This window comes from Lathyrus oleraceus, chromosome 5 (assembly GCF_024323335.1).
Source record: "Lathyrus oleraceus cultivar Zhongwan6 chromosome 5, CAAS_Psat_ZW6_1.0, whole genome shotgun sequence".
Taxonomy (NCBI): Eukaryota; Viridiplantae; Streptophyta; class Magnoliopsida; order Fabales; family Fabaceae; genus Lathyrus; species Lathyrus oleraceus.
In genome coordinates, this window is record NC_066583.1 from 536,258,113 (window position 1) to 536,546,470 (window position 288,358).

Below are 288,358 nucleotides of genomic sequence, written 5' to 3' on the forward strand. Positions count from 1 at the left end.
AACAGATATATCACTTTTACTCCTGTGTTAAAGTTTTTCTTCCCCAATTGAGTTTGATTTTGTATTTCTTTATGAAATCGAATTTCCTTTTGTTTGAGTATTTCAGCTTAGTTACTCTTCTTCCCGTGCGGATGTCGTTTGTTGTGTTAGTGTTATCCCAATACTTGCATATTCCTTTTTCCCTGCAACAAAGTCTTTCCATTGATTTATTTTCATGTAAATCCCCTTGTATCTCCAACAGTTTTCAAGTCGTAGCCTGGCCTGCGCATAAATTTTATCCCCAAAGTCTATGTCTCCCCAATGAGTTTTCCTTATGAAATGTATTATGCTCCTTTGGACTTTTGGTCTCTCTGGATTCTTTTCCTTTGTGGCAATATATTCTCCGTAAAGATTATTTTTGCATTCATATCATATGCATTATGAGGTCTCTTATGGACCAAAATTTGTTTCTTGGTGTTGTTATTTAAGTTCATTCTACCGAGTTGATACGAACATTTTAACCTTCCCATCCTCGAATAGAATGACCTTAAATAGGGGCAGTTGTAAGACCTCAAATTTGACCCTAAGATCCATCATGCCATCTCATCATTTTCATTGGCTTTGGGATCACACATTGGTATCCTCCTCACCCCTCATTCATTGGGTTGCATTGGGAGAGATCCTCATGCATCATTTGTAGAAGAAGCAATAACTTCTATCCATTTAGATACATAATCAACTTTTACGAGTATGTATTTATTTCCCATTAAGGATCAAATAAGACCCATGAAATCAATTCCCCACACATCAAAGACCTCAACCTATAATATTTTGTTCAAAGGCATTTCAGGATGTCGGGAAACATTTCTAGTGCATTAACAACAGTCACAATTCACAAGCATAACATGGACATCACACCATATGTTAGGCCAATAAACGTCAGCTTGAAGAATCTTAGCGGATGTCTTTGACGTGCTTGCATGCCCTTTTTAAGGAGAGGAGTGACATTGGTTCATAATGCTCTCGATTACCTCCTCAGGAACGTAATGGCAGAAAAGGTCGTCATCTCCTCTTTTGAAAAGGAAGGTTTCATCCCAATAAAAGTGTTTTAGGTCGTGGAAGAATTTATTATTCTGTTGGTAAGTCATATATTAAGGTAGAACTTTAGCTGCTAGGTAGTTTACATAGTCAGCATACCAGGGTACAGTCTTGTGCACTAAGGCAGCTTCCTCTTCTATCTCATTCTCAACGTTCGAGTATTTTTCTTTAAGATATTCATGGTAGTGATCATAAGTCATTCCTTCGATGTAAACTGATGTGAGTAGTCTATCATAAGTAAAATCATCATTCAGGGGTAGACGTTAGTATATGTTGAATCATACTACTTGGTTGATATCCAAAATGGATCTAATCAACCAAGTAGTATGTTGAATCATACTACTTGGTTGAATCATACTGCTTTTAATGATCATTCTTCTTTGCATGCTTCCATATGATGAATTCAGTACACGTTGTACTTGATTTGGAAGTAGATTACATCACTCCTTAGGCCCAAACCATTGCCCATGCACCCATGCAAGAAGCTTTCCAAATTTGGCCAAAATTTAAGTGGTGCAAAAATCAAATGCATTTCCTATTTAAACAAGCTTAAGGCTTCAGAATCAACATCAACACCTTGCCTAAGCTTTGCTAGACTGATTCAAACCCCCACTGCCATAGAATTTCTGAAGATTTCTCTTGAAATCGAGCTTGAACTTCATCTTCTGTTTGGAAGTTCAAACTCCAGAAATTCACTTCCCTTTTCATCTCAATTGGTTTATGCAAGCAAGAGGAAGAGAAAGCAATCAAATCCAGATCAAGATCAAGTGGAATTGGATCAACTCGAAGGTGATTTTTCAGAAACTTCATCTCTTCGATTCTCTCTCAGTTCTCCACCATTCTTTATGATTTTTGGTTGTCTGAAGTCCTATAAATTTAGGCAAGAAGATTGAGTTGCTTTGAGGTCAAATTGAAGTAACTCAGTTCATGATCCTCAAAATTCAAATCCCTGTATCTTTTTATATACTTGGAATTGGACAAAATTGAGACCAGATTCGTGCTCCTGAGCATTTTTCCTTCAAATTAGTATACTCATTTTTCATTTTCCATTGAGTTGAGATTGGACCAGTCCTCGTCGGAGAAGATGACCGGAGCTAGGCTCCGGTGGGGTGTTGGCAAAGTTCTAACCATCTGATATGGTCCATAGCTTCTAATCTCATCTATCCAAATTGATTACCACGCGTGTGGGACAGTTGACTGAAGCATTGGTGGAACGCGCATTTCCAACCATCTGATCTGCCACCTCAATTAATGAGGGAGATCAGATGGCTCTCCTTTTTTGAATTTCTGATTATTTTATTTAATCCATTATTTTTAGTTAATTCATATCAATTTCATTTTTAATCCAAAAAATATGGGACTTTCACACAAAAATTTCAAATATGTTCCTCTTTCATTTTCTGAATTAAAATTACTTTTTGAATTAATTTTGATATTTTTCATAATTTAATTGTTTTTGTGCATATTTTTAATTGTTTAAAAATACTCCTCACCTTTCAAAAATAATGAAATTTTTTGTCTAAGGTCCTTTGGCCTTGTTTGACCTAGGATAAATTTATTGGCCATTTATTTGGTGTTTTGATGAGGATTTAGGTTTTTGATCAAACATAATTTAATTTAAATGCATTTTAATTTGTTTTTTAATTGATTAATTGTATAGAAATTATGTTGAGCCATTTTTATTGACTTGTGAAGTTTGACTATGTGTTTGGGCCTTGGTCAAGGTTGATTTGACTTTTGTTGGATTAAAATCATTGGATTTTGGGGATTGATGAAATGTACATATCATCTCCCAAAATGAATGAATGGTTTTAATTTGATAAAATTCCTCCCATGACCAATTTGTGTTTGTCTCATCTCCCCTCCCTCTTCATCTTCAATCCAATTTTATCCCATCCCTTTCATACATGTCAAGGGCCACAAGAGTTGACATGATTATCCACTTTAATCCTATGTGTACATTGGCTTGGGTAATGGGCCTTTTACCTCAATGTAACACCCATCCTCCAAAGAAACAACAACACAACAACAACACATCATAATAAAACCAATAATCAAAATGCAAATGCATGCAAACACATAAAAAGAGTAATAACAATAGAGCAATAGACAAATAACACCCAATAAAAAGCAAACAAACAAGATCTAGGACTGACTTGCTAAGAATGTTCCCTAGTAGAGTCGCCAGTTGTCGCATCTCAGAGAAATGCGCACATGAAAACAGAGTCGCCACCAATGTTATTTATCTCGAGAGAGGGAAAGGAAACACAGAATAAACCTACAAAATGATGAATCTAATGGTCTCGTGACCAATAGATGGGTAAGGGAGTTGATTACACAAGGGGAAGGTATTAGCACCCATCATGTCTTTAGTACTCTACAAAATCCACTCTTATTGTTCTAATCAAAGGGTGTGTCGAGTCTAAAGTTAGGTTACGAAGGGAATGCACGAGAATGAATTATTAACAGAGAAAAAGAAAAGATTTTTATTATTGCGCTTGCTTAGGATTTGCAACCCAATGCCTACGTATCCCGAAAGAATCAGAGCACCGTAGTTCTCCTAAAAAACTTTGGTGTCTTGGTGTTATTTATGGGTAACAACCCTTATTGAAATTTTTCATAAGAAAAGCCAACCGGAAAAAGGAGTTTTGATTGGTTTAGTGTTTTTGTTGAAAGAAATACATCAGATGGTCCCTCAAAAGGTGGGGGTATATGTTTACTTCTCTCTTAATTATGAAAAAATTCCAATAGTGTTAGAGTGTTCTTGAATTTGATTAAGAAAAAGTTTAGTTTTAGAATTGATGCAAAAGAGAAAAGGACTAATACAAGGGGAGTCTCAATCCTACTTGTTGTCATGCAATGTGGACCTAAATTTAGGATCAAGCGAACTTCTGTCTAATGTTGTCATACGTGGATATTAATCCTAAGGTCTAGTTAGTTCAATCTTGACCAATAAATAACTAAAGAATCCTATGGTTAGCAATACAATCTCACAAGGAAAGGAGAAATAAAAAGAAGAAAGAAAGCAAATGTAAGACCCCAATTTTGACCCTAAGATCCCTCATGTTATCTCATCATATGCATTAGCATTGGGATTACACCTTGGCATCCTCCTCACCCGTCATTCATTGGATTTGCATTGGGAGAGATAACCAAGCACATTTTTGATGGTATCATACTTTGTTTTTCATTATTTACTAACCAAAATACAAAAAAATATGTCAATGTATAGTTTGTTACTTTTGTAGGTAGTGTGTGTGCTCACTTATGCTATATCAAGCTCACATCTAGGGTTTAAGACCCTAAATGCAAGGAGTTCAATCAAGATATAATTCACATTGGTTTTAGGCATCATATAAGGAGCCTCATGATCTTCACATATCATTTGATCAAGAAATCACCAAGAGTTTGAAGTTTGTTTGCCTTGGAAACCCTAATTCATCTAGGTATCTTGTGTAACTTATTCAACAAGTTTCTTCAACAATTGATAAAATATATCAAGGGACACTTCATATTACATCATCTTATTCATATATGATCCTCCATGAGTCTCAAAAGTCAAAAGAATATCAAGCTAGCAAGGTGGTTCATGGTGGTTGACCAGAAAAAGTCAATTGGTCAAAACTGGTGTTCCCTAGACCCTATCTCCTACAATTTTTGTCATATGAAAATGATTCTAAGATGAAAGTTACACAAAATGACATTCCAAACAACTTTCATGTTGAGGTCAAGAGCTGATTTTTCTTAGAAAGTCATTTTTTATGGTGAAAGATTATGGGTCATTTTGTTTGAACCCTAGTTTAGAGGTCAACTTCCTAAGATCATAACTTGCTCAATCTTTATGAGACGAAATACATTCAATCAAATTCAAGATGTCTATTGCAAGTTTTATGTTTGTAGGAAGTTCAAATTCAACTTTCAAATGCATGTGCCAAGAGGAAACATTATAGGTCACTTTGGACCAATGTCATTGAATAAGTGATTTTCCTCAACTTTAAAATGCATAACTCCTCTATGCCAAATATAAATGAGGTCAAATTTGTGACCAAATTTAATAGGTTTTAAATATATACAAATTTGATGAAGAAAAGTTTCTCATTTGAATTCCATGGAAAAAGTTATTCAAGGTGGAAGAAGTGAACATTTGACTTGGGACTTAGAAAAGTTTCAAATATGTTTGATTTCCCAAACTTCCACCTCAAAAGTTATCATGATCCAAGATTCGTATGAAAAAGTGTTCAATATCAAATTTGTTCCCCTTGATCTCACCTTTCCAAAAATTCCAAGATCATCTCATTTGGATCAAAATTGAGGGACTTGCACATGGCTCCATTATGGGAAGTGTTTTGGCAAGATTTGGATTCAAATGATCATTCTTCTTTGCATGCTTCCACATGATGATTTCAGTACACTTTGCACACGAATTGGAGTTGGATTACATCAGTCCTTAGGACCAAATCATTCCTCATGCACCCATGCAAGGAGGTTTCTAAATTTGGCCAAATTTCACGTGGTGCAAAAATCAAATTCATTGCCTATTTAAACAAGCTCAAGGCTTCAGAATTAACATCAACACCCTGCCCAAGCTTTGCTAGACTGATCCAAACCCTCACTGCCATAATTTTTTTGAAGATTTCTCTTAAAATTGAGCTTGAACTTCATCTTCTGTTTGGAAGTTCAAACTCCAGAAATTCACTTCCCTTTTCATCTCAATTGGTTTCTGCAAGCAAGAGGAAGAGAAAGCAAGCTAATCGAGATCAAGATCAAGTGAAATTGGATCAACTCGAAGGTGATTTTTCAGAAACTTCATCTCTTCGATTTTCTCTCAATTCTTCACCATTCTTTATGATTTCTGGTTGTCTGAAGTCCTATCAATGTAGGCAAGAAGATTGAGTTGCTTTGAGGTTAAATCGAAGCAATTCAGTTCATGATCCTTAAAATTCAAATCCCTGTATCTTTTTATATACTTGGAATTGGAGAAAATTGCGGCCAGATTCGTGCTCCTGAGCATTTTTCCTTCAAGTTAGTGTATTCACTTTTCATTTTTCATGAAATTGAGCTTGAACTAGACCAGTGGTGATCATCGGAGAATTTGACCGGAGCTAAGGCTTCGGTGGTGTGCTGGCATTGTCCAGACCATCTGATCTTGGTCCCACATTTTAATCAGGACCCTTGCTTTTGATTACCACGTGTGTGGTGCTCTAACTCAAGTCCATCATGGATAGCACACACGTGGCCATCAGATCTACCACCTCAATTAATGAGGGAGATCTGATGGCCCTTGATTTTCCATATTTTCTGATTTTTCATTTAATCCAGTTATTTTGATTAATTCATATTAATTTCATTTTTAATCCAAAAAATATGAGACTTTCACCAAAAATCTTTAAATACTTTCCTCTTTTATTTTTTGAATTAAAATTACTTTTTGGATTAATTTTGATATTTTTCATGAATTTTTTTGTGTGCGTATTCTTAATTGTTTAAAAATACTTCTGATTTTTCAAAAATTATGATTTTTTTGTCTAAGGTCCTTTGACCTTGTTTGACCTAGGATAAATCTCTTTGCCATTGATTTGATGTTTTGAAGAGGTTTTAGGTTTTGACCAAACTAAATTTAATTTAAATGCATTTTTAATTTGATTTTTAATTGATTAGTTGTATAGAAATTATGTTGAGCCATTTTTATTGACTTGTGATGTTTGACTATGTGTTTGGGCCTTGGTCAAGGTTGATTTGACTTTTGTTAAGTTAAAATCATTGGATTTAGGGGATTGATGAAATGTACATTTCATCTCCCAAAATGAATGAATGATTTTAATTTGATAAAATTCATCCCATGATCAATTTGTGTTTCTCTCATCTCCCCTCCCTCTTCATCTTCAATCCCCTTCTCTCACATACTTTTCATTGACCAGTGAATTCTCAATATCCTAAGGCTAATTGGTTCATCAATAACCTTGTGTTAGATGAACCAATACAAGTATGGATGAGATAAGTTAATCCTTTTGATCTTTTCTTTTAGTGTGTGGTATGTTTTAGGAGTTTGGTTCACCATACCAAATCTCTAACATGCATTAGCACCTAAATTTTTATTTCCCGACCTCAGATAGTTGTGACTTCTATATAAGTCCAATTACAGTTGCTTAACATAGAGCTAAATTTGACTCTAAAGGCATAGCATTCTAGTAAGTGAGATTGTAAGTCTCCCCCCTTTCATGGTATTGTGTGGAAACTTGGCCTTTTTTACTTCCTTTGGAAGATGTCGTGGTTCAAGGATCCATGCTTGTGAATAGAGGGCTGAGTGTTCTCCAAATAGTGACTTAATCAATTCAAAAGCAAAACACCATTAACATCTAATCAACTAACTTTTGACTAATTTGTATTAATATTGCTTTTATTTTTCAAGTCATTTATTTTATGCAAATTAAATTCAAGTCATTTACCATTTCATTTGTCATTTACATATCATTTAACTTGTTTATGTTTATGCCATTTTCACTTTGCTCATTTGAGACATATATTGTGATTATATATATTTGTTTGCATATTTTATTTGTGTTTGTGGTCTTAGGACCTTAAAATACTTAATAAACAACAGAAACCCTAAAAAATGTTTGTGTGGACTGTTGAATTTGATCTGAGCTGTTGGACTTAGAATTAGGCAACATTCCCTATGCAAAAGGACTTGGCCAATGCCAACATTTATGAGACCAAGTTATCGTGATTTGAGCTTTCATCTGATGCAAGTATTGGGATCCCCTTGAATTCATCTGCTACATGGTCTTGATGCAACTGTTATTTTGATCTTGTGTCTAATATTTTATTATGAGTTGATCAAAGAGTATTTCATCTGACACATGAGAAGACAAGGAAGACTTCTAGCTATGGGATTTACTTGCTTGGATGTGGCTATCTTTATTTGATGTCTTGATCTTCATGATGCTTGATATTGCTAATTGCTTGCTGATTATTGCTTTATTCAAAGTCCAAAGGGGAAATGGTTTTTCTATATGACATTCTTGTCTATTGGATTGCATCCCATTGGTTAGATCTTTTGAACTCTTAACTTTTAGATTTATGCTTAGGATTAGTCTCTTCATCTCCTCCCATTTCTTAAATTTCAAATCTCTCCCCCTTTTCAAAAACTTTCTTTACTTGTTATTTTAAAACTTAGACTTTATTGCAAACTAAAAACTTTGACCTTATGCCATTGTCTTTTCTAAATTCTTTTCTTAAATCAAACTTGTAAATGAAATTAACCATATTGACTTCAAATTTCAAAAGACAAAAAGAACTAACACTCATTTTGAAATTGATACCACGAATTACGAGGCTTTGATCCCTCATTTTGATGTTAGTACGTAGGCACAAGTTCGAAGGTCTTGTCAAACAGAAAAATATAATTAATGAATTCTTTTCTCGTCCCCACACTCTATTTATTGCAAACATCTTTTATACCAAAAACACATACACACATAAAAAATGGCTCCCTAGGAGTACCTAGAACACTTTGGGTGCTAATGAAGGTGAGAAAAACAAGAAAGGGGGGGGTTTGAATTGTTGGGAAAAATAAGCGCTTTTCAAAATGAAAATCACACAAGGATTTTATACTGGTTCGCTTATAATACAAAGCTACTCCAGTCCACCCGGCCGAGGTGATTTCGCCTTCAACAAGGACTTAATCCACTAATCTTGAAAGATTACAAACAACGTCTAAGAGAAAAAATCTCTTAGTCCTCTCAAGTATACAGACTACACAGAGTCACTTGAGGAAATCAACAAACAATAGATGAAAGATTTATGTAATCTAGAGTGCTTCTAAGAAAAGCTAATATTACAATAGTAAGAACAAAGTGATTCACGTTATAAGCAAAAGCTTCGTGAAGATTTAGAGAGCAAGAATGTTTTCTTGTGCGTTGATGTTTCAGTATAATTTCTGCTTGTATGTGTTGTATGTTGAATGTTGATTTGCAGTTCTTTATATAGATCAGTGAGGTGGTAGTTGAAACTGATGGATATTAAAATGAATTTACGCCATCACTTAAATAGCTTCTGCAGGATAACTTTCTCTCCTTGAAATGACTACTTACCACATATAGTATCTTCTTTATTGAAATTGGAGATTAACGTCTCTTTCTGTTTTAGGAAATCCATTTGCAAATCTTTACTTGACTTTAACGTTACTCTTTCATAATTAGCAATTCCATGATCAGAGTCTTCGTGTATCTGAGAATCTTGGAATCTTGCTTCTGATGTTGAGTTCAGATAGTTTCTTCAGACAGCGCTGATAACTTCTGGAATTTAGAGATAGCGTTGTTCAGAGTCAGACCATCTAGAGCTTACTTCTTGTTCAGATGCTTCTGATACTTTGCTGTTATGCTCAGAGTTAGACTTTCTTGAACTTGTTTCCACTTCAGATGCTTCTGATCATTTGATAATTTGTATCTGATCTGGTTCTGTATCTGATGATGTCATCAGATTTCTTCCTTCTTTCTTTAGAATCCTGCACACTTAGAAACTTTTCGTTAGGGTGCCATTTTTGGTTTCATCCTTTGTTATCATCAAAATCAAGGAATCTGTTGTAGAACAATTTTTGTTCTTACAATCTCCCCCTTTTTGATGATGACAAAACAAACTTAATTAGCAGATGAAACATGAATAATATCAGATCAGATAGATAAGAGCTCCCCCTGAGTTAGTGCTAGGGAGTTCAGAAATTCTTACCAGAGCTTCCAAGCGATGAAGTTTCTAGATACCTTCTGCAGTTTCTTAAGTCTATTGTTAGATAAATTTAATTTAAGAAAAATATGTTGCAGAGTGCTTAAGGTATTTAGACAATATTTTCATCAGAGCTATTAATGACTTCTCCCCCTTTTTGTCAGAATCAAAAAGACATAGCAAAAATAAATAAATTAAGAGAAAAACAATGTATTCAGATAAAAGCACAACGGCACCAAGAACATGAAAACATCAGAAAGCAAAAACAAAAAACAACAGGTAAACAAAATATCCTAAGTGTCTAGGGGTTCGGAGGCGGAGGCATTCTCTGAAGCAACATAGCAAGCATGTTCTGGATGTTGTCGTTGACAGTATCTTGCTTGTCCATTCTGGCCCGGAGTTCATTCTGATCTTGCTTAAGTTCTTTCAGCGTTTGGAGAACCATAGGGATAACAGAAGAGGACTCCCCCAGAGTCAGAGCCTGCTGTGCTTCAGCATCGGCCTGTGCTTCAGCTTCTGCAGCAGCAGCAGCATCTGCCAGAGCCTTAGCTTCAGCTTCCTTTTCCCTTAGGATTTCAGCTTGACGAGCCTTTTCTTCTTCCAATCTTCTGGCTTCTTCAGCTTCTCGCGCAAGTCTCTCTTCCTCTAGCCTTCTGGCTTCTTCAGCAGCTTCTCTGGCAAGTCTTTCCTGGAGTCTTGCCTCAGCATCTCTGATGTAGCCATTTCTGACTTGTTCAGAGATGTTCTTCAGTCTAAAAGCCTCAGAGGTCATCCAGCCAATGACTCTGTTCCAGTGTGTCCTTACAGAGTCAGGATCATCACTGACTTCAGAGTTAGTGGTCAGAGACTTGACCTTTTGTACTGAAGCCCCTGCTACCAGCATGATGGCTTCCTCAAGGGTAGGTACAGAAAGGTTTGGTTCAGAGGTTTGGGGTGAAGATGTTGGAGGGCTGAGATTTAATGTGAGAGGTTCAGATTCTGCTTCAGGTTCAGATCTTTGGGGTGAAGCGTAAAGAGGGTTTAAGTCTAAAGGTTCAGTTTCAGTTTCTGATTCAGGTGCAGCAGAGGTGTTTGGTGGGTTGATATCAGAGGTGGGAAGGTCAGAGGGTTGGTCTTCAGAAGGTTGGTTTTCAGAAGGGATGGTGGTTGTTTGTTGTGGTGGTGAAGTTATTTCAGGTTCTGTTGGTTGTTGTGAAGCGAGGTTTTGAGCATAAATTTGGGCTAGGGTTGGAGAGTTAGGGTCTGAGTGTTCTGGGTCAGAAGAAATGTTAAAGTATGGTGGTGATTCTGGGTCTGTGGAAGATGAAGAGGAAGTGCTTTGGTTTATTTGTTTAGGTTCAGAAGGAGGTATGAATGTACGGGCGATAATTAAAATTGGTGAAGGTTGTGAAGTTCTGGTGGTTGAAGGTGGGATTTCAGAAGTTGTATAAATGGGTGGTGTTGGGAGAGGATTAGAGGAAAGAGTAGAGGAAACCATCAGAGGTTTAGAGGGAATAGGAGGAACAGACGTACCAGTAGAAATTTACAGAGGAGCTGGAGATCTGCTTCTAGAAGATTCTCCAATTCTTGCCTTCTTTGCCTGAGATGCTATCTTCTTCTCAGAGAGACCTCTCTTGTATCTGACGAAGTCTTCTTCTGAATCTAGACAATCGTCGAGGCTGAAGTCAGAGATGTCAACACCTTCATCCAGCAGACGCTGAAGATAGATAGCAACCGCATCTCTGGGTTCATCCTTGAAGAACCTTGCAAGACCATGAGGCAGCTTCCTCTGATCTTTCAAGGCATCCCAGGAGGTATCCATAGTGGGTCTGACTTGAATCTTCTTTATTATTCCCATACTCTTGAGATTTCTGGCGTTCAGAGGCTTCCCAGTATCTATTGCCAGATCTTGCATCAGCTTGGTCTTTTCCAGATGATCTATCAACCCATTCTCAATGAAGACATCAGATATGAGCCTTCCTAGAGGGATGTAGGATCTGGGCTTCATATTGTTTCTGGTTTCCCTCACAGAGTCTCTGAGGTATCTGAAGAGTAGTGCAGGAAGGCAGATCTTCACACCCTTGTGAATGCAGTACAGAATGCACTTCTGATCTGCATTGATGTAATCAGAGGAGTTGGAGGCTGGGCGGTGGTGAATAGTTCCCAGAATGATCTTGAGCCACACTCTGAGGTTCTGATGCAGCTCTTTGTTCTTTGAAGGATTTCCTTCAGTGTTGGGTTTGAAGATGGTTGGATTGATTACTTCAACAACGCGCCTTGATCTGGGGTTGATGTTGTAAATCCTTTTTCCTCCATCTTTCTCCATGTTCAACAGGGAGGCAATTGACTCTTCAGTGATTACTATCTTTACCCCCAAAACATGAGAGACGATGAAATGATCATCAGCATCTGCAAATCTCCAGAACTCCTTGATGAGAAGTGGGTAAACAGGGCCATAGAGCCTTTGGAAGTAGTTTCCCCAACCTTGTTTACGAAGTTCTTCAGTAAGATCAACGCCATTTCTCTTCAAGTTGTCGAAATCTACTAGTGTTTCACACAACACGTCCAGTCCTTCAAAAGGGGTTGCTAGGTTTATATGTTGGTGTAAGCCCTAGAGGCCAATACTTTTGGTACTTGTATCGAATTATTTATTAATAATAAAAGGCATTTTCTTTATTATGGTTGATTAATAAAGTCCCTGGAATAGATAGTCTGTTTAATGTATTAAGTGTGACTTAATCATGAGAACACATTAAACATAAGGACACTATTCTTAAAGTATCCGTAGTCGAGCTTTAATGTGAAGTGGGATAACATTAAAGCATTAAGACTATTATGTTTGTAGATTGATGATCACATCTCATGGATCATGGATAAAGAGTTATCAAGTCTTAAACATAGGTATGAATATTAGGAGTAATATTTATACCGGATTGACCCGCTATGAGAATACTATATAGAAAGTTATGCAAAGTGTCATAAGTTATTCTCATGGTGATAATAGTGTATACCACTCTTCGACCTGAAACCACTATGGATCCTAGATGTAGAGTCGAGTGCTTTATTGCTGATCCAACGTTGTCCGTAACTGGATAACCATAAAGACAGTTGATGGGTACTCCACGAAGCATGCTGAGGGACATGAGTGTCCTAGATGGAATTTGCCAATCCTGCGTAACAGGATAAATGTCTATGGGCCCAATATTGAACTGGACAAGGGTGACACGGTCTATACCTTGTGTTCAATATAGACATAAGGGCAAAGGGGTAATTATACACATAATTATTATCACAGGAGGTTTTGTCAGATCACATGACATTTTCGTGACTTGGGTAGCAGTGATGTGTTGCTAGATACCGCTCACTGTTTATTATGTTAAATGTGTGATTTAATATAATTGCCAACGTCGCGAAAACCTATAGGGTCACACACAAAGGACGGATTGATGAGAGATAGAATAATTAAGGAACACCGTAAGGTACGGTGCACTTAAGTGGGAGACGAAATATGGTAAGGTACCAAATACTTAAGTGATTTTGGCATATTATGAGATATGGGCCAAAATGCACTTAAGTGGGCTTTTTGGCTTGAAGCCCACACAAGTGGTTCTATAAATAGAACCCCTTGGGTAGAAGCATTGTCACTCTAATTCCACTCAGACAGAAATTCAAGTAGAGACTTGGAATTTTGTTTCCCTCTTTCTCTCACTCAAAGCCTTCATTCATAACAGCTAGCACTGCGATTGAAGGAATCCGTTCGTGTGGACTGAGTAGAGACGTTGTCATCGTTCAACGTTCGTGATCGCCCCGTGGATCTGTATCAAAGGTTTTGATCATAATCAGAGATCTGCACCAAAGGTTTGAATCGCCACAAGAGGTAACGATTCTATCACTGATCATGCCCATTCGTAAGGATCACTAAATGGAGAAATTTTTAAATTCCGCTGCGCCTTGGATGGCTATTCTCCTACAGTGGTATCAGAGCCACTTGCGAAACCATGAATCTGATATCTGTTTTTGTTCTGTAATAATATGATTAAAACAGAATAAATCAAAGGTTAAATTGAGATCGATCAAGTTACATATATGTGATATATGTAACCCTGATGCAAAATACATTATATATGATATAGTGTTCTTGTTTCATTCATTCAAAAACCTCGATGATTGTTTTCCTTTGAGCGATCAATGGTCGTTTGCTTCTTGATCCGACATTAGTATGGTGAAGCAATGACGTGTTGATCAATCATACTGAATTAACAATCGAGACATGTTTGACGGTCTGAAATTGGTGCATCAGGGTTAGTGACGACACAAGGGTTGTGTTGTTAGAGAGTTATACGATTGGGGTTTGATTGCACAAGAGTTGTGCGTCCTAAACACTTTTCCGAACAGTGTTAACCGGTTAACGCGTATGGTTAACCGGTTAACGTAATACGAAATAATTTTTTTTAATTTTTGGAACAGTGTTAACCGGTTAACGCATATGGTTAACCGGTTAACGGAATGCGAAATAAATTTTTTTGAGATTTTCAAACAGTGTTAACCGGTTAACGCATTTGGTTAACCGGTTAACGCAAGACAGAAAAGAGTTTTCTAAATGTTTTCAAACAGTGTTAACCGGTTAACGCATATGGTTAACCGGTTAACGCAAGAAAAAATTCACCGGTTCGGCTAGAAAAAGTGCTTTGAAGTATCAAGTGTTGATGCGAAAACGACGTCAATTTTAAATGAATTGTTCATTAAAATTTTCAAGCAGGGGCGCTGCCCCTTCGACCCCGCAAGGGGCGCTGCCCCCTTGACCGGGCAGCGGAACACCCGTTCCCGCTGTCCGGGCAGCGGACCCCCGGCTAACTCTGCGTAGTGTGATCGGTCGTCGAAATTTAATTTGATTTTAATTAATTAAAGGAATTAATTATAATAATAATAAAGTGTTTATTATTGCCTTGTGGTGATCGGTTATGGCCTTAGTTTTCCTTTATTCTGCTTTGGGTTTTAAAATACGACCTGCGTGTCGTGCCTCTCTCTTAATCTCCCAAATGTAACTTCTTTTCTCATCTCACTCCCTCGTATGTAAAACGAGTTTCTTTTTGTAATGTAATGATATGAAGAAAGCAAAGAAGTCAGTGCCAAAGGAAGACAACCTTGAAGATCTTGCTTGGAGAAGCTTAGATCGTTATAGGTTAGCTTAGGTTCTCTCATTGGCTTGGGAGAACAATTGCGCTAGGGGCCATAACTGTTTCATTTTGTTTATATGTATGTTGATGCATGTGTATGTATGTTGATGCATGTGAGAGACGGTTTATATGATAAACAAGCCGGTGAGATCAGAAAATTGCATTTCCCTCAAAACTAAATATTAAGTTTTAAGCTTTCCAAGTTTTAACACTCATCAAGACTAGTATCAGATAATGTAGGTTTCGCCTACGCGAGGTGCATGTTCTATATTAGTAAGGTGCGATGGGATAATTGTAATATCCAACTGTTAAAACAATGGGTCAAACTTAACTAAACAAATTATAATAAGATTATATATATGTTTAGAAGCAAGAGTTGGGAATAATCCATATGATGGATTGGAATAAGGAGTTATTCACCCAACTGAAATTTTCGAGAGTTGTATGAGATACAATTGGAAGGAGTTCCTACCTAAATAACCTAGTTTTGTGTAATCCGCCTACGCGGACTTAGAACGAAGTGAAATATGGATCTCGACCCACTAGAAAATCTTCCAACGGGATTTTCCGAATCAGATGATGAGGGTCATTTGTTTTGAATAAAATAGTGGGAGCATGTTTAATTAAAGGCCTAATTAAATATGTCAATGATACTTATATTTTCATTAATCCTTGTGTAGATTACCATGACAACAAACACCTCTAACAACATATTGCGATCAAATCCTGAGAAAGAAAAATTGTCTGGGACAAATTTTCTAGATTGGTACCGAGACATGAGGACTGTCCTCAAACATGATAAAGGGAAAGGCAAGGAAGTTGCCAAACCCAAACCCACTAGTGCTTCCTTGAAGCCTAGTGGAAGCATAGAAAAGGGAGGCACCTGCTTCCATTGCGGTAAGACCGCACACTGGAAGAGCAACTGCCCAAAGTACCTGGAAGATAGGAAGAAAGGAGTAGAGACTCCAACTTCAAGTATTTTTGTTATTGAAATTAATTTATCTACTTCTGCATCATGGGTATTAGATACTGGATGCGGTTCTCACATTTGTACAAATGTGCATGGACTGAAAAGGAGTAGAGATTTGGCAAAAGGTGAAGTCGACCTACGAGTTGGCAATGGAGCAAAGGTTGCTGCCTTAGCCGTAGGAACTTATGAATTGACTTTACCTAGTGGTTTAATAATTCAGTTAGAGAACTGTTATTATGTACCAGCAATTAGCAGGAATATTATTTCCGTTTCTTGTTTGGACAAGTTCGGTTTTTCATTCATAATAAAGAACAATTGTTGTTCAATTTATTTGAATGATATATTCTATGCTACTGCTCAAATGAAGAATGGATTATATGTCCTTGATCTAGAAGTGCCAATTTATAACATTAATACTAAAAGGATGAAACCTAATGAGTTAAATCCAACTTACCTTTGGCATTGTCGATTAGGCCACATAAATGAGAAACACATTTCCAAACTCCATAAAGATGGATTGTTGGACTCTTTTGATTATGAATCATATGAGACATGCAGATCTTGTTTAATTGGAAAAATGACAAAATCTCCATTCACAAGAAAAGGTGAAAGAGCTAATGATCTTTTGGCCCTCATACATACTGATGTATGTGGACCACTGAACATACCAGCCAGAGGAGGTTTTCAGTACTTCATCACATTCACTGATGATTTCAGTAGATATGGTTATGTGTATTTAATGAAACACAAATCAGAGTCCTTTGAAAAGTTCAAGGAATTCAAGAATGAAGTACAAAACCAACTGGGTAAGAATATTAAAACTCTTCGATCAGATCGAGGTGGTGAGTATTTAAGCCTAGAGTTTGATGATCATCTGAAAGAGTGTGGGATCCTATCCCAACTCACTCCTCCTGGAACACCCCAATGGAATGGTGTGTCTGAGAGAAGAAATCGAACCCTGTTGGACATGGTCCGATCCATGATGAGTCAAGCCGATCTTCCAAACTCATTTTGGGGACATGCGCTGTTGACCACAGCTTACACACTTAACCGTGTTCCATCCAAAAAGGTTGATAAGACACCATATGAGATATGGAGTGGTGAGAAACCACATATGTCTTACATGAAGATTTGGGGTTGCGAAGTTTATGTGAAACGACAAATTTCAACTAAGCTTGAGCCCAAATCTGACAGATGCTTATTTGTGGGATATCCTAAAGAAATAAGAGGATATTATTTCTACAATCCTCCTGAGGGCAAAGTGTTTGTCGCTCGAACTTGAGTTTTCCTAGAAAGGGATCTTATTTCCAAAGGAATCAGTGGGAGGAAAGTAGAACTTGAAGAAATTCAAGAATCACAAAGCATCGATACACCTATGGAGGAATTAGAGCAGGAAACACAAGTAGTTGTGTAAGAGCAACCTGCTCAAGTAGAACAAGACCAGCGTAGGTCAGGCAGGATACGTCACCTACCTGAGATATATGGATATCTGATCAAGGTGATGTATTACTCATGGATCAAGATGAGCCTGTGACCTACTCATGGAATCTTCGCCTTGATGAAACAGTAAGACTGTATGGATTCATCAAGAAGGAAGATGAGCCTTGTGTCTACAAGAAGGTTAGTGGGAGCATGATCATATTCCTGGTATTATATGTAGATGACATATTACTCATTGGAATCGATATCCCTACCCTGCAACAAGTAAAGTCTTGGTTGGGGAAATGCTTTTCTATGAAGGACCTGGGTGAAGCAGCCTATCAGAATCTATAGAGATAGATTATGAAATGCTTGGCCTAAGTCAGAGTACATAGACAAAGTGCTGAGACGCTTTAATATGAATCCAATCTGGTTATGTGTTTTGCTTAAATGGTGGCATTGTGAGCTTGAAAAGTTCAACGCAAGATGCAGTTGCTGATTCTACAACTAAGGCCGAGTATATTGCTGCCTTGAGTGCAGCAAAGGAAGCTGTTTGGATCAATAAACTTGGCATAGTCCCTAGCATTGTGGATCCCATTGGTCTCTATTATGATAACAATGGTGTTATCGCACAAGCTAAGGAGCCTAGATCTCACCAACGATCCAAACACATACTTAGGCGTTGTGTGAAAATATGTAAAGTACCTACACTTGACAATGTTGCTAACCCACTGAGAAAGCCTCTTGCGCAGCAGAAGCATGATGGCCATACTAGATCAATGGGCATACCGGGTATGTCTGATTGGCTCTAGTGCTAGTGGGAGATTGTTGGTGTAAGCCCTAGAGGCCAATACTTTTGGTACTTGTATCGAATTATTTATTAATAATAAAAGGCATTTTCTTTATTATGGTTGATTAATAAAGTCCCTGGAATAGATAGTCTGTTTAATGTATTAAGTGTGACTTAATCATGAGAACACATTAAACATAAGGACACTATTCTTAAAGTATCCGTAGTCGAGCTTTAATGTGAAGTGGGATAACATTAAAGCATTAAGACTATTATGTTTGTAGATTGATGATCACATCTCATGGATCATGGATAAAGAGTTATCAAGTCTTAAACATAGGTATGAATATTAGGAGTAATATTTATACCGGATTGACCCGCTATGAGAATACTATATAGAAAGTTATGCAAAGTGTCATAAGTTATTCTCATGGTGATAATAGTGTATACCACTCTTCGACCTGAAACCACTATGGATCCTAGATGTAGAGTCGAGTGCTTTATTGCTGATCCAACGTTGTCCGTAACTGGATAACCATAAAGACAGTTGATGGGTACTCCATGAAGCATGCTGAGGGACATGAGTGTCCTAGATGGAATTTGCCAATCCTGCGTAACAGGATAAATGTCTATGGGCCCAATATTGAACTGGACAAGGGTGACACGGTCTATACCTTGTGTTCAATATAGACATAAGGGCAAAGGGGTAATTATACACATAATTATTATCACAGGAGGTTTTGTCAGATCACATGACATTTTCGTGACTTGGGTAGCAGTGATGTGTTGCTAGATACCGCTCACTGTTTATTATGTTAAATGTGTGATTTAATATAATTGCCAACGTCGCGAAAACCTATAGGGTCACACACAAAGGACGGATTGATGAGAGATAGAATAATTAAGGAACACCGTAAGGTACGGTGCACTTAAGTGGGAGACGAAATATGGTAAGGTACCAAATACTTAAGTGATTTTGGCATATTATGAGATATGGGCCAAAATGCACTTAAGTGGGCTTTTTGGCTTGAAGCCCACACAAGTGGTTCTATAAATAGAACCCCTTGGGTAGAAGCATTGTCACTCTAATTCCACTCAGACAGAAATTCAAGTAGAGACTTGGAATTTTGTTTCCCTCTTTCTCTCACTCAAAGCCTTCATTCATAACAGCTAGCACTGCGATTGAAGGAATCCGTTCGTGTGGACTGAGTAGAGACGTTGTCATCGTTCAACGTTCGTGATCGCCCCGTGGATCTGTATCAAAGGTTTTGATCATAATCAGAGATCTGCACCAAAGGTTTGAATCGCCACAAGAGGTAACGATTCTATCACTGATCATGCCCATTCGTAAGGATCACTAAATGGAGAAATTTTTAAATTCCGCTGCGCCTTGGATGGCTATTCTCCTACATTATATGGGGTTCACGGTCAAGAACATGGGGTTCCTTGTAAACAGGGGTGATAGAGACGCCTGTAACCGTTGGAGTTGGAATGCTTGAAGTTTGAGCAGTTGAGCTTGATTCCATTTGTTGAGAAAAGTTAAACACTTCTTGTTGTTGAGCGTCCATGGTGAAGAAGAAGATGAAGATTGAGCAGAAAAGCTTCAGAGAGGTTTTAGGGTTTTAGAGAGGGTTTGAGAGTGAGTGAGAGTGATAAGTGTGTGAAAAGTGAGAAAAGTGTTTAAATACTCTAAGTAAAAACACATGCAAAACGACACACAATATTGCGTTAGCACAAAGCTCAAGTAAGCACGCTTGGGGGAGAAATGATTAAGGCTAATTAATAAATGTCTAATCCCAACAGTATGCACACTGCTCAAGGAGATTCTCAAACGTCTGACCTTTGAATTTCTTCTGGACAGCTGTCTAGAAGTTCTAAAGTTAGACGCTAAGTGCTCCACGTGTTGATGTATCTGATCTTCAGGAATACCAAAGGATTGGTTCCTGGAGATTTCTAACTCAGATATCTTCTTAACTAGTAGAAGTATCAGAGTCAGAGGCAGAAATACATTTGTTTACATCAGAGTCTCATTTTACATTTTCAGAGCCACACTTCATTCTGGACAGTTTTGAATGTTCAGATTTTCTAAGATAAAAAGAAATCTATCTTCAGCTAGAGGCTTAGTAAAGATATCTGCCCATTGATGATCTGTATCAATGAACTTCAATGTTACTATCCCTTTCTGAACATAGTCTTTGATAAAATGATGTTTTATTTCAATGTGTTTAGCTCTGGAATGTAGAATGGGATTCTTACTTAGACAAATGACAGCAGTATTATCACAGAAGATAGGAATGTTACTCTAAAAAATTTGCAGATCTTCTAACTGATGCTTCATCCAGAGCATCTGAGTTGTGCACAGTGATGCTGAGATATATTCTGCTTCTGCAGTTGATAGAGCGATAGTTGACTGTCTTTTGCTAGCCCAGGATATCAGATTGTTTCCCAGAAGCTGGCAATTTCCAGATGTGCTTTTTCGTTCTAATCTATCTCCTGCATAGTCTGCATCACAGTAACCAGAAAGTCTATACTCTGATGTTTTCTTATACATCAGGCCCAGGTTAGGAGTTCCTTTCAGATACTTAAGAATTCTCTTAACTGCTGTTAAATGAGATTCTCTAGGATCTGATTGGAATCTGGCACAGAGACAGACGCTAAAGAGAATATCAGGACGAGTAGCAGTCAGATAGAGAAGAGAGCCTATCATACCTCGATAGAGCTTCTGACAAACCTTGTTGCTTACATCTTCCTTTTCAAGAATGCAAGTTGGGTGCATGGGAGTTTTTGCAAAGTTGCATTCAGTCATGTCAAACTTCTTCAGAACGTCTTTAATGTACTTGCTTTGATGAACGTACGTGACTTCTGGAGTTTGATTAATTTGAATTCCCAGAAAGAACTTTAGTTCTTGCATTAAACTCATTTCAAATTCTGCTTGCATTAACTTAGAAAATTCTTGGCAAACAGAGATATTAGCAGAACCAAAAATAATATCATCAACGTAAATCTGGCATATCATGAGATCATTATTAAGGTTTTTACAGAAGAGTGTAGAATCAACTTTCCCTCTGATAAAATTTTGTTCCAGAAGAAAATTGCTTAATCGTTCATACCAAGCTCTGGGAGCTTGTTTAAGTCCATATAAGGATTTCTTAAGTTTAAAAACATGTTCTGGAAAATTTGAATTTTCAAAACCTGGAGGTTGGTTGACATACACTTCTTCTGAAATATAACCATTAAGGAATGCACTCTTGACATCCATTTGGTATAATTTGATAGAGTGATTAATAGCAAAATATACAAGAAGACGAATAGATTCTAACCTTGCGACTGGAGCAAAAGTTTCATTAAAATCAATACCTTCTTGTTGACTATAACCTTGAGCTACCAGTCGAGCTTTGTTTCTGACGACTTCTCCTTTCTCATTTAGCTTGTTTCTGAATACCCATCTGGTTCCAATAACGTGAGTGCCTCTGGGCTTTGGAACAAGATCCCAGACATCATTCTTTGTGAATTGATCTAATTCTTCTTGCATGGCTGAAACCCAGTCGTTATCTTGAAGTGCTTCATCACAGGACATAGGCTCAATCAGAGACACTAGTCCCAGAGGAGTATCTTCAGAAGTCCTGAAGGTAGATCTGGTTCTGACAGGTTCGTCCCTGTTTCCCAGAATCAAATCTTCAGATATGTTGATACGACTTTTGACTTTCTTTGGGATTTCTGGGGATTTTATTTCTTCAGAGTTCTGAATGACAATTGCTTCTGGAACTTTATCAGATCCTGCAAGAGTGATTTCTAAATCTGCAAAATTTTCAACTAGCTTTGACTTTTCAGAGTCAAGCTTATCATCAAATCTGACATGAATTGATTCTTCCACAATTTTGGTTTCTGTGTTGTATACTCTGTAGCCTTTAGAGCGTTCTGAGTATCCTAACATAATACCTTTCTATGCTTTGGAATCAAACTTGTTCAGATGTTCTTTAGAGTTTAAAATAAAGCAAGAACATCCAAAAGGATGAAAATATGAAATGTTTGGTTTTCTTCCTTTACACAGTTCATAGGAAGTCTTTTCCAGAATGGGTCTTATAGAGATTCTATTCTGAATGTAACACGCTGTATTTACAGCTTCTGCCCAAAAATGCTTTGCCACATTAGTTTCATTGATCATGGTTCTGACCATCTCTTGGAGTGTCCTATTCTTCCTCTCTACAACTCCATTTTGTTGTGGAGTTCTAGGGCAGGAGAAATCATGGGATATTCCATTAGAGTCAAATAATTCTTCAAAATCTTTGTTTTCAAATTCCCCACCATGATCACTTCTAACTCTAATAATTTTAGAGTCAAATTCTTTTTGCACTTTGGAGCAGAAACTAGTGAATACAGAGTGAGACTCACTCTTGTGCTTTAGGAATTTTACCCATGTCCAGCGACTGTAATCATCAACAATGACTAGTCCATACTTCTTTCCATTAACTGATGCTGTTTTTACAGGACCAAATAAGTCAATGTGAAGAAGTTCCAGAGGCTTAGAGGTAGAAACAACATTTTTCTTTTTAAAGGATGTTTTTGAAAATTTTCCTTTCTGACATGCTTCACACAGAGCATCTGAAGAAAACTTCAGTTTAGGTAGGCCTCTGACTAACTCGAGTTTAGTTAGCTGAGAAAGTTTCCTCATGCTAATGTGGCCCAAGCGTTTATGCCACACCCATTGCTCTTTATGAACAGACATCAGACATTTAACATTTTGTTCTTTTAAATCAAAAAGATTAATTTTATAGATGTTGTTTTTCCTCTTGCCTGTGAAAAGGACAGAGCCATCGTTCTGATTAATGGCTTTACATGTTTTTTGATTAAAGATTACATCATAACCGTTATCACTTAATTGACTTATGGATAACAAGTTATGCATTAATCCTTCTACGTAAAGAACATCAGATATAGAGGGAAGAGTACCATTACCAATAGTTCCGGAGCCTCTGATCCTTCCTTTCTGATCTCCTCCGAAACCTACGAATCCAGCATCTCTAAGTTCCAGGCTTTGGAACATAGACTTTCTTCCCGTCATGTGTCGCGAGCATCCAGAGTCCAGGTACCATGACTGGTGTCTGAACTTTGCTGCATAGGATATCTGCAACATACACAATCTTATCTTTTGGCACCCAGAAATTCTTGGGTCCTCTTTGATTAGTCTTCCCAGAGTTTCTCATAACTTTGGGTTTTCTAGCATTTTCAAATTTTTGTTTTTTTGTGTGTGTATAGTGATATGAAAATGGAGATTTAAGTTGGTCACTAGAAGAAGTTTTAACTTCCTTAGGATCATACCCAATTCCCTTTTTATTGTTCTGACTGACTCCATAAATCATGGATGCCATAATACTCCTACCTATTCCATTTTTCAGAAATTCTTGAAAGGCTTCTTCATATTTATAAATTATTGCATTTGAAGTTTGTGGAGTTTGAGATAACGCTTCTTCTAATTCTAAGCTTTTTCTTTTTGCTCCATCTCTTTCTAATATTAACAATCTGATTGTATCTTCTTGTGCTAGAATTGTCATCTCAAGCTTGCCACATTCTTCAAATTTTGCTCTAAGACAACCTTTAATGTTTTTAAACTTTTGTTTTAATTTCTGATATGAGCTAAGAGTTTCTGACAAACAAGATTCTAGATCAGATCGAGAAAGTTCAGAAAATACCTCTTCAGATTCTTCATCTGAGCTACTCCTAGATGTGGTAGCCATAAGTGCCACATTGGCCTGTTCATCAGAGTCAGATTCTGATGATCCAGATTCACTATCATCCCAGGTAGCCATCAGTCCTTTCTTTGTCCTGAAGGTATTTTTCTTGAAGCTTTCTTTTCTAGGGTTGTCTTTCTTTAGCTTGGGGCATTCATTCCTGTAATGACCTGTTTCTTTACATTCATAACAGGTAATATCTTTGTTAGATTTACCTTTTGAAGTTGATTCTGATCGATCCCCTCTGGGTCTTGATCTTCTGAAGTTGTTGTTCCTCTTTTTCCAGAGTTGCTTAACTCTTCTGGTTAGTAGGGACAATTCTTCTTCATCATCAGAGTCTTCTGGTTCAGAGTTGTCAGCATCTTCAGTTTCTGCCTGGAGAGCTTTGGTTCTGTCAAGTTTGCGTCTTTCAGGTCTGGACTTTAATGCTACAGACTTGTTCCTTTTCTGAGGCTCATCTTCCTCTAGTTCTATCTCATGGCTTCTGAGAGAACTGACAAGTTCTTCAAGGCTAATATTGTTCAGATCCTTTGACAGCTTCAGAGCAGTAACCATAGGTCTCCATTTCTTTGGCAGACTTCTGACTATCTTTTTGACATGGTTTGCAGTTGTGTATCCTTTGTCTAGAACCTTGAGACCTACAATCAGAGTTTGGAATCTAGAGAACATTGCCTCTATGGCTTCATCATCCTCCATTTTGAAGGCTTCATATTTCTGGATAAGCGCCAGAGCCTTTGTCTCTTTGACTTGAGAGTTTCATTCATGAGTCATCCTCAGAGAGTCAAGTATGTCTTTGGCTGTTTCTCTGTTGGTGATCTTTTCATACTCGTTGTAAGATATAGCATTTAGGAGTATGGTTCTGGCCTTGTGATGATTCTTGAAAACTCGTTTCTGATCATCTGACATCTTACTTCTGGGAACTTCAGCTCCATCCTCTGTGACAGGAGGTTTGTATCCATCTGTGACAATGTCCTAGAGTTCAGCATCATAACCCAGAAAGAAACTTTCAATTCTATCTTTCCAATAGTCAAACTTTTCTCCATCAAAAACAGGAGGCTTAGCATTGTAACTATCTTTTTCATTTGAGTGGGCCATAGTTTTTCTCGTACTGGATCTCTCTACACTGTTAAGTGTTTGATTAGAAAATCAATAACAGAGCCGGAGCTCTGATACCAATTGAAGGTGAGAAAAACAAGAAAGGGGGGGTTTGAATTGTTGGGAAAAATAAGCGCTTTTCAAAATGAAAATCACACAAGGATTTTATACTGGTTCGCTTATAATACAAAGCTACTCCAGTCCACCCGGCCGAGGTGATTTCGCCTTCAACAAGGACTTAATCCACTAATCTTGAAAGATTACAAACAACGTCTAAGAGAAAAAATCCCTTAGTCCTCTCAAGTATACAGACTACACAGAGTCACTTGAGGAAATCAACAAACAATAGATGAAAGATTTATGTAATCTAGAGTGCTTCTAAGAAAAGCTAATATTACAATAGTAAGAACAAAGTGATTCACGTTATAAGCAAAAGCTTCGTGAAGATTTAGAGAGCAAGAATGTTTTCTTGTGCGTTGATGTTTCAGTATAATTTCTGCTTGTATGTGTTGTATGTTGAATGTTGATTTGCAGTTCTTTATATAGATCAGTGAGGTGGTAGTTGAAACTGATGGATATTAAAATGAATTTACGCCATCACTTAAATAGCTTCTGCAGGATAACTTTCTCTCCTTGAAATGACTACTTACCACATATAGTATCTTCTTTATTGAAATTGGAGATTAACGTCTCTTTCTGTTTTAGGAAATCCATTTGCAAATCTTTACTTGACTTTAACGTTACTCTTTCATAATTAGCAATTCCATGATCAGAGTCTTCGTGTATCTGAGAATCTTGGAATCTTGCTTCTGATGTTGAGTTCAGATAGTTTCTTCAGACAGCGCTGATAACTTCTGGAATTTAGAGATAGCGTTGTTCAGAGTCAGACCATCTAGAGCTTACTTCTTGTTCAGATGCTTCTGATACTTTACTGTTATGCTCAGAGTTAGACTTTCTTGAACTTGTTTCCACTTCAGATGCTTCTGATCATTTGATAATTTGTATCTGATCTGGTTCTGTATCTGATGATGTCATCAGATTTCTTCCTTCTTTCTTTAGAATCCTGCACACTTAGAAACTTTTCGTTAGGGTGCCATTTTTGGTTTCATCCTTTGTTATCATCAAAATCAAGGAATCTGTTGTAGAACAATTTTTGTTCTTACAGCTAACACCTTCCCTTTGTGTAACCAATCCCCTTACCTGTAATCTCTGGAATTTTATTAGTTTTGATTCAAAAACTTCTTATCTTTGGGTTTTGTTCGTACTTTTCCCTTTTCTTTTGGAAACAATAAAAGCGCGGTGGCGACTCTAGTTTTATTGACATTAAGCTTATCCATAGCTTAATAGTCATGAATTTACCGCTACAGCAAACAATCAAACACTTAAACAAGGTAAGAAAGCAAGCAAGCATCATATGAACATGTAACTAGGTAAACACCTGTTGAACAATTAGGAATCTAAACAGAGCACCTAAAGCATACATATTTAATCAAGCAAGTATCAAAGAAAGAATGTGCAACTAGGTAAACACCTAAGCAAATAACAAACCAAGACCATAGATAACACAAAGAGAACTTACACAAGTAGCATTCATGTCATCAAGGTAAAATAAGAGAAGAGATGGCAATTAAACAATCACACATCAAATGAGAAGTAAACACTTCCTCACACATAGGCACTTAAACAAGATACCTAAAGCAATTCCTACTTAAACAAGCAAGCATCAAAGAAGAAAGAAAATGCAATTACGTGAACACCTAAGCAAGCAACAAGGTAGACGGAAAGATGATAATTGAGCAATCACACATTAAACCATAAAGAGAAATAATTATATCATACAAGAGATGAACATCTCCTAACCTAAGAACTATCCTACTTGAACAAGTAAGGAAGCAAAACACACAAGCAAAGGTTAACCAACCAAAAGAGCATGTTATCAAACACTCATGGGGAAGAAATTTTTCATCAAAGTAAATGTTTAGACATGTTTATTAAAAACCCTAAGGGTAATGCACAAGAGGTTTTGACACTAGAAGGCCCAAAAGAAGTAAGCACTTAAGCAAGCTAGCATACAAGGCTATAAGTATGAAGTGTTTAACTTAGCATGGTATAAGAAATTGAATTATAGTGAAGGAGATGAGAATACAAAAAAGTCAGAAACTAAGGCACAATAAACTCATCATCATCAATCAATCATTCTTAGGCAAAAGATGTCACAAGCTTGCACAAATGTATGGTCACAAACAACTCTAATTGGAAACTAGTCCTCTAACCTAAGTGCTAACAAGCAAATACAAAAGAGAAAGGGCATGGTGAACAAAGAAGAGACAAATATGAACAAGATATTCAACTTAAACATGTCTCTATGGCATACAATGATTCAAACAAGAATTGAGTTCAAAAGCATAAGCATCAAGGTAAATAATCATATATTCAAGTTAACAAGAGAAATCAACTATTCTTAGCAAGGAAAGATGGATAGAATTAGGAAATTAGACAAGAGAGGTCAATAGCTTAAACATGGAATAATCACACATGAGAGACCTATAATCATCACCAAGGTAACATATCAAACCATACTCAAAGCTGAGAGAAAAAGATGGGCATGGTGAAACCTAAACATACCTCTAAATGGAACAAAGCATCAGGTTAAACAAAAATGAGAATGGAGCATGGAAATGAAGTATCAAATCCCACAATTCATAAGCAAGTGTCATGCTATATCAATCATACAGATCACTCAAGCATTAGGAAGCAATAACATAAGGTATGCTTAAAGAATGATCACAAGGTAAGCAAACAAACATTAGGAGTGACACTTAATTGTAAAAACAAACAAAAAGGCATGGAATGACATATAAGATCGAGTAAAAGGGCTCTATTTCATGGTATCCCAATCAATAACAAGAGGGAAAAATAAAACCTAAATGGTTGCACAAGTGCATCCTCTAAACAATCAAACAATGTGAGCAAAAGCCAATCAATCAAGCATACATTATATCACACTAGAGAAATGTTTAGGAAGCTTCAAAAATAGGTAAAAATTAACAAAAACATGATGAAGTCATCCACTTACAAATGTCCTAACATGTTCCTAAGAGAGTGGTCAAGAAACAACTAAAACAATCAACAATTGTCCATGAGTATCTTAACAAATAAACATGTAATTAAGGCTCATTAAAACACAATAGACATGCATAAATTTAATACCAAAGGAAATCAAATGCATACTCAAACCCTAAGCATCCATGTGTCTAAAACATTCCCAAAAGATTGGCTCAAGAACAAGTTCAAAATGGTATCAATCATCAAGCATCACAACCCATTATTGATTATACAAGTTAAGCATTAAAAACGAATTCAAACATGGACCAAAATGAATGATCAAGTAACCAAATTAACACCCAAAAGTTCTACATACATGTGCCTAATTGTGTACAAAAATTTGGGTTAAAAGTCAAAAGGAAACATCAAGAACCAAACCCTAATTCAAAAACTAGGTCAAACCAAACACGTTTTATGATATAATTAAAATAAAATATTAAAACAATTAGAAAAATAAAATATAAAATATAAAATATAAAATTAAATAACATGCTAAAATATAATTATGTATTTTTTGGAGAATTTTTGGAGTATTGGAAATATTAAAATAAAATCAAAATAGAACAATAAAATAAAAGAAATAAAATAAAGTTAAAATAAAAAAGGGGGTGCATGAGTAAAAGAGAAATGAACTGAAAGTGATGAGGTGTTTTCTATCCGCAAGTATACAGAACACGTCAAAGTAATACAAAATATTATCGTTCCCATAAAGACCAAATTGTCAATCCATCGATTTATGTTGTTACGATATTTATCTAAGGCAAATCAAATAAGTAAATTCATGTACACAAAAAAGGAAATAATGAAGTAAATAAATTCAGATGAAAAATGCAGGCTCGGATGTAATTCACATTAGTTAGGAAATACTCCAATTGTTTCTAAATAGAACTACTTATGGGGTAATGTTTTCTACTTTGAGAAGAATCAATTTAACAGAAACTGTCGCTTTCGCATATTCAAAACCAAGTTTACTCTCTAATTAATGCCCTTCATTGCCATTTATGAAGGGTGTTTGTTGCGTTAAAGTAGTAAACCTATTTTTGAGAAATTTAATTCTTGACTTAGTTAAAAAGTGATTTTGATTTGGAAAGTTTAACTTAAAAGAGATCCATGGCTTTCGTTCAAGGATCCAAAATTTAAACCTACAAACGCATCCGAAAATAGTTTCAAAATCGTTTTCTAATAGTGTTAAAAATTCCTAATTAACTGGACAAAGTGCTTTCGCTACTTTTGACCAATTAAAACTAACCAGGTTTATCTTTAAGAGTTGGAAGACTTTCGATCTTACCTAACTATATCTCGGCTCTACTTTCGTAGTTACGAATCAAAATAAGTACTGAAAACTTGGGTTAAAATCAAAACAGCTCCTAAAGCATTTCTATAGATACAAATTATGGAGTATTATCTTAACGGCGATCCTTACATCCTAACCTTTAAAGATTTAGCTAGACATGGAAATAGAAATCAACATAGCTGAATTAATCATGTTTAAAAGAACAGGAAAATAAAATGTGCAAGTTAATAAACAAGTTGGTAAAAGCAAGACAAACAAGTAAATAAAGTAAAGCATGCAAGATAAATAAAACGTAAATGCAAATAAACTTGAATAAGAAACCTGCTCCAAATCGGAGACTTTAATCTGGTAAACTGGAAAGTAAACTTGACTAGAAAGTAAACTTTGATTGGAAAGTAAAATGACGGCAATATTGTTTGTACAGTGCTCCAACCTAACTACAACTTAAGTGCGATAACCCCCCGATGTGATGGATTATCACTTTTACCATGGTGAACTTTAGGCTTAGTGTTGTGAACTAAGTTGAATGCCTGGTGAGTGAAATGAAGACGCCTATTTATAGAGATTCTGAAAAGCTAGGAAAAGACAAAGTTGCCCTCCAACTATCCTTAATGGGAATGAGCCAACAAAGATGGCGCCCACCATCCCCACCATGGCGCCCTCCATGTGAACAAAATGAAAGGATCATGGGAACATGGTAGTTACCACCAGTTGACAGCTTACACGTCATGGCACCCTCCTTGGCGGCTGCCATGCTGGACGCCATGTGTACTTTTTTCCATAAAAACTTCTATTTCTTGCTCGTTTGGCTCCATTTCTTCACAAAAGGCTCTTGTAGGGAAAAGTACCTGAAAATAGAACAAAAAGAAAACATAACACAAAAATGACAATAAAAACCTAATAAGAATGTGCAATCCGAGTCAAATACGTAGTGTATTTTAGTGTTATCAGAAACCAAGTGAAACATGCAGATGAGTCCAACGCATGGGGGTGGAAAAAGTGAAGGAGCAATGCCCATGATCCAAACCAAATAATCAGAATCAGAAGGGCGTGGCATTTAAATGAAACAAAATAAACATGTGAACATGTATCAACCGATCACAACCACTTATGTCAGAAACGACAAAAATAAACGTCAGTCAATCAAAACATGCCACACATCATCTTCAACCTCGGTCCAAAACTCAAACACGAATTAAACCCTAATCCCATGCAATCCCATATAGCAACTCCACACATGCATAACTTCATCCATAATCCATGAAATTAAATGAAATCAAAAGCAAAAATATAGATCTCATAGAGTAAAACACAACCATGTCAAGCAAATCTCAAAAGGATGGATTAATCATGGAGAAAGTTAGCATGAAAGTCAAGCAAAACACATTATTTTCAAAAAGTTTCAGCAACTCAAACATCCAACATTCAAACATTCAAGCAGAACCATCATGTTAAACCAACTATGTATAATGTAAGAAAGTAATTCATGGCATGCGTAGATCCAAAATGAAGGAGATGAAGAGAGGAGAAGCTTACCTAGTGGAGAAGGTTAACTGCCTCTTGTGCTTGTTTGAGCTTCACAAACCCCACCAACAATGCTTTGTAGCCTTCAAATGATAGTAAGAGAGCTGGAGAAATAAAGAAGGAAGAGCTTTAAATGGAGAAAATGCTTGCAAGCTCCAATATTGCAGATCTAGATTCTCTCCTTAATGGCGTGTGTGTGTGAAATCAGGTCATGAGGAACTTATATAGGTGTGCAGAGTGAGGTAAAGTATCGGTCAAGGTTAGAATTCTGCTGAGGGGCATGATTGGAAGTTTGAGTGCAAAATGAAAATGAGGTGGTAAGTTGTGTTTTGTGCTATTTTGATGGCATGTTTGGTGCATTTTGGCAATGAGATATGAGTTGGAAAACATTAGGGTAAGCTTCCACATGAGGGAGGGCAGAATTAGCATGCTGCACACTTGAAACATTCCTCCCTTCTTTGCCAAATGCATGGGAACCATGTCATGCATGGAAATTGCTTGTTTGGGCCATTTGAGGAAAGATCAGAATATTATGCATGGTGGAAATGCATAATGCTTGGTCAATTGGCGCAAAATGTGTAAAACTTGGTTAATGCATGCTTTCACCTTAAGCTTAAACACAACCACGCAACCAACTTGACACGAATGCAACTTGATGTATGCTCAACCAAAACTCATAAACTTGATACCTAAGGAAAGATGAAGGATCAAGGAACATTTTTAATGTTGAAAGAAAATTGAAATGAAATGTCTAACACTCCTTAAAATTGCCATGAACTTTGTTGAAAATCCTGACTTGAAACACTTAGAAAATTTTCTAAGTGTTGAACATTTGATGAATTTGAAACACACTTATTCAAATGATCACAACTTGAACCATGATGCTCCAAATGCTACAGACTTGGTATCTACTTAAGTTTAGGAGAAATGAGAACAATTTTCATGTTGAGGCCAACTTGATTTGAAACCTTGGTCATAGGGAAAATTGGCCATGAAGATAGTTGATCATTAATACCATACTTGCCAAAAATAGTAAGTTTCCATAAAACCCCAATTCCCAAATTAGGCAACTTTGATAAATCTCTTGATTTTCTTGATTCTTGTGATTCCACTTGGAAAAATCTCAACCATTCGCCATATCTGACTTATGAGACCCAAGTTTGACCTTAAAAAGTCAAGATTTGACTTTTTGGTTGCACAATTGACTTTTGTTCTACACAGTCAATTCCTCTTCCCTCTTGATCTATTGAGCTTCTTATGATTACATCCAATGACCAATACCTCACACATGAATAATTTGATACATATAAGATCATGGAAACGAATTTTGCTCAAAAAGTCAACCACGAACTGACTTTGACCAAAACCCTAGTTGATAGCCAAATGATAGGAAAATGATTATCATCTTCAAGAGATTGAGGGCATCTCCTCCTCATTGACTTGAATACATGTATTTCTTCTTTCTTGCTTGAGATAATCCAATATAACAAGATACCTTGATCCCATAACCATAGAACCAATGATATGCATGAGTATGTATGATAAAGAGACATGAGCAATTAGGGTTAAAAAGAAGAGGGTAAATTTTGGGGTACAACAGTGTCGTACAATTTGTATCGTTTTTACTAAGTGTTGACCTTTGGTGTATCTTGTATAATCCGCTACTCGATGTGAATGGGATGTCTTGCATGAAAAACTGGTCTTGAAGCTTGGGGATCCACAACGTTAGAATTAGTCATATCAAGTGACTTTTGATCATTTGAACAGACTGTGGGGTTATACACGATCAAAGAATTTAATTGATCAAAATTGCTTTTGATCAACTTGCATCATAGGATTTAAGTTGATTCGAAAGTTTTGACTAACCTAACCTAAGGGTTAGAATTGTTCATAGGTTATTCCTGAGGGGAACATGCATTTGCTAATCAAGGACTTGATTAAAATTAATTAAAGTTCTAAGTCAAATTTTAATCCTAAAGGGAATCATGCATTTTACGACTAAAATAACAAGATAAACCCCTAAGGGGTAAAATGGTCATTTCACATGCAATATTTCAATTAGGAACACAAATTGAACTCTAATCAAAATCTAACCATAGCCTAATGTTTAATCAAATTCTAAAACTATTTCAAAATAGACTTGGATTCTAGAATCAACCTAATTCTAATCAAACCTAATTAATTCCAATTAAACTAAATTTAAGTTCCAATTATAATCTAAGAGTCATACTAAAGAAATTAAGCTAAAACCTAAAAATCCTAATTAACCCTAAAATCTAGTTAACCTAATCATGTGATTAATGGAAACTAATCCTAATTCTAAAACCTAAGTAAGCTCATTAACATGAATTAAATCAAATAATCAAGGGTGCATAACCTGGAATTAGTGGTATGCATGGCAAATGGCGGCAGGAGCCCATCCTTAGGCCCAATGGCCAATGCTGAGAGAGTTTTGAAGCTGTTCAAAAACATAAAAAAACTTCTCGGACCTGAAGCCCAACGGAGCCAGTGGTGAGATCTAAAACTGAAATGTAGGGGGTGCGAATAGAGGATGGCCTACAACAGATGGAAACTTGTTGGGCCTAAGGCCCAAACTGAGATGTCAAGCCAACAACCCGGTCCCTCTAACCTAATGAAAAAAGACAAAGCGGTAAGGAAACAAGAACTCCATGACGAACGCGGCCATGTACACATATGTGTGATTCGAAAACGAAGGCGCATCTCGGGAGTTCGTATTCGGTGGCGTCACATTCGTTGGATTTTTCGTCGAATCAACAGAAAGGAAACCATGGCTCCATGAAAACAATGAGAGAAACACATATGCATAAAAAGAACTCACCGGAGTAGGATCGTGATGTAGTGGCTTAATAGAAAGGACGTTGATAGTTGGAGTTCATAGCTTCCCTCTTCTTCCTCGCGTAAGTTCTATCTTCTTATTCGTTCTTCTATCCCTGAGTTTTTGCTTCAGTACATGGCTGTTATGTGCAGAATCTCCAAAGATAAGTGATGTTGTGCAGAGTGTGAAAATGATGATGATGGAGATGCATAGGATTTTAGGGATTGGAGAGAGATGACTGAATTTGAAGATTGAAGGATTCAAGCTCGTGAATCTCATATGTAGATTGATCCAAGCTCGTGAATCTCAAATGCAGATTGATCCAAGCTCGTGAATCTCATATGTAGATTGATCCAAGCTCGTGAATCTCAAATGCAGATTGATCCAAGCTCGTGAATCTCAAATGCAGATTGATCCAAGCTCGTGAATCTCATATGTAGATTGAAGGATCCCATTGCAGAGTGAAGGATTCCGTTGCAAAGTGAAGGATTTTGTTGGAGAGTAGGATTTTAGTTGAAGAATGAAGGTGAGTCCCTCTTATACTTCTCTGATCTTTCTTATTATGTTACTTTCTTCACCTCTTCTGTTATAGTTGTTAGGCTGGTTCAGTTAGGCTGTTAGAAGTGGTTCAGAAGTTAGTTAGAGCTAACAGAGATTAACTCTGTTAGTATGAATCAGAGCCAAAACAATTTTAGTTACTCTGTTGGTTTAGGGAGTTGTGAAAGTTTGTTAGCTGGAATTGGGAGAAAAAGTTGATTAAAACGGAAACTCCATGGCCATGGTTAAAAGTATAAACAAAGCTTGTTTGCACATGAAGTAACTTTGGATGGAACATGAAAAAAAATGGAGAATAAAGCATGAAGAGTGAGGATTATAAGGTTTAGGGTTTTAGGGAAAGTGTGTTGACTTTGGTCAAAGTTGACCAAAAAGTCAACTATTGACCAAAGTCAACCTTTGGTCAAATTTATGTTTTTTTTTGTAACTTTTGTATGGGTGATGTAAACGATATTGTATGGATTTAATGGGCCTTTGTGAATGAAACTAGTTCTTTGGATTTAATGAAATAAATTTCTCATTTTCAAGTTGTGATTTTCTTCTCCAAAAAAATACTTAAGACATAGCTTTGAGTCATGCATTATGGACATGAATGAATGGACTAGGAATGCACCATACATCAAGAATCAATGGATTAGAAATGTGTTATGAAACATGAGCCAATGAATGCATTGTGATAAAAGAATTAATAAAATCCATGAACTTGCACCATGAAACAATATGAAACATGGAGGCATGGATTAGGAATGCACCATGAATAACATGAATGGAATAAAGCCTATGACCAAATGGATCATCAAACAAAAAGCCATGTGACAATCCATAATTAAGGTATGATTAATAGAAATAACATGAATCAAACCACATGGACCAAATAGTCCCCTTTCCAAAACTAGGGTTTCATGGCACACCATATGATCTAGGTCTCTTAACCAAACACGAGGCTTCACAGACAAACTCATAACCCATGGGCCCATGATTAGGGCTTAGATAATCTAACCAACACTCACGAGCCAATCACAAGATCCTAAAGTGACATAATCAAGACTTGGAGTTTCACATTCCCTATGAACAAATGAGTATCCAAGCCATACCTTTGAGGTTTGATCCATATAGAAACCTTAGCTTTGCAAGCCAAAAGATTTGAATCTATAGTGATCAACTAATGGATGAATGATTGGTACATATGAATGAAACATGTATCCAAATGTTCTCAAGCCAAGATTTGAATGAAAATGTGAAAATGGGAGGGCAAATTTTGGGGTACAACAAAGTGTACTGATAATGTCGAAGTAATAAAAAGATCGAATCAATAGGGACTACCTCCAAGTAAGAAAAAATGTGTGCAACGTATAAAAACTAGTAAAAGGGGGGGGGGTCGAGTTTTAGTGCAAAAATTAAATAAACGAGTAAACAGAGTCAAGAAAGCGGTCAGGTTGTGTTTTAGAATCCCTAATTCCTCTATTGTTGATGTTTGATGCCTTGTATAAATTATCTTATCACTATAACCCCACGGAAAATTAACAAAATCGTTATAGAAGATCCCTCATGAAATATCTTACTAACCATTACTTGAAGCTTTCTATCCCTAGTCCGCCAACGTAAGCAGGGTTAGGCGATGTATAGAACATTAATTCCCTATGCCACTACTCGGGGTCATCTATTCTTATTCAACTAGCGTAAGTACAACAATGACCCTAGGTCCAACACATAGACTAATGGTCAGTATTCTCTATGTGCCCAAGATAAGATTTAAAGATTATCTCACATAAAAAGCATTAAGAACAATAAGCAATTGAATGACATTATAGATCAAAAGGTTTATACAAAGTCAAATCAACATAAAATCCAACAATAGTGAAATAGGTTCATCATAATACAACCTAATCTAGAGGAGCTTAGTTACTCATAGTGCAATTAATAATACCATAATTGATAGATAAAGATAACATATGTAATCCCTTGAAGTGATAGCCTCCAATGGCTTCAAATGCTCTAAAAATCACCACTCGTGCTCTCAAAATTGTGCTTTACTCTCTCCAAATTGTAACCCTTGTGAAAGTGCATAAAATCCCCTTTTATTGGCATCAGAATGGACCAGAATGTGTCATAAAAGCACCAAAAAAGTGATTATCGCCTGTGTGATTCCTTGCATCGTGCGTACGATGCAGCTTTAATGACCATACCACGCACGCGATGATGTGTGATGGTGCATATGATTATTTCTGAAGCTGCATCCTTTTTTCCTCATTTTTCATTGAAATTTTAACGAAGTCCTCAAGTTTTACACTTATATATTTTTTCCTTATTCTTTGGTCATTCTTCTTCATTTTATCTCAACTTTCCCTTGTTTTGCTCCGATTCTTCGACTAAATTTATGCAATGAAAGACTGTCAACACTTGGTAACTCGCCTGTCTCATAGCATAGTTAGAAACAAGCAAGTGTAAGATTATGCATGAAAGAGGTAGAATACATTGTTGCAGGTAGTTGTTATGTATAAATTATCTGGATAAAAAACCAACTAATTGATTACAGAGTTGATCTTGAAGCTATTCTGATAAAATACGACAAGATTAGCTCCATAAACCTCATGAAAAAATTTGGTACTTCACTCTATGACTGAACACATTTAGGTTACACACCATTTCATTAGAGATCATATCAAAAAAGGGGATTGTGTAATTGACCATGTATCTTCATCTAATCAACTAGAAGAAATTTTTTCTAAACCTCTTCTTAAGGACATTTTCTTTTTTATAAGAACTAAAATAAGAATAATAAATTAATCATGCATGGATTAAAATATGCTAGATGTCTATTCTCCTCACTCTTCTTCTAATTATTCCATTTCTCTATGTGTTTTATATGATCTATGTGTTTGCTTTAATTTATCTTCCGCCTTTTTTATTATGCCAAAGGGGGAAAGTATAATATCAAAGAGAGTGGGGTATACTCTCTATATTTATAAGAGGGAGTTTAAAAACTCAAATTATTCATCTATGCTTGTCTATTTTTCCACCTCCTTGAGAGATGTGTTGTTACCATTAAAAAGACGGAATAATGTAAAAGTATATGCTTGGATGTACACTTATCTCTAGATGATCTTGGTGGCAGAATATCCTAGAGTGCTTTATAATGATAATACCTAATGTCGAGCGACTTTCAGTGGAGTCCCTAAGTATCTCTAATAAAGAAGCCTCTAATAATGGTGTCTATTAAGAAGATTTATCAAGCCTCATCGGTTATAAGAACTCATGTCCCATATGAAGTTCTAAATCAATGATGAATCAACCAAAGGATCTTGAAGCTTCAAAGTTGTAAAAGAGAGGAAGTGTGAAAGCTTGTTTGTTCATGTGTTTGAGTTATCAGTATATTGTAAAAGTATAAGAGTATCTCCAAATATATTAAGGAAACTGTAACACATATTGAATTTTTTTTAAAGCTTTTCCTTATATAAGATCACCTAAAAGTATTTTATGCAAACACCTAATTGGTTACTAGCCTGGTTATATCTATATGAGTTATTTGTACACTTGATAATCTACTAACACACTAGGGATAACCGATTCACTCTTTTGTAAAGCCTCTTAATCGTTTAACTAAGCTTATGATTGATCAATATTGGTAGATTTGAAAACCTTCCATATTTGGTCAATCTAATCGATTAACCTCAAGCCCTAATTAATTAGATGGCTTAAAAACCCATGAATTCTATTCCTTTTTTAGACATGTTTTATCCTACAAAAAGAGAGCTTTTTCTTATTTCAAATTATACCATAATTTGTTTTGAATTTCTTTTTTTCTCACTTTTTACTATTTTTATATTATTTCACTAATGTTGCCTTAGTGTCTTGTCAGGAGAAAATACTTGTGAGAGTTTGGTTGTACTAATGTCTGTGCTTAAGTTTTATTGGTTAAGAGTGTGATTATCTTGTTTAATAGCTTTGTTTGGTTCATGAGATTATCCTGGTAAAATCTCTGTTTGGTTTTTGATATTATTCTAATAAAATCTCTATTTGATTCTTGAGATTAGCCAGTCAAAATCTCTTCCTTGTTTGTGAACTCATCCGTTAAAAGCTTTGTTTGGTTTGAGGATTAGTCTCTGTAAATATATCACATGTTGTAAAAAGGTTGGTGGACATTTTTTTAAAATCTCTAGACATTTTATTAGTGGAACTCTCAAGAAGAATTTTTTGGGGACATGAGTAGGCTACGTGATTAGGATGAACCTATATAAATCCAGGTGTAATTTCTCTATCTCTATCTCTTTACTATATTTCATTTAGTTTTTCATCTTCCCTAAATATTTCTTTTATTCTTAGGCTGCTTTATCTTTGTTTATCAGTTGAACTAACATAAACTGATATTAAGAAGGAAAAAAATTAAAATATTAATCATGATTTCTGAACCTCACAATTCACCTATTTTCTCTTATATTTGGAATCACTTGTTTAACATGTATTCAATTCCTGATATTTAGAAAGCATTGATAACAAAATACACAAAAATATATCATCTTGACATCAAGAATAAAACTTATAATTTTGTAACATATGGCTAAATTCTTAATGAATTACGCTATTCTCAATTTTTTTTATTATCTTTGGTTAAAATTATGATTTATTTTTTATAAATATTTACAATTTTAATAAAATATTAAAGTTTATATTCTCATCCCGTTTTTGTAATTTTTTTTCTTCTAATTCTTTAATAAAGGATAAAAACCATAAATTATTTTATAGTTTATATTTCTCATACAAAATTAACTAAATTACTTAGTTTGTGTAAAATGATCAAAACATTATACAATTTACAATATATATATATATATATATATATATATATATATATATATATATATATATATATATATATATATATATATATATATATATATATATATATATATATATATATATATATATATATATATATATATATATATATATATATATATATATTAAAATTAACCAAACAAGACACAATTTATTGGAAAATTTACTCCAATATAAGCAAATATAAGGCTTATAAGCCTGCATTTTATACCAAATCTCAAAATATATTTTTTCTATTTTTTGTGGGATTTGCACTCGAAAGATTAGCCTTCATCGACTCTAACTTGTAAAATAATTGTACCAATTTTCTCGTCTATCAAAAAAAGAAGTAGGTGCATGAGATAGATTAGTTGATATGATTGAATTGTTTTTCAATGAGTCAAAACAGTATAGTCATAAGGGATATATAAAAGTTACAATGTAACATAAACTTTTATTTATTTTACATTAAATACGCAGGACCATTGGTCGAGAGTAATTTTAGACACCAAACTTATATATTATTTATTTTCTCAATAGCCTCCCTCAAACGGAACATTATAGATATGTATCATGTTAAATTTTCGATATAAATGAGTTGAGTTTTGGATGGGTGAAAAAATCGGCTAATTATTCTTATGAAAAAATTCATATAAGTCTAAGAGCAACATTTTGAACCTTCTCCCTTACTGATGACAATTACTTCAATGGGTGTAGGTCTCTCATGGAACATAAGATTGGAAGTAATATGAAAATCATTTTGGCTATTATAGTATAACTCAAATTGTCGTGTGTGTTGAATTGTAATTCCTTGTGTCGAAGCAGGTTGCTCGACAGAAGGAATGAAGTGTCGAACCACCTAGTGTGTTGAGTTGTATTAGTTGTCGAAGCGTCGAAGCATGTTGCTTCACACAGGATTTCGACTTAGGTCTAATTTTAATAGTGTTAACTATTTTGGGCTTTTAAAGTTTTGGGTCTTGGCTTGCGATCGCGACTTTGGTAAGTCTATGTGAATCGTGACTGCTAGTGCACAATCCTATCACGTAGTTTTAAAGATTATCGAACCCACAAGGACTAATAGTCGAACGTATCGTAGTCTAATGTTACTATGTAAATCTAAGGCGAGTGATTGTTCTAAGATTGGAGGGATGAAGAGAAACAACTATAAAATAGAATAAAGATAAAGATATAAGATAAAGGGGATATCGGTATGTAATACATCAAATCTCGGGAATTCGATAGATAGTTGGTGTAATTTTATTGGTTAAAATATTCTTCAGTAGAAATTATTTATAGAAAGGACTTAGTCTCACACTCTCATTTTTATTGACTCTGACCATACTCCTAAACCAGAATGTTTGGCTCTCGCGGTCTCATTTTAAAATTAAAAGTATTTTTTGATTATAGATAAAGTCTAATTAATCCTAAAACGCTCTCGCTGTGTCTAGGATCAATACCTAGTTTCAGCTATCTGGTTAAAATCTCAAACTATCATTCTTGTTGACCGTAACCTTATTTGTTTTGTACTCTCGTACGAAAAACAATTTAATTAAAATAAGAAACTAAAACCGGAAAAATAAATTTTATAAAAACTAACACCAATTATTTATTGAATTCCGTCGTTTCGACGGTCTTTACATACCGATACCTAAGGGTTTAGCCGGACATAGATCTGGTAACTGACATGGCAATTGGGGAATTAAACATACAATAAGGCATAAATAAATAAAACAGTAATCAATAATAAACTTGAATTGCAATTTAAGAACTGCAATTGAATCTTGAATCTTCGATTAAATAATTCTGGCAGGCTTTGGCAATGAATACCCCTTACAATTGAATCCCAAATGCGTAAAAATAATAAACCGTATTAGTCCCCGATGTGGAGAAACTATCACTTTTACAATGGTAAGAAACTGCCTAGAAAACTAAAAGAAAAAAATAGTGCTGAATAAATTTAATCATGAACTTGAAAATTGGAAGAAGAGAGATCCCGTGCGAGTCTGAGAGGTCTTTTTTTATATCCTTTCCATATTCCTCATTTGTAGCAAAAGTTAGTGGAAACCATGGCTAAAAGAGTTGAGGAAAAGTAGGAAGACTAAGTTGTGACAGTTGCCACAACACTAGTTCCATGATGAGTGGCGAGCGCCACTCTTTTTGCAACTGCCTACCACTTTTCAAGGGTTGGTGGCGGGCGCCACCTCCCTCTTGGTCCAATGTGGCGGGCGCCACACTCTTTGGATAATGGGAGCCACAAGCCCATTTGCTTTGGTGGCCCATTATCCCTTTGAAAACCTCATTTTCTTCTCTTTTCTTGTCTTTTTCTTTCCTTTTTTCTATTTTTCATTTTTCTTGCGGTAAACCTTTTAATCGAAAATAAAATAATAATAAAATCCCAACAAGAAAATAAAATAAAAAAAATTTCAGTAAATAGGTAACACTATAATAAATCAGCCATTACGGCGACTGCTGGTAGGAGGAGCGAACGAGTAGAAGTGCTGGTAAATGTGATCCAGGCGGAGGGTGCTCAGCTCGCCTCTCAGATTGGCGACATATGTCTGAACAACTTCGATGGCAGCAACATGATCGGTGAGAGGTGCAACAAGTATAACTGGGACATGTGATTCAGCATCATAGAGATAATTGTCATGGTGATCATGGATTTGGGGTGGTGGTCCATCCAAATCATAGAGCCAGTTGTTCCTATCATGTACACTCGTCCTAGGGTCTGGCAGGGTAAACAAGTGTACTGGTTGGTTGTTAATGAGGAATTCAAATACATTCAGGCATAGGTTCCTAATGATACCGGTGTTGAAGCAAAAGTCAATATTCATTGGTCGTATTCCACCTAAAGGGGTGAGCCTGATAAGTGGTTGTCTCAGTTCGATGGCATTTGCTATCATGGTCACTAAGCCTCCCACTAAAATTGGTTCATAGTCCTCTTGTGCCATACGGTACAGATTAGCTATCATAAATGTAGCAGCGTTAACAGGTCGGGCCTGTGATACACAGTATATTATGAAGAGTTCATCTTTGGACACAAAGGTTCTGTTCTGTTCCTTTCCAAACAAGGTGTGAGCTAGGATCTTATGAAAGTAACGAATGGCAGAGTTATGGATGTTCTCTGATTGCATAAGGTCTGGCTCGGGATGGTTGTTTCCAATGATGCTACCCCAAAAAAGGTCTAATTGATTATCCATAAGTATGTCTTCCCGGGTAATGGTAAAGGTTTCAGGGCCATTAGGACATCCTAGGAGTTCAGCCATTTCTCTGTGGGTGTAGCGGTAGTCTTTGTCAAACAACCTAAAGGTGATTAGGCCTTTGTTAAATGACATACCATGATTTGGCAGGTACACTAGGGAGCTTAGGAATTCTAGAGTCAACCTAGTGATGGAACTAAATTTCCTCTTGATAACAAAGTTGTCCCAGCCTAGTTGGTTAATTAGGAACATAACACTTGTCTATTATACCTAATTTGGTCATGGTGTATTCATCTGTGTATAAGGTTATTGTCATTTCCCTCTGAAATAGAGTCTCAAAACATCTCCTTTGAGCTCTGACTCTGAAGACTATATCCATGTAATCTACTCGTTGCATTGTGATAGTCAATAGCTAGATAAAATCAAGTAGAATATAACATTAAGTTAGTAATGGTCAATAATACAGAAATTTACCGATTAACTTTATGAAAATAAATAAAGAAGAAAACAAAGAAATGAAAATTAAGAAGTAGTAATAATTATAAATTTATGATGAAATTAAATAGTTAAAGACAGAGTGTGGGTTGTCTCCCACCAAGCGCTTTATTTATTGTCGTTCGCTCGACAGAAATAGGATAGGTGCTATTCTTTCGAATGAGCGTGAGGCTCTGCAAGCTTAAGATTTGAAATGAAATCATTGTTATCACTGTTGTGGTAATGTTTCAACCGTTGGTCATTTACTATGAATGGTTCGCTTGTTTTTCCTTTTATCTCTATTGCTCTATTTGGAAAGGTATTGGTAATTTCGAATGGACCAGACCATCTAGAACGAAGTTTTCCGGGAAAGAGTCTGAGGCGGGAGTTAAATAGGAGTACTTTGTTGCCTTCTTTAAACTCTTTCCTTAATATGCGATTGTCGTGCCATTTTTTTGTTCTTTCTTTATAGATTCAGGCATTCTCATACGCATCTAGTCTAAGTTCTTCTAGTTCATGGATGTCTAATATTCTTTTTTCGCTTGCGGCAGTATAATTGAGATTAAGGGTCTTAATGGCTCAATAAGCTTTATGTTCTAATTCTACCGGCAGATGACATGATTTTCCATAAACTAACTTAAAAGGTATGGTTCCTATAGGGGTCTTATAAGCTGTCCTATATGCCCACAGGGCTTTTGGTTATTTTGAGGACCAATCTTTCCTAGAGGCGGCAACTGTCTTTTCTAAGATTTGTTTAATTTCTCGGTTCGAGACTTCTACTTGCCCACTCGTCTGTGGGTGGTAGGGTGTTTCTACATGGTGCCGAACTCCATATTTCAGTAATAACTTTTCAAAAATCCTTGAAATAAAATGGGAGCCACCATCACTGATGACAAGTCTCGGTACTCCGAATCTAGGGAAGATTATTCGTTTAAAGAGTCTAATTACCACTCGTGTGTCATTAGTTGGAGAGGTTATGGCCTCAATCCATTTTGATACGTAATCGATCGCAACAAGGATATACTTGTTACCAAAAGAAGATGGGAGAGGTCCCATAAAATCGATTCCCCAAACATCGAAGACTTCTACTTCCAAAATGCCTTTAAGCGGCATCTCGTCGCGTCTAGATATGTTGCCAATATGTTGGCACCGGTCGCAATTTGTGATCGCGATGTGGACATCTTTCTACAGAGTGGGCCAAAAGAGGCCGACTTGCAAGATCTTAGCGCAAGTCTTCGAGGTGCTTGCATGTTGTCGCAACCTAAAAAAAGCTGCGAAAAGAAACAACCGACGAAAAGGAAAGAAACAGAAGAGTCGCCACCGTTCGTTATTTATCCCAAAGGAGGGAAAGGAAACGATCAAAGAAAACCTGAAGAGAAAGGAAAAGACAAGGTCTCGCAACCAAATCTTGGGTTCGAGAGTCGATTATGCGAAGGGAAGGTATTAGCACCCCTACGCATCCGTAGTACTCTACGGGATCCACTCTTGTTGTTCTCGTCTAAAGGGTGTAGGTATATCTAATGTACTATTTGATAAGGAAAGGTCAAAAGGAAATGACTCGCACGGATATGCATCCACTGCATACGTATCTCATCTGAATATGAGAATCAGAGTCTTCGTAGCTCGGCTACCTATGGGTGAAAAAGAAGTGTGCTCGCGAAGACATCGTGTCTTATGCCTACGTATCTCATCTGGAATGAGAATCAGAGCAAAACGTAGTTCAGCTAACTACGGGTTAAGGGTCTCGATTGCAACTAGGGCAAGAGAAAGGGAAGGTCTCGATCGCAACGAGGGCGAGAGAAAAGAATCGCAACAAGGGCGAAAGTAGACAAGGATTAGTTGTTAGTCGTCAGTCAAAAACTCGGCAAGACATCACATCTCGTGCCTACGTATCTCATCTGAATATGAGAATCAGAGTTGTCGTAGTTTGACTAACTAGGGGTTAAGGATTGCCATCTGAACATGGACTTACAAAGGAGGACACCAGCTATGTCAAAGGAGAGTGGGCAATGTGTTCACGTCCTAGCAGTTGGTGTCGCAGCTCACTGAATCGAGTCTTAGGCAGTTACCTCTTTCCAATAGAACAGACTGACATGCCACAAGATCGGAGACGCACGGAAGGTCTAAAAGTGGGGAAGCTCCGCCCTAGAGTTGTCATGCAATGTGGACCTATGTGTTAGGATTTACAAATGGGAACATCTACCTGATGTTAGCATGCAAAGAATAAGGGAATTCTACCTATGTTATCATACAAAGGGTTCTACCTAATGGGTGTTACCTAAACGGAACAAGAGTCGACGGATGGAGCAAGGAGAGGAACCATGGGTAAGGGTATATGGCAATGCCTGAAACAATCGACTTACAAGAGGTAGATGGCGATGCATGAAGCAATCGACTTACAAGAGAAAGGGCGATGCCTGAAGCAATCGACTTACAAAAGGATGGATGGATACGTGCTGGTTCTATTAAGTTTTGAAAATGATTACTCGACGTTGGATCGAGCGTTTGATCTTATTTTAAAATGATTATCGGATGTTCGTTTTAATTCTTGTATTAACAGATGAATAAAGAATGAAAGAATAAATATTATACACTTCATGGGAGAGGGGTACATTTGTTATGAATGGGAATTGTTCATGGCAATCAAACAAATAAGAATAATATGCCTCATACATCATACAAGTAGGCAACAATTATCAATCAATAACATGAATAAACAAGTATATGATCAAATCAGAGAATCAAGGAATGAAATAATGAAGCATTAGATAATGCATGATAAGTATAAACATGTTAAGCAATCAAACAATAGAAGCATGGATGAAAGAAACAAGTGTAACAAGTATAAGATGAATCAGACAGATGAAACTATGCACACAAAGGATCAATGAATAATTTAATCGGGAAATGATGCAAGGATCAAATAAAATCAAGATGAAAGACCTCTAATACATGGCATATGAGATGAACAAGGGAGGATCAAAAGATCTCTTCAATTTCGCTAAGCAATCCCTATGTCAAACATCAATCATAGAAAAGTCAACTGAAAAGTCAAGTCAACTTAAAAAATATGGAATAAATAGTAAATTAATTAAGAAAATTATGAAAAATTAAACTAAGTTAGGTGGGGTCAGGACATCATCATCCCCCAAAAAGATTTCAAAAATAATGAAAATTAGTGTATAAATAAATTGACATAAAACAGAAGTCAAATGAAAAGTCAACCAAACAAACTAGGTCAAAAACAAATCCAAAATAAATTGAAAATGGGAAATAAAATTCCAAAAAAAAGTCAGGTTGACCATGAGACATTGGTCAACCTTCATCCCAAAAATCAAGAACTAAAAATAATTCTAAGTCATGAAAATAAAATTAAAAAAAAAAGTGTGTTAAAATGATCCACTTGAAATAAATAATTAAAATAAAATATTAACATTAAACAAATATGAAAATAAAAAATTAAATAAAATTAAATAAAACATTAAGAAATGTGAAAAGTATTTTTTGGTATTTTTATGAATAAATAAAATATTTTTATTAATTAAAAAACAAAGCAGAAAATAAAAATGTGAATTAAAAAATGAAAATAGAAAATAAGTGTGACTAAAGGATCATGGGCCATGAATGGAGGGTGGGAATAGCAGTAGCGCGCCAGGCCCAGTCCAACATGAATAAGTCAGCGTGTGACATTAAATTAAAGTAACGTTTTATTATTAAAATTCATGTGAACATACATATCAATTGGTCAGCCTCACTAAAGCGCTACAGGACAAAAAGGAAACCGGTGGCCAGGATTAAAAGGTGAGCGCGTGATCTAATGGTCTCTATGACGACACGTGGTCGTCTTCTCCACTAAAGCAAAAGCCCTAGCGCCATGCATGAAGGGATACGTAAAAACGGAGATGATTTCTTCCATCTTCCACACAACAATGCTCACGCTATGGTTCACCAAATGGTACGAAGTAAAAAGCAAAGTTCAAGTATGCAATGAGTAGAACAACATGGTATTTTATTTCATTGAAAATAATGGCTTGAACATAAAGAAAAGTGGACAGCAAGATGACACCATGAGCACGGCATGAACAGAAAACAACATCACACATTCAAACTTAATGGTAATGCCTCATGTTGACGGCTTCATAAACAAACATGACATAGTATTAACATGGAACAACATAAAGTAAGCATGTAAACATGATGAACAAGCATGGTAAGCATAGAAAAACAACAATAAACAAGCATGAATATGGCCATGGAAGAGAGTGATAGAATGCTTACCTAGTGGAAATCAGTCCACTGCTTCTTGGTAATGGAGGAATGGAAGAAGAAAGGAGCTGCTCTTGGTGCTTCAATGCTTTAGCTTGAGAAATGGAAAATGAAATGAAAACGAGCCTTGCCAACTTGCCTTTGCTTGCTTTGCTCGAAAGTTTTGCAGCCTCCCTTCAGATTAGGGTTTCAATGCTTTAAGTATGATGGATCTAACATTCTTAATGGGCTGAAATGTTTGGTTTTGGTTATGTGCACTATGATACAAAAGGTAAGGTGGTGAAAGTAAGCTTCTAATTTTGGCAAAACTTAAGTTAGTGTAAACAAAAGTACATGGCCAAATGAGGTAAAGAATGTGGGATGGTCATTTGTGCAACATGACTTGGCTGTCTTGGCATGGCAAGGAAACAATCCAACATGGTGACTTTGAGACTTTGTATCTTGATGAGCACATGACCAAATGGCAAGGCAATGCAAACAGTAGGAAGAGTTCATGGAGCTTAACATTTTTCATGTTGGGAACAAATGGAAATTATGAATGGAAGAATGTGAAAAGTGGCCTTAAAGTTCAGGTTTCATCATGCCAAAAGGTTGGGCCAGTTTGGCCTAACATGCTGCCTAGAAATTCAGTTCATGATGCCAACTTTAGATGAGTGCATCTCTCAAACTATGGATCCAAATGAGATGATTCCAAAAGGATATGAAAGAGGAAATGCAAAGGTACAATTGTTATGAAGAAAGTATTTTCAAAAGATGCCTTGAAAGGCAAGAAATCTGGCCAAGAAGTCTTGACAAATTTTGTAGATTTTGGACTTAGAAATTTTCTAAGTGTCATAAAATAATGTCTCACTTTGACCAAGCATAACTTTCTCAATATTGATCCAAATGGGGAAAACTTTATATCTCTAGAAAGCTTGGAACAAGAGGAACAACTTTCATGTTAGAGAAGTTTTCAAATGGAGCTTTCATCTTGATGGAAAATAGGCTTAAAGTGGGTGCAACAATCATGAAAACTTGCCCTAAATGGAAAGTCAACCATTTCCAAATTAAGTAATTTTTTCAATTCCTGATTAAATGATGAATCCATGATCCAACCTTGATAAAATTTCATATGTAGGCTCCCTTAGGCATGAATTTTGAGATTCCACTCTTAAAATGTCAGGAGTTGACTTTTCTGGCCCCATAGTTGACTTTTCCCAAACTGTCTGATTCCCGATTCCATTGATCAATTGAAGCACTTCTAGCTCAAATAAAGAGCTGATTTTTTATGTAGACCCTTATAGACATATGGAGGGTCATGGAAAAGAGTTTCACCCAAGGAATCAGAAATAAACCGATTTTATACCAAACCCTAGTTTTAGGGCACAATGATCAAGAACTGATTGCACTGATTGCCAATGGATCTTTCTGAGATAATTGTGAATCTCCTTAGGCCAAGATGCCTCTCTAATCATGACATGGATGAGCTCCTCTACTTCCAATCAAACATTGCCTGTTGCAGGTAGCCATGAAACCCTAATTTCCGATTAAATCCAGATGCACACTCTAGGAGCTCTGAATCCTCCATTGATGAACTGTAGACCACAATAGGATACCTGGACCACCTTGAGATCCTTGAGACTTGTATACTTGGAAAATGAAGTTCAATTCCCAATCATGCTTTGTTTGGGCTCCTTCTGTTAAGGAGTGATCAATCAGAACCTGATTTCCCAAGTCACTAATGCAGTATGCAATGAGCATGACCTAGTATGATGCTAATGAAATGTGAAACATAATCCCCAAGCTTCCAAGAAAATGAAGGGTAAATTTTGGGGTATTACACATGTCCTCCATAGGGAGCAAAATGACAGTGGAAATTACGTTTTCTACCTCATCTTTTGGGACACGTCGACAGAAAATGCCGTCGGCGCCTTTTTTGAAAAGTAGAGGCTCATCCCGATAGTGTTTAAGATCATGGAAGAATTTTTTCTTTTGTTGGTAGGTCAAGTCTGGCGGAAGAACCCCAGCTGCTAAGTAGTTGACGAAGTCAGTGTATCATGGTAGTGTAGGTTGGGTGTAAATTGCTTCCACTACCTCGTTTTTTTTGGTATCCTTATGGGTTAACGCATCTTTAGTTGTATTGCTTTCCAATTGGGCTATGAGTATTTCGTACGAAAAATCATCGTTTATAGGCACTCGTTTAGGTTCAATACCTTCCATTCTTGACATGTGATCGACCACGATGTTTTACGTGCCTCTTTTATCCTTGATTTCTAGGTCGAACTCTTGTAATAGTAAGATCCACCTTAAGAGTCTTGGTTTGGCATCTTTTTTGTTTAACAAGTATCTAATTGCAGCATGATCGGTATAGATAATTATCTTTGCTCCTACTAGGTAGGAACGGAATTTGTCCAGAGCGAACACTACGGTTAAAAGTTCCTTTTCTGTGGTGGCATAGTTCATCTGTGCAGGGTCTAAGGTTTTACTTGCATAGTATATTGCATGAAGTTTCTTGTCCCTTCTTTGTCCTAAGATTGCACCTACAACATAATCACTAGCATCACACATGATTTCAAAAGGTAATTTCCAATAAGGTGGTTGCATGATAGGTGCGGTAATAAGAGCTGTTTTCAGTTGTTCAAACGCTGCTAGGAATTTATCGTCAAAGATGAATTCAGCGTCTTTCATCAATAGACCAGTCAGTGGTTTTGTGATTTTTGAGAAATCTTTAATGAATCGCTGGTAGAAACCGGCATGTCCTAAAAAGCTTTGTATTTCTCTTACGGTTTTTGGAGGCTGGAGGTTTTCTATAACTTCTATTTTTGCCTTGTCGACTTCAATCCCCTTGTTAGATACTATGTGTCCGAGCACGATTCCTTGTCGGATCATGAAATGATATTTTTCCCAGTTTAGCACTAGGTTTACTTTTATGCATCTTTTTAGTACCATTTCAAGATTCGATAAGTAGCCTTCAAAGCTCTATCCGCATACAGAGAAATCATCCATGAAGACTTCCATGATGTCATCTATGAAATCTGCGAAAATTGCCATCATGCATCTTTGGAATGTTGCAGGAGCGTTACACAGTCTGAATGGCATTCCCCGATAGGCGAATGTACCATAGGGGCATGTGAAGGTCGTTTTCTCTTGGTCGTCGGGATGAATAGGAATTTGGAAAAATCCCGAATAACCGTCTAGGTAGTAGAAGTGAGAATGCTTAGCAAATCTTTCAAGCATTTGATCGATAAATGGCAAAGGAAAGTGATCCTTCCGAGTAGCTTTGTTTAATTTTTTATAATCAATACACATTCTACTTCCAGTAACCACTCTTTGTGCTATAAATTCTCCTTTTTCATTGTTAACAACTGTGACGCCTCCCTTCTTTGGTACGACATGTACTGGGTTGACCCATTGGCTATCGGATATCGGGTAGATAGTACCTGCTTCTAACAGCTTTTGCACTTCTTTCTTTACTACATCACTCAGAATGAGGTTTATCCTTCTTTGATGTTCTCTAGAGGTCTTACTGTCTTCCCCTATCATTATGCGATGCATGCATATGGAAGGGCTTATTCCTTTTAGATCTGAGATATTGTAGCCTAAAACAGTTGGGTATTTTCTCAAAACGTGTATAAGCTTTTCGGTCTCTATCTGGCCTAAGTCTGCATTTACGATTACAGGTCGCTCAAGTTTAATGTCTAGGAATTCGTACCTTAGATTTTTGGGTAACGTCTTAAGTTCTAGGGTTGGTTTCTTTGGGTAAGGCATATGATCGGGCGTTAGTGTTAGGCATTCACTTAGGCTGTCATCTTGGTATTCCTTACTTAAATTTTCATCTTCAAAAGTAGGGGGCCTTGGAATTTTCAGTATTTCGGAGTATGATGCTTGTTCATTCTCCATTTCTCTTATGCATTCGTCGATGGCATCTAGTAGACAACAAGTGTCATCTATAGCTGGTGCCTTTAGGAATTGCGTCAAAATGAACTCGACTTTTTCCTCACCAACTTCGAATGTTAGCTTGCCTTTCTTAACATCTATGATAGCTCCGGCTGTGGCTAGGAATGGTCTTCCTAATACGATAGGGATGTTGGAATCCTCTTTTATATCCATGATTATAAAATCAGTAGGAATATAGAATTGTCCTATGCACACCGGAATTTTTTTTAGCATACCTACGGGAAATTTAACGGAACGATTTGCAAGTTGTACAGACATCCTCGTAGGTCTTAGTTCTCCCATTTTTAGCCTTTCGCATATGGACAAGGGCATTAAACTAATACTGGCTCCTAAGTCGCATAGTGCTTTGTCGATGACAAACTTTCCGATTACACAGGGTATGAAGAAACTACCTGGGTCTTTCAGCTTAGGAGGCATATTGTTTTGTATTATGGTGCTACACTCAGCAGTAAGTGTAACGGTTTCGTTATCCTCTATCTTCTTCTTGTTAGATAGATTTCTTTGAAAAACTTAGCATATGAGGGCATTTGAGTTATGGCTTCCATAAAGGGTATTGTGATATTCAATTGTTTTAGAAGCTCTACGAATTTTTTAAATTACCCTACACTTTTAGATTTAACAAGTCTTTAAGGATAAGGGATAGGGGGTTTATATGGTGGTGGAGGCACATAAGGTTCTTCTTTCTCTACGTCCTCTTCGTTTTTGTCTTTCTCTTGTTCGTCTTCCTTCTCAGTTACCTTACCTGGGTCTTGATGCATGGATGGGTTTTGAGTTCTAGGGTCGGTCAGTCTGTCTGTCTAGTTCTATCCCACTTTGTAATATAATAGCATTTGCATGACCTTTCGGGTTTGGTTGCGGCTGTCCAGGAAATGTGCCAGCAGGAGCAGCAGTAGGTGCTTAATGTTGAATCACTTGTGAGATTTGTGTTTCCAACATTTTTTTTTGGGTGGCTAATGCGTCTACCTTGTTTGCTAACTGCTTGATTTGCTCACTAGTGTGTATGTTTTGCTTTAGGAAATCCTTATTTGGGTAGCTATAAAGTTTTTCATCATTATTTCTAAGTTTGATTTCCTAGGAGCCTTTTGAGTATTTGCGGCAACTTTATGATATCCTGGGGGTATAGCAGGTGCTTGATTAGGTGTATACAATGCATTATTGTTTTTGTATGAGAAGTTAGGATGGTTCTTCCAACCTGGGTTATAGGTATTTGAGTAAGGGTTTCCTTGAGCAGAATTCACCTGGTTTGTGGAGTTTCCTGTCAAGAGTTGACATTCTGGGGCAGTATGCCCTTAAACTCCGCATATCTCGCAGTTTGGTGCTACGGCAGCCACGGTGGTTGCTGGTGTTATGGTCAAGTTGTCTATATTTTGAGTCAGGGCATCTACCTTGGTGTTGACATGGTCAAGACTGCTCAATTCGTACATGCCTCCCTTCGATTGAGGTTTCTCTACAAAGGTTCTTTCGCTTCCCCATTGGTAATGATTCTGGGCCATACTTTCAATGAGTTGATAGGCCTCGTTGTATGGTTTATCCATCAATGCGCCACCCGCAGCGATGTCTATTATCAATCTTGTATTGTACAAGAGACCGTTGTAAAAGGTGTGGATTATCAGTCATTCTTCTAGACCATGATGTGGGCATAGCCTCATCATGTCTTTTCATCTCTCCCAAGCTTCAAAAAGTGATTCATTATCCTTTTGTTAAACCCGTTTATTTGGGATCTTAGCATAGCCGTCTTACTAGGTGGGAAATATCGGGCTAAGAAGACTTTCTTCAACTCGTTCCACGTAGTGACAGAGTTGGATGGTAGAGACTGGAGCCAAGCTCTAGCTCTATCTCTTAATGAAGATGGGAAAAGACGGAGTCTTATAGCTTCTGGGCTGACACCATTCACTTTCACCGTGTGCGTATTGCAAAAATACTGACAAGTGTAGGTTCGGGTCCTCCGTGGGACTACCTGAAAACTGGTTTTGTTGTATGGCTGACAACAGTGAAGGTTTTAGCTCAAAATTGTTGGCTTCGATCACAGGGGCAGCGATGATGTTATGAGGTTCATCCTGTGAAGGGATTGCATAACACGTAAGAGGACGATTTTCCCTCCTTCGGCCATCTCTGGTTGAATAACTGATTCAGAAGTAGGAATGTTAAGGTCAGGAATATTTAGCTTGATACGATGTTCCCGTATCAAGTCTCGTATCCGACGTTCTAATCTAAGATAATGCTCGGGTTCATCGAGTTGTAGCTTTAATTTCCCGCCTTAAGAGCGAGTATTTGGCATACACTCGACAAATGTAGAAAAGGAAAAAAGAATTGTTTGCCTTAGTCTATATTGGATAACACTAGAGTTATGATATCGACTAAATTAGTCCCCGGCAACGGCGGCAAAAACTTGATCGTGACTTTGGTAAGTCTATGTGAATCGTGACTGCAAGTGTACAGTCCTATCGCATAGTTTTAAAGATTATCGAACCCACAAGGACTAATAAATCGAGCGTATCATGGTCTAATGTTACTATGTAAATCTAAGGCGAATGATTGTTCTAAGATTGGAGGGATGAAGAGAAACAACTATAAAATAGAATAAAGATAAAGATATAAGATAAAGGGGATATCGGTATGTAATACATCAAACCTCGGGGATTCGATAGATAATTGGTGTAATCTTATTGGTTAAAATATTCTTCAGTAGAAATTATTTATAGAAATGACTTAGCCTCACACTCTCGTTTTTATTGACTCTGACCATACTCCTAAACCAGAATGCTTGGCTCTCGTGGTCTCATTTTGAATTTAAAAGTATTTTTTGAATATAGATAAAGTCTAATTATTTCTAAAGCACTCTCGTTGTGTTTAGGATCAATGCCTAGTTTCATTTATCTGGTTAAAATCTCAAACTCTCGTTCTTGTTGACCGTAACCTTAGTTTATTTTATACTCTCGTACCAATTATTTATTGAATCCCATCGTTTTGACGGTCTTTACATACTGATATCTAAGGGTTAAGCCGAACGTAGATCCGGTAACAAACATGGCAATTGGGGAATTAAACGTACAGTAAGGCATAAATAAATAAAGCAGTAATCAGTAATAAACCTGGATTGCAATTTAAGAACTGGAATTGAATCTTGAATCTTCGATTAAATAATTCTGGCAGGCTTTGGCAATGAATACCCCTTACAATTGAATCCCAAATGCGTAAAAATAACAAACCGTAATAGTCCCTGATGTGGAGAAACTATCACTTTTACAATGGTAAGAAACTGCCTAGAAAACTAAAAGAAAAAAATAGTGCTGAACAAATTTAATCGTGAACTTGAAAACTGGAAGAAGAGAGATCATGTGCGAGTCTGAGAGGTTTTTTTTTATATCCTTTCCATATTCCTCATTTGTATAAAAAGTTAGTGGAAACCGTGGCTAAAAGAGTGGAGGAAAAGTAGGAAGACTAGGTTGTGGCGGTTGCCACAACCCTAGTTCCATGATGAGTGGCGAGCGCCACTCTTTTTGCAACCGCCTACCACTTTTCAAGGGTTGGTGGTGGGCGCCACCTCCCTCTTGGCCCAATGTGGCGGGCGCCACACTCTTTGGATAATGGGCGCCACAAGCTCATTTGCTTTGGTGGCCCATTATCCCTTTGGAAACCTCATTTTCTTCTCTTTTCTTGCATTTTTCATTCCTTTTTGCTATTTTCCATTTTTTTGCGGTAAACCTTTTAATCGATAAATATCTGCAATAAACATAAAATACTGTGTAATAAATAGTGTTAATCGAGTAAAAAGCAATGCATATGGAGCCAAAAATACGATACGTTTTCGCGTTATCAACTTGGTGAGCAAGTAAACATAAATCTATAAATAGAGCGAGTAACTCTTATTTTTGTAATGAAGTGAATGTTGTATTCATAACATTGTATTCACAGAATTTTGCAGTTGCAAAGTGAATAAAGAAGTTTTTCACAGGTTTTGGGTAGAGAGAAACTCTGCAGAAAATTCTTCTCCTCCTTCACCGTTCTTTTTTTCTTTCTAAATTATTCTTCTCTTTTCATTGTTATTGAGTGGGTGATAAAAATCTTGCTCATCAAGATTGATTGAAATTCTCCTTAGGTTGTGGTGGATTTTTAACATTTGGTATCAAGAGCTATGATTTAAGCGATTCGTGGGAAGAAAATCACAATGACAATGAATCATCCAAACAAGCATTTTCCAGCAAACCTTTCGATTCTCAAGAACAACAATTATGAGAATTGGTGTAAGCAGATAAAGGTTGTGTTCTGTTATCAATATCTTTGGGATCTTGTGAAGGAAGGAGTAACAACGCTTGCAAAAAACACGATAGATCAAGAAAAGGCTGAACATAAAGAATTGAAGAAGAAAGATTATAAAGCTCTCTTTATAATCCATCAATATGTTGATGCAAATAACTTTGAAAAGGTTAGTGATGTAGAGTCAATGAAAGAAACATGGGAAATTCTGGAGAAGTCGTTTGGAGGCGCGGAGAAGGTGAAAGAGGTGAGGTTACAAGTTCACAAAAGGAAGTATGAATTGCTTCAGATGGAAGACAATGAAAACATAACTGATTTTTCACCAAGGTTACGAAACTGGTGAATCAAATCAAGAAATATGGAGAAGTGTTGACATCAAGATCTGTTGTTGGAAAGATCTTGAGGTTGTTGGCTCCAAAGTTCGGCCACATGGTAATAGCCATAGAAGAGTCGAAAGATTTGTCAAAACTGACAAAGGAAGAGCTTCAATGGACGCTTGAATCTCATGAACAAAGAATGGCTTAAAGAGTTGTAGGAAAGTCGAAGAGTGATATGGCTTTACAAGCGCAACCAACAAAAGAAAGGAAAGGCAAAGGAAGTTGGAATGGCAATAAAGGCAGAGGAGGCTACAATAATTCTACTGGTCGAAATCATCAAGAAGGAAACTGGTTGAATAAGAGAAAACCATGGAACCAAGGAAACCAAATAGGTGGTCATACAGGTAGAGGAATAGGTAGTGGTCAAAAGCCATACTATATTCATATTCAGTATTACAATTGTCAGAAGTATGGTCACTATTCTAGTGATTTTCCAGAAAAACAGAAGAATCAAGAAACTTATGCAAAGCTGGCGAACATGAAGAAGAAGAGACGTTGTTGATGGTCACAACAAGAGAAGAAGAGAGATTTAAGGACCAATGGTACTTGGACTTGGGATGCTCATCACACTTGTCTGGAAGAAAATATTGGTTTGTTAACATAAAGCCCTCAATGAAGAACATGGTGAAATTTGCAAATGACAACACTCTAGCAGCTGAAGGTGTTGGTGATGTTCTGATTATGAGGAAAGATGGCAAGAGGTCAGTAATTTCAAATGTGTTGTACATACTAGGCATGAAGAGCACTTTGCTTAGCATAGGGCAGTTAGTCGAAAAGAACTACAAGGTGTCGATCGAAGATAAGATGATGAGATTTCTTGACTCAAATGGAAGGTTGATCTTGAAGGCTCCATTGTCTCATAATAGAACCTTCAAGATTGAACTTAATGTGATGGAACATAAGTGCCTTGCAACATACACTACGCCAAAAATGACTTTTAACAGCGCATCTTAGACAACGCTTTTAAAAGAAAGCGCTGTCTAAGGTTAAAATTAAAATAGAACACGGAAAATGTTCCAAAAAAATAATGAAAGCGCTGTCTAAGGGGGGGTCTTAGACAGCGCTTTCTAAAAGCGCTGTCTAAGACCCCCCCTTAGACAGCGCTTTTAGAAAGCGCTTTTAAATATAGACCTTAGTCAGCGCTTTTGATAAAGCGCTGTCTAAAGTCTTTAAATTAAAAAAATAAATAAAACCAAAAGCGCTGTCTAAGGGGGGTTTAGAAAGCGCTTTTGGAAAAATAACCATAACACATGTGTAGTAGCGATTTGATATGTCGATTTTTTCTCCCACTTCTTCCACTCTTCCTTCTCATTCTCCAATTTCATCACCATGCTTTTCCCGCTTCGTCACCGCTTCATTCGGCCGTCGCATCCGCCGCCGCAGCCGCCGTCACAACAAACTCAAACCTTCCATCCCTACCACCACCACAACCACAACCTCTTTTCCCACTTCTTCCACTCTTCCTTCCACTATTCACTTCGTCGGAACTTCAGCTGCTTTGACTCTCGTAGCGTTTTCTGTTTTTAGAGTATTGATTGAATTGGTTTCTAGGTTAGCGCCGTGGCGGCGAAACGCGTCTGGTTATGGTAAATCTATGGTGCGCAGAGACCAGAGTCTTGGAGGGAAAGAGGTGGTTGTTGGATTGGGTTCCAGGAGCGGCGTTACGGCGCCGATTAAGCGGTCTTTGAAGAACAATAAGGTTGCAGTTCAAAGGAAATTGCCGAAATGGTGGCCAATTGTTAATAATCCCAATCACAGTGATTTTGATTTTGACCTAAATGAGCAAGAAGAATACAGAAGAGATGCTTACAGACTGGTTCGAGGTTTTTCTTACTCTCATTTAACACTTTTTGCTTTTACTTTACAAACTTTTTTTTTTGTTTATTAACTCAACTGTTATCTGTTTATTTATGCACTTTCTTGTGTTGTATTGTAGGTAAAGACACTCTTCTAATTTCTCTACTGTTTTCCATCCTTTAATTCAAGTTGCAACTTACCCACTTGATTTCCAGCAATTATTGACAGTAGAATGGCTGCAAAAGACATCTCTGAGGGTGATATCATACAAGTTAGTTTTTTCTCCCACTGATTTACTTTATTCGATTATATGTAGTATGTGACAGAATTTGTATCCAACAACTGTGAAAACAATAATATATTGATATGTAATATTTCAGGGGAAGTTTGTATCTAAACCTTTACCTCGAGGCTCTTGCTTTAACGTCAGCAACATTTATGTTGGTTGTCTCCAACCTAATTCCAGTCATTACCTTCATCATGGCTGTGTGCTTCGGGTATATATATATATATATATATATATATATATATATATATATATATATATATATATATATATACATATATATATATATATTCTTCTATTATTTTCACTTAATTATTTTCTTTTTTCAAAATCCTCTCATCCCTTAGCCTCCAAACTCTCAAACTAAGCCTCAATGTATTTCATTCCTTTCCATTTTGTTGGTTTTCATAGAATGGATAAATTCGATTTGAAGTTCGTGGAAGGAAAAGCTAAGGTGATAGGAACAATAATGGGAATGAGTGGTGCAATGTTGATTATTTTTTTCAAAGGTACAGAAATTCATATTTGGTCTTCTAAAATCAACCTTTTGTATCCAAATCAAAATTCAAATGAACAAATAGCATCTCACCATGCCGACTTTGCTGAGAAAGCGTTGGGTGTTTTGTGTGCACTAGCAAGCAGTTGCTCTTTCTCATTGTGGTATATTATTCAGGTTAGTTTATTCACTCATCAGACACAATTTGTCATTTTCATAGCGATAGTCTTATGTGAATCGTTGTGGTTTGGATTCGCAGTGAGTTTGCCTTAATCATAGTGACTAACACCATGATTTTACAAAAGCTACACTTTGAAGCTTTTTAAAAAAACTCGTGTCACGTTGATTTTGGTAAGCTCATCATACTTGATTAGTTATAAATGTTGTCATATTTCTTTCTCCTTTACACGGCACAGGCTAAGTTGAATAAGGAATACTCAAGTCATCCCTCAAGTGCAGCTTTAATAGCCACAATGGGAGCCATTCAAGCAACTATTATTGCTCTTTGTGTTGAAAGGGACTGGGAACAATGGAAGCTACGAAACAACCTCAGGATTCTTTCCGTTATTTATCCAGTATGTTCCTACTAATTTACTAAATATCTTAACATTCATGTTGTTATAATCAATTATTTGGTTAAAGGAAGTTTTAAATGTGAGTAAATGTTGATGCAGGGAATAGTGGTCTCAGGATTAGTTGTTATCGCTACCACCTGGTGCATAAAGAAGAGAGGCCCTGTATTTGCATCTATTTTCAGTCCTTTACAACTCTTACTTGTAGCTATAGCTGCTTATTTCATGTTAGATGAGAAATTATATTTGGGAAGGTATGTTCTATTTCTTAGTTTACCTAAACATATATCAATTCATGTTTTTTATTCTACTTTCAAGCCATCAATATATTCACAATTAATTTTTAGCAATATTTTCATAGCATGCTTGGAGCAATTGTGATTGTGTGCGGTCTCTATGCGGTACTTTGGGGTCAAAGCAAAGAAATGAAAAAGAAAATGAAGATAATAGAAATCACAAGAACTACTGAAAATGAAGGGCATGTTGTTATTTCCACACTTGTTTCCCATGACATAGTCGTCCAAATCAACCAAAGTTCTGCCATTACTAAAGAGAATGTTGTTAATGATCAATGACAGTTTATTACAAAGACCGTGATTTTTAAAGTAGGGGAAAGCAATATGAAATGAAATAATTGTTGTTTAGCTTCCAATTCCTTTTTCTTTGCTCTAGATTTTACTACATTAATTAATAGTTGAGATTTATATGCAGTGGGTTGGACAATTCTGGAAAAACTACAATCGTTTTGAAGATTAATGGGGAGGACACTAGTGTCATTAGTCCTACCCTTGGCTTCAACATCAAAACCATCGCCTACCAAAAGTAAAACCTTGCTTTATTTTCACCCCACAAATCACTTTAATTATATATGCATATCTCTGCTGCTGTCCATTTTTATTTTTGTCGATTGCTAGTTATGTTAGTCATCATTTTTTGGGAATATGTGAATAAGAATAAGCTTCGTTAAAGTTTCAACTGAACATGGTTTATGCATTTTTCTGTGGCAAAGTATTATTCTTTTGTTTGATGGGGATAAACACATGATATTGCTTCTTAATTTGATTGTGGTATATTCTAAAACATGTTAGTTTTTTTGCTTTAAATTCTTTGAAAGTATTTGCTTGTGATTTCCATTTACAAAAAAAATTGCTTTTGATTTCCCTTTATAGTTACACAACATGCCAGGTCATTCTTCATATGTTAGCCTTTGTTTTGATGAGTTTCTTGCGTTGATTTACTATATTCTAGAATGCTGGGGCATTTATCCAAATTGGCAATGGCAGGTACACTCTAAATATATGGGATGTTGGAGGCCAAAAAACAATTCGATCTTACTGGAGAAACTACTTTGAGCAAACAGATGGTTTAGTTTGGGTAGTTGACAGTTCAGATCTTAGAAGGTTGGATGATTGCAAAATGGAGCTAGATAACCTTCTAAAGGAAGAGGTTTGTTCAATACAGATAGTTATTACTTGTCAGTAACAAATTAATTACATGCAGTACTTAACTGAAGATATTCAGACATTTTAGCCATACCAATTCATATCCCTTTATTTAATCTATTGATTGGGAAAGACTTGTGTGTCCTCTGTACTAATGCATCCAAGTAGAGTAGTTGCCCATAGTGAATCCGTTGGGAATTTTGGTCAAGAACCAAAGCATTATTTGTTATCTTGATTCCCTAGCACTTGAACAAAATGTTTTATTTCTCACTGTTAATTATTTAGGATGCTCAGATGGCATCGCGAATGAATACTCTGCTCTTCTCTAGATATTTGTGAGCTACTAGTATTTTCAAATGTCATTAATTTTGTTTTACATATGACAGAGACTATCTGGAGCATCCTTACTAATTCTAGCAAATAAACAAGATATTAAAGGTGCCCTTGCACCCGATGAAATAGATAAGGTAAGCTTAATTTTATCCGGGTCTTTTTCTCTTACCTAAGTAACATTGTATTTACTATTCAGCTGAACTATCCATGACATGACATTGTTTGTTGTGCTACTGACGAATCATTTGTTCGATATAGGGAGTGCCGGGAGCATACAGTGAGGATGCAGCTTTGAAAGCGTATCCAAATTGTGAGACTGTGCATCCATACAGTGAGGATACCTCTTTATGGGTGATTATGTAGGTGAGTTTTGATATATTCTTTTTTCTTTTTCATTTGTTTTTATAAATGAATTTCTGTGGTTAATTAAGGTTTAAAGATTATCAATTTGAATATAAAAGTTGGAATATTTGGTATTGAAATTGAATTTTTAGGTGAGTAGATCTTGCTGTGTGAGTGTGGATGTTTTATACTTTTATTACCTTGTTTGTTCATGATAAATGTTGGTACTTCAATTATAGAAAATACTTCTGGTTGTGATTTGTTTGTATCTTAGAAGCAGCGAGAAGATTTGTTAGTCGAAAGTGTCATGAAGAACGAAATTGAAAGTTATGAATGGATTCTTCTAGAATATATATCAGTAGGGCTCTAGGAGTGAATCTCTGTGATGTCAAGTATCAGTTCTTTTTATCTCTTTCTATTAAGTAGTGTTTGGATTCTTAATCAATACATATATGTGGGGTGTTCTAGCTTCTTTTAATTGTCTATTTCTAGATTTGATGCAGATCTATATACAAGTATACATCATACATTATCCCACATTTTTTAAAGTCAGATACCTGATATTACCTTTGCTCAATTGCATCGATTCTATTGTATGCTGCAATTTACTCACCATAATGCTTCATTCATGCAGATCGTGGGTACTACTCTGTGGAGACATTCTTCTGACTAATTGTATGCCAGCCTCTAAATTCCTCATATATTTTAGGTTTTCTGCTTGCATGGAGGTCTCTCTCCTTCTTTGGATACACTGGACAATATCAGAGCATTGGATCGTATACAAGAGGTTCGTGTGTAACAGTTAGCATTAATGCTCTGCATTTAACTAAAGAACCATATTTGAGCTAAACAGCTTTCTGATTTTTAAGTTGAAAAATACTTGATTTGAATTGCCACCTTTGTTTCATTGAGGACCTTCAATAGGGACATATTTCCTTTCCTATCTGGTTTGATCAAATATTAGTACGTCAACAGCCTTGCTTCAGGCTGCAGGTTCCTTTGGCTAGGATTTTGAAAGGCTTAGATAAATTCTTTAAATCCAATTCACGATGTTTTTTAATCTCTTAAATAATGTTCAACTTACCATGTTAATTTCTTAACCAGTGTCCCGGGAGCACTCGTTAGCATTTCCATAAAATATATTAATCCTTAATGTTATGAAAGAAAATGAGAAACATACTGTGAAACCATGTGTCTCAACTACATCATGGAGGTTTTATTATATATGATAAGAAACAAATCAATATATAATTTAGGTATCCTAATTCTTGTAAGTTGTAACAACTATAATTGCTCATTACAGGTTCCACACGAAGGACCAATGTGTGATCTCTTATGGTCTGATCCCGATGATCGTTGTGGGTGGGGAATATCTCCCCGTGGTGCTGGATACACATTTGGCCAGGATATAGCTTCACAGTTCAATCATACCAATGGTCTCTCGCTGATATCTAGAGCTCACCAGCTTGTTATGGAAGGATACAATTGGGCTCAGGTGGATAATTATTTTTTTCCGTCTTTAGTAATACCTTTATGCTGTTTTCTAATGATTTCATATTGATAACACCATTTTAGGAGAAGAATGTTGTCACTGTATTTAGTGCTCCAAATTACTGTTACCGGTGTGGGAATATGGCTGCCATACTGGAAATCGGAGAGAACATGGATCAAAATTTTCGTATACCTTAGACAGCGCTTTTGTAAAAAGTGCTGTCTAAGGGGGGGGGGGGGGGGGGCTTAGACAACGCTTTTTGAAAAGCGCTGTCTAAGGTATACCTAAAAAAATTAAAATAGGAGGGTCTTAGAAAGCGCTTTTGGCCAAAGCGCTGTCTAAGGGGTGGGGCTTAGACAGCGCTTTTCAAAAGCGCTGTCTAAGGTATACCTAAAAATTTTAAAATAAGAGAGTCTTATAAAGCGCTTTTGGCCAAAGCGCTGTCTAAGGGGGGGGGGGCTTAGACAGCGCTTTTAAGATTTAAAAAAGCGCTGTCTAAACCTTTAGCAGCGGAGGTTTAGACAGCGCTTTAAAGCGCTGTCTAAGGCTAAAAAAAGCGCTGTCTAAGGTCTTGTTTGTTGTAGTGATAAGTCAACAGAGATGAATGGATATGGAATTATAGACTTGGCCATCTCAATTTCAAAGACATCAGAGATTTGAAGAGAAGAAATATGGTTTCAGGATTACCAGAAATCGATATTCCAAACAAAGTGTGTGAAGAATGTGTGCATGCGAAGCAACACAAGAACAACTTCAGTAAAGGATGCAAGAAGCAGGTCGAAGAAAATTCTTGAAATCATATACTCTGATGTATGTGGTCCTATCCAGGTGGACTCGATTGGAGGTAACAAATACTTTGTTACATTCATAGATGATTTCAGTCGAAAATTGTGGACTTACCTGATCAAGAAGAAGATTGAAGTGATCGAGGTATTTGCCAAGTTTAAATCCATGGTCGAAAGACAAAGTGGTCGAAAGATAAAGACTCTGAGGACTGATGGTGGTGGAGAATATGTGTCGAAAGACTTCGACACATTATGTGTGAAAGAAGGGATTATGCATGAGGTGGTGCCACCCTACACTCCGCAGTAGAATGGAGTTACAGAAAGGAAGAATAGAACCATAATGAATATGGTTAGAAGCATGTTGAAAGGCAAGCATCTACCCAAAGAATTATAGGGAGAAGCTGTGTCGACTACAACATAAATCCTGAATAGATGTCCAATGAAGAATCTATAAGGAATCATGCCAGAAGAATGTTTGTCTGGTGTCAAGCCTAGTTTGAGTCATCTGAAGGTGTTTGGATCTAATGCATATAAACATGTTCCAAATCAGTTGAGAAGAAAACTTGATGACAAGTCGAGTCAGATGATCCTGATAAGATATCATTCGACTGGCTGATACAAGTTGTTCGACCTAGTGAATAAGGAAGTGGTGATTAGCAAGGACGCGATCATCGATGAGATTAAGGAATGGGACTGGATTGAGAATGTTAAGAAGAATTAAGTGAGAATATTATGTGATTAACCAGCTAGTGAAGTCAAAAGAGAAGTTTGATAAGAAGTTAGAGGTGAAGTAGGCCCAAGCAGACCTCAAAGAACAAGACACATGCCTGCAAGGTTGCAAGAATGTGTGATTACATCAGATGATGTGGTTAATGAAGAAGGTGAGCTGGTACACTATGCTTTCTATGCAGATGTTGAACCAGTTAATGCAATTGATGAATTGAAAGATTCAAAGTGGGTGAAAGCAATGAATGAAGAACTGAAGTCAATCGAAGTCAACAAAACTTGGTCACTTATCGAATTACCCCAAGACAAGAAGGAATCGATGTGAAGTTGGTATACAAGGTGAAGTTGAATCCCAAAGGAGACGCGAATCAACACAAGGCGAGACTTGTGGCGAAAGGATTTATTCAAAAAGAAGGAATCGACTTCGATGAAGTTTTAGCACCTGTTGCTAGGATCGAAATAATTAGGTTGGTTGTTGGTCTAGCAAACATGAACAACTGATAGATGTGTTAGATGGATGTGAAATGTGCATTCCTGAATGACCCCTTAGAAGAAGAAGTTTATGTTGCACAACAAGTTGGGTTTGTGAAACAAGGCGAAGAAAGAAAGGTGTACAGGCCGCATAAAGCCCTGTACGGACTTAAACAAGCTCCAAGAGCTTGGAACAAGAAGATATATGGCTTTCTAAGGGAGAAGGAATTTGTGAAGTGCACAACTGAATATGGAGTATATGTAAGAAGAAGCAAGAGTGAAATGTTTATACTATATCTCTATGTTGATGGCTTGTTGATGACAGGTAGCTACAAGAAGGAGATCGAAGATTTCAAAGGTGATCTCAACAAGGAATTTGAAATGTCAGATTTAGGTGACATTTCATATTTCCTTGCCGAATTCTACAAGAGTGGTAGAAGTTTGATGATGCATCAAAGAAGATATGCAGGCGAAATACTCAAGAGATTTGAGATGCAAGATTGCAACCCAACTTCGACTCCAGCTGAGCCCAGATTACAACTCTCAAAAGATTCAGATGAAGATGATGTCGACCCTATCCAATATAGAAGACTTATTGGGTCACTTCGATACCTTTGTCACACAATGCCCGACTTAGCCTATAGTGTAGTTATGGTGAGTAGATTCATGCAGAAGTCAAAGGTATCACATCTAGCAGCGACGAAGAGGATATTAAGGTATCTGAAAGGAACTCTCAACTATGATATTCTGTTTCCTGTAGCTGATGAAGGAAAGGAATGCAAACTAGTGGTATACACCGACTCAAGTTGGTGTAGTGATGCTGAGGATCGAAAATCCACAACTGACTATGTGTTTATGCTAGGTGGTGCACTAGTTACTTCGAGTTCGAGAAAGCAGTCAGTAGTGGCATTATCGTCGTGCAAAGAAGAATACATAGTTGTTTCTCTTTGTGCATGTCAAACAACATGGGTGGTGAATCTTGTCGAAGAGATAACAGCGAAGAGTCATGGAACAATTACCATGAAGATCGACAACATGTCAACTATCAATCTGGCGAAGAATCTAATAGCACATGGTCGAAGCAAGCACATCGAAATGAGGTTTCATTATTTTCAAGAGCAGGTAGCAGATAGGAAGATGAATATGGAACACTGCAGAACTAAGAATCAGATTGCAGACATCATGACAAAGGGAATGCAGGTCGAAGTGCTTAGAAGACTAAGAGCTATGATGAATATAGATAGCTTAGACACAATGAATTAGGTGGTGTGTTGAATTTTAATTTCTTGTTTCGAAGCAGGTTGCTCGACAGAAGCACGGAAGTGTCGAACCATCTAGTGTGTTGAGTTGTATTAGTGCGTCGAAATGTCGAAGCATGTTGCTTCACACAGGATTTTGACTTAGGCCTAATTTTAGTAGTGTTAACTATTTTGGGCTTTTATAGTTTTGGGTCTTGGCTTAGTGAGCAAGTAAACCTAAATCTATAAATAGAGAGAGTAACCATTATTTTTGTAATGAAGTGAATGCTATATTCATAACATTGTATTCACATAATTTTGCAGTTACAAAGTGAATAAAGAAGTTTTTCATAGGTTGTGGACAGAGAGAAACTTTGTAGAAAATTCTTCATCTCCTTCATCGTTCTTTTTTTCTTTCTAAATTATTCTTTTCTTTTCATTGTTATTGTGTGGGTGATAACAATCTTATTTATCAAGATTTGATTGAAATTCTTCATAGATTGTGGTGGATTTCCAACTATATAAAGGTAACATATAAATTTTTGAATAAATGAAGTAACTACTACAACTCACATGTTACAATAGAAAAAGCTTTGTACCCGACTTCAGAAGAAGAATCATACACAATTTGTTGCTTCTTAACACACTAAGATATCATGAAAGAAATGCAAAAAATAATATTTTGTAATTGATTTTCTAGAATCAATACAATCCATCCAATCAGTATTTGAATATCTCATAAGTCTGAAAGTAGCATGATAATGTGTCATAGTGGCATCATGAAGAAATAAACTAAGTAGAATTCAACTATAACAATGTGCCTATTAATCTTTTATATGCAGTCATATAATCATAAAACTTACCATTATCTTGATGCAATTTAACAAAAGGATCAAAAGGACTGACATTTAATTTGGATTCCAATAAACATGAAACATTAAAAAAAAATCCAAACAATATATCCTTTCTTTCTGAAACAGTGATCCCAATTTTGAAATGAAGCACTTCTAGACCTAGGAAATATTTGAGAATTTTTAAGTCCTTTATCTTGAAATTACAATCAAGAATGTGTTTAAGTTTAATCCTTTTAAATTTATAAAGTGAAATATACGTCAAGATCACATCATCAATATACAGTGATGATAAATAAAATCATATCCATTTTTTAACGGAAAAGATTAATAATCAGAAGTCGATTGCTTATATGTTTGCGTCACAATAGAGATATCAATTTCTTTTTATTATATAATTTCCTACTTGCTTGTTTAAAATCATATAGATTTTTAAGAAGTTTACAAACTCTATCCAGCTTAGTACATCAACTATATGTAAAAAGAAATTATTTACATATAGTTGATGCAAAGGCTAGTTGTGAATATAGAATCAAGACAAAGTAGTGTTGTAATTCTAGTGAAACTTGCAACACGTGAGAAGGTATTAAAAAATCATGATCTTTAATCTGATTATACCATTTTGCAACTAATTATGCTTTACACTTTTTAATAGAGCCATTTGTCATACCAAGTTATTTACATATAGTTGATGCAAAGGCTAATCGAAGTGTCATTAGATTTCATAGCCATTTGCAAAAAATTATACTGACTTGCTTCTTTAAAGGGTTTTAGATGAATGCAGTGTGCGGTAGAAGAAGAAAAAAACATGATGTGAAGGTGATGTGAAGGTGATAAATGTGAAAATGTATGATAAGAGATTATGGTGTGACCATTGTTTTAACTTTGAAAAAAATAAAAATAAAAAATGTATTTTTGAAAATAGATTCTAAAAAATAGTTTTTAAAATATTATAGGTTTTTTTTTAAAATTTATATTTTATAAATTAAAAGATTAATTTTGACATTCTATAACATAAACATATATTATTGAAGTCAAAACATAATCAAAATCACAAATTTTTCATAAAGTTGTATCTAAAAAATAATTTTAATAAAAAATATTTGAAATAGTTTCAAAATAAGTAATTTTTATAAATTTTGATATCCAATTTTTTTTCGATAAAATGATTAAACACCTAAAATAACATTTTAATAATAATCATTCAAATCAAATTTTCATTTGAAAAGTTTATGAAAAATTTCTTTATAAAATTTTTTTACACTAAAATATGTAACAATATAAAAATTACTTTTTTAAAAAAATCAAAACAAACAACCCTATAAGATAAGGAGTACTTAACACTTTGATTTTGTTGAACCATCAAAAGCATTTCACACATAATCTATAGATAAGATAGTGAATTCTTTTTCTTAGTAGAAAGGATAGGTGACGACAGCGAGTTTTAAATGGGTGTTATTATGATATAGTGCAATTTGGTGGTGTTATGTTATATTATATTATATCACTAGGTGGATGAATAATTGAAACTCAATCATAAAATAAAATATTCTACAAAGAGAATGATATTTTCAATTAGAACAGAATTAGAGACATAATTTAGGATAAAGATGGCATGTGACACTGCATAACACCTCATATGCTGATGTTTTCTAAACAAAGAAGACATGCAAAATTATTGGGCATTATTAATTCTCATTGCTTTAGCAAGGGTGTTGTGTGTGGTTATATGTGATGTACATATAACTGTGATTTTGATGATGTCAAAAGAATAAATAAAACCTATTAGAAAACAATAATTAATTAAAAAGCTTACTTAATTAAGAATCAACAGTTTACTCTTTAATCGATTAGAACAAATATCTAACTATTTTGGAGCATATCTATTCTATAATCGATTAGAAAACCTCTTGATTGATTATACTCTAAATCAGGCATTTTCTTTCTTAAAAGACTATGTCATAACTAATTAGCGCATCTAGTTATTTGATTACGGAGTGGCTCTGGCCCAAAGTCATATTCTATTTAGCCAAATATTTTCCCATATAAGGAGGACTTGTGTTCACTTTTAAAAACACAATAAATGAGAAATATATCGCTTCTCTCTCACTCTCTTTCTTCTTAGAACTTTTTTATATAATTCACTACTACAGATAAGTGATTTTCTCTCGGTTAAAAAAGAGTTGTCATCTTAATATATTAAAACAAAAATATATTAAATACAATTCCTAAATATATACAAATATTTTTTTTTGAAGATTATTATACTATACATATATTGGTCTAAGACCTGAGCATTTTCTGATATCAAACAACTGCCTTATGGTCATGATCAACGACAACATCAGAAACAAATTTTATCCAAAACCAATAAGATTTCCACACTTTATTCATTTCTTCAATTGGGACATTATTTGTCTCAGGAAAAAACATGACAATGAATATTGTCATTATAAGCACAAAGCCAGCAAAGAAAAAGAAAAGTCCAAACTTCAAGTGACAAAGCATTGTAAGAAAAACTTGAGCAATGGCAAAGGTAAATAACATGTTCACAGCAACATTGGTAGCTTGACTTGCAGAGCGAACCTCAAGAGAGCATATTTCACTAGGAACTAACTATCCCAATGGACCCCATGACCATGCATATGCCGCAACATACGCACATATAAAGAACAAAAGAAGATTGACTTCAATATGTGTAAATGATCCTTCACCGCTAACTCCAAACTTGATAGCAATCATACTTCCAACAACAATCTACAATCAATAATGATCACATTTATATTAGATATGCTTGTAAAATGGATTAATTTGAATTGTAAAATAAATAATTAATGATTAGTTAAGTTGCAGTTGTCACCTGACAAATAAACATTTGGACACCACCTTCAAGAAACAAAATCTTTCTTCCAAACTTGTCCACAGTGAAGATGGAAACAAAAGTAGCAACAACGTTGACACCTCCAGTAATTACTGAGGACATGAGGGAAGCATCGTTTCCAAAGCCTAGAGTTTTAAAAAGGAAGGGGGCATAAAACATGATAACATTGATACCCGTGAGTTGTTGGAAGAATGGAATGAGAGAGCAAAACGTTAGTTGAGGTCTGTATCTCAATTGTGTAATATTCTTCCATGGATTTTCCACCTTTTTGGCTTCCTCACTAGCATCAATTAGATCTTGGAACTCCTCATCAACATTATCAATTCCACGAATCTTTTGCAACATTTTCTTAGCTCCTTCTTTTTGACCCCTTTCAATCATAGAGTTTGGTGTGTCGCCTAAGAAAAAAGATCCTATACACAACATAATTGCAGGGACAACTCTGTAGCGGGGTATTCGTTACCTTTAGATTTATGGACTAAATCAAAAGTAAATCATACAATTCGAGTCGCCACCGCACTTCTATTTATCCAAAGGAAAGGTTAGAAAGCGAACAAAAACCGAGAAGTTTTATCAAATCAAAAACTAATAAAAATGTCAGAGATCTGGGTAAGGGGGTTAGTTATGCAATGGGAAGGTTTTAAGCACCCAAAACATCCTTAGTACTCCAAGGGAGCCCTTTTTACAAATGTTGTAAGGTAAGTTGGTATTTGTGAAAATTATTTGTGCAAACATGATTGGGGAGATGAGAAAAGAATATACAAGTTATTTACAATTTTTGTGTTTGAATGGATAAACCCATTGCCTACGTACCATCTTTGAAAAGGTAGGATCAAAACCTCATAGTTTGGGGTAAAAATCTCAAAAGGGATTGGTGAATTTATTGGTCAAAAGCCTTAAGGTCTTTTGTTATCAAAGGGAGAAAACTCAATCTAAAACCACAAATCCACCATGTGAGGAGAGCTTCAACATGCTAGTGAGGGGTTAACCCTATAATAAGCTTGGAAGACTTATAGTCCATCACTAAGGATAAAGGTGAGTATTATATCAACCTCTAGGATAACTCAAACCTAATAGCTAATGTTTATGAAAAGCTTTAATCACAAATGGTCATTGGAACCATAAAACAATTGAGTGAGTTGTATTTACAAATGAAAAGTATTCACAAAATAAGATCAAAGTTGACTTAAGGTTCAATTCAAAATAAGTGTTATGAAAAGATTTTGAAAAATCAAAGGCATAGTGCCTAGGTTTCTAAATTTGAAAACAATGTTAATGTTTGCACAAAAGTTTGGCTTGGGTTAGAGTGGAGAGAAGAAGAGAAGGGCTAGGTCCTAAACATGCAAAGATGAAGGAAGAGAAATAAAACCACATGGAGTTCCCTTCTTGAGATCATAAAGATGATCCAAGTTGCTCCTTCCTTTGGACTTAGCAAGCAATAAGCAATTAACTCAAGCAATCAAGTAAATAATCAATCAAGCTCCTAGGAATCTTCCAATTGGCTTTTATCTCTCTTATCTTGGATGTCCATGACAATGGTTCTTATAAGTAGCTCAAGTTAAGGATCCCTAGCACAAGAACACACAAATCAAAAAGTTCCACAATGCAATAGAAAGAATGGACAAGAGTGAGTTTAGAATTAGGGGTCCTTTCATTTCATCTTCAAGATTAAGCATTCTAAAGGCATGAGGCCTAGTTGCTCTTTGACAATGTTTAGCATTCTAAATGCATGAGGCCTAGTTGCTCTTCAAATTCCATTAGCATAGGTAAGGTCCTAAATCTAAGTCCTTTCTCCATTTACATTGGGTTCATACAAACAACAAACAAAATAAAGCACATGGCAATAGTATATACACAATAATGTGCTCAAGTGAGCAAAAGGCAAATTGCATTAACATAAACATGAGCTCAAGTGAGCGAAGGGCAAAGACAAATGAATAAATGAGAAAGACATTAAATTGCATTAAAGTAAATTTCAAAAATTAAATGCTTGAATTAAAAGTTAGTGATTAGTAGTTAGTGTTAGTGTGCCATAAGGCAATTTAGCGCTATGTTAAGCAATCGTAAGTGGACTAATGTAGTAGTCACACCTATCTGAGGCCGGTCAATAAAACTATAGGCAACAAACACAAGTTAGAGATCATGACTAGTAAGTCAAGCTCCTACAACTTGCCATGCCAAAAGAAAAGAAGAATGACCTTGTATTGATTTACGTTTTTTGCTTGATCAAGAAGCAACATATCCTTAATGCAAAGCAATTCACTTGATCTTTGATCAAGATGAATTTGATTTGAATCAAGGAAGGTTAAGCTCCTCATATATCAAGGCTAACCACCAATCTTTAACTCATTGGTCAAAAAGAAAAAAGAAGAAGAAGAAGAAGAAATGGAATGTACATAAATGGAATTCAAATGACATAACCAACACACATTGATCAAATATGAACAGAATCAATATCAATCAATGGTAAACAGAAGTGAGATGAAACTTAGAAGTCAAGAAACAATAAAAATATTTTTGGTAATTTTTTGGAATTAAAATAATATTTGAATTAAAATAAACAAATAAAGGTCAAACTTCAAATCCAACTCAAATTAACTTGGAAAAGTCCAATTGGATCATCATAAGTTCAACATGGTCAAACAAGGTTTGACAAAAAATTTCATCATTTTTTGAAAACAGAAACTAATTTTAAACAATTAAAAATGAAGAAAAATAACATAATTGAACTAAAATCTCAAATAAATCTCAAATCAATTAAGAAATTGATGAGAATATTTTTCATAGATTCATCATCATTCAAAGATGTTAAGAAAATATTTTTGGCATTTTTGAATATTGGAAACTATTTTAAATGAATTAAAAATAACCAAAAAAGAGAAAATTCACAAAAAATACTAAATTGAATCATAAAAAATATTAAAAATCATTTTCAGAAACTAGAATTTAAAAGGGAAATATTGCAATTGCTCCCATGTTTTTATGATTAAAAATGAAGAAGTTATAAATTTTTAAAATAAAATGGAATTAAAGAAAATAAAAGGAAAAAAATCACAAAATAGGAAAAACAAGGAGCGCCTGATCAAGGTCTCATTAATTGACATGGCGCATCAGATGGTTGACAGATGCGCGTGCATGGTAGACCAAAGTCAAAAGAGAAACACGCTGATTAAATGAAAGATAACATTCAAAGGTTGGGATTAAATCTGGAAACAACATCCAATGGTCCAGAGCTCATCCACGTGGGAACGGTGGTGTACACCACCATCTTCTCCGGCGAGATTCACTGTTCCGGCCAAAACTTGCAGGTTTTAAAAACATCACCAAAATGCACGATCTATATATCTTTAGAAAGCTAGGGTGATGTACATCACCCCTGTGCCATTGGTTTCCACTCTAGACTCTCAAAGAAGGAGAAATCTGAGATAGAAACTTATGGTGTTCATACTGAACTTGCTCAATTCATGAAATTAAATGCACAAATCAATTGCCTCTCACATGATGACTTCAGAGGTACCAACAAACACAAAAAATGATCAATGTCCAAGGAGTTTCGAATTAAAACAGTTTGAGGGAAAACCTTTGAGGAGCAGTTTTCAAACACTTGATCTACTCCAATTCTTTGATGCAGCTTGTTCTTGAGATGGCAAGGAAGCAAGGTCTAGGAATTGAAGCTCAATGATCAACCAATGAAGTTGAAAATTGAACTTCAAAATTGAAAGAGAAAAACAAAATTCCTTTTAATTGAGGTTGGGATTTTACTTCTGCAGCAATTCAGGCATCTTGAGGTTGGATTTTGAAAAAGGAATGGAGCTTCTATTTATAGCCAAGCATGATGCAAACAATGAAATACTCATGTGCATGTGGAGTTGGGTCCTCCATGCATGAGCTTGTACAGGCGCATGGGAGGCCCAAATGCAATGGCAAATGCAAGCTGAAGTGCAATTGAGGTGTTTTGGACGTGCAGATTTCATGGTACAAGCTTGTGCATAGAAATTCAACATGTTATGCATAAATGAACACAAATCGTCACCTCTACGAAAATACCATTTACCAAATTGAAACATAGGCATGTGGGTAATGGTTGCAAAGGTCTTGACATGAGGAACAAATGTTATATTGAACAAAAATCCATTTGGAGTTGGTAAATTATTGAAAATAGGCCTTGAAGTTCAATGCACAAAACATGTATATGGAAATTTAGCTAAAATGGACCAACTTCAAGTCCTTCTGTTTCAATGATGCAAGCCTCAAATGACAAAACCTTCAACATCAGAGTTGTATATATTTTCAAGACAATCAATTTGGACTTAAATTTTGCATCACTTGGATTTTTTATGAGAAAGTTATGGGCACTTGAAGTTGGACTTTTTCACATTTCAATGACTTTGGTCCAAAGTGACCTATAATGTTTTGTATTATCACATGTACTTATTTTAGGATTATGAAATTTTGTCCAATATAACAATTGAAGTAGACATCTTAAAATTTCCAATTAATTTTATCCCACCTAAAAATCATGAAAAATGAGTGAGTTAGGTCCTTGGGAAGTTGACCCAAAATTAGGGTTTCAGTCAAAATGACCTATAATGTTTTGAAATTAATGATGACCTTCCAAGTTTCAAATGGATATTTTATGAACATTAAAGTTGTTCATATGGTTCTTAAGAACATTTTTTATCTTGGGGTCATCTTCATTTGACAAAAACATCAAAAGTTAGGTCTCAGTGGATTTCAAAATAGTCAGATGAATTGACTGATCAACTTCTCAAGTCCAAACTTCAAATCTTAATGAATTGATGATTAAGGACACTCACATGAGCTCATATATGCATAAAATGATGAATTAAAGAACTTCCCTTGATTGTATTTGATCATGGGTTGAGGTTGCTTCATGAGCAAGGCACGGTCAATGCACAATTGAGTTAGGGTTTCCTTGGGAAACAATCCTTAAGCCCTTTGGTTTATATTGATCAAAATGAAAAATTGAGATATTTGGGAGGAATATATGATGATTGAGAGCTTTGTTAACCATTGTCATGCTTGCTTTCACTTCATCTGGCAATTTCAATGAGTATAGGGGGCCTCCTAGGAGCCTTGGATCACATGATTGCTCAAGCTACAAAACAAACAAAGTTAGTGACATATTTTTGTGCTTTTGGTTAGTAAACAAAATAATAAAAGCAATAATAGACAATAAAAGCATGCTTGGTGGTCTCAAACCACTCACACAAGTCCAAACCCAAGGGTTAAGGAGTCAAGATGCTATGATCCTTGAGGCAAATGCAAATGAGCAATGATATGATGTTGTTTACTGTGGAAATTGGTAAACAACCGCTGGTCCTCCCTAGGATTTAAAACAAAGGGTTTACTTGCAGGATCGACCAGTTGATCCTAGGACATGTGCTAGTGCAAGTGAGGCTTGTCCAACTCAACAAAATGACTTTGTGAGGAACGGGTCCTGACAAAGTGTCGAACAAGCGTAGGGTTTTTTCCACACGAACGGTTTAGATAATGTTATCGTCTATAGGTGACTCGTGACCGACAGCGCTATAACATTCAAAAGAGGTATACAGCGAACACGCTTTTGGTAAACTTTATTATCGTAATAGAATCAGTGTCGACGATGTAAACGACAACGTAAAATGATAACTCAAAAGTAAATGAAATTAAGATAAAATGTTCAACGGGAACAATTGAAAAGTAAGGAAGTTGCATTGAAATAAATATGGTGATTCACGTACATAGCACTCTAAAAAAACTCTTGCTTCCTCGCGCTGGGAATGAGAAGTTTTCTTACAAGTGATTTTTAGTACAAAGTGAACACCTTGAGCCCCTTGTGGGACATTCTATTTATACTAAACTAGAGGAAACTGCTCATAAGCTAAAACTCCTAGAAACTAGCAAATGTTATGTCACACGATCTGCACAACCGCTGCATCCATGTCTTGCTAACTGCCCCACATCCTGGCGCTCTTATTCTTTTTATAACTGCTGGTCATTTTAAATTTTAAATTTCTCCCACCCAGATGTTAGGGAGACGATGTCTTCTGCTCACTTGGTTGTAATTCTTTTAAGTCCCAAACTTTACGTTGGTCGACAGAAATGGCCTGTCGACAAGGCCAGCTTCCCCTGTCGGCTTCATCTTTCGATTTGTATTTTTTTTACTCTTGCTTGCCTTCAACATCTCTTCATCCTTTGATGGGGTATAACCCCCACATTCATATGACTCCTTCATTAATTACGCTTTTAGCATGCCTTAGAGATTTTTCGTGGTAACAAAATGCCCCCCAGAGATGCCATTGTCGAATGTCGAAGTTGGTGAGATGATGGCATCTCTGAAACGTTAATTTACCCTTTATTGTTTCCACTTCTACTTAGTGGGACCTCTATTTACCCCACGTTGATGACGTCATGTAATCATGGCGGACGTTTCCTTTTCTCCTCGAGACGCACAAAATCACGTCTATGTCATTTCGCGTCTTTATGACTGAAACGTGTTTGTGTTTTCGCTTTCCCTCTCTCGACCACGTGTCTGTAGGCGTGGGAACATGGGCATACGTGTCGAAAATGGAAGTCCAACCGCTCACTCTTCTCTGTGGTTTTAAGCTCTATAAAATCTTCATTCTTTTTTCTTCTTCTCTTTTTTCGCCCTCTTGCTTCAGCATTCACTTATCTTCTGCTTTTTGTGAAAACTCTTCTACTCCACAACGAAAAAAATCTTCTGTTCTCTCCATGGCAAGCTCTAACAAACCTTCTGCTGCTAAACTCACATGTCCCATCAACATTGATGACAGGGAGTATGTTCATGAGCCTCCATTGGCAGAAGAAAAGGAGAAGATTTGGCGTTCTCAGGTATTGATTCCTCTTTCTCTGGCTAATGAACCCTTAGCGTTCTTAGGTCCTCTCCCAGAAAACCGACACCCAGAGGTTACCAAAAATGACTCTTCCCTTTTCCCCGCCAGTCACATTTCTGAACCTGTGATTTCCGCTCAACAACCCTTCTTCCTTCGATACGTCGACAGGAACTTCAGGACTGCTCCTCCCAGAAATTGTCCTAAGTTTTGCGCTTGGATGGACCGATTGGAATCAGAAAAAATCGACCACTGGAAAAGGACAGGCATTTATACCCTTTTACAGATTGCCCGTTGTGGCCCTCCCCAGTCCTGTGGCATGTTATTAGCCGCCCTTCAGTTCTGGGAGAGTTCGACCAACTCCTTCCATACTAAGTGTGGCATGATCACGCTGACACTTCTGGACATTGCTGCCATCACTGACTTGAGACCGACTGGCGAAGTCTTCGACTGCGAAGCTGTAATGCCAAATTCCTTGAGGTTCGACGTTGGTGACTCTCGCAAACCAACATACAACAACTTTATTGATCATCATGCCACCTCTGCCGGCCCTGTGACCGACGAGGAGCATGTGGCTTTCTTGACCCTTTGGTTGTCCCGCTTTGTTTTCTGCTCGAGATCTATGCAGGTAGCCAAGCACTTTGCTCTCCTGGAAACCCAATTGCACCAAGAGCGTGACGTTGCCTTGGGCCAACTGATATTAGCTTCTCTCTACGAGTCTCTATCTGAGGTCGTCTTCCAGGTTAGGCTCTTCGACCCTGAGAACTCCAAAAAGAAAAACGTGTTGGTCCATGGCCCTTTCTGGTTTCTGCAATTGTGGCTCAATGCCACTTTCTCCAAAGATGTAGCTCCTTATGGAATGAGAAGGGTTGCGTATCCCCCAAAGGAACGACATCTTATCTGGAAACGGTTGATCCCCCTGACGCCTATCGACAAGAATTTCCCAGACCTTCAATTGTTTCGACTCATATTCAACATCATGTTGACTCGTGTCGATTTCCTACCTTCTATGGCCCCTTTTAACCGTCGAACTGAGGGTCCTGAGTGGCTCACCAGACCTTTCCCTCCGGCTGACGAGGAACATAGGGATGAAGCCTTCCTCATTTGGAGGCGTTTTCTGGTCCCTCGCTTCTTGTCGGCTGAGACGGCCAACAACAATCCTGGCCTAGTGGCATATCAGCCTAACCTTGTGGCCAGGCAATTTGGCCTTTGCCAATTCATTCCCAAGTCTCTGTTCTCCTCTCAAGATTTACTTGCCAATATCCTCTGCGATCAACCTTGGAGCGAGGTCGAAGAGGAACTTGAAAACATTTGGAAAAACCGACCACGTCTTCCTTCTCTTCCTTTTTGACCAGCCTACTACTGTACCAAAGAATTCCATGATTGGTGGCAGTCATATTTTACCCTTTATGTTGGCGCTCCTGATGCCAAACTATTTGAATTAACTGAGGCTTTTGTTTGTTTGCAGGCGAAGTCGACCAAATGTAGGGCTCTTCATGTCAAACAAATTCGTGCTTTTCAGAATTATTTCCAAGTTGTGTATCGATCAGATAATCTTTGTGGGACCATCTGGGAGGCTGCGGTCGAACTAAAAGCGAAAGTAACCGACCAACTTTAGAAACTCAAAATCCCTGGCTACGTGAAAGACAAATATCTTTACGCCCTTTGTAGCGGGGTATTCGTTACCATTAGAGATATTGACTAAATCCAAGGTAAACCATACAAGTTGAGTCGCCACCGCACTTCTATTTATCCAAAGGAATGGTTAGAAAGCGAACAAAAACCTAAAAGTTTTATCGAATAAAAAACTAGTAAAAATGTCAGAGATCTGAGTAAGGGGGTTGGTTATGCAATGGGAAGGTTTTAAGCACCCAAAACATCCTAGGTACTCCTATGGAGCCCTTTTCACAAGTGTTATTCTAGTCTAAAGGGTGTAGGTATATCTAAAGTATTATTTACTAAAAGGACGGTTAAAAGAAAATGACTCGCAAGGATGTCGCATCCACTGCCTATGTATCTTATCTGAGTATGAGAATCAAAGTCTTCGTCGCTCGGCTACCTATGGGTTAAAGAGAAGTGTGCTCGGTAAGAAGTCGCGTCTTATGCCTACGTATCTCATCTGGAATGAGAATCAGAGCAAACCGTAGTTCGGCTAACTAGGGGTTAAGGATTGCCATCTAAACATGGACTTACAAAAGAGGACACCAACTGTGTCAAAGGAGGGTGGGCAGTGTGTTCAACGTCCTAGTAGTAGGTGTCGCAGCTCGCTGAATCGAGTCTTAGGTAGTTACCTCTTTGCAATAGAACGGACTGACATGCCACAAGATCAGAGACGCACGGAAGGTCTAAAAGTGGGGAAGCTCTGCTCTAGAGTTGTCATACAATATGGACCTATGTGTTAGGATTTACAAAGGGGAACATCTACCTAATGTTAGCATACAAAGAATAAGGGAATTCTACCTATGTTATCATACAAAGGGTTCTACCTAATGGGTGCTACCTAAACGGAACAAGAGTCAACGGATGGAGCGCGGAGAGGAGTTACGGATAAGCGTAGATGGCGATGCCGGAGGCAATCGACTTACAGGTAGATGGCGATGCCTGAGGCAATCGACTTACAAGAGGATGGCGTGCTGGTTCTGTTAAGTTTTGAAAATGATTACTCGATGATGGATCGAGCTTTTGATCTTATTTTGAAATGGTTATCGGATGTTCGTTTTAATTCTTGTATTAACAGGTGACTAAAGAAATAAAGAAATAAATATTATACACTTTATGGGAGAGGGGTACATTTGTTATGAATGGGGATTGTTCATGGCAAACAAACAACAAGAATATATGCCTCATACATCATACAAGTAGGCAACAATTATCAATCAGATCGGATAAATAAATAATATATAATCAAACCAAAGAATCAAATAATGGAGCATTTAAACAATGCATGGGAGTATGAACATGTTAAATAATCAAGCAATAGAAAGCACGAATGAGAGAAACAATTATAAAAGATAACAGATGAATCAAATAGATGAAAATATACACACGAAGAGTCCACTGAATAATTTAATCAGGAAATGAGGTAAGGACCAAATAAAATCAAGGTAAAAGGCCTCTAATACATGGCATATGAGATGAACAAGGGAGGATCAAAAGATCTCTTCAATTTCCATAAGCAATCCCTAAGTCAAACATCGATCATAAAGAAGTCAACTGAAAATTCAAGTCAACTTAAAAAATAACAAATAAATAGAAAATTAATCAAGAAAATTATGAAAAATTAAACTAAATGAGGTGGGCTCAGGACATCATCATCCCCCAAAAGGATTTTTAAAATATCGAAAATTGGTACATAAATTAATTAAAATAAAACAGAGGTCAAACCAAAAGTCAATTAATGAGACTAGGTTAGAAATAAATCAATAATAAATAGTAAATTAATCAAGAAAATTATGAAACATTAAACTAAATAAGTTGGGGTCAGGACATCATAATCTCCCAAAAAGATTTTAAAAATAATGAAAATTGGTACGTGAATTAATTAAAATAAAACAGAAGTCAAATTAAAAGTCCACCAACCAAACTAGGTCAAAAATAAATCCAAAATAAATTGAAAATGTGAAATAAAATTCTGAGAAAAGGTCAGGTTGACCATGAGACAGTGGTCAACCTTCATCCCAAAAATCAAATGCTAACAATAATTTTAAGTCATAAAAATAAAATCAATAAAAAAAGTATGTTAAAATGGACCAGTTAGAATAAATAATTAAAATAAAATATTAATATTTAAAAAATACGAAAATAAAAATTATATAAAATTAAATAAAACGTTATGAAAAGTGAAAAATATTTTTGGGTAATTTTATGGACGAAGAAAATATTTTAAATAAGAAAAATAAATATGAAAATGGAAGGATTAATGGTGATGAACATGGTAAGCAAGCGTAGATATATCAAAACATGGTCATAGAAGAGATGATTACCTAATGGAAAATAGAAGTGGAATGGAATCTGATATGTGATGAAGCTTTGCCTCCTTGCCACGAAATTCCAATGCTCCTTTAGGGTTAGGGTTTCAGCTTCTTAAATAGGGTGGATTAGGTGTTCTCATGGGCTTTTTAATAAGTGATTTATACATAAGAATAAAAGTGTGAAGTGAGGTGTAAAATGTTGTTATTTTGGGCCAAACTTAAGTGAGTGGATGTCCAATGCATAGAAAAAGAGGTAAAAAACGTGACTGGTTTGTGCAGCATCCTTAGAAAATTTGATTGGGCCAGCCAAGCCCAAAATCTGCCTAGAAAATCAAGTCATGGTGCCCATTTTAAATGAATGTATCTCTCAAACCATGGATCCAAATGAGATGATTCCAAAAGGATGTGAAAGAGGACATGGCAAGGTACAATTTTTGTGAAGAATGTATTTTCAAATAATGCCTTGAAGTGCAAGAAAACTGGCCAAGAAGTCTTGATAAATTTTGAAGATTTTGGACTTAGAAATTTTTCTAAGTGTCCTAAAAAAATGTCTCACTTTGACTAAGCATAACTTTCTCAATTCTAATCCAAATGGAGCAAACGTTATATCTCTAGATAGCTTGGAACAAGAGGAACAACTTTCGTGTTGGAGAAATTTTCAAATGGAGCTTTTATCTTGATGTAAAATGGGCTTAAAATGAGTGCAACGATCATGAAAACTTGCCCTAAATGGAAAGTCAACCATTTCCAAATTAAGTAACTTTTCCAATTCCTGATTAAATGATGAATACATGATCCAACCTTGATCAAATTTCACATGTAGGATCCCCTAGGCATGGATTTTGAGATTCCACTCTCAAAATATCAGGAGTTGACTTTTCTGGCCCCACAGTTGACTTTTCCCAAATAAAGAGCTGATTTTTTGTATGTAGACCCTTGTGGACATATGGAGGGCCACGGAAAAGAGTTTCACCCAAAGAATCAGAAATAAACTGATTTTATACCAAACCCTAGTTTTAGGGCAAAATGATCAAGAACTGATTGCACTGATTGCCAATGGATCTTTCTGAGATAATTGTGAATCTTCCTAGGCCAAGATGCCCCTCTAATCATGACATGGATGAGCTTATCTACTTCCAACCAAACATTGCCTATTGCAGATAGCCATGAAACCCTAATTTCTGATTAAATCCAGATGAACACTCTGATAGCTTTGAATCCTTCACTGATGAACTGAGGACCATAATAAGATACTTAGACCCCCCTGAGACCCTTGAGACTTGTATACTTAGAAAATGAAGTCCAATTCTCAATCTTGCTTTGTGTGGGCTCCTTCTGTTAAGGAGTGATCGATCAAAATCTGATCTCCATGTCACTAATGCAGTATGCAATGAGTATGACCTAATATGATGCTAATGAAGTGTAAAGCATAATCCCATGCTTCCAGGAAAAATGAAGGGTAAATTTTGGGGTATTACAGCTGCCCTTATTCAATCAATTGGAAACCCGAAAGGAAGATAGCAACGGCTTTCGCACTTTCGAGGTATCAAGTGATTGAATACGATAAAAGCCCGAAAATTTACACTGAAGTGAAAAAATGAAGTAACAATGCCTGTCAGAATCGGCCAAGAGGTGGTCTTGAAAAAGAATCCGTCTGCATCGACCTGAATGTCGGAAACTTCTTCGATCTGAACATCAGAAGATATTAGATTATCAAACATCGGTCTGAACACCGGAAAACTGGCCTGAGTGCCACTTCGGTCTGAATACCGGAAACTTGGCCTGAAGGTCGGAAACTTCTTCGATCTGAACATCGGAAAACTGGCATGAATGCCACTTCGGTCTGAATACCGGAAACTTGGCCTGAAGGTCAGAAACTTCTTCGATCTGAACATCGGAAAACTGGCCTGAATGCCACTTCGGTCTGAATACCGAAAAACTGGCCTGAATGCCACAAGTTGCATCGACCTGAAGGTCGGAAACTTCTTCGATCTGAACATCGGAAAACTGGCCTGAATGCCACTTCGGTCTGAATACCGGAAACTTGGCCTGAATGCCACAAGTTGCATCGACCTGAACGTCGGAAACTTCTTCGATCTGAACATCGGAAAACTGGCCTGAATGCCACCTCGGTCTGAATACCGGAAACTACTGGCCTGAATGCCATAAGTTATGTCGACCTGAACGTCGGAAACTTCTTTGATCTGAACATAGGAAAACTGGCCTGAATGCCACCTCGGCCTGAATACCGGAAACTGGCCTGAATGCCACAAGTTGTGTCAACCTGAACGTCGGAAACTTCTTCAATCTGAACATCGGAAAACTGGCCTGAATGCCACCTCGGTCTGAATACCGGAAACTACTGTCCTGAATGCCACAAGTTATGTCGACCTGAACGTTGGAAACTTCTTCGATCTGATTATAGGAAAACTGGCCTGAATGCCACCTCGGCCTGAATACCGGAAACTGGCCTGAATGCCACAAGTTGCGTCAACCTGAACGTCGAAAACTTCTTCGATCTGAACATCGGAAAACTGGCCTGAATGCCACTTCGGTCTGAATACCGGAAACTTTCATGGCTGTCAGCATCGGCAGAAATAGGGAAAATGATAATTGAGGCGGCGCGTGGGCCAACGACCCCTGCTGGGAATAATAAAGATAAGTCATGAACAATCTTCAGTCTGAGTACTAGAAACAACTTCTGGCTTATCACTTGGGATACCGAGAATGCCTTATGCTTTACATGCATATGTTTGAATTTTTCAATGGCGTAATGCTCCATGAAAATGGAATAGCTACGCAATTTGGGAGGATGCAATGCAATATGATTATACATGCAGGGATGCGAAATGCTTGATTAGAGAGAATGCTAAGCTGAGGCAAGGAATTCTGCTGGGGAAATGATCACCATCTTCTGGACCCTGGCAAGGCTGTTGGAGATGCACAGCACAAAGAACTCTGTGGGAAAATGACCCGCCACACGGTGTTCTGGCAAATAACAAAATACCGAGGCTCTGACTAGGGAGAGAATGGCACTGAAAACTTGCTGCTGAGGAAAGCGATAGTGGTTATGGCAACCATAATCTGCGAGAGAGAAGACTCAGTAGGGGAAGCAAACACCGGTACGGTACCGAGATTCTGCTTCAAGGAAAGAGACCATGGGTCTAGCGTCGAGATCATCGATCTGGCATCGAACTCTGAGGAGCAGCCGCTTCTGCTGGGAAGATACAGTCTGGCACTATCAACTCCGCTGGGGATATACAGTCAGACACTGTCGACTCTAATGGTGAATGTATAATCTGAAACAAATTCTTGGAGAAGTACAACAGTGAGAGCCTGCCGGGGATTGAAGAATCCAACGCTCGGACCAGCTCTGCAGGGATAAGATACCAAATTCCAACTGTTGAGGAAAAACATCCGCGATCATTTGATGGGGACCTTAAGGAAATTCCCCGAGTGTACCTGTTCTGAATAGACGATCCAAAGCACTTAAAATTTACAACAATTTTCAATGTTTATTAAGCACGTACCTGTAAAGCTCTTATGTTTCATGATGCAATGTTTATCAAAAATTCGGTCGTCATTTTTGCAAACAAAACAGTAAGGTGAAAATGAACACAGAGATGTACTAAATAACATGATTTTATTGATTGAGTGGCCTCTGAATAGGAATTTACATCAGGAAGCAATCCGTGAAAAGAGGTAATTGCACAACAGATAAAAACAGAAATTAATCTAATGGCAATATGAAATGGATTTCTATCGGGTTCCAATTCTGCTATGATTCGCTCGTCTTTAAGATCCTCCAGATGATCAGCTTTCCGAAAAAGGTGATTGGATTGTTTCCTATCCTTCGGAAGTTTCCGGTTATCGACACGAGATGATATTTAGAACTACTTAGAACGCAACCATTCGCTTAATCCCTAACTTTTGCCTGGATCGCCCTTTCGGGTTTTCAATCCACCGGGATACCCATTTTTGCCTAAGTTGCCCTTTCAGGTTTTCAACTTACCGGGTGTACAATCTTTTCATTTTTTAATCCCTAACTTTTTCCCGAACCTTTTTCATTTTCTTGGTTCGCCGGGATGCCCATTTTTTTGCCTGGACTATTCTTTTTATCGTCCAGCGGGTCTATTTTATGCGAAGTATTTTTTAACTGCGTCTGAGTTCACAGAGGAAGTGAAGTTTTTACCATCCATAGTTGCAAGCATTAAGGCTCCACCATCAAAAACCTTGGTGACAATATACGGTCCATCATAGTTAGGAGTCCACTTGCCCCTGTGATCTGTCTGAGGAGGAAGGATCCTTTTCAACACCAAATCTCCGACTTGGAAGCATCGAGGATGCACTTTCTGATCAAAGGCTCTCTTCATCCGACTCTGATACAATTGCCCATGACAAATGGCTGCCATTCGCTTCTCTTTGATAAGACTCAACTCATTGAACCTTGTCTGAATCCATTCAGCTTCGTCTAACTTGACATCCAACATGACTCTTAGAGAAGGAATCTCCACTTCAACAGGTAGGACTGCTTCCATACCATACACAAGGGAATAAGGGGTTGCCCCAGTCGATGTATGTACTAAAGTACGGTACCCATGCAAGGCGAAGGGTAGCATCACATGCCAATCTCTGTACGTAACGACCATCTTCTGCATAATCTTCTTTATGTTCTTATTTGCTGCCTCAACAACACCGTTCATCTTAGGACGATAAGGGGAAGAGTTGTGATGTTGAATGTTGAAGTTCTTGCACAACTCCTTCATTATTTTGTTATTGAGGTTAGAACCATTATCAGTAATGATTCTTTCAGGAATCCCATAACGACAAATGATTTCTTTCTTGATGAATCGGGAAACCACATGTCTGGTGACCTTCGCAAATGACACCACTTCGACCCACTTGGTGAAATAGTTGATGGCAACAAGGATGAAGCGATGCCCATTGGAGGAAGTCGGCTCAATCTTTCCAATCATATCAATGCCCCACATAGAAAACGGCCACGGCGAAGACATCACATTCAGAGGATTTGGCGGCACATGCACCTTATCAGCATAAATCTGGCATTTATGACACTTCCGAGCATATTTGAAACAATCAGATTCCATGGTCATCCAGTAATAACCCGCTCTCAACAATTTCTTAGCCATTGCATGCCCGCCGACATGAGTACCGAAGGAGCCTTCATGAACTTCCTGCATTAACATGTCTGCTTCGTGTCTATCCACGCATCTGAGCAAAACCATATCGAAGTTCCTCTTATACAACACATCATCTTTGTTCAAGAAGAAACTGCCTGCCAATCTTCTCAAAGTCTTTCTATCATTGTTGGATGCCCCTGCAAGGTACTCTTGATTCTTCAGAAAGCACTTGATGTCGTGGTACCAGGGCTTGTCATCAACTACCAGTTCAGCAGCAAACACATACGCGGCCCTATAAGGGCGCATAACATCGATCCTAGGAGCATAGTTCCACTGAATCACCTTGATCATGGAGGAAAGAGTAGCAAGAGCATCTGCCATCTGGTTCTCATCACGAGGTATATGATACAGCCTTACTGTTGTGAAGAAAGTCAACAGTCTTCTCGTGTAGTCTCTGTAGGGGACCAGATTAGGCTGGAGAGTATTCCAATCACCATTCACTTGATTGTTCACTAGAGATGAATCTCCGAAGATGTCCAGAGTCTTGATTCTCAAATCAATGGCTTGCTCGATACCCAAGATACAAGCTTCATACTCAGCTTCATTATTGGTGAACTCAAAAGTCAGACGAGCGGTGAAAGGCATGTGGGCACCTTTCGGAGTGGTAATGACAACACCAATTCCACTTCCTTTGGCATTGACGGCCCCATCAAACATTAAAGTCCACTTTTCATCTGGATCAGGTCCCTCCTCAACAACTGGCTCTTCACAGTCTTTCATCTTGAGGAACATGATGTCTTCATCCGGAAAATCAAACTTCATCGGCTCATAATCATCAATCGGCTGCTGAGCAAGATAGTCTGACAGAATACTCCCTTTGATGGCTTTCTGGGATGTATACTGGATATCATACTCTGTCAGTACCATTTGCCAATGAGCTACCCTTCCGGTGAGAGCTGGCTTCTCAAATATATACTTGACTGGATCCATTTTGGAGATCAGTAAGGTCGTGTGAGTCAGCATGTATTGTCTCAATCTCTTAGCAGCCCATGCAAGTGCACAATATGTCTTTTCAAGCATTGAGTATCTCAATCGCTTATCTGTGAATTTTTTACTCAGGTAGTAGATGGCATGCTCTTTCCTACCTGTCTCGTCGTGTTGACCGAGAACACAACCCATGGAATTATCAAGTACTCTCAAATACATAATCAGCGGTCTCCCTGGGACTGGAGGCATAAGGATAGGAGGATTCTGCAAATACTCTTTTATTTTTTCGTAAGCCCTTTGGCAATCATCATTCCACCTGATAGCCTGATCTTTTCTCAACAATTTGAATATTGGCTCACAGGTGGCTGTTAGGTGAGAGATGAACCTTGCAATGTAGTTCAACATTCCTAAGAAACCACGGACTTGTTTTTCTGTTCTTGGCTCAAGCATTTCTTATATCGCTTTCACTTTGGCCGGATCCACCTCAATCCCTTTTTCACTAACAATAAAACCCAGCAGTTTTCTAGATCTCACCCCGAAAGTACACTTGTTCGGATTAAGCCTCAACTTGAATTTCCTCAAACGCTCAAACAGTTTCTGCAAATTCACCAGTTGTTCTTCTTCCGTCTAAGATTTGGCAATCATATCATCAACATAAACCTCGATTTCATGATGAATCATATCATGGAAAAGAGTTACCATAGCTCGTTGATATGTAGCCCCAGCATTTTTCAGACCAAACGGCATCACCTTGTAGCAGAAGGTGCCCCATGGGGTTATGAAAGTTGTCTTCTCCATGTCTTCTGGTGCCATCTTAATTTGGTTATAGCCAGAAAAGCCATCCATGAAGGAGAATACCGAGAACTGAGCCATGTTATCCACCAAAACATCGATGTGAGGTAATGGGAAATCATCTTTAGGACTAGCTCTGTTCAGACCCCGGTAGTCAACACACATCCGTACCTTTCCGTCCTTCTTAGGTAATGGAACGATATTTGCTACCCATGGCGGATAATTTGTAACCGCTAGAAACCCCGCATCCAACTGTTTTTTCACTTCTTCCTTTATCTTGACAACCATCTCTGGTCTTGTTCTTCTGAGCTTCTGCTTGACCGGAGGACAATCCTCTTTGAGAGGCAAACGGTGTACCACAATGTATGTGTCAAGGCCTGGCATGCCCTGATAAGACCAAGCGAAGATGTTAACATACTCTTACATCAATTCAATCAGCCCCTTCTTCACATTATCTTCTAAAGAAACCCCTATCTTGATCTCTCTCTTGACGTCCTCGGTGCCGAGATTAATCACTTCAATAGACTCTTGATGCGGTTGAATGACCCTTTTCTCCGGTTTTAATAACTTGGCAAGTTCTTCAGGGAGTTCACAGTCTTCATCACCCTCTTCTTCAGCTTGAAAGATTGGATTTTCAAAGTCGAAGCGAGCCATAGCAGAATTGTTATCAATAGGATCCGGTGACGTGCATCTGCATGAGTGATGGTATGTGCTTATGAGTGTGAACAAGAAGTGGAAACTAAACAAAACATTGCCAAATGTATAATTTTTTTTTGATTTTTGAAAACTGCAAAAATAGAAAGACAGTGAACAAAATATTTGAATGCAAAAAGACGTCCTTTATTTATGATTAAAAATGCAGGTAACCACATAGATGAGCCCTACAATGAGTCATCACGCCCTGGGCGGAACGTAAGACTTGGATATGCATGAATAAACAAAGAAAATTACTCTTTAAGAAGAGTGACTTAGATAATCTCTTCAGAAGACCAGTTGCGAAGAACTTCACCCGAGACCCTTGGATGCACCCAGTTGTCAATGTCACAATCACTATCCCCATCTTCTTTGTTGATTGCAGAGACCTGGCCGTACTGAATGATACCAGCACTGGAGAAAGTAATCGGCCCCTGACGAGTCTGAGGCGTTGAAGTTGTAGAAGTCAATGACGGCTGATACCCAATCCCAAACTTGTCTTCCTTTACAGGTAAATCCACCAGACGTCCCCAACCGGGAGCAACACCTGAATTTACCAAGGCATGTGCCTGCTTGAAGGACGACAAAGATGCACCTGCTTCAACCTCTTCCACTGGAGCTGAATCCTTGACTTGAACTGCCTCAAAGGCCTGACACAGGGTCTCATGAATCTCACCTTCTACCTCTACATACTTGAATATAGACAAGTTACTGACCAGAATATCCTCCCCACCACAGACAATGATAATTCTTCCGTTGACCGGGAACTTGATCTTCTGATGCAAGGTCGAGGAGACTGCCCCAGCTTTGTGGATCCAAGGACGACCCAGCAAGCAGCTATACGAAGGACTGATATCCATCACATAGAAGACGGTGTTGAAGGTTTGTGATCCAATCTGAATTGGCAATTCTACCTCTCCGAACACCGACCTCTTAGAACCATCAAAGGCTTTCACAACAAGATCAGAAGGCTTCAAGATCAAACCTTCTACATCTAACCTTGACATGGCTCTCTTGGGTAGCACATTGAGAGAGGAACCTGTATCCACCAGAACATGAGATAGCACAGTGTCTTTGCACTCCATTGGAATGTGCAAAGCCTTGTTATGATTGCGTCCAACTGGCGTCAAGTCAGAATCAGTAAAACCCAACCCGTTGCTTGCATGAACATTTGCAACGATCCTTTCTAGTTGGTTCACTGAGATCTCCTGGGGCACATATGCAGCATTAAGGACCTTCAGGAGTGCCTCCCTGTGTGCCTCCGAACACAGCAGGAGTGAGAGAACGGATATCTTGGGCGGCGTCTGAATAAACTGATCGACTACCTTGTAGTCGCTTTTCCTTATGATTCTCAAGAGCTCGTCCACATCTTTCGCAAAAGCAGGCTCAGAGCCAGCCTGTGGTACAGAGGTACCCTCATTCACAACTTACTTGCCTTTGGCCTTCGCCGCGACATCCGCACTATCAGGTTGGGTAACCGGTGGTGAGAATAGTCTACCACTTCTGGTGAATCGCCCGATTCCACCAACATTGTCCACTGCGGGATCTTTTATCTCAATTCCAGGTTCAGACTTCTGATCCTACACCTCTTCTACTTTCAGTGGCTGCTCCACTCCATGACCATGCGTGTACACACTCCCCCCGTAATGCCAAGGAATGGCCCTTTTGCTGGTGAAAGGTAAAGGACCAGGGGTCGTGATGGTCATAGTGGATTTATACGGTCGCACTGGTGGTACCGGTTGTGCTACTGACGCACTGATCTGAGCGGTCGGGTAGAAAATTGTGATAGTGGCAACGTCACAGTCATACTCAGAAATCTTATTTATTAAAGTACAAACATCCGAAACATCGGAATCAAGTTCAGCAAGTACATCAGAATCAAACACCATGTTTGGAATATCAGCAACAGCATCAGAAAAATTAATTACATCATTGGGAATTACAAAATCAGTAGGAACAACATTTGTAAATTCTTCAGCATCTTCAAGAAAGAGAGGATCAACATCTGCATTCTCAACAACCCCTTCAACAACCCCTTTAACAGATCTTTGGGCAAATAAGTCTTCAGCTTGGAGGATACCATCGTCAAGCAAGGCCTGGATACCCTGCTGTAGCTTCACACAACCCTCACTCTGTGCAACACAACCCAAACAACCGCTCCCACAGCCGGGGAAAACATCTGCCTTTAGCAAGTATTCTTTGATTTCTAACAGCGGAGTCTTCAACTTCAACACATCCTTAACTGCTTTGAATTCCCCTTCAACCATGTTAACATTTGCTCTACCATGCTGCGGCATAGGATTGTTGACAACATTAGGAGCCGTCGCAAAGTTAATGGCTTTTGAATCAATAAGGTCCAGAGTGGAAATTACACCTAGCATTGGCGTCATAACCCACTGGAAGCCTGCCAACGGGAGGAGCCAAAGTGCGTAACTGCACAAGTTGCAAATGTTGAAGGTTGGGAAGCAACTGGGCATATGACAACAGAAGAGTGTCGAAACGCCTATCCATTATCCTCTGTCTCTGTTGATAAGCAGGTATGTTACCCTGTTGTTGTTGGTATTGATTTTGTTGACGTTGAGGTTGTTGTTGTTGCACTGGTGCTGCAGCCGGAATGGTCATTGCTGCAACATAAGGTTGTTGATGGTAATTCTGAAAGTTATTCCTCCGGTTACCCCTGTTCTGATAAGAAGATATGGCATTTGCATCCCCTTCTCTCCTCTTCTGTCCTCCTAAGAACGGCTTCTTTGACCCCGAAGATGATCCAACCCCATTTTGGATCTTACATGTCTTCAAGTAGTTCTCCACCCTCTCACCGGTAGAGACCACATCAGCAAAATTTGAGGCGTTGCAACCCACCAGACGCTCCAAATAAGATCCAAGCAGTGTGTTCATAAACATGTTGGCCATCTCTTTTTCCAACATCGGAGGCTGAACACGGGAAGCCAACTCTTTCCAGCATTGAGCATACTCTTTGAAGCACTCGTTGCTCTTGAGATACAGATTCTGTAGCTGAGTCCTGTCAGGTGCCATATCCGCGTTGTACTGATATTTCTTCACAAAGGCCTCAGCCAAGTCTCTCCAGCAGCAAATATGGGCTTTGTCCAACCTCATATACCATTCCAAGGACGCCTCAGCTAGGCTGTCCTGGAAGAAATACATGAGCAACTTCTCATCATCAGAATACGTAACCATCTTGCGGAAGTAAGCTTGCACGTGAGTCTTCGGGAAAGAGTTGCCATTGTACTTATCAAACACGGGGACTTTGAATTTTGGCAGAACTCTCACGCCTGGGACCAGCCCCAAGTCAGCAACATCCACACCAAGAGCATTCTGCCCTTCCGCAGCTTTCAACCTCTCTTCCAGTCTCCGAAACATAGGGTCCATACCGTGGCCCATGCCAAAGTCCTCCTGAAGCAGGGGGAATTGATCCTCCTGTTCATCATGGATGGGTTGTTGACCAAGGTTGACATGTGGGATCGGGATAGGCCCCGGCCCATTGGGTCCATTAGCCTCTCCAGCGGGAGGATCAGCCACAACCTCCGGTTGAGTAGTAAGGGGATTCCCCTGTACCAACAATCTAATCTCCTGTTGTCCCTGAGCCACTCCTTGGACCACTTCCATGAACTAATTCATACGAATCCTCATCTCAGCGAGCTCTGCTTGTAAACCTTCCATTGCTCTCTGTTGATTCCTTCGGGTACCGTATCGGTGAATGCCTGAGTCAGCTATCCTAATAATGGAATACCAAACAAGATGAGAATAATGCGGCGGTACCTGTTATGCAAGACATGCTAATGAATATGCAAATGCAATGACATGTTTATCAATTTCAAAGGGTATTCTACCCCTTGATTCCAGTCTCACATTAGATAAACAGTGTAAGAAAACCCCGACTAGAATTAAGAAGATATAAACCCCTAGGAATAGATAAACATGATGCAGGCAATGCTTATGATTTAATTTTTATACCAGAGGAACTTTAGAGTCTTATTTGCAAATTTTGGAAATATTAAACGTTTATCACATACGGAAATATCACGTCAATTAATATTTGGAAATGTTTTTACGCCAAAGAAGTACAGTCTTGGTAACCAAGTATAATACAAGAGAGAAGGAAAATGAACATCCTATGGATCCCTAGAAGCAATCGTCCAAAGCCCTCGAGACCGGAAGATAAGTTGCACGAAGCCTCTTCACCTCCCTCTCATAGGCTGCCTCCATATCTTCCTTCTCTTTGGCGAGTCGATCATACTTCCTCTTCCAAAACTTGGAAGACTGAGGAAGTAGAGAAGTCAATGCGTCATCAGGATCATCAATAACCTGGTGGTTAAGGAACTCTATCAAAGCATCCTTCTCTCTGATCTGCTGAAGCAACTCCTCTCATTCATGGATCCAAGCACGCGAACAGTCTTCGTTTCTCAACTCCTCTACTCCTTGGCTAGGGAGGGTTGAAGGCCCAACCACAACCAAAGGTGTGGGTCTTGGATACTCATAAGGCATGAGGTACTCATAATCTCTCCTCCTAACCCAAGAGGTATAGGGTTCCAAAGCGATACAGTTCTTCGGATCTAGCTCCTTCCTTCCTTTCTTATGGATCTTGCGCCAAGCGCGAACCATCCTGCCCTTCAAGCCTTGGGGATCTTTACCCTCCTGAAAGAACACACCCTCTAACAGAATGTTATTGGGTTTATCCTTTAGGGGAAACCCAAGCTGACGACGTGCCAAAATAGGGTTGTAGTTAATTCCACCGCATGTACCAAGAAGAGGTACATTGGAGAATTCGCCATAAGAGTCGATAATCTGCACACCATCATATACACGGTTCTACTAAAAGATATCATTATTAGTGAGAGACATAAGTCTCGTGGACCACCGTAGACATCCTTTGTTCTCCTTGAAGGCGAACGTCTGAGGCAAGTGTGAAATAAACCACTTGTACAACAGAGGCAAACAACACACAATGGTACCACCGCCCTTTGCATTCCTCATATGCAAAGAGAAATAAGTGTCACCCAACAGAGTAGGAACGGGATTAAGAGTAGAGAAAATCCTAATGGCGTTCACATCCACAAACTTGTCGATGTTGGGGAATAACACTAGCCCATAGATGAGAAGTACAAATATGGCCTCAAAGGCGTCCTCACTCATGGCCTTCCCAAACATAGTAGCTTGATCAATGAGGAAATCAGACGGGAGACCTTGAATTCCACCTTTGGTAGTCATATGAGCACCAATAATAGATTCATCTATACGCAACAGATCAGCAATCTCTTGAGAAGAAGGAACTCTCTCCAAGCCACTGAACGGCAACTGGTCTAGGATAGGTAAGCCCACAAGATAGGCATACTCCTCAAGCGTGGGCAAAAGATGGAAATCCGGAAAAGTGAAGCAACGGTACAAGGGATCATAGAACTGCACCAACACACTCATTAGACCTTCATCCACTTGAGTAGCCAGAATAGACAGAAGCTTCCCATGGCGAGCCTTGAATTCCAAGGGATCTAATACATAGGATGTCAAACTCCTTAACTCTTTCAAGTCGGGTTGTCTGAAACTGTACTTCTTTGTATTCCTTCTTTGCTTATCCATGTCTAAAAATTTGCAAATAGACCTCTTAAGTTCCTTGAAAGTTTTCTCATTGTTGATGATATGGATGTGTATGAATGCATGAATGCATGGATGCAGCAATCACACTCAAGGATCAAGCAAATCACACCACACAAAGGTCATGGGATGGATCAAGTCATCCTTAATATCAATCATCCATTTTGGTGGATTATGGTTTACACCTTATCAACACCCAAGTTCCATTGATATTAAGGATACACAAGAATGGATCAACCACGAATCAAGGGTTTGTTGCGAGTCGCGAGCATGGAGTCTTGGTTAAGAACCACCCAAAGGGAGTGTACTGTGGTTAAACCTGACAATCATGTTCTACAAGAGGTTCCCATAGTCATCATCCCATCTTTCGGATATTATCGGATAAACGACTACTCGTATTCCAAAAATATTCTCAAGAGAGACTCTTATTAGTGTAGTATCGCGTAATAATCGTATCAAATCTTACACTTGAACGATCTTCGCACTACGTCCTAAAAATAGGCTAAGATGGGCATGGTAAACTAAGGTCCTTGGCTTCTAAGGCATATATTGGAAAGAGTAATGCCTAACCACGACTACTCGTGTGACATTATTGATCCCAACATAACCTCCACCAAGTGAATGGGCTTGCAAGTCAACTTGCTAAGGAATAACTCCACACAAGTCAACAAGAATATGCCATTCTCCTATTCTAAGTGCACTCGAGTTCGGGTATAGAACTCATCTCACGAAGATCACCAAGCATACAAGGAATTAATATTCAAACAATTCAATCATTACATACAATACAGTAATCCCAAATTGCACAAAAATATGTCACAAAGCAATATACCATACAATACAACAAGTATGAAAAGTAGGCAAAACCCACTAGGCAAATGATAGTCCCCAGCAGAGTCGCCACTTTTCTATAGCGGGGTATTCGTTACCATTAGAGATATTGACTAAATCCAAGGTAAACCATACAAGTCGAGTCGCCACCGCACTTCTATTTATCCAAAGGAATGGTTAGAAAGCGAACAAAAACCTAAAAGTTTTATCGAATCAAAAACTAGTAAAAATGTCATAGATCTGGGTTGGTTATGCAATGGGAAGGTTTTAAGCACCCAAAACATCCTAGGTACTCCTAGGGAGCCCTTTTCATAAGTGTTGTTCTAGTCTAAAGGGTGTAGGTATATCTAAAGTACTATTTACTAAAAGGAAGGTTAAAAGAAAATGACTCGCAAGGATGTCGCATCCACTACCTACGTATCTCATATGAGTATGAGAATCAGAGTCTTCGTAGCTCGGCTACCTATGGGTTAAAGAGAAGTGTGCTCGGTAAGACGTCACGTCTTATGCCTACGTATCTCATCTGGAATGAGAATCAGAGCAAAACGTAGTTCAGCTAACTAGGGGTTAAGGATTGCCATCTGAACATGGACTTACAAAAGAGGACACCAGCTGTGTCAAAGGAGGGTGGGCAGTGTGTTCAACGTCCTATTAGTAGGTGTCACAGCTCGCTGAATCGATTCTTAGGAAGTTACCTCTTTGCAATAGAACGGACTGACATGCCACAAGATCGAAGACGCACGGAAGGTCTAAAAGTGGGGAAGCTCTGCTCTAGAGTTGTCATGCAATATGGACCTATGTGTTAGGATTTACAAAGGGGAACATCTACCTAGTGTTAGCATGCAAAGAATAAGGGAATTCTACCTATGTTATCATACAAAGGGTTCTACCTAATGGGTGCTACCTAAACGGAACAAGAGTCGACGGATGGAGCACGGAGAGGAGTTACGGATAAGGGTAGATGGTGATGCCGAAGGAAATCGACTTACAGGTAGATGGCGATGCCTGAGGCAATCGACTTACAAGAGGATGGATGAATGCGTGCTGGTTCTGTTAAGTTTTGAAAATGATTACTCGACGTTGGATCGAGCTTTTGATCTTATTTTGAAATGGTTATCGGATGTTCGTTTTAATTCTTGTATTAATAGGTGACTAAAGAAATAAGGAAATAAATATTATACACTTTATGGGAGAGGGGTACATTTGTTATGAATGGGGATTGTTCATGGCAAACAAACAACAAGAATATATGCCTCATACATCATACAAGTAGGCAACAGTTATCAATCAGATCAGATAAATAAACAATATATAATCAAACCAAAGAATCAAATAATGGAGCATTTAAACAATGCATGGGAGTATGAACATGTTAACTCTTCCTGACCTCCATATATCAAGAATGAGTCCTTAGTCCTTCTCAAGTACTTAAGGATATTCTTGACAGTTACCCAATGGGCATCACCAGGATCAAATTGGTACCTACTCGTTGCACTTAAAGCATACGAGATATCTGGTCGAGTACATAACATGGCATACATGATAGATCCTATTGCATATGCATATGGAATCTTATTCATGCGATCCCTTTCTTCCTTAGTTGAGCGGGGTTGTGTTTTTTATAGACACAGGCCATGTTGCATAGGTATAAATCCTTTCTTGGAATCATGCATGTTAAAGCGTCTCAGCACTTTGTCTATGTACGTACTCTGACTTAGGCCAAGCAGTTTTTGTGATCTATCTCTATAGATTCTGATTCCTAATATATAGGTTGCTTCCCCTAGGTCCTTCATAGAAAAGCATTTCCCCAACCAAGACTTTACTTGTTGTAGGGTAGGGACATCGTTTCCAATGAGTAATATGTCATCTACATATAATACCAGGAAAAAGATCATGCTCCCACTAACCTTCTTATAGACACAAGGCTCATCTTCGTTCTTGATGAATCCATATTGTTTTACTGTTTCATCAAAACGAAGATTCCAGCTTCTGGAAGCTTGCTTCAATCCATAGATTGATCTTTGTAGCTTACATATCTTTTGGGCTTCTTCTGGTATGCCAAATCCTTCAGGCTGTGTCATGTACACATCCTCAAGAAGATTCCCATTAAGGAAAGCAGTTTTGACATCCATCTGCCATATTTCATAATCATGATATGCAGCGATAGCATGTAAAATCCGAACAGATTTAAGCATTGTAACTAGTGAAAAGGTTTCATCATAGTCAACCCCATGAATTTGTTTATATCCTTTTGCAACCAGTCTTGCCTTATAGGTATGTACTTTACCATCCATGTCAGTCTTCTTTTTGAAGACCCACTTGCATCCTATAGGGTTAACTCCTACAGAAGGCTCTACCAAGGTCCAAACTTGGTTTGTGTACATGGAATCCATTTCAGATTTTATGGCTTCTAGCCACTTCTCAGACTCGGGACCAGTTATAGCCTCTTGGTAGGTTACAGGCTCATCTTGATCCATGAGTAATACATCACCTTGATTTGTTATGAGATATCCATATCTCTCAGGTAGGTTACGTATCCTGCTTGACCTACGTTGGTCTTGTTCTACTTGAGCAGGTTGCTCTTCCACAACTACTTGTGTTTCCTGCTCTAATTCCTCCATAGGTGTATCGTTGCTTTGTGATTCTTGAATTTCTTCAAGCTCTACTTTCCTCCCACTGATTCCTTTGGAAATAAAATCCTTTTCTAGGAAAACTCCAGTTCAGCGATAAACACTTTGCCCTCAGAAGGATTGTAGAAGTAATACCCTCTTGTTTCTTTAGGATACCCCACAAATAAGCATTTGTCAGATTTGGGCTCAAGCTTAGTTGAAATTTGTCGTTTCACATAAACTTCGCAACCCCAAATCTTCATGTAAGACATATGTGGTTTCTTACCACTCCATATCTCATATGGTGTCTTCTCAACCTTTTTGGATGGAACACAGTTAAGTGTGTAAGCTGCTGTCAATAGTGCATGTCCCCAAAACGAGTTTGGAAGATCGGCGTGACTCATCATGGATCGGACCATGTCTAATAGGGTTCGATTTCTTCTCTCAGATACACCATTCCATTGGGGTGTTCCAGGAGGAGTGAGTTGGGATAGGATCCCACACTCTTTCAGATGGTCATCAAACTCTAGGCTTAAATATTCACCACCTCGATCTGATCGAAGAGTTTTAATATTCTTACCTAGTTGGTTTTGTACTTCATTCTTGAATTCCTTGAACTTTTCAAAGGACTCTGATTTGTGTTTCATTAAATACACAACCATATCTACTGAAATCATCAGTGAATGTGATGAAGTACTGAAAACCTCCTCTGGCTGGTATGTTCAGTGGTCCACATGAGGGTCAAAAGATCATTAGCTCTTTCACCTTTTCCTGTGAATGGAGACTTTGTCATCTTTCCAATTAAACAAGATCTGCATGTCTCATATGATTCATAATCAAAAGAGTCCAAGAGTCCATCTTTATGGAGTTTGGAAATGCGCTTCTCATTTATGTGGCCTAATCGACAATGCCAAAGGTAAGTTGGATTTAACTCATTAGGTTTCATTCTTTTAGTATTAATGTTATAAATAGGCATTTCAAGATCAAAGACATATAGTCCATTGTTCATTTGTGCAGTAGCATAGAATATATCATTCAAATAAATTAAGCAACAATTGTTCTTTATTATGAATGAAAAATCAAACTTGTCCAAACAAGAAACAGAAATAATCTTCCTGCTAATTGCAGGTACATAATAACAGATCTCTAACTTAATTATTAAACCACTAGGTAAAGTCAATACATAAGTTCCTACGGCTAAGGCAACAACCTTTGCTCCATTGCCAACTCGTAGGTCGACTTCACCATTTGCCAAATCTCTACTCCCTTTTAGTCCATGCACATTTATACAAATGTGAGAATCGCATCCAGTATCTAATATCCATGATGCAGAAGTAGATAAATTAATTTCAATAACAAAAATACCTAAAGATGAAATCTCTACTCCATTCTTCCTATCTTCCAGGTACTTTGGGCAGTTCCTCTTCCAGTGTCCGGTCTTACCGCAATGGAAGTAGGTGCCTTCTTTTGCTATGCCTCCACTAGGCTTCAAAGCAGCAATAGTGGGTTTGGGTTTGACAACTTCCTTGCCTTTCCCTTTATCATGTTTGAGGACAATCCTCATGTTTCGGTACCAATCCAGAAAATTTGTCCCAGACAATTTTTCCTTCTTAAGGATTGATTGCAAGATGTTGTTAGAGGTGTTTGTTGTCATGGTAATCTACATAAGGATTAATGAAAATATAAGTATCATTGACATATTTAATTAGGCCTTTAATTAAATATGCTCCCACTATTTTACTCAAAACAAATGACCCTCATCATCTGATTCAGAAAATCCCGTTGGAAGATTTTCTAGTGGGTCGAGATCCATATTTCACTTCGTTCTAAGTCCGCGTAGGCGGATTACACAAAACTAGGTTATTTAGGTAGGAACTCCTTTCAATTGTATCTCATACAACTCTCGAAAATTTCAGCTGGGTGAATAACTCCTTATTCCAATCCATCATATGGATCATTCCCAACTCTTTCTTCTAGACATATATATATAATATTATTATAATTAAGTTTGACCCATCGTTTTAGCAGTTGGATATTACAATTATCCCATCGCACCTTACCAATATAGAAAATGCACCTCGCGTAGGCGAAACCTACATTATCCGATACTAGTCTTGATGAGTGCTAAAACTTGGAAAGCAAACATATATAATATTATTATAATTTGTTTAGTTAAGTTTGACCCATTGTTTTAACAGTTGGATATTACAATTATCCCATCACACCTTATTAATATAGAACATGCACCTCGCGTAGGCGAAACCTACATTATCTGATACTAGTCTTGATGAGTGTTAAAACTTGGAAAGCATAAACTTAATATTTAATTTGAGGGAATTGCAATTTTTCTGATCTCACCGGCTTATTTATCATATAAATCGTCTCTCACATGCATCAACATACATTCACATGCATCAACATACATACATACATAATGAAACGGTTATGGCCCCTAGCGCAGTTGCTCTCCCAAGCCAATGAGAGAACCTAAGCTAACCTAATAATGCTCAAAGGGAAACAACCATTAAGTGTTTGAATGAACGAAACGAGAACACTATATCATATATAATGTATTTTGCATCAGGATTACATATATCATATATATAACTTGATCGATCTCAATTTAATCTTTGATTTATTCTGTCTTTAATCGTATTAATACAGAAAATAAACAGTTATCAGATTCATGGTTTCGTAAGTGGCTCTGATACCACTGAAGGAGAATTGCCATCCAAGGCGCAGCGAAATTTAAAATTTTCTCCATTTAGTGATCCTTATGAATGGGCATGATCAGTGATAGAATCGTTACCTCTTGTGGCGATCACGAACGTTGAACGATGACAACGTCTCTACTCAGTCCACACGAACGGATTCCTTCAATCTCAGTGCTAGCTGCTACGAATGAAGGCTTTGAGTGAGACAGAGAGGGAAACGAAATTCCAATTAGAGTTACAATGCTTCTACCCAAGAGTTCTATTTATAGAACCACATGTGTGGGCTTCAAGCTAAAAAGCCCACTTAAGTGTATTTTGGCTCATATCTCATAATATGCCAAAATCACTTAAGTATTTGGTACCTTACCATATTTCGTATTCTACTTAAGTACACCATACCTTACGATGTTCCTTAGTTACTCTATCTCTCATCAATCCGTCCTTTGTGTGTGACCCTATAGGTTTTTGCGACGTTGGCAATTATGTTAAATCACACATTTAACATAATAAATAGTGAGCGGTATCTAGCAACACATCACTGCTACCCAAGTCACAAAAATGTCATGTGATCTGACAAATCCTTCTGTGATAATAATTATGTGTATAATTACCCTTTTGCCCTTATGTCTATATTGAACACAAGGTATAGACCATGTCATCCTTGTCCAGTTCAATATTGGGCCCATAGACATTTATCCTGTTACGCAGGATGGGCAAATTCCATCTAGGTCACTCATGTCCCTCAGCATGCTTCTTGGAGTACCCATCAACTGTCTTTATGGTTATCCAGTTACGGACAATGTTGGATCAGCAATAAGGCACTCGACTCTACATCTAAGGTCCATAGTGGTTTCAGGTCGAAGAGTGGTATACACCATTATCACCATGAGAATAACTTATGACACTTTGCATAACATTCTATATAGTATTCTCATAGCGGGTCAATCCAGTATAAATATTACTCTTAATATTCATACCTATGTTTAAGACTTGATAACTCTTTATCCATGATCCATGAGATGTGATCATCAGTCTACAAACATAATAGTCTTAATGCTTTAATGTTATCCCACTTCACAATAAAGCTCGACTACGGATACTTTAAGAATAATGTCCTTATGTTTAATGTGATCTCATGATTAAATCATACTTGATACATTAAACGGACTAGCTATTCTAGGGACTTTATTAAACAAACATAATAAAGAAAAAGCCTTTTATTATTAATAAATAATTCGATACAAGTACCAAAAGTATTGGCCTCTAGGGCTTACACCAACACTTCGCACTACATCCTAAAAATAGGCCAAGATGGGCTAGGTAATCTAAGGTCCTTGGCTTCTAAGGCATATATTGGAAAGAGTAATGCCTAACCACGACTACTCGTGTGACATTATTGATCCCAACATAACCTCCACCAAGTGAATGGGCTTGCAAGTCAACTTGCTAAGTTTTATCAAATCAAAAACTAATAAAAATGTCAGAGATCTGGGTGAGGGGGTTGGTTATGCGATGGGAATGTTTTAAGCACCCAAAACATCCTTAGTACTCTAAGGGAGCGCTTTTTACAAATGTTGTAAGGTAAGTTGGTATTTGTGAAAATTATTCGTGCAAACATGACTGGGGAGATGAGAAAAGAATATACAAGTTATTTATAATTTTTGTGTTTGAATGGATAAACCCATTGCCTACGTACCATCTTTAAAAAGGTAGGATCAAAACCTCGTAGTTCGGGGTAAAAATCTCAAAAGGGATTGGTGAATTGATTGGTCAAAAGCCTTAAGGTCTTTTGTTATCAAAGGGAGAAAACACAACCTAAAACCACAACCTAAAATTAAGAGACCTAGCATATAGCCTATTTTCTGGATGTCAAACTGAATGTTATGACATTCATTCCTGACAGCATATGCTAAAGTGTAGGCTAGTTAGTTTTTATGTTATGCTTCAGTATTTATCTCAGGCTGTTTTTCAGGAATCTAACAGTTGTGCTAAAATCCAGGAAACTAACAACTGTGCTAAAATTAAGAGACCTAGCATATAGCCTATTGGTTAGCACTCTAATGTGTGGAAATTAGGTTAACTTGCTTGACCTTAATTTTAGGAAATTCAAGTACAAGGCCGTAGTGCTGCATTATAAAAGGATGGCAATCCTACTTTCAACAACTCAGGGGTTTTGAAGCGTGAAGATTTAAACATATCAGTATAGATCCTTGCTGTACTTTTATTGTGTCGTGTATTAGGTTTTACTTGTGAGCCAAGCAATTATCACCTAGATGATTGCATTGGACTAGGGTGTTTATTGAGTTGTAATTGTTGTGTCACTCTAAGCTTTTAAGCGTGAGTGTTGTGGTTCTTGATTAAAGCTTTTAAGCACAATCAAGAGTTGTTTGAAGGTTATCTTCACCACTGACTTTAAAATTATTAAAGGTTGTAATCACTGCTGTGATTGAGGGGGAGTGAGTAGGTACTCAGGTCTTAGTTTAGATTGAAATTGCATTGGGTAGGTCTTAAGTGATAGGATTAAACAGTTGGTTTAAGTCCTGAATTAATACCTCTTATAGTGGATTTCCTCCCTGGCTTGGTAGCCCCCAGACGTAGGTGTGTTTGTCACCGAACTGGGTAAACAATTCTCTATGTCATTTACTGTCTGCATAATTTACCTATCTGCGCAGAATTGGATGTCATAACATCCAGTGTGACATCGATAGTCTGTTACTAGAATTTCAATTGGCATCAGAGCAGGCACCCTGCCTGTTAAATTTTGGGTGAGATCTAGGGATGTTACTTTCTAGTACCATGGACAAGGATGTAGGATTCTAAAATAGACCACCCATGCTGGATGGTTCTAACTATGATGACTGGAAACCTCATATGATAGCCTTCTTGAGGTCTCTGGATAGCAAGGTCTGGAGAGCTGTCAACAAAGGATGGGAACATCCAACGAAGACAGGTAAAGATGGAATCATTATGCAAATTCCTGAAGAAGAGTGGGACAAAGAGCAAGAAGCATTAGCCCTTGGAAACTCTAAGGCTTTGAATGCACTGTTCAATGGGATAAATAAGAACATTTTCAGACTGGTCATCACTGTGAACTGGCTAAAGAAGTTTGGGATACTCTCAAAACAACTCATGAAGGTACCTCCAAGGTAAGGATGTCTAAACTCCAGATGCTGACTACTAAGTTTGAAAATCTGAGGATGAAAGAGGATGAGACTATTCATGACTTCCACATGAATATTCTTGAAATTGCCAACACTTCTGGACACTTAGGAGAGAAAATGTTTGAAGAAAAACTTGTAAGAAAGATTCTCAGATCATTGCCCAAGAGATTTTCCATGAAGGTTACTGCTATAGAAGAGGCTCAAGATATCTGCAATATGAAGGTTGATGAGCTTATTGGTTCTCTCCAAACTTTTGAAATGGGCTTATGTGAGAATGTTTAAAAGAAAAGCAAAAGCATAGCTTTTATATCACATACTGAAGAGGATTCAGAAGAAGGAAATATTGGAGGTGATGAAAGTATATCAGAAGCTATAGCCATGCTTGGAAGTCAGTTCAACAAGTTCATAAAGAAAATTGATCAAAAAGGTAGACCAAATGTCAAGAACACTTCATCTGACATCAGTAGAAGATCAAAATTTGAAGAAAAGTTCAACCAAGGCAAGGGAATCTAGTGTCATGGTTGTGAAGGTTTTGGACACATTAGAGCTGAATGTCCTACCTTCCTCAAGATGCAAAAGAAGGGACTATCTGTCACCTGGTCTGATGGAGACTCTGAGAGTGAATCAGAAGGAGAATCTGCAAAACATGTCACTGCACTAACTAGTGTCTATGCCTCTGATGATGACTCAAGTGGAGATGAACTTACATTTGATGAACTTGCTGCTTCATATAAAGAGTTATGTGTCAAAAGCGCAGAAGTGTGTATCCAAGGAGAAAAGAAGAAGAAACTCATCAAGGAGCTGGAAGCTGAGAAGAAGAAGCATCTGACAGTCATAGATGGTCTAAATGGTGAGATAACCTTGCTGACCTCTAAGCTAGATCAAATGACAAAATCCATCAGAATGCTGAATAAAGGAATTGACACTTTGGAAGAGATTCTAAAGATGGGACAGAAATCAGGAACCATGTCTGGTTTAGGCTTTGTTAAGGAATCCGCATCTGAATTCAAAAGCTCAAAGGCTGAAGTTCAGAAAATCAAGCAGAAGTCACAACCAATGTCACAACATCATGGAAACAGGAGGATTAACCATCAAAAGAAGAAATTTCAAAGATGGAGATGCCACTACCGTGGTAGATTTAGTCACATAAAACCCTTCTGTTACAGGTTGCATGGTTATCCTAACCAGACCCCTCAAGTCAGACCTAAGCAGAAGGCATCTAAGCATAATGCCCCCATCAAGAAACAACAATGGGTTGCTAGATTAGCTCACACATCTCTAAGGGCATCTATCAGAGAAGACTGATATTTTGATAGTGGTTGCTCAAGACATATGACTGGGATGGATAACTTATTGGTAGATATACAACCTCATACTACCAGTTATGTGACCTTTGGTGATGGAGCTAAAGGAAAAATCAAAGGTGTTGGTAAGCTGGACAGCCCTGGAGTTCCAGAACTGAATAATGTGTTGTTAGTAAAAGGACTAACTGCTAATCTCATCAGCATAAGCCAGCTATGTGATCAAGGCTTCAATGTACAGTTCACTAAGGAAGAATGTGTTGTGAAAAATGGAGAAAATAAGGAAGTTATGAGAGGATCCAGATCCAAAGATAACTGCTATCTATGGGAACCTAAAGTCTCAAACTACTCCTCAATGTGCTTCTTAGCCAAGGAAGAACAGGAAGTGAAGTTGTGGCATAGAAGACTTTGACATCTTTATTTAAGAGGAAAGAAGAAGATCCAAGGGAGAGGTTAGAGGAATCCCAAAGCTGCTTATTGATGAAGGAAAGGTTTGTGGAGAATGTCAGGTTGGCAAGCAAACCAAGATGTCACATCCTAAGCTTGGACATCCTATAACATCCAAAACTCTGGAACTTTTGCACATGGGCTTAATGGGACCTATGTAGGTTGAAAGTCTTGGTGGGAAGAGATATGCTTATGTGGTTGTTAATGACCATTCCAGATACACATGGATAAGCTTCATCAGAGAAAAATCAGATGCATTTGATGTCTTCAAAGATCTATGCATAAGACTCCAAAGAGAAAAGGATAGTAGTGTTATCAGAATAAGAAGTGACCATGGTAGGGAGTTTAAAAATTCCAAGTTTGAGGATTTCTGTTCATCTGAAGGAATAAGTCATGAGTTTTCCTTACCTATTACTCCTCAGCAAAATGGAGTAGTTGAAAGGAAGAACAAAACTATTCAAGAGTTTGCTAGAGCCATGATTCATGCAAAGAAGCTTCCTATGCACTTTTGGGCTGAAGCTATGAATACAGCTTGCTATGTTCACAACAGAGTTACCTTGAGAAAGGGAACCTCTTCCACTCTGTATGAAATATGGAAAGGCAGAAAACCTACTGTGAAGTACTTTCATATCTTTGGAAGCAAACGTTACATTCTTACAGATCGTGAACAGAGAAGAAAAATGGACCCCAAAAGTGATGAGGGTATATTCCTGGGATACTCTACTAACAGCAGAGTATACCGAGTTTTCAACTCCAGAACTAATGTCCTGATGGAATCCATAAATATTATTGTTGATGATAAAGATGAAGAATCCAATGTCATAGAGGATGTTGGAACCTTCCTTGAGACTTCAACAGAAATACATGTCAAGACTGAATATGTACAGGATACTCCTCCTGGACTTGAGTTAGAAGCATCCAACAAGGTGCCTTCTATCAGGATTCAGAAAGACCACCCTAAGGATCTTATCATAGGAGATCCCAATAGTGGTGTGATTTCCAGATCACAGGAGAATAGCTCAAATTCCTGCTTTGTATCCAAGGTTGAACCTAAAAATGTGAAAGAAGCTCTGACTGATGAATATTGGATCAATGCTATGCAAGAAGAACTGGAGCAGTTTAAAAGGAATGAAGGGAGTTAGTTCCAAGACCTGAAGGGACTAACATCATTGGTACCAAGTGGATTTACAAGAACAAGTTTGATGAGAAAGGAGTAATCGCTAAGAATAAAGCAAGACTAGTGGCATAAGGGTATACTCAAGTTGAAGGGGTTGATTTTGATGAGACTTTTGCACCTGTTGCAAGACTTGAGTCAATAAGGTTACTGTTAGGTGTTGCTTGCATTCTGAAGTTCAAATTGTTCCAAATGGATGTGAAGAGTGCCTTTTTAAATGGCTACTTGAATGAAGAAGTCTATGTGGAACAACCTAAAGGGTTCAATGATCCTAATCTACCAAAACATGTGTACAAGTTGAGGAAAGCTCTGTATGGGTTGAAGCAAGCTCCTAGAGCTTGGTATGAGAGGCTGACTGAATTTTTGACTACTATTGGTTACAGAAAAGGAGGGATAGATAAGACTTTGTTTGTGAAGGATGAAGATGGAAAAATCATGATTGCCCAAATATATGTGGATGATATTGTCTTTGGTGGAATGTCAGATAGAATGGTGAAACATTTTGTTAACCAGATGCAATCTGAATTTGAAATGAGTTTGGTTGGGGAATTGACTTATTTTCTTGGACTGCAAGTTAAACAGATGGAAGATTCTATGTTTCTCTCCTAAAGCAAATATGCCAAGAACATAGTTAAGAAGTTTGGTATGGATAATGCTAGTCACAAAAGAACTCTTGCACCTACTCACTTAAAGTTAACTAAAGATGAAGGAGGTTCTAGTGTGGATCAATGCTTGTATAGAAGCATGATAGGTAGCCTACTATATCTAACTGCTAGTAGACCTGATATTGCCTATGCAGTTGGTGTGTGTGCTAGATACCAAGCAGAACCCAAAGTGAGTCACTTAAATCAAGTCAAGAGGATTCTCAAGTATATTAATGGGACTTGTGATTATGGTATGCTATACTCTCATGGCTCTGAGCCTATCTTATCTGGGTATTGTGATGCTGATTAGGCTGGGAGTGCTGATGACAGAAAAAGCACATCAGGAGGATGTTTCTTCTTGGGAAACAGTCTCATATCTTGGTTCAGCAAGAAACAAAACTATGTATCATTATCCACTGCAGAAGCTGAGTACATAGCAGCCGGAAGCAGTTGTTCCCAACTGGTATGGATGAAACAGATGCTGACTGAGTACAATGTCACTCAGAATGTCATGACATTGTTTTGTGATAATCTCAGTGCCATCAACATTTCAAAGAATCCTATCCAACACAGCAGGACCAAACATATTGACATTAGACATCACTTCATAAGAGATCTGGTAGAAGACAAAGTGATTACCTTGGAACATGTGGCAACTGAACTACAACTTGCTGACATATTTACAAAGGCTTTGGATGCTACTCAGTTTGAAAATTTAAGGGGCAAGTTGGGAATATGTCTTTCTGAGGAACTATAGCAACTAAGGATGTTAGGAATGTACGGTTTAATATTTCAAATTATTAAACAATTGAAAGTGTGCTCTGATTGGTCAACAAATAATAGTTATTTCACTTGCAACAAGTGTGTTCACAAGATGTTAGGGGGATATCTTAACATGAGATATCCTATGTGCCTGTTGGATTCTTCCAGGATGTCAGACTCGAGGTCATGACATCATGTACACAGAACATTCAGTGTGAATGTCTGGTGTTTTGTGATTGCACACTTAATGGCAATCTATGTATGATTAAAGATCTGATTTGTGGTTGTAATTTGTCACTCTAAAGCTGTTAAGCAAGAGTGTGTGTCTACTTGATCAAAGCTGTGAAGCAAGATCAAGTGGGTGTCGTCTTGATCAACGCTGTAAAGCAAGATCAAGAGTGTGTCTTCTTGATTGAAACTGTGAAGTAAAATCAAGATTGTGTTTCTGAAAATTGCTTGTATGTTTATTTTTTGGTCTGTAATATTAAGTGTTGCTTTGACAACATTTTTGACAAAAAGGGGGAGTAACACCTGTACCCCAGGACAACATATTTCTTTGAAGTTGAAGGTCTCATAAACAAGAGGTTATGTTGCTGTTTGATATCTGCTTGATCTTCTCTTGTGCTGCTGTTGTTTGAAGTTTAACATCTATGTTTGCTAAGTGTATTAGCTAATTTGATTCTCTGCTTGGATGTGTGCCTTCTGCTGCTGTGAACTCTGTTGTGATGCCAAGTTGTTTTAGCCAAAAATTTGCCATAGGGAGAGTTCGTAGATGTTTTTTATTGACTGCATTTTATGTTAAAACACTTGCTGTACTTAGATGTCTTGACTGATGTCATGACATGCTTAAGTAGTATGCTGCAGGATTAGCTAATACAGGATTTACTGGATGTCAAACTGAATGTTATGACATTCATCCCTGACAGCAGATGCTAAAGTATATGCTAGTTAGTTTTTCCTGTTATGTTTCAGTATTTATCTCAGCCTGATTTTCAGGAAACTAACAGCTGTGCTAAAATTAAGAGACCTAGCATATAGCCTATTTTCTATATGTCAAACTGAATGTTATGACATTCATTCTTGACAGTATATGCTAAAGTGTAGGCTAGTTGGTTTTTCTGTTATGCTTCAGTATTTATCTCAGGCTGTTTTTAAGGAATCTAACGGTTGTGCTAAAATCCAGGAAACTAACAACTGTGCTAAAATCAAGAGACCAAGCGTATAGCCTATTGGTTAACACCCTAATGTGTGGAAATTAGGTTAACTTGCTTGACCTTAATTTTAGGAAATTCAAGTACAAGGCCCAAGTGCTGCATTATAAAAGGATGGCAATCCTACTTTCAACAACTCAGGGGTTTTGAAGCATGAAGATTTAAACATATCAGTATAGATCCTTGTTGTACTTTTATTGTGTCGTGTATTAGGTTTTACTTGTGAGCCAAGCAATTATCACCTAGATGATTGCATTGGACTAGGGTGTTTATTGAGTTGTAATTGTTGTGTCACTCTAAGCTTTTAAGCGTGAGTGCTGTGGTTCTTGATTAAAGCTTTTAAGCACAATCAAGAGTTGTTTGAAGGTTATCTTCACCATTGACTTTAAAATTATTAAAGTTTGTAATCACTGTTGTGATTGAGGGGGAGTGAGTAGGTACTTAGGTCTTAGTTTAGATTGAAATTGCATTGGGTAGGTCTTAAGTGATAGGATTAAACAGTTGGTTTATGTCCTGAGTTAATACCTCTTATAGTGGATTTCCTCCCTGGCTTGGTAGCCCCTAGACGTAGGTGTGTTTGTCACCGAACTGGGTAAACAATTCTCTGTGTCATTTACTGCATTTTACATTTACTGTCTGCATACATTACCCGTTTGCGCAGAATTGGATGTCATAACATCCAGTGTGACATCGATAGTCTGTTACTAGAATTTCAAAAAGTATTCACAAAATAAGGTCAAAGTTGACTTAAGGTTCAATTCAAAATAAGTGTTATGAAAAGAGTTTGAAAAATCAAAGGCATAGTGCCTAGGTTTCTAAATTTGAAAACAATGTTAATGTTTGCACAAAAGTTTGGTTTGGGTTAGAGTGGAGAGAAGAAGAGAAAGGCTAGGTCCTAAACATGTAAAGATGAAGGAAGAGAAATAAAACCACATGGAGTTCCCTTCTTGAGATCATAAAGATGATCCAAGTTGCTCCTTCCATTGGACTTAGCAAGCAATAAGCAATTAACTCAAGCAATCAAGCAAATAATCAATCAAGCTCCTAGGAATCTTCCAATTGGCTTTTATCTCTCTTATCTTGGATGTCCATGACAATGGTTCGTCTAAGTAGCTCAAGTTAAGGATCCCTAGCACAATAACACACAAATCAAAAAGTTCCACAATGCAATAGAAAGAATGGACAAGAGTGAGTTTAGAATTAGGGGTCCTTTCATTTCATCTTCAAGATTAAGCATTCTAAAGGCATGAGGCCTAGTTTCTCTTTGACAATTTTTAGCATTCTAAAGGCATGAGGCCTAGTTGCTCTTCAAATTCCATTAGCATAGGTAAGGTCCTAAATCTAAGTCCTTTCTCCATTTGCATTAGGTTTACACAAACAACAAACAAAACAAAGCACAAGGCAATAGTATATACACAATAATATGCTCAAGTGAGCAAAAGGCAAATTACATTAACATAAACATGAGCTCAAGTGAGCAAAGGGCAAAGACAAATGAATAAATGAGCAAGAAATTAAATTGCATTAAAGTAAATTGCAAAAATTAAATGCTTGAATTAAAACTTAGTGATTAGTAGTTAGTGTTAGTGTGCCATAAGGCAATTTAGTGCTATGTTAAGCAATCGTAAGTGGACTAATGTAGTAGTCACACCTATCTGAGGCCGGTCAATAAAACTATAGGCAACAAACACAAGTTAGAGATCATGACTAGTAAGCCAAGCTCCTACAACTTGCCATGCCAAAAGAAAAGAAGAATGACCTTATATTGATTTAGGTTTTTTGCTTGATCAAGAAGCAACCTATCGTTAATGAAAAACAATTCACTTGATCTTTGATCAAGATGAATTTGATTTGAATCAAGGAAGGTTAGGCCCCTCATATATCAAGGCTAACCACCAATCTTTAACTCATTGGTCAAAAAAAGAAAAGAAGAAGAAGAAGAAATGGAATGTACATAAATGGAATTCAAATAACATAACCAACACACATTGATCAAACATGAATGGAATCAATATCAATCAATGGTAAACAGAAGTGAGATGAAACTTAGAAGTCAAGAAACAATAAAAATATTTTTGGTAAGTTTTTGGAATTAAAATAATACTTGAATTAAAATAAACAAATAGAGGTCAAACTTCAAATCCAACTCAAATCAACTTGGAAAAGTCCAATTGGATCATCATAAGTTCAACATAGTCAAACAAGGTTTGACAAAAAATTTCATCATTTTTTGAAAACAGAAACTAATTTTAAACAATTAAAAATGAAGAAAAATAACATAATTGAACTAAAATCTCAAATAAATCTCAAATCAATTAAGAAATTGATGAGAATATTTTTCATAGACTCATCATCATTCAAAGATGTTAAGAAAATATTTTTGGAATTTTTGAATATTGGAAACTATTTTAAATGAATTATAAATAACCAGAAAAGAGAAAATTCACAAAAAATACTAAATTGAATAATAAAAAATATTAAAAATCATTTTCAGAAACTAGAATTTAAAAGGTAAATATTGCAACTGGTCCCATATTTTTATGAATAAAAATGAAGAAGTTATAAATTTTTAAAATAAAATGGAATTAAAGAAAATAAATGGAAAAAAAATCAGAAAATAGGAAAAACAAGGAGCGTCTGATCAAGGTCTCATTAATTGACGTGGCGCATCAGATGGTTAAGAGATGCGCGCGCATGGTATACCAAAGTCTAAGGAGAAACACGCTGATTAAATGAAAGTCATAACATTGAAAGGCTGAGATTAAATCTGGAAACAACATCCAATGGTCCAGAACTCATCCACGTGGGGACGGTGGTGTACACCACCGTCTTCTCCGGCGAGATTCACTGTTTTGACCAAAACTTGCAGGTTTTAAAAACTTCACCAAAATGCACGATCTATATATCTTTAGAAAGTTGGGGTGATGTACATCACCCCTGTGCCATTGGTTTCCACTCTAGACTCTCATAGAAGGAGAAATCTGAGATAGAAATTTATGGTGTTCATACTGAACTTGCTCAATTCATGAAATTAAATGCACAAATCAATTGCCTCTCACATGAGGACTTCAGAGGTACCAACAAACACAAGAAATGATCAATATCCAAGGAGTTTCGAATCAAAACAGTTTGAGGGAAAACCTTTGAAGAGCAGTTTTCAAACACTTGATCTACTCCAATTCTTTGATGCAGCTAGTTCTTGAGATGGCAAGGACGCAAAGTCTAGGAATTGAAGCTCAATGATCAACCAATGAAGTTGAAAATTGAACTTGAAAACTGAAAGAGAAAAGCAAAATTCCTTTTAATGGAGGTTGGGATTTTACTTCTGCAGTAATTCAGGCACCTTGAGGTTGGATTTTGAAGAGGAATGGAGCTTTTATTTATAGCCAAGCATGATGCAAGCAATGAAATACTCATGTGCATGTGGAGTTGGGTCCTCCATGCATGGGCCTGTACAGGCACATGGGAGGCCCAAATGCAATGGCAAATGCAACCTGAAGTGCAATTGAGGTGTTTTGGACGTGCATATTTCATGGTACCAGCTTGTGCATGGAAATTCAACATGTTATGCATAAATGAACACAAATCTTCACCTCTATGAAAATACCATTTACCAAATTGAAACATAGGCATGTGGGTAATGGTTGGAAAGGTCTTGACATGAGGAACAAATGTTATGTTGAACAAAAATCCATTTTGAGTTGGGAAATTATTGAAAACAGGCCTTGAAGTTCAATGCACAAAACATGTATATGGAAATTTAGCCAAAATGGACCAACTTCAAGCCCTTCGTTTTCAATAATGCAAGCCTCAAATGACAAAACCTTCAATATAAAAGTTGTATAGCTTTTCAAGACAATCAATTTGGACTTAAATTTTGCATCATTTGGATTTTTTATGAGAACGTTATGGGCACTTGAAGTTGAACTTTTTCACATTTCAATGACTTTGGTCCAAAGTGACCTATAATGTTTTGTATTATCACATGTACTTATTTTAGGATTATGAAATTTTGTCCAACAAAAACATTTAATTAGACATCCTAAAATTTCCAATGAATTTGATCCCACCTCAAAATCATGAAAAATGAGTGAGTTAGGTCCTTGGGAAGTTGACCGAAAATTAGGGTTTTGGTCAAAATGACCTATAAGGTTTTGAAATGAATGATGACCTTCCAAGTTTCAAATGGATTTTTTATGAACATGAAAGTTGTTCATATGGTTATTAAGAACATGTTTTCTCTTGGGGTCATCTTCATTTGACAAACACATCAAAAGTTAGGTCTCAGTGGATTTCAAAATAGTAAGATGAATTGACTGATCAACTTCTCAAGTCCAAACTTCAAATCTTAATGAATTGATGATTGAGGACACTCACATGAGCTCATATATTCATAAAATGATGAATTAAATAACTTCCCTTGATTTTATTTGATCATGGGTTGAGGTTGCTTCGTGAGCAAGGCACAATCAATGCACAACTGAATTAGGGTTTCCTTAGGAAACAATAATCAAGCCCTTTGGTTTATCTTGATCAAATTGAAAAATTGAGATACTTGGGAGGCATATATGATAATTGAGAGCTTTTTGAACCATTGTCATGCTTGCTTTCACTTCATCTGGCCATTTCAATGAGTATAGGGGGCCTCCTAGGAGCCTCGGATCACATGATTGCTCAAGCTACAAAACAAACAAAGTTAGTGACATATTTTTGTGCTTTTGGTTAGTAAAAAAAATAAGAAAAGCAATAATATACAATACAAGCATGCTTGGTGGTCTCAAACCACTCACACAATTCCCAACTCAAGGGTTAAGGAGCCAAGAATGCTATGATCCTTGAGGCAAATGCAAATGAGCAATGATATGATGCCATAAGGGATCTTAAGGTAAAAATTAGGGTCTTACAAGCTCCGGTACCCAAAAAATTCTCCATCCACTTTCAAGATTTGAAGTAAAATAGTTAATAATGTTTGCGCCTAGGATTCCAATAGTGATCATCATTTGGAAGCCCATGTTGAGCGCACCTTTAATCTTTGCTGGAGCCATTTCAGACAAATACATTGGAACTGACTGTTTATGAGTAACATAAAATGACAGGCAATTAAATTTTCAATATTCTTGATCCTATACATATAAAAACATAAAATTATAAAAACGATACTGAGTTTTACCTGATTACAATATCCTACACCAAAACGAAGTAATAGGCGACCAATTATAATCATTTCAATATTTACAGCAAAACCATTGAGCAATGCACCAACAAGGAAAAACAAGCCACCTACAAACATTGAGGCCTTGCGGCCTAACATTCTTGTAGTTATGGAAGCAAATAAAGAAGCTATCAAAGCTGCAAGATACAAGGAAGATGTGAACAAAGTAAAGAGCTCGTTATCAAATTTGCAATATTGGCCCTCGTGTCCAGATTCATCTTTCATTTGTTTGTAAACACTGTAAGACCCCAATTTTGACCCTAAGATCCCTTATGGCATCATAACATTGCATTTGCAAAGCCTCAAGGATCATAAGAACCTTGGCTCCTTCCCTTTGGGTGGGGACCTCTTGTGAGTGGTTTGAGATCACCAAGCATGCTTGAATTGTATATCATTGCTTTTCTCATTTTTTATTCACTAACCAAAAGCACAAAAATATGTCACTAACATCTTTTGTTTGTAGCTTGAGCAATCACAAGGCCCAAAGCTTCTAGGTGATCCTTTGTGCAAAGATATGGCCAAGAGAAGCTGAAGGCAAGCATGGTAATGGTTCCCAAAGATCTCATCCATCAAATATGCCTCCCTAGTATCTCAATTCATCATTTTGATCAAAGCAAGTCAAGGGGTTTGAGGTTTGTTTCCAAAGGAAACCCTAATTCACCTGATCACCCACAATGCCTTGCTAATGAAACAACCTCAGCCCATGGTCAAATAAAAACAAGGGAAGTTCTCTAATTCATCATTTCATGCATATTTGAGTGTCCTCAATCATCAATTCATCAAGATATGAGTTGTGGACTTAAGAAGTTGATCAGTCAATTCATCTGACTATTTTGAAATGCACTGAGACCTAACTTTTTATGTTTTGGTCAAATGGAGATGATCCCAAAATCAAAAATGTTCTTAAGGATAATATGAACAACTTTCATGTTCATCAAAAATTTATTTGAAGCTTGGAAGGTCATGTCCCATTCCAAGACATTATAGGTCATTTATACTGAAACCCTAATTTTGGGTCAACTTCCCAAGAACATAACTCATTCATTTTTTATTATTTTGAGGTGGGAACAAATGCATTGGAAATCTTATTGTGTCTACTTCAAATGTTATGTTGAACAAAATTTAAAAATCTCAAAAGAAATACATGTGATAATGCAAAACATTATAGGTCACTTTGGACCAAATGCATTGAAAGGCAAAAAAGTCCAACTTCAAGTGCCTATAATTTCTTCATCAAAAATCCAAATGATGCATAATTTAAGTCCATCTTGACTTTCTATAAAATATCTACAACTTTTATGTTGGAATTTTTTTTATTTGAGGCTTGAATCTTCAAAACAGAAGGGCTTGAAGTTGGACCAATTTGGCAAAATTCTCAAAGGCATGTTTTGGCACTATGAACTTCATGGCCTGTTTTCATAAATTTCCACACTTCAAATGAGTTTTTGTCCAACATAAAATTTATTCCTTATGTCAAGACCTTTCCAACCATTACCCACATGCTTATGTTTGGATTTTCTAATTAGCATTTTCGAAGAGGTGAAAATTTAGGCATAATTATGGAATTCATGATGAAACTTCATGCACAAGCCTTTGCCTTGCCATTTGCACGTCCAAAACTCATTCATTTGTGTTCAGCATGCAAAACCAATTGAGTTTGGGCCTCACATGCGCCTGTACAGGCCCATGCATGGAGGACCCAAGCTCATGCACACACGAGTTTTCCACCTCCTTGCATCACCTTGTGCTATAAATAGATGCACTGCTTCATTTATTTGGAGACCCTGAATCAATCTGAAATGCTGCAGAAATCAAAACCTAGCCATCACTAAAGGAATACTCATTTTTCACTTCTGATTTCAAGTTTGAATTTCAACAAAATTAGTTGATCTTTAATACTTATTCCTTAACCTTGCACTCATACCTGTTGCAACCTGAAAAAAGGAATGCGAAAAAAACAACCGGCGAGAAAAGAGATGACAGAAGAGTCGCCACCGTGTGTTATTTATCCCAAAGGAGGGAAAGGAAACGCTCGAAGTAAACCTGAAAAGAGGAAAGGAAAAGACAAGGTCTCGCATCCAAATCTTGGGTTCGGGAGCCGGTTATGCGAAGGGAAGGTATTAACACCCCTACGCATCCGTAGTACTCTACGGGATCCACTTTTGTTATTCTTGTCTAAAGGGTGTAGGTTTATCTAATGTACTATTTACTAAAAGGGGGGTCAAAAGAAAATGACTCGCATGGATGTCGCATCCACTGCATACGTATCTCATCTGAACATGAGAATCAGAGTCTTCGCAGCTCGGCTACCTAGGGGTTAAAGAGGAGTGTGCTCGCTAAGACATCGCGTCTTATGCCTACGTATCTCATCTGGAATGAGAATCAGAGCAAGCCCTAGTTCGGCTAACTACGGGTTAAGGGTTGTGTTTTTGGGTGAACGACGTTACTACGCAATCTACCGGATGCTTGACCTTTGGAGACTTACTTGCCTGTAGTAGAAGGAGTTAACGTGTTCTTAGGAGAAGAAAAATCAATGAGTTGGTTTGTGTTTTAGGAATGCTCATGCAAAAAAGGAAGTCCTAGACGAAGGAACAGTGCTACCTTAATTGACATGCAAACGAGAGACTATACGAAGCCTAGAAATCCTGTGGGGAGACGATCACACCATACAAAACAAACATGCATAAAGTAAAATGCCAACAAGGGGGCTTAAACATACATGGGTAGGGCTTTAGTAAAGATGGGTCATATCAACCTCGACAAACAAGCCATGGAATAGGTAATCAAATGGGCTCTTAACCACTGACATTGAACGTCAGGGTGAGCAGATCAAAAGGGTAATGAGGATAAGACCTTATAGCTCTTAACCCTGGACAAGGTGAGCTCATGAAAAAAAGTGAGGATTCAGAAAGGTGGAACCCTCTCCACTGACTGACTGGACAAAAGATCTTGGGCTTTTGTTCTGAAGCATCAACACGTAGTGCGAGCATAAAGAACGACACACTGAATAACGGGGGATTGATTACTAATCCCTTTTATCCGTCAATTGCCTCTTCAGGGAGGTCTTTAGCACTGATGCCTCTTCTTGGAGGTCTTTGGGCACAAAAGTAAACAAACAAAAGAAAACATTGCCTCCTATTGAGGTCTTCCAGCTAAGAAAGCGGTAAAATGCGGCAAAGATAAAGGATCAAGAGATCTACCACACGGATAAAGATCCGAAGTAACAGCAACTAAAGAAATAAGAAACCCAGAGATATCTCGAGCTGGCACCATCAAAGAAAGCAAGTCAATACAGGTAATCGGAATAAACCTCCAGGTGGTATCCCACAAATAAAGTGGAATGCCAAGCAAGCTATCCTTTCAGGAGTCATGTGAGCCCTCATAAAAAACTCAACAAACAGGTTAGAGTGACAAGATGGGGCGCAATCAAGCTTTGCCCCAAATCAAAATGTAACCACATGAATCATGCCATTAAAATTCACAAAAAGAGCTCACATAAAACAACCAAGTGTAGGAGGCCTAAACCTCTTGTTAAACACATGCATCAAAAGGGTATCAAAATTCAAAGTCAGGGGCAAGGATCCACACATCAAGACATGACATACATACTAAAACATGTGCCCACATGCAAAACCTAACGATAATACCTCATACATTCAGAGCATTCAAATTGAAAGCATAGAGTAATGGAAATAGGGAAAACCTGATTGGAGAGATCGAATGAAATTGAATTGCCCGGTTGGGTTTGCAAAGCAATCTGAGGGTTTATATGAGATGGAATTGGCTCTTTGCAGATGAGTTCCTTTCAGTCTCTGAAGGTTGCTCTGAACTCTGTTAGCTCTTCTCTCCTTATCTTTTTCCCAGGGTTTATTGGGAGATGGAAGTCTAGAATTTATAACCTAATTTTTGTGACTTTGTGGGCTCAAAAGAGAGAGGTCCAAGTCCAAGATTTTTCTGTTATATTTTATTTATTTATTTATTTTTATTTTTTTTCGAAACGCGTGGGCTTCGCCTAGCGAGCATGACAGTTCATGAACAAACTTTTGCTCCTTCGAGATTAACGTTTTAACTGATGAATAGACCCCATTTCCCTTGTGTTGACTGATCACCCAGATAGGACCCACAAAGTGTCTTGGATGATATTCAAGTTTCTTGGATCTAATTCCGATTGACATGATGAAATGCAATATGAAATGTTAAATGACCTAAAAATGAATGCATGCATGAGGGGGGAAATTTTGAGGTATTACAGCTGCCCCTATTCAATCAACTGGAGACCCGAAAAGAAGATAGCAGCGGCTTTCTCACTTTCGACGTATCAAGGGATTGAATACAATAAAAGCTCGAAAATTTGCACTGAAGTGAAGTGAAGTAACAATGCCTGTCAGAATCGGCAAAGAGGTGGTCTTGAAAGAAGAATCTGTCTGGTACGGTGAGAGTCAGTCTGAATACCGAAAAAGAATGTTAACCTGGATACCAAAATAAATGGTAACACAGAAATAACCATGGCCTGAATGCCGCTCATCAGTCTGAATACTAGAAATGACTTCGATCTGAACTTCGGAAGATGTGAGATTATTAATATCGATCTGAACACCGAGAGGCTGGCCTGAATGCCACAAGTTGCGTCGACCTGAATGTCGGAAACTTCTTCGATCTGAACATCGGAAAACTGGCCTGAATGCCACTTCGATATGAATATTGGAAAATTGGCCTGAATGCCACTTCGATCTGAATATCGGAAAATTGGCCTGAATGCCACAAGTTGCATCGACCTGAACGTCGGAAACTTCTTCCATCTGAACATCGGAAAACTGGCCTGAACGCCACTTCGGTCTGAATACCGGAAACTGGCCTGAATGCCACTTCGGTCTGAATACCGGAAACTGGCCTGAATGCCACTTCGGTCTGAATACCGGAAACTGGCCTGAATGCCATAAGTTGCATCGACCTGAATGTCGGAAACTTCTTCGATCTGAACATCGGAAAACTGGCATGAACGCCACTTCGGTCTGAATACCGGAAACTGGCCTGAATGCCACAAGTTGCATCGACCTGAATGTCGGAAACTTCTTCGATCTGAACATCGGAAAACTGGCATGAACGCCACTTCGGTCTGAATACCGGAAACTGGCCTGAATTCCACAAGTTGCATCGACCTGAATGTCGGAAACTTCTTCGATCTGAACATCGGAAAATTGGCCTGAATGCCACTTCGGTCTGAATACCGGAAAAACTTCATGCCTGTCAGCATCGGCAGAAATAGGGAAAGATAATAGAGGCGGCGCATGGGCCAATGACACTTGCTGGGGATAATAAAGGTAAGTCATGAACAATCTTCAGTCTGAGTACTGGAAACAACTTCTGGCTTATCACTTGGGATACCGAGAATGTTTTATGCTTACATGCGTATGTTTGAATTTTTCAATGGCGTAATGCTCCATGAAAATGGAAATGCTACGCGATTTAGGAGGATGCAATGCAATATGATTCTACATGCAGGGATGTGAAATGCTGGGTAGAATGCCAAGCCGAGGCAAGGGAATCTGCTGGGGAAATGATCACCATCTTCTGGACCCTGACAAGGCTGTTGGAGATGCACAACGCAAAGAACTCTGTGGGGAAATGACCCGCCACACGGTGTTCTAGCAATGACGAAATACCGAGACTCTGACTGAGGAGAGAACGGCACTGAAAACCTGTTGTTGGGGAAAGCGATAGTGGTTCTGGCAACCATAATCTGTGAGAGAGACGACTTAGCAGGGGAAGCAAACACCGATACAGTACCGAGATTCTGCTTCAAGGAAAGAGACCATGGATCTGGCATCGAGATTATCGATCTGGCATCGAACCCTGAGGAGCAGCCGCATCTGCTGGGAAGATACAGTCTGGCACTATCAACTCTGCTGGGGATATATAGTCTGGCACTGTCAACTCTACTGGGGAGCGTATATTCTGAAACAACCGCTTGGGGGAGGTACAGCAGTGAGAGCCTGCTGGGGATCGAAGAATCCAATGCTCTGATCAGCTCTACAGGGATAAGATACCAACTTCGACTGTTGGGGGAAAACATTCGCGATCATCGGCTGGGAACCTTAAGGAAATGCCCCGAGGGTACCTGTTCTGAATAGACGATCTAAAGCACTTGACATTTACAACAATTTTAAATGTTTATTAAGCATGTACCTGTAAAGCTCTTATGTTTCATGATGCAATGTTTATCAAAAATTCGGACGTCATTTTTGCAAACAAAACAGTAAAATGAAAAATGGACACAGTGATGTACTGAATAACATGATTTTATTGATTGAATGGCCTCTGAATAGGCATTTACATCAGGAAGCAATCCCTGGAAAGAGGTAATCGCACAAAAGATAAAAACAGAAATTAATCTAATGGCAATGTGAAATGGATTTCTATTGGGTTCCAATTCTGCTATGACTTGCTCGTCTTCAAGATCCTCCAGATGATCAGCTTTCCAAAAAGAGTGATTGGAATGTTTCCTACCTTTCGGAAGTTTCCGGTTATTGACACGAGATGAGATTCAGAACTACTCAGAATGCAGTCATTCGTTTAATCCCTAACTTTTGCCTGTATCGCCCTTTTCGGGTTTTCAATCCACCGGGATACCCATTTTTGCCTAAGTTGCCTTTTTATGTTTTCAACTTACCGGGTGTACGATCTTTTCATTTTTAATCCCTAATTTTTGCCCGAACCTTTTCATTTTCTTGGTTCGTCGGGATGCCCATTTTTTGCCTGGACTATTCTTTTTACTGTCCAGCGGGTCTATTTTATGCGAAGTATTTTTTAACTGCGTCTGAGTTCACAGGGGAAGTGAAGTTTTCACCATCCATCGTTGCAAGCATTAAGGCCCCACCATCAAAAACCTTGGTGACAATATACGGTCCATCATAATTAGGAGTCCACTTGCCCCTGTGATCTGTCTGAGGAGGAAGGATCCTTTTCAACACTAAATCTCCGACTTGGAAACATTGAGGACGCACTTTCTGATCAAAGGCTCTCTTCATCTGACTCTGATACAACTGCCCATGACAAATGGTTGCCATTCGCTTCTCTTCGATAAGACTCAACTCGTTGAACCTTGTCCAAACCCATTCAGCTTCGTCTAACTTGACATCCAACAGGACTCTTAGAGAAGGAATCCCCACTTCAACAGGTAGGACTGCTTCCATACCATACACAAGGGAGTAAGGGGTTGCCTCGGTCAATGTACGTACTGAAGTACGGTACCCATGCAAGGCGAAGGGTAGCATCTCATGCCAATCTCTGTACGTAACGACCATCTTCTGCACAATCTTCTTTATGTTCTTATTTGCCGCCTCAACAACACCGTTCATCTTAGGGCGGTAAGGGGAAGAATTGTGATGCTGAATGTTGAAGTTCTGGCACAACTCCTTCATCATTTTGTTGTTGAGATTATAACCATTATCAGTAATGATTCTTTCGGGAATCCCATAGCGACAAATGATTTCTTTCTTGATGAAACGGGCAACCACATGTCTGGTGACATTCGCGAACGATGCTGCTTCGACCAACTTGGTGAAATAGTCGATGGCAACAAGGATGAAGCGATGCCCATTGGAGGCGGTCGGCTCAATCTTTCCAATCATATTGATGCCCCTCATAGCAAAAGGCCACGGCGAAGACATCACATTCAAAGGATTTGGCGGCACATGTACCTTATCAGCATAAATCTGGCATTTATGACACTTCCGAGCATATTTGAAACAATCAGATTCCATGGTCATCCGGTAATATCCCGCTCTCAACAATTTCTTAGCCATTGCATGTCCGCCGGCATGAGTACCGAAGGAGCCTTCATGAACTTCCTGCATTAACATGTCCGCTTCTTGTCTATCCACGCATCTGAGCAAAACCATGTCGAAGTTCCTCTTATACAGCACATCGTCTTTGTTCAAGAAGAAACTGCCTGCCAATCTTCTCAAAGTCTTTCTATCATTGTTGGATGCCCCTGCAGGGTACTCTTGATTCTTCAAAAAGCGCTTGATGTCATGATACCAGGGCTTGTCGTCAACTACCAGTTCAGCAGCAAACACATACGCGGCCCTGTCGAGGCGCATCACATCGATCCTGGGAGCGTGGTTCCACCGAATCACGTTGATCATGGAGGATAGAGTGGCAAGAGCATCTTCCATCTGGTTTTCATCACGAGGTATATGATACAACTTTACTGTCGTGAAGAAAGTCAATAGTCTTCTCGTGTAATCTCTGTAAGGGACCAAATTGGGCTGGAGGGTGTTCCAATCACCATTCACTTGATTGATCACCAGAGCTGAATCTCCGAAGATGTCCAAAGTCTTGATTCTCAAATCAATGGCTTGCTCAATACCCAAGATGCAGGCTTCATACTCAGCTTCATTATTGGTGCACTCGAAAGTCAGACGAGCGGTGAAAGGCATGTGGGCACCTTTCGGAGTGGTAATGACAGCACCAATTCCGCTTCCTTTGGCATTGATAGCCCCATCAAACATTAAAGTCCACTTTTCATCTGGATCAGGTCCCTCCTCAACAACTAGCTCTTCGCAGTCTTTCATCTTGAGGAACATGATGTCTTCATCTGGAAAGTCAAACTTCATCGGCTCATAATCATCAATCGGTTGCTGAGCAAGATAGTCTGACATACTCCCTTTGATGGCTTTCTGGGATGTATACTGGATGTCGTACTCTGTCAGTATCATTTGCCGAAGAGCAACCCTTCTGGTGAGAGCTGGCTTCTCGAATATATACTTGACTGGATCCATCTTGGAGATCAGTAAGGTTGTGTGAGACAGCATGTATTGTCTCAACGCTTAGCAGCCCATGCAAGTGCACAACATGTCTTCTCAAGCATCGAGTATCTCGACTCGTAATCTGTGAATTTCTTACTCAGGTAGTAGATGGCATGCTCTTTCCTACCTGTCTCGTCGTGTTGACCGAGAACACAACCCATGGAATTGTCTAGTACTGTCAAATACATAATCAGCGGTCTCCCTGGGACCGGAGGCATAAGGATAGGAGGATTATGCAAATACTCTTTTATCTTCTCGAAAGCCCTTTGGCAATCATCATTCCACCTGATGGCCTGATCTTTTCTCAACAATTTGAAAATTGGCTCACACGTGGCTGTTAGGTGAGAGATGAACCTTGCAATGTAGTTCAACCTTCCTAAGAAACCACAGACTTGTTTTTCTGTTCTTGGCTCAGGCATTTCTTGTATCGCTTTCACTTTGGCCGGATCCACCTCAATCCCTTTTTCACTAACAATAAAACCCAGTAGTTTTCCAACTCTCACCCCAAAAGTACACTTGTTCGGATTAAGCCTCAGCTTGAATTTTCTCAAACGCTCAAACAATTTCTGCAAATTCACCAAATGTTCTTCTTCCGTCTGAGATTTGGCAATCATATCATCAACATAAACCTCGATTTCATGATGAATCATATCATGGAAAAGAGTCACCATCGCTCGTTGATATGTTGCTCCGGCATTTTTCAGACCAAACGACATCACCTTGTAGCAAAAGGTGCCCCATGGGGTTATGAATGTTGTCTTCTCTATGTCTTCTAGTGCCATCTTAATTTGATTATAGCCAGAAAAGCCATCCATGAAGGAGAATACCGAGAACTGAGCTGTGTTATCCACCAAAACATCGATGTGAGGTAAGGGGAAATCATCTTTAGGACTAGCTCTGTTCAGATCCCGGTAGTCAACACACATCCGTACCTTTCCATCCTTCTTAGGTACTGGAACGATATTTTCAACCCATGGCGGATAATTTGTGACTGCTAGAAACCCTGTGTAAGACCCCAATTTTGTCCCTAAGATCCCTTATGGCATCATAACATTGCATTGCATAGCCTCAAGGATCATTGAGCATCTTGGCTCCCTTTCCCTTTGGGTAGGGATCTCTTGTGAGTGGTTTGAGATTACCAAGCATGCTTGAATTGTATATCATTTCTTTTCTCATTTTTATTTACTAACCAAAAGCATAAAAATATGTCATTAACATTTTTTGTTTGAAGCTTAAGCAATCACCAGGTCAAGAACTTCAAGAAGATCCTTTGTGCATGAGATGAGGTATTTCCTTGGGATGAGGATCACATGATTATTATAAGGAGCTTACATGAGCTAGGGTTTCAATTTGAAGCAATTTCACCCAAGTGGTAGAGGCTCAAATTAATCAAGACATTTCAAGGTCATCTGAGGACCAAAAGTCAACTGTGCAGTCAACTGAGGGCTATGAGGTGGGGAAATGAGTTGAGACACCTCAATCATGTTCAAATAAGGTCTATTATTCATTCTAAACTTCCATCTTGAAGATTCAAAGGTCATGGCAAAAGTTACTAAAAATGGAAAATGACCTATAATTCAAAGTTTCCAAATTTGGCAAGTTTTTGGTCCATATTCAACTTGAATTTGCAATATTAAAGAAGTTTCAAATGGATTTTTGGTGAACATGAAAGTTGTAGACCTTTGTCTCCCCTTTCCAAAAAGTTCTAATTCATGTCCATATGATGGTTGGTTGAGGAGTTATGGTCATCTGATCACAAGGTGTGCATGGAAATTCAAAATGGCATAACTTTTGATACAATACTCCAAATTGGTTCATTCTTTTTGCAAAATGCTTCTCATGTGCAAGGCATCTCAAATTGACATTATTTGGCTCAATTATGCAAAGGGGTCATGGTCAAAAGTCACATTGTTTCACACATGTGCAAATTGAAGAAAATATTCACAATTCATTTTTGACTTGAGATGCAAGCAAAACAATCTTCAAATCATGGCCCTTGGATGTTCAGGAGTGAATTGAAGCCATAACATGAGGATGTACACGTGGATTATGGGCACATGAGCTCAATTTGAATTTTTGCATTTTGCTTCAATACTCCTTAATCATGATTAGCAATTGGCTTAAGTGATTAGCATTGTCATTAGCATGAAGTATAAAAGGTCAAACCCTAATCATAACTGGATAACAGAACCATTTCAGATCAAATTCAAGAACTCTCTCAAATTTTCTCTCTTTTCGATTCTTCATTTTCTTCACACAAACCACAAATATTCTTGCAGATTATTGATCCTCATGCTTCACTGAGCAAGAATCATCCATCATCTGTTGCAATTCATCAAGATTTCGAGTTGTTCAAGAGCGCTCTCATGGCAATGGAAGTTGGAAATTGAGGTGGATTCAAGTGGTTTCAACTGATTCTTTTTGTACAAAGCTTCATAGGAAGTGCAGTGGAGTTGATCTGGAGCTTTCGAGCTTGTGAGAACGTGTGTACAGCAACCTCCATCTCAAGGTGACTTCAATTTCGATCTCTCTCTTTTTGCTGATTTCATGTTATAGATGTGTAGATCTCATTGTGTAGAGCACAGATATATGTTTAGAATAAGAAATGGTTAAGAATTGAGCATGATATGTTGACTGAAAGTTTTGATCTCAAAAATGTTTCTCTTCGATCCGTGGAATCTAGGAAGAATTAGATGAAATTGAGTTGATATTTTGGAATCTACATTGAAAGAGGATTCGATTGATATAAGCCTTGGTGATTTCTGGATTTTTTTTGGGCGGAGCTACTGTGCATCTCGCCGGAGAAGACGACCGGAGCTGTAGCTCCGGCGTCTGTAACATGTTAGGGCTTTGCTTACGTGTGTTCCATGTGGCTGCATGCTTGGATGAACGATTGGTTATGAGTTGTTTGACCATTGCCACGCGTGAGTTGAATGCTGAGTGTGCGTATGACTGTGTTTAATGAAACATAATGTTTTGGTTGTTTAAATGTGAGCCTTTGGTCATGATTGCGCGCCAGATCTGTTGGCGTGTGGATTTTCTGGATTTATTCAAATTATTTTGTTTCCCTCCATTTCCATGTTATTTTCCATTTATTTTGCTTGTTTTAGAAAATTCATTAAAAATGCAAAAATGATTTAAATGAGTCCCAATTTTTTTCATGATTTTGTTTTGATCTCTACTTTTTTATGATGTTAATCTCATGAATTGCTGATGTCTGGATTTTTATTTGTGAATTTCTGAATGAACATTGTTCCTTAATATCAATGGAACTTGGGTGTTGATAAGGTGTAAACCATAATCCACCAAAATGGATGATTGATATTAAGGATGATATGATCCATCCCATGACCTTTGTCTGGTGTGCTTTGCTTGATTCTTGAGTGTGATTGTTGCATTCATGCATTCATTTGCATCCATATCATTAATAATAAAAGAAATTTTCAAGGAACTTAAGGGGGTTTATTTGCAAAATTTTCAGACATGGAAAGACAAAGAAGGTATACAAAGAAGTACAGCTTCAGACAGCCAGATTTGAAAGAGTTAAGGAATCTGACATCCTATGTATTAGATCTTTTGGGTTTCAAGGCTCGTTTTGGGAAGCTTCTTCCTCTTCTGACTACTCAGGTGGATGAAGGGTTGATGAGCTTATTGGTGCAGTTTTATGATCCCTTGTACCGTTGCTTCACGTTTCCAGACTTTCAGCTTTTGCCTACCCTTGAGGAGTATGCCTATCTTGTGGGTATACCTATCCTGGATCAGTTGTCGTTCAGTGGCTTGGAGAGTATTCCTACTTCTCATGAGATAGCTGACATGTTGCACACAGATGAATCTCTGATTGGTGCTCATATGACTACTAAAGGTGGAATTCAAGGTCTCCCTTCTGAGTTCCTCATTGCTCAAGCTACTATCTATGGGAAGGCCATGAGTGAGGATGCCTTTGAAGCCATATTTGTACTTCTCATCTATGGGTTGGTATTGTTCTCCAACATCGGCAAGTTTGTGGATGTGAACGCTATTAGGATCTTCTCCGCTCTTAATCCCGTTCCGACTCTGTTGGGTGATACCTATTTCTCTTTGCATATGAGGAACGCAAAGGGTGGTGGTGCCATTGTGTGTTGTTTGCCTCTGTTGTATAAGTGGTTTATTTCTCACTTACCTCAGACGGTCGCCTTCAAGGAGAACAAGGGATGTCTACGATGGTCCACGAGACTTATGTCTCTCACTAATGATGATATCTCTTGGTATAACCGTGTGTATGATGGTGTGCAGATTATTGACTCTTGTGGTGAATTCTCCAATGTACCTCTTCTTGGTACATGTGGTGGGATTAACTACAACCTTGTTTTAGCACGTCGTCAGCTTGGGTTCCCCCTAAAGGATAAACCTAATAACATTCTGTTAGAGGGTGTGTTCTTCCAGGAGGGTAAAGATCCCCAAGGCTTGAAGGGCAGAAAGGTTCGCGCTTGGCGCAAGATTTATAAGAAAGGAAGGAAGGAGTTGAGTCCTAAGAATTGCATTGCTTTGGAGCCGTATACTACTTGGGTAAGGAAGAGAGCCTCTGAGTATCTTATGCCTTACGAATATCCGAGACCTACACCTTTGGTTGTGGCTGGACCTTCAATCCTCCCTAGCCAAGGAGTAGAGGAGTTGAGAGACGAAGACCTATCACGTGCCTGGATCCGTGAAAGGGAAGAGTTGCTTCAGCAGATTAAGGAGAAAGATGCTTTGATAGAGTTCCTCAAGCATCAAGTCATTGATGATCCTAATGATGCATGGACTTCTCTACCTCCCCAGTCTTCCAAGTCTTGGAAGAGGAAGTATGACCGACTCGCCAAGGAAAAGGCAGATATGGAGGCAGCTTACGAGAGGGAAGTGAAGAGGCTTCGCGCATCCTATCTTCCTGTGTCCCGAGCATTAGATGATTGCTTCTAGGGATCCATAGGATGATTATTTTCCTTTTCTCTTGTATATGATTGACAATGTTGTACTTCTTTTCCCTGATATTATTTGATGAGATATTTCCATATGTGATAAACGGTTAATATTTCCAAAATTTGCAAATAAAACCCTAGAGTTCCTTTGAAATAAAAAACAAATCATATGCACCAGCATTGCATGCATCATATGCATAAGCAGGTTTTGTTCCCGGCTTATGGTCCTGCGGTCTAACTCTGTGCTCTTCATTTATTTTGAAGACAAGTTGACTCACCGGTACTACACTAGAGCCAACTCTTCCAGATTGATGGATCATCTAGAGAAAGAGAACCTTGAACTCAAGGAAGAAGTCGCCAGACTGAGTGCTTTGATGGAATCATTCCTGGCTGCCCAGAGCCAGTCTTCTCCAACACCTTCAACTCCTCCCCAGAGGACAGTCATCTCTGAGATTGTTTCCTCAACTGTGCCTACAGCCAGTGCACATTTTGCTCCAGCAGCTATGCCAACCGGGTTTCCGTAGGGGATGCCTCCCAATTTCATGCCTGAGGGCCCTGCTCCAACTTTTGCTTCTATGCCGGCATCTAGCTCGGTCCTTGCTGTTCCTCCTCCTGTCGTGCATACCATGCCTAGGGTAGACGACACCATCTATCATTCTGAGCCATCTGAGGGCCCAGATGTTCATGAGAAAATGGATGTTATGAATGACCAATTTCTTGAGCTTCGCAAGGAATTGAAGACTCTTAGAGGAAAGGATCTCTTTGGCAAGTCTGCTGCCGAATTATGCTTGGTTCCCAATGTGAAGATTCTTGTGAAATTCAAGGTCCCTGACTTTGAAAAATACAAGGGGAACACCTGTCCTCTCAGCCACCTGGTCATGTATTCCAGGAAGATGTCAACTCAGACTGATAATGATCAATTGCTCATCCACTACTTTCAGGACAGTCTGTCCGGTGCCGCTCTGCGCTGGTATATGGGGCTGGACAGTGCGAACATCCGTTCCTTCAACGATCTTGGCGAGGCCTTCGTCAAGCAGTACAAGTACAATGTGGATATGGCTCCCGATAGGGATCAATTGAGGGCCATGTCCCGGAAGGACAAAGAAACGTTCAAAGAGTACGCCCAGAGGTGGCGAGAGTTGGCAGCACAGATCGTGCCTCCGCTAGAAGAAAAGGAAATGACCAAGATTTTTCTGAAGACCTTGAGTTAATTCTATTATGAGCGGATGATTGCTAGCGCTCCTTCTGACTTCACCGAGATTGTGAATATGGGGATGCAGTTAGAAGAAGGGGTTAGAGAAGGACGTCTGACCAAGGAAGAAGGCTCTTCTGCCAAACGTTATGGGGCGTTTGCAAAGAAGAAAGATGGAGAGGCACATGCTGTGACCTCCCATGTGAAACCTAGAAGACCCTCTGTGAGGAGGAAGACTGTGCGTCCTACCGGTAACCAGCACCAGGTGGCTCATATAGCACCTGTTTTCAGAGACAATCAACAGTATCAGCAGCATAGCGATAATCAACAATCACCTCAGTAATATCAACAACAACATCGTCCTCAACAACAGGCCTACCAGCCTCAAAACAGTAATCAAACCAGCACGAGTTACGAGAGGAAAAGGTCACTTTTGATCCGATTCCGATGACATACGCAGAGTTATATCCCTCTTTGATAGAGAGGAAGTTGATTACTCCGAGCGACCCACCAGCTATACCTATTAACCCTCAGTGGTGGTATAAGCCTGAATTGCATTGTGTGTACCATTCTGGTGCTCCTGGCCATGACGTGGAGAATTGCTATCCTTTGAAGACCAAGGTTCAAGACCTTGTGAGGTGTGGCATTTTGTGCTTTGAGGACGTATGTCCTAATGATAAGAAGAACCCATTGCCCGAGCATGGGAAATCTGTCAACATGGTCCAGGGCTTCCCTGGCAAGTACAAGGTCAAATATGTCAGTCATATTCGACAGTCGTTGGTCGAGTTGCACCGTTTGCTGTGTGAGTACAGTCACTATGAGCACGACCATGATAGATGCCGAATCTGCCCTGTTAACCGATTGGGTTGTCGCCAGGTGCACAAAGATCTTCAGGAAATGCTGGATGAAGGAGTCATTGAGATTCTTCGGAATAGGAATGTTGACGAAGATGAGCCAGAGGTCAACGTAATTTCCCCAGTATTTCGGATACCCGAGCCTGTTATCATTAAGTACGATGGTAGCAAGCAGAAGGCTTCTCCTTCCCTGATCATTAAGCCTGCCGGTCCAGTACCGTATTCTTCTGAAAAGGCAATTCCCTTTCGTTACAACGCTGTTGCTGTAGAAGATGGGAAAGAGGTGACTTTGCCATCCTCCTCTGTTGTGAATATTGCTGATGTAAGTGGTTTGACCCGCAACGGTCGTGTGTTTTCAGCACCACCGAAGCCCCAGGCTAATGCTGATTTTGTTGAACGCCCGATTGGGAATGCTGTGAGCACCCCGAATCTGGCACCTGTTGTTAAACCCTCCTCTGTACTAAAGACTCCTACTTCTGTTGGCCCTAGCGGAAATGTGAATAAAGACTGTGATGAGATGCTGAAGCTCATCAAGAAGAGTGAGTACAATGTTGTAGACCAGCTTCTACAAACGCCATCCAAAATATCCGTGTTATCATTACTTTTGAATTCGGAACTCCATAGAGAGGCTCTGCAGAAAGTTTTGGATGTGGCATATGTAGATCATGATGTCACGATAGAACAGTTCGATAGCATTGTTGCAAACATTACTGCTTGTAACAATTTGAGTTTCTGTGACTCTGATCTCCCTGAGGAGGGAAGAGACCACAACTTGGCTTTACAAATATCCATGAATTATAAAGACGACGCCATGTCCAATGTGCTGGTGGACACTGGGTCATCCCTGAATGTATTGCCAAAAACCACTCTCTCAAAATTGTCATATCAAGGGCCTCCCATGAGGCAGAATGGGGTTGTTGTGAAAGCTTTCTATGGGTCTTGAAAGACTGTGATTGGGGAAGTTGATCTCCCTATCAAGATTGGACCAAGTGATTTCCAAATTACCTTCCAGGTTATGGATATCCACCCATCGTATAGCTGTCTCTTAGGCAGACCATGGATTCACGAGGCAGGCGCCATGACATCCACCCTACACCAGAAGCTGAAATTTGTGAAGAATAGGAAACTCGTAGTGGTAGGGGGAGAAAAGGCTCTCCTGGTTAGCCACTTGTCTTCCTTCTCGTACATAGATGCTGAGGATGAAGTTGGAACTCCTTTCCAAGCTTTATCTATAGCTGAGCCTGTTGAGAAGAGAACTCCTTCATTTACTTCCTATAGAGATGCGAAATTGGCCATTCAGTATGGTGCAACTGCTGGTCTAGGAAAAATGATTGAGCTGGAAGACAATAAGTCTCGGGCTGGCATAGGCTTTTCTTCTGGGGTTTTCAATGAGAAAGGTTTGTTCAAGAGTGGAGGTTTTATCCATACTGGTCAAGAGGAAGAAGTTGTTGCTGTCTTGGAAGAGGATGCAAAGGATTCTGACAATTTTGTCATCCCTGGAGGAGTCTGCAACAATTGGGTCGCTGTGGATATTCCTACAGTCGTCCACAAGTCAATGTAATGATCACTTTGTTTAAAAAACCCTTCTCTCATGCCAAAAGGAGAAGTGATGACATTGTTGGCAACATAAATACAATGATATTTTCATTCAATAAATTCATGTTAAATGTTTATTTTTCCAATTATTTTCCCTTTTCGCTTTTTTGCATGAAATTGGTGATCACATAAAACCCTAAAAATAGAATAAAATCAGTCCTTTCATCTACATAATGATTTGCCTTGTTTGATTTCTAAAAGCTTTTCATATCCAAAATCATTATGCAGGTTGATTGTCAAACCCATTGAACATAATGATCTGACACCATCTCCCAATTTTGAATTCCCTGTATTTGAGGCAGAGGAAGATGATGTTGAAGTGGTTCCTGACGAGATTACCCGTCTACTTGAGCATGAAAAGAAGACCATTCAGCCGCATCTTGAGAATCTGGAAACAGTCAACTTGGGGTCTGAGGATTGTGTGCGAGAAGTGAATATTAGGGCACTCCTGGAAGAAACTGTTAAGAAGGGGTTGATCGAATTGCTACGAGAATATGTCGATATCTTTGCTTGGTCGTATGAAGACATGCCGGGTCTAAATACAGATATTGTGCAACATTTCCTGCCTTTGAAACCTGAGTGCGTGCCTATGAAGCAGAAGCTCAGAAGAACTCGTCCTGATATGGTAGTGAAGATCAAAGAGGAAGTTCAGAAGCAAATTGATGCGGGGTTTCTGGTGACTTCTACATATCCTCAATGGGTGGCCAATATTGTGCCTGTGCCTAAGAAAGACGGAAAAGTCCGAATGTGTGTGGATTATAGAGATTTGAATAAAGCTAGTCCGAAAGATGATTTCCCTCTACCACATATTGATATGTTGGTAGACAATATAGCTAAATTCAATGTCTTCTCGTTTATGGACGGATTTTCCGGATATAATCAGATTAAGATGGCACCCGAGGATATGGAGAAGACAACATTCATCACACCTTGGGGAACATTCTGTTATCGAGTGATACCCTTCGGTTTGAAGAACACCGGAGCCACGTATCAACGAGCTATGACCACCTTGTTCCATGATATGATGCACAAGGAGATTGAAGTATATGTTGATGATATGATTGCTAAGTCAAGAACGGAAGTGGAACATGTAGAGCACTTGTTGAAGCTTTTTCAGCGTTTGAGGAAGTACAAAATTCGTCTAAATCCCAACAAGTGTACATTTGGAGTTCGTTCTGGCAAGTTATTGGGCTTTATTGTCAGCGAAAGAGGTATTGAGGTTGATCCTGCGAAGGTCAAAGCAATACGAGAGATGCCTGCGCCCAAAACTGAGAAGCAAGTCCGAGGTTTTCTTGGCCGCTTGAATTATATTTCCAGATTCATATCCCACATGACTGCCACATGTGCGCCGATATTCAAGCTCCTCCGGAAAGACCAGTCTCATGATTTGACCGAGGATTGCCAGAAAGCTTTCGATAGTATCAAAAAATATCTGTCTGGGCCTCCGATCCTGTCTCTGCCTGTAGAAGGAAGACCTTTGATCATGTATCTGACAGTTCTTGAAGACTCGATGGGTTGTGTCCTTGGTCAGCAAGGCGAATCAGGGAAGAAAGAGTATTCTATTTACTACCTGAGTAAGAAGTTCACTGATTGTGAGTCTCGATACTCAATGCTTGAGAAGACATGATGTGCTTTGGCTTGGGTCGCTAAGCGTTTACGCCAGTATATGATAAATCATAAAACTTGGTTGATATCCAGAATGGATCCAATCAAGTATATATTTGAGAAGCCTGCTTTAACAGGGAGGATTGCCCGTTGGCAGATGTTGTTATATGAGTATGATATTGAGTATCGAGCTCAGAAGGCTATTAAAGGTAGTATCTTGGATGACCACTTGGCACATCACCCTATTGAGGATTATCAGTCAGTTCAGTATGACTTCCCAGATGAGGAGATTTTGTATTTGAAGATGAAAGATTGCGATGAGCCTACACTCGACGAAGGGCCAGAGCTTGGTTCCAAATGGAGTATGGTATTTGATGGCGCTGTAAATCAGTACGGAAATGGTATTGGGGCAGTGATTATTACTCCTCAGGGCACACATATTCCTTTTACAGCAAGGCTAACTTTCAAATGCACGAATAATATGGCTGAGTATGAGGCCTGTATTATGGGATTGGAAGAATCCATTTATCTAAGGATCATGCATCTTGATGTTTATGGTGATTCGGCCCACGTTGTCAATCAGATCAAGGGTGAATGGGAAACGAATCAGCCTGGTCTTATTCCATATAGAGATTACGCGAGGAGGATTTCAACGTTCTTTACTGAGGTTGATTTCCATCATATTCCTCGAGAAGATAATCGGATGGCAGACGCTCTTGCTACGCTTGCTTCCATGATTGTGGTTAAATATTGGAATGAAGTTCCCAATATCACTGTGATGCGCTTGGATAGACCATCTCATGTATTTGCAGTCGAAGAAGTGAAAGATGATAAACCATGGTATTATGACATCAAGTGCTTCCTCCAGAACCAGGTTTATCCGCATGGGGCATCTGTGAAAGATAGGAAGACTTTGAGGAGATTGTCAGGCAATTTCTACCTCAATGGCGAAGTGCTTTATAAGAGAAATTTTGACATGGTTCTGCTCAGATGCGTGGATAGACACGAAGCAGACCTGTTGATGATTGAGGTCCATAAAGGTTCATTTGGTACACATTCCAATGGACATGCCGTGGCTAGAAAGATGTTGAGAGCAAGCTACTATTGGCTGACAATGGAGTCAGACTGCTGCAAATATGTAAAGAAATGCCACAAGTGTCAAATTTATGCGGATAAGATTCATATTCCCCCGACACTTCTGAACTTGATTTCATCACCATGGCCTTTCTCTATGTGGGGAATTGACATGATTGGCATGATTGAGCCGAAAGCATCCAATGGACACAAGTTTATTCTCGTAGCAATTGATTACTTCACTAAGTGGGTTGAAGCGGCGTCATATGCAAATGTGACCAGGCAGGTGGTCGTGAAGTTTGTCAAGAATCAACTCATATGCCGTTATGGTGTGCCAGATAAGATCATTACTGATAATGGATCTAACTTGAATAACAAGATGATGAAAGAGTTGTGTAGTGAGTTCAAGATTACTGTCATACGGTGAACTGGACTTTTTGTGGTTTTAATCGCAATGTCGCGGTTAGCAAGAGTCGCCACCGACTTTTCTTTTATCCAATAAGGAAAGGTGGAAAAGAACAGGAAAGACCTTAATTTAGATTTTGGGTTCGGGAGGTACATTATACAAAGGGAAGGTGTTAGCACCCTTTGTATCCATGGTTATCCATGGGCTCTTAATTGCTCGATCACTTATATTATTTTTGTCTAAAAAAAGTGTTTGTGAATTGTTTGGAAAATTGTTTTGAAAAGAGAATTTAACTTTGTAATGATTCTTGTATGAATGTATACAAAGTGGTTATCTCGTTTAGTTTTGAAAATTGTTTAGAAAAATATAACTCGGTAATGATTCTAGTATGAATGTATACCAAGTGGTGATTTTCTAAAGGTATTTTGAAAGGTGTGAGGTGCGAAAAAGTGTTTTAAGTTGTGAGCCAGCAATTAAGAGTTATACCGACCCAAGGTCTTTACGGGCATTTCCTATCCTTATGAGGGTAAAACTGTCCTTATTATTGAGAAATAAGTAGTTTTATCCTTTGGATGTAAAAGGGTCATCGTAGGGTCATCGATTGGTCATTGAAGGCAACAGTTATGAGGATACCTTAGCATTCGAAGGGACTATCATCATTTAATCGTAGGCAACATCGGAGGGTCATCGAGGGACAAAATTGTATATTCGAAGGCAACATCCGAGGGACTATAATTTATTTTATGATGATTTAACCGAAGGGTCTTTGCTAAGGGTATCCCCACATTCGCGGGACATGACCGTAATATCGTAATCGTAAGGCAACAAAGAGAGGTCCAAGATCACTTATTCAAAGGCAAAGTTTTACAATTAATTAGGTGATTAGGAGGAATTCTCCCACATTAAAATTAATACATTAAAATTAATACATTAAAATTAATACATTAAAATTAATACATTAAATTAATACATCAAAATTAATTAGGTAATTTAGGGTGAAAACTCCACAAGGGTATCCCACAAATAAAGTGGAATACCTAGCCAATAACCTTTTCCTGGGATATGTGAACCTTTTCGAAGCTCAAAAAGAAACATGTCAGAATACCAAATCAGGGTGCAATCGAAGATTACACCGGAAAAATATCGCAACAGTAAATAGGATAGGATGAATAATGCATGGCTATGATAAAAACATAAAAAAAACAGACTAGAAAAATCAGGTACTGTCTCGTTCGCCTCTGCCTCGCCTAGCGAAGGCCAGGCGAACGGCCACGGATTTTGAATTTTGAGAAAAACAGCCCCATGTTAGGAACCTTGAACTTTATGGCATTTTATCACAGGAACAGCATGGTCAAACATTCAGGGTATTCAGGCATATTTAAATTCACATACGAAAGCAAATTATATATCAACATTTAATCATGATGCATTATATGTGTAGATATGGCCAATTGAAAGTATAAACAATAGAGATACGCAAACCTGTTTGCCAATTCAAGGTTGAAGGGATTGACCACTTGTGGTATCGGAATGAGTTAGGCGGCGGGAATTGGGCGGCGATGGCTTCGGGGCGGATGAGCTGCCTTCAGGGTTTCTTTATTCTGAATTCTCCGGGTAGGCAGGGTTCCTATGCCAAAGTTTCTATCCGTCCTTCTCTGTTCTCTCTCTTTCTTTTTCCTCAAGGTTTTGTTCCAAGGAAACCTCAGAGTGTTTTGCTTCTCTTCCTTCTTTCTCCAGTGAAACTCCCAGTGTAAACTCCAAGTCCCACTCCCCTACTGAAACTTCAGTATTTATAGACTAATTTTGTGGGTAATGGGCTTGGAATGAGGGAGACCCAAGTCCAAAATAATTTGTTATATTTTATTTATTTATTTATTTTAATTATTTAATTAATTAATTAATTAATTAATTAATTAATTAATTAATTAAATTTTTTTTTTTTTTTTTCAGGAAAAATGATGGATAAATTTTGGGGTATGACAGCTGCCCCTGTTCAATATTCTTGAACCGAGAGAGTTAGGATGGCGTGTATGCCATTCGTGGTCTGGAGGTGGAAGATTATTGAACACTAGAATGCCCCAAAAATTTGCACTTGAGGATCGACAGTTGGTCTTGATGGAGATGGGCTTAAAGATGCCATCCGGGAGGTTTGATGACGAAAGCTTCAGATCGAGCCGTACATTAGGCCAATTAGAAGACATGGGTGCCACACTGGGTCGTACATTAGACCGAATAATGAGTCATCCATTAGGCTGCCGACTTCGCTGGGGAGTCGGAGTGTGTCATATGCTGTTGGGGATAAAGGATCAGAATGGACCATACGCTAGATCGTATCTGAGTTGAAGAGAGAGCCGTCCGTTAGGCTGAATCTGATGATGAAAGGGGTAGTCGTACACTAGACTACACTTCAGAAATGTACCGTACACTAGGTAGCATCTGAGTAGTTGAGGATCTGAATGGGTCGTACGTTAGACCGCATTGGAGTTGTTGGAGCTCAGAATGGATCGTACATTAAATCGAATCTGAGTTGCAGAATGAGCCGTACGTTAGGCTGTATCCGACGAAGAAAGTAGTCGTACGCTAGACTACACCCCTGAATGTACCGTACGCTAGGCAGCATCTGAGGATTTGAAGGTCCAAATGGGTCGTACGTTAGACCGCATTGGAGTTGCTGAAGAAGTCATATGTTGGGCTGAATCAGAATGAACCGTACGTTAGGCTGTATCTGATAACCTGTATATGTTGTACTTGCAATAAATGTCTGGGATGGGCTTAAAGATGCCATCGTTAGGAGGATATCGAAGTGTTGTCAGAATGAATGTTCCCATGAACTGTATTTGAAATATGTATCTGAATCTTGAATGTGATTGATAAAGGTGTCTGTCTGAATGAACCTTTTATTTTGACTATATCAGGAGGATAAATAACCTGCAAAGAAAAGTTAGCTTCATGCTATGTCATGATGTATGAGATGTTTCGTGTTATGCTAAAATAAATGCGAATGTTGTATGCATGCGTATGCTGTGAAATGATGTAATGAATGAGTTATGCGTATGAGAAGTTCTGCTTGGGGACTCTACTGGGGAAAATAAATCCCCATCTACTGATTGGAGATATTTGTAACGATGACCCTTTCTCGGCAGGGGGTTCTTGATTCTGTCTGATGGTAGAAATATTCCACAGATCTTGGCTGAGGATGGATGAGATGATCAATCTGTCTGATGATGCCGACCTCTGTTGGGGAGTAACTGGCTGTGCCGGGGAATACTGCTAATTTCTTCTGAGGAATAACAGACTTGCTGGGGGAGTAGAATTGGTAGCGGATTCATTGGAAGCATGGTTAGACCTTCTCCTCGATCCTGAAGTCGGGTAGTAATTGCTATTGCTATTCTACGCATATATTTTGGTAAACATTTATCATATTCAAATGCACATATTAATTCAAATTAAATCAATGGACATTTACGCAAACAAAACAGAAAAAGTAAAACAAAAGCATCTTTTTTGAAATGAATCGCATTGATTTTGAAAGGAGGCCTATGAACAGGCAATCTGTGTACAAGGAGACAGAAATCCTAGTAAGAGGAAATTGTCAAAACAAAGAGAAAGCTATGCGGAAGAAGTCCTATTGATTTTAAGCCTACTACTGTCATTATGTCTTCGAGCATCTCATCCCTTGCTGTCGGATAGAAGTGATTGGCTTGGTCAGTCCCTTGAACTTGGATAAAGTTGACTGAGAACGGGACATAGTCATACGCTTTAATCCCTAATTTTTGCCTGGACCGCCTTTTCAGGTTTTCAGTCCACCAGGATACCCTTTTTTGCCCAAGCCGCCTTTTCAGGTTTTCGACTTGCCGGGTGTACATTTTTTTTATATATCCCTAATTTTTGCCCGAACCCTTTTGGTTCGCCGGGATGCCCTTACTTTTGCCTAGATACGTCGATCTAGCGGGTCTCTTTCATGCGTAGTATTTTTTAACTATGTCCGCGTTCACGGGATGCGGGAAATCTTCGCCATCCATTGTAGCAAGTATCATGGCTCCACCAGAGAATACCTTTTTAACTACAAATGGCCCTTCGTATGTGGGAGTCCATTTGCCTCTGGGATCAGTTTGTGGTAGGATGATACGCTTTATCACCAAGTCGCCCATTTGATACACTTGTCTCTTGACCCTTTTGTTGAATGCCCTGGTCATGCGCTTCTGATATATCTGCCCGTGACATACAGCCGCAAGTCTCTTCTCATCCATCAAATTTATCTGATCGAGTCGAGTCTGAATCCATTCGTCCTCGTCTAAGCCCGCCTCTTTCATGATCCTTAGAGAGGGAATCTGAACTTCCACTGGTAAAACGGCTTCCATTCCGTAGACTAAAGAGAAAGGAGTTGCCCCTGTCGAAGTGCGGTAACCATGAAGAGCAAAAGGTAACATCTCATGCCAGTCTTTGTATGTTACTGTTATATTCTTGATATTGTTAGCAGCCTCCACGACGCCGTTCGTCTTTGGCCGGTACGGAGAAGAGTTATGGTGTTTTATTTTGAACTGCATGCAGAGTTCAATTTAGTACCATTATCAGTGATAACTCTTTTAGGAGACAGCAGGTTTCTCGAATGTATATTTGATAAGATCCATCTTAGAAATCAATAAAGTGGTATGATTCAACATATACTGTCTTAGTCGGCGAGCAGCCCAAGCCAAAGCGCAGCAAGCTTTCTCGAGCTGTGAGTATCTTGTTTCACAGTCGGTACCTTTTGCTAAGGCAGTGTATGACATGCTCTTTTCGACCAGACTCGTCATGTTACCCCAGCACACCCTATTGAATTTCCTAACACGGTCAAATACATAGTTAGAAGTCTTCCTTCAACTGGTAGCATCAGAATTGGAGGTTCTTGGGGATACTTCTTGATTTTGTCATTCATCATTCCATACCATCTCTTGATTTCTCTTTTTTAGTAATTTGAAGATGGGTTTGCAGGTAGCAGTCAAGTGTGGAATGAATCGGGCAATGTAATTCGAGCGCCCCAAGAAACCTCTGACTTCTTGTTTATTTCAGTACCCAGATTTACAATTTCAATTGATTCCTCATGCGGCTGTATAGTCTTTTGTAGTACCAGTCTGGCAAGTTCTCTAGGGACTTCACAATCTTCCTCACTTCCATCCTCGGCTTGGTAGATCGGATTTTCAAAGTCATAATGAACAGTAGCAGAGTCATTACCAACAGGATCCAGAGTGGATATGGATCGGCAAATTGTTACGTGAGTGTGTGCAAGAAAACATAGCTTGTTTGAAAAATAACAGGAAAGATAAAGAGCGCAATATTTGAATGCAAAAAGTCCATTGATTTATTGAATATGAATATGCTTATGAAAATGACAAAACCCTTGAAAAATTAGCTATTGTGCCCCGGGTATAGACACAATGCTTTAAAACACCAAATAGCAATAACAATTACTCCTGACTAAAGGAAATCGGGATAGTGTCCTCAGCCTTCCAATTATTGAGTCCGTCACCAATTGTTGGAAAAATCCAGCTATCCAAGTCATAATCGTTATCGGCATCTTCCACAGCATTAACAGTCTCGTCATGCTTAGACAGAGGAGCAGTGACGACATTAGGAGTCTCCGGAGGATCAGAGGTAGTCGCCTGTATCTTTCCGCTTCGAATGCCGCTTTCAACATGTTCACCTGTTAATATAAGTTCAGTGAAACCCAATGAGGAACTCCTTAATAGATGGCCGTAGAATGGGCCAGTCAGTGTACTCATGAACATGTCCACTAATTCTCGATCAGTCATAGGGGGTTTGACTCTGCCAGCCAAATCTCTCCACTTTTTAGCGTATTCTTTGAAGCTTTCTTTAGATCCCATAGTCATATTCTGCAACTGTAGCCGGGTAGGCGCTAGTTCAGAGTTATACTGGTAGTGCTTGTAGAAAGCTGTCGCTAAATCAGTCCATGTGCGGATGTCAGAGCTCTCGAGCTGATAATACCATTCCAACTGTGTGCCAGACAGGCTCTCTTGGAAGAAATGGATCCATAGCTTCCTGTCAGTGGTATGCGGCTGAATCTTTCTCACATAAGCTCTCAGATGCATCTGAGGACAAGATGCCCCATCATACTTAGTGAAAGCGGGGACTTTGAATTTGCGGGGAATGGTCACATCGGAGACCAGACCCAAACTTTCGAAATCCAGACCGGGCGCCTTCTGAGCCTCCATAGCTAGCATACGTTCTTCCAGCAACTTGTACTTGCCATCTCTTGGAGAGTACTGTTCATTCTCATAATCTTCATTGTCGTCCTCAGGGTTGAAGAGATCGACATTCTCATCTTCTGAATCTGTCTCTGTTTCCTCTTCTTGATCCTTCGGAATTCTGATTTTGACACCCGCAACCTGTCCTTTAAGCCTTCTTCCCGTGTTAATGTAACTCACAGGTTTCTGGTCTTTCTTTTTCTCGAGCAAGAGAGCCTTCAGTTCCTCCTGCCCCTTGGATAAGTTCAAGATCATCTCCTGGAGTTGAGCATTTTGAGCCTGGAGATCTCTGACAGCTTGTTCGAGGTCCATTTTTCTGTTTGGAGGAAAACCGTGAGAACACTAATCCCTTTAGAGTACCTGTTATGCAATGTTATGCTATGCAATGTATGAAATGTTTTCAAGGACTTTTGGAATTTAACTTTGCGTAAATCACCAACAAGAGAGAAATGTTTATTGCTAATTTTTTCCATGTTCATTACAAAAGGAACAATAGTAAAATACAATGAAAGCTCAAGTCTCCCAGGGGCGACTTCTTTTTGGGCGAAGATATGCATTGAGCCTTCGTTCCTCATTAAGCTGGCTGGCGAGTTCTAGTGCTTTCTTCCTTTCTGCATTGCACTGGGCTTCGAAAGTATCTCTCTCCTCTCTCAACTGGGTCCAGGATCTTTTCAATTCCTCAACATCGGTAGGCATATCTGGGTAAGAAATGATCTGGGAAGTACCTCCTTCGACCTCTGATTCAACAATCAATGGTCCGACTGCAAGATATGGCATGACAAGTTCACGAGCTCTGGCGCGTACCCATCTGAGATAAGGCTCCATAGGAATTGAATTCTTCTTTCCTAAAGTGCTTCGTTTCACCATGCCCCAAGCTCGTACAAACCTTTGGCGGAGACCTTGAGAGTCATTGTCATAGTCAAACACTATACCTTGAATAATCATTTCATGTGGCCCATCCCTTCGAGCATACCCAAACTGACGTAGGGCCAAGGCAGGATTATAAGTAATACCTCCTCTTATCCCCATGAGTGGTACATTAGGGAATTCTCCACAACGGTCGATGATGATAACATTTTCCTTGAGGTTAGAACCCCACCGGATGTCTGAATGAGAGAGTGCCATTATCCTTTGAGACCATTTCAGATTTTGATCGTGCTTCAAGACCGATTGAGGAAGGTGCGAAATAAACCACCTAGACAACAAAGGTATGCAGCACATGAGGGTCCCTTGCCTCTTCATAGTACGAGTGTGAAGGGAATGCAAAATATCTCCGAGCAAGGTGGGCACAGGGTTATGAGTGAGAAATATCTTAATAGCACTCATGTCTATGAATTGGTCCGGATTAGGGAATAGCACCAAACCATAGATTAGCAATGCTAGAACATCTTCAAAAGCATGGACCTTCATAACGTTTAGGAATTCCCGGGCCTTACCTACCAAAAATTTGGCGAGTAAACCCTTAACTCCACTCCTTGTTACCCAATTATTTTCAATGTCGGACTTTGTCATGTGTAAAGCTGCGGCAACTTCTTCAGTCTTCGGAATCTTTTCCAGACCACTGAAAGGTACTTGATCAAGGATAGGTATCCCAAGCAGCTTGGAAAACTCTTCTAATGTGGGTACCAACTGATAATCTGGGAAAGTGAAGCAATGATGTTTAGGATCGAAGAACTGGAATAGAACTCTCATCATATCTTCTTTGAAACCCGTGGTAACCAAATCGAGGAGAGATCCATGTCTTTTGTTGAACTGAGCGTGATTGGGAAGTTCTGACACTAAATCCTTGAGTTGAGGAGAGATTGCTACAAGATTGATCCGGATAGTCTTCCTGGAAGCCATAACCTGTTTACCAGAGCAAAGCTAAATTCCTAAGTCCTTGAAATGGTTAGTATAATGCCATGATGTTATGATGTTATGATGTTATGATGTTATGATGTTATGATGTTAAGTAAACAACAAGCACAAGCAAGTCACACAACCATCAGTCCTAGGTTTTAAGGCTTGCATGAGTTTCATAGGTAAGTACCCTCCCCACTGAAGTTTGGTTGGTTCAACCTGTCCTAGAATAGTAACCGGGTTCTAAAAGGATCTCCAATCATTGACTTTCCTTTAAGTCCACTTCAGTGCAACACCAAGTGGTTGACCGAAGCTTCCCTAAAGTCCAATCTCAAGGAGTGTAGTATCGAGTCTCAACCAAGCCCCAGTCGGAACCGAAGTCAGTTAGCTCACTACTTTCTAATGGCCAGGATGAGTCAATTAGGGTTCTAAAGGTCTGGTTAATGCTTTTATGACACCACGCGAATGCCAAATATTTCCTCAACTAACATGAGGAACATCAGGACATCCAAAGTGCCACATTAACCGTAGCCATCATTTTAACCATTCCAGTATACGCCGGATAGTCGCGATGATCTATTGCTACTTACCTAAGGTACACTAGATCCGGGTGTAGGATCTTTCACTCAAGCATAGGATACCCAAGCAATCCCTTAAAAATAAATCAGACAAATTGAATAAGTGATCTTGTTTTAAGGTAACCTCTCTTTTTAAGGTCCCCAGCAGAGTCGCCAGTTCTGTCATACGGTGAACTGGACTTTTTGTGGTTTTAATCGCAATGTCGCGGTTAGCAAGAGTCGCCACCGACTTTTCTTTTATCCAATAAGGAAAGGTGGAAAAGAACAGGAAAGACCTTAATTTAGATTTTGGGTTCGGGAGGTACATTATACAAAGGGAAGGTGTTAGCACCCTTTGTATCCATGGTTATCCATGGGCTCTTAATTGCTCGATCACTTATATTATTTTTGTCTAAAAAAAGTGTTTGTGAATTGTTTGGAAAATTGTTTTGAAAAGAGAATTTAACTTTGTAATGATTCTTGTATGAATGTATACAAAGTGGTTATCTCGTTTAGTTTTGAAAATTATTTAGAAAAATATAACTCGGTAATGATTCTAGTATGAATGTATACCAAGTGGTGATTTTCTAAAGGTATTTTGAAAGGTGTGAGGTGCGAAAAAGTGTTTTAAGTTGTGAGCCAGCAATTAAGAGTTATACCGACCCAAGGTCTTTACAGGCATTTCCTATCCTTATGAGGGTAAAACTGTCCTTATTATTGAGAAATAAGTAGTTTTATCCTTTGGATGTAAAAGGGTCATCGTAGGGTCATCGATTGGTCATTGAAGGCAACAGTTATGAGGATACCTTAGCATTCGAAGGGACTATCATCATTTAATCGTAGGCAACATCGGAGGGTCATCGAGGGACAAAATTGTATATTCGAAGGCAACATCCGAGGGACTATAATTTATTTTATGATGATTTAACCGAAGGGTCTTTGCTAAGGGTATCCCCACATTCGCGGGACATGACCGTAATATCGTAATCGTAAGGCAACAAAGAGAGGTCCAAGATCACTTATTCAAAGGCAAAGTTTTACAATTAATTAGGTGATTAGGAGGAATTCTCCCACATTAAAATTAATACATTAAAATTAATACATTAAAATTAATACATTAAAATTAATACATTAAAATTAATACATTAAAATTAATACATCAAAATTAATTAGGTAATTTAGGGTGAAAACTCCACAAGGGTATCCCACAAATAAAGTGGAATACCTAGCCAATAACCTTTTCCTGGGATATGTGAACCTTTTCGAAGCTCAAAAAGAAACATGTCAGAATACCAAATCAGGGTGCAATCGAAGATTACACCGGAAAAATATCGCAACAGTAAATAGGATAGGATGAATAATGCATGGCTATGATAAAAACATAAAAAAAACAGACTAGAAAAATCAGGTACTGTCTCGTTCGCCTCTGCCTCGCCTAGCGAAGGCCAGGCGAACGGCCACGGATTTTGAATTTTGAGAAAAACAGCCCCATGTTAGGAACCTTGAACTTTATGGCATTTTATCACAGGAACAGCATGGTCAAACATTCAGGGTATTCAGGCATATTTAAATTCACATACGAAAGCAAATTATATATCAACATTTAATCATGATGCATTATATGTGTAGATATGGCCAATTGAAAGTATAAACAATAGAGATACGCAAACCTGTTTGCCAATTCAAGGTTGAAGGGATTGACCACTTGTGGTATCGGAATGAGTTAGGCGGCGGGAATTGGGCGGCGATGGCTTCGGGGCGGATGAGCTGCCTTCAGGGTTTCTTTATTCTGAATTCTCCGGGTAGGCAGGGTTCCTATGCCAAAGTTTCTATCCGTCCTTCTCTGTTCTCTCTCTTTCTTTTTCCTCAAGGTTTTGTTCCAAGGAAACCTCAGAGTGTTTTGCTTCTCTTCCTTCTTTCTCCAGTGAAACTCCCAGTGTAAACTCCAAGTCCCACTCCCCTACTGAAACTTCAGTATTTATAGACTAATTTTGTGGGTAATGGGCTTGGAATGAGGGAGACCCAAGTCCAAAATAATTTGTTATATTTTATTTATTTATTTATTTTAATTATTTAATTAATTAATTAATTAATTAATTAATTTTTTTTTTTTTCAGGAAAAATGATGGATAAATTTTGGGGTATGACAATTACACACCATAATTCTTCTCCTTATAGACCCAAGATGAATGGGGCTGTTGAAGCTGCTAATAAGAATATCAAGAAAATTATCCAGAAGATGGTTGTCACGTGCAAAGATTGGCATGGGATGCTGCCATTTGCTTTGGATGGATATCGTACATCTGTCCGCACTTCAACAGGGGCAACCCCTTTCTCTCTTGTTTATGGCATGGAGGCCGTACTCTCAGTAGAGGTGGAGATCCCATCAATGAGAGTCTTGATGGAAGCCAAGTTGACTGATGCTGAATGGGTTCAGAGTCGCTATGACCAGCTGAATTTGATTGAAGAAAAGAGATTGACTGCCATGTGCCATGGTCAATTGTATCAGCAGAGAATGAAGAAAGCTTTTGATAAGAAGGTCAAGCCTCGTGTGTTTCGAGAAGGTGACCTTGTGCTCAAGAAAGTCTTGTCTTTCGCGCCCGATTCCAGGGGCAAGTGGACTCCAAACTATGAAGGTTCATATGTTGTTAAGAGAGCCTTTTCAGGAGGTGCTTTGATGCTTACAACTATGGATGGGGAGGATTTCACTCGTCTTGTGAATTCAGATGCAGTCAAGAAATACTTCGCCTAAAATTAAAAACAGAATAGCTCGCTAAGTTGAAAACCCGAAAGGGCGGCTTAGGCAAAAATGAGCGTCTCGGTGGATTGAAAACTCGAAAGGGCGATCCAGGCAAAAGTTAGAGACATAAAAAATGAATATATGCATCCCGCTAGATTGAGTACCTCATCCTGGGGAAATCTTGGCAAAAATTAGGGATTTTGCAAGTAACTGCATCCTGACAAGACTGTGTTCTACAACTATCATCCATCAGAGATTCTTATTCATTCGTCGTCAACCAAAGCTTCGAATACATCGAATTCCGAATTGGTGGAGAAATGGTCATTATGTTCAATGTAGCCCTTTTCCAATATATATCACCAATTTCAAACTTGTAAAAATCTATGGAGTCTTGCCATTTGCAGGCTTCCATTCTATCAAGTAAATTCGAGCTTTTATCCAATTATTTGCACTCTTATTTGTTTCTATTCAACAAATGTTTTGCATGTTTTAATTGAGAAAATATCATTGTTTTAAACAAACAAATTTTTCACAAATTGTTTTTAAACAAAGTGAACATTCACAATGATGAAAGGATACTTAAGGAATCCTCAGTGCTCTCCCAAGGGTGGCATGATTTCCAACAGGGTATGACATTTGTTCGTATCCCTGGCATGACTGTATCCTCTTCTCCCAGAATATTGTTGTGGGTTATTCCACCAAGTGGAGTGCTTGTTAAGGTTATTCACCTCCCCTCCCTTCAGCAGAGCAGTGGTCTTCCCTCCTCAGCAGATGTGTCCTCTTTGGAAGGTTCGATATTTGGTGGTTGAACCCCAGAATTCCTTCATTTCCTCAAATAGATCCCCAGTAGAGTTGTTGGTGTGGTGGATTTTATCTGTGATGGTTCATTCCCGAGTGGTATGCTTGTTGTGATGTTCACTACTCTCCCCTTCGGTGGAAGAGCGGTTTTTTTCTCCTCAGCGGGTGTGATTTCCTTGGTGAGTTTGGTACTTGGTGTTGGATCACCAGATTCCCCTTATCTCCCTCAGATGGATTCCCCAGTAGAGTTGCTTTTGTGGCAGTTTCTGCCTGTGCAATGAACTTTTTTCCCAGCTGAGACTGATGATTCATTCCTGCAGAGATATTGGTATCTCTGATCCCCAGCAGATTGGATATTCTCCGGCGATCCTGGCTTTCTCTCTTGAGATGCAGTACCAGGTGGTTGATTCCTGGACCTGTGTGTGTTAGATATGTTTGTTTGTCAGCATTCATCAAACATAAATCACGCATATACATGCATAATTATAACATTCAGATATTCATGTTGCATTCTTTGCCATATATCGTTGTTTGTTGTCTCCTGCTATTTGGTGATATATATTTCCCCAAGCAGATGTGTGTGTCTGATCTCTCAATATAGAGTCAGCCCCTTTAAGCAGAAAGTGTTTATCCTTTCTTTCATATTCCCCGCTGAGTTATATCCTCGTGGACGACGGTTGTTTCCATTTCCTCCCAACACATATATTGGGATGGGTTCCCCTATTGAGTTATATCCTCATTAGGATGAGTCTCGATTCAGTTTGCCTTTTTGGTTTGATCCTAAATTGGCCTCTCGTGACTGTCTCTGGTGTTTCCCTGTGGTAAATGAATAATTGCTCAGTAATCAATAATTGTTCACCTTATCCTCAGCGGAGTTTGTGGTTTTCTACCCTTATACCGGTAGTTGTAAATCCTATTTTTTCCCCCTTTGCAGAGTTAACCATTGTTGTTCATCCTAGTTGATGACGGTTACTCTTCCGTGGTTTTCTACCCAGTATCCGGTAGATGTAATCCCCTCTTTGACGGTTATCATTATCCAATATTCGGTATTGATATTCCCTCCTTCTTTTGGATAATTTCTCTGATTAAGAAAATTTATCCCCAGCGGGTCCTCTTTCATTTACCGTTTGCCGGTGATGTTTGTTGCTCCCCTTGTTTGGTCATCATTATATACCTAGTTTTGGTATCCCGATGCCTTTCTCTTTCGGTCGATTTATCCTTTATTAACCCTGTAACCGGTTGTGGATAATCTTCCATGCGAGTATATTATCTACGTTCCGACGGTAATAGATAATATATCTCATGCACTCTTTGGTCGAAGCCTTTTGTACTTACCCAGTTGAGTAAGATTCGTATCCCTGTTTTGGAATCGAATGTCCCTTTCCGCGGTCTTCTACCCAGTATCCGGTAGATGTAATCCCCTCTTTGACGGTTATCTTCATCCAATATTCGGTGTTGGTATCCCCCCATTTGCTTGGATAATTGCTCTGATTATGCAATTTGTCCCCAGCGAGTCATCTCTCGTCTACCCTGTTGTTGTTGGTAACGATTGTTTCTCTCCTGATTTGGTCATCATTATATACCTAGTTTTGGTATCCTGATGCCTTTTCTCTTTCGGTCGATTTATCCTTTATTAACCCAGTAACCGGTTGTGGATAATCTTCCATGCGAGTATATTATCTACGTTCTGACGGTAATAGATAATATATCTCATGCACTCTTTGGTCGAAGCCTTTTGTTCTTCCCCAGTCGAGTAAGATTCGTTTCCCCTTTGCGGAATCGAATATCCATCCCATAATCGAGTTTGCGTTCTTCCCTCTTTTTTGGATGATGAGTGTTTTGGGAATATTCCCCAATTCATGCTTTGGTTGGTCACCTATTATATGCCCAGTAACCGGTATCCCTGGTGTTCCTTCCTCCTGCTCCCTATTATGACTTTGGTCCCCTGTGGAGTCAGATTTTCCTGATTTGAGATATACCTTTTAGGTCTTCCTCAGATGATTTGGTTGATTGATATCTCTCACCCTTATACCGATCTTAGATATTCATTCTTCCCGAGCTTGTTGTTCTCTCACCCTTATACCGGTGATCAGATCACATGTCTCATTGAGCTTGTTACCCAATAACCGGTAACACCTCATCCCGCTGCTTCCCCAGGAGAGTCTTTTTTAAGACATCCCCAGCGAGGTATCTATTGCGGATAGTTTTGATGTATTGGCATATTCCCCAATACATGCATCTTTGAGTCAGCTCGATGTCCTTCCATTGGGTTTACTCCCTTTGGGATTCTTTTCCCCAGCTTTGAGTCGTGACCTGCTCGCGCAATTTATCTCCTTTTCTATCCCCATAAGAGTCCCCGGTAGAGTCCCTTCCCCATGGAGTGGATAACTCATAGGGATTATCAAATTCCTTCTGATCTTTTCTTCTTTGTGGACATATATCCCCGCAGAGTTTGTTTGTTTTGCATACATACATTTGCATTATGAGGTCTCTTAGGGACCAAAATTTGTCTCTTTGTTATTATTTAAGCCCATTCTACCTCGTCGAGACGAAGATTTTAACCTTCACTTCTCTGGCTAGAATGACCTTAAATAGGGGCATCTGTAAGACCCCAATTTTGTCCCTAAGATCCCTCATGGCATCATAACATTGCATTGCATAGCCTCAAGGATCATTGAGCATCTTGGCTCCCTTTCCCTTTGGGTAGGGATCTCTTGTGAGTGGTTTGAGATTACCAAGCATGCTTGAATTGTATATCATTGCTTTTCTCATTTTTATTTACTAACCAAAAGCACAAAAATATGTCATTAACATTTTTTGTTTGAAGCTTAAGCAATCATCAGGTCAAGAACTTCAAGAAGATCCTTTGTGCAGGAGATGAGGTATTTCCTTGGGATGAGGATCACATGATTATTATAAGGAGCTTACATGAGCTAGGGTTTCATTTTGAAGCAATTTCACCCAAGTGGTAGAGGCTCAAATTAATCAAGACATTTCAAGGTCATATGAGGACCAAAAGTCAACTGTGCAGTCAACTGAGGGCTATGAGGTGGGGAAATGAGTTGAGACACCTCAATCATGTTCAAATGAGGTCAACTTGAATTTGCAATATCAAAGAAGTTTCAAATGGATTTTTGGTGAACATGAAAGTTGTAGATCTTTGTCTACCCTTTCCAAAAAGTCCTAATTCATGTCCATATGATGGATGGTTGAGGAGTTATGGTCATCTGATCACAAGGTGTGCACGGAAATTCAAAATGGCATAACTTTTGATACAATACTCCAAATTGGTTCATTCTTTTTGCAAAATGCTTCTCATGTGCAAGGCATCTCAAATTGACATTATTTGGCTCAATTGTGCAAAGGGATCATGGTCAAAAGTCACATTATTTCACACATGTGCAAATTGAAGAAAATATTCACAATTCATTTTTGACTTGAGATGCAAGCAAAACAATCTTCAAATCATGGCCCTTGGATGTTCAGGAGTGAATTGAAGCCATAACATGAGGATGTACACGTGGATTATGGGCACATGAGCTCAATTTTCATTTTTGCATTTTGCTTCAATACTCCTTAATCATGATTAGCAATTGGCTTAAGTGATTAGCATTGTCATTAGCATGAAGTATAAAAGGCCAAACCCTAATCATAACTAGATAACAGAACCATTTCAGATCAAATTCAAGAACTCTCTCAAATTTTCTCTCTCTTCGATTCTTCATTTTCTTCACACAAACCACAAATATTCTTGCAGATTATTGATCCGCATGCTTCACTGAGCAAGAATCATCCATCATCTGTTGCAATTCATCAAGATTTCGAGCTGTTCAAGAGCGCTCTCATGGCAATGGAAGTTGGAAATTGAGGTGGATTCAAGTGGTTTCAACTGATTCTTTTTGTACAAAGCTTCATAGGAAGTGCAGTGGAGTTGATCTGGAGCTTTCGAGCTTGTGAGAACGTGTGTACAGCAACCTCCATCTCAAGGTGACTTCAATTTCGATCTCTCTTTTTGCTGATTTCATGTTATAGATGTGTAGATCTCATTGTGTAGAGCACGAATATATGTTTAGAATAAGAAATGGTTAAGAATTGAGCATGATATGTTGACTGAAAGTTTTGATCTCAAAAATGTTTCTCTTCGATCCGTGGAATCTAGGAAGAATTAGATGAAATTGAGTTGATATTTTGGAATCTACATTGAAAGAGGATTCGATTGATATAAGCCTTGGTGATTTCTGGATTTTTTTTGGGCGGAGCTACTGTGCATCTCGCCGGAGAAGACGACCGGAGCTGTAGCTCCGGCGTCTGTAACTTGTTAGGGCTTTGCTTACGTGTGTTCCATGTGGCTGCATGCTTGGATGAACGATTGGTTATGAGTTGTTTGACCATTGCCACGCGTGAGTTGAATGTTGAGTGTGCGTATGACTGTGTTTAATGAAACACAGTGTTTTGGTTGTTTAAATGTGAGCCTTTGATCATGATTGCGCGCCAGATCTGATGGCGTGTGGATTTTCTGGATTTATTCAAATTATTTTGTTTCCCTCCATTTCCATGTTATTTTCCATTTATTTTGCTTGTTTTATAAAATTCATTAAAAATGCAAAAATGATTCAAATGAGTCCCAATTTTTTTCATGATTTTGTTTTGATCTCTCCCTTTTTATGATGTTAATCTCATGAATTGCTGATGTCTGGATTTTTATTTGTGAATTTTTGAATGAACATTGTGCTAAATTGATATATTGCCTTCAATGCTTTGTGAAATTCTCTATGTTGAGCCATTTGATCCCATCTTTTGCATACATGATCTTCACACATGATATGAATTTTTGGTCACTGGTTTGGAATTTTTCTCACATGCTATCATCATTTTTGACACACAGGGAATAATGTGACAATTTGTGTCACATTTTTGACATTGAATTGTTGCATTTTTGTTCATATATCATTTGAACCTTTCCGGATTTGATCTTTTGCATATTGATTGTTCACGACATGAGGAACTTGCACAAAAAATATCAAAGTCATTGCATGCATTTCTGATTTGATGTGAATTTTCTAAGTTGGAAGTTCATTTTATGCACATTTTTTGTCCTTTGCATGACATAGATCATTTGAGATACTTGCTTATTGATTTGATGCTGGTCCTTCTGAGGACATTAGATGGATTGTTTGAATGTGCATTGTGTAAAAGATTGGGTTCTGTTTTGGTGATTTGATTTGGTTTTGAATTTAGTCTTTGCACTAGTGTTTTGTACATAAACTAACTTTGTCTTGTGTTTCAGGTTTGGACATTTAGCATTGACGGTTGATTTGTTCTCACTTTGTGAGATGCAAAATGAATTGAGTTCTGACTTATGTTTGTTTTGTAGGGTTTTAAGTGATGTGTTGAGCTCATGAGCTCCTTTGAGTGCTAAGGCACTTATGCATTGAATTGTAAAACTGTTAGGTGGTTTCACTGTTTGTCTGTTGGTTTATGACTGAAGTACTAATTGTTTAGTCTTTGTACAGGTACCTTAGTTGCTTGCTTGCTTTAGCTCTTGCTTGAGCTTTGGATTGTGGTTGATACACCACTCAGGTAGTTAGCTTCTTACTTCATGTAGTCTGAAGTCCTGTCACCTTTTTGGCAGGCATTTTGCTGGCAAGTCCTCCTTCAGAGGCTCTGTTTGTGTTTGTTTACAATTGTGCCAAATACCTCCAAGAGAGGCATGTGATATTTGATAAGACCTCCAAGAGTAGAGGCAATTGACGGATAAAAGGGATTAGTAGCCAATCCCCCGTTATTCAGTGTGTCGTTCTTTATGCTCGCACTACGTGCTGATGCTTCTGAACATGTGCCCAAGATCTTTGTCCAGAGTCTGTCAAGTGGAATAGGATCCCACTTTCTGGATCCCCACGCTTTCTTTGTCATGAGCTCACCCCAGCCAGGGTTAAGAGCATGAGTTCTCATCCTCATTTACATTTTGATCAGCTTCACCCAAACGTTCAATGTTAGTGGTTAAGAGCTACAAATTACCCCCTTTACAGTTTGGCTTGTTTGTCGAGGTTGACATGACCCCTCTTGACTAAAGCCCACACATTGTTTGAGCCTTTGGTATGGATATAGTGTGTGATGTTTGTTTACTTGTGAACTTTTGATGTGTGTGCTCTTGAACTAGGAGTTTCCATTTGAGCTTAATTGAAGGATCATTACCATGTTTATCCCAGTGGAAGATACAAGATACATTGAGGATCTCTTATGAGACTTGTGTGATTGCTTATGCTTTGTGCTTGCTTATTCCAAAGGATGGAAGCCACTTGGATCATCTATATGATCTCAAGAGAGGAACTCCTAGTGTGGTTTCATTTCTTATCCCTCACCTTTTTGTTTTCCTTAGGACTTACCCCTTCTTCTTCATTTCTCCACCCTAACCCAAGCCAAAACCTTTTTGTGCAAACATTTTGACTTTGTTTTCAACATTAGAAACCTAAGCCTTATGCTTTTGATTTTCAAACTTTCTTTTCATAACACTCATTTTGAATTGAATCTTTTAGTCAACTTTGACCATTTTTGTATATACTTCTAATTGGTAAATATAACTCATTCAAATTTCTCTTTTGTGGTTTCAATGATCATTTCTTAATCAAATTTTCCATAACCTTTAGCTATTAGGTTTGAGTTATCTTTGTGGTAGATATAATACTCACCTATATCCTTAGTGATGGACAATGAGTCTTCCATGCTTATTATAGGGTTAACCCCTCACTAGCATGTTGAAGTTATCCTCACATGGTGGATTTGTGGTTTTAGGTTAAGTTTTCTCCCTTTGATAACAAAAGACCTTAAGGCTTTTGGACCAATCAATCCACTCATTTGTTTTGAGATTTTTACCCCGAACTACGAGGTTTTGATCCTAATCTTTTTATAAGAGGGTACGTAGGCAATAGGTTTATCCATCCAAACACAAAATGTAAATAACTTGTATATTCTCTTCTCATCTCTTCAAATCATGTTTGCACAAATAAAATATTCACAAAACAAATAACCTTCACAAGTGTGAAAAGGGCTCCCTAGGAGTACCTAGGATGTTTTGGGTGCCTAACACCTTCCCATTGCATAACCAACCCCCTTACCCAGATCTCTGTTTCTTTTATTAGTTTTTGTTAACACTTTTAGGTTTTTGTTCGCTTTCTAACCATTCCTTTGGATAAATAGAAGTGCGGTGGCGACTCGACTTTGTATGATTTACCTTAGATTTAGTCAATATCTCCAATGGTAACGAATACCCCGCTACACCCTACATCCAACTGTTTTTGCACTTCTTCCTTTATCTTGACAGCCATCTCTGGTCTTGTTCTTCTGAGCTTCTGCTTGACCGGAGGACAATCCTCTTTGAGTGGCAAACGGTGTACCACGATATCTGTGTCAAGCCCGGGCATGTCCTGATAAGACCAGGCGAAGATGTCAACATACTCTTGCAGCAATTCAATCAGCCCCTTCTTCATATTATCTTCCAAAGCAGCCCCTATCTTGATTTCTCTCTTGACGTCCTCGGAGCCGAGATTAATCACTTCAGTAGACTCTTAATGCGGTTGAATGACCCTTTCCTCCTGTTTTAATAACCTGGTAAGTTCTTCAGGGAGTTCACAATCTTCATCACCCTCTTCTTCAGTTTGATAGATTGGATTTTCAAAGTCGAAGCAAGCCATAGCAGAACCGTTATCAATAGGATCTGGTGGTGTGCATCTGCATGAGTGATGGTATGTGCTTATGAGTGTGAACAAGGAATAAAAACTAAACAAAACATTGCCAAATATTTTTTTGATTTTGAAAACTGCAAAAATTGAAAGACAGTGAGCAAATCATTTGAATGCAAAAAGACGTCCTTTATTTATGATAAAAAATGCAGGTATCCACACAGATGAGCCCTACAATGAGTCATTACGCCCTGGGCGGAACGTAAGACTTGGACATGCATGAATAAACAAGAAAAATTACTCCTCCAGAAAAGTGACTTGGACAATCTCTTCAGAAGACCAATTGTTGATGGCTTCACCCGGGATCCTCGGACGCACCCAGTTATCGATGTCGCAATCACTATCCCCATCTTCATCGTTGACCGCAGAGACCTGGCCATATGATTTGGCTTCTCCTTCAACCATGTTAACATTTGCCCCACCATGTTGTGGCATGGGATTGTTGACGACATTAGGAGCCGGTGCAAGGTCGATGGCCTTTGAATCTATGAGGTCCTGAACTACGTGCTTAAAAGCTTTGCATTTCTCAATATTGTAGCCAGGTTCCCCAGAGTGGAAGCTACACCTAGCGTTGGCGTCGTAACCCATCGGAAGTCTACCAACAGGAGGAGCCAGAGTGCGTAACTGCACAAGTTGTAGTTGTTGAAGACTAGAAAGCAACTGAGCATACGACATTGGAAGAGTGTCGAAACGCCGGTCCATCGTCCTTGGCCTCTGTTGATAAGCGGGTCTGTTACCCGGTTGTTGTGGTTGTAGTGGTGCTGCAGCTGGAATGGTCACGGCTGCAACGTACGGTTGTTGATGATAGCTCTGAAAGTCATTCCTCCGGCTACCCCTGTTTTGATAAGAAGATATGGCACTTGCATCCCCTTCTCTCCACTTTTGTCCCTAAATGAATGGCTTCTTCACCCCTGATGAAGATCCATCTCTGCTCTGGGTCTTGTATGTCTTCAGGTAATTCTCCACCCTCTCTTCGGTAGAGACTACATTAGCAAAGTTGGAGGCATTGCAACCCACCAGGCGCTCCAAGTAAGGTCCGGGTAGAGTGTTCATGAACATGTTAGCCATTTCTTTCTCCAACATAGGAGGTTGAACACGGGAAGCTGTCTCCCTCCAGCATTGAGCGTATTCCCTGAAGCACTCATTGCCTTTAAGAGACAGATTCTGAAGTTGAGTTCTGTCCGGAGCCATGTCTGCATTATACTGATACTGCTTCACGAAAGCCTCAGCCAAATCCCTCCAGCAACGAATGTAAGCTCTGTCCAGCCTCATATACCATTCCAGGGATGCCCCAGCTAGGCTGTCCTGGAAAAAGTACATAAGCAACTTTTCATCGTCAGAGTATGCAACCATTTTACGGAAAGTAGGCTTGCACATGGGTCTTCGGGCAAGAGTTGCCACTGTATTTGTCAAATATCGGGACCTTGAATTTCGGTGGCACCCTCACGCCTGGGACCAATCCCAAGTCAGCAACGTCCACACCCTGAGGATTCTGTCCTTCCACTGCCTTCAACCTCTCTTCTAGTCTCCGAAACATAGGGTCCATACCATGACTCATACCAAAGTCCTCCTGAAGCAAGGGGAACTGATCCTCCTGATCATCATGGACGGGTTGTTGACCGGAGGTGACATGTAGGATCGGGGTAGGCCCCGGTCCACTGGGTCCGTTAACCTCTCCAGCTGGAGGATCAGTCAACGTCTCTGGTTGAGTAGTGGCGGGATTCCTCTGCATCATCTGCTTGAGCTCTTGCTGTCCCTGAGCCACCCCCTGAACCACATCCATGAATTGGTTCATGCGGATCTTCATCTCAGCGGACTCTGCTTGTAGGCTTTCCATTGCTCTTTGGTGGTTTCTGCGGGTACCGTACCGGTGAATGCCTGAGTCAGCTATCCTGCTAGTGGAACACCAAACAACTGAGAACACTGCGGCAGTACCTGTTATGCAAGACATGCTAATGAATATGCAAATGCAATGACATGTTTATCAATTCCAAAGGTATTCTACCCCCTTGATTCCAGTCTCTCATCAGATAAAATATCCCTTTTAAAAAGTACCAGAAAAACCCCGACTAGAATCAAGAAGAAGATATAAACCCCACAGAAATGGTTAAACATGTGTTAAATGATATGAATGAAAGTGATGTGATGCAATGCAGTGACATGCAAATCAAGGTTGCTGTATCTGCTTGAATATCTGTTGGGTTGCACTGTCTGAAGAGAAACCCACCGAAGAATGTACTACGAGATCAAAACATTGCTCCAGAAAACCGGGTTGGTAGTATATCATGAGGCACAGGATCAGAACTTCGGCATGAATTCGGAACCGGGAACCATAGAACACAGTCATTAATTTAGAACCATACTTCAGAACCAACTGTCACCAACAAGGACCAAACAAAAGTCACTATCAGGACACGGTCACCAACAGAACAAGTCACCATCAGTACCTGTAAATAATTCATTCCCTTCCCAGTCACGGGTGTAATCTAGGCCAGGGTAAGGTCAAGAGAAACGCATGATAAACAATCCTTTCAAGAATATCATCATATGCATACCAGGTGTATGCAACGATAATACCCCATTAGAATCTGAACTGCTCGCGATACCATGTTCCGCTAAGTGGCGCTGTACCACCCGCTTCCCATGAATCACTTTATTCCTAGGTGTCCTAAAGTTCACTCATAGCCTGTGTATTGGGCCTTTTACCCCTTGTGACTCCCACCCAACAGTGAAACAGATGCATAACCAGCACAGTATGCATGAGACAATAAAGCGCACATAGGATGCAATGCAAGCAGATAAGTATGCAAAGAAATAAATAAATAATTGTAGAAAAGAATAAACACCCAATAAACAAGAAAACTACAAAAGCTAGGATGGACTCGCTTAGAGAAACCGGGTCCCCAGCAGAGTCGCCAGCTGTCGCAACCTGAAAAAAGGAATGCGAAAAAAAAAACCGGCGGGAAAAGAGATGATAGAAGAGTTGCCACCGTGCGTTATTTATCCCAAAGGAGGGAAAGGAAACGCTCGAAGTAAACCTGAAAAGAGGAAAGGAAAAGACAAGGTCTCGCAACCAAATCTTGGGTTCGGGAGCCGGTTATGCGAAGGGAAGGTATTAGCACCCCTACGCATCCGTAGTACTCTACGGGATCCACTTTTGTTGTTCTTGTCTAAAGGGTGTAGGTTTATCTAATGTACTATTTACTAAAAGGGGGGTCAAAAGAAATTGACTCGCACGGATGTTGCATCCACTGCATACGTATCTCATCTGAACATGAGAATCAGAGTCTTCGTATCTCGGCTACCTAGAGGTTAAAGAGGAGTGTGCTCGCTAAGACATCGCGTCTTATGCCTACGTATCTCATCTGGAATGAGAATCAGAGCAAGCCGTAGTTCGGCTAACTACGGGTTAAGGGTTGTGTTTTTGGGTGAACGACGTTACTACGCAATCTACCGGATGCTCGACCTTTGGAGACTTACTCGCCTGTAGTAAAAGGAGTTAACATGTTCTTAGGAGAAGAAAAATCAACCAGTTGGTTTGTGTTTTAGGAATGCTCATGCAAAAAAGGAAGTAGACGAAGGAACAATGCTACCTTAATTGACATGCAAACGAGAGACTATACGAAGCCTAGCAATCCTGTGAGGAGACGATCACACCATACAAAACAAACATGCATAAAGTAAAATGCCAACAAGGGGGCTTAAACATACATGGGTAGGGCTTTAGTCAAGAGGGGTCATATCAACCTCGACAAACAAGCCATGGAATAAGTAATCAAATGGGCTCTTAACCACTGACATTGAACGTCAGGGTGAGCAGATCAAAAGGGTAATGAGGATAAGACCTCATAGCTCTTAACCCTGGACAGGGTGAGCTCATGACAAAAAGTGGGGATTCAGAAAGATGGAACCCTCTCCACTGACTGACCCGACAAAAGATCTTGGGCTTTTGTTCTGAAGCATCAACACGTAGTGCGAGCATAAAGAACGACACACTGAATAACGGGGGATTGATTACTAATCCCTTTTATCCGTCAATTGCCTCTTCAGGGAGGTCTTTAGCACTGATGCCTCTTCTTGAAGGTCTTTGGGCACAAAAGTAAACAAACAAAAGAAAACATTGCCTCCTATTGAGGTCTTCCAGCTAAGAAAGCGGTAAAATGCGGGAAAGATAAAGGATCAAGAGATCTACCACACGGATAAAGATCCTAAGTAACAGCAACTAAAGAAATAAGAAACCCAGAGATCTCTCGAGCTGGCACCATCAAAGAAAGCAAGTCAATACAGGTAATCGGAATAAACCTCCAGGTGGTATCCCACAAATAAAGTGGAATGTCAAGCAAGCTATCCTTTCAGGAGTCATGTGAGCCCTCACAAAAAACTCAACAAACAGGTTAGAGTGACAAGATGGGGCGCAATCAAGAGTTGCCCTAAATCAAAATGTAACCACATGAATCATGCCATTAAAATTCACAAAAAGAGCTCACAAAAAGCAGCCAAGTGTAGGAGGCTTAAACCTCTTGTTAAACACATGCATCAAAAGGGTATCAAAATTCAAAGTCAGGGGCAAGGATCCACACATCAAGACATGATATACATACTAAAACATGTGCCCACATGCAAAACCTAACGATAATACCTCATACATTTAGAGCATTCAAATTGAAAGCATAGAGTAATGGAAATAGGGCAAACCAAATTGGAGAGATCGAATGAAATTGAATTGCCCGATTGGGTGTGCAAAGTAATCTGAGGGTTTATATGAGATGGAATTGGCTCTTTGCAGATGAGTTCCTTTCAGTCTCTGGAGATTGCTCTGAACTTTGTTAGCTCTTCTCTCACTATCTTTTTCCCAGGGTTTTTTGGGAGATGGAAGTCTAGAATTTATAACCTGATTTTTGTGACTTTGTGGGCTCAAAAGAGAGAGGTCCAAGTCCAAGATTTTTCTGTTATATTTTATTTATTTATTTATTTTTGTTTTTTCTTTTTGTTTTTTTTTCGTTTTTTTTATTTTTTTATTTCGAAATGCGTGAGCTTCGCCTAGCGAGCATGACAGTTCATGAACAAACTTTTGCTCCTTCGAGATTAACTTTTTGACTGATGAATAGATCCCATTTGAACATGTTGGAAGTATCTCAAGCCATTCCCTTGTGTTGACTGATCACCCAGATAGGACCCACAAAGTGTCTTGGATGATATTCAAGTTTCTTGGATCTAATTCCGATTGACATGATGAAATGCAATATGAAATGTTAAATGACCTAAAAATGAATGCATGCATGAGGGGGCAAATTTTGAGGTATTACAATACCATACTTCAAGTTCAAGCTGCAAGCAAAAGTTGGAAGGAATCGTGTGAATTAGAGTTGCTCTTCAAAGGTTTACACCTCAACTGTTTTGATCCATATCTCTTTGTATAATGTGATTTGTTTGTGTCCATTTGGTTTTCTGAAGTCCTCGTGCAAGAGGCAAGCCAGTGGTGGCTTTGATTTTATGTTTTGATGAACTTCAGTTTATGCATCTGGATTTTCCAACTTTGATTTCTCATTCCATAGAAACTTTGAGTACAATCCAAGGCCATAGGGGTGATGTACATCACCCCAGCTTTCTAATGATATGAGGATCGCTCATTTTTATTAAGATTTTTGAACCTGCAAATGTCACCGGAAAACGCAAGCTCGCCGAAGAAGATGGTGGTGTACACCACCGTCTCTTTGCCAGATCAAATCTGAGCCATCAGATGCGTTTTCCAGATCAAATCGTGGCCATCAATTGTTATGACTTATTTTAATGCCTCGTGTGTCTCATTGACTAAGGCCTACCATGAGCGCACGCATGTGGAGCGTCTGATCAGCCACGTCAATTAATGAGGCTTGATCAGACGCCTCTCCTTTTTTTTGATTTTCTTAATTTCCATTTTATTTCTTTTATTCCATTAAACTTCAAAAAAATCATAACTCTTTCATTTTAATTCCAAAAAATATGGGACCAATTGCATTATTTCTCTTTTTAATTCTAGTTTCTAAAAATGATTTTTAATATTTTTTAATTCATCATTTGATATTTTTTGTGAATTTTCTCTTTTCTGGTCATTTTTAATTCATTTTAAATAGTTTTTGATCTTCAAAAAATACAAAAATATTTTCACAACCTATTTGAATGATGATAGATCTATGAAAAACATTCTCATCAATTTATTAATTGATTTGAGATTTATTTGAGATATTAAAAAATGCTGAAATTTTTTGTCAAACTTTGTTTGACCTTGTTGAACTTGGGATAAATCACTTGGACTTTCAAAAGTTGATTTGAAGTGATTTTGAAGTTTGACCTTTCTTTAATATTTTAATTCAAGTTTATTTTTAATATTAAAAATGCCAAAAATATTTTGTTCATGTCTTGACTTCCGATCTTCATCTTATTTCTGTTTTTGATTGTTTGACCATGATCCTCAATGTCATTGGTCAACACTTGTTGATTGGTACATACCATTTCATTTAATGCTCTTTATTCTTCTTATTTCCATTTCCATTATTCATCTCTTTCTTCTTCTTCTTTTCTTTTTTTTGATCAATGAGTTAAAGGTTGATAAGTTAGCATTGATTATGGAGGCTTAATCTTCCTTGATTTAAATCTAATTCATCTTGATCAATTGATCAAATGAATGGCTTTGCATTAAGGATAGATTTCTTCTTAAATCATGCAAAAGACTTAAACCAATACAAGATCAATTCTCTTCTTCTTTTTGGCATGGCAAGTTGTTGGAACTTGGTTCACTAATCAAGACTTCTAACTTGTGTTGTTGCCTACATTATTATTGACCGGCCTTAGATAGTTGTGACTTCTACATAAGTCCAATTACGATTGCTTAACATAGCGCTAAATTTGCCTTATGGCACACTAACTACTAACACTAACCATTAACCATTAACCTTTACTTTTTGCACTTTACTTTTATGCAATTTACTATTCTTGTACATATTATTCATTTGCTTTTTCCTTTGCTCATTTGAGCACATGTTTATGTTAATGCAATTTGCCTTTTGCTCACTTGAGCACATAATTGTGTATATACTTTTATGCTTGTATTTTGTTTGATTGTTGTTGACCACAATGCAAAGAATTGGACAAAACGGACTTAGACTTTAGGACTTTCCCTATATAAATTTGGAGTCAAAGAGCAACTAGGCATTGGGCCTTTAGAGTGCTATAAAAGTCAAAGAGCAACTAAGCATTGGGCCTTTAGAATGATTAATGTTGAAAGATGACCTTGAAAGGACTAACTTCTAAACTCTTTTTGTCAATTCCTTGTTTGTTTTTGCTAGAATCTTTTGATGTGTGTGTTCTTGTGCTAGGGATTCCAACTTGATCCAAATTGAGGAACCATTACCATGAGCTTCTAAGAGAGAGGGACCCAAGATACATTGAGGAGCTTTCCAAGAGTTCATTTGATTGTTGATTGCTTGAGTTTATGCTTATGTGATTGCTTATTCCAAAGGATAGGAGTTACTTGGATCATCAATATGATCTCAAGAGAGGAACTCCATTTGTGGTTTTGCTTCTTGTCCCTTATCTCTTGTATGTTTAGGACTTTAGCCATTCTTCTTCTTCCCTCCACTCTAACCCAAGCCAAAACCTTTGTGCAAACATTTAACACTTGTTTTCAACATTAGAAACCTAAGCCTTATGCTTTTGATTTCCAAACTTTTCTTTTCATAACACTTATTTTGAATTGAACTTCTAAGTCAACTTTGACCATTTTGTACATACTTTTCATTGGTAAATACCACTCATTCAAATACTTTTGTGGTTTCAATGGCCACTTTCTTAATCAACTTTTTCATAACCTTTAGCTATTAGGTTTGAGTTATCCTTGAGGTAGATGTAATACTCACCTATATCCTTAGTGATGGACAATGAGTCTTCCATGCTTATTATAGGGTTAACCCCTCACTAGCATGTTGAAGTTATCCTCACATGGTGGATTTGTGGTTTTAGGTTGAGTTTCCTCCCTTGGATAACAAAAGACCTTAAGGCTTTTGGACCAATCAATTCACCAACTCATTTTGAGATTTTTACCCCGAACTACGAGGTTTTGATCCTAATCTTTTTTAAGATGGTATGTAGGCAATGGGTTCATCCATCCAAACACAAATGTAAATAAATTTGTATATTCTCTTCTCATCTCTTCAATCATGTTTGCACAAATAAATTCTCACAAAATACCAACCTTACAACCAATGTGAAAAGGGCTCCCTAGGAGTACCTAGGATATTTTGGGTGCTTAAAACCTTCCCATTGCATAACCAACCCCCTTACCCAGATCACTGACATTTTTACTAGTTTTTGATTCGATAAAACTTTTAGGTTTTTGTTCGCTTTCTAACCATTCCTTTGGATAAATAGAAGTGCGGTGGCGACTCGACTTGTATGATTTACCTTGGATTTAGTCAATATCTCTAACGGTAACGAATACCCCACTACAAACACCAGGGAAGAATTTAACCAAGAATGGTTGCATGGAAGTCACTCCTTTTGTAATACCAAGATCATAACCAAAAAGTAGACCTCCCATGGCCGCCACCAAACATGTGACCAAAACAAACATTGTAACCTTCCCCTCAAATTGTCTTCCATCTGTTGAAGCAACTAAAACTCCACCTGCCATCATTTGAATTTGTGTATCTTAAAATTTAGTTATCTCTATGATGAAGACTTGTGCTAAATTTCTTTCTCTACCTATTAGATATTAAAATTTATGATTATTTTATAGTGTCAATAATTTTAAATATGATAACAGAAAGTCGTAACAAACATACAACTTTTTTCAACAATACGTATCAATTTAGTATTTTTGATCCTTTGCATCCTTGTAATTTGTTAGGTTATGAGCATTATTTCGCTAGATTTAGTGTCAATACACTATTATAAGATTAGGGTAAGAGATAATTTTTGTGTGGAATCATCAAACTTAATGATATGATAAACATCGTTAAATAAATTTTAAATGACATTCGATTAATATATTTATAGTATAATGGAACAAGTAATTGAAAATTTAGTTAAATCCCATTTTATTACAAAAAGAAATTATCATTAAAATTTTAAAATTAATTTAATGTAAATTAGTTTATTATCTAATAAATTTTAAACTATTTTTAATTTTATATTTTTAAATTAATAAACAAATATATAAATCCTTTAACCACTCAAAATTACATCCAACTTGCAAAGATTACGTAAGACCAAAATGAAAAAATAGAATTAAATTGACTATATTATTATTTTCAGATAGAATTGATACTGAAATTTTTCACACGACTATTATTTAGGATCATTTGTTTGTGTTTTTTAAGACAATTTTATAGTATTAGATATTTTAAGAAAAAAAATACTTCTAATTAAAAATCATTTGGAATAGTTCTTCATAAAAATATTGTTTTAGGTATTTCATCCTTTTGTTATATATTTTTTTAGACATCAAAATTTAAAAAGAAAAAATTAAATATGAAGATATTTTACAATGATTTTTCTAAAACACATTTTTGAAATATATATATATATATATATATATATATATATATTAAATTATATAACTTTGTTTATGATAAATCATTAGTAATAAATATTATATTAATAAATGTAAAGATTAATCTTTTAGTTTATAAAAACCATGTTTTAGACAACGTATACTATTTTTTAAAAAGTTTTTTTTAATTATTTTAAAAAATACTAAACCAAAACACTTTTTTTAAATAAAAAATGGATTGGTATGTTATTCCGTACAAAAAATGTCTCTGATTTTATCCAATAAATATATTGGGTGTCCAATTGTTTTTTTTTTCTTATCTTTTCATTTACCTTAATACATACTTAACTAATTTTTATTTAATAATTATCATAACAGAACATAAGAATACTTTCATAAACACACAAACATCCACATTACAATAATGCATATTGATTATGTACTACCATAGTCTATGTATAATTTCATAGTATTTTATAATTCCCAAAATCGACCATATCACGGAATGCCATATTATAACCAAACAACTCCTCACCTTAGCCCTACCACTCGAGAATCTAAAGAAAAAGAAAATATCATTAAGGCCCCTAGGAAGAACAAAACACTACTCCAGACGCCTAAGGATATCATACTAAACAAACGATACAAGGTCACAAATAAAAAATAGGTGGGTTATTGACTCAACCCTCTAGCTACACAACAGATAAAGAACACTCTATAGGTACACCGGCACCCTACGCCTAAAAAGGTTAACTCTAGTAGGAATATTTTTTGGAGGAGTTTCAAGGATAAAACAACTTCCCTATCGGAGGGAAATTATTCGAAATAAAAGAGAGCACAAAACTATCTAGAATGGCTGGAGGAGCACTAGAATTCACTCTCAAGGAGAAAAGTGCAATCTAAAGTGACAAAAAAAAACATTGTCGTCTGAATGAAACCGGAACAACAACTAACCCAATCATACCCACAACCCAATCCTGTTGGTCAGAGATACCGAAGATCTTAAGAAACATAAAATAAACAAGGGTGGAATTACCCCCATATCCTTCCAAATGGGGGTTTGGAGATCTGATTCCACTTTATTACTAAGACTAGGCACAAACCTATTAGGAGCATCCACATCTTTTAATCCTAAGAGAGCCATGTCTTTCAACCAGAATGAAGCAAATTGGAACCCAAGTGATATACCCTCAATATAAGAGGAGAGAAAATGTGCTCCATTCCTAGCATATAAGATATCAGACTAGAGGTCGGTGGCTCCATCAATAAGTTTCCATCTCCACTTGGCTAAAAGTACTAGATTAACCAAACTGAAATTCCAGATACCCTAAACCCCTTACTCTTAGGTTTACAAACATCACCCCACTTAACCCAAGCAATATTAGTTTCCCCTTTGACCCCACCCCAAATGAACTTCCTTTGAAACCTCGCAATCTTCTTCGAAACCTTCATCAACATCTTTAGAGAAGACAAAAATAAGATAGGAAAAACATTAAGGATTCAGGTTTAGTAAAAGCATCTAACCCCTCAGGCTAACATATCTATGCCTTCACGAACACAGCCTACTAGAAAAAAAATTACCTAGAGGTTCCCGTGTATCCACATTACGAGGATTGACTTCCATCGGTAATGCAAGATATTTTAAGGGTATATTTTATTGGTTATAGTGAATAAAATTACTAGTTAAATCCAAAAAGATAGAATCCAAATCAATCTCAATAAGACTAATCTTTGTGAAATTCACCCAAGGCCCTGAGGAAAAAACAACGAAGAATAACTTTAATCGACCGGAGAGTATCTAAGTCGCCCTCTACCAGAATAATAACATCATCCTCATAGTGAAGATGGAGAATCTTAAAATCCGAGTAACCCACTTTAAATTTAAAAAAAAAGACCTAAATTCTTAGCCCCAAAAACCCACTTAATCCTTCCACCACTAGAATGAAAAGGAAGGGAGAAAGAGGATCACCTTGCTTCAACCCTTTTTGAATGCTAATCTCTTGGGTCGGACAACTATCAATAAAAACTGCAAGACATATAGAGAAAAACATAAGCACGCACCTAGAATCTCCACTTATATTTGAACCCAAACCTAATAATCATATAATTCAATAAGTTCCAACTAAATGAATCATAAACTTTCTCAAAATCCACTTTAAAAGTGAGACGATACTTTTTTGGATTTTTTTAGCCAGATCTACCCACTCATTCATAGCAATTACCCCATCCACGATAAATCAACCTTTAAGAAAGGACAATTGATTTGGAGAGATAAGGTTATCCATAACCTTAACAAGCCTAATTTTCAAAACTTTAACAACCGATTTATAGAGACCTCAATAGGGATTGAAGCTAGCGGAAATATTCCCGAACGTATCACACACTCGAACATACAATAGAGTTGCCATCGAACTTTATTTATTCCCGAAGGAAAGGAAAAACATCGATACAACTCGGGGGAAAGAGATATGCTTGGTAAGGAAGTCGGTTATGCATGGGGAAGGTATTAGCACCCCTAACATCCATGGTACTCCATGGGAACCGTTTTGATTATTCTCGCTCGAATAGGTGTTATCTAAAGATTACTCGTAAAAGAAAGGGGGAAAGGAAAAGAAATATATAAATTGCTCGGTGAGGATTATGGCCCTCATGCCTACGTATCCTCATAGTGCAATGAGGAATTCAGAGCTCCGTAGTTCAAAGAACTAGTGGTGGGAGATGAAAAGAATGGTCATAACAATGGTTTGAAACAAAGGATTATGTTTTTAACTCCAACAAGGGGTGAAAATATGAACCTAATAGTAAGGTGGCTCTTACCAGTACGTGGGCTAGCATGGTTGCCGCTATAGGGTAATGTCGAAAAGACGAAGAAATAAGTGTTTGGAATGTCATATCAGTATCAGTATATATGACAAGTAAATCATTAGGAGTCATCTTAACGCAATCTTACCATAGTATGCTTTCAAAATAAACCCTACTTCAATTAGATCTTTTGAGGGTTGTAACGTGGTCTGGTTCACGGTTTCAGAAGGAAAGAATATAAGGCTCAAAACCTATTCTACCCCACCCGTTCTTTGTGATGTTCTCCAGTCCTACACTCAGTTAGCTTAAATCAAGCGCCCATCTTTCAGAAAAGGATTTTGGGTATTGTCATAAATGGTTAAGGAACCCAATGGGTGTTTGGAGCGACAATCACTCGCCTTTTGCTTTTCGTTTGCAGTCACAGAGATTTGCTTTAGCTGAGGATTTTGATATTGATCCTCTTGTTCTTTTGTTTTATGTATTCCTTAATTTTTGCCTGGGTTGATCCTTTGGGTCTGCAACCCACCGGGATGCCCTAATTTTTGCCTAAGTCAATCTTATTTTCAAGTTCTTGACTTAGCGGGCTTTCGATTTTCTTTTGATTTTTTATTCATTTCATCTTTTCTTTTGGAGAAAATCTAGTGACGCTGCTTTCTTGATTTGTTGCGCGGGTCGTGAATATCTCACTCCTTTTGTTGGTAAGGGATAAGCATTCTGAATTTGTGATTCCATCCTCTTGAGAGTGACATGATATGATTAACCGCTTGATGGGATATTTTCCTTCTGAGATTTGAATATGAGTTCAAACTAGTTAAAGACTACCCTGCCCCTAGTTAAACATGAGGGTTTTATGTATAAAGAAAAAAACTCCTACTACAAGGACCAAAGGGGTTGACTAGGGATTAACTTCCTTATATCTACAGTGTTTAGGGATTGAACAATGCCTTACCTCATCAACACGGTCTTATTCAAAAGCATACATGCAATGATCTTGTGTATTTTATTTGCATCATTCTCTTTTGGTTTTATTTTGATGAACAGTTTGATACTGATAGAATAAAATATGAGTGAATACGAATGAATTTAAGTAAAACATGCACATTTATTTCATTATTATTATCATCTGAAAACTAGACAAGTTTTACAAATGGACATCAATTAACGAACAAGAAAAAACTACAAATGAGACATGATTGAATCAATATGATATTTCTATCCTTGTTACTCCTCCGAGGAAGCAACTGAATCTGAGTAATCTTCACCATTAACTGCATTCATAATTTGTCCATAGTGGTCTGTGTAACACCCCAAAATTTGCCCTCCTCATTCATGCATTCATTTTTGGGTCATTTAGCATTTCATATTGCATTTCATCATGTCAATCGGAATCAGGTCTGAGAAGCTTGAACATCATCCAGGACACTTTGTGGGTTCTATTTAGATGATCAGTCAACACAAGGAAAAGACTTGAGGTACTACCAACAGGTCCAAATGGGGCCTATTCACCGTGCAAATCGCCAAGCTTGAAGAAGCAAGAATCTGCTGCTGAGCTGTCATGCTCGTTAGGCGAGCAGATGCTTCGCCTAGCGAAGAGCACTGTCATTCTCGCTAGGCGAACAGATCCTTCGCTAGGCGAAGGGCGCGCATTTCAGAAAATAACAGGAAAGCTTTGGGCTTGAGTTGCCCTCATTTTGAGCCCACCACCCACGAAAATTAGTCTATAAATACTGAAGTTTCAGTAGAGACTGGACACTGGGAGTTTCACTGGAGTTTCACTGGAGAAAGAGCTTGAGAGAAGGAGACCTAGGAACTACTCTGCAGCAACCTTCAGGAAGCTCTGAGAAGTTCACTCCGACTCACACCCTCTTTTGCCTCCGCCTCACGCAAACCCCACATTGCTTTGCCAATCCTACCGTGCCATTCAATTTTAATCGGTCTCTCCCATCAGGTATGCCTTTGTTCCTATTACTCTATGCTTTGAATACTCTGAATGTATGAGGTAACATCAGGTTTTGCCCACGGGTTTGAATATGCATGAATGTATAAAACAATACCTTGAATGTTTGATCATTTTCGTTTCTGAGATGAATGCCATAGGGTTTGGAGTCCTTAACATCGTACTGTTATCAATGAGAAACCCGAAACCCGCAGGCGCTCGCTAGCCGCTTCGCTAGGCGAGCATGCAGCGAAGCTTCGCTAAGCTTTCGCTAGGCGATGCAGTCGCGAATATGACAGCATTCGCTATTTTCGTTCTGTTTGTTCTAACTCGTTTTGTGTTGTCATGGCATTGTTTTCTCTTGATTTCATCCTGTTTGTCTAACCCTTTTGTCAAGTTTTTGTGAGGGCTCACATACTCTTGCAGGGATACCATCTGGAGGTTTATTCTGATTACCCGTACTGACTGACTTTCTTTGATGGTCTAGCTGGAGAGATTTCAGGGTTGCTTATCCCTTTAAGTGCTGTAACTTCGGATCTTTATCCGTGTGGTACTTTTTTCCCTTTCTCGTACTTTACCGCTTTCTTAGCTGGAAGACCTCGATAGAAGGCAATGTTTGAGCCCCTTGGTGGCATTTTACTTTAAGATACATGTTTTGTGTGGTGTGATCGTTTCCCCGTAGGATGCGAGGCTTCGTATAGTCTCCCGTTTGCATGCCAATTAAGGTAGCACTGTTCCTTCGTCTAGGACTTCCTTTTTGCATGAGCATCCCTAAAACCCTAACAACTCATTGATTTTTCTTCTCCTAAGAACACATTAACTCCTTCTACTACAGGCGAGTAAGTCTCCAAAGGTCGAGCATCCGGTAGATTGCGTAGTAACGTCGTCCACCCCAAAACATAACCCTTAACCCGTAGTTAGCCGAACTACGGCTTGCTCTGATTCTCATTCCAGATGAGATACGTAGGCATAAGACGCGATGTCTTAGCGAGCACACTCCTCTTTAACCCATAGGTAGTCGAGCTACGAAGACTCTGATTCTTCTATTCAGAGGAGATACGTATGCAGCGGATGCGACTTCCGTGCGAGTCCTTTTCTTTTAACCCCTCTTTTAGTAAATAACACATTAGATAAACCCACACCCTTTAGACAAGAACTACAAAAGTGGATCCCGTAGAGTACTACGGATGCGTAGGGGTGCTAATACCTTCCCTTCGCATAACCGACTCCTGAACCCAAGATTTGGTTGCGAGACCTTGTCTTTTCCTTTCCTTTCTCCAGGTTTACTTCGAGCGTTTCCTTTCCCTCCTTTGGGATAAATAACGCACGGTGGCGACTCTTCTGTCATTTTCTTTCGCCGGTTGTTTTTTCGCGCACTGTATTTTTCAGGTTGCGACAGCTGGCGACTCTGCTGGGGAGCCTGGTTTCCCTAAGCGAGTCCCTCCTAGCTTTTGTGAATTTCTTGTTTATTGGGTGTTCAAGCTTTTGTACATTTATTTGCTTACCTGCTTGCATTCACATGCTGTATCTGTTGGATCTGTTGTTTGTTTGTTGGGATGGGGTGTTCTATGAGAGATAAGCCCATTACCCAGGCTTGAGTGTACATATAGGTTTTAGAGTGGATAGTCAAGAGGCTTGCGTGGCGTGTTGCTACGTTAAGTCGTTCATGAAAAGCCACACCCAGACGAGGTTTCTTTTGGATATATTTTGTCCTACGGGTGTTCCGTAACCGCAGGATGTTCCTTTAGAAATCGTCGACTCTTGTGACCATTTCCCGAGAACTCAGTCGAGGCCTCTCCTACGAGACGTGATTATGTTAGCTCTGGTGGGTGCATTCTCGCTGCTCAACCCGAGGACCCCGAGACTGGGAACTTGCTTTAGGATGTCCTGTTGAGGGGAGTCAGTGGAGGTCCTTTGTCCCGTAATAATGCCAAACCTTCAGTGGTAAACGTATTATTCTCGACTGAAGGGCTGAAGCTGACAAACTTCTGTTCTCAGAACCTACCAGTGATGGGCGGGCTAAATTCAGGAAACCTTAACCTCCAACCAACCCGGTTTTCTGGAGCAGAGCTTTGGTATTGTATTATATTCCTCAATGGATTTCTCTCCAGGCAGTGCAACCTGACAGATGTTCAAGCGGACCCAACAATTTTGATTGACATGCCTTCGCATTGCATAACATCATCTGCATATTTGCATCCAACATCTCATGCTTATTCATTTGCAGGGTATTCCCTTTCAAAACGGGGGTGCCTTAAAACTGAACAAGCAGTGCATCGCATACCATGCATATTAACCCTTGTCTGTTTTGCAGGTGTCACCGCAGTGTTTAATGTTTGTTCCCTGTTTCAGGCAGTATTGGTCCCAAGCGAGTCCACAGGTACCCGACAAAGGAAAATCGTCCACAACTAGCGATGGACCAAGTACAGAAAGAGCTGGCTGATATGCGTGAAAGGATGGATCAGTTCATGACATTGATGACTGGTATGACAGAAGGCCAAGAAAAGCTGAGGGAATTGGTTGAGCAACCGAGGCCCGATCCAGAAGTGGAGATACCAAATGCTGAAGGAAACCCTGGTAACCCTGGGAACGCTGATAACTCTGTGAACACTGGTAACGCGGGTAACACAAATGCTGATGGAAACCCGGGTAATGTTGGCAACACAGGGAATGTTGGAAATGGTATTGGCGGAAGGTACAATGTGAATCAAGGAATTCGGATTAACGGGCGCCCCGTTACTGAAGATTATCAGTATGATCAATTCTCGTTGCACGACGAAGCTCACGAGACCACTCGCCGTATGGATGAGCTTGCTGAGAAGCTCAAATCTTTGGAGTCTCAAAATTCCTTAGGCTTTGATGTCACAAATCTTGGTCTGGTTCAGGGAGTAAGGATTCCTCACAAGTTCAAACCCCCTACTTTTGAGAAATACAACGGGGCTTCTTGCCCACGCACTCATCTCCAATCTTATATGGGAAGGTTGGGAGCTCACACGGAAGATGAAAAGTTGTGGATGTACTATTTTGAAGACAGTCTAACTGGAGCTTCTCGTGAATGGTATTCTCATTTGTCTCGTACTACCATCAAGAGCTGGAAAGACTTGGCAGAGGCTTTTGTCAAGCAATATCAATACAACTTGGACATGGCTCCAAATCGGACCTTGTTGCAAGGTATGTCTCAGACTGCCAAGGAAACCTTTAGAGAGTATGCTCAGCGTTGGAGACAGATTGATGCGTCCGTCCAACCCCCTATGTCTGAAAGGGAGATGGCGGACATGTTCATGAACACTCTTCAAGGCAATTATATTGAGAGATTGGTTGCTTTCCCGTCAATCAGCTTTGTAGAGATAGTAATTACTGGAGAAAGAATCGAGAGTCTGTTGAAGATGGGCCGAATTCAAGACAATAGTGCTTCCAACTCATCAGGTCCCAAGAGACCGTCTGCTGGTAACGGTCAGCGAAGAAGAGAAGGCGAGACAAGCATTGTGTATGCCGGCAGATGCAGGGGTAGAGGACGCCCTAATTATTATCAATATCAAGTGGCCGCAGTCACTATTCCGACACTTATTCCTCAACAGCAACAACAACCGCAATATCATCCGCAACAGCAACCCAGGTACAACAATCAACAACAAGGAGGTAATCCGGGTCAACAGAGACACTATCAACAACGTCCAAGGCAGACGGACCGGGTCATCGAGCCAATCCCAATGCCTTATTCAGTATTACTTCCCAAGCTGATTGACATGAATCTGGTTACGTTGAGAACTCTGGCCCCACCAATCGATCCCAATAATTTGCCTAGAGGCTATGATGTCAACGCCAGATGTGCTTTTCACTCCAACGCACCTGGCCATGCTACAGACAATTGCAAGGCTCTCCAGCTAAAGGTACAAGATTTGAGAGATACCCAGACTATCAATTTTGCTCCGGTGCCTAATGTTATCCAGAACCCGATGCCGGCTCACGGCGGGCAGAGGATTAATGCTGTTGATAATGGGGAAACTTTGAATTTGGTTTCTGATGTGACTAAAGTGAAGACTTTGCTATCGGTGGTTAAAGACCGACTTCTGAAAGGACAGATTTTCCCGGGTTGTGGGGAAGAATGCAGAAATTGTCAAGCTGCCGAAAACGGATGTGACAGTTTGAGAAAGGGTATTCAGCAACTGATAGATGAAGGTTGTCTTCAGTTCGATCAGGCCCGTCCAGTGAAGAATGATGTGTCGACGGTGACGTTTTATTTCACTCCTGAAGAAATATATGTTCCCGGGAGACTCGCTCCGACAACAATATATTTCCCAGAAAGTACAGAACCAGCAACGGTGAACATCGAAAGCCCAACACCAGTTACAATTTACTCTGACAGCCCTCAACCGACTTTGGTTGGTCCAATCACCATCACGATACCAGGACCCGTTCCGTATAAGAAAGACAGTGCTATCCCGTGGCACTATGGGGCTGATATCTACTGCCAGGGGCAGAAAGTTAACGAAGAAGACATTGACATTGGTAGCTCCGTTGTAGACAATGTTGGAGGGGTTGGTGGCTTCACTCGCAGTGGACGCCTATTTGCACCATCAACATTGCGCACGAATACTGAAGCCGAGGCAGCTGCCAAGGCTAAAGGAAAACAGGTATCCACCGAAGAGGTTACTACTGAGGAAAATCCTCCTAAGACCGCATTCGAGAAGGAAGTGGATGAGTTCATGAGGATTATCAAGAAAAGTGACTACAAGGTAGTCGACCAGCTAAATCAGACACCCTCAAAGATCTCCATTCTCTCATTATTGATGTGCTCTGAGGCGCACAGAGCAGCCCTGTTGAAAGTACTGAATATGGCCTATGTTCCACCGGAGATAACTGTTAACCAGCTGGAGTCAGTAGTTTCCAATGTAAACGCTAGCCGGGGGCTAGGTTTCACCGATAATGACCTGACATCTGAGGGCAGGAATCACAATAAAGCCTTGCATATCACAATAGAGTGCAAAGGGGTTATGCTTTCCCATGTTTTGGTTGATACAGGCTCTTCTCTGAATGTTCTTCCAAAGAAAGCCTTAATGAAGTTGGATTGCGATGACACCATCTTGAGGCCAAGTAACTTAGTTGTGAGGGCTTTTGATGGCTCTAAGAGAGCTGTCTTTGGCGAAGTTGAGTTGCCAGTTAAGATTGGACCGCAGGTGTTCAAGAGCACCTTTTACGTGATGGATATCCAGCCTGCCTATAGCTGTCTGCTAGGTCGGCCTTGGATTCATGTTGCCGGTGCTGTTACTTCTACCCTCCACCAGAAGCTCAAATATGAACTAGAAGGCCAGGTCGTCACTGTCTGTGGTGAAGAGGATATTTTTGTTAGCCACCTGTCTACATTTAAGTATGTAGAGATGGACGGCGAGATGCACGAGATGTTGTGTCAGGGCTTCGAAGCCATAAACATCAATAAGGTCGCGCCCGAAGCTGTCTTTTCACCTGAGTTTGAGAAGGTCGGGACTTCTATCTCTTCATACAAGCAAGCTATCGAAGTGGTTAAAGCTGGTAATGCCCAAGGCTGGGGCAAATTTGTGGAGCCAGTCATCAAAGAAGACAAGTTGGGATTGGGGTATGCTCCGGGATCTCAGAAGAATGAAGTCGATACTCTCTCCAGCGGGGGTTTGTTTTCTCCCCACATCGTCAATGCTGCAGATGAAGACAAGGCTGACAGCGACTGTGACTTAGATAGTTGGATTCGCCCGTGTGTCCCAGGAGAAAAGCTCGACAATTGGTCGTCTGAAAGAACCGTCCGGGTTACTCTACTAAAAGAGTGATTTTCATTGTTTTCCTTTATTACATACATAATAAATTCTTACACTTTGCCCAAAGTGTAACGACTCATTTGTAGGGCCATCCAGTTAGTTACATTTCGCAATTATTTTTATCATCAGTAAAGGACGGCTTTTGCAAACAATTTTGTGTTCTCTTTCTTTCAGTTTTTTTTACTTTTACAAAAAAATGGCAATGTTTCTTTTTTCGTTTTTTTCTTTCCAAAAAATCTCTCATTCTAAGGTAAAGCATGATCCTCCATCATGCAGAGCTGACCACCCGGATCTCACTGCTAACGACACTGCTATGGCCAAGTATGACTTCGACAATCCTATCTATCAAGCCGAAGAAGGGGCTGAGGAAGATTGTGAATTGCCTGAAGAGTTAGCCAGATTGTTGAAACAGGAGGACCGAGCTATTACACCTTATCAGGAGGTGATTGAGACCGTCAACATTGGTACCGCAGACGACAAGAAAGATCGGGGCAAGTCTACAGGCCGAGAGGAAAGACCGTTGATCGTGTACTTGACTGTGTTAAAAAGGTCAAATGGTTGTGTGCTCGGTCAGCATGACGAGTCAGGTCGAAAAGAGCATGCAGTATACTACCTTAGCAAAAAGTTTATCGACTGTAAACAAAGATACTCACTATTCGAGAAAACTTGCTGCGCTTTGGCATGGGCTGCTCGCCGACTAAGACAGTATATGTTGACTCACACGACTCTATTGATATCAAAAATGGATCCAGTCAAGTATATTTTTGAAAAGCCAACACTTACCGGAAGGGTTACTAGGTGACAAATGATACTGACAGAGTACAACATCCGATGCACTTCACAAAAAGCCATCAAGGGAAGTGTCTTGTCAGACTATCTTGCAGAGCAACCGATTGATGATTACCAACCTATGAGGTTTGACTTTCCTGATGAGTACATCATGTTTCTCAAATCGAAAGATTGAGAGGAACCACTCCCGGAGGAGGGGCCTGACCCTGAATCCAAATGGGTTATGATGTTTGATGGGGAGGTCCATGTCAATGGTCGCGGAGTTGGTGCAGTGTTGATCACGCCGGAGGGAGTTCATATGCCATTTTGTGCCAGAATAACTTTTCCCTGCAGCAACAATGAAGTCGAATACGAAGCTTGTATCCTAGGACTTGAGGAAGCCATCAATATACAGATTAAAACCCTGGATGATTACGGGGATTCAACTTTGGTCATCAATCAAACCAACGGGAAATGGTATACACCTCAGCCTCATTTGGCTCCTTACAGAGACTACACGAGAAGATGGTTGACTTTCTTTACGACGGTGAGGCTGCATTACATTCCTCATGAAGAAAACCAATTTGCTGATGCTTTGGCTACCTTGTCTTCGATGATTAAGGTGCTATGCTGGAACTACGTACCCAGAATTGACGTATCTCGGTCAGAGACGAATGAAGAAAGCATTTGGTCAGAAAGTGTGCCCTCGGGGGTATCAAGTCGGTGAATTGGTACTCAAAAGATTTCTTCCTCCCAACACAGATCACAGAGGCAAATGGACACCGAACTATGAGGGTCCGTACGTGGTTAAAAGGATTTTCTATGGCGGAGCTTTGATGCTAACAACCATGGGTGACAAAGAATTCCCGTCCCCTATCAACTCAGACGCAGTTAAAAAATACTTCGCATAAAATAGACCCGCTGGACGATAAAAAGAATAGTCCAGGCAAAAAAGGGCATCCCGATGAACCAAAAAAAAGGGAATGAAGAGGTTCGGGCAAAAATTAGGGATATAAAAAAAAAGAGTACACCCGGTGAGTCGAAAACCCGAAAGGGTGGCTCAGGCAAAAATGGGTATCCCGGTGGATTGAAAACCCGAAAAGGGGCGATCCAGGCAAAAGTTAGGGAATAAGCGAACGACTGCGATCTGAGTTCACCTGTGTTCCATTACCATTTCATTCAATCCGGCAATCTTCGAAGGTTAAAGATCGACTAATCATCCACTTCAGAAAGCAAGATGAGCAGAGCGTCTTGAGGACATACGAGCCATAGCAGAGTCGAAACTCAGTGGGACCCCGTTTCCACATTGCCATTAGGATAGTTCTCTTTTTATAGCGATCACCTCTTTTCAGGGATCAACTTCCTGATGCACTCGCCTATTCCTGGCACAAATTTTCTCCCCAGTAAGAGTCGAATAATTCAGTTAAAGAGCCCTTTTATGTTTCATTTATCAGTTTGTTTGCAAAAATGTCTGAGTTTTTGATAAAACATATTGCATTTGAATATAATGGTGGCTTTTGCGGATGACTTGTGCAGGAAAACATTTAAAATTTCTTTGGATGTGCTTGATCCTGGACGATGAATTCAAACTGAGTAATTCCCCCGGGCATACGTGTATTTTTTGGTTACAGGTCACAGGAACCGGATGCCAAGTAATGAATCCTCATCCCCAAGCGGTTGACAAAGTCTCTCCTCAGCCGAGCATATCCCCAGCAGAGTTGACAGTATCCAGACTATATATCCCCAAGCGGTTGACAAAGTCTCTCCTCAGTCGAGCATATCCCCAGCAGAGTTGACAGTGCCAGACTGTATCCCCAGCAACAGCGGAGTAATTGCATACCCAACAGACAAGAGGGTGGTGTTCCCAGTGTTCATCTCATTCCCCAGCAGATTATTTCTAACAGATTTGTTTTTAATCCCCAGCTTGAGGACGATCAGCAAGTTCATATCCCCAGCAAGGGTCGATTCCTACGACATTTCCCCAGGAAGTGCTTTCCCCGTAGACTCTCCTCACAGAGCCTCGCCAAACAAGGTTCTCATAGTTGATACTTCCCCAGCAAGGTCAACTTTTCAAAAAGGCCGACTTATTTTCGGTGGCTCCCCGGTCCCGGCAGACGGATCGTTCCCCACAGAACATTCCAGGATTGATACAGCGATCCGCTCCCTACCAGAGTTGCTCCCCCAAGCAGATTTCTTTATGCACCATGCATAACATTTGCATTCGCATGCATATCAAGCATACACATAAACTAATAAACAGGTTCTTCAAGGCAGACTGAAGAATTACTTTACAACCAAAGTCATGAAGATTCAGCCTGAGAATCGTTTTCCAGTGATCCAGCCTGAGGGTCATTTTTGAAGATTCAGCCTGAGAATCGTTTTTCAGTGATCCAGCCTGAGGGTCATTTTTCGAAGATTCAGCCTGAGAATCGTGTTCCAGTGATCCAGCCTGAGGGTCATTTCGAAGATTCATCCTGAGAATCGTGTTCGAGTGATCCAGCCTGAGGGTCATTTCGAAGATTCAGCCTGAGAATCGTTTTCCAGAGAGCCAGCCTAAGGCTCAATTTGAAGATTCCCCAGTGAAGTCGCCTACAAGCTTTATTTCCCCAGCAAGCCAAAGTCTAATTGAAGGGTCGTTACAGCATGTTCTAGCCTGAAGAATATGCACGAAGCCAAAAAAAAAGGTGGAATATTCAAAAGGGTCAACCAGCGCATGCCTCAGATGCGAGATCCCGATGATGGGAATTTATCATCAAAACAATTCAGATCTAGCCAGAAGATCGAAGTAGATTCAGCCAGAGAATCAAAAGAACAGATTCAGCCAGAGAATCGCAACAATCCAGATCTAGCCAGAAGATCGAAGAAGATCTAGCCAGAAGATCGAAGTAGATTCAGCCAGAGAATCGAAACAAAGAAGATCTAGCCAGAAGATCGAAAATCGCAACAATCCAGATCTAGCCAGAAGATCGGAGTCAGGTCTAGCCCGAAGATCGAAAATAGTTTCAGCCAGAGAATCGAATCCAAAATCGTATCTAGCCAGAAGATCAAAATCGTATCCAGCCCGAGGATCAAGACTAATATCCAACCAGAGGACTAAATTGAGTATAGATTCAGCCAGAGGATTGAAACTCCAGATCAAGTCAGAAGACTGATTCAGATTCAGCCAGAGGATCGGAAGAAAAATAAACAGCGCGGTGTATTTCCGCATTTTTGTGGTGTTCTCGGAGCGTAAATTTTCGGTCTGTTTTTGGTATTCAATCACAGCTCACCCTGTTTGTCTGATAAGCTGTTCACTTTCATCCTACTCGGGTTATCTGATGATTGAATAGGGGCAGCTGTAACACCCCAAAATTTTCCCTCCTCATTCATGCATTCATTTTTGGGTCATTTAGCATTTCATATTAAATTTCGTCATATCAATCGGAATCAGGTCCGAGAAGCTTGAACATAATCCAGGACACTTTGTCGGTTCTATTTAGATGATCAGTCAACACAAGGAAAAGACTTGAGGTACTACCAACAGGTCCAAATGGGGCCTATTCACCGTGCAAATCGCCAAGCTTGAAGAAGCAAGAATCTGCTGCTGAGCTGTCATGCTCGCTAGGCGAGCAGATGCTTCGCCTAGCGAAGAGCACTGTCATTCTCGCTAGGCGAACAGATCCTTCGCAAGGCGAAGGGCGCGCATTTCAGAAAATAACAGGAAAGCTTTGGGCTTGAGTTGCCCTCATTTTGAGCCCACCACCCACGAAAATTAATCTATAAATACTGAAGTTTCAGTAGAGACTGGATGGGAGTTTCACTGGAGTTTCACTGGAGAAAGAGCTTGAGAGAAGGAGACCTAGGAACTACTCTGCAGCAACCTTCAGGCAGCTCTGAGAAGTTCACTCTGACTCACACCCTCTTTTGCCTCCGCCTCACGCAAACCCCACATTGCTTTGCCAATCCTACCGTGCCATTCAATTTTAATCGGTCTCTCCCATCAGGTATGCCTTTGTTCCTATTACTCTATGCTTTGAATACTCTGAATGTATGAGGTAACATCAGGTTTTGCCCACGGGTTTGAATATGCATGAATGTATAAAACAATACCTTGAATGTTTGATCATTTTCGTTTCTGAGATGAATGCCATAGGGTTTGGAGTCCTTAACATCGTACTGTTATCAATGAGAAACCCGAAACCCGCAGGCGCTCGCTAGCCGCTTCGCTAGGCGAGCACGCAGCGAAGCTTCGCTAAGCTTTCGCTAGGCGATGTAGTCGCGAATATGACAGCATTCGCTCTTTTCGTTCTGTTTGTTCTAACTCGTTTTGTGTTGCCATGGCATTGTTTTCTCTTGATTTCATCCTGTTTGTCTAACCCTTTTGTCAAGTTTTTGTGAGGGCTCACATACTCTTGCAGGGATACCATCTGGAGGTTTATTCTGATTACCCGTACTGATTGACTTTCTTTGATGGTCTAGCTGGAGAGATTTCAGGGTTGCTTATCCCTTTAATTGGTGTAACTTCGGATCTTTATCTGTGTGGTACTTTTTCCTTTTCTCGTACTTTACCGCTTTCTTAGCTGGAAGACCTCGATAGGAGGCAATGTTTGAGCCCCTTGGTGGCATTTTACTTTAAGATACATGTTTTGTGTGGTGTGATCATTTCCCCGTAGGATGCGAGGCTTCGTATAGTCTCCCGTTTGCATGCCAATTAAGGTAGCACTGTTCCTTCATCTAGGACTTCCTTTTTGCATGAGCATCCCTAAAACCCTAACAACTCATTGATTTTTCTTCTCCTAAGAACACGTTAACTCCTTCTACTACAGGCGAGTAAGTCTCTAAAGGTCGAGCATCCGGTAGATTGCGTAGTAACGTCGTCCACCCCAAAACATAACCCTTAACCCGTAGTTAGCCGAACTACGGCTTGCTCTGATTCTCATTCCAGATGAGATACGTAGGCATAAGACGCGATGTCTTAGCGAGCACACTCCTCTTTAACCCATAGGTAGCCGAGCTACGAAGACTCTGATTCTCCTATTCAGAGGAGATACGTATGTAGCGGATGCGACATCCGTGCGAGTCCTTTTCTTTTAACCCCTCTTTTAGTAAATAACACATTAGATAAACCCACACCCTTTAGACAAGAACTACAAAATTGGATCCCATAGAGTACTACGGATGCGTAGGGGTGCTAATACCTTCCCTTCGCATAACCGACTCCCGAACCCAAGATTTGGTTGCGAGACCTTGTCTTTTCCTTTCCTTTCTCCAGGTTTACTTCGAGCGTTTCCTTTCCCTCCTTTGGGATAAATAACGCACGGTGGCGACTCTTCTGTCATTTTCTTTCGCCGGTTGTTTTTTCGCGCACTGTATTTTTCAGGTTGCGACAGTCTGGCAACGGGTTGGTTATGACATTGGGTCCTGCTTCAGAGAATGACAAAAACTTATGATCAATTAACTCTTGTACTCTGGCCTTGAGGACCAAACAATCCTTTGTAGAATTCCCTATGTATCCGACATGGAACGCACAAGACACATTAGGGTTATGCTTGTTATTGTAGGGAGGCATTGCAAGCGGAATCTCTTTTGACACAATTGCCCCTTTTTGGACAAGACACGGTAGCAACTGAGTGTATGATACAGGGATTTGGTCATGCTTAGGACGCTTCTTATTAAACCTTCTGCGTTGACCTTAATTCTGGTTTATGCTATGTTGTTAATTCTGAGAAGCTGGAGCCTGTGGAAACTACTGATACTGCGGTTGGTATGTAGGTTACTGACATTGAGCAGCTACAATATATGGATAAGGGTAGTATGGCGTAGGATCCATAGGTTCTTGAACTTGAGGGTAGGCATTTGCTATCACAACGCTTGCCTCAGACTCTTTATTCTTAGCAAAACCCGGAGATTTCTTAACTGTCGCATCCGCGAAAAAACAACCGGCGAAGCTCAAATAAAAACACAACACAGAGCCGCCACTGCGCGTTATTTATCCCAAAATAGGGAAAGGAAACGCTCAGAGAAACCTGGAAAGGAAATGGTCTCGCGACCAAAGAGAAAGGGTAAGGGAGTCGGTTACGCAAGGGGAAGGTATTAGCACCCCTCACGTCCGTCGTACTCGACGGGATCCACGTTCTAAGAAAAGAAAAGGTTGCTAAACATCACACACACACACAGGGAACGCAGGTGGGGTTAAGAGAAAGGAGCTCGATAGGACATCGCATCCTATGCCTACATATCTCATCTGGACATGAGAATCAGAGCCACTGTAGTTCGGCTTACGCACGTCAAACAACACAAAACACACAAACAGATGGCAAACATGGAGCCTGACAACCACTCGATGGAATTACGTCAGCATCCGAACCAAAACACACTCAAAGGGGCAAACGTGGAGCCCGACAGCCAATTACTGGACTTACGTCGGCATCCGAACCAAAGCACAATCAGATAACAAGTAAACGCACGCAAAAAAGAAAAAGGTTGCCCGGAGTGGTCTCGCACGACCACCTGCCTACATACCTCGTCTGGAACAAGGATCAGGGCGATGTAGTTCCCCTGAAAGGGACTGAATTGCTAGCCAGAAACCAGGGAAAGACACACTACTAGGGAGCTGGACTCGAGCCTAGTGTTGTCATGCATCGTTACCCTAAGTTCAGTTTTCTATCCTACTTGCATAAGCAAACCACTCCTATCCAGGAAAGAAGCAAGCACACAAGCATACAAAATAATTCAAGCATACATCAAATGAGAACAAGCATCTCAAACAGATATCCACATAGCACGCACTATAACCAAACAAGTGGCTCACACAATAGGTTTGACTGCCTCAGCAAGTCGTCTGTACGGGCTGTGTTTGCTCTTAACCTTGCCATTACGAGGCTAAGGTGAAGCAGATGAAAGGATGAAGTGAGGATCAGACCTCACAGCTCTTATCCCTAACCAGGGAGAGCTTCTGACAAATGAGCATGGGTCCAGAATGGGGGAACCCTTCTATACTCAGAGACTCTGACACAATGTGCACTGCACAAGATCTTGGGCTTGTGATCTCAATGCTACAACCATGTAATGGGAGCAAGGAGAAGACTCACAGAATAGTGGGGGTAGACTGCATACCCCTACCTTCCACCAATTGCCTTGATTAAGGACTTTACCTGCTTAGGCACAATATTAAACAATCACAAACATTGCCTCTTAAGGAGGACTTCAGACATTTGCCCGGCCCGGTAACAGCCGGGTCTCCCAGACTACATGAAGTCAAGAGGACCTACCTCAAGCGGTTTACACAACCGAGCAGCGGCTACCAAGCAAGTTCTTAAAAGAACTAGAGCGACTAAAGGTACCTGTACAAAAGCTAACCAGTTAATAACTCAGACAACCAATCAGAAAACAACAAGTTAATCAGTCAAACTATGCAAGCCAAGGCACACAAAGGCAAGCTATGAGCTCAAGCCCAAGCTTCACAACCTACAAAACAATGTTATGTTAGTGTACAAACATCAAACAACATCATTTCAATCAACTTGGATCATTCTCCATGAGCCTTATGCTATTCATCCTGAAAAATCAAGCAAATATTAGCAACTAGACCACTAGGCCAAGCCTAGGGTCCAAAAGCAAGAAAAATTCCTAAACAGCAAGGTATCTCTAACCAAAGTCAAATTAATGCAAATAGAAAACCAACACAATTAGTCCCATGTCCATATCATTCATTATATTCATTCCATGCACAAAACATTCCAACTTATGCCAAATGGAACACAAAACATCCAAACAGAACTATTGCATCCAATTCCATACCAAAACAAATCCAAAAATCCTCAAATAATTTACACCTAAACAGGACCTAATCCAGGTATGGCACACCAAATTTCAGCTTAATTGGGCAAAGGAAACCATGTCAATGAAAATCAACAAAAACAGACACAATTACATGCTCCAAATCACAATATCAACACATGCATTCACTTCAAAAATTCACAAGTCAATGAAAACAGTAAAGAAATGAGTGAGACCAAAACAGGGATTTCACATCATGTGTCCACAACAAGCATATCAAATTTCATGATCATTCAATACCATATGAGCATTTCACAAGGATATTTCAAACACATGTCACACAAGCTTGCACATTTGACCAACAGAGATGAAAAATAGCAATCAAATTGAAAATGCCACATAAAATTCCACAAAAATTCACATAGCATCTTAACATGTTAATGAATCTCCATGTAAAATTTCACATCATTTCACCAAGTCTAAGTCACTCAAATAAATCCAGCAAGTTGACATAATAAGGTGTGACACAAATTGTCACACCTAAGTTCCAAAATTCATAACTCAATGACCAGGTATCAAAAATTCATGAAATCTACATGGAAATGACCATCAACCAGTCCACAATCATCACAAAAATTTTCAAGCATTTATTTTAGAATATGAGAATTTCACATTGGATTTGGCACAAGGTATCAAAATGTAGCACATGTTAAAGAAACCTAAGTCAAACACAAATATTACCATGCACAACTTCAACCAATAGGTCAAAAAAATCCTACAGTCAACAAGGAAGTCAAAGAAAAAATCCACACATTTTTATGATTTTTCTATGATTTTTTATGAATTTTTTAACATGTTTATGAAAATTTTTAGAATTTTTTAGAATTAATATAATTAATTAAATGTTCCAATGGCACAATGGTAATTAGTTAAAGGCGGGGGCGGTAAACACTGTATTCGAAAATTCAAATGGAAATGAAGATCAAACACATAAAATTTCCAGAAACTCGTCTTCTTCAACCCAGACATCTCAAGAACACATGATCCATGAACTTCCACCAAAACGAGCAAATGAATAACCGTTGGACTCGTCTTCTAACCTAGAGTACGAATATGAACCTAATTCGACCTACTTGTTCCTCTATCTCCTGAATCGATCGACCTAGGGTTTGGTTACATATCTTCAAATCCAGATTTCTTAAGCTATAGTTCACTATAATCAAAGCTACGCATATCACTGGTTTCTACATGGCACGAGCTTTCAAACGCATATAACCATTAAGCATTTCATGAAATTCGAAATTCACTCACCTGGAAATGACAGCGCTGGAATTGGTGTTCTTGTGCTTCGATTTCCACAAACAGATGAACTAGAGTGATAAGGAAGATGATTGATGCGTTCAGGTCCACTTGCCTTTGCTCCTAGTGCACACAATCTCGATTTGCCATTGATGATGCTTGTATGTGCAGTCACGATTCACCACTTCTTTCCTTCCAATCTTCACAAACAGATGGAGATGATGATGAGAGGAGATCAAATCAAAAAGAAATTCGAAGATTGAGCAAGAATGGATGAAGTTTGATGGATTTTTAGGTTTTGTGTTCTTGAGGAATTTGAGAGAATGTGGAAGATTTTTGGATCTGATTTTTGGGAAATATGATTTTCTGTTATGATTATTGGATGATTAGGAATTTATATGGTACCTTAATCCATGCTTAATTACACACATTAGCCAAATTGCATTTGATTAGTGAAATGTTAATTTTCAAGTAAGGGCAAAAATGTAACTTCCTAAGCCAGCTCATTGCCACCTCATGGACAGCTCACACACTCTCTAAATGACATGTGTGAGCTGTTGCAACTTGTCTCACTCTCATTGGATGTGTATTCTTCATTTTCACCATGTGGTAACTTATGTTCATTTTCCAAATTCCATTTCAATGGCCAATTTTCAAACCATAAGCCTTGGCCATGTTATGATGATTCCAACAAATTTCAAATGCCATTTATGAGGTGTTGCAAAAACCCCCACTCAAAAATTCCAATTATTTCACAAGTTGGACAATTTTGCCCTTGGTCCATTTTAACTGTCCAGTTGAAAATTGACTTTTTGCCTTGACCACTTTTGAGAAAATCCAATTATGCACCATGAAAGTACATGTCAAATGGAGTTTGTGCATATAAAGAACTTGCAATTTAGACAAACCATGTGGAAATTATGGCCTCCTGATTATGGGTCATTTCTGGATTTCACTGAGCCCCAATTTTCCAACCATACATGGGATTTTCAAGTTCTTGGACTTTTTGGAAAGGTGAGAACAAGATCTACAACTTTCATGTTGAACAATTTTTCATTTGAAGCTTCCTTGGACACGTGGTCTTGAGGTCAAAAACTTTCCATTTTTGGAAACTTCAATTACAAGTCACTTTCTATTTTTGGCAGTTTTTGTCCTGACTTGATTTCCTTAATTTTTGAGCTTTGAGATGTCAAATAACACTTGTTCCAACATGAATGAAGTGTATCCAACTCATTTCCACCTCCAAATTCATCAGATCATGTACAGTTGACCACAGTTGACTTTTTCAATTGATAGATGAATCTGGCAATGCATAGATCAATCTGAGCTCCAATCTTCAACTGAAATGGCTCAAGGGTGAAACCCTAGCCTCAATAAGCTCAAAATAACCATATTATGAACCCCATAACCATCATAGACCCCATCTCCTGATCATGCCCTGATTGGCCCAATGCAACTGATTAGGGTTGACCAGTGGTCAAAACCCTAATCTCAAGGAATCTGCCTCCATCTCCTGATGAAATCAAACCACGATGATGATGATGTATCATTTCAATCAAGATGAAGACCAACATCCTTTGAGAATCATAAAACCCTAATTCACAGCCCAATCCTCAGATGGCCAATGATCAGTCAATGAAACCCTAGGCTTGCACTTTGACTTCCTCATCTTCTGAACAAGACTTGGGAGGATGGCTTGCACAATGTAACCACATGATATGCAATATGTAATGCCTAATGTCCTAACAAATGATATGCAATATGTTAATGCTAGTCCCAAGAGAAGAGGGCAAATTTTGAGGTGTTACAGCTGCCCCTATTCAATCCACTGTGAACCTGTCGATACGAAATAGCCTCGGCTTTCGGATGATCAGGATGAAGAGTGATTGAATACCAAGAACAGACGAACAATTTGCACTCTGATGGGAAAATAATTAACAACGCCTGTCAGAATCGGCGAAGAAAACAAACTCGAAAAACGTCGACCTGGATACCAAAATAAATGGTAACGCAGGGATAACTATGGTCTGATCACCACACATCCACACGGGATTATTATTCCTTCTTTCTAAGCTTTTCTTGAACCCCGAAAATTTTCTTTGCGCAAACGATCCTCGGATCTCTGCATCTGAACCCCAGAACTTTTTCTCCTTGTGATAACCCCGCTGGCAATCGTCGGAAATAACACCAATCACCACTCTGATGGCGACATATCAGAGGGTGCATCTTCAACCAGACACTGACTGATGACCGGGAAGAAACTCGATGTTTACTGGACATCGAACGATGATGTTTTACAGGACACCAAAGAAAACTCGACCAAACATTAAACAATGACTGGGAGAAAACTCGATGTTTACAGGCATCGGACAATGATGTTTACAGGCATCAAACAATGATGTTGACAGGACATCGAATAAGGATGTTGACAGGACATCGAACAATGATGTTTACAGGCATCAAACAATGATGTGGACAGGCATCAAACAATGATGTTGACAGGCATCAAATAAGGATGTTTACAGGCATCAAACAATGATGTTGACAGGCATCAAATAAGGATGTTGACAGGACATCAAACAATGATGTTTACAGGACATCGAACAAGGATGTTTACAGGCATCAAACAATGATGTTGACAGGCATCAAATAAGGATGTTTACAGGCATCAAACAATGATGTTGACAGGCATCAAATAAGGATGTTGACAGGACATCAAACAATGATGTTTACAGGACATCGAACAAGGATGTTTACAGGCATCAAACAATGATGTTGACAGGACATCAAACAATGATGTTTACAGGCATCAAACAATGATCGACCAGACATTAAACAATGACTAGGAAATAACTCGACGTTTACTGGACATCGAATGATGATGTTGACTGACATCACACAATGATGTTTACAGGCATCACACAATGATCGACCAGACATTAAACAATGACTGGGAAACAACTTGACGTTGACTGGACATCGAATGATGATGTTGACTGACGCCAAAGAAAGCTCGACCAGGCACTTACTGATGACTGGGAAATACTGTTGTTCCAAACTCACAATGCTGAACTCCTCGGAGTATCGTCTTCATTGTCCGGCAAAACCAATCCTCAAGCGGTAACCACGGCTCGAATCGCGCTGATCGCGTAACATTCTCCAATCTTCATTCCCATCTCGGCCCGACGGAAAAGCTTCCTCCAGTATCGCACTACTGGGGTACATCTCTGATCCAATCATGAGGCTAAACTCTTCGGAGTAACACCTTCACTGTCTGACACAACCACTTCTCAAACGGTAACCACGGCTTGAGACTAGCTCTATGCTTGCAACAAGATGCATGATCTTTTTCTGCGTAATGCTCCATAATTATGGAAATGCTACGCGATTTATTATTTTTCTGTGCAATATGCTATGCTTATTTACATGATGAATGCATAAAAAAGGTATCCCCCTCGAGGGACTCTTCTGAGGAGCACGAGACGCTCTGCTGAGGAACTCGTCAATACTCCAATCTCCACCCTGCTGGGGAATAAGCACTGCTGCTGGGAATAAGGCAACCCTTGCCGGGGAAAAAACCTCCTTTGCACCCAATCCTCTCGAGAAACTGCTGGGGATACGCACCACCAACACTCTGTGGGGATACAATAGTCTTTGACTTGCTAGGGATATCAATCCTGACTCCGCTTCGGGAAACCCTCACAGATACCCGACGACTTCACTGGGGAAAATGCTCACAGATACTCTGCTGGGAAACAGCCACCTTCAGGTCTGGCAACTGGGGAAGCATCGATCTGACACCTGCTGGGGATAACCATCCTGACCCTGCTAGGGAAGCGAATGCTACTCCGCTGGGAACAACCCATGCAACCCATAGGTAGAATCAACTCAGCTGGGGATGCAAAATCCGTCCGCTACGGGAACTTGTCCAATCCACTGGTAGGATGAACACTGCTGGAGATATATTTCATTGAAACCCGCTCCACTCGGGGAATAGCAACCTTCTGGCCTGGCTGCTGAGGAAACACCGTTTTAAACCCGCCGGGGAATAGCAACCTTCTGACTTGGTTAGGGAAGTCACAGATCTTGGATCTACAGGGGAGTTGGTCCTCTGATTCTGCTCGGGGACCTCATTGGGAAATGAGAAAAGTAGGTACAGAACACCCATCGACTCATCGAACCATGGTATCCACCTCCCAATCTCGTATCAGCTTTCCACTTTTGAGAATTCCCAGACTCGTCTAGACCTTTTCTGTTCCATCATCTTGTATTCCAATCGCTCCACACCCTACGAAGAGCGTACTCCTGGGATTTATACATACTTTTCAATCTTCCGACTTTGAAGAGTCTTCTTGATTAATATCAAGGATCGTCGTACACCTCAACGTCACTTCGTCGTTTTTCATACATTCGTCCCTGAGCGAACTCTCTGGGGATCTATTACAAAGCTTCCACATCACAACCTGCAAGTGAGTGAGGAATATCTAACAGTTCCTGCAAAATAGATCGTTGGATAAAACCATGCCCCAGGCGTGTCAAGATTCAACACTTGGGTCACTCAACCTTCCAAATAAGATTTCAAGTTTTCAATCTTATAAACATGCATTGGAAGGAACCTGTACGTCTTAAAATGCAAGATTCTTTATCAAAAATATCTGGATGTTTTTGCAATCAAAGCGGTAATGAAAAACAAAAACAAAATTATTTGACTGAATTTGCATTTTATTGATTGGAAAAGTGTGGCTCAAATTGAGCAATACAAAAGGAAGCAATTCCTGAAAAGAGGTAATTGCACAAAAGGAAAAATCTATCCTAATGGCAATGTGAAACCCGTGATCTCATCGAGTTCCAACTCGGTTACACCCCATATGTCCTCAGACTCTCCGTGCTTTTCTGCCTTCTGAACAAGACGTTTCTGATTGATACCTACCGGGTATTATCCATGATGCTTTAACCAAAGCACAAACGATCATGCTAGGACGCAGTTGTTCGTTTCAATCCCTCTTTTGCCTGGACCGCCCTTTCGGGTTTTCAGTCCACCGGGATACCCTTTTTTGCCCAAGTCGCCTTTTCAGGTTTTCGACTTGCCGGATGTACAGTTTTCTTTTTATCCCTAATTTTTGCCCGAACCTTTCTTCTGTTTTTGGTTCGCCGGGATGCCCATTTTTGCCTGGACTATTTTATTCTTTTCGTCCAGCGGGTCTCTTTACACGAAGTATTTTTTAACTGCGTCCACATTCACAGGGGATGGAAAATCCTTGCCATCCATGGTCGTTAGCAACAAGGCTCCGCCAGAGAAAACCTTCTTGACCACGAACGGACCTTCATAATTCGGTGTCCACTTGCCCCTTCGATCGTTTTGAGGAGGAAGGATCCTTTTCAGCACCATATCACCCATGTGATACACCTGAGGTCGTACTTTCTCGTCAAAAGCACGCTTCATCCTCTGCTGATATAACTGTCCATGACAGATGGCCGCCAGCCTCTTTTCCTCAATTAGGCTCAACTCTTCGTACCGGGTCCTTACCCATTCAGCCTCTTACAATTTCACGTCCATCAGGACTCTCAAAGAGGGAATCTGAACCTCAACAGGTAATACAGCCTCCATTCCATATACCAATGAGAAAAGAGTTGCCCCAGTAGGCGTACCGAGGTTCGATACCCAGGATACAAGCTTCATGCTTAATCACACCGTCGTTGGTGTATTCAAACGTTATCCGGGCAACAAAATCTTATTCTCCTTAACCTCCCCATCAGACATCAGAATCCGTTCGGATTTGGGGTCAGGCCCCTCCTCCGGGATCGGCTACTCTCAATCTTTCGATCGGAGCACCTCGAGATGTCCTCATCAGGGAACTCAAACTTCATCGGTTGATAATCCTCAATGGGTTGCAGAGAGATGTAATCAGACAATACACCCCTTTAATGGCTTTCTGAGAGTGTACTGATCAGTCAATATTCTTTTGCTCTTCTCGCAACCCGTCCGGTCGATGCTGGATTCTCAAACCCATACTTGATCGGATCCATCTCGAAATCCACAAAATGGTATGAACCAGCATATACTGTCTCGGTCGGCGAGCAGCCTATGCCAAAGTACATCAAGTTTTCTCGAACAGTGAATGTACTGTTTCACAGTCGACAAACTTTTTGCTAAGGTAAATTGCATGCTCTTTTCGACAAGACGCGTCATGCTGACCCACTTCACCTCGTAGACCCCTCGAAGGCCGTCAAGTACAAGATTGACAATCGCTCCTTCCACGGGAGGTATCAGAATCAGAGGTTCCTGCAACTTATTCTTTTATTTTTCTTTTTCAATGCCCCTTGGCAATCATTATTTCACCTGACCGTTTGATCTTTTTTTTCTCAACATCTTGAATATAGGTTCGCACGTGGCTGTTAGATGAGATGTGAACCATGACATGTAGTTCAATCTACCCAGGAGACCACGAACCTCTCTTTTTTATTCTCGGTTCAGGCGTTTCTCTTATTGTTCTTTTTTTTTTTTTTTCTTTTTTTTTTTTTAAAGCAGGGTGAACCTCGATTCCTCCCTTACAATGAACCCCACCATCTTACCGGACCGCACTCTGATAGTGCACTTACTCGAATTCAACCTCAGTTTGAATTGTCTCGACTGGTCAAACGACTTGCCCCCAGTCTGCCAGATGCCCCACTTCCGTATGGGACTTTGCTATCATGTCATCAACATAGCAATTCAATTTCATGATGAATCATATCATGAAACAAAGTCACCATGGCTCTCTGATACAGGCACTGGCGTTCTGCTTCTTTAGAGGGCAGTCTCCTCCATGGTAGCTCATGCACAACGACATCGGTATCCAACCCTGGCATATCCTGACATGACCAGGTGAAGCGTCCACATGCTCTTTCAACAGGGCTACCATTCTGCTCTCGACTCGCCTCTGAAGCGGCCCCAATTTTCACTCCTTCCTGACCTCGGTGGTGCTTGGGATAACAATCTCAACCCACTCTTCATGCGGCTGAATCACCTTCTCCTCTTGTCTCAACAACCTGGTTAACTCCAGCAGATCACAATCTTCTTCGCCTTCTTCTTCAGCCTGATTGCTCGGATTGTCGAAGTCATATGAGGGGTAACCAAATTGTTATCAATGAGATCCGGAGAATTATTTTTGAAGTTGGGACGAGACAAATCAAAAAAGAAAAATGAAAACATTGCCATTTTTATTTTGTTTTTTTAAAACTGCAAAAATAAATGAAAAACAGGGAACACCGCTTTTTGACTGAAAAACATCCATCTATTAATGATGCAGAATGTGCAAATTTAAACATGAGGTGGCCCTTACAATGGACCATTACGTGTCGGGCAACACGCAAGGCTTTCATGCAGATGAAATCAAAACAGAAATCATTACTCTTCCGAATGAGTGACAGTGCTGATCTCTTAAGCCTTCCAGCTTCCTGGTACGCACGGCTTTATCCAACTATTGAACTTGCAGTTACTGTCATTCTCTTCACCCATCACACCGGTGTGACCTGAATCTTCAGCAATTGCACTTACCATCGCCTGACCATGCGCCGGCATGGGATTAGCATTGACATTTGGAGACGGTGCAAAATTAATGGCCTTGGAATCCACCAGGTGTTGGACAGCATGCTTAAAAGCTCTACAACCCTCAATGTTATGCCCAGACGCCCCCGAATGGAATTCGCACTTAGCATTCTCATCGTAGTTGGTTGGCCTCTGATCAGGTTCTAATGGAGCTAATGTCCTCAATTGTACCATTCCGAGATCTTTCAACTTCCTCAACAGAAGAGCATACGGTATGGGTGGCCTATCAAATTGACGATCAACCCCCTTTCCTCTTACCTGGTTCCCAGCTCTCTGTGCTCCCGGGCGAGGTGACGGATGTCTCGGTGGTACAGATGAACCACCAACAGGAATGGTTGCAGTGGCAGCATAAGGGTGATAACGATCCTTACCGCATTCTCTTTTAGTCTGCGCACCACCTGATTCAACCTTCTTCTTGGGCTGACCACTGTCAAGGGATTTCTTCACCACAGAGCCAGAGGGATTTGTTACTTCAGATGACGGAGCCTTTCCCTGAACTTTCTCTTTGATCATCCAGCCCTCAATCCTTTCTAATCTCTCGGCCATGGCTTTCTGCCCCAAGGCAAGCCCTTGCACAACCCTGAACAAATCCCTCACCATCTCTTTCAGTTCGAGGATGTCGGCGTTGGGAGGATCCATCAGTTTGGATTTGTTGCCCCTAGCAGGATATCTGAGCAAACGAGCTATGCGCACCGGTCGACACCTACAAAATAGCAAATGGGTTAGTATGCATGAATGCAACGTCTGTCCATATGAGGAAGATTCTGTCCTTTGATTCTGGTTTCATCGAGACAGCTAATATTTTGACATCCACATTCTGAAATTCAAGATGTCTCTCAACCAGATTCTCAATCAATAATACTCTCCATATGGCTAGACGTGAGTTTGATGCAGATGAATGCAAAATGAGAATGATGCAGATGTATGCAATGCACTGGGCCATCCTCCAAGTCATCTGATCATTTGTTGCTCTGAGTCACAGCCTTGATTTCTGAACTGATCATAACCATCTGAGGGAATATGTAACCACCAATCTGACCCACGGGTTCCGAAATAAACGGAAGACAGATACATCATCATCATCATCTGACAATCTCTGAGCAGACATTCTCAACCATCTGACTCGGCCCGGGGAATCCTGAAATAAACGGATCCCCACTGATAAATATCTCGGCCCGGGGAATCCTGAAATAAACAGATCCCCACTGATAAATCACGGACAGCACTCCGGCGTCTCGGCAATAAATGGCCATAAATCCGACTTATAAATAAGACTCTTATCCACGGAACAAAAAGTCACCATCTGAACATGCATCTGAAAGTGCATCTGAATAAATCACCCTCCCCTCACAGGTAAATTCTAAACAGGTCATCCTAAGGCGGATAATAGTCTCGACAATCGGGCGAAGATACTCAATGGGTTTGCCCTTTCGGGTGTGCCATTGTAGCTCCCTTAAGATCGTCTAAACCAAAGATCCGGGAAATGATCGGTCACCAGAGTCAACAGCTCAGATGAAGTAACTAAACCAAAGTGGATACTCCACAGAGGAAAGCACTATCAAATGAACCTCGTCCGGTTTGTGGTACATCACGCCACCAGGCACGTGTTAACCTAACACGAAAGAGGCGACATGAGACCACACTAGTCCTAGGTGTATACTCGGGCCTGGGTTTTAGCCCCACTCAAAACACCCACCCCACACAGAGGAACCACCTGCATAGAGGACGGCAACAACATGATAGTATGATGCATGCAGACATTAATGCAAATATAGATACACACTGGTTAGCATAATAAATGCAATAAATAACACACAATAAGCAACCCAAACTAATCCTAAAACGCTAGGAAGGACTCGCTTAGGGACGATGGACCAGCATAGGTCTACATCCAGTATCCCCAGCAGAGTCGCCAGCTGTCGCATCCGCGAAAAAACAACCGGCGAAGCTCAAATAAAAACACAACACAGAGCCGCCACTGCGCGTTATTTATCCCAAAATAGGGAAAGGAAACGCTCAGAGAAACCTGGAAAGGAAATGGTCTCGCGACCAAAGAGAAAGGGTAAGGGAGTCGGTTACGCAAGGGGAAGGTATTAGCACCCCTCACGTCCGTCGTACTCGACGGGATCCACGTTCTAAGAAAAGAAAAGGTTGCTAAACATCACACACACACACAGGGAACGCAGGTGGGGTTAAGAGAAGGGAGCTCGATAGGACATCGCATCCTATGCCTACATATCTCATCTGGACATGAGAATCAGAGCCACTGTAGTTCGGCTTACGCACGTCAAACAACACAAAACACACAAACAGATGGCAAACATGGAGCCTGACAACCACTCGATGGAATTACGTCAGCATCCGAACCAAAACACACTCAAAGGGGCAAACGTGGAGCCCGACAGCCAATTACTGGACTTACGTCGGCATCCGAACCAAAGCACAATCAGATAACAAGTAAACGCACGCAAAAAAGAAAAAGGTTGCCCGGAGTGGTCTCGCACGACCACCTGCCTACATACCTCGTCTGGAACAAGGATCAGGGCGATGTAGTTCCCTTGAAAGGGACTGAATTGCTAGCCAGAAACCAGGGAAAGACACACTACTAGGGAGCTGGACTCGAGCCTAGTGTTGTCATGCATCGTTACCCTAAGTTCAGTTTTCTATCCTACTTGCATAAGCAAACCACTCCTATCCAGGAAAGAAGCAAGCACACAAGCATACAAAATAATTCAAGCATACATCAAATGAGAACAAGCATCTCAAACAGATATCCACATAGCACGCACTATAACCAAACAAGTGGCTCACACAATAGGTTTGACTGCCTCAGCAAGTCGTCTGTACGAGCTGTGTTTGCTCTTAACCTTGCCATTACGAGGCTAAGGTGAAGCAGATGAAAGGATGAAGTGAGGATCAGACCTCACAGCTCTTATCCCTAACCAGGGAGAGCTTCTGACAAATGAGCATGGGTCCAGAATGGGGGAACCCTTCTATACTCAGAGACTCTGACACAATGTGCACTGCACAAGATCTTGGGCTTGTGATCTCAATGCTACAACCATGTAATGGGAGCAAGGAGAAGACTCACAGAATAGTGGGGGGTAGACTGCATACCCCTACCTTCCACCAATTGCCTTGATTAAGGACTTTACCTGCTTAGGCACAATATTAAACAATCACAAACATTGCCTCTTAAGGAGGACTTTAGACATTTGCCCGGCCCGGTAACAGCCGGGTCTCCCAGACTACATGAAGTCAAGAGGACCTACCTCAAGCGGTTTACACAACCGAGCAGCGGCTACCAAGCAAGTTCTTAAAAGAACTAGAGCGACTAAAGGTACCTGTACAAAAGCTAACCAGTTAATAACTCAGACAACCAATCAGAAAACAACAAGTTAATCAGTCAAACTATGCAAGCCAAGGCACACAAAGGCAAGCTATGAGCTCAAGCCCAAGCTTCACAACCTACAAAACAATGTTATGTTAGTGTACAAACATCAAACAACATCATTTCAATCAACTTGGATCATTCTCCATGAGCCTTATGCTATTCATCCTGAAAAATCAAGCAAATATTAGCAACTAGACCACTAGGCCAAGCCTAGGGTCCAAAAGCAAGAAAAATTCCTAAACAGCAAGGTATCTCTAACCAAAGTCAAATTAATGCAAATAGAAAACCAACACAATTAGTCCCATGTCCATATCATTCATTATATTCATTCCATGCACAAAACATTCCAACTTATGCCAAATGGAACACAAAACATCCAAACAGAACTATTGCATCCAATTCCATACCAAAACAAATCCAAAAATCCTCAAATAATTTACACCTAAACAGGACCTAATCCAGGTATGGCACACCAAATTTCAGCTTAATTGGGCAAAGGAAACCATGTCAATGAAAATCAACAAAAACAGACACAATTACATGCTCCAAATCACAATATCAACACATGCATTCACTTCAAAAATTCACAAGTCAATGAAAACAGTAAAGAAATGAGTGAGACCAAAACAGGGATGTCACATCATGTGTCCACAACAAGCATATCAAATTTCATGATCATTCAATACCATATGAGCATTTCACAAGGATATTTCAAACACATGTCACACAAGCTTGCACATTTGACCAACAGAGATGAAAAATAGCAATCAAATTGAAAATGCCACATAAAATTCCACAAAAATTCACATAGCATCTTAACATGTTAATGAATCTCCATGTAAAATTTCACATCATTTCACCAAGTCTAAGTCACTCAAATAAATCCAGCAAGTTGACATAATGAGGTGTGACACAAATTGTCACACCTAAGTTCCAAAATTCATAACTCAATGACCAGGTATCAAAAATTCATGAAATCTACATGGAAATGACCATCAACCAGTCCACAATCATCACAAAAATTTTCAAGCATTTATTTTAGAATATGAGAATTTCACATTGGATTTGGCACAAGGTATCAAAATGTAGCACATGTTAAAGAAACCTAAGTCAAACACAAATATTACCATGCACAACTTCAACCAATAGGTCAAAAAAATCCTACAGTCAACAAGGAAGTCAAAGAAAAAATCCACACATTTTTATGATTTTTCTATGATTTTTTATGAATTTTTTAACATGTTTATGAAATTTTTTAGAATTTTTTAGAATTAATATAATTAATTAAATGTTCCAATGGCACAATGGTAATTAGTTAAAGGCGGGGGCGGTAAACACTGTATTCGAAAATTCAAATGGAAATGAAGATCAAACACATAAAATTTCCAGAAACTCGTCTTCTTCAACCCAGACATCTCAAGAACACATGATCCATGAACTTCCACCAAAACGAGCAAATGAATAACCGTTGGACTCGTCTTCTAACCTAGAGTACGAATATGAACCTAATTCGACCTACTTGTTCCTCTATCTCCTGAATCGATCGACCTAGGGTTTGGTTACATATCTTCAAATCCAGATTTCTTAAGCTATAGTTCACTATAATCAAAGCTACGCATATCACTGGTTTCTACATGGCACGAGCTTTCAAACGCATATAACCATTAAGCATTTCATGAAATTCGAAATTCACTCACCTGGAGATGACAGCGCTGGAATTGGTGTTCTTGTGCTTCGATTTCCACAAACAGATGAACTAGAGTGATAAGGAAGATGATTGATGCGTTCAGGTCCACTTGCCTTTGCTCCTAGTGCACACAATCTCGATTTGCCATTGATGATGCTTGTATGTGCAGTCACGATTCACCACTTCTTTCCTTCCAATCTTCACAAACAGATGGAGATGATGATGAGAGGAGATCAAATCAAAAAGAAATTCGAAGATTGAGCAAGAATGGATGAAGTTTGATGGATTTTTAGGTTTTGTGTTCTTGAGGAATTTGAGAGAATGTGGAAGATTTTTGGATCTGATTTTTGGGAAATGTGATTTTCTGTTATGATTATTGGATGATTAGGAATTTATATGGTACCTTAATCCATGCTTAATTACACACATTAGCCAAATTGCATTTGATTAGTGAAATGTTAATTTTCAAGTAAGGGCAAAAATGTAACTGCCTAAGCCAGCTCATTGCCACCTCATGGACAGCTCACACACTCTCTAAATGACATGTGTGAGCTGTTGCAACTTGTCTCACTCTCATTGGATGTGTATTCTTCATTTTCACCATGTGGTAGCTTATGTTCATTTTCCAAATTCCATTTCAATGGCCAATTTTCAAACTATAAGCCTTGGCCATGTTATGATGATTCCAACAAATTTCAAATGCCATTTATGAGGTGTTGCAAAAACCCCCACTCAAAAATTCCAATTATTTCACAAGTTGGACAATTTTGCCCTTGGTCCATTTTAACTGTCCAGTTGAAAATTGACTTTTTGCCTTGACCAGTTTTGAGAAAATCCAATTATGCACCATGAAAGTACATGTCAAATGGAGTTTGTGCATATAAAGAACTTGCAATTTAGACAAACCATGTGGAAATTATGGCCTCCTGATTATGGGTCATTTCTGGATTTCACTGAGCCCCAATTTTCCAACCATACATGGGATTTTCAAGTTCTTGGACTTTTTGGAAAGGTGAGAACAAGATCTACAACTTTCATGTTGAACAATTTTTCATTTGAAGCTTCCTTGGACACGTGGTCTTGAGGTCAAAAACTTTCCATTTTTGGAAACTTCAATTACAAGTCACTTTCTATTTTTGGCAGTTTTTGTCCTGACTTGATTTCCTTAATTTTTGAGCTTTGAGATGTCAAATAACACTTGTTCCAACATGAATGAAGTGTATCCAACTCATTTCCACCTCCAAATTCATCAGATCATGTACAGTTGACCACAGTTGACTTTTTCAATTGATAGATGAATCTGGCAATGCATAGATCAATCTGAGCTCCAATCTTCAACTGAAATGGCTCAAGGGTGAAACCCTAGCCTCAATAAGCTCAAAATAACCATATTATGAACCCCATAACCATCATAGACCCCATCTCCTGATCATGCCCTGATTGGCCCAATGCAACTGATTAGGGTTGACCAGTGGTCAAAACCCTAATCTCAAGGAATCTGCCTCCATCTCCTGATGAAATCAAACCACGATGATGATGATGTATCATTTCAATCAAGATGAAGACCAACATCCTTTGAGAATCATAAAACCCTAATTCACAGCCCAATCCTCAGATGGCCAATGATCAGTCAATGAAACCCTAGGCTTGCACTTTGACTTCCTCATCTTCTGAACAAGACTTGGGAGGATGGCTTGCACAATGTAACCACATGATATGCAATATATAATGCCTAATGTCCTAACAAATGATATGCAATATGTTAATGCTAGTCCCAAGAGAAGAGGGCAAATTTTGAGGTGTTACATTAACCACTGACTGGCTGTCAATACTAGCAATCTTCCCTTTTTTCAGCCTATTCTTAATACGTTCTCCAATGGTTACTATGTCTGTAAAGTTGGAAGACGCGCTACTAACCATCTTCTCATAGTACAAACCTTGGAGTGTGCTCATAAAGATATCAACCAATTCAGCATTTGTCAATGCTGGTTGAACTCTAGAAGCCATCTCGCGCCATCTCTGAGCGTATTCTTTGAATGTTTCATTGTGCTTGCAGGCTTGATTTTGCAGTTGTAACCTGGTGGGAGCCATGTCCAGGTTATATTTGTATTTCTTGAGAAACGCTTTAGACAAGTCCTTCCAAGATCTGATTTTGCTGCGTTCTAGGCCCATGTACCAATCTAAGGATGCCCCAGGTAATCTGTCTTGAAAGAAATGTATAAGAAGTCGTCATTATCAATGTAGGATGCCATCTTCCTACAATACATGATGACATGACTTCTCAGATAACTTAAACCCTTAAATTTTGGTAGGTTTGGCGCTTTGAACTTATGAGGAAGCACCACATTAGGAACTAGGCACAAGTCCTTAGCATCCATACCATAAGCAGAGAATCCTTCAATTGCTCTGATCCTTTCATCTAGTAATCGGTAGTCTACTTGTCTATTCTGATCTGAACCAACAACAATCTGATTAGCAGTCTGAGGATTAACTTGATGATTGGGAAGTTGAACACCCTAATAAGTTTCCTGAGCAATAACCGGAGTAAAAGCAAATTGGGGATACCCTTGAGGATACATCAATCCAGGATTCACCATCTGACCAATAGTCTGACCATACTAATTCTGATATGGAGCATAGGGTGCCCCAGGGTACACAAATGGAGGTGCAACAGCAGAAGATGCCCCAGGATGAGGAGGAGGTATTGGAATACCTTGATTCATATTCTGAGCAGTAGGTTGAGTAGCTCGATGAGGAAGACGGAAGTGAAGGGTATGACCTCTGTATTAATCTTCATTATTATTGGGAGTCTCAACAATCACTGGTGTAGAAGTCTGAAGAACCTGTTCTGGGTGGATCTCACGGTTGTAAATATTAACCATTTGAGGATAATGAGTGGTCATGCCCCAAGGATGGACAATAGAATTCCCATTGGCAGAATGTACAACAAACGATTGATGTGGCACAAATGCATTCCCATTAGCAGCTTGGGGAGTAAAGTTTAGAGGCAACCCCCAGGGATAGGCAATGACATGCCTACTAGGACCTGGCTGACAGCTAGGTTGGCTCACCACAGATTGAATCACAGTATCCACAATAGCATCAACAAAAATGGTGACAACAATGGCATCAGTAACTACAACAGAAGCAGGATCGACATCAGAAGTGGAGGTAGTAGCCTTCTGAGCTTGAAGGTACTCCAATATAGTGTTCATGTTACCTTGGAAGGTGTCCATTTTACCTTGGAGCCAAGGTTTCTCTGTAGGTAGCATTCTCTTGTTCTAGATCTACCATGATTCTCGACTTGTTAGCTCTTGTGAAGTACTAGTGTCAAAGAGTCATCGTTTTTCAGGATGGAGGAAGGACAAGGTGAGATTTTTCTGGTTGATAGGCATGAAATATAAATGCATGAATGCACATGTTAGAGATAGAATGCAGATAATTACGCAACACCCATAAATTCAAAGCACTGATGGTATAAACTCCAACAGATATACAACAATGCAATAACATGTGTTAACAACATAAAATAATCCGGATAATCTGCGCATACTGCCTAACGCAGGATCAAAGGTTCGACGTCCAAGAGAATAAGGTATATAGAGTCTACGATTTCCTGCAGAAAAATCCCATATCCCCCTCGCATGTAGGTTCTAGTCTTCAAAGGAAGCCTAAAAGGTTCCTAGAATCAACGACCCGTTTCAAGATGCCATTGCCTTAGATGAATGACTCGTCAGACAATGATGCTCCCAAAAGGATCTACTCTAGGTGTGACGTCTCATGTCAACCATAATCACGAAATAACTCCACGAAGGCCGAACACGACTCTAGTCACATTGTTATCCTGTGTATGTACTCAATCTCGGGTATAGAGCTTCTCTCTCATGTAATCTATCCCAATACAACAAGGACTATAACAGATAATATCCATAATATAAAGCAATAAGAAATGCGATAAGTAAAGCGAGTAAAACAAGAAGGTAAATACCTATAACAATTGAAAACAACCTAAACTAGGCTCGACTCCTTTCAGCGACTAGGAAGTACTCCAAGTAACAAAACATTCCCCAACAGAGTCACCAACTGAAGCTAGCGGAAATATACCCGAAAGTATCGCATGCTCGAACATACAAAAAAGTTGCCATCGAACTTTATTTATTCCCAAAGGAAAGGGAAAACATCGATAAAACCCGGGGGAAAGAGATATGTTGGGCAAGGAAGTCGGTTATGCAAGGGGAAGTTATTAGAACCCCTAACATCTATGGTACTCAATGGGAACCGTTTTGATTGTTCTCGCTCGAATAAGTGTTATCTAAAGATTACTCGTAAAAGAAAAGGGGAAAGGAAAAGAAATAGATAAAGTGCTCGGTGAGGATTGGGGCCATCATGCCTATGTATCCTCATAATGCAATGAGGATTTTAGAGCTAAAGGATTGTGTTTTGAAATCCAACAAGGGGTGAAAATATTAACCCATGAGTAAGGTGGCTCTTACTAGTACGTTGGCTAGCATGGCTGCCGCTATAGGGTAATGCCAAAAAGATGAAGAAATAAGTGTTTGGGCACAGTCCCAAACATCTCTTGGTTCACAAGATGACGCGGGAAGGAGCACAAATAGGTAGTGTATTTGGCTCAAAGATGACTGATGTATCACATGGAGTTGAGGAAGCTAGAGTAAGAGTGTCATGGAAATGAATGGAATGAATTCCCTAAAGCAGGAATAATTAGAAGTATGCTCGCCAAGGATTCGCATCCTCGTGCCTACGTATTCTCATCATGCAATGAGAAAATCAGAGAAATCGTAGTTCGCGGAACCACGATAAAAGAGAGAGATATACAGTGATGAAAAGTATAATTTGTACCAACAGAATGGTATCAAAAGGTATTTGTCCAAGCAACGGGGACTCACAAGACAATCCCAGATTCAGAGATTAACTACCATGAAACAAGGAGAGAGATATTTGTCTAAGCAACGGAGACTCACAAGAAAACACCTATTTAAGGAATGATTATAGTACTGTAGTACAAGGAATAGTGTATCACTGGATAGGGAACAAACAGTTCGAGATCAAAGAAGGAAAATATCTTGGATCCAAGAAGGAGATAGACTCTGAATTGAAGAGCAAGGTATGAGTTTACCAGTACATGGGCTAACAAGGCTTCAGCTATAGGGTAAAGCCAAAAACAAAGACTGAATTAAGTGTTTGGGCATAGTCCTAAACAACTCTCGATTGATAAGGTGGACTGCCGCTAAATTATCCTAAAAGGATTTACAAGGAGTCCAAGGAGAAGTATAGTTAATCTTAAAAAGATGGTATTAATTAATGAATGAAGAATGATTGATAAATAGGGTAGCTCACGAAGAAACTGGGTTCTCCTGCCTACGTATCCTTATAGTGCAATACGGAAATCATAACTTTCATAGTTCAACCTACTACGACTAAAGTAAAGAAGGATAAATGATAGGGTTGCCCAAAGGCAGGGCAAATTTCTTAACATAGAAAGGACGTGGCATTAACCAATGATGGTAATCAACCACAAGGACAAATGAGATATATCCAGAGTCTGAACTTCACAGGATGGGATAGATGAATGCGATAGCCTGAACTAAGTGCAAGGCAAGGAATGGATTTCTAGAGTCTGAAGTCAAAGATGGCAAAGGAGACATAATATCAAGGTATGAACTTGGAGTCAATGCAAAGGATGCCAGAGTCTGAACTCCATGGCCAAGGTGTATAAGCATGCTATAGTCTAAACTATAAGGTAAAGAAACTGATTTGAATGCTAGAGTCTGAACTCCATCAGGCCAAGAGAGTATGATGCCAATGTCTGAACTGTAAGGCAATGAAAGAGGTAGCCAGAGTCTGAACTCAATGGGCTGAGTGAATACCAAATTCTGAACTGTAAGGCATACTGATATGTCAAAGTATGTACTGGATAGGAAAACTCAAGATGGCCAGAGTCTGAACTCAATAGGGCGAGGATGCCAAAATCTGTATCTTAGGCAAAGAACAAAGCTAGAGTCTGAACACCATGGGCTAAAGGGGTTTGCTAAGGTCTGCACCTTGAGGGCAACAAGCAAAGCCAGAGTTTGAACTTCATGGGCTGAAGGAGGATGCCAAGGTCTGCACCTTAAGGGTAAGCAACAAAGTAAGCCATAGTCTGAACTGATAGGAAATGCATGAAGCTATTGATTGAGAAATGGGTATGTGACCCTAAGTTAATAATCCCAAGAAATATATGAACATCCAAGAGGAGAGTCTAACACCGAAGGAGGATTAAATGATTGATCGTTAAATAGGGTAGATTGATAAATAAGGTAGCTCGTAAAGAAACTAGGTTCTCCTGCCTACGTATCCTTATAGTGCAATAAGGAAATTAGAGCTTTCGTTGTTCAGCCCACTAGGGCTGAAAATAAGGTAATTGAGGAGGCAAAAGAATATGATTTAATGATTAATTGAAATGATTAGAATGAAGGATGGATTAATAAGAGACTTGATAATCGATTAATAGGAACCACACTAAAGTCTATGAATAAGGGTGAATGCTTTGAATAGCTAGGGCCTATGCCGCATATGCAAAGTCACTCTAGACAAGGATGGGAGAAACTTCGTCTTATTATTCCTTATTACTTAAGGCTCATGGCGCATGATACTTCTCTTAACTGACAAGCTTGTTGAAGACGGATCTTTATTGTTGCTCCTTGTGTTGGTGTTGTCTTGTATGAAGAAGACTTGATAGTTTATTCGATTCGTATCACACTAAAGTCTATGAATAAGGGCAAATGCTCTGAATAGCTGGGGCCTACACCCCGTACACAGAGTCACTCTAGACAAGGATAGGAGAAACTCCATCTCATCATTTTTTATTACTTAAGGCTCGTATTGTACAATTTGAATTGTATTTACCAAGTGTTGACCTTTGATTTATCTTGTATAATCCGCTGCTTGATATGACTGAGGATTTCTTGATTGAAGATCTGACTTGAAGTCTCGAGCTCCACAACTTACAGAAAAAAGTCATATTAAGTGATCAAGGGTCCTTTGGTCACTCAATTTAGACTGTGGGATTATACAAGTTCAAAGGATTTAATTGATCAAAATTACTTTTGATCAATTTGAAACAGAGGGCTTGAAATAATTTGGAAACTAGGTTAGGACCTAATCTAAAGGTTAGAATTAAATTCAAAGGCTATTCCTAAGGGAGCATGTAATTATATAGTCAAAATATCAAAATAACCCCTAAGGGATAAAATGGTCAATTCACAAAAATAACCAATCATGAACACAAATTTAATTTCAATTAAAGTCTAATTAGAAACTACAAGTTGATTAAGTCCTAAATTCTAAAATTAACTCAATATTCAACTATTAACTAAATTCTAAAATTAACTAAATATCTAATCATTTTCTAATTTCTAATCAAACTAAATTATATTAAAAGTATAATTAAAAATTATACTAAAAACTATTTAATCTCTAAAATTCTAATTACAATCTAAATCTAAGTAAACCTAAATTAAAACTCTAAAAAAACAATTACCAAAAATAATAACACAAAATAAAATGCAATTAAATGTAATTAAAATGGTAATTAAGATGTTAGGGCAAGGGGATGCAGGCCCTGAATAGAGTGTAGAATCCAGCAAAAGGGGATTTGGGCCCAACAGAATAAGCCCAAATACCAAGAAGTGTAGTTGGATTCAAAAAGTATGTTGCTAAGCAAAACAAGGGTGTAGAAAGCAACATATTGGGCTTAATGGCTAAGCCCAATAAAATTTGCAAAGGAAGTGGGAGAAAAATTCAGCAACCATAATTCATCATCTCTACATACCAAATTCAATTCTCATGTCAAAACAGAACCCTCATCGGAACTCCGACACCACCGCGCTGGAGGCGACGGAGTTGGTCGGAATCAAGAAAAAACACCACTTTCTTACTCCTTTCAACCTCTTCTATCCTAATCTCTCATTTATTCTAACAATAAGTTAATAAATTCTGGAAATTGAGCCATTAAAGTCGAGAACCCTAAGCACAAAATCTGAAATTAAATGGAGGTGAAGGAGAATCAAACCATCAAACCTTGGGGTTTTGATTCTCCACTACATAAGCTATATTGTGGTATCAAAAATTCAGCAAACAAGCAAAGATGAAAATTCACCGACATCATGCTAGCTACCATGAACTCGGAGTTGCAAAAGCAACATGAGAACATGGCAGCGTTCAGTATGATCAGACACCTGAAGATGCTCTATCAAGAGCAGGCAAGGCATGAAAGATTTGAAGTTTCAAAACACCTTTTTCAAGGCAAGTTAGCTGAGGGAGCCCCTGTAGGTCCCCATGTGCTCAAGATGATTGGTATATGGAGAACCTTGAGAGGTTGGGTTTTCCCCTCGGAAAGGAACTTGCGACTGATTTGATCTTGTAATCGTTTCCAGAGAGCTTCAGTCAATTTGTCCTTAATTTCAACATGAATGATATGGACAAAACTCTTCCTGAACTGCTAGGCATGTTAAGAACTGTTGAGTAGAATCTGAAGTCAAAAGGGAAGTCAATTATGATGATCGGAAATGGAAAGAAACAGAACAAAAGGCCCACCAAGAAGGGTGGTAAAGGGAAATGCAAGGAAATTGCCAAACCCAAACCCACTGCTCCTACTTTGAAGCCTAGTGGAGGCATATCAAAGGATGGCATCTTCTTCCATTGCGGTAAGACCGAACACTGGAAGAGAAACTGCCCAAAGTACCTGGAAGATAAGAAGAGTGGAGTAGAGACTTCAACTTCAGGTATTTTTGTTATTGAAATTAATGCATCTACTTCTGCATCATGGGTATTAGATACTGGATGCGGTTCTCAAATTCGTACCAATGTGTAAGGGCTAAAAAGGATAGAGATTTGGTAAAAGGTGAAGTTGACCTACGAGTTGGCAATGAAGCAAAGGTTGTTATTGTAGCCGTAGGAACTTATGTATTGACTTGACCTAGTGGTTTAATAATTTAGTTAGAGAACTATTATTATGTACCTGCAATTAGCAGGAATATTATTTTCGTTTCTTGTTTGGACAAGTTTGGTTTTTCATTCATAATAAAGAACAATTGTTGCTCCATTGATTTGAATGATATATTTTATGCTACTGCACAAATGAACAATGGATTATATGTCCTTAATCTTGAAATGCCTATTTATAATATTAATACTAAAAGGATGAAACCTAATGAGTTAAATCCAACCTACCTTTGGCATTGTCGATTAGGCCACAATAATGAGAAATGAATTTCCAAACTCCATAAAGATGGACTCTTGGATTCTTTTGATTATGAATCATATGACACATGCAGATCTTGTTTAATTGGAAAGATGATAAAGTCTATATTCACATGAAAAGGTGAAATAGATAATGATCTTTTGTCCCTCATACATACCGATGTATGTGGACCATTGAACATACCAGTCAGAGAAGGTTTTCAGTACTTCATCATATTTACTGATGATTCCAGTAGATATGGTTATGTGTATTTAATGAAACACAAATCAGAGTCCTTTGAAAAGTTCAAGGAATTCAAGAATGAAGTACAAAACCAACTAGGTGAGAATATTAAAACTCTTCAATCAGATCAAGGTGGTGAATATTTAAGCCTAGAGTTTGATGACCATCTGAAAGAGTGTGGGATTCTATCCCAACTTACTCCTCCTGGAACACCCCAATGGAACGGTGTATCTGAGAGAAGAAATCGAACCTTATTAGACATGGTCTGATCCATGATGAGCCACGCCGATCTTCCAAACTCCTTTTGGGGACAAGCAATATTGACAACAGCTTACACACTTAACCGTGTTCCATCCAAAAAGGTTGAGAAGACACCATATGAGATATGGAGTGGTAAGAAACCACATATGTCTTACATGAAGATTTGGGGTTGCGAAGTTTATGTGAAACGACAAATTTCAACTAAGCTTGAGCCCAAATCTAACAAATGCTTATTTGTGGGGTATTCTAAAGAAACAAAAGGGTGTTACTTCTACAATCCTTATGAGGGCAAAGTGTTTGTCGCTCAAACTGGAGTCTTCCTAGAAATGAATTTTATTTCCAAACGAATCAGTTGGAGGAGAGTAGAGCTTGAAGAATTAGAGCAAGAATTAAACCACGAAACACAAGTAGTTGCAGAAGAGCAACCTGCTTAAGTAGAACAAGACCAACATAGGTCAAGCAAGACACATCACCTACCTAAGAGATATGGATATTTTATAAGTGACCAAGGTGATGTATTAATCATGGATCAAGATGAGTTTGTACCTACCAAGAGGCCATAACTGGTCCTGAGTCTGAGAAGTGGCTAGAAGCTGTGAAATTTGAAATGGATTCCATGTACACAAACCATGTTTGGACCTTGGTAGAGCCTCTTGTATGAGTTAAACCTATAGGATGCAAGTGGGTCTTCAAAAATAAGACTGACATGGACGGTAAGGTACATACCTATAAGGAAAGACTGGTTGCAAAAGGATATAAATAAATTCATGGGGTTGACTATGATGAAACCTTTTCACCGGTTACAATGCTTAAATCTGTTTAGATTTTACTTGTTATCGTTGCATATCATGATTATGAAGTATGGAAGATGGATGTCAAAAATGCTTTCCTTAATGGGAATCTTCTTAAGGATGTGTACATAACACATCCTGAAGGATTTGACATACCAGAAGAAGCCTAAAAGATATGCAAGTTACAGAGATCAATCTATGGATTGAAGCAAGCTTCTAGAAGCTGGAATCTTCATTTTGATGAAATAGAAAAACAATATGGATTCATCAAGAATGAAGATGGGCCATGTGTCTACAAGAAGGTTAATGGGAGCATGATCATATTCCTAGTATTATGTAGATGACATATTACTCATTGGAAATAATGTCCCTACCCTACAACAAGTAAAGACTTGGTTGGGGAAATACTTTTCTATGAAGGACCTAGGTGAAGCATACTATATGTTAGGAATCAGGATCTATAGAGATAGATCACAAAAAACTATCTGGCCTAAGTCAGAGTACATACATAGACAAAGTGCTGAGACACTTTAATATGCATGATTCCAAGAAAGGATTCATACCTATTCAACATGGCTTGTGTCTATCAAAAACATAATCCCCTTCAACTAAGGAAGAAAGGGATCACATGGATAAGATTCCATATGCATCTGTAATAGGATCTATCATGTATGACATGTTATGTACTCGACCAGAGTCTCATATGCTTTAAGTGCAACAAGTAGGTACCAATCTAATCCCAGTGATGCTCATTGGGTAGCTGTCAAGAATATCCTTAAGTATTTGAGAAGTACTAAGGACTCATTCTTGATATATGGAGGTCAGGAAGAGCTTGTTGTAATTGGATACACCGATGCTAGCTTCTAGACAAATAAGGATGACTTCAGATTGAAATCTGGTTATGTGTTATACTTAAACGGTAGTGATATAAGCTGGAAAAGTTCAAAGCAAGATACAGTTGTTGATTATACAACCGAGGCCGAGTATATTGTTGCCTCAAGTGCAACAAAGAAAGCTGTTCGGATCAAAAATTTCATTAGTGAACTTGGCATAGTTCTTAGCATTGTGGATCCCATTGATCTCTATTGTGATAACAATGGTGCTATCGTACAAGCTAAGGAGCCTAGATCTCGCCAACGATCCAAACACATACTTAGGCATTATCACCTCATTCGAGAGATAATAGATAGAGGAGATGTAAAAATATGCAGAGTATCTACACTTGACAATATTGTTGACCCACTGAAAAAGCCTCTTGCGCAGTAGAAGCATGATGACCATACTAGATTTATGGGTAGTAGGGGTATACCTGATTGGCTCTAGTGCTAGTGGGAGATTGTTGGTGTAAGTCGTAGAGGCCAATACTTTTGGTAATTGTATCGAATTTTTTATTAATAATAAAAGGATTTTTCTTTATTATGTTTGTTTCATAAAGTCCCTAGAATAGCTAGTCCGTTTAATGTATCAAGTGTGACTTGATCACGAGATCCCATTAAACATAAGGACATTATTCTTAAAGTATCTGTAGTCGAGATTTGTTTTGAAGTCGGATAACATTAAAGCATTAAGACTATTATGTATATAGACTGATGATCACATTTCATGGATCATGGATAAGGAGTTATCAAGTCTTAAACAAAGGTATGGATATTAGGAGTAATATTTATACTGGATTGACCCGCTATGAGAATACTATATAGAATGTTATGCAAAGTGTCATAAGTTATTCTCATGGTGATAGTGGTGTATACCACCCTTCGACCTGAAACCACTATGGACTCTAGATGTAGAGTCGAGTTCTTTATTGTTGATCAAATGTTGTTTGTAACTGGATGACCATAAATATAGTTGATGGGTACTCCACGAAGCATTCCGAGGGACATGAGTGACCTATATGGAATTTTCCCATCATGCGTAACATGATAAATGTCTAAGAGTCCAATATTGAACTAGACAAGGATGACACAGTCTATGCCTTATGTTCAATATAGACATAAGGGAAAAAAGGGTCATTATACACACAAGTATTATCATAAAAAGGGATTTGTCATATCACATGACATTTTCGTGTCTTGGGTAGCAGTGATGTGTTGCTAGATACCACTCACTGTTTATTATGGTAAATATGTGATTTAATATAATTGTCAATGTCCCAAAAACCTACAGGGTCACACGCAAAAGGACGAATTGATGATAGATAGAGTAAATAAGAAACAATGTAAGGTACAATGCATTTAAGTGAATTGTAGAACATTGTAAGGTACAGTGCACTTAAGAAGAATACAAATGTGGTAAGGTACCACGCACTTAAGTGATTTTTGATATACTATAACATATGGGCCACATACACTTAAGTGGGATTTTTAGCTTGCAGGCCACACAAGTGGTTCTATAAATAGAACCCTTGTGCAAAAGCATTTGACTTGATGAAATTTCGTTTCTCTCTATCTCTCTCACTCTTACTCAAAGCCTTCATTCGTAGCAACTAGCACTGAGACCGAAGGAATCCGCTCGTGTGGACTGAGTAGAGGCGTTGTCACCATTCAATGCTCGTGATCACTCCTTAGATCTGTATCAAAGGTTTCAATCGCCATAAGAGGTAACGGTTTCTATCATTGATCATGCCCATTCGTAAGGATCACTAAAGGAAAAAAAATCCACTGTGTTTTGGATCGCGATTTTCCTTCAGTAATTTCCGAATTACCAGCTTCCATCCTCTGAAGGGTATTCTCACACCAATACTGGGCCTCCTCATACATCATATGTGTCCTGAACAACACCTTCTATTAATCAGTGCATGCCATAATTCTGAAAATCTTCTCAATCTATTGAAGCTAAATTTGGGCACTTTCAGGACCATACCTTCCCTTGAATGTAGGCAGGTTATTCCTCTGAAAAATTTCTAGCGCACGAAACTCATCAACTCCACCATTCTGATTCTGATTAGCCTGCAAAGTCGCATTCCCTTGCACCGTCACCTGAGCCATCGCTCCCAAAACTGCTTAATCGTTTTTACCTCAAACTATTTCTTTCTACACGACAAATCAAGATAGGTTAAGTAACCATAAACAATAAAGCAAATATCGGTTAATGAATTCAAGCATCGACAATGTTCACACACCTGTCGCACACGAGGGTGTAAACAAGTTTGCCAAAAACCTAGGCCGAATGAATCGACCTGCTCTAATACCAACTATGTAACACCCTAAACCCCAAAACTCTTATTTTATAAAAACAAGAAGAAGAATTTTAACTCAATGACATGGTGTTACATCTTTTCTCAACATAAAATATAATTTTAAATATCATAATAAAACAGTGGAACTCAAAACATCATTTCAACTTTAACTGTCTCAAATTATAAATAACTTCATTCAAATAAAAGAGATTCAATTAAATAACTAACATAATACATATAGTAAAGAAAAGCCATCCTGATGTTACACTATTAGAGTGATATGCAAAACTAAAATAAACTCAAAGTGATAAACCACGAAGAAGGACACAACGCCATTCTCCAACTCAACAGTAACTAAGGCTCCTATACCTGAGTATATGTACCACATCGGTAAAGAATAACACCAAAATAAACAGGGAGTGAAAATATATTCATGAATGTTAATGGTGTATAAAACAATAAGCATAGCTCACTCAAGCATCAAACATATAATCATCCATATCAATAATCATTCACCAATGCAGTTATGTATGCAATGCAATCAAAACCTCTACTCCAATGCATGTGGTACCAACTTTTGGATATCATAGTTATGTTAGTGATTCATCCACCCACCAATCGTTACTTTTTGAAGTTGATTCCTCTTTTAACCAAAACTTATCCTAGGTCCCCACTTATGAACCTGGAACTCGTCATTGGACCAAAGTCTTAGACTCATCATTGGTCCCCACTTTTGAACCAGAAACTCGTCTCTATACCAAAGTTCGTACACCTATTTCGGACATACACGATGCATGAAATTCAACAAACAATACCAATACAAAAATCATCACTAATTCCTATCTGAACCCACACCATCGCCAATATAAAGCCACTAGAGTAGTTCCTCTCTGAACTACACACCCCAACACAAATATCTCCAATATAAGGAAACCACGGTAGCTCCTCTATGAACTACGTATCATAATATAATTCATCATGAATTTATAATTACAACTCAAAAATATTTATAATTAAATAACTACTCAAGAAAACTCACCAACAACGTTAAAATAACACTACACAACCCTAAGATTCAACATGGTCAACTCATGACTAAATTGATTTAACAACTAACTCTTCCACTTTTTATTCAAGGATTACTAGTCACGAGGCATATTCTAACCTTAACTCAAATACTCATCAACTTGAATCTGAACATCTCTGATAACTAGAAAATCCAACTCTCTTGACACACACAACCTACAAACACATTAACATAACTCAATAACTTACTCATAACTCTAAACATATCAAGTGACTCATAACTCAACCTTTTTTATTCAACTCGACTCTAAAAATATCAAATACCTCAAACTCAACTTTAAGAATTTCAAATACTTCAAACTCAACTCTAAACATTTTAGACTCAACTCTAAATATATATAAAATACCTCAAACTCAACTCTAAGAATGACAAATAGTCTAAACTCAACTCTAAACATATCAAATAACTCTAATTTAGGTTATTTATAAATATATTCAAATTATTTAAGTTGCTCCAAGGTTTTCCCAAAACCCTTGCCTTAACTCTAAAATTGCCTCACTCTAATTGGGTTCCCTAAATCCTTGACTTAACTCAAAAACATAATGTCTAACTTCACAAATTCCAAAATTATAGACTTATGATAAAATTATGAAACTCTTCAGTTGAAAATATCATTAAACCCTCTTTGCAAGTAATTGACCACACCTCAAACGGACTTACGAAAATCAAGTTATGCGTGAAATAAGATGACCAACACATGACTAAAATTTGACTATACCTCTGGTATAAAAACCAGATAACTTCTAGTGTTATAGTTCTCCCTAGAGCATTTTCCCTACTTGAAAAGAAACATTATTGCATTAGCTTTCTAATACATCAGGCGTCATCTCAAATAGACTTACGAAACTTAAGTTACACATGAAACAAGATGGTCAATCCCTTTCTATGTCTATCTGTGATTTTCTGTGTTTTTCTCCCTATTGAATAGATCTAAAGCTTGCTTATTTGAGTCTTAACCTCCCCAATACACAAAGATAAACATAAACATGAACAATATGAATCAAACATCACATGTTCAACATTTTATTATATCAAGCATCATAAATTCAACATTTTATCACATCAACATCACTGATCCAACATTTATACTCTCGCCATATCATAAGAAATCAACATAATTTATCAATTCAACATTTATACTCTCGCCTTATCATAAGGCATTTTACATATTTTATCAATTAAAATCTACAATCAATCAAGTGCAAAAGGAAATCATATCATATCAACCACCTTAGAGAGGTTTCACACAAACCTTTTCCAACCTCAAAAACCTCATCAATGGAGGAAAAGAAAAGGTAAAAAGGAAGGAATGTAAGGAACTCTCACTATCCATCTGCTTAAACACCCATACATGAATAACTCCCCTTATCCCGAATTCAAAGAAAATTGAAGTTTTGACTATCGAACTCCCATCTTCTACTCTTTCTCTCCTAGGGTTTTCTCTTCTCTCCCTGGGCTCTTTCACAACTTTTTCACTTACTAACAAACTCTCCTTATTTTTATTTCTTAAATAAATAAAACATAATTCTCCTTTATTGTAATTAATTTCTAAAAACTTCCCTCAACTCTCAATAACTCCACCCACGTCCCTAATTTTTTTTAAAGACTATTTTATTACCCCAAAACTAATATTCTCATACTTTTTCTATTAGTTAAATAATTAAAAATCTGATTAAATCTAGTTTACTGCTAAAACGTCAAGCCTAATTTATACACTATTTCTAACCAAAATTCACCAATTTAAATTATTAAACTAAAAACACTCTCAAAATTCTCTCTCTCTCTCTCTCTCTCTCTCTCTCTCTCTCTCTCTCTCTCTCTCTCTCTCTATATATATATATATATATATATATATATATATATATATATATATATATCAAAAATTGGGGTGTTACACATTTCAGTGAGGTATTGTCCCAGATGTCGACTTATATAAAATATCTCAAGGAAATCCTCTCCAGAAAAGGATACTGGAGGAATATGAGATAGTGGCCATGACTCTTAGACGAAGGCAACGATTTAGAAGAGAGTGAATAGATCATAATAAAATTGTCGTAGATCAAAAATTCTATTTTGAAATTATTTACTATGGAAAGCGGAAGAAATTCCAGATCGACACTCGTGTATTCCAAACCGTTATTGGAAGAATCGAATATGCGTTTAAACCGTAAGTAAATATATACTAATGATGAGAAAATGAATCAATATATTTTACGCAATACGTCTGAACAAAATCCTATAATGTTAACACGATTTCCAATGAAATAGAAAAATAAACTTGGCTAAGGAAATTTATCGAGCACTTAGTATGCATTCAATTTATCAAACACTTGGTGTGAGATACATCAAGCTTAATTCTTTGTCTTGAAAGTATAATAATTTAATTGTAATTCTTTAGATTACAATGATCTTACAAAAATACTTTAAGATACTTCATCACAACTAGAATTTTAAGCTAAACAAATTGCTCAATAAGTGTATTATATATATATATATATATATATATATATATATATATATATATATATATATATATATATATATATATATATATATATATATATATATATATATATATATATATATATATATATATATATATATATATATATATATATATATATAGGGTAATGCTAACTTGTGCCCAAAGACACATGTTAAGAAACTCACAAATAGAAAATTTATTTTGAAAAAATAAATAAAATTATTAATTATAAATTTCTAATAAATTCAATACACAATTTCCAAGAAATTGTTTCTATATTGATCTCTTAACATGTGCCTTTGGGGCACAAGTTAGCATTACCTATATATATATATATATATATATATATATATATATATATATATATATAATATAGATAGATAGAGAGAGAGAGAGAGAGAGAGAGAGAGAGAGAGAGAGAGAGAGAGAGAGAGAGAGAGAGAGAGAGAGAGAGAGAGAGAGAGAGAGAGAGAGAGAGAGAGAGAACACCAAGATTTGTTTAGGCAGCTCCCTAATTTTCATCACTATGGGTACGTCTGCCCCCAATTACAAATATAATTGAGATATTATAATTAACTTTTGCAATAGTAGTTTACAAGAGAAGTAGTAACAATTCAAATCCTCAAACCCTATGTTTGATTGTTGATCATAGATCATTCTCTTCCCTTGATCTTAGCTAGATCAAGCCACACAAGACTTCCAATTGATCCTCCGGTTACCGTTACTCCTTTGATCGAACTTCCGTTCTTCAAAGCTTTCACTGGCTGAATCAAAATTGCAAAATCTTGACCCAAGTCTTTCAATTGATCATCAGGTTACCGCTACTCCTTTTCAAGAACACACATTCTTCAAACCTTTCACTTGGATAAATCCAAATTCAAAGACTTGTGAAACCTCCTCCCCCAAATCAACTTGAATTTAGAGGAAAAATCCTAATCGGTTTTATCAACGAAACCCCCCAAAGAATACTTAACCCAATTATGATTACAACAATCCTAAATTGGACCTTATCAATCTATTCTAGATGAAAAATCAACAAAAATGATTTTTTGTAATTGTTGAATGTATGAAGAAAAAGATTGAAGAGGAAGAGAAAATTCCTAGTGTGTTTTTGGTTTTGATTATAAGAAACGATTCATGAATGCATAATTATATGTATGTGTGTGTGTACAAAGAATAACAAACAAAACATATTTTTAGTGAAAATTACAAGTAAAAAAAACTAAATATATTGACTTCAAATTTGAATGAGTCAATACATAAGGCTAATGAGTTGATAAATAGCCCCAATGAGTCGATACATTAAGGGCAGAAAAATATGATTTTAAAAATGCTTCAGTGGGAGTCGACTTTAATGCAGGATAAGTCGACTCAATCGAAACTTGTATCGACTCATAGGTGCCTTGCATTGACACATATGAGCCAGAGAGATTTGTTTGAAAAAGCCTTTCAGATGGAGTCGACTTCAAATACAAATGAGTCGACTCCTTCGCATTTTGTATCGACCCATTGACTCATTTTTCATGAAATATCACAATTTTAACTTATAATGGCCTATTTAATCTGATTTTACATGTCATATTATGATGACGCACATCTAAACATAGACAGTAAGATCCAATATACACAAAGTACTAAGTGACCTAATTTTGACATCATTCAAAATATATCTAATAGAATAGTGCACTCACATACTCCCCATTTTTTATGATGGAAAAACTTACAAAGCACTTGGTGTCTTTATCAAAGCTCCCCCTGAATATGTGCATCTTAAAACCTACTACTTCTCCCCTTTTGAAAACATAAAAAAGAGACAAAGATGGAAAATGTGAGAAGTATCATTGAAAATACACAAAAACATATAAATCACCCAGAGGTGTTGCAAAGAGTAAAAGATCCAACAAAAACATGCACTCACATAGAATTACGTCTAAGTGAACCAAAGCATATACCTAAATACTCAACCAAACAGACAAAAATAGATGATATTCATAACATAATTGTCAGAAGGTTACAAATAGAATAACAAAATAAGCATAAAGACATGAAAATATAAATGCATGCATAGAGAAACTTGTCCATAAGATAGCTCAACTAATGACCACGACCATGACCTCTACCTCAATCTCTACCCCGGAACCATACAACACCGTCACCGCTGTAACACCCTTCTAAAATACCCCAAATATTTATTTAAAATAATAAAATATCAATCAGAGTAATTATGCCCCGAAGGGTGTCACACAATCATTTCACAAACAATCATCAAAATATCCTGTCATGCTCATTTATTTAATCAAAATAAGACACTTTTGCATAATTCGCAGCGGATACAAAATAACAACATTCAAATCATGTACTACATTACATGTAAAGTTGTTCAACAACCAAAAGAAAACATAGTAAAACATCCCATCCCGATGTTACATCTACCAGAGCATGACCCACTAAGGACTACACTAGACTCCCAGGACTAGCTCCTATTCAATCACTGCTCGTTACCTGAAAACATAGTTGTAAGGGTGAGTTCCTCAATCGATATAATAAGCATTATAACATATCATGTAATGCTAAGTAATATAACACATATCATCACCCTAATCAGATTACACATATTCATGCAACGGCAATATCAACTCATAATCATCACCATCATCATACTCAACTCAAAACAATCATAAAACACACGTATAATATTGGAATGCATCCATTCATATTATACGCCATACATAAATATATTATGCAATGAGACTCCATGCATGCGGTACCGACTACTCGTGAACATATAGTTCAACCTCACCGACCAAATCCAGGTACGGCTACCAAGCTCACTAGTCCCACTCATTTGAGACCTAGTGACTCACATCACTAATTCCTCACCATGGGAATTAGCTACCACCCCAAGGGCCATGCTATGCACGCTAAATCACCTAGCATGCAAACATCTACAACAGTCCAAAACGACTAACATCACTAATTCCTCACCATGGGAATTAGCTACCACCATAAAGGCCACATAATGCATGCTAATCACCTAGCAATGCAACATCACAAAAATAAGCCACAATGGACATATGCTCACACTCTAAGCCATAAAACAGTCCATTCACCAACACATGCATAATATATACATTCACAACATTATGCATACCATTACACATTATCAACACATTTTATCACAAAAGCATATTACATCATGCCAAAACAACAATCACAGTATTAGCACACTCTACTAATACCTATACTACTCAAAACAACGGGAAATGATCCCTACTACATCATACATCAGCTAAGTTACATCACTCAGCCTAACAACCAAAAACTGCACAACAACAGCTCAGGAAAACCACAAGTCTGCCCATACGCGTATTGCCTAGTCCCATACGCGTATGGCGCATTCCTCAGCCAAAACCCATACGCGTAACACCATCCCATACGCGTATGCTACGCGTACCACATCCCCATACGCGTACCAACAGAGAGCAAAACACGTTCAAAACATCATCTTCCTCATCCATACGCGTATTGCCTAGTGCCATACGCGTACCATGCCATCTCATACGCGTATTGCCTAGTGCCATACGCGTATGACCAGAAACCAGAATTTCCAGATCTGCAATGGCTTCCTCTGCTACGAGATCTATCCAATTCAACCTTCCACAGTCCAATTTTACTCAATAATCGTTCATATCATCTAACACGAATCATATCTTATTCAATCTCACAATTTCTAACACTATTGCATCTAATTCCTACGAATTCCTTTCAATTTAGTCCAGATTTCGTTCATCCCAAAAGTTCTCAATTTCATCATGCATCATTCAAATCACAGGTAAATCAATGGTTTATCACTACCCATTACATATTATCCCATAATACCCATTAAACGATGATAAACCCCCCTTACCTGAGTTAATCCGGCGAATCTCTGAGCTTCAAGCTTTTCCTTCCTTCAACCCTCGTTCTCTGGCTCTTTGCCCTTTTCCCTTTTCCACTTTTCTGTCTCTTTTTCCTTTTCACGTGAAAAATAACTCTTTTTACCAAATGGGACCTTTTTACTGATTTCTACTTTTATTCCAATAATAATAATAATAAAAATAAAATCCAATAATTATTATTCCAATAATAATCCAATTATTATTTAATTAAATTAATAATTATACTATTAACTTAATTTAAATAATTACTTTATTTTATTGGGGTGTTACAACTCTCCCCCACTAAAAGAGTTTTCGTCCTCGAAAACATACCTCAAGCGAATAACTCCGGATAAGACTCCTTCATCTGACTCTCAAGTTCCCAAGTCACATTGCCACCTGCTGGTCCTCCCCAAGCTACCTTTACCAAAGCAATCTCTTTACCCCGCAACTGCTTCAACTCTCGATCATCGATCCTCATAGGTGATGTTTCAACAGTCAGGTTATCTCTCACCTGTACATCATCTACTTGGACCACATGCGACGGATCATGAATGTACCTCCTCAACTGAGACACATGAAAAACCTCATGCAAATTCGCAAGGGACGGCGGTAAAGCGATACGATAGGCTACCTCTCCTATCCTTTCCAAAATCTGATAAGGACCAATAAATCGAGGTGTCAACTTCTTCGACTTCAAAGCTCGACCAACCCCAGTTATCGGAGTAACACGAAGAAACACATGATCTCCCTCTTGGAACTCAAGTGACTTCCTCCTCTTGTCGTGATAACTCTTCTGACGACTCTGAGCAATTCTCATCTTCTCCTGAATCATCTTAATCTTTTCCGTAGTTTGTTGAACAATCTCCGGTCCAACCACCGCACTCTCACCGGACTCATACCAACATAAAGGCGTCCGACATCTCCTACCATACAAAGCTTCAAACGGTGCCATACCAATGCTCGAATGAAAACTATTGTTGTAGGTAAACTCAATCAAAGGCAAATAACAATCCCAAGCACCTCCCTTTTCCAAAACACAAGCCCTCAAAAGATCCTCTAGTGACTGAATCGTCCTCTCAGTCTGACCATCAGTTTGCGGATGATATGCAGAACTCAATCTCAGCTTAGTTCCCAAAGCCTTCTGCAAACCTTCCCAGAACTTCGATGTAAATCTAGGATCTCTGTCTGAAACAATACTCGACGGAATACCATGCAAACTTACAATCTTCTCAATATACAACTCGGCTAGCCTCTCTAACGAATAATCCATTCTGATCGGAATGAAATGAGCCGATTTCGTCAATCTATCCACAATCACCCAAATAGCTTCAAAATTCTTACTTGTCCTCAGTAAACCAGAAACAAAATCCATACTGATACTATCCCATTTCCACTCTGGAATAACCAACGGTTGCATTAGCCCAGACGGCTTCTGATGCTCAATCTTTGACTTCTGACAAGTCAAACAGGAATAAACAAAACTCGCAATTTCTTTCTTCATTCCCGGCCACCAAAATAACTTTTTCAAATCATGATACATCTTCGTAGCTCCAGGATGAATACTCAGGCCACTACGATGTCCTTCTTCAAGAATACTCTTCTTAAGTTCGATCACATCCGGAATACACACCCGATTACCAAATTTCAAAACACCGTTCTCATCAACTCTGAATTCACCACCTTGACCTTGATTCACTAGAGTCAACTTATCGACCAAAAGCATATCGGATTTCTGACCCTCTCTAATCTCACCCAGAATACCACTCGTTAACTTCAACATTCCCAATTTAACACTATTGTGAGTACTCTCACACACCAAACTCAAGTCTCTAAACTGCTCAATTAAATCCCATTCTCTAACCATTAACATAGACATATGCAATGATTTCCGACTCAATGCATCAGCCACTACGTTTGCTTTACCCGGATGGTAATTCAAACCAAAGTCGTAATCCTTCAGAAATTCTAACCATCTCCTCTGTCTCATATTCAGCTCTTTCTGATCAAACAAATACTTTAAACTTTTATGGTCACTGAAAACCTCAAATCTTGACCCGTACAAGTAATGCCTCCATAATTTCAGAACAAATACCACAGCTGCCAACTCTAAATCATGTGTCGGATAGTTCCTCTCATGAACCCTCAGTTGTCTCGAAGCATAAGCTATAACCTGCTTATTCTGCATCAACACACCACCCAAACCCAACAATGAAGCATCACAGAAAACCTCAAATAGTTCTGACGGACTCGGTAATATCAAAATAGGAGCAGTAGTTAACCTCCTCTTTAACTCTTGGAAACCTTCTTCACATTTTGAGTCCCAAACAAACGCTTGCCCCTTTCTAGTCAACATCGTCAACGGTAACGCCAACTTAGAAAATCCCTCAATGAATTTCCTATAATAACCTGCAAGTCCAAGAAAACTTCTTATCTCAGAAACTGACTTCGGAGCTTCCCACTTAGATACCGCTTCTATCTTAGAAGGATCAACAGCAACACCACCTCTTGAAATCACATGACCAAGAAAACTAACCTCTTCTAACCAAAATTCACACTTGGATAGTTTAGCAAATAACTTCTTTTCTCGTAGAACTCCTAACACCACTCTCAAATGCTCAGCATGCTCTTCTTCAGATTTCGAATACACCAAAATGTCATCAATAAACACCACAACAAACTGATCTAGGTACGGATGAAAAATCCTATTCATATACTCCATAAATACTCCAGGCGCGTTAGTCACACCAAAAGGCATTACAGAATACTCATAATGTCCATACCTTGTCCTGAAAGCAGTCTTCTGAATATCCTCAGTTTTCACACGTATCTGATGATACCCCGACCTCAAATCTATTTTGCTGAACACACTCGCACCAATCAACTGATCCATCAAATCATCAATCCTCGGCAAAGGATACCGATTCTTGATCGTCACTTTATTCAGTTGCCTGTAATCTACACACAACCTCATAGTACCTTCTTTCTTCTTAACCAATAACACTGGTGCACCCCACGGTGACACACTCGGACGAATAAATTTCTTATCCAACAGATCTTCCAACTGACTCTTCAATTCAGTTAACTCAACAGCAGACATACGGTACGGAGCCATCGATATCGGCCTAGTACCAGGTACCAAATCAATCGAGAACTCAACCTCACGCTCTGGCGGTAATTCATTCACTTCTTCAGGAAACACCTCAGGAAAATCACACACCACAGCTAGATCGTAAATCACCAGTTTATCTTTAGCCTCCAAAGTCGCTAACAGCATAAACAACTCTGCCCCATCTGCTACTGCCTCATTCACCTGCCTTGCAGATAGAAGCAAACTCTTTCCTTCCTCAATCTCAGGAAAGATCACAGTCTTATCAAAACAGTTGATATAGACTCGGTTAAACACCAACCAGTTCATACCCAAGATAACATCAATCTGCACTAGTGGAAGACACACTAGGTCCATTCCAAAGTCTCTACCAAAAATACTCAAAGGGCAATTTAAACAAACTGAAGTAGTAGTCACTGAACCCTTCGCAGGAGTATCAATCACCATACTTCCAAGCATCTCAGATATCTCTAACTTAAGTTTCACAGCACAATCCAAAGATATAAAGGAATGAGTCGCACCTGTGTCAATAATAGCTACAAGAGGAAAGCCATTAATGTAACACGTACCTCGGATCAACCGATCATCTGCAGCAGTCTCAGAACCCGATAAAGCAAAGACCTTGCCTCCCGACTGATTCTCTTTCTTCGGCTTAGGACACTGCGGACTGATATGACCCACCTCTCCACAGTTGAAACAAGTCATAGTCTTCAACCGGCACTCTGCAGCCAAGTGACCACCTTTGCCACACTTGAAACACTTCTTCTCAGCACTGGTACACTCATGGAAACGATGTCCAGCCTGACCACATCTGTAACACTTAGCAGGGGCACTGGAGTCTCCCCCACTAGGCCTCTTCATCCCACTCTGTCTCTGGAAACCTTTGCCAGCTGCATACGGTTTCCCACGATCAGTCTGATTCTTGCCTTTCCTATCAACCCTTTGCTGATAGCTCTCTGCTCTAGCCTTGGAATCTTGTTCAAAAATCCTGCAACAGTCAACCAAATCAGAAAACACTCTGATCCGCTGATACCCAATAGCCTGCTTGATCTCGGGACGCAACCCGTTCTCAAACTTCACACACTTTGAAAATTCCCCAGTAGCCTCGTTATAGGGAGTATAATACTTTGACAGCTCTGTGAACTTAGCAGCATACTCAGTAACAGACCTGTTACCCTGTTTCAATTCCAAGAATTCTATCTCTTTCTTTCCTCTGACATCCTCTGGAAAGTACTTCCTCAGAAATCTCTCTCTGAATACAGCCCAGGTGATCTCAGCATTCCCAGCAGCTTCCAACTCGGTGCGAGTAGCAACCCACCAATCATCTGCTTCCTCTGACAGCATATGCGTACCGAACCTGACCTTCTGGTTCTCGGCACACTCAGTCACTCGGAAGATTCTCTCTATCTCCTTCAACCACTTCTGAGCGCCATCTGGATCGTATGCTCCCTTGAACATTGGAGGATTGTTCTTCTGGAACTCACTCAGTTGACGAGCAGCTCCCATTCCCACAACATTCGGATTTCCTCCAAGTACTCCAGCTAGCATACCCAGAGCCTCAGCAATCGCAGCATCATCTCTACCTCTTCCAGCCATCTCTATTCTGAAAACCCAACAAACTAAAACAATAAGTACTGATAGGGTTACACAACACCTATCCCGTACAGGGGAAACAGAATAATTACGACTCGACTCGACCGACTATGCTCTGATACCACTAATGTAACACCCTTCTAAAATACCCCAAATATTTATTTAAAATAATAAAATATCAATCAGAGTAATTATGCCCCGAAGGGTGTCACACAATCATTTCACAAACAATCATCAAAATATCCTGTCATGCTCATTTATTTAATCAAAATAAGACACTTTTGCATAATTCGCAGCGGATACAAAATAACAACATTCAAATCATGTACTACATTACATGTAAAGTTGTTCAACAACCAAAAGAAAACATAGTAAAACATCCCATCCCGATGTTACATCTACCAGAGCATGACCCACTAAGGACTACACTAGACTCCCAGGACTAGCTCCTATTCAATCACTGCTCGTTACCTGAAAACATAGTTGTAAGGGTGAGTTCCTCAATCGATATAATAAGCATTATAACATATCATGTAATGCTAAGTAATATAACACATATCATCACCCTAATCAGATTACACATATTCATGCAACGGCAATATCAACTCATAATCATCACCATCATCATACTCAACTCAAAACAATCATAAAACACACGTATAATATTGGAATGCATCCATTCATATTATACGCCATACATAAATATATTATGCAATGAGACTCCATGCATGCGGTACCGACTACTCGTGAACATATAGTTCAACCTCACCGACCAAATCCAGGTACGGCTACCAAGCTCACTAGTCCCACTCATTTGAGACCTAGTGACTCACATCACTAATTCCTCACCATGGGAATTAGCTACCACCCCAAGGGCCATGCTATGCACGCTAAATCACCTAGCATGCAAACATCTACAACAGTCCAAAACGACTAACATCACTAATTCCTCACCATGGGAATTAGCTACCACCATAAAGGCCACATAATGCATGCTAATCACCTAGCAATGCAACATCACAAAAATAAGCCACAATGGACATATGCTCACACTCTAAGCCATAAAACAGTCCATTCACCAACACATGCATAATATATACATTCACAACATTATGCATACCATTACACATTATCAACACATTTTATCACAAAAGCATATTACATCATGCCAAAACAACAATCACAGTATTAGCACACTCTACTAATACCTATACTACTCAAAACAACGGGAAATGATCCCTACTACATCATACATCAGCTAAGTTACATCACTCAGCCTAACAACCAAAAACTGCACAACAACAGCTCAGGAAAACCACAAGTCTGCCCATACGCGTATTGCCTAGTCCCATACGCGTATGGCGCATTCCTCAGCCAAAACCCATACGCGTAACACCATCCCATACGCGTATGCTACGCGTACCACATCCCCATACGCGTACCAACAGAGAGCAAAACACGTTCAAAACATCATCTTCCTCATCCATACGCGTATTGCCTAGTGCCATACGCGTACCATGCCATCTCATACGCGTATTGCCTAGTGCCATACGCGTATGACCAGAAACCAGAATTTCCAGATCTGCAATGGCTTCCTCTGCTACGAGATCTATCCAATTCAACCTTCCACAGTCCAATTTTACTCAATAATCGTTCATATCATCTAACACGAATCATATCTTATTCAATCTCACAATTTCTAACACTATTGCATCTAATTCCTACGAATTCCTTTCAATTTAGTCCAGATTTCGTTCATCCCAAAAGTTCTCAATTTCATCATGCATCATTCAAATCACAGGTAAATCAATGGTTTATCACTACCCATTACATATTATCCCATAATACCCATTAAACGATGATAAACCCCCCTTACCTGAGTTAATCCGGCGAATCTCTGAGCTTCAAGCTTTTCCTTCCTTCAACCCTCGTTCTCTGGCTCTTTGCCCTTTTCCCTTTTCCACTTTTCTGTCTCTTTTTCCTTTTCACGTGAAAAATAACTCTTTTTACCAAATGGGACCTTTTTACTGATTTCTACTTTTATTCCAATAATAATAATAATAAAAATAAAATCCAATAATTATTATTCCAATAATAATCCAATTATTATTTAATTAAATTAATAATTATACTATTAACTTAATTTAAATAATTACTTTATTTTATTGGGGTGTTACAACCGCCACACTCATAATCCCATAAATCACACATCTCCTGGTAAAATAAAAGATAGTGATGATGATTCTCATTTTGGTAACGAATCATATCACAGATGCCAGCTTGAGCTGCATCGTGGTTGGAAGCCATGTTTTGATGAATTTCATTGAATTGCTTTGTAGCATACGAGGAAAAAAAATTGAAATTTTTATCATGGGTTGTTATGTCTTCATGAACTTCTCTGAAACGCTCCACTTGAGCAACCTCAAACTCGTTACGCCTGCATGACTCCTCTTTATGGCGCTCACATTGCTCAACACACATGTTCTCGAGCAAGGTAAGAATGGATGATTCATCACCAGTTGAGCCAATACCATAGGGGTTTCCGTAAGTAGTGCTATGTTGAGCCCATGAGTTCTGTTGCCACTAACCTCATCCTTGTGGGTCTTCATATTCAGCTGCACCAACTTGACAGACATTATCATCATCAAGATAAGTGTCAACCATGTTTGCATCCATATTGGGAGCTTATTCTTCTACATATAGTTCATCAATACCAAACTCAACCAGGTCATCATAATTATAAACGATCTTACCAGATCCTTTCATCCTGTAGTAGTAAATTTTGAGATCACCATCCCAATGATATCCAATGTGTCTCATTATGCTTATGTTAAATTCTTGATCTTGATCAGGAGATATGTTGTGAAGGTTTTCCATATCAATACCAAAGTGCAGAAGAAACTTTGCAATCATGGAAGAATAGCATAAGGAAGATCTCTGATTACATTCTCTAATAGAAAACATTTGTGTCACAAAGTAGTTTGGCCAACATATAAACATTTTATTTTGAAGAAGATACATAAGATGTAACTCATCTTGGTCAAGACGGGAGTTGCCTAATTTCCTTGGATACAACACATGAGTCACAATCCAATGAAGGAGACAAGGAATTGTCTTCAAGGATCTTGTGGATAGGATATCCATGGAGTGATCTGGTCGTGGAGCCTTTAGACACGAATTGAGGTAACTTTTCATATCAAAGCTCAAATGATAAGAATGATCAGATAAAGTGGCATGCCAAGAGAGTATAGAAAGACCAAAAACTTCCCTCCACATGTCATCCGTGACATGGTAGGTGTCTTTTCCCATCTTAAACATAAATGTAGGTCATATCCTTCATTGTAGCCCAACATAAAAGACTCTTATTAAGTCTTCATTATAGTCGATGGAAACCTTCAAAAGATTGTTAATCTCTTGATATTCCATAAGCTCAACGGTCTCAGGAATGTGTAATGTGTTGGCAACATCGGGATTATAAACATGTTGCTTCACAACAAGTCTATGCCGAAAAAATTTCTCAAAGTCTTCAAGACAAGAGGGGGTAGCAGAGATAAAGCACTGACAGGTGCTAAAGATGAAGTGCCTACAACATTTTTGTTATTCTTCATTTTATGAGGCATGCTTTTTGGATTTGAAGAGATGCACACAAGGTGTTTGAGAAAAAGTTTTAATGAAAATGACTTGATTTGAAGTGATATTTGAATAACCCAGCCTATCAAACTTGAAAAAAAAAAACAATTCCTAATCACACAAAGCAAAAAATGATAGATGAAGATGATTTATTTTTGAAAATATGAGAGAAGAGATGTTATGAATATTTTCTAGGAAAAAGAAAATTTGACATAGGTTGGCTTGGGAAAAGAAGAGAAGTTTGAAAATGAGTAAAATGGAGATAAAAAGTAGAGTAATTGCTTCTGACAGGTGTGATGTATAGTAATCTCCTTCGCCCATGAATTAAGTAGTGGAAGGAATATTTGATTTCTAATATGTACTATTTAACCCCATATCCACTTGATCTTATCTTCAAATTCATTTGGCTTATGAGATAGAGTTGATGAAGCATGAACAGAAGAAACGAAAAGCTGATATCAGAATCTTCAGAGTCTTCAGTCAGAACCTTGACCACGTCTGCGTTTGACTTGAGATCTTTAGAATCATCATCTAAGTAAAGTTAAATTTCAGAAGCTTGTCATTCTTCAGAAGCGTGAGAATCAATGTCACATCCAGAAGCAACAGCAGAGAGAATATTGCATCAGCAACATAACATCTTTTCGGAACTTCTCAGGAATGAATTAGTACATAAGCAGAAAGAGCGTTGCATCAGCAACCTGTCGTCTTTCAGAACTTCTCATGATTAGTGCAGAAGCGGAATTCAGAACACAATGTGGAACACCAACATTTACTACTTCTTATTTTTCCCCATCAGTTGTCTGTTTCCTAGTAGGACGAAACCATTCTCTAGAAGATGCATATGTAGTGGGGACGTAAGTCTTACCTTGGAACTTTTTAGGACCTTTTCCTTTGTTGGAGAAAAGTTCTTTGGGTTTATCATGTCGGATAAACTTTTTGGATTGGTAAGGGTTTGTCATATCCAGCTCTTTAGCAGCTTCTTTGTCAAACACAAAGTTGCCCCTAGGACACAATATTACTTTTGAATCTTTCAACCTGCAACGATTCAAAAAGTCAAGCATCTTCTATTCAGCTTTGGGGTAGGCCCTTGCTTCATGATCTTTGTAGCTTTCTTTGTTATATTCAGTGTCGGCTTTGTCGACTGTGTCGACCACCATGATGTCTACTGACTTGACAAAGAGAGCCTCAACATTTATTTGAACGTCCTCTTGTGGGCGCTGTTTCTGCTTGTCAGCAAACTTGAGCATGTCATCCTTGAGAGAATTTTGCACTAGATCCCTAAAAAGTACACATTGAGAAGTTTTATGACTTAAAAAATTATGGAACTTACAAAAACATTTTTTCTTTCTTTGTTTTAATGGTGGGACTTTAGCCCCTTTTGGAACAATGATTTTTCCATCAGCAACTAATAGATCAAAGATCTCATCACACTTAGTAACATTGAAGGTGTACATTTTAGCAATAAAATTTTCATTTTTGGGTTCGACGAGGTTCTTTCCATTCAGAGGTTTTAGTAGCTTGCATATGTAGGGAGGCTCTGGCTTTAGTTTCGCCACATTAACCTCGTTCTCCTTCATATACTCATATTTTGAGTCGGATGAGTCCCATATGTTGTCGACTTCGACATAAGCTACTTTATTTTTACTGAACTTGGAGGTTCTGGCTTTCTCAACCTTTATTCGTTTTACTTATCAAACTCTACCGACCAACTGGGCCATGTCTCTCAAGTATTAGATGTCTAACTTCTTCCTGATTGAGTGTTTGATTAGACATCTTTCAAAGAAGTTGGTTTAAATTGGGATACATAACTACGTATTGTTGTTCTTCTTTTCATATGTATGGTTATAATGATGATAATTATCTTTTAAGCTTAGTTTAAGATCTATGACTTAAGAGTCTAGGAGAGTTGGAATTGGATTTTGGGCATGTTTTAAGTGTCTAACATAGGTGCAATTAATGTCTTAAAATAGTTTTATACAGTGAATGGAGATTAGTGGAATTCCTTACTACATACGTTTTCAATTTGAATGAGTTTAACAAGTAGGATTTATTATGTTAGCCTGAAATTCAGGTGCGTTTATTTACTGTAATCCTTTAGGATTTTGGTAGTAAAATTGTTTAATATCTTTGTCAAATAGTTGAAATATGACTTATGATAAAATAATTGAAACATGTAAATAGATTGTAATATAATTTTGGTGTAAGATTTTTTGGTATTAAATAATATGATTTTTGGGTATTAAATAATATGATTTTGATGTAAGACTTATATATGATGATGTTAGAATATGTTTATTTTGGTTGTGTTTTTTTGTTTATTCAATGAATCTTATATAAAAATATTTAGCTTAATGATTTTAAAACATAATAATATTAAAAAATAAATTAAGTTCTTTTACACACGTTACAAGATATTTGTTTAGTGAATGTCTAGCGTTATAAAAAAAGTATTTTGTTGAATTAAAAAGATGTAAATGAAATTAAATATAATATCATTATCAAATATTTTACACCAGTGGTAATTAAAATAGGGTGTAATATATCATATTTTTACATCTTATTTAAAGAAAATAAGGTATAAATTTGTTGACATTCAAAATAAACGTTATTCATTTTACACCCAATTTATATAAAATAGGGTGTAAATTTGTTTGACTTAAATGCATATATGTAATAATTTATATATGTTTTTTTATCTAAAAAAATGGATGTAATATATCCCCTATTTACACCCGTTTTTAAACGGCTGTAAATTCATTCGTCATTTCTCACCCTCTAATACCGGGTGTAAATCTCTCTCTCTCTCTCTCTCTTACACACACAGACACACATTATGATGGGATTTTTGGCCAATTATTTTCATTGACATTGTGTTTTATTTTTCTTAATTTTAATACTAGGTTCAATTCTATCATTTTTATATAATTTCATTTTATGTGTTTTCAAATTTCATTTTTTTTCTTGTTATTCTTTTTGTTTTATCTATGATGTAATGGTTTTGTTTGACTTAAAGGAATTTAAGTCCATTGTTATAAGTTGAAGACCAAGAGGATGTTAAATCTTAATTGATTATATAATTAGGAATTTTCATCATAAAAAATGTAATGAATTATCATCTTAATTACAAAATTACAAAAGTAATTTAATTAACTTTATACAAATATTTTTTTATTGGATAAACAATTTACATTTAAAGTATTAAATTAAGGAGAATCACTTTTATTAAAAAATTATAAGCACGTTATATTAAAGCAACAATATATTAAATACTATTCTTAAATGTACACAAATATTTTTTGAAGATTATTATATTATACACATATTGGTCTAGGTCCGGGCATTTTCTAATATCAAACAACGACCTTATGGTCATGATCAACGACAACATCTGGAACAAATTTTGTCCAAAACCAATGAGACTTCCACACTTTGTTCATTTCTTCAATTGGGACATTATTTGTCTCAGGAAAAAACAAGACAATGAATATTGTCATTATAAGCACAAAGCCAGCAAAGAAGAAGAAAAGTCCAAACTTCAAGTGACAAAGCATAGTAAGAAAAACTTGAGCAATGACAAAGGTAAACAACATGTTCACAGCAACATTGGTAGCTTGACCTGCAGAGCGAACCTCAAGAGAGCATATTTCACTAGGAACTAACCATCCCAATGGACCCCAAGACCATGCATATGCCGCAACATAGGCACATATAAAGAACAAAAGAAGATTGGCTTCAGAATGTGTAAACGATCCTTCACCGCTAACCCCAAACTTGATAGCAATCATGCTTCCAACAACAATCTACGATCAATAATGATCACATTTATATTAGCTATGTTTGTAAAATGGATTAATTTTAATGGTAAAATAAAGAATTAATTATTTGTTAAGTTGCAATTGTCACCTGACAAATAAACATTTGGACACCACCTTCAAGAAACAAAATCTTTCTTCCAAACTTGTCCACAGTGAAGATGGAAACAAACGTAGCAACAACGTTGACACCTCCGGTAATTACTGAGGACATGAGGGAAGCATCGTTTCCAAAGCCCAAAGTTTTGAAAAGGACGGGGGCATAGAACATGATAACATTGATGCCCGTGAGTTGTTGGAAGAATGGAATGAGAGAGCAAAATGTTAGTTGAGGTCTGTATCTCAATTGTGTAATATTCTTCCATGGATGTTCCACCTTTTTGGCTTCCTCACTAGCATCAATTAGATCTTGGAACTCCTCATCAACATTATCAATTCCACGAATCTTTTGCAACATTTTCTTAGCTCCTTCTCTTTGGCCCCTTTCAATCATAGAGTTTGGTGTGTCGCCTAAGAAAAAAGATCCTATACATAACAAAATTGCAGGGACGGCTCCGATACCCAAAGAAATTCTCCATCCACTCTCAATATTTGAAGTAAAATAGTTGATAATGTTTGCCCCTAGGATTCCAATAGTGATCATCATTTGGAAGCCCATGTTGAGCGCACCTCTAATCTTTGCTGGAGCCATTTCAGACAAATACACTGGAACTGACTGTTTACGAGTAACAAAAAATGATAGGCAATTAAATTTGCAATATTCTTGATCCTATACACATAAAAACATAAAATCATAAAAATGATACCGATTTTTACCTGATTACAATATCCTACACCAAAACCAAGTAATATGCGACCAATTATAAGCATTTCAATGTTTACAGCAAAACCATTGAGCAATGCACCAACAAGGAAAAACAAGCCACCTGCAAACATTGAGGCTTTGCGTCCTAACATTCTTGTAGTTATGGAAGCAAATAAAGAAGCTACCAAAGCTGCAAGATACAAGGAAGATGTGAACAAAGTAAGTAGTTCGTTATCAAATTTGCAATATTGGCTCTCGTGTCCAGATTCATCTTTCATTTGTTTGTAAACACCAGGGAAGAATTTAACCAAGAATGGTTCCATGGAAGTCACTCCTCCTGTAATACCAAGATCATAACCGAAAAGTAGACCTCCCATGGCCGCCACCAAACATGTGACCAAAACAAACATTGTAACCTTCCCATCATATTGCCTTCCATTTGTTGAAGCAACTAAAACTCCACCTGCCATCGTTTGAATTTGTGTATCTTAAAATTTAGGTATATCTATGATGAAGACTTGTGCTAAATTTCTTTCTCTATATATTAGATATTAAAATTTATGATTATTTTATAGTGTTAATAATTTTAAATATGATAACAGGAAGTTGTAACAAACATACAACGTTTTTCAACAATACGTATCAGTTTAGTATTTTTGATCGTTTGCATCCTTGTAAATTGTTAGGTTATGAGCATTATTTCGCTAGATTTAGTGTCAATACACTATTATAAGATATGGGGTCAGAGATAATTTTTGTATTAATCATCAAACTTAATGATATGATAAACATCGTTAAATAAATTTTAAGTGACACTTTGTTAATCTATTTATAGTATATTTGAACAAGTAATTGAAAATTTAGTTGAATCGCAAATTATTACAAAAAGAATTTTTCATTAAAATTTTGAAATTCATTTAATGTAAATTAGTTTATTATCAAATAAATTTTCAACTATTTCTAATTTTAAATTTTTGAATTAATAAACAAATATATAAATCCTTTAACCACTCAAAGTTGCATGCTACTGGCAAAAGATTACGTAAGACCAAAATGAAAAATAGAATTAAATTGACTGTATTATTACTTTCAGATATTGTTGATACTGAAAATTTTCACACGACAATCATTTAGGATCATTTGTTTGTGTTTTTTGAAACAATTTATAGTATTAGATATTTTAAGAAAAAAAGACTTCTAATGAAAAATCATTTTGAATAATTCTTCATAAAAGTATTGTTTTAGGTATTTCGTTCATACATTATTACTTTTTTAGACATCAAAATTTAAATAAAAAAAACTTAAATTTGAAGACATTTTAAAATGATTTTTCTAAAAATAATTTTTGAAATATATATTTTCAAAAAATTATGTGATTTTGTTTATGATAAATCATTAGTAATAAATATTATATTAATAAATATCAAAATTACTCTTTTAGTTTATGAAAAACGAGTTTGAAACAACTTATACTATTTTTTTTAAAAAAAAATCTTAAAATTAATTTTAAAAATACTAATACAAAACACTTTTTTAAAATCTAAAATGGACTGGTCTATTATTCCGTACAAAAATGTCTCTGCTTTTTTATCCATTAAATATATTGGTGGTCCAATTGCTTTTTTTCTTCTTATCTTTTCATTTACCATAGTACATACATAACTAGTTTTTATTTCATAATTATCATTTTTATTACAAGCATAACATAAGAATTCTTTCATAAACACACAAACATCCACATTACAATAATGCATGTTGATTATGTACTAACATAGTCTATGTATAATTTCGTAGTATTTTATGATTCCAAATCGACCATATCATAAAATGTCGTCTTATAACCAAAAAACTCCTCACCTTAGCCCTACCACTCGGAAATCTAAAGAAAAAGAAAATATCATTAAGGTCCCTAGGAAGAACAAAGCACTACTCCAGCCGCCTAAGGATATCATACCAAACAGACGATGCAAGGCCACAAGTAACAAATATGTGGGTTATTGACTCTACCCTCTGGCTACACAACATAAAAATAAGATTCTCAGGGTCCACCAGCACTCTACGCCTAAATAGGTTAACTCTAGTAGGAACGTTCTCTTGGATGAGTTTCAAGGATAAAACAACTTCCCTATTGGGGGCAGTTATGCAAAATAAAAGGGAGCACAAAATTATCTAGAATGGCTGGAGGAGCACTAGAGAATTCACTCTCAAGGAGACAAGTGTAATCTGAAGCGAAAAAAATAATATTATCATCTGAATGAAACCAGACCTACAAATAACCCAACCATACCCATTACCCAATCTTGTTGGTCAGAGATACCGAAGATCTTACGAAACAAAAACAAATAAATTGGGCAATTGCCCCTGTATCCTTCCAAAAGGAGGTTTGGAGATCCGATTCCACTTTATTACTAAGACTAGGCATAAACCTATAGGAGCATCCACACCTTTTGATCTTAAGAGAGCCACACCTTTCCACCAAAATGCAGAAAATCGAAATCCAAATGATCTATCTACCCTTAATATGAGAGGATAGAAAATGTGCTTCATACCTAGCATATAAGATATCACACTAGAGGTCGGTGGCTCCATCAATAGGTTTCCATCTCCACTTGGCTAAAATTACCAAATTGACCAAACGGAAATCCCAGATATCCCAAACCCCTTATTCTTAGGTTTACAAACATCAACCCACTTAACCCAAGCAACCTTAGTCTCCCGTTTGACCCCACCCCAAATGCTTTAAAACCTCGCAATCTTCTTCCAAACCTTAATCGACATCTTGAGGAAAGAAAATTTACATAGGAATAACATTAAGGATTTAGGTTTAGTAAAAGCATTCAACCCCTCAGGCTAACATATTGATGCCTTCACGAGCACAACCTACTAGACAAAAATTACCTAGAGGTTCCCACGTATCTGAAGGTGTGAAAAACACAAGAAGGATGGGGTTTGAATTGGATTTTAAAAACAAAAGCTTTTTACAAACTCAAAAACACCACACAATACTAAGAATAAAGAGATAAAGACACAAGTATTTTTATCCTGGTTCGCTTGAAATCAAAGCTACTATAGTCCACCCGCCAAGGTAATTTTGCCTTATACCCAAGGACTTAATCCACTATAATCAAACAGATTACAGAAAAAAAAAACCACAAATAACAACTTTCTTTGTCTTCTCAAGGATCTGACTAAGCCTAGTCTCCTTAAGGAAAATCACAAAGAACAACTTTCTTTGTCTTCTCCAAGATCCGACTAAAACTTAGTCTCCTTAAGGAAATATAAACAAACAAGTTTGAATAAAGCTTTTTATGTTATAAGTTGCTTCTACATAAGCATATTTTACACAAATGAAAATACAAAATACTTAAAGAAAAATTGTATACAAATTTGATAGCTTTTCACGTATAAAAAAAATTGGCAAATATTGTAATGCTTCTTGTTTTTTCTTCAAGTCTCCAAGTACCACTTGCATAAAAAAGAGACTGTTGGAGGGCGAAATGGGGATAACAATAGAGAAACTATTCACTGTTGGATTGGTGATAGGAGTGATACATCCTAGAGTCCTTTTCCCATAATTCCAGTGACAGGTGTGATGTATAGTAATCTCCTTCGCCCATGAATTAAGGAGTGGAAGGAATATTTGATTTCTAATATGTACTATTTAACCACATATCCACTTGATCTTATCTTCAAATTCATTTGGCTTATGAGAAAGAGTTGATGAAGCATGAACAGAAGAAACGAAAAGCTGATATTAGAATCTTCAGAGTCTTCAGTCAGAACCTTGACCACGTCTGCGTTTGGCTTGAGATCTTTAGAATCATCATCTAAGTAAAGTTAAATTTCAGAAGCTTGTCATTCTTCAGAAGCGTGAGAATCAAAGTCACATCCAGAAGCAACAGCAGAGAGAATATTGCATCAGCAACATAACATCTTTTCGGAACTTCTCAGGAGTGAATTAGTACAGAAGCAGAAAGAGCGTTGCATCAGCAACCTGTCGTCTTTCAGAACTTCTCATGATTAGTGCAGAAGCGGAATTCAGAACACAATGTGGAACACCAACATTTACTACTTTTTATTTTTCCCCATCAGTTGTCTGTTTCCTAGTAGGACGAAACCATTCTCTAGAAGATGCATATGTAGTGGGGACGTAAGTCTTACCTTGGAACTTTTTAGGACCTTTTCCTTTGTTGGAGAAAAGTTCTTTGGGTTTATCATGTCGGATAAACTTTTTGGATTGGTAAGGGTTTGTCATATCCAGCTCTTTAGCAGCTTCTTTGTCAAACACAAAGTTGCCCCTAGGACACAATATTACTTTTGAATCTTTCAACCTGCAACGATTCAAAAAGTCAAGCATCTTCTATTCAGCTTTGGGGTAGGCCCTTGCTTCATGATCTTTGTAGCTTTCTTTGTTATATTCAGTGTCGGCTTTGTCGACTGTGTCGACCACCATGATGTCTACTGACTTGACAAAGAGAGCCTCAACATTTATTTGAACGTCCTCTTGTGGGCGCTGTTTCTGCTTGTCAGCAAACTTGAGCATGCCATCCTTGAGAGAATTTTGCACTAGATCCCTAAAAAGTACACATTGAGAAGTTTTATGACTTAAAAAATTATGGAACTTACAAAAACATTTTTTCTTTCTTTGTTTTAATGGTGGGACTTTAGCCCCTTTTGGAACAATGATTTTTCCATCAGCAACTAATAGATCAAAGATCTCATCACACTTAGTAACATTGAAGGTGTACATTTTAGCAATAAAATTTTCACATTTGGGTTCGACGAGGTTCTTTCCATTCAGAGGTTTTAGTAGCTTGCATGTGTAGGGAGGCTCTGGCTTTAGTTTCGCCACATTAACCTCGTTCTCCTTCATATACTCATATTTTGAGTCGGATGAGTCCCATATGTTGTCGACTTCGACATAAGCTACTTTATTTTTACTGAACTTGGAGGTTCTGGCTTTCTCAACCTTTATTCGTTTTACTTGTCAAACTCTACCGACCAACTGGGCCATGTCTCTCAAGTATTAGATGTCTAACTTCTTCCTGATTGAGTGTTTGATTAGACATCTTTCAAAGAAGTTGGTTTAAATTGGGATACATAACTACGTATTGTTGTTCTTCTTTTCATATGTATGGTTATAATGATGATAATTATCTTTTAAGCTTAGTTTAAGATCTATGACTTAAGAGTCTAGGAGAGTTGGAATTGGATTTTGGGCATGTTTTAAGTGTCTAACATAGGTGCAATTAATGTCTTAAAATAGTTTTATACAGTGAATGGAGATTAGTGGAATTCCTTACTACATACGTTTTCAATTTGAATGAGTTTAACAAGTAGGATTTATTATGTTAGCCTGAAATTCAGGTGCGTTTATTTACTGTAATCCTTTAGGATTTTGGTAGTAAAATTGTTTAATATCTTTGTCAAATAGTTGAAATATGACTTATGATAAAATAATTGAAACATGTAAATAGATTGTAATATAATTTTGGTGTAAGATTTTTTGGTATTAAATAATATGATTTTTGGGTATTAAATAATATGATTTTGATGTAAGACTTATATATGATGATGTTAGAATATGTTTATTTTGGTTGTGTTTTTTTGTTTATTCAATGAATCTTATATAAAAATATTTAGCTTAATGATTTTAAAACATAATAATATTAAAAAATAAATTAAGTTCTTTTACACACGTTACAAGATATTTGTTTAGTGAATGTCTAGCGTTATAAAAAAAGTACTTTGTTGAATTAAAAAGATGTAAATGAAATTAAATATAATATCATTATCAAATATTTTACACCAGTGGTAATTAAAATAGGGTGTAATATATCATATTTTTACATCTTATTTAAAGAAAATAAGGTATAAATTTGTTGACATTCAAAATAAACGTTATTCATTTTACACCCAATTTATATAAAATAGGGTGTAAATTTGTTTGACTTAAATGCATATATGTAATAATTTATATATGTTTTTTTATCTAAAAAAATGGATGTAATATATCCCCTATTTACACCCGTTTTTAAACGGCTGTAAATTCATTAGACATTTCTCACCCTCTAATACCGGGTGTAAATCTCTCTCTCTCTCTCTCTCTCTCTCTCTCTCTCTCTTACACACACACAGACACACACATTATGATGGGATTTTTGGCCAATTATTTTCATTGACATTGTGTTTTATTTTTCTTAATTTTAATACTAGGTTCAATTCTATCTTTTTTATATAATTTCATTTTATGTGTTTTCAAATTTCATTTTTTTTCTTGTTATTCTTTTTGTTTTATCTATGATGTAATGGTTTTGTTTGACTTAAAGGAATTTAAGTCCATTGTTATAAGTTGAAGACCAAGAGGATGTTAAATCTTAATTGATTATATAATTAGGAATTTTCATCATAAAATGTAATGAATTATCATCTTAATTACAAAATTACAAAAGTAATTTAATTAACTTTATACAAATATTTTTTATTGGATAAACAATTTACATTTAAAGTATTAAATTAAGGAGAATCACTTTTATTAAAAAATTATAAGCACGTTATATTAAAGCAACAATATATTAAATACTATTCTTAAATGTACACAAATATTTTTTGAAGATTATTATATTATACACATATTGGTCTAGGTCCGGGCATTTTCTAATATCAAACAACGACCTTATGGTCATGATCAACGACAACATCTGGAACAAATTTTGTCCAAAACCAATGAGACTTCCACACTTTGTTCATTTCTTCAATTGGGACATTATTTGTCTCAGGAAAAAACATGACAATGAATATTGTCATTATAAGCACAAAGCCAGCAAAGAAGAAGAAAAGTCCAAACTTCAAGTGACAAAGCATAGTAAGAAAAACTTGAGCAATGACAAAGGTAAACAACATGTTCACAGCAACATTGGTAGCTTGACCTGCAGAGCGAACCTCAAGAGAGCATATTTCACTAGGAACTAACCATCCCAATGGACCCCAAGACCATGCATATGCCGCAACATAGGCACATATAAAGAACAAAAGAAGATTGGCTTCAGAATGTGTAAACGATCCTTCACCGCTAACCCCAAACTTGATAGCAATCATGCTTCCAACAACAATCTACGATCAATAATGATCACATTTATATTAGCTATGTTTGTAAAATGGATTAATTTTAATGGTAAAATAAAGAATTAATTATTTGTTAAGTTGCAATTGTCACCTGACAAATAAACATTTGGACACCACCTTCAAGAAACAAAATCTTTCTTCCAAACTTGTCCACAGTGAAGATGGAAACAAACGTAGCAACAACGTTGACACCTCCGGTAATTACTGAGGACATGAGGGAAGCATCGTTTCCAAAGCCCAAAGTTTTGAAAAGGACGGGGGCATAGAACATGATAACATTGATGCCCGTGAGTTGTTGGAAGAATGGAATGAGAGAGCAAAATGTTAGTTGAGGTCTGTATCTCAATTGTGTAATATTCTTCCATGGATGTTCCACCTTTTTGGCTTCCTCACTAGCATCAATTAGATCTTGGAACTCCTCATCAACATTATCAATTCCACGAATCTTTTGCAACATTTTCTTAGCTCCTTCTCTTTGGCCCCTTTCAATCATAGAGTTTGGTGTGTCGCCTAAGAAAAAAGATCCTATACATAACAAAATTGCAGGGACGGCTCCGATACCCAAAGAAATTCTCCATCCACTCTCAATATTTGAAGTAAAATAGTTGATAATGTTTGCCCCTAGGATTCCAATAGTGATCATCATTTGGAAGCCCATGTTGAGCGCACCTCTAATCTTTGCTGGAGCCATTTCAGACAAATACACTGGAACTGACTGTTTACGAGTAACAAAAAATGATAGGCAATTAAATTTGCAATATTCTTGATCCTATACACATAAAAACATAAAATCATAAAAATGATACCGATTTTTACCTGATTACAATATCCTACACCAAAACCAAGTAATATGCGACCAATTATAAGCATTTCAATGTTTACAGCAAAACCATTGAGCAATGCACCAACAAGGAAAAACAAGCCACCTGCAAACATTGAGGCTTTGCGTCCTAACATTCTTGTAGTTATGGAAGCAAATAAAGAAGCTACCAAAGCTGCAAGATACAAGGAAGATGTGAACAAAGTAAGTAGTTCGTTATCAAATTTGCAATATTGGCTCTCGTGTCCAGATTCATCTTTCATTTGTTTGTAAACACCAGGGAAGAATTTAACCAAGAATGGTTCCATGGAAGTCACTCCTCCTGTAATACCAAGATCATAACCGAAAAGTAGACCTCCCATGGCCGCCACCAAACATGTGACCAAAACAAACATTGTAACCTTCCCATCATATTGCCTTCCATTTGTTGAAGCAACTAAAACTCCACCTGCCATCGTTTGAATTTGTGTATCTTAAAATTTAGGTATATCTATGATGAAGACTTGTGCTAAATTTCTTTCTCTATATATTAGATATTAAAATTTATGATTATTTTATAGTGTTAATAATTTTAAATATGATAACAGGAAGTTGTAACAAACATACAACGTTTTTCAACAATACGTATCAGTTTAGTATTTTTGATCGTTTGCATCCTTGTAAATTGTTAGGTTATGAGCATTATTTCGCTAGATTTAGTGTCAATACACTATTATAAGATATGGGGTCAGAGATAATTTTTGTATTAATCATCAAACTTAATGATATGATAAACATCGTTAAATAAATTTTAAGTGACACTTTGTTAATCTATTTATAGTATATTTGAACAAGTAATTGAAAATTTAGTTGAATCGCAAATTATTACAAAAAGAATTTTTCATTAAAATTTTGAAATTCATTTAATGTAAATTAGTTTATTATCAAATAAATTTTCAACTATTTCTAATTTTATATTTTTGAATTAATAAACAAATATATAAATCCTTTAACCACTCAAAGTTGCATGCTACTGGCAAAAGATTACGTAAGACCAAAATGAAAAAATAGAATTAAATTGACTGTATTATTACTTTCAGATATTGTTGATACTGAAAATTTTCACACGACAATCATTTAGGATCATTTGTTTGTGTTTTTTGAAACAATTTATAGTATTAGATATTTTAAGAAAAAAAGACTTCTAATGAAAAATCATTTTGAATAATTCTTCATAAAAGTATTGTTTTAGGTATTTCGTTCATACATTATTACTTTTTTTAGACATCAAAATTTAAACAAAAAAAACTTAAATTTGAAGACATTTTAAAATGATTTTTCTAAAAATAATTTTTGAAATATATATTTTCAAAAAATTATGTGATTTTGTTTATGATAAATCATTAGTAATAGATATTATATTAATAAATATCAAAATTACTCTTTTAGTTTATGAAAAACGAGTTTGAAACAACTTATACTATTTTTTTTTAAAAAAAATCTTAAAATTAATTTTAAAAATACTAATACAAAACACTTTTTTAAAATCTAAAATGGACTGGTCTATTATTCCGTACAAAAATGTCTCTGCTTTTTTATCCATTAAATATATTGGTGGTCCAATTGCTTTTTTTCTTCTTATCTTTTCATTTACCATAGTACATACATAACTAGTTTTTATTTAATAATTATCATTTTTATTACAAGCATAACATAAGAATTCTTTCATAAACACACAAACATCCACATTACAATAATGCATGTTGATTATGTACTAACATAGTCTATGTATAATTTCGTAGTATTTTATGATTCCAAATCGACCATATCATAAAATGTCATATTATAACCAAAAACTCCTCACCTTAGCCCTACCACTCGGAAATCTAAAGAAAAAGAAAATATCATTAAGGTCCCTAGGAAGAACAAAGCACTACTCCAGCCGCCTAAGGATATCATACCAAACAGACGATGCAAGGTCACAAGTAACAAATATGTGGGTTATTGACTCTACCCTCTGGCTACACAACAGAAAAATAACACTCTCAGGGTCCACCAGCACTCTACGCCTAAATAGGTTAACTCTAGTAGGAACGTTCTCTTGGATGAGTTTCAAGGATAAAACAACTTCCGTATTTGGGGCAGTTATGCAAAATAAAAGGGAGCACAAAATTATCTAGAATGGCTGGAGGAGCACTAGAGAATTCACTCTCAAGGAGACAAGTGTAATCTGAAGCGAAAAAAATAATACTATCATCTGAATGAAACCAGACCTACAAATAACCCAACCATACCCATTACCCAATCTTGTTGGTCAGAGATACCGAAGATCTTAGGAAACAAAAACAAAGAAATTGGGCAATTGCCCCTGTATCCTTCCAAAAGGAGGTTTGGAGATCCGATTCCACTTTATTACTAAGACTAGGCATAAACCTATAGGAGCATCCACACCTTTTGATCTTAAGAGAGCCACACCTTTCCACCAAAATGCAGAAAATCGAAATCCAAATGATCTATCTACCCTCAATATGAGAGGATAGAAAATGTGCTTCATACCTAGCATATAAGATATCACACTAGAGGTCGGTGGCTCCATCAATAGGTTTCCATCTCCACTTGGCTAAAATTACCAAATTGACCAAACGGAAATCCCAGATATCCCAAACCCCTTATTCTTAGGTTTACAAACATCAACCCACTTAACCCAAGCAACCTTAGTCTCCCGTTTGACCCCACCCCAAATGAACTTCCTTTAAAACCTCGCAATCTTCTTCCAAACCTTAATCGACATCTTGAGGAAAGAAAATTTACATAGGAATAACATTAAGGATTTAGGTTTAGTAAAAGCATTCAACCCCTCAGGCTAACATATTGATGCCTTCACGAGCACAACCTACTAGACAAAAATTACCTAGAGGTTCCCACGTATCTGAAGGTGTGAAAAACACAAGAAGGATGGGGTTTGAATTGGATTTTAAAAACAAAATCTTTTTACAAACTCAAAAACACCACACAATACTAAGAATAAAGAGATAAAGACACAAGTATTTTTATCCTGGTTCGCTTGAAATCAAAGCTACTCTAGTCCACCCGCCAAGGTAATTTTGCCTTATACCCAAGGACTTAATCCACTATAATCAAACAGATTACAGAAAAAAAAACCACAAAGAACAACTTTCTTTGTCTTCTCAAGGATCTGACTAAGCCTAGTCTCCTTAAGGAAAATCACAAAGAACAACTTTCTTTGTCTTCTCCAAGATCCGACTAAAACTTAGTCTCCTTAAGGAAATATAAACAAACAAGTTTGAATAAAGCTTTTTATGTTATAAGTTGCTTCTACATAAGCATATTTTACACAAATGAAAATACAAAATACTTAAAGAAAAATTGTATACAAATTTGATAGCTTTTCACGTATAAAAAAAATTGGCAAATATTGTAATGCTTCTTGTTTTTTCTTCAAGTCTCCAAGTACCACTTGCATAAAAAAGAGACTGTTGGAGGGCGAAATGGGGATAACAATAGAGAAACTATTCACTGTTGGATTGGTGATAGGAGTGATACATCCTAGAGTCCTTTTCCCATAATTCCAGTGACAGGTGTGATGTATAGTAATCTCCTTCGCCCATGAATTAAGGAGTGGAAGGAATATTTGATTTCTAATATGTACTATTTAACCACATATCCACTTGATCTTATCTTCAAATTCATTTGGCTTATGAGAAAGAGTTGATGAAGCATGAACAGAAGAAACGAAAAGCTGATATTAGAATCTTCAGAGTCTTCAGTCAGAACCTTGACCACGTCTGCGTTTGGCTTGAGATCTTTAGAATCATCATCTAAGTAAAGTTAAATTTCAGAAGCTTGTCATTCTTCAGAAGCGTGAGAATCAAAGTCACATCCAGAAGCAACAGCAGAGAGAATATTGCATCAGCAACATAACATCTTTTCGGAACTTCTCAGGAGTGAATTAGTACAGAAGCAGAAAGAGCGTTGCATCAGCAACCTGTCGTCTTTCAGAACTTCTCATGATTAGTGCAGAAGCGGAATTCAGAACACAATGTGGAACACCAACATTTACTACTTTTTATTTTTCCCCATCAGTTGTCTGTTTCCTAGTAGGACGAAACCATTCTCTAGAAGATGCATATGTAGTGGGGACGTAAGTCTTACCTTGGAACTTTTTAGGACCTTTTCCTTTGTTGGAGAAAAGTTCTTTGGGTTTATCATGTCGGATAAACTTTTTGGATTGGTAAGGGTTTGTCATATCCAGCTCTTTAGCAGCTTCTTTGTCAAACACAAAGTTGCCCCTAGGACACAATATTACTTTTGAATCTTTCAACCTGCAACGATTCAAAAAGTCAAGCATCTTCTATTCAGCTTTGGGGTAGGCCCTTGCTTCATGATCTTTGTAGCTTTCTTTGTTATATTCAGTGTCGGCTTTGTCGACTGTGTCGACCACCATGATGTCTACTGACTTGACAAAGAGAGCCTCAACATTTATTTGAACGTCCTCTTGTGGGCGCTGTTTCTGCTTGTCAGCAAACTTGAGCATGCCATCCTTGAGAGAATTTTGCACTAGATCCCTAAAAAGTACACATTGAGAAGTTTTATGACTTAAAAAATTATGGAACTTACAAAAACATTTTTTCTTTCTTTGTTTTAATGGTGGGACTTTAGCCCCTTTTGGAACAATGATTTTTCCATCAGCAACTAATAGATCAAAGATCTCATCACACTTAGTAACATTGAAGGTGTACATTTTAGCAATAAAATTTTCATTTTTGGGTTCGACGAGGTTCTTTCCATTCAGAGGTTTTAGTAGCTTGCATGTGTAGGGAGGCTCTGGCTTTAGTTTCGCCACATTAACCTCGTTCTCCTTCATATACTCATATTTTGAGTCGGATGAGTCCCATATGTTGTCGACTTCGACATAAGCTACTTTATTTTTACTGAACTTGGAGGTTCTGGCTTTCTCAACCTTTATTCGTTTTACTTGTCAAACTCTACCGACCAACTGGGCCATGTCTCTCAAGTATTAGATGTCTAACTTCTTCCTGATTGAGTGTTTGATTAGACATCTTTCAAAGAAGTTGGTTTAAATTGGGATACATAACTACGTATTGTTGTTCTTCTTTTCATATGTATGGTTATAATGATGATAATTATCTTTTAAGCTTAGTTTAAGATCTATGACTTAAGAGTCTAGGAGAGTTGGAATTGGATTTTGGGCATGTTTTAAGTGTCTAACATAGGTGCAATTAATGTCTTAAAATAGTTTTATACAGTGAATGGAGATTAGTGGAATTCCTTACTACATACGTTTTCAATTTGAATGAGTTTAACAAGTAGGATTTATTATGTTAGCCTGAAATTCAGGTGCGTTTATTTACTGTAATCCTTTAGGATTTTGGTAGTAAAATTGTTTAATATCTTTGTCAAATAGTTGAAATATGACTTATGATAAAATAATTGAAACATGTAAATAGATTGTAATATAATTTTGGTGTAAGATTTTTTGGTATTAAATAATATGATTTTTGGGTATTAAATAATATGATTTTGATGTAAGACTTATATATGATGATGTTAGAATATGTTTATTTTGGTTGTGTTTTTTTGTTTATTCAATGAATCTTATATAAAAATATTTAGCTTAATGATTTTAAAACATAATAATATTAAAAAATAAATTAAGTTCTTTTACACACGTTACAAGATATTTGTTTAGTGAATGTCTAGCGTTATAAAAAAAGTATTTTGTTGAATTAAAAAGATGTAAATGAAATTAAATATAATATCATTATCAAATATTTTACACCAGTGGTAATTAAAATAGGGTGTAATATATCATATTTTTACATCTTATTTAAAGAAAATAAGGTATAAATTTGTTGACATTCAAAATAAACGTTATTCATTTTACACCCAATTTATATAAAATAGGGTGTAAATTTGTTTGACTTAAATGCATATATGTAATAATTTATATATGTTTTTTTATCTAAAAAAATGGATGTAATATATCCCCTATTTACACCCGTTTTTAAACGGCTGTAAATTCATTAGACATTTCTCACCCTCTAATACCGGGTGTAAATCTCTCTCTCTCTCTCTCTCTCTCTCTCTCTCTCTCTACACACACACACACACACACATTATGATGGGATTTTTGGCCAATTATTTTCATTGACATTGTGTTTTATTTTTCTTAATTTTAATACTAGGTTCAATTCTATCTTTTTTATATAATTTCATTTTATGTGTTTTCAAATTTCATTTTTTTTCTTGTTATTCTTTTTGTTTTATCTATGATGTAATGGTTTTGTTTGACTTAAAGGAATTTAAGTCCATTGTTATAAGTTGAAGACCAAGAGGATGTTAAGTCTTAATTGATTATATAATTAGGAATTTTCATCATAAAATGTAATGAATTATCATCTTAATTACAAAATTACAAAAGTAATTTAATTAACTTTATACAAGTATTTTTTATTGGATAAACAATTTACATTTAAAGTATTAAATTAAGGAGAATCACTTTTATTAAAAAATTATAAGCACGTTATATTAAAGCAACAATATATTAAATACTATTCTTAAATGTACACAAATATTTTTTTGAAGATTATTATATTATACACATATTGGTCTAGGTCCGGGCATTTTCTAATATCAAACAACGACCTTATGGTCATGATCAACGACAACATCTGGAACAAATTTTGTCCAAAACCAATGAGACTTCCACACTTTGTTCATTTCTTCAATTGGGACATTATTTGTCTCAGGAAAAAACATGACAATGAATATTGTCATTATAAGCACAAAGCCAGCAAAGAAGAAGAAAAGTCCAAACTTCAAGTGACAAAGCATAGTAAGAAAAACTTGAGCAATGACAAAGGTAAACAACATGTTCACAGCAACATTGGTAGCTTGACCTGCAGAGCGAACCTCAAGAGAGCATATTTCACTAGGAACTAACCATCCCAATGGACCCCAAGACCATGCATATGCCGCAACATAGGCACATATAAAGAACAAAAGAAGATTGGCTTCAGAATGTGTAAACGATCCTTCACCGCTAACCCCAAACTTGATAGCAATCATGCTTCCAACAACAATCTACGATCAATAATGATCACATTTATATTAGCTATGTTTGTAAAATGGATTAATTTTAATGGTAAAATAAAGAATTAATTATTTGTTAAGTTGCAATTGTCACCTGACAAATAAACATTTGGACACCACCTTCAAGAAACAAAATCTTTCTTCCAAACTTGTCCACAGTGAAGATGGAAACAAACGTAGCAACAACGTTGACACCTCCGGTAATTACTGAGGACATGAGGGAAGCATCGTTTCCAAAGCCCAAAGTTTTGAAAAGGACGGGGGCATAGAACATGATAACATTGATGCCCGTGAGTTGTTGGAAGAATGGAATGAGAGAGCAAAATGTTAGTTGAGGTCTGTATCTCAATTGTGTAATATTCTTCCATGGATGTTCCACCTTTTTGGCTTCCTCACTAGCATCAATTAGATCTTGGAACTCCTCATCAACATTATCAATTCCACGAATCTTTTGCAACATTTTCTTAGCTCCTTCTCTTTGGCCCCTTTCAATCATAGAGTTTGGTGTGTCGCCTAAGAAAAAAGATCCTATACATAACAAAATTGCAGGGACGGCTCCGATACCCAAAGAAATTCTCCATCCACTCTCAATATTTGAAGTAAAATAGTTGATAATGTTTGCCCCTAGGATTCCAATAGTGATCATCATTTGGAAGCCCATGTTGAGCGCACCTCTAATCTTTGCTGGAGCCATTTCAGACAAATACACTGGAACTGACTGTTTACGAGTAACAAAAAATGATAGGCAATTAAATTTGCAATATTCTTGATCCTATACACATAAAAACATAAAATCATAAAAATGATACCGATTTTTACCTGATTACAATATCCTACACCAAAACCAAGTAATATGCGACCAATTATAAGCATTTCAATGTTTACAGCAAAACCATTGAGCAATGCACCAACAAGGAAAAACAAGCCACCTGCAAACATTGAGGCTTTGCGTCCTAACATTCTTGTAGTTATGGAAGCAAATAAAGAAGCTACCAAAGCTGCAAGATACAAGGAAGATGTGAACAAAGTAAGTAGTTCGTTATCAAATTTGCAATATTGGCTCTCGTGTCCAGATTCATCTTTCATTTGTTTGTAAACACCAGGGAAGAATTTAACCAAGAATGGTTCCATGGAAGTCACTCCTCCTGTAATACCAAGATCATAACCGAAAAGTAGACCTCCCATGGCCGCCACCAAACATGTGACCAAAACAAACATTGTAACCTTCCCATCATATTGCCTTCCATTTGTTGAAGCAACTAAAACTCCACCTGCCATCGTTTGAATTTGTGTATCTTAAAATTTAGGTATATCTATGATGAAGACTTGTGCTAAATTTCTTTCTCTATATATTAGATATTAAAATTTATGATTATTTTATAGTGTTAATAATTTTAAATATGATAACAGGAAGTTGTAACAAACATACAACGTTTTTCAACAATACGTATCAGTTTAGTATTTTTGATCGTTTGCATCCTTGTAAATTGTTAGGTTATGAGCATTATTTCGCTAGATTTAGTGTCAATACACTATTATAAGATATGGGGTCAGAGATAATTTTTGTATTAATCATCAAACTTAATGATATGATAAACATCGTTAAATAAATTTTAAGTGACACTTTGTTAATCTATTTATAGTATATTTGAACAAGTAATTGAAAATTTAGTTGAATCGCAAATTATTACAAAAAGAATTTTTCATTAAAATTTTGAAATTCATTTAATGTAAATTAGTTTATTATCAAATAAATTTTCAACTATTTCTAATTTTATATTTTTGAATTAATAAACAAATATATAAATCCTTTAACCACTCAAAGTTGCATGCTACTGGCAAAAGATTACGTAAGACCAAAATGAAAAAATAGAATTAAATTGACTGTATTATTACTTTCAGATATTGTTGATACTGAAAATTTTCACACGACAATCATTTAGGATCATTTGTTTGTGTTTTTTGAAACAATTTATAGTATTAGATATTTTAAGAAAAAAAGACTTCTAATGAAAAATCATTTTGAATAATTCTTCATAAAAGTATTGTTTTAGGTATTTCGTTCATACATTATTACTATTTTAGACATCAAAATTTAAATAAAAAAAAACTTAAATTTGAAGACATTTTAAAATGATTTTTCTAAAAATAATTTTTGAAATATATATTTTCAAAAAATTATGTGATTTTGTTTATGATAAATCATTAGTAATAGATATTATATTAATAAATATCAAAATTACTCTTTTAGTTTATGAAAAACGAGTTTGAAACAACTTATACTATTTTTTTTTAAAAAAAATCTTAAAATTAATTTTAAAAATACTAATACAAAACACTTTTTTAAAATCTAAAATGGACTGGTCTATTATTCCGTACAAAAATGTCTCTGCTTTTTTATCCATTAAATATATTGGTGGTCCAATTGCTTTTTTTCTTCTTATCTTTTCATTTACCATAGTACATACATAACTAGTTTTTATTTAATAATTATCATTTTTATTACAAGCATAACATAAGAATTCTTTCATAAACACACAAACATCCACATTACAATAATGCATGTTGATTATGTACTAACATAGTCTATGTATAATTTCGTAGTATTTTATGATTCCAAATCGACCATATCATAAAATGTCATATTATAACCAAACAACTCCTCACCTTAGCCCTACCACTCGGAAATCTAAAGAAAAAGAAAATATCATTAAGGTCCCTAGGAAGAACAAAGCACTACTCCAGCCGCCTAAGGATATCATACCAAACAGACGATGCAAGGTCACAAGTAACAAATATGTGGGTTATTGACTCTACCCTCTGGCTACACAACAGAAAAATAACACTCTCAGGGTCCACCAGCACTCTACGCCTAAATAGGTTAACTCTAGTAGGAACGTTCTCTTGGATGAGTTTCAAGGATAAAACAACTTCCCTATTGGGGGCAGTTATGCAAAATAAAAGGGAGCACAAAATTATCTAGAATGGCTGGAGGAGCACTAGAGAATTCACTCTCAAGGAGACAAGTGTAATCTGAAGCGAAAAAAATAATATTATCATCTGAATGAAACCAGACCTACAAATAACCCAACCATACCCATTACCCAATCTTGTTGGTCAGAGATACCGAAGATCTTAGGAAACAAAAACAAAGAAATTGGGCAATTGCCCCTGTATCCTTCCAAAAGGAGGTTTGGAGATCCGATTCCACTTTATTACTAAGACTAGGCATAAACCTATAGGAGCATCCACACCTTTTGATCTTAAGAGAGCCACACCTTTCCACCAAAATGCAGAAAATCGAAATCCAAATGATCTATCTACCCTCAATATGAGAGGATAGAAAATGTGCTTCATACCTAGCATATAAGATATCACACTAGAGGTCGGTGGCTCCATCAATAGGTTTCCATCTCCACTTGGCTAAAATTACCAAATTGACCAAACGGAAATCCCAGATATCCCAAACCCCTTATTCTTAGGTTTACAAACATCAACCCACTTAACCCAAGCAACCTTAGTCTCCCGTTTGACCCCACCCCAAATGAACTTCCTTTAAAACCTCGCAATCTTCTTCCAAACCTTAATCGACATCTTGAGGAAAGAAAATTTACATAGGAATAACATTAAGGATTTAGGTTTAGTAAAAGCATTCAACCCCTCAGGCTAACATATTGATGCCTTCACGAGCACAACCTACTAGACAAAAATTACCTAGAGGTTCCCACGTATCTGAAGGTGTGAAAAACACAAGAAGGATGGGGTTTGAATTGGATTTTAAAAACAAAAGCTTTTTACAAACTCAAAAACACCACACAATACTAAGAATAAAGAGATAAAGACACAAGTATTTTTATCCTGGTTCGCTTGAAATCAAAGCTACTCTAGTCCACCCACCAAGGTAATTTTGACTTATACCCAAGGACTTAATCCATTATAATCAAACAGATTACAGAAAAAAAAAACCACAAAGAACAACTTTCTTTGTCTTCTCAAGGATCTGACTAAGCCTAGTCTCCTTAAGGAAAATCACAAAGAACAACTTTCTTTGTCTTCTCCAAGATCCGACTAAAACTTAGTCTCCTTAAGGAAATATAAACAAACAAGTTTGAATAAAGCTTTTTATGTTATAAGTTGCTTCTACATAAGCATATTTTACACAAATGAAAATACAAAATACTTAAAGAAAAATTGTATACAAATTTGATAGCTTTTCACGTATAAAAAAAATTGGCAAATATTGTAATGCTTCTTGTTTTTTCTTCAAGTCTCCAAGTACCACTTGCATAAAAAAGAGACTGTTGGAGGGCGAAATGGGGATAACAATAGAGAAACTATTCACTGTTGGATTGGTGATAGGAGTGATACATCCTAGAGTCCTTTTCCCATAATTCCAGTGACAGGTGTGATGTATAGTAATCTCCTTCGCCCATGAATTAAGGAGTGGAAGGAATATTTGATTTCTAATATGTACTATTTAACCACATATCCACTTGATCTTATCTTCAAATCATTTGGCTTATGAAAAGAAGAAACGAAAAGCTGATATTAGAATCTTCAGAGTCTTCAGTCAGAACCTTGACCACGTCTGCGTTTGGCTTGAGATCTTTAGAATCATCATCTAAGTAAAGTTAAATTTCAGAAGCTTGTCATTCTTCAGAAGCGTGAGAATCAAAGTCACATCCAGAAGCAACAGCAGAGAGAATATTGCATCAGCAACATAACATCTTTTCGGAACTTCTCAGGAGTGAATTAGTACAGAAGCAGAAAGAGCGTTGCATCAGCAACCTGTCGTCTTTCAGAACTTCTCATGATTAGTGCAGAAGCGGAATTCAGAACACAATGTGGAACACCAACATTTACTACTTTTTATTTTTCCCCATCAGTTGTCTGTTTCCTAGTAGGACGAAACCATTCTCTAGAAGATGCATATGTAGTGGGGACGTAAGTCTTACCTTGGAACTTTTTAGGACCTTTTCCTTTGTTGGAGAAAAGTTCTTTGGGTTTATCATGTCGGATAAACTTTTTGGATTGGTAAGGGTTTGTCATATCCAGCTCTTTAGCAGCTTCTTTGTCAAACACAAAGTTGCCCCTAGGACACAATATTACTTTTGAATCTTTCAACCTGCAACGATTCAAAAAGTCAAGCATCTTCTATTCAGCTTTGGGGTAGGCCCTTGCTTCATGATCTTTGTAGCTTTCTTTGTTATATTCAGTGTCGGCTTTGTCGACTGTGTCGACCACCATGATGTCTACTGACTTGACAAAGAGAGCCTCAACATTTATTTGAACGTCCTCTTGTGGGCGCTGTTTCTGCTTGTCAGCAAACTTGAGCATGCCATCCTTGAGAGAATTTTGCACTAGATCCCTAAAAAGTACACATTGAGAAGTTTTATGACTTAAAAAATTATGGAACTTACAAAAACATTTTTTCTTTCTTTGTTTTAATGGTGGGACTTTAGCCCCTTTTGGAACAATGATTTTTCCATCAGCAACTAATAGATCAAAGATCTCATCACACTTAGTAACATTGAAGGTGTACATTTTAGCAATAAAATTTTCATTTTTGGGTTCGACGAGGTTCTTTCCATTCAGAGGTTTTAGTAGCTTGCATGTGTAGGGAGGCTCTGGCTTTAGTTTCGCCACATTAACCTCGTTCTCCTTCATATACTCATATTTTGAGTCGGATGAGTCCCATATGTTGTCGACTTCGACATAAGCTACTTTATTTTTACTGAACTTGGAGGTTCTGGCTTTCTCAACCTTTATTCGTTTTACTTGTCAAACTCTACCGACCAACTGGGCCATGTCTCTCAAGTATTAGATGTCTAACTTCTTCCTGATTGAGTGTTTGATTAGACATCTTTCAAAGAAGTTGGTTTAAATTGGGATACATAACTACGTATTGTTGTTCTTCTTTTCATATGTATGGTTATAATGATGATAATTATCTTTTAAGCTTAGTTTAAGATCTATGACTTAAGAGTCTAGGAGAGTTGGAATTGGATTTTGGGCATGTTTTGAGTGTCTAACATAGGTGCAATTAATGTCTTAAAATAGTTTTATACAGTGAATGGAGATTAGTGGAATTCCTTACTACATACGTTTTCAATTTGAATGAGTTTAACAAGTAGGATTTATTATGTTAGCCTGAAATTCAGGTGCGTTTATTTACTGTAATCCTTTAGGATTTTGGTAGTAAAATTGTTTAATATCTTTGTCAAATAGTTGAAATATGACTTATGATAAAATAATTGAAACATGTAAATAGATTGTAATATAATTTTGGTGTAAGATTTTTTGGTATTAAATAATATGATTTTTGGGTATTAAATAATATGATTTTGATGTAAGACTTATATATGATGATGTTAGAATATGTTTATTTTGGTTGTGTTTTTTTGTTTATTCAATGAATCTTATATAAAAATATTTAGCTTAATGATTTTAAAACATAATAATATTAAAAAATAAATTAAGTTCTTTTACACACGTTACAAGATATTTGTTTAGTGAATGTCTAGCGTTATAAAAAAAGTATTTTGTTGAATTAAAAAGATGTAAATGAAATTAAATATAATATCATTATCAAATATTTTACACCAGTGGTAATTAAAATAGGGTGTAATATATCATATTTTTACATCTTATTTAAAGAAAATAAGGTATAAATTTGTTGACATTCAAAATAAACGTTATTCATTTTACACCCAATTTTTATAAAATAGGGTGTAAATTTGTTTGACTTAAATGCATATATGTAATAATTTATATATGTTTTTTTATCTAAAAAAATGGATGTAATATATCCCCTATTTACACCCGTTTTTAAACGGCTGTAAATTCATTAGACATTTCTCACCCTCTAATACCGGGTGTAAATCTCTCTCTCTCTCTCTCTCTCTCTCTCTCTCTCTCTCTCTCTCTCTCACACACACACACATGATGGGATTTTTGGCCAATTATTTTCATTGACATTGTGTTTTATTTTTCTTAATTTTAATACTAGGTTCAATTCTATCTTTTTTATATAATTTCATTTTATGTGTTTTCAAATTTCATTTTTTTTCTTGTTATTCTTTTTGTTTTATCTATGATGTAATGGTTTTGTTTGACTTAAAGGAATTTAAGTCCATTGTTATAAGTTGAAGACCAAGAGGATGTTAAATCTTAATTGATTATATAATTAGGAATTTTCATCATAAAATGTAATGAATTATCATCTTAATTACAAAATTACAAAAGTAATTTAATTAACTTTATACAAATATTTTTTATTGGATAAACAATTTACATTTAAAGTATTAAATTAAGGAGAATCACTTTTATTAAAAAATTATAAGCACGTTATATTAAAGCAACAATATATTAAATACTATTCTTAAATGTACACAAATATTTTTTGAAGATTATTATATTATACACATATTGGTCTAGGTCCGGGCATTTTCTAATATCAAACAACGACCTTATGGTCATGATCAACGACAACATCTGGAACAAATTTTGTCCAAAACCAATGAGACTTCCACACTTTGTTCATTTCTTCAATTGGGACATTATTTGTCTCAGGAAAAAACATGACAATGAATATTGTCATTATAAGCACAAAGCCAGCAAAGAAGAAGAAAAGTCCAAACTTCAAGTGACAAAGCATAGTAAGAAAAACTTGAGCAATGACAAAGGTAAACAACATGTTCACAGCAACATTGGTAGCTTGACCTGCAGAGCGAACCTCAAGAGAGCATATTTCACTAGGAACTAACCATCCCAATGGACCCCAAGACCATGCATATGCCGCAACATAGGCACATATAAAGAACAAAAGAAGATTGGCTTCAGAATGTGTAAACGATCCTTCACCGCTAACCCCAAACTTGATAGCAATCATGCTTCCAACAACAATCTACGATCAATAATGATCACATTTATATTAGCTATGTTTGTAAAATGGATTAATTTTAATGGTAAAATAAAGAATTAATTATTTGTTAAGTTGCAATTGTCACCTGACAAATAAACATTTGGACACCACCTTCAAGAAACAAAATCTTTCTTCCAAACTTGTCCACAGTGAAGATGGAAACAAACGTAGCAACAACGTTGACACCTCCGGTAATTACTGAGGACATGAGGGAAGCATCGTTTCCAAAGCCCAAAGTTTTGAAAAGGACGGGGGCATAGAACATGATAACATTGATGCCCGTGAGTTGTTGGAAGAATGGAATGAGAGAGCAAAATGTTAGTTGAGGTCTGTATCTCAATTGTGTAATATTCTTCCATGGATGTTCCACCTTTTTGGCTTCCTCACTAGCATCAATTAGATCTTGGAACTCCTCATCAACATTATCAATTCCACGAATCTTTTGCAACATTTTCTTAGCTCCTTCTCTTTGGCCCCTTTCAATCATAGAGTTTGGTGTGTCGCCTAAGAAAAAAGATCCTATACATAACAAAATTGCAGGGACGGCTCCGATACCCAAAGAAATTCTCCATCCACTCTCAATATTTGAAGTAAAATAGTTGATAATGTTTGCCCCTAGGATTCCAATAGTGATCATCATTTGGAAGCCCATGTTGAGCGCACCTCTAATCTTTGCTGGAGCCATTTCAGACAAATACACTGGAACTGACTGTTTACGAGTAACAAAAAATGATAGGCAATTAAATTTGCAATATTCTTGATCCTATACACATAAAAACATAAAATCATAAAAATGATACCGATTTTTACCTGATTACAATATCCTACACCAAAACCAAGTAATATGCGACCAATTATAAGCATTTCAATGTTTACAGCAAAACCATTGAGCAATGCACCAACAAGGAAAAACAAGCCACCTGCAAACATTGAGGCTTTGCGTCCTAACATTCTTGTAGTTATGGAAGCAAATAAAGAAGCTACCAAAGCTGCAAGATACAAGGAAGATGTGAACAAAGTAAGTAGTTCGTTATCAAATTTGCAATATTGGCTCTCGTGTCCAGATTCATCTTTCATTTGTTTGTAAACACCAGGGAAGAATTTAACCAAGAATGGTTCCATGGAAGTCACTCCTCCTGTAATACCAAGATCATAACCGAAAAGTAGACCTCCCATGGCCGCCACCAAACATGTGACCAAAACAAACATTGTAACCTTCCCATCATATTGCCTTCCATTTGTTGAAGCAACTAAAACTCCACCTGCCATCGTTTGAATTTGTGTATCTTAAAATTTAGGTATATCTATGATGAAGACTTGTGCTAAATTTCTTTCTCTATATATTAGATATTAAAATTTATGATTATTTTATAGTGTTAATAATTTTAAATATGATAACAGGAAGTTGTAACAAACATACAACGTTTTTCAACAATACGTATCAGTTTAGTATTTTTGATCGTTTGCATCCTTGTAAATTGTTAGGTTATGAGCATTATTTCGCTAGATTTAGTGTCAATACACTATTATAAGATATGGGGTCAGAGATAATTTTTGTATTAATCATCAAACTTAATGATATGATAAACATCGTTAAATAAATTTTAAGTGACACTTTGTTAATCTATTTATAGTATATTTGAACAAGTAATTGAAAATTTAGTTGAATCGCAAATTATTACAAAAAGAATTTTTCATTAAAATTTTGAAATTCATTTAATGTAAATTAGTTTATTATCAAATAAATTTTCAACTATTTCTAATTTTATATTTTTGAATTAATAAACAAATATATAAATCCTTTAACCACTCAAAGTTGCATGCTACTGGCAAAAGATTACGTAAGACCAAAATGAAAAAATAGAATTAAATTGACTGTATTATTACTTTCAGATATTGTTGATACTGAAAATTTTCACACGACAATCATTTAGGATCATTTGTTTGTGTTTTTTGAAACAATTTATAGTATTAGATATTTAAGAAAAAAAGACTTCTAATGAAAAATCATTTTGAATAATTCTTCATAAAAGTATTGTTTTAGGTATTTCGTTCATACATTATTACTATTTTAGACATCAAAATTTAAATAAAAAAAACTTAAATTTGAAGACATTTTAAAATGATTTTTCTAAAAATAATTTTTGAAATATATATTTTCAAAAAATTATGTGATTTTGTTTATGATAAATCATTACTAATAAATATTATATTAATAAATATCAAAATTACTCTTTTAGTTTATGAAAAACGAGTTTGAAACAACTTATACTATTTTTTTTAAAAAAAAATCTTAAAATTAATTTTAAAAATACTAATACAAAACACTTTTTTAATATCTAAAATGGACTGGTCTATTATTCCGTACAAAAATGTCTCTGCTTTTTTATCCATTAAATATATTGGTGGTCCAATTGCTTTTTTTCTTCTTATCTTTTCATTTACCATAGTACATACATAACTAGTTTTTATTTAATAATTATCATTTTTATTACAAGCATAACATAAGAATTCTTTCATAAACACACAAACATCCACATTACAATAATGCATGTTGATTATGTACTAACATAGTCTATGTATAATTTCGTAGTATTTTATGATTCCAAATCGACCATATCATAAAATGTCATATTATAACCAAACAACTCCTCACCTTAGCCCTACCACTCGGAAATCTAAAGAAAAAGAAAATATCATTAAGGTCCCTAGGAAGAACAAAGCACTACTCCAGCCGCCTAAGGATATCATACCAAACAGACGATGCAAGGTCACAAGTAACAAATATGTGGGTTATTGACTCTACCCTCTGGCTACACAACAGAAAAATAACACTCTCAGGGTCCACCAGCACTCTACGCCTAAATAGGTTAACTCTAGTAGGAACGTTCTCTTGGATGAGTTTCAAGGATAAAACAACTTCCCTATTGGGGGCAGTTATGCAAAATAAAAGGGAGCACAAAATTATCTAGAATGGCTGGAGGAGCACTAGAGAATTCACTCTCAAGGAGACAAGTGTAATCTGAAGCGAAAAAAAATAATATTATCATCTGAATGAAACCAGACCTACAAATAACCCAACCATACCCATTACCCAATCTTGTTGGTCAGAGATACCGAAGATCTTAGGAAACAAAAACAAAGAAATTGGGCAATTGCCCCTGTATCCTTCCAAAAGGAGGTTTGGAGATCTGATTCCACTTTATTACTAAGACTAGGCATAAACCTATAGGAGCATCCACACCTTTTGATCTTAAGAGAGCCACACCTTTCCACCAAAATGAAGAAAATCGAAATCCAAATGATCTATCTACCCTCAATATGAGAGGAGAGAAAATGTGCTTCATACCTAGCATATAAGATATCACACTAGAGGTCGGTGGCTCCATCAATAGGTTTCCATCTCCACTTGGCTAAAATTACCAAATTGACCAAACGGAAATCCCAGATATCCCAAACCCCTTATTCTTAGGTTTACAAACATCAACCCACTTAACCCAAGCAACCTTAGTCTCCCGTTTGACCCCACCCCAAATGAACTTCCTTTAAAACCTCGCAATCTTCTTCCAAACCTTAATCGACATCTTTAGGAAAGAAAATTTACATAGGAATAACATTAAGGATTTAGGTTTAGTAAAAGCATTCAACCCCTCAGGCTAACATATTGATGCCTTCACGAGCACAACCTACTAGACAAAAATTACCTAGAGGTTCCCACGTATCTGAAGGTGTGAAAAACACAAGAAGGATGGGGTTTGAATTGGATTTTAAAAACAAAAGCTTTTTACAAACTCAAAAACACCACACAATACTAAGAATAAAGAGATAAAGACACAAGTATTTTTATCCTGGTTCGCTTGAAATCAAAGCTACTCTAGTCCACCCGCCAAGGTAATTTTGCCTTATACCCAAGGACTTAATCCACTATAATCAAACAGATTACAGAAAAAAAACAACAAAGAACAACTTTCTTTGTCTTCTCAAGGATCTGACTAAGCCTAGTCTCCTTAAGGAAAATCACAAAGAACAACTTTCTTTGTCTTCTCCAAGATCCGACTAAAACTTAGTCTCCTTAAGGAAATATAAACAAACAAGTTTGAATAAAGCTTTTTATGTTATAAGTTGCTTCTACATAAGCATATTTTACACAAATGAAAATACAAAATACTTAAAGAAAAATTGTATACAAATTTGATAGCTTTTCACGTATAAAAAAAATTGGCAAATATTGTAATGCTTCTTGTTTTTTCTTCAAGTCTCCAAGTACCACTTGCATAAAAAAGAGACTGTTGGAGGGCGAAATGGGGATAACAATAGAGAAACTATTCACTGTTGGATTGGTGATAGGAGTGATACATCCTAGAGTCCTTTTCCCATAATTCCAGTGACAGGTGTGATGTATAGTAATCTCCTTCGCCCATGAATTAAGGAGTGGAAGGAATATTTGATTTCTAATATGTACTATTTAACCACATATCCACTTGATCTTATCTTCAATGAAGCATGAACAGAAGAAACGAAAAGTTGATATCAGAATCTTCAGAGTCTTCAGTCAGAACCTTGACCACTTCTGCGTTTGACTTGAGATCTTTAGAATCATCATCTAAGTAAAGTTAAATTTCAGAAGCTTGTCATTCTTCAGAAGCGTGAGAATCAATGTCACATCCAGAAGCAACAGCAGAGAGAATATTGCATCAGCAACATAACATCTTTTCGGAACTTCTCAGGAGTGAATTAGTACAGAAGCAGAAAGAGCGTTGCATCAGCAACCTGTCGTCTTTCAGAACTTCTCATGATTAGTGCAGAAGCGGAATTCAGAACACAATGTGGAACACCAACATTTACTACTTTTTATTTTTCCCCATCAGTTGTCTGTTTCCTAGTAGGACGAAACCATTCTCTAGAAGATGCATATGTAGTGGGGACGTAAGTCTTACCTTGGAATTTTTTGGGGCCTTTTCCTTTGTTGGAGAAAAGTTCTTTGGGTTTATCATGTCGGATAAACTTTTTGGATTGGTAAGGGTTTGTCATATCCAGCTCTTTAGCAGCTTCTTTGTCAAACACAAAGTTGCCCCTAGGACACAATATTACTTTTGAATCTTTCAACCTGCAACGATTCAAAAAGTCAAGCATCTTCTATTCAGCTTTGGGGTAGGCCCTTGCTTCATGATCTTTGTAGCTTTCTTTGTTATATTCAGTGTCGGCTTTGTCGACTGTGTCGACCACCATGATGTCTACTGACTTGACAAAGAGAGCCTCAACATTTATTTGAACGTCCTCTTGTGGGCGCTGTTTCTGCTTGTCAGCAAACTTGAGCATGCCATCCTTGAGAGAATTTTGCACTAGATCCCTAAAAAGTACACATTGAGAAGTTTTATGACTTAAAAAATTATGGAACTTACAAAAACATTTTTTCTTTCTTTGTTTTAATGGTGGGACTTTAGCCCCTTTTGGAACAATGATTTTTCCATCAGCAACTAATAGATCAAAGATCTCATCACACTTAGTAACATTGAAGGTGTACATTTTAGCAATAAAATTTTCATTTTTGGGTTCGACGAGGTTCTTTCCATTCAGAGGTTTTAGTAGCTTGCATGTGTAGGGAGGCTCTGGCTTTAGTTTCGCCACATTAACCTCGTTCTCCTTCATATACTCATATTTTGAGTCGGATGAGTCCCATATGTTGTCGACTTCGACATAAGCTACTTTATTTTTACTGAACTTGGAGGTTCTGGCTTTCTCAACCTTTATTCGTTTTACTTGTCAAACTCTATCGACCAACTGGGCCATGTCTCTCAAGTATTAGATGTCTAACTTCTTCCTGATTGAGTGTTTGATTAGACATCTTTCAAAGAAGTTGGTTTAAATTGGGATACATAACTACGTATTGTTGTTCTTCTTTTCATATGTATGGTTATAATGATGATAATTATCTTTTAAGCTTAGTTTAAGATCTATGGCTTAAGAGTCTAGGAGAGTTGGAATTGGATTTTGGGCATGTTTTAAGTGTCTAACATAGGTGCAATTAATGTCTTAAAATAGTTTTATACAGTGAATCGAGATTAGTGGAATTCCTTACTACATACGTTTTCAATTTGAATGAGTTTAACAAGTAGGATTTATTATGTTAGCCTGAAATTCAGGTGCGTTTATTTACTGTAATCCTTTAGGATTTTGGTAGTAAAATTGTTTAATATCTTTGTCAAATAGTTGAATATGACTTATGATAAAATAATTGAAACATGTAAATAGATTGTAATATAATTTTGGTGTAAGATTTTTTGGTATTAAATAATATGATTTTTGGGTATTAAATAATATGATTTTGATGTAAGACTTATATATGATGATGTTAGAATATGTTTATTTTGGTTGTGTTTTTTTGTTTATTCAATGAATCTTATATAAAAATATTTAGCTTAATGATTTTAAAACATAATAATATTAAAAAATAAATTAAGTTATTTTACACACGTTACAAGATATTTGTTTAGTGAATGTCTAGCGTTATAAAAAAAGTATTTTGTTGAATTAAAAAGATGTAAATGAAATTAAATATAATATCATTATCAAATATTTTACACCAGTGGTAATTAAAATAGGGTGTAATATATCATATTTTTACATCTTATTTAAAGAAAATAAGGTATAAATTTGTTGACATTCAAAATAAACGTTATTCATTTTACACCCAATTTTTATAAAATAGGGTGTAAATTTGTTTGACTTAAATGCATATATGTAATAATTTATATATGTTTTTTTCTCTAAAAAAATGGATGTAATATATCCCCTATTTACACCCGTTTTTAAACGGTTGTAAATTCATTAGACATTTCAATCTGTCTCTCTTCTCTCTCTCTCTCTCTCTCTCTCTCTCTCTCTCTCTCTCTCTCTCTCTCTCTCTCTCTCTCTCTCTCTCTCTCTCTCTCTCTCTCTCTCTCTCTCTCTCTCTCTCTCTCTCTCTCTCTCTCTCTCTCTCTCTCTCTCTCTCTCTCTCTCTCTCTCTCTCTTACACACACACACACATTATGATGGGATTTTTGGCCAATTATTTTCATTGACATTGTGTTTTATTTTTCTTAATTTTAATACTAGGTTCAATTCTATCTTTTTTATATAATTTCATTTTATGTGTTTTCAAATTTCATTTTTTTTCTTGTTATTCTTTTTGTTTTATCTATGATGTAATGGTTTTGTTTGACTTAAAGGAATTTAAGTCCATTGTTATAAGTTGAAGACCAAGAGGATGTTAAATCTTAATTGATTATATAATTAGGAATTTTCATCATAAAAAATGTAATGAATTATCATCTTAATTACAAAATTACAAAAGTAATTTAATTAACTTTATACAAATATTTTTTTATTGGATAAACAATTTACATTTAAAGTATTAAATTAAGGAGAATCACTTTTATTAAAAAATTATAAGCACGTTATATTAAAGCAACAATATATTAAATACTATTCTTAAATGTACACAAATATTTTTTGAAGATTATTATATTATACACATATTGGTCTAGGTCCGGGCATTTTCTAATATCAAACAACGACCTTATGGTCATGATCAACGACAACATCTGGAACAAATTTTGTCCAAAACCAATGAGACTTCCACACTTTGTTCATTTCTTCAATTGGGACATTATTTGTCTCAGGAAAAAACATGACAATGAATATTGTCATTATAAGCACAAAGCCAGCAAAGAAGAAGAAAAGTCCAAACTTCAAGTGACAAAGCATAGTAAGAAAAACTTGAGCAATGACAAAGGTAAACAACATGTTCACAACAACATTGGTAGCTTGACCTGCAGAGCGAACCTCAAGAGAGCATATTTCACTAGGAACTAACCATCCCAATGGACCCCAAGACCATGCATATGCCGCAACATAGGCACATATAAAGAACAAAAGAAGATTGGCTTCAGAATGTGTAAACGATCCTTCACCGCTAACCCCAAACTTGATAGCAATCATGCTTCCAACAACAATCTACGATCAATAATGATCACATTTATATTAGCTATGTTTGTAAAATGGATTAATTTTAATGGTAAAATAAAGAATTAATTATTTGTTAAGTTGCAATTGTCACCTGACAAATAAACATTTGGACACCACCTTCAAGAAACAAAATCTTTCTTCCAAACTTGTCCACAGTGAAGATGGAAACAAACGTAGCAACAACGTTGACACCTCCGGTAATTACTGAGGACATGAGGGAAGCATCGTTTCCAAAGCCCAAAGTTTTGAAAAGGACGGGGGCATAGAACATGATAACATTGATGCCCGTGAGTTGTTGGAAGAATGGAATGAGAGAGCAAAATGTTAGTTGAGGTCTGTATCTCAATTGTGTAATATTCTTCCATGGATGTTCCACCTTTTTGGCTTCCTCACTAGCATCAATTAGATCTTGGAACTCCTCATCAACATTATCAATTCCACGAATCTTTTGCAACATTTTCTTAGCTCCTTCTCTTTGGCCCCTTTCAATCATAGAGTTTGGTGTGTCGCCTAAGAAAAAAGATCCTATACATAACAAAATTGCAGGGACGGCTCCGATACCCAAAGAAATTCTCCATCCACTCTCAATATTTGAAGTAAAATAGTTGATAATGTTTGCCCCTAGGATTCCAATAGTGATCATCATTTGGAAGCCCATGTTGAGCGCACCTCTAATCTTTGCTGGAGCCATTTCAGACAAATACACTGGAACTGACTGTTTACGAGTAACAAAAAATGATAGGCAATTAAATTTGCAATATTCTTGATCCTATACACATAAAAACATAAAATCATAAAAATGATACCGATTTTTACCTGATTACAATATCCTACACCAAAACCAAGTAATATGCGACCAATTATAAGCATTTCAATGTTTACAGCAAAACCATTTAGCAATGCACCAACAAGGAAAAACAAGCCACCTGCAAACATTGAGGCTTTGCGTCCTAACATTCTTGTAGTTATGGAAGCAAATAAAGAAGCTACCAAAGCTGCAAGATACAAGGAAGATGTGAACAAAGTAAGTAGTTCGTTATCAAATTTGCAATATTGGCTCTCGTGTCCAGATTCATCTTTCATTTGTTTGTAAACACCAGGGAAGAATTTAACCAAGAATGGTTCCATGGAAGTCACTCCTCCTGTAATACCAAGATCATAACCGAAAAGTAGACCTCCCATGGCCGCCACCAAACATGTGACCAAAACAAACATTGTAACCTTCCCATCATATTGCCTTCCATTTGTTGAAGCAACTAAAACTCCACCTGCCATCATTTGAATTTGTGTATCTTAAAATTTAGGTATATCTATGATGAAGACTTGTGCTAAATTTCTTTCTCTATATATTAGATATTAAAATTTATGATTATTTTATAGTGTTAATAATTTTAAATATGATAACAGGAAGTTGTAACAAACATACAACGTTTTTCAACAATACGTATCAGTTTAGTATTTTTGATCGTTTGCATCCTTGTAAATTGTTAGGTTATGAGCATTATTTCGCTAGATTTAGTGTCAATACACTATTATAAGATATGGGATAAGAGATAATTTTTGTATTAATCATCAAACTTAATGATATGATAAACATCGTTAAATAAATTTTAAGTGACACTTTGTTAATCTATTTATAGTATATTTGAACAAGTAATTGAAAATTTAGTTGAATCGCAAATTATTACAAAAAGAATTTTTCATTAATATTTTGAAATTCATTTAATGTAAATTAGTTTATTATCAAATAAATTTTCAACTATTTCTAATTTTACATTTTTGAATTAATAAACAAATATATAAATCCTTTAACCACTCAAAGTTGCATGCTACTGGCAAAAGATTACGTAAGACCAAAATGAAAAAATAGAAATAAATGGACTGTATTATTACTTTCAGATATTGTTGATACTGAAATTTTCACACGACTATCATTTAGGATCATTTGTTTGTGTTTTTTGAAACAATTTATAGTATTAGATATTTTAAGAAAAAAAGACTTCTAATGAAAAATCATTTTGAATAATTCTTCATAAAAGTATTGTTTAGGTATTTCGTTCATACATTATGACTTTTTTAGACATCAAAATTTAAATAAAAAAAACTTAAATTTGAAGACATTTTAAAATGATTTTTCTAAATTTGAAGATCTAAAAAATGATGTAGCATTACTTGGGAGACAATTCAACAAACTCCTGAAGAGGATGGATGTAAGGTCAAAGTCTAATGTCAAGAACAACTCATTTGACATCAGTAGGTCCAATGATGCTGGAAGAAGAACAAAATCTGAGGAATAATCCAAACAGGTCAAGGAATTCAGTGTCATGAATGTGAAGGGTATGGACACATTAGAGCTGAATGTGGGACCTATCTCAAGAAATAGAAGAAGAGTCTTGCTGCTACTTGGTCTGATGAAAGTGAAACAGAAGGAGAGTCTGCCAATCTTGTGACTGCCTTGACTGGAAGATGGGACTCTGATGATGACTCAAGTGATGATGAAGTAACCTTTGATGAATTAGCTACTACCTACAGGAAGTTGTGTTTCAGAAGTGAAGAAGTGTGTCAACAAGTGGAGAATTAGAAGAAATTGATAACCCAACTAGAGGATGAGAAGACATAACACTTAGAAACCATTTCTAAGTTGAAGATCGAAGTCGTGTTCCTGAACTCCAAACTGGATGAGATGACGAAGTATGTCAGAATGCTAAACAGTGGATCTGACACCTTAGACAAAATCTTCCAGACTGGAAAGATGGCAGGAGACATGACTGGCTTGGGTTCAATGAATCCTCTCCTGAGTGTAGTCCCACTGGTAGAAAATCAAAGATGTCACATCAGGTGTCTCAAATCACAAGGAAAGACAACATAAAGGAAAACACCAAAGATGGAGATATCATTACTGTGGGAAATTTGGCCACAATAAACCATTCAGCTTTAAGTTGTATGGTTATCCTAGTCCTACTTATCATTAACCTAGACCCAAACAACACATCCTTGTTAACAGAAAACAGTGGGTTCCTAGGTCTGGTGCTACTAACTTGATAGCTCCCACTTCCTTCAGAGTTTTAGCCAAAGAAGACTGGTATTTTGACAATGGATGCTCCAAACACATGACTGGAAGCAAAAACCTGCTAATTGACCTCCAACCTCATGCCACCAGCTATGTAACTTTTGGTGATGGAGCAAAGGGTGAAATCAAGGGGATTGGAAAGCTGAACTGTCCTAGAGTCCCTAACCTTGATAATGTGTTGCTTGTTAAAGGATTGACTGCAAACCTGATCAGTATCAGTCAACTATGCGACCAAGGTCTAAATGTGAACTTCACAAAAACTGAATGCTTGATTACTAATGAAAAAAATGAAGTGATCATGAAAGGAGTCAGGTCTAACGACAACTGCTATATGTGGAATTCTCAAGAAACTAGATATTCATCAATGTGTACTCTAGCTAAAGAAGAAGAAGTAAAACTATGGCATCAAAAACTGGGTCATCTACATCTTAAAGGAATGAAGAGGATTATATCTGTTGAAGCTGTCAGAGGAATCCCAAGATTAAAGATTGATGAAGGAAGAGTTTGTGGTGATTGTCAGAGTGGAAAGCAGACAAAGATGTCACATCAGAAGATCAAACATGACACCACATCTAGAGTGCTGGAACTTTTCCACATGGACTTGATGGGACCTATGCAGGTGGAAAGTCTTGGTGGGAAAAGGTATGCTTATGTTGTGGTGGATGACTTCTCCAGATATACCTGGGTAAATTTTATAAGGGAAAAATTTGATGTGTTCAAATATCTTTGCCAAAGACTTCAAAGAAAACGAGAGAGTCATGTTATCAGAATCAGAAGTGATCATGGGAAAGAATTTGAGAACAGTAAATTTGCTGAATTCTGTTCATCTTAAGGAATTGGTCATGAGTTCTCCTCTCCCATTACCCCTCAGCAAAATGGTGTGGTAGAAAGGAAAAATAGAACTCTCCAAGAATCTGCTAGAGTTATGATTCATGCTAAGAAGTTGCCTTACCACTTCTGGGATGAAGCTATGAACACGGCCTGCTATGTTCACAACAGAGTAACCTTGAAGAAAGGGACCCTAACCACTTTATGTGAAGTCTGGAAGGGAAGAAGACCTACTGTCAAATACTTCCATGTGTTTGGTAGTAAATGTTATATCTTGGCTGATCGTGAACAAAGAAGGAAAATGGACCCCAAGAGTGATGAAGGAATATTTATGGGCTACTCAATAAACAGCAGAGCATTTAGAGTTTTTAATTCCAGAACAAAAGTTATGATGGAATTTATCAATGTTGTTATTGATGATCAAGAGACTGATGTCACAGACGATGTTGAAACATTTCTGAATGATGCCCTAGCTGATCTCCCGGACAAAAGTAATGAGAGTGAGTCCACTCAAGCTGAACCTGAAGCTAATAAAATTAATAAGGGACCCTCTATCAGAATTCAGAAGGATCATCCTAAAGATCTCATTAAAGGAGACCTAAATAAAGGGGTCACCACTAGATCAAGGGAAGTGATCTCACATGCATGTTTTGTGTCCAAGATTGAGCCTAAGAATGTCAAAGAAACCTTAACTAATGAATTTTGGATCAATACCATGCAGGAAGAGTTAGGCCAATTCAAGAGAAATGAAGTGTGGGAATTGGTTCCAAGACCTGAAGGAATAAATGTTATTGGAACAAAGTGGGTTTACAAGAATAAATCTGATGAAAAACGTGTGGTTACTAAAAATAAAGCAAGATTAGTAGCACAAGGATACACTCAAGTTGAAGGAGATGACTTTGATGAAACATTTGCTCCTGTAGCTCGCCTGGAGTCCATTAGATTACTGCTAGGAGTGACGTGTATTCTGAAGTTTAAACTGTTCCAAATGGATGTGAAAAGTGCCTTCTTAAATGGCTACTTAAATGAGGAAGTGTTTGTTGAACAACCTAAAGGGTTCATAGACCCAAATCTTCCAAAGCATGTGTATAAGTTGAGGAAAGCCCTTTATGGGCTGAAACAAGCTCCTAGAGCTTGGTATAAGAGACTCACAGTGTTTCTCATTGATAATGGATACAGGAAGAGAGGCATTGATAAAACTTTATTTGTCAAAAATGTAGGAGGAAAGCTCATGGTGGCTCAGATATATGTGGATGATATTGTGTTTGGTGGGATGTCAAGTAAGATGGTTCAACATTTTGTTGAACAAATGCAGTCTGAATTTGAAATAAGCCTTGTTGGAGAACTAACCTATTTTCTTGGGTTACAAGTCAAGCAGATGGAAGATTCTATATTTCTATATCAAAGTAAATATGTCAAAAATATTGTTAAGAAGTTTGGCATGGAGAATTCAAGCCACAAAAGGACACCTGCTCTTACTCATCTGAAAGTGTCTAAAGATGAAAATGGTGTCAGTGTGGATCAAAGTCTCTACAGAAGCATGATAGGGAGTATGTTATATCTCACAACAGGCAGACCTGACATTGCTTTTGATGTAGGTGTATGTGCTAGATATCAAGCTGAACCAAAGGTGAGTCACATAAACCAAGTGAAAAGGATCCTGAAATATGTCAATGGCACTAGTGACTATGGGATGTTATACACTCATAGATCTGAATCTGTGCTGTCTGGATATTGTGATGCTGATTGGGCTAGAAGTGATGATGATAAGAAAAGCACATCAGGAGGATGCTTCTTCTTGGGGAACAACTTAATATCATGGTTTATTAAGAAATAAAATTGTGTGTCTCTGTCTAATGCTAAAGCTGAATACATAGCAGCTGGAAGTAGTTGCTCTCAACCGATGTGGATGAAACAAATGCTAATTGAATACAATGTCACGCAAGATGTCATGACATTGTACTGTGACAACCCGAGTGCTATAAACATTTCTAAGAATCCTATTCAGCATAGCAGGACAAAACATATTGATATCCGTCACCATTTCATTAGAGAACTCGTGGAGGATAAAATTATAGACCTAGAGCATGTTGCTACTGAGATGCAGTTAGCTGATATTTTTACAAAGGCCTTGGATGCAAATCAATTTGAATTCTTGAGAGGGAAATTAGGGATTTGCGTTTATGAAAATTTGTAGCAATTAATATGGAGTGGACAAAGTAATCAAATTATTGTCTACTTTCTTAAAATAAAGCGCCCCTTTTATGGTAAATCATCACCTAGTCTTAGAAATACCATCTATTACCTTTTCACACGCAACCTCACTACCTACTCCAACTCTTCCAACTCCCTGCTTCTTCCTCACACTCCTCTTCTAGGGCAACAACAATTTTTCCACAGAAACGTCAAGATGTCACAACATCAAACTACATCTGATTCAAAAACTACTAAGTCTGCTCACAAGGTTAGCACTCCTTCGATGGACATTCACGATGATGAGATTTTGGATGTGGTTCCTCTGTCTGTTATTCCCGACGAAGCCCTTGATTTAAACCATCCCATGGATGCATCAACTTCTGCATGCCCCAATCAAGGTAACATCTCTAGTATCCCTTCTAGCTCAACTCATGCCACTAGTTCTAAGGAAGATTAAAACCACACTGATCGTGTCATAAGAAACCTAGTCACTAGAATCCTTAATAAAGGAAATTCTGTGAAGGGAGTCTCTACTCCCCTGTCTAAAATATACCCCTCTTCTGAGGTTGAACATCATAGTGAGAAGGATGACGATTCCTCTAGATCTAAGAAGGACATGGTTGCTGAAGGTTTGTGCTCTCTAGGGCAAACTGTGTCTGGTAAAGGAAAATATGTGGCATCTACAACTACCAATGCTTCCCATTCTGAGAAGCATGATGTTGCAAAAAATGTGATTGACCTAGAGGATGATAGGTCTTATGATCAAGAGGATAACTTACTTCATCACTTAAAGCCTAGTGTGGCTAAGCGTATGAAGACTAGAAAATTAAGATCTATGGCTGAAATGATGTCAGCTAAAACAGCTAAGAAGACTGTTGGTGTTGGTCCTTCTAAATCTTGGAGCAAGGTTGATGTGAAGAAGAGGAAGGTTAGAGAAGTTTCTGAGTCTGAAGAAGATGTTGAGGAAGATGTCCTTGACATCTCCCTTATGAAGAGGACCACTATGAGGAAGTCCCCTGTGAAAGTTGATGTTGTGCATTTGGATAATATCTCTTTCCATCTTGAAGATGGAGCTGCCAAATGGAAATTTGTGATTCAAAGAAGGGTGGCTATAGAGAGAGAGTTAGGAAAGGATGTTGTTGAAGTCAAAAAGGTCATGGACCTAATAAAGACTATTGGGTTGATGAAGATTGTGGCTGGGTTATCTCAGTGCTATGAGGGTTTGGTTAAGGAATTCATTGTCAACATTCCTGAGGATATTGCTGATAAGAACAACAAGGAATTTTGCAAAGTATTTATGAGAGGTAAGTGTATCACATTCTCTCCCACTGTCATTAACAATTTTCTAGGAAGAAGAGTTAAGGGTGCAGGTGAATTGGAAGCTACAGACAATGAGGTCTGTAGAGAAATTACAGCAAGGCAGGTGAAAGGGTGGCCTATTAAAAAGCATCTTCCTGCTAGGAAGCTGGCTGTTAAGTATGCTATATTGCATAAAATAGGATCTTCATATTGGGTGACTACCAACCACATTTCCACAATTTCTAATACCCTTGGAAGATTTATCTTTGTTGTTGGAACCAAACTAAAATTTGACTATGATAGGTTTATGTTTGAACAAATTGTCAAGCATGCATATACTAATGCAACGAAGCTGCCTATAGCCTTTCCCTCTATGATTTGTGGGATTATCCTGAGTCAACACCCTGGGATTCTGAGTTCTAATGACTTACCAAGTAGAAGAAAACCTGCTCTGTCAGTGCACTATAAACTGTTTGAAGGCAGTCATGTCGAAGACATTGTCATGACATCTGCTATGAAAAAGTCAGCCTCAAAAGTTGGAACTATTGTTGAGCTGAAGGAGACGTGTAAAGAGCTAGGTGAAGGGATAAGGGTAGCAACAGCTAGGAAAGAATCGTTGGAAGCCCTGATTGCAAGCTTGGAGCGAGCTGAAGGTAAGAATATTGGACATGCTAAGGAAGCTGAAGCCCACACCTCTAGTGAGAGGTCTGCAACTAATGATGAGACAAGTGGCAATTCTGTTTCTGATGCTAATAAAGCTGCAAGCTCAAGCTCCTCTAATTAGCTCCTTTGAATTTGGACCCCATTGATGTGATGATTTTTGTTGCTGTTTTGATGGATTTTCTGGATTTTGGCAATTATGTTCTGCTGTTTTGATGTTTACTTTGTTGGTTTGTATCTCAGCTTGTTTAATGTTGTTTATGTACTTGGTTCTATAACCCTTAACTTTTGACATTTTGGTTTATGACTGAATAGACATTTATTTTGTCTCTTTGGTCTCTTTTGGCTAAAAAGGGGGAGAAGTAGCTATAGCTATAGATGATGTTGGAGATGATGTTGGATGTTTGATACAAAGAGAGAGAAGGGAAGTGTTTTGTCTGTGTGAAGGGGGAGGTGGTGTGTTCTGAGCACAAGCGCATGTGTGCTTACTAGTTGCTATTTTTGCTAGTAATGTGTGTTTGTTTACTTCTGCTGCTGAACTGATATTGTGATTGATTTCTTGTGAAACGTATGATCTGATGTATGTTTTAGCCAAAAATTTCCAATGGGGGAGTTTGTTGGTTCTATGTGTTGGCATCAATTTTGGTAAAACTTAGAGTTATCACAAGTTGTCACGCGTGTTGTCTTGACATGTAATATCAGCTTCCTGCAGGATGTTTAAATATGGTTGTGCAGGATTTAGCTAAGATGTCTGACCCGATGTTAAGACATGTGTATACAGAATATTCAGTCTGAATGTTATGTATCGTAATGTTGCGGTTTTCATGCAAATCTGTGTGTGATTATGTGGAGATTGAATGCGCTATTCAAGGAGTAATTTGATTTAAAACCAGAATGATCTATTTTCGAATAAGGGACGATTAGCTGTCGTTACTTAGAAGATACCCAAGGAAAATAGAATTAGGGTTTTATGCTGCCCAGGCCCATTCAAAAGCTTCTATTTAAAGGCCATGTAAAACCTGGTTTAAACACACAAGAAACGAACGAAAGAGTGAGAGAGTTTTAGGGTTTTAGTCTTGTGTGAGCTTGTGTATTGTGAGCCATTCATTCATCTTATTGATGTTTGAATTGGACTGACTTTTGTGTTGTAATTTGTCCACTCTAAGCTTTGAAGCACGAGTGTGTGTTTACTTGGTTGAAGCTTTTAAGCAAGATCAAGTATGTGTCCTTGAAGAGTGTCTTCTTTCTTTGTAATATTTGTTTTGATATCACTACTGTGATTGACGGGGAGTGAGTAGGGTCTCATATCTAAGAGTTCTTAGATAGAAGTCACACGGGTAGAAATTAGGTGAAAAGACTGTAACTTGAAGTTGTTTACTGAGAGTCTTTGAACTAATTCTGTTTAGTGGATTTCCTTCCTGGCTTGGTAGCCTCCAGACGTAGGTGAGTTTGCACCAAACTAGGTTAACAATTGCTTGTGTCACTTGTTCAATTGTTTCTTCGTCTTTTATCCTATTTATATTTTAGTTGTTGTTCAGATATTAGTTCGTGACATTACCTTCGACATCTCATATCTGATACCAGAATTTCACTCATGATTAGTGCAGAAGTAGAATTCACAACACAATGTGTAACACCAACATTTACTACTTTTTATTTTTCCCATCAGTTGTCCGTTTCCTAGTAGGACGAAGCCATTCTCTAGAAGATGCATATGCGGTGGGGACGTAAGTCTTACCTTGGAACTTTTTTGGGCCTTTTCCTTTGTTGGGGAAAAGTTATTTGGGTTTATCATGTCGAATAAACTTTTTGGATTGGTAAGGGTTTGTCATATCCAGCTCTTTAGGAGCTTCTTTGTCAAACACAAAGTTGTCCCTTGGACACAATATTACTTCTGAATCTTTCAACCTGCAACGATTCAAAAAGTCGACCATCTTCTCTTCATCTTTGGGGTAGGCCCTTGCTTCATGATCTTTATAGCTTTCTTTGTTATATTCAGTGTCGGCTTTGTCGACTGTGTCGACCACCATGATGTGTACTGACTTGACAAAGAGAGCCTCAACATTTGTTTCGACATCCTCTTGTGGGCGCTGTTTCTGCTTGTCAGCAAACTTGAGCATTCCATCCTTGAGAGAATTTTGCACTAGATCCCTAAAAAGTACACATTGAGAAGTTTTATGACTTAAAAAATTATGGAACTTACAAAAACATTTTTTCTTTCTTTGTTTTAATGGTGGGACTTTAGCCCCTTTTGGAACAACGATTTTTCCATCAGCAACTAATAGATCAAAGATCTCATCACACTTAGTAACATTGAAGGTGTACATTTTAGCAACAAAATTTTGATTTTTGGGTTCGACGGGGTTCTTCACATTCAGAGGTTTTAGTAGCTTGCATGTGTAGGGAGGCTCTGGCTTTAGTTCCGCCACATTAACCTCATTCTCCTTCATATACTCATATTTTGAGTCGGATGAGTTCCATATGTTGTCGACTTCGACATAGGCTACTTTATTTTTACTGAACTTGGAGGTTCTGGCTTTCTCAACCTTTATTCGTTTGACTTGTCGAACTCTATCGGCCAACTGGGCCATGTCTCTCAAGTATTAGGTGTCTAACTTCTTCCTGATGGAGTAGTCGAGACCCCCTGCTGCCAGTTCAACTAACGCATGTTCTGGAACTTGTGTAAAACATCTCACTTTCAAGGTTCTAAACCTATTGAGATAATCATCGATGCTTTCGGACACCTTTCGCCTTACATTAGCTAATTCCTTTAGGTTAATCTTACATTGTCCCATGTAGAATTGCTTGTGAAATTCCCTCTCTAATTAGGCCCATGTAAAAATGGAATTAGGGGGAAGGGTGGTGAACCATGTAAAAGCGTTCTTTGTCAACGAGTTTGAAAAATACTTGATTTTGAGATTTTCATTGTTAGTTAAGTCACCAGCCTCGGTTTGGTAACGGGCGACGTGTTCGACAATGGATTCATTAGTATCACCAACGAACTTGGTGAACTTTGGGACTTTCCAACCCCTGGGCAATTCGGTTTTCCTTACATACACAGACAATGGGGATATATGGTTTAGCCTGGGGATGCCTACGTTGAGACCATTTTGGACCAAAACGCATTTAACTATGTTAGTGATATTATCTTATACCCATATATAGTCTTGTACGACTTATCTTAGGAGTTTGTCAACATCTTGGTTTCATTGAACCAGGACCATATTGAGGCCTTCTAGCCCTTGATTATTTTCGAAAACTCTATTTTCTAGAGGATTAGCCCTCTGAGGAACGTTAGGCACTAGAGTCGTTGGCGTCAGTGGTGCACCGAAAAAATAAACAATCCTCCCCATTTGGTGGGCTAATTGTTGATAATTCATATTCGTGTTTTCCATAAGTGGGATAAACACGTTGCATATTTGTTGTGTAATTGTGTGAACCATATCATGGTTGCTTTCATCCATTAAATGTCTCATGATTGAAAGAGAGTTATTGGTCAAAGACAAGGCACCCTGGGGAGGAAAATACCCTACACCTCCTGGTGGTTGTCCTAGTTGGCAAAAGTTTCCCATAGTGGGCGCTAAGGCCAAATACGGATTAAAGGGTGACGACATCTCCATTACATTTTCAGAATATATTAACGTACTAGGGTGAAGGCTTGTCATCATTGCAGTTGGCATACCATACGGTTGTTCCTTATGAGGTAACGAGAAACCTAAATAAGGAGGCATCTGGTCTCCGATATTTTGTAATTCCCTAGAAAAAGCTGGTGCGATTGATGCTTGTGGTGAGGATACTCCCATATCTGGTGGAATGGAATACGCCCCTACTTGGTTTATGGCAGTGGTCATTTCCTCGAGGGAGGTTGGAGCCATAGAACCTTTGACACTAGTAACCGTCGGTTGTCCTTCTAGGTTTGGAGTATTACTTTTTTTTGGAGGGGGGGTCGTTTTTACGAGACATTTTGGAAATTCGTTTACTAATCCTAAAGTGAATACAACACAAAAACCTCCCGAAATGGAAGACAATACAAAACAAATAATGTAAGACACCTCTTTTCTACAAAGATATTCACACAATAGGGTGCGCCATAGGCGTGCCAATTTATTTACTAGTGTTTTTTATAAACAATCACGAGTTTGAAAGTTTGTGACATTAACTCAAAAAACCTCCAAAGCAATTTGTGCAAATAACTTGTGTGAATTGAATGCAGTTGTCGCGTGAACGAGAACAACCTATTAAAATGACTTTAAATGAAGTCAGATTATGATAAATGATAAGGTGAAATGCAATAAAAGACATTAAACAAGGCAAAGGTAAAAGTACATGTTTCATTTAAGAAAGCAAAAAGACTAGACGCATACGCGTACATGTTTCTCGCTCAATTGTTTCACTCTTTGACTCGAGTACTCTAGTGGTATGGAGAGTATGTATGAAATTTTACAACTTTGATCCCATGTATGAGCCTTCTATTTATTATGTTTACAAAATAACAGTCGATGACAATTATGACCACTAGGGACTACTGCATTTACTCCACGTTCAATCTTCAAGTTCCCACTAGTGTGCTTATGTGTCTTCCAAGACACTCTCTATTTAAAACTCATATTAAATTGTAACTGCTTCACATTTCTTCACGAATCCTCGATGGTAACCGCTCCATCATGCTTTCGACACTGTCTATCAAAGACTCAAGACTTGCAAATTTACTAAGTCTTTTATATCACGTGGTTTAGTCGACTGGTCCTTTTGTTGGAACAAATGCTTTTGTCAACTATCATTTTCGAGATTTTGGACATGTTTCCCAGCGATCCAGGTCTTGGGGATTTATCCCTGAGAATTCTCCAAACCATGTCTCATTGTATCGACGGCTCGATCTATCATCGTCGTTAGTCTGTCGACGCCTTAACATTAATGCTCTTAAAGCTACTTCATTAATGCTTTCTCACGGTAAATTTCTTTTCATTGACATTCATTGTTGACTTTCTAGTAGCTGAAAAATTCAAGTGTAACATACATTCACAAGGAGGAAAACCAAATTCACCTCTTATTTATGTTGATGATATTATTGTTACATGTAATAACCTAATTGAGAGACAACTACACAAAGAAAACCTATCATTGGATTTTTAGATGTAAAATCTTAAACAATTCAAATATTTATTGGGAAATGAGGTAGCATACTCGAAACAATACATCTTTATCTCTCATAGCAAGATATGTGTTTGATCTTTAGCAGAAAACAAAGAAACTCTGATGTAAACCAATAAGTGTCCCCATTGACTAAAATCATAGGATAAGCTTTGACAAAAAAAGTGTAAAAGTTGACAATGGTCGGTATGAGATATTAGTGAGAAAACTTATATAATTGACATACGGTTAGTGTGGTCATCCAAATTTGGCATATAAAGTTAGTATGACTATCCAATTTATGCATGATTCAAGGGAGATACACTTGCAAGTTGTAGAATATATGTTCTAAAATACCTCAAAGTCTCTCTAAGAATAAAGCTCTTGTATAAAAGAAGTTGAAGTCTAACTATGAAAACTTACACTGATATTGATTATGCATGTTCAACGAGTGATCGAAGATCTACTTCGAGATATTGTAATGTTTTGTTTGAGAACCCGGTTTCTTGAAGGAGTAAGAAACCAAATGTAGTGATTTAATCAAGAAATGAAGTCGAATTTAAAGCTACGTGGATGGAACAAATGTTAGTAGATTTGAAGATATAATGTGAAGATCCTATGGACAAATTAGTATTACAAAATATTGAGATTGATCGATATTTCCTATAAATATATATATATATATATATATATATATATATATATATATATATATATATATATATATATATATATATATATATATATATATATATATATATATATATATATATATATATAATATATATATATATATATATATATATATATATATATATATATATATATATATATATATATATATATATATATATATATATATATATATATATATATATATATATATATATATATATTATATATATATATATATATATATATATAATATATATATATATATATAATATATATATATATATATATATATATATATATATATATATATATATATATATATATATATATATATATATATATATATATATATATATATATATATATATATATATATATATATATATATATATATATAGATAGTGGGATTGATAACTACCATCTATTTTTCTTTTGGATATCAACTGACATAAGTGTTAATAAAAGATATATCAACATAACAATTCACCAACTTATTCCAAGCTTGAAAAGATTAATATGCATTCATCGAAGAGTGTTGTAAATACTATACTATAAATAACAACTTATAGTATTAGTTTAAGACTCACTAAATATAACTATTTTTAACATTGTAATTACAAATTTCTATACACTATAATCTTATTTTACAAAAGAACTGTAATTTTAAGGACTAACGACCACTTTCCATTGTGATGTAGAGCACCAGATTCAGCCGAGCATGCTTGTCTCCACTCGGGTATTTTAAGCTAATATGTTACAACGAAAGTTTGGATATCAATAAGTAATAGCGAAGATATGAGCACTACTACTAGTGTCCAGCACCTGGGCTAGGAACTGAAGATACTAGAACTCTTCCATTGTTGGCAAGACGAGCAACGAGTCTTCCATTTCTATAAATATTGATTATTAATAACATCAATTAAAGGTAAGGTACCCTTTGAAGAAGGCAGCTCTTGTGTGTCCATTTTGAGAGTCTTTCGAGCATCTATAGAAGATGGTAAGGAATGCATGATCAAGAAAAGAAGAGTGATGAGTAAAGCAGAATTCAAACGAGCCATGTATAGAGAGATGACTAAAAGAACAAGATAAGGTACTAAGAAGGTGTTTGTGTATTTGTTGTGAGTTTGAAAGAAGAATTGTTTGTGTACTATTTATAGGATTTTGAGTCAATACTTATCTCATGTGTTGAAAGACCAAGGAAAAAAATACTTTTTTTAAAAAATTAAAACTAAAAATATTAAACTATTTATTAGGATGTTTTGAAATCTATGTGTTTTCGAGTTGAATCTTCGTCGAATGTTTTATTGTCGAATAAATCAAATTGATATTTCTCTTAATAATATAATATGATATTTTTAAAAATAAAATTGAAGGAGAGAATTACAAAACGTGTGAAAATGATAGGGGAGGGAATGACTTATATATAAAAAAAATTAAAAAAATCAAAACAACACATAAGCCACATACAATAGTGCATGCACCTAAAAGTTGAATGTATGCCCCATACCAATTGACTACTTCCTAAAGACATGTGTCATATGTTGTGGCGCCTTAGGCCAAAACATTAGTGCGTTAATAATATAACATGATAGTTTTAAAAATAAAATTGAAGGAGAGAATTAGAAAACGTGTGAAAATGATAGGGGAGGGAATGACTTATATATAAATAAATAAAAAATCAAAACAACACATAAGCCACATACAATAGTGCATGCACCTAAAAGTTGAATGTATGCTCCCATATCAATTGACTACTTCCTAAAGACATTCGTCATATGTTGTGGCGCCTTAGGCCAAAACATTAGTGTGTCATTCTATTGGGTGGATTTTTTTTATTTAAAGTATTGTTCATTTGATATTTTTCAAAAAAGAATGTGATTATTTAACTTTAAAAAAATATGATTATTTTAATATATATATATATATATATATATATATATATATATAAGAAATTAATAGTACAATGTGCGTTAAACAAGCCACCACATCAAAGCCAAAAAAAAGGAAAGGAAAATAAAACAGTAATAAAAAAAATGAATAAGAAGAAACACGCAGATAAAAATATTTAACTATCTAAAAACATCATCTATAAAATTTATATAATTTCAGACTTTCAGAAACACACATAAAACACTTGAATATTTAGAAACTTCCTCCATAAAATTTAATTATCAGAATCACCATCAACCTATCGAATGATAATAAAATCAAGGATTTAATTGAAATACACTGATAGTGTAAAATGATTTTACACCGCCAGTTAATCATAACTGTTGAATGTTGAAACAAGTTTCATTTTTATTTTAAAAAGTTATAAAGTAATGCAAACGGGTGATGGTGATGAATCGACTGTGTAAAACTTTTTACACTGACAGTATATAGTAATTAATCTCTAAAATTAATCATTCGTTTGAGTTTTAAAAGAGAATGCTATTGTAATTTGAATGAATATACTAGTTTGTGAGTTAAGGTTAAAATAACATCACTGGTGTTTGAGTTCTTTCTATATGTTCTCTAAAGAAATAATAAACTTCATTTTGACAAGTACCAAAAGCCTTCCATTTTGATATTGGGTTAGGTACATATGAATTAGACTCTGGCTTTGGTTTCTAGTATGATATTGGTGAAACATTCATTTTAATTTCTTGCTTGTTTACTCGAATTTTTTATCAAAATATCCCTAATTTTTAATAAAACTTTCAAAATAATCTTGATTTCAAAAAAATATTAATCTATCCCTCTTTTACCCCACCTTTTAGAGGAGACACTAGACCAATTGGCGTCAACTCCTAAAGTTAGAGAGGAGACGCCAATTGGATTGGCTACAGCACATGGTGTTGCCAATCCAATTGGCGCCCATGTGTTATTTTGTAGAGGAGATGTCAATTGGTCTGACGCCTCAGTGTAATGTGCAATTTTTTGTGTTATAAATGGAGGTGTTGTGTGAGTCATTTTTCCACATCTTATTTCATCATATTGCAAACATGTTTGGTGTTCGTCGCCGCTATGGAAAAATGGTTTATTCGAGAGGCAAACCTCTGATGTTGATGTTCTTTTTGAACATCAATAGTTTCGATCAACTGAAGAGGGTGTTGGTTCGTTGGTTAGATGGAAAAATACCAGAAGGGGAGAAAATTAGAAGTATTAAGAGACTCGATAGTATATTTGGTTGGGTGCGAGTCAAAACTGATAAGGATGCTAGGGAAATGATGTTTTGACGAGATGACATAAGTTTGATTGTTGTAATCAGTTAGAAATGTTATGTTTTAAGTTTGCTTATGTTGTAGTGATGTTTGTTATGAACCTTGTTGTAACAAAATGATAATGATATATAAAATTTCAAAGTTACAAAAATTAAAAGGAGATATTATCTTATGATGCAGATATTGCTCCTAGATTGGGACAGTTGTTCTTATTGTGTCCTGGTTGACGACATATACTACATAGTCTTATCATTTTATCAGTCGTATCCATTTCTGTTCTAATACACGTGTTGTTTGGCCGTCCTTTTTTCTTTCTTTGCATCTCATCGTTGTGTCAAACTTTGTCACCTTCATATGAAGGTCAGTATTCCTCCATTGGTAGCACTGAGAAGCTTTTGTTATACACATTCATGATGGTAATGGCCTTGTAAACATCAGATAGATGGTTGTAAGCGTCCTGGTGAGTATGTGTGCATGCCGCAATGACATGGGAGCAAGGAATATGGAAGGTCTGGAACTTTCCATAGTCGCACCAACTTCTGTTTAGTTTGGCAGCATAGCATAAATTTGGCCTCCCTTCATTGTGGTCCATTATTTCCTGTACGCATAAATTTTGCCTATGACGGTCAAAGACTATTACTGCGTGTGTGCTAGCTTTGATACTTTCCTATTTCATCACTTTCATACAATACTCACTGAATATTTGACCCGACATTAACAATGCACTCCATCTTTCACCTCTGGTTGCGAAGGTAGAAGCCAACCTATAATAGGTTGTTCTGATCAAAGCGGTTATTGGTAGATTTCTAATGCCTTTAAATATGTCATTCATGCATTCCACAAGGTTTGTTGTCATGTGGTCCCATCGACAGCCTCCGTCAAATTCTCTTGTTCGCTGCTCTATTGGTATGTTATCCACCCATCTTCTTGCATCTGCATTAGACAGCCTAATTTCATCACGGTAATATTGAAATGACGGCTGAGTTAGAGCATACCCAGTATTCACCACTTTTTTGCGAAGGTTCTTATCTTTGATTGCATGCATGAAGTTTTGTTCCATATGTCTAATGCAATAGACATGGGTAGAAGGAGGATCATGTCATCCGTTGTCATGGTTATTGTAAGCACTCTCAGTGGCAGCATGTCTATCAGAAATCAAACAGATATTGGCTTGTGGAGCCACATGTGTTCTGAGATGTCGAAGAAAGAAACCCCAACCACCAGCGATTTCACCTTCAACTAGAGCAAAGGCAATGGGAAAGACATTGTTGTTGTCGTCTTGTGCAACCGCCATAAGCAAAGTACCCATGTATTTGCCATATAACCATGTTTCATTAATTTGAATAATAGGTTTGCAGAATGCAAAACCTTTGATGCACGGATCAAACGCCCAAAAGAGGCGATGAAAGATTCTATTTCCAGCAACACAGGTTCCGTCTGGCGTAAATGCTGGCAATGTCTCCATAATTGCAACAATTCCTGGTACGTATGTTTTTAGGGCCCATAAAAACCGTGGCAATTCTTTGTATGAATCCTCTCAGTTGTCGAATATCTGTTCAACAGCCTTTGTCCTTGCAATCCACGCTTTCTTGTAAGATGGAGTATAATTATATCTTGTTCTGATATGAGATATTATTATACTCACCTTCATTGATGGGCATTTGTTAACAAGCGGCAAATGTCTTGACATATCAATGCAACACTTAATTTACGGTGATCTTATTCAACGTTAGTTGCAATGCAACTGTGAGGTGGGTTTATATAAGCTATCTCCCAAGAGTCGTTTTTCTTTTTGTGAGACGCAGCTAACCGGAACTTACAAAGGATGTTACTACATTCGATGACATACCTTCTCGAATCAGTGTGTTTCATAGTGAAATCAGCAAAGTTATTCATGTGAAATTTTTTGATTGCTCGCACACATTCTTCTTTAGTGCAGAACATGTCTCCCACTTTTAACTCACCCTTTGATCGTGCATACGGGTTATAAAAAACACCGTTGGATGTTTCATCTTCATTCAGATCCATGTTTGTCATATATTCGTGAGGATTATATACATGACTTGGAGGTAATGGCACTGGTTGATCATCATCTTCAATGTTGTTGTTCAACATATGACCGACATGTGTCTCGGTCTCTTCTTCTTCTTCATCAACGACGTTGACTTCTGCTTCTGCTTCTGGGTCAGCGTCATCTGAGTTTTTTGAATCAAATCCATCATATTCAACTTGATTAGGTATCTGAGATTGCTGAGATGGTATACTTAGTTGAAGAGTAATATACAACTCAATAGAGTTGCAACCAGAATGTTCGTGACTAACAAACATATATTCAACATCTTCATCATTCTGTACCTTCAACGGGAAAACTTTGCATTGACTGTTCTAAAAAAAATTGGATTTTGATACGTGATCTTTGACACAAGACCAAATCATATGCAGGATTCAATTCGTTTTTTCAAATGCAAGAAATTTGAATTTCTCTTGATCGTAAGTTGGATAACATCGATGTTTCGAAAACAAAACCCGTATAACTCAGACTCATATGTCTCACCATTGCAGTGAGCATTGATAGTATATTTTGGTGCATATGACATTGTAATATTCTTTGTACAGACGAATATTAATTTTTTGGTGCAGATGAATTTGTGTTGATTGTTGGATGTAGATAGTAAGACATTTAAATAGGTAAGTGATATGTCAAACATGCAAAGCTAGACGGAAGTGATGTGTCAAACATGCAAGCAAGTCATAAGTGATGTGTCAAACATGCAAGCAAGACGGAAGTGATGTGTCAAACATGCATGCAGAGGGAAGCCATGTGCCAATCATGCAAGCCCTAGCGTCAGTCTAATTGGCGCTAGCTTGTAATGCTTGTACATGGGTGTCGTCCAATTGGCGCCACCATGTCTTGCATGCAGACCTCGTAACCAAGCATGCAGAGCATGCATGCACCAGGCTAGGTTAAAGATGTAGCATGCATGAGCCTAGGGGAGGTGCCAATTTGATTGGCGCTAGCATATGACAATTGCACATGGGCGCCAAACCATTTGGCTTGCACATGCAATCACCATTTTCCATGCATCCATAATTTTGCATGTCACACCTTATAAATAGCCAAGAAACTATCACAATTTTTCCACACCAACATTCACTTCTTCCTCAACAACATCAACTCTTTCATCTGCAACAACCGCTTTCATCTGCAACAACACTCACTTCTTCCTCAACAAGATGTTTCTCCTCACAATGGGTGGATCGCACAGAAGCACAGTTGCAAACATAGCAACTTATGTAAGTGTTTTATTCTTCTGTTATTTGTCTAGAATACCTTTTAATTACGATACTTAATTTTTTGTTTATCTTTTATAAAGCAACGTATTTCGTTGTTTCTTTTATAGGATGTTTCAAGGTTTCGAACTCGGGTCCACGAGTATGTACACATGGACCCGATGATTCAATCGTATGTCGAACTCGCCGGTTTTGGATATATAAGCAAAATAATGTCTTGGTCGCTGGATAATAAATTCATTCTTGCGTTATGTGAAAGATGGCGTCCCGAGACACGCATATTCTGGTTTCCAACCGATGAATGTACCGTGACGTTAGAAGACGTTTACATGCTATTGGAATTGTCTATCGAAGGTAAGGCGGTAAATGGTAAAACCAACTATGCGAATTCAATTTGCATGGACCTCTTGGATGTTGATTTGTTAGATGATAACTCAAGAGGTCAATGTATACTCCTTTCATGCCTTAAGGCATATTATAACAACTTACAGTTAGATGAGAATTTGACTGAAGAGGCTCGAATAATAAAAACTAGGTGTTACATTATGCTTTTAGTTGGTTCATTTTTATTTCCCGAAGGTAATGGTTCTAGTATGCATGTTATGTATTTATCTTTACTAAGACATGTAGATAGAATAGGAAGTTACAGTTGGGAATCCGCTTGTCTGGCTTATCTTTATAGTTCTTTGTGTGAAAATTCATACAAAGACACATCTACCTTTTCTGGATGTGTTGTTTTGCTTCAAGCATGGGGTTGGTCCAGACTACCGTCCCTAGCGCCCGTCAACAACAACCCTTTCACATTCCCGTATGCACAAAAGTAAGTTCTTAAAAATGGATTATATTTACTTACTTTACCGATTATTATCTCTAGATAATATTTTTACTTTTATGGTGCAGATGGTCGACACATGGTATGGGTTATAACATATGTCTTAGACATTGTATTACCTAGTATCGCAATCTCTTGGATCACCTTCGACCGACATATGTATGGCCATTAACCTAATTATTTCGTGATAATTTGTTAATTTCTTCTACCAAATTTTGTGTCTAACATATGTTCACATTTCAGTTCATTTGGCGTCCATAACTAAATTTGGATCATGACCATGAAATCAACGAAGAAGACGCAGCCATTTGGACTACATGCACATCGATCATAAGATTCACCATTATGGAGATGCACAATAGTGATCGTGTTAAATTGCAGTTCGGTATGCTTCAACACATCTCAGATCCCCCAGCAAACCTAGGAGAATGGCATCTACGCAAAGCTAACGACTGATGGAACTTTAACCCATGGCAAAGCTTCGCTAGATGTGAGTGTTGCAAATGGAAGCACTGCCATGACCATGTCTTAATTGACGATGTGATGCCAACTAAAGAAAAACCAAGTCGTAATTATATGGCTTGGTACAGATCAGTTGGATTTGAGTTCATCGCCGAGGATATGTACCTATACGACCCACGTCAGGCAACCTACACACTAGAAGGCTCAACATCTAACCCCTAACAACATTGTCAGACCGGCTACTCACAACCCTATATCCGTCAAATTTTTCGTTCCACAAACACACAAACCTACAACCCTAACATGTCAAACACCCAACCACAATACCAAGAGCATGCCCCGTACCACCACCAACAACTAGATCATCGTCAAGACATCCAACACCGCTTTGCACCCAACACATCACCCTATCATAGCCGTCTTATCCAAAACACCCAACGATCATTTAACGTCAACCGTCCCTCCTCCTACTATAGCCAAGAAGCTCAAACATCTCAAAACCAAAACCTTCCACAACCATATGGCTACCAAACACCACAACAATCATTTCAACCTTTCCTGGACGCATCATTCACACCAATGTCTTCCTTCAATCTTCCCGGTCGCCCTCCAACAACTCAAACACAACCCAACTACTCTGGCATGGGTCATGAACTCAGCTATGGCGGTACCCCTTCGATGCATACACAAGACTACGTTGATTTGCCTAACTATCTGAGGCAATCTCCTGCAGTTGGTGGTGATGTTCCTGGGTCCTCAGATACTCAAGCACCTGGGGTGAATCATCAACGTGGGTTAGGGCCACGAGTTCGGGTAGCTAGGGGATGTGGGACCGGAGGTCGGTTAGGTGATCCTGGTCATCAACATTAACTTTTTTTGTGTAAATGGATATTAATATTAATATGAATTGGTCTGATTTCGAATTTATCTATCATGTAGAATATTTTTCAAAAAAAATTACAAAACACACACAGGTGTCAATACAATTGGCGTCTCCCTTAAAGCTTAACACATTTGCGTCAATTGGATTGACAACACAATGAGTTCTAGCCAATCCAATTGGCACCTCCTCTCTAAGTTTAAGAGGAGAAACCAATTGATCGGACACCTCCTCTTAAAAATGGAATAGATTGAAATAAAAATTGAAATCATAATTATTTTAGAAAAATCAAGGATATTTGGATAAAAAAATCTGTTTACTCCAAACTCCTTGAAATTTCTTGTAAACTTGAATATTCTAATTCCTCATATGGCCATTTCCACGTCTTGTATATCACGGCCCCTACTCGCATTACATAGTGCTCTTATTCTCTCATTTCTCACGGAGCCATCATGAAAATGGTTCATATTGGCTTTATACATGTCAATTTCCTATGACTTAAATGCAGTGACGGCCTAAAATTATTATTTCCACAATTCTTCCAAAATTGAAAGAAATTATATTGATATATTAACTTTTTATTTATAATTAAAACAAGATGATATTAATTCAATCAAACTTTTATAATACATCTAAGAATAATTAGATGGGAAAGAAAGACAATGATTTCTTTAAGTTTAAATCTAATTTTGGAAAAATATTCAAGTTGTAAAATATTTTTAAAGTGTTATAATCAAATATGTTGGTCCACAAGGTGATAAAGATGAACAATGGAAACAAGAGAGAGAAGAGAGAATAATAATAAATTTTCACTATTTTAAAATGGTTGCACACACACACACTACAAAAGAAATAATTATTGTTCACATCACTCACTTGTTTAAATACAAATGGGACTTAGGAGAAATACTAAAATATCCTCTAACAAACTTTGTCTACAAATTTCTGAAAAATGAATTAATTCTAACACCATCACTAATTCATATTCAGCTTAACCAAAACTAACAACGCCAATTTCATCCCTCAAGCAGAGAAATTGATCAGTCTTGATCGCCTTCATCAGAACATCTGACAGCTGCTTCTGGGTGCTACAGTGCACAACTTCTAGCACTCCATTATGAACCTGACTTCTCAAAAAGTGATACTTAGTCTCAATATGTTTGCTTCTCACATGCAGCACTGGGTTCTTGGCAAGATTGATTGCAGACTTGTTATCAATCATCAGCTTCAAAGGCTTGTTTACTTTGATCTTCAGATCCTGCAGTAAATTCTAAAGCCACCGAACATGACATGCAATCACAACACCTGCAATATATCATGCTTCACAGGTTGACAAGGAAACAACTAGTTGCTTATTGGAACACCAAGAAATAGGACTTCTCAGAAACTTAAACAAGTACCCAGAAGTACTTCTTCTGTCAACTCTATCTCCACACCAATCAAAATTTGAGTAACTCAGATGCTCTGAGTCAGTTTCAGTACCAGAAGGGAACAAAACTTCATACTTCAAAGTTCCCTTTATATACCTCAGAATTCTGACAACACCTTGGTAATGAGACCACTTCGGTTTACTCATAAACCTACTCACCATTTCAACTACATAGCAAATAACAAGTCTGGTATTACACAGATACCTCAGAGACCCTACTAACTACTTGAACATTGTCACATCTACATCATCACCATCAGAATCAGAATCCAATTTCTAATTTGTATCAGCAAGTGTGACAATAACTTTACAATTCAGCAGCTCAAACCTCTTTAGAAGCTCAGGTTCATATTTCAGCTGATGTAAAATTATGCCTTTCTCATAGTACATAATCTTCATCCCTAGAAAATAAACCATATTTCTTATATTAGTCATCTCAAACTCATTCCTCAGCTCCTTCTTTAACTTAGCTATCTCATGTTCACAACTTCCTGTTAGCAATATATCATAAACATACAGACACACCAGAATCATATTGTCTTCAGAACTATGCTGAACATAGACACAATAATCCATCTCACATTTCTGAACCCTGTTTCTTGAAAAATGAATCAATTTTCAGATTCCAAGCTCTAAGGACTTGCCTCAGTCCATACAAAGCTTTGTGTAATCTGTACATCATCCCTTTTTGATTCTTTTTCTCAAATTCAGGAGGTTGTGACATATAAACCTCTTCTTCTAATAGATCATTCAGAAATGAAGATTTCATGTCTAAATGCATTAGAGGCCAATTCCTGTTAGCAGCTATCGCAATCATCAGCCTAATTGTTTCATGTCTTACTAGAGGCGCAAACACTTCAAAGTAATCTAACTCAGGTTTCTGCAGAAAACCTCTCACAACTAACCTTGATTTATGTTTGCCAATTGATCCACCTGGCTTTAGCTTCACCTTATATAAACCCATCTCACGTTGATGGCTTTCTTGTTCTTTGAAAGTTCTGTCAGCTTCCAAGTCTTGTTTCTCTCTATGGCATCAAATTCTTCTTTCATGGCCTTCAACCAGACTTTCTACTTAAGATTTTCTTCCGTACTCATGGTTTTAGAGTCTACCAACATGGCACACTGAATAACTTCCCCTTCAGAATCTACTTCAGTGTCTTGCAGCATGTCAAACTCTGCAAACCTTCTAAGAATATTTCTGATTCTTTGTGGCCTCTGAACTTGTTCAAAACATTCTGATTCTAGAATAATATTAGATATTGGAACTCTAGAAGTATCGACTTCAGAAGCATGACCACCTTCAGAATCTGAAATATTCCCAGAATATGGACTACCACCAGAATCTGAATCACCATCAGAATTTGGATCAGAATCGTATTCTTCCTCAGAATCAATCTCGCCTTCTGATTCTGACTCACTCTCATAATCATTTTCAGGCTCTGAATCATCTTCAGAATCAAAATCAATATCTTCAAAAGTTAACCATGCACCGGAGTTGGATTGAGACTTGCTCAAATCCCATACTTCTGACTCTTTCACAACAACATTTTTGTTGACTTCAACCTTATTAGTGAATGGACAATAAAGCTTATAAGCACATGTACTGTGATTCCCCACCAGTAAAATCACTTTGCTTCTATCATCTAGCTTCTTTCTAGTAGCATCTGGAACATGTTTATAACAGACAAAACCAAATACTCTGAAATGACTCACACTTTTCTTATCTTCAGTTCACCTCTCAAAATGAACAATTTTCTTCAGCTTCTTGGTTGGACACCTGTTGAGCACATATGTTGTAATGGCAACAACTTCTCCCCATAAAGTGTTAAGAAACTTCTTATCCTTCAACATGCTCCTTGTCATATCAAGGAATGTTCGGTTTCTCCTTTCAGCAAGACCATTGTGTTGGGGAGTGTATAGAGCAGTCACTTCATGCTCAATTCCATTCTCCTCACAGAACTTCTTGAACTCTGTAGAGTTATACTCACCTCCACAGTCAGTTTTGAGAATCTTCAGAGTCTAACAACTCTGTTTCTCAACCTTGATTCTAAATTTCTTAAATTCAGCAAACACCTCGTGTTTAAACTTTATAAGGGATACTCATGTCATCCTTGTGAACTCATCTACAAATGACACAAAGTATTTATTCTCTCCTAGTGAAGGTTTTGAAATGGTCCACACACATCAAAATGCATTACTCCTAAAGCATGTTTTGCTCTTGGAGCTACTTCTGATGCAAATGGTAGTCTTGGTTGCTTCTCTCGCATGCATACATTGCATTACTTTTCTGGTTTCTTAATTGCAGGAATTCCATGTAACAATTTCTTTGAATTCAGTTGCCCTAAGCTTTCGAAGTTCAGATAACCAAATATTTTGTGTGACAACTCACTTTCCTTCACAACACTTGTTGCACTAAGGCATCCAGAGTTTGTAGTTTTAACATTCACCTTGAATGTTCCATTCTTTCACTGTTCTGACTCCATAATCAGCTTCTGATTACAGTCATACAACTTCAAAAGATTATCCTTCATGGTAACTGAGAATAAATTTTCAATTAATTGACCTACACTCATCAGATAGCTCTTCATTACAGGAACATACCAGACATTCTGAATTAACACATATTTTCCATTATTCATAATCACTCTAACATTCCCCATTCCTTCAGCATTTAGATACTTATCATCAGCACATCTGATCTTGGTTTTTTTCCTAGATTCAAAATCAATCAGGCATTTCTTATTTCTATTAAGATGGTTTGAACAATCAGTGTCTATATACCACCAGTCTTCTAGAGACGCACTATGAGAATCAGAAGTCATTAATAGCACATGTTCATCATCAAAACTTTTGGCCATATTCGCTTCTTCTGATTCCCTCTCCTTGTTTGACCAACAATCTGCA

At 37.7% G+C, this 288,358-nt stretch overlaps 9 protein-coding genes, 1 long non-coding RNA gene, 1 other non-coding gene and 1 pseudogene across 11 annotated transcripts; 6 read left to right on the forward strand and 6 right to left on the reverse strand.

Moving 5' to 3' along the window:
- The first annotated feature begins 32,962 nt into the window (after nucleotides 1-32,962).
- On the forward strand, nucleotides 32,963-34,798 carry LOC127086188 (uncharacterized). Its single transcript, XR_007789420.1, has 2 exons — nucleotides 32,963-33,798; nucleotides 33,869-34,798. It is a non-coding gene; the product is annotated as an uncharacterized LOC127086188 (long non-coding RNA).
- Nucleotides 34,799-52,585: 17,787 nt separating this feature from the next.
- On the forward strand, nucleotides 52,586-52,691 carry LOC127088894 (small nucleolar RNA R71). The gene has a single exon (XR_007790700.1). It is a non-coding gene; the product is annotated as a small nucleolar RNA R71 (small nucleolar RNA).
- A 4,175-nt stretch (nucleotides 52,692-56,866) lies between these two features.
- On the forward strand, nucleotides 56,867-57,653 carry LOC127081913 (uncharacterized). The gene is made up of 2 exons (XM_051022138.1): nucleotides 56,867-57,419; nucleotides 57,533-57,653. The coding sequence occupies exons 1-2, from the start codon at nucleotides 56,867-56,869 to the stop codon at nucleotides 57,574-57,576; spliced, it is 597 nt and encodes a 198-aa protein (XP_050878095.1). The 3' UTR covers nucleotides 57,577-57,653.
- Nucleotides 57,654-57,780: 127 nt separating this feature from the next.
- On the forward strand, nucleotides 57,781-59,322 carry LOC127081914 (WAT1-related protein At1g68170). Its single transcript, XM_051022139.1, has 5 exons — nucleotides 57,781-57,890; nucleotides 58,091-58,352; nucleotides 58,592-58,750; nucleotides 58,850-59,001; nucleotides 59,109-59,322. Exons 1-5 carry the CDS (start codon nucleotides 57,832-57,834, stop codon nucleotides 59,320-59,322), a joined length of 846 nt encoding a protein of 281 aa, XP_050878096.1. The 5' UTR covers nucleotides 57,781-57,831.
- Nucleotides 59,319-61,138, forward strand: LOC127081915 (ADP-ribosylation factor-like protein 2). The gene is made up of 7 exons (XM_051022140.1): nucleotides 59,319-59,324; nucleotides 59,442-59,569; nucleotides 60,031-60,193; nucleotides 60,576-60,656; nucleotides 60,781-60,853; nucleotides 60,954-61,016; nucleotides 61,104-61,138. The coding sequence occupies exons 1-7, from the start codon at nucleotides 59,319-59,321 to the stop codon at nucleotides 61,136-61,138; spliced, it is 549 nt and encodes a 182-aa protein (XP_050878097.1).
- Nucleotides 61,139-61,316: 178 nt separating this feature from the next.
- On the forward strand, nucleotides 61,317-62,553 carry LOC127081916 (serine/threonine-protein phosphatase PP2A catalytic subunit). Its single transcript, XM_051022141.1, has 4 exons — nucleotides 61,317-61,379; nucleotides 61,574-61,651; nucleotides 62,168-62,359; nucleotides 62,440-62,553. Exons 1-4 carry the CDS (start codon nucleotides 61,317-61,319, stop codon nucleotides 62,551-62,553), a joined length of 447 nt encoding a protein of 148 aa, XP_050878098.1.
- A 6,181-nt stretch (nucleotides 62,554-68,734) lies between these two features.
- On the reverse strand, nucleotides 68,735-162,476 carry LOC127081917 (sugar transport protein 10-like; annotated as a pseudogene).
- A 66,764-nt stretch (nucleotides 162,477-229,240) lies between these two features.
- Nucleotides 229,241-231,093, reverse strand: LOC127086180 (sugar transport protein 10). The gene is made up of 3 exons (XM_051026898.1): nucleotides 230,519-231,093; nucleotides 229,794-230,417; nucleotides 229,241-229,690 (listed from the first exon to the last, which is right to left on the reverse strand). Exons 1-3 carry the CDS (start codon nucleotides 230,975-230,977, stop codon nucleotides 229,241-229,243), a joined length of 1,533 nt encoding a protein of 510 aa, XP_050882855.1. The 5' UTR covers nucleotides 230,978-231,093.
- A 6,077-nt stretch (nucleotides 231,094-237,170) lies between these two features.
- Nucleotides 237,171-239,023, reverse strand: LOC127086183 (sugar transport protein 10). Its single transcript, XM_051026900.1, has 3 exons — nucleotides 238,449-239,023; nucleotides 237,724-238,347; nucleotides 237,171-237,620 (listed from the first exon to the last, which is right to left on the reverse strand). The coding sequence occupies exons 1-3, from the start codon at nucleotides 238,905-238,907 to the stop codon at nucleotides 237,171-237,173; spliced, it is 1,533 nt and encodes a 510-aa protein (XP_050882857.1). The 5' UTR covers nucleotides 238,908-239,023.
- A 6,083-nt stretch (nucleotides 239,024-245,106) lies between these two features.
- On the reverse strand, nucleotides 245,107-246,959 carry LOC127086181 (sugar transport protein 10). The gene is made up of 3 exons (XM_051026899.1): nucleotides 246,385-246,959; nucleotides 245,660-246,283; nucleotides 245,107-245,556 (listed from the first exon to the last, which is right to left on the reverse strand). Exons 1-3 carry the CDS (start codon nucleotides 246,841-246,843, stop codon nucleotides 245,107-245,109), a joined length of 1,533 nt encoding a protein of 510 aa, XP_050882856.1. The 5' UTR covers nucleotides 246,844-246,959.
- Nucleotides 246,960-253,021: 6,062 nt separating this feature from the next.
- LOC127086184 (sugar transport protein 10) lies at nucleotides 253,022-254,758 on the reverse strand. Its single transcript, XM_051026901.1, has 3 exons — nucleotides 254,300-254,758; nucleotides 253,575-254,198; nucleotides 253,022-253,471 (listed from the first exon to the last, which is right to left on the reverse strand). Exons 1-3 carry the CDS (start codon nucleotides 254,756-254,758, stop codon nucleotides 253,022-253,024), a joined length of 1,533 nt encoding a protein of 510 aa, XP_050882858.1.
- Nucleotides 254,759-261,037: 6,279 nt separating this feature from the next.
- On the reverse strand, nucleotides 261,038-262,777 carry LOC127086179 (sugar transport protein 10). The gene is made up of 3 exons (XM_051026897.1): nucleotides 262,316-262,777; nucleotides 261,591-262,214; nucleotides 261,038-261,487 (listed from the first exon to the last, which is right to left on the reverse strand). The coding sequence occupies exons 1-3, from the start codon at nucleotides 262,775-262,777 to the stop codon at nucleotides 261,038-261,040; spliced, it is 1,536 nt and encodes a 511-aa protein (XP_050882854.1).
- Nucleotides 262,778-288,358: the final 25,581 nt, after the last annotated feature.

Excerpts from the sequence above, each read along its gene's own strand:
- LOC127081913 (XM_051022138.1), top strand. The coding sequence starts at position 56,867 with ATGTCGATTTTTTCTCCCACTTCTTCCACTCTTCCTTCTCATTCTCCA. Across the intron at positions 57,420-57,532 it reads TGCTTACAGACTGGTTCGAG|GTAAAGACACTCTTCTAATT; the intron begins GTTTTTCTTACT and ends GTTGTATTGTAG.
- LOC127081914 (XM_051022139.1), top strand. The coding sequence starts at position 57,832 with ATGTTGGTTGTCTCCAACCTAATTCCAGTCATTACCTTCATCATGGCT. Across the intron at positions 57,891-58,090 it reads ATCATGGCTGTGTGCTTCGG|AATGGATAAATTCGATTTGA; the intron begins GTATATATATAT and ends TGGTTTTCATAG. Across the intron at positions 58,751-58,849 it reads TTCTTTCCGTTATTTATCCA|GGAATAGTGGTCTCAGGATT; the intron begins GTATGTTCCTAC and ends ATGTTGATGCAG.
- LOC127081915 (XM_051022140.1), top strand. Across the intron at positions 59,570-60,030 it reads AAAACCATCGCCTACCAAAA|GTACACTCTAAATATATGGG; the intron begins GTAAAACCTTGC and ends TGGCAATGGCAG. Across the intron at positions 61,017-61,103 it reads TATTGAAATTGAATTTTTAG|AAAATACTTCTGGTTGTGAT; the intron begins GTGAGTAGATCT and ends CTTCAATTATAG.
- LOC127081916 (XM_051022141.1), top strand. The coding sequence starts at position 61,317 with ATGTGGGGTGTTCTAGCTTCTTTTAATTGTCTATTTCTAGATTTGATG. Across the intron at positions 61,652-62,167 it reads CATTGGATCGTATACAAGAG|GTTCCACACGAAGGACCAAT; the intron begins GTTCGTGTGTAA and ends TGCTCATTACAG. Across the intron at positions 62,360-62,439 it reads AAGGATACAATTGGGCTCAG|GAGAAGAATGTTGTCACTGT; the intron begins GTGGATAATTAT and ends ACACCATTTTAG.
- LOC127086180 (XM_051026898.1), bottom strand. The coding sequence starts at position 230,977 with ATGGCAGGTGGAGTTTTAGTTGCTTCAACAAATGGAAGGCAATATGAT. Across the intron at positions 230,418-230,518 it reads GTGTAGGATATTGTAATCAG|TCAGTTCCAGTGTATTTGTC; the intron begins GTAAAAATCGGT and ends ACTCGTAAACAG. Across the intron at positions 229,691-229,793 it reads TCCAAATGTTTATTTGTCAG|ATTGTTGTTGGAAGCATGAT; the intron begins GTGACAATTGCA and ends TATTGATCGTAG.
- LOC127086183 (XM_051026900.1), bottom strand. The coding sequence starts at position 238,907 with ATGGCAGGTGGAGTTTTAGTTGCTTCAACAAATGGAAGGCAATATGAT. Across the intron at positions 238,348-238,448 it reads GTGTAGGATATTGTAATCAG|TCAGTTCCAGTGTATTTGTC; the intron begins GTAAAAATCGGT and ends ACTCGTAAACAG. Across the intron at positions 237,621-237,723 it reads TCCAAATGTTTATTTGTCAG|ATTGTTGTTGGAAGCATGAT; the intron begins GTGACAATTGCA and ends TATTGATCGTAG.
- LOC127086181 (XM_051026899.1), bottom strand. The coding sequence starts at position 246,843 with ATGGCAGGTGGAGTTTTAGTTGCTTCAACAAATGGAAGGCAATATGAT. Across the intron at positions 246,284-246,384 it reads GTGTAGGATATTGTAATCAG|TCAGTTCCAGTGTATTTGTC; the intron begins GTAAAAATCGGT and ends ACTCGTAAACAG. Across the intron at positions 245,557-245,659 it reads TCCAAATGTTTATTTGTCAG|ATTGTTGTTGGAAGCATGAT; the intron begins GTGACAATTGCA and ends TATTGATCGTAG.
- LOC127086184 (XM_051026901.1), bottom strand. The coding sequence starts at position 254,758 with ATGGCAGGTGGAGTTTTAGTTGCTTCAACAAATGGAAGGCAATATGAT. Across the intron at positions 254,199-254,299 it reads GTGTAGGATATTGTAATCAG|TCAGTTCCAGTGTATTTGTC; the intron begins GTAAAAATCGGT and ends ACTCGTAAACAG. Across the intron at positions 253,472-253,574 it reads TCCAAATGTTTATTTGTCAG|ATTGTTGTTGGAAGCATGAT; the intron begins GTGACAATTGCA and ends TATTGATCGTAG.
- LOC127086179 (XM_051026897.1), bottom strand. The coding sequence starts at position 262,777 with ATGATGGCAGGTGGAGTTTTAGTTGCTTCAACAAATGGAAGGCAATAT. Across the intron at positions 262,215-262,315 it reads GTGTAGGATATTGTAATCAG|TCAGTTCCAGTGTATTTGTC; the intron begins GTAAAAATCGGT and ends ACTCGTAAACAG. Across the intron at positions 261,488-261,590 it reads TCCAAATGTTTATTTGTCAG|ATTGTTGTTGGAAGCATGAT; the intron begins GTGACAATTGCA and ends TATTGATCGTAG.